Source organism: Ranitomeya variabilis, chromosome 8 (genome assembly GCF_051348905.1).
Source record: "Ranitomeya variabilis isolate aRanVar5 chromosome 8, aRanVar5.hap1, whole genome shotgun sequence".
Lineage (NCBI taxonomy): Eukaryota > Metazoa > Chordata > Amphibia > Anura > Dendrobatidae > Ranitomeya > Ranitomeya variabilis.
This window is the reverse complement of record NC_135239.1, coordinates 172019136-172307493: the sequence shown is the minus strand read 5'-3', so window position 1 is coordinate 172307493 and position 288358 is coordinate 172019136. Positions and strand designations below refer to the sequence as shown.

The window sequence follows — 288358 nt, the reverse complement described above, 5'->3', positions numbered from 1 at the left end:
AAGAAAGTGCTCCTCAACCCAGCAGGACCAGTGAATTGACACCAGGAACATTGGCCCACATGGCTGAGTATGCCTTGCGTATTTTAAAAAGGGACCCCCACATTGTCAAAATGATGACCGATGACGATTACTGGTTGGCCTGCCTCCTGGATCCATGCTATAAAGGGAAAATGCAAAACATCATGTCACATGAGAACCTTGAGCAAATAATGGCTACCAAACAAGCAACTCTTGTAGACCATTTGGTTCAGGCATTCCCAGCACACAGAGGCGGTGATGGTCCTCACACTTGCCGTAGGGGGCAACATGACAGGTGCTAGAGGTGCCGAAATCCGAAGTGGCGTTGGACAGAGGGGTTTTCTGACAAGGTTGTGGAGTGATTTTTCAATGACCGCTGACACAACAGGGACTGCTGCATCTATTCAAAGTGACAGGAGACAGCATTTGTCCAGTATGGTTACAAACTATTTTTCATCCCTTATCGATGTTCTCCCTCACAGGTCATTCCCCTTTGATTACTGGGCATCTAAACTAGACACCTGGCCCGAATTGGCAGAATATGCATTACAGGAGCTCGCTTGCCCTGCTGCCAGTGTGCTTTCAGAAAGAGTCTTCAGTAGTGTTGAGCGATACCGTCCGATACTTGAAAGTATCGGTATCGGAAAGTATCGGCCGATACCGGCAAAGTATCGGATCTAATCCGATACCGATACCCAATACCAATACAAGTCAATGGGACACCAAGTATCGGACGGTATCCTGTATGGTTCCCAGGGTCTGAAGGAGAGGAAACTCCAGGCTTTCGGCCTCTATCAACAATATGAAACTGCATTTGGCCTGGTTCTTGGTTTGGGCCTAGTGACGTCTGCTGCTGCCTCTTGGTTTCCTCAAAGAAACAAAGCTGAGTTTCAATCTACAGGCTTTCGGCCTCTATCAACAATATGAAACTGCATTTGGCCTGGTTCTTGGTTTGGGCCTAGTGACGTCTGCTGCTGCCTCTTGGTTTCCTCAAAGAAACAAAGCTGAGTTTCAATCTACAGGCTTTCGGCCTCTATCAACAATATGAAACTGCATTTGGCCTGGTTCTTGGTTTGGGCCTAGTGACGTCTGCTGCTGCCTCTTGGTTTCCTCAAAGAAACAAAGCTGAGTTTCAATCTACAGGCTTTCGGCCTCTATCAACAATATGAAACTGCATTTGGCCTGGTTCTTGGTTTGGGCCTAGTGACGTCTGCTGCTGCCTCTCGGTTTCCTCAAAGAAACAAAGCTGAGTTTCAATCTACAGGCTTTCGGCCTCTATCAACAATATGAAACTGCGTTTGGCCTGGTTCTTGGTTTGGGCCTAGTGACGTCTGCTGCTGCCTCTTGGTTTCCTCAAAGAAACAAAGCTGAGTTTCAATCTACAGGCTTTCGGCCTCTATCAACAATATGAAACTGCATTTTGCCTGGTTCTTGGTTTGGGCCTAGTGACGTCTGCTGCTGCCTCTTGGTTTCCTCAAAGAAACAAAGCTGAGTTTCAATCTACAGGCTTTCGGCCTCTATCAACAATATGAAACTGCATTTGGCCTGGTTCTTGGTTTGGGCCTAGTGACGTCTGCTGCTGCCTCTTGGTTTCCTCAAAGAAACAAAGCTGAGTTTCAATCTACAGGCTTTCGGCCTCTATCAACAATATGAAACTGCATTTGGCCTGGTTCTTGGTTTGGGCCTAGTGACGTCTGCTGCTGCCTCTTGGTTTCCTCAAAGAAACAAAGCTGAGTTTCAATCTACAGGCTCTCGGCCTGTATTTAGAATTTGAAACTGTATTTGGCCTACTAGTTTGGTTGGGCCCTACTAACGGTGTCTGCTGCTGCTTGTTGTTGTCCTCCACTGAACAAAGCAATTCTGCCTGTTTACTCCTGTTACCAATTTTTTTCTGCTTTTAGCCTCCTTTTTTATTTTGGGCCTATATCTGTGTTTCCTCCTCATCCTGCCTATTACCCAGCCACTGCTTGATGGGTCTGCTGGTACATTGACCCAGACCACTACATTCCCCTTGCACTCTACACAGCCAGAATCAGACCCTGCTGAAAGTCAGATCCCCCTTCCCGCATACTATACCACCTTACACGGGGACAAAGAGGAAGGTGCATATGAAAGTGCAGGTTCCTTCATCAGGTGGGGGGGCATACTCGTTGGCGACGTTACTGTCTCAGGGCCCGTCATAGTACGCAAAAGTGTCACTGCCGGTGGGAGGCGCCCCCGCCGTCAAACACAACGCCGTACTTTGAGGGGCCCTGTGCCAGTGCCAATGCGAACGAGTGGGCCCCCCTGCTTGCTCTGGATCACAGCACTTGCAAAGTTGAAATACTTACCTCTCCCTGCTCCACCGCCGTGACGTATTCCACATTTCCTGGGCCCAAGAAAAAATTGAGCCAGCCCTCCCCCCCCCTCAACTTTAACCAAATGACCCCCAATTTTCAATACCTAACTATTATTATAAGGTTAATTAAGATTGATAAGCTTAAGTAACAATAATTTATGTTTTTGACATTAAAATGGGCTCTGTAGGTGTTTTCCTGTCCTCCACTCACTGCCGACTTTTATTCCCCATTGACGTGCATTGGGTTTCGTGTTTCAGTCGGCCCCCGACTTTTCGCAATGATCGGCCGATTTCACCCGACCCGACTTTTGACAAAGTCGGGTTTCGCGAAACCCGACTCGATCCTGAAAAAGTAAAAGTCGCTCAACCCTACTAATTGTTACCCTTTGCTCTCAGTGTACATTTCGAATACCTGCAATGTCCTCCTATGAATGCGGCTTGTGGGGAAGAGGTTGATCTTATTGACAGATCTCCTTTAAGTAATTTATAGGGCTGTATGATTCTTGCATGTATATCAGTATAACATTCTTACGTGTACATTATCTATAATATGGCAAAGCAACATTTGAAATGGATTTCCCTTTTAGGTCGGACAAGAATCGGTTGATGAAATACTTTTTCAGTTATTGTGTATAGATGACTTTTGTTTAATTTTCTGCTTAATAAATCAATGATTGAGACAAAGAATGAAACGCAAGGTGGCACGATATGAAACATTGCTTGAGGCATATTGTTATAGCTCTTTACCACCTGTGATTAGGATCATTCCAAGAACTGTCGGCTGGAGGCCATTTCTCATGAAAGACTTGACCTCCAATGTATTTGTTACAGTTGATTGGCATTTATGGGGCAGTGAACACATTATAAATACAGTACATGAAGCTCAGGCTAATAACTTACATCCTGCCTGCAGAAATGCTTTTAGATGATAGGAATGAATATAACGCAATATAGTACCATCCACAACAAACTAGTGACTGACTACTATAGTGTCTTATAACCATGCATGCATCGTCAGTGGAATGAAAAGGTGTGCCCATGCCAGGAGGAAGACAAGCATTGTACCCCTTGAGGCTGGATTTATGGGTTTACACATCTGTGTGTCACTGTCTGAAAATGGACCGCGATGCTCTGACTGACCCTGGGTCTCCTGACCCTAACTTAACAGCTCAAAGACACTTATTAGGAGGTCAAGTTCGGGTTGAGACGAGGCATTTTGGTCCATACTTAGACTGCGATGAGTGCATGCATGACATCAGCTTAACCCAGTAACATACCTCCCAACCTTTGAAGATGGGAAAGAGGGACAAAGTTTGCGGCGCGCGAAGCGCGCCGCGGCAAATTTTAGGCCACGCCTCTGACCACACCCATTCATAATTAGTCACACCCATATCCACGTCCCAAGCACACCCATTTAGCACTGCTGATCACACTGTTTCATATACAATAGTTATAAACAAAAAAATATGGCCACACAGTGCTCCATACTGTATAATGACCACACATGATGCCCCATACTGTATAATGGCCACACATGACGCTCCATACTGTATAATGAACACACATGACGCTCCATACTGTATAATGACCGCATGCATACTGTATAATGGCCGCACATGATGCTCCATACTGTATAATGACCGCACATGATGCTCCATACTGTATAATGACCGCACATGATGCTCCATACTGTATAATGGCCGCACATGATGCTCCATACTGTATAATGACCGCATGCATACTGTATAATGGCCGCACATGATGCTCCATACTGTATAATGAACGCACATGATGCTCCATACTGTATAATGACCGCACATGATGCTCCATACTGTATAATGACCGCACATGATGCCCCATATTGTATAATGACCGCACATGATGCTCCATACTGTATACTGGCTGCACATGATGCTCCATATTGTATAATGACCGCACATGATGCTCCATACTGTATACTGGCTGCATATGATGCTCCATACTGTATAATGAACACACATGATGCTCCATACTGTATAATGGCCACACATGATGCTCCATATTGTATAATGACCGCACATGATGCTCCATACTGTATAATGACCGCACATGATGCTCCATACTGTATACTGGCCGCACATGATGCTCCATACTGTATAATGACCGCACATGATGCTCCATACTGTATAATGACCGCACATGATGCTCCATACTGTATACTGGCTGCACATGATGCTCCATACTGTATAATGACCACACATGATGCTCCATATTGTATAATGACCGCACATGATGCTCCATACTGTATACTGGCTGCACATGATGCTCCTTACTGTATAATGACTGCACATGATGCTCCATATTGTATAATGACCACACATGATGGTCCATACTGTATACTGGCTGCACATGATGCTCCATACTGTATAATGACCGCACATGATGCTCCATACTGTATAATGACTGCACATGATGCTCCATACTGTATAATGACCGCACATGATGCTCCATACTGTATAATGACCACACATGATGCTCCATATTGTATAATGACCGCACATGATGCTCCATACTGTATACTGGCTGCACATGATGCTCCTTACTGTATAATGACTGCACATGATGCTCCATATTGTATAATGACCACACATGATGGTCCATACTGTATACTGGCTGCACATGATGCTCCATATTGTATAATGACCGCACATGATGCTCCATACTGTATAATGACTGCACATGATGCTCCATACTGTATAATGACCCCACATGATGCTCCATACTGTATTATGGCCACAGTTCTCCATACTGTATAATGACATACAGGCACGCAGCTCACACACATGCAGCATCACACACACACAGTATCACACATACACACGCAGCATCACAAACGCAGCTCACAAACACATGCAGCTTTGACACAAATGCATCACACATGCAGCCATCACACACACACACAGCCATCACACACACACGCAGTCATCACACACACACGCAGCCATCACACACACACACGCAGCCATCACACAAACACGCAGTCATCACACACACACGCAGCCATCACACACACACACGCAGCCATCACACACACACACGCAGCCATCACACACGCAGCCATCACACACACACACACACACGCAGCCATCACACACACACACACGCAGCCATCACACACATGCAGCCATCACACACACCCAGCCATCACACACACACACACACACACCCAGCCATCACACACACACACCCAGCCATCACACACACCCAGCCATCACACACACACACACCCATCACACACACACACCCATCACACACACACACACCCAGCCATCACACACACACACCCAGCCATCACACACACCCAGCCATCACACACACCAGATACCTCATACACACATGACACACACACAAATGCAGCATCACACATCTCACACACACACACACATCACACACACACACAATCTCCTCTGTGGTGCAGGGGCGGCTGATCTGTCCATGTGCAGCTCTTCAGTTTCTCCGGCTGCTCACAGCTCTGCACTGTCCCGGCACCTCCCCCGTCTCTCCTTCTCTGCCGGGATAGCAGCTAAGAGCAGGAGACGCCGGAGCTCTGTGCACACACCTCAGGTAGTGAGTCGCTGACCTCTCATCTTGATCGCTGCTGGCTCTCTTCCTCAGCGTGGCACACACAGGGGGCGGGGGCGGGGGCGGGGGAGGGAATCGGTCGGGAGGAGACCCAGCATGTATAAGAAAAAAAAAACAGCCACAAACCTAATCGGGCTCTCTCTACGTCCCGGAAGTGGGCGGGGCTTCACCGGCGGCCGCAAATTCGGGATTTTAAATGCCCGAAGCGGGACAGCGGGACCCCGGTGCCAAAGCGGGACTGTCCCGCTGAAATCGGGACGGTTGGGAGGTATGCCAGTAATAATGTCATCTGAGAGCCACCTTTAACAAATACTACCTACTGAGTGCCCCATTTAATAAAGTATTACAGGGGTTGTCCATGTTTGAAAACAAAGTCTGCAGTTACTCTTTTTGAATTTTATCTCTATTCCTCAGTATTGCCAGTGCGAATATAAGGAGATCGACAATGACAAAACACACACAGTTAATGCCTAAAAGTGTCTGCAAACAAACACCCCCATCTACTAGTCAAAGATGATAAAGGAAAAGAAGAAAGAATTACATTGGCTGAAACTCAATAGTGAATTGAATGTTGTCTTGTGGAAGAGATTGGAGGAGATGCCAGGTCAGATGACAGCTGTGGTTCAGTTAATAAATATAAAAGGCCTGGGAGGGCTGAGCAGAGGAGGAGACGGCATATGGACCTGTATCATGACGGTAGTCTGAGCAGCAGAGTTGGCTTGTAGCCACAATTATGAGAGACCAGACCTGAGCAAAGGACTCAAGAGATCAGACCCCAGTGAAGACCCTAGAGGGACCAGACCAGAGTGAAGACCCGAGAGAGACTAGACCTGAGTAAAGACCAATAGAGAGACCAGACATGAGTGAAGACTCAGGAGAGACCAGACCCGGCTGAAGACCTGTGAGATACCAGAGCCGGTAGAGATGAGCTGAGTGAGCAGAGTCAGTGCCGAGAGAGAGACAACTAGGCCACAGTGAGGGACATTCGTGTGAACCGTCGTTTCCAGTGTAGATGAACAGTGCAATGTGAAGACTGGGGTCATGCTTCAGGGAACGGAGGCACCCAGCGTGTCGAGTGTGCAAAGTAACCCCTTAATCTGGAACTTGCAGCTTAGTGGGTAGTATCGCGCCTTTTGGCTAGGGTATTAGGGCTAAGAATAGATCTCAGAGACGATAACAGTTGTATAATAGTAATAGTAGAACGATCGTGTGTCAATAGCGTTGTGTCAATACCCTGTTCATCTGAATTACTGTATTCTCTTTGTAACTTAACTTGTTTCATTTTCTACTGTTTGTGTCATTTCCTGATATTGTGCTAAAAGCACCCCTTTAATTGTGTTAATGGAATAGTTGTTGGTTTAAGCACCACTGTCTCCTTACTGTCTGAGCTGTTAACAGCACCAGAGTACCTGTTAACACGAGCGAGCGGTCACATGACTGAATGTATGCAATTTCAATACATGCGGTCATATATTGACTGGTCTCATTTGGCTTCTCTCAACAGTAGTGAATTGAGAGTCAGCAAATCGCAAACATGCAGTCAATTGATCGTTCGCTTGCAGTGGTAATACCAGGAAATCAAGAAAGTGTGAGCACTGCATATTGTCGTAATTCAGCAGTCTGCAGTCACAGTGTAGATATTGCTCTCAGACATGGACAACCCCTTTAAAGCTCACATTATAAGAAATGATGACCCCCAACAAGAGAAAAACTGCTAGCTTAATGATGTAACTTGAATCTTGTGGGCCCCAATGTGAAAGCTCCAACAGCCCCCCCAATTGTTGCAAGTCATTAATAATAATTGTCTGTTCATATGGGCCAAAAGGGCTTTTGGGGCTCACTGGACTTCAGGGCCCAGGTAAGGTTTTAAACCCCTGCAGAAATTTTAGTTATGCCCTAAAGCTTAGTGCCAATTCCCACAAATAAATCCGGTAGGTTTTATGATCTTCTAATTTGAGCAACTGGGTCCTATTCTCCCCTGCACATAGAGCAGGCCGGCAGAGGTGGCAACACAGGGACGTGATGTCATTGTCTCGCCTGCTCCAGGACATTGAGGTTTTGTAGGTCGTAGACTTAGGCCACTTTCACACATCAGTCTTTTGCCATCAGTCGCAATCCATTGAATTTTGAAAGAAACGGATCCAGCGACTGATGCCGCCGGATCCGTTTTTTTCTCATAGACTTGTATTAGCGACGGATGTGCTCACATTTCATCCGTCGTTCGACCGGATCCGTCGAAAAATTTTTGTCCGGTGGCCAGAGACAACGGACATAGTAACGTTTTTTGTGTCCGTCGAAAAAACGGACAGCAACGGATCCAGCGCTATCCGTCTTTTGCTAGAATGGAAGCCTATGGCGCCGGATCCATCAAATGACGGAATCTGGTGACGGATTCCATTTGTTTTAACTGAGCATGCTCTGATTTTTTTAGGATCCAGCTAGTCGGATCTGGCAAAAAAAACAGATCAGTCACATCAGTTTTTCACAATCTGCGACGTATCCATTTTTTTTTTTCAAAATTAGATGGATTTTGACTGATGGCACAAAACTGATGTGTGAAAAGGGCCTTACAGCAGGATAGCATGGTGGGGCACAGAGTCTATTGCTCCCTCCTCTACCGCAAGAACCAAATGTATCAGCTTTATGTTGACACTAATGCATTTCAGAGTGGCACTGATCCGGGGCACCTGGCTAGCGACACCTGTCCACCGCTTCATTTATTCTCTATGAGGCTGCTGGAAAAAAAACAAGTGTAACGCTTGGCAGCTCCACAGGGAATAAATAGGCTGCACATGTGTATTCCCGCTCCATTCTAATGAGGATGGAAGTTCTGCTGATCAGTGCAGGTCTCCACCGATCAATAGATCATCACTTATCCAAAAAGCCATTACTACAACTTGTTTTAACCGAACAACCCATTTAATGACTGTAAACCTGCAGATGCGTCTTCCCTTACGTTTTCTCCCAGCTGAACATATTTGAACACGCACAGCTCCTCTCATATGCAGTATAAGTCCATACACTGCCCCATAAATGTAGTATGAGCCCACATACTGCTCCCATATACAGTATATGTATGCAGTATGAGCCATCCCTCCCTCCAGTGTCGGACTGGAGTGCCAAGGGCCCACCAGTAACATCTTTGGGGGGGCTCACTTTTCACCTCGTTCACAAATTTACCTATATCTCTATATAATAATAAACTGGGTAGTTTGGTTAATGAATCAGGAGATGCTGCTTTTTTTCTGTACAGAGTGAATCAAGTGAATTATGCCATGCACTGCCCATACAGTGGGGTTGGGGGCCCACCGGGGGATTGCCCTGTTACCCTACGCGCCAGTCCGAGCCTGCCACCCTCTATATGCCCCACACACATCCCTATATGCAGTATGAGGTCAAATAAATTAACACATTATATACCCACCACATATATATACTCCTACTCTCCCGGTGCTCTGCTCTGGTGTTTGCAGTGTAAATTGACTCTCCGCACAGTAGCTGCAATGTAGTGACATCATCGTGTCTGCTGTCTCCATTGCACAGGCTGATTGGTGGAAGAAGGAGCCAGCGACTCCATTCTCCACCAATATATTCACCACTACCTGCATCCTGAGGATGCAAATAACGGTGATATCGGTATGTCGGGCAGGGGAAGGCGGCCACATGCTGCGGCCCGTGGACCACTCTTTTCAGCCCTTTGGCTGTCTCGGGCTGCATTTGCCCAAGTCTGGTCTAGATGCAATGCTTTTCTACGTATATCATTGTTGCCTAATATTACACCAATTTATTTTTCCATTACCTTTGATACTTTCATTAATAACGCATATCAGTGAGTAGCACTGCACACCAGTGGAAATATCGTTCTTCACTGAAGTTATTTATGCTTTTAGCCACTAGATGGCACTGTATGAGATTGAGGATTTCTCCAAAAGATTTCTAGGGAGTGCCTGCTACTCAGTTTATGCATTGAGGACAGGGCCGGCTCCATGTTTTTGTGGGCTCCGGGGCGAAAGAGTCTCAGTGGGCCCCATTAACACATACCCTGATTAATGATGTACAGATATGGAGGAGAAATATAGGTATACAACACCAGGCCCCGTCTGTCCCCTCATCCTTCACATATTCAGACATGCACATACACACAATACACAAACTGCACACGCACACACAATACGTAGAGATGCACACATACATTACACAATCGTGCACACTGTACGCAAACATGCACACACAGTAAGCAGACACGCACAAACACAATACACAGACATGCACACACACAATACACAGACATGCACACACACAGTCAGTGACGGACTGGGGTGACAAGGGCCCACCAATAAAATTGACTTGGGGGGGTCCACTTTTCACCTGCATTCAAATATTATACTACCTTTGTTCACAAATGTACCTATATCTCTGTATAATAATAAACTGGGTAGTTTGGTTAATGAATGATGAGATGCTGCTTTTTTCTGTACAGAGTGAATCAAGTGAATTATGCCAAGTACTGCCCATACAGTGGGGTTGGGGGCCCAGATCTTCACAGGGGCCCACCGGGAGATTCCTCTGTTACCCTGTGGGCCAGTCTGAGCCTGCACACAGCATGAAAACATGCTCAGCGCACTACAAAAACATGTACACACGCATGAGTGCATGAGTATGCATACATGTAACACCTCAGGTTGTTACTGTGGCATTGCTTTTGAGTCGCCCGCCAGGGCCATGGGGTACTGGGTACCGGTCCGGTCGGCTTAAATGGGGATGTCACGGTGGTGGTGACCCGGTCCGTGGCCCTGGGCGCCCATGTTAAAGGGAATGTCTTTAAAGGGGTTTGAAATAAAGTTTGTGTTTGTGACGCCACCTGTGGTATTCGGAAGAAGTAAGGAGGCGCACACAGCTAATAGAAGATGAGGTGCGAGCTGAACCGGGATATCGTAAAAGGAAAATCAAACAGCTGCACTCTTGACTTGTATTGCTAGTGGATCATTTAATGCTCAGAATTTCTTTGACACCATATAGTTAGATAAGTGCAAGCGGTATAGAATCAAGTAGCGTGCATATGTTGTGACGTTTTGACCTTTTGAAAGGTCTTTTTCAAACGACGCTAACTGTAGATTCATTGGGGCTCATGCAATAGTTATATACAGGCTGGGTATGCAATAGGGTAGGAGCAGGTGTCCTGGAGCATGTATTACAGCGCTATAGTTGTGGTGTAGAGACTTTAATGTAAAGAGGACATGTCCGTCAGGAGGACGGATCCGCCCCCAGAGATGGCCAGTGGGAAAGTGGAGCAAGGACAGCCCATGAAAGAGAAGGAAGAAGGAGCAGGAAAGCGTGGCTAGAGTATGGTTGCAAACTACCCGGTTGATGCAATGGCGAGTGGCGGTGAGGAGCCGCAGAAGCAGATGGAAGGAGGAGTGGACGTCCCAGAAGAAACCTCGAAGCAGAAGACAGCACTGGATCCAGAGCTCCTCGGAGCAGAGATGGAGGAGTTGGCCCTACAACTCCTGCCGACCCAGCTGGCAGCGGTGACCTCATGGAAGGAGTCCCTGCTGAAAAGGATGATGACTGCACAGCACCAGACCTCACCACCAGCGCTCACAGCCCCAACAGAGCCGGAGAGGCACTGCTGAAGAGGATGGTAGCGCCTATAAAAGACCTGGAGTCTGCACCCTTGACCCCAGAGGAGGTGGAGGAGACCGGCAGGTATGGAAACTGCCTCGGTAGCTGAGGGGACCATGGTGGGACCCCTAGAACCCCCGCCAACTCTAACACCCGGCCAGGTAGTTACAGCATTAACCTGGGACCGCATGGCAGACCTGGGAGATGTACTGACAGACCCGCTGGTACCTGAACCCTTGTCCTTGGGGGCATGCAGAAAGGAGGACGCCATACACTGGAGGCACCCTAAGACAGACCTGATGGGGTTTCCAGAAGAGGCCCAAGCAGGGGCAAACCACATAGAGATAGTGGAGAAGGAGGAATACTGCCGGCAGCAGATCTTGAAACTGGCAGAAGAGAAGGAGCGCAGAGCCAAATGGGAGGCTATGGAGGAGCGCAACATGCTGGCGAAAGCCCGGATCCCCAAAACCAGACCTTGTGTGAGGCCTAAGGCAGCAAGGGACTACAACACAGCGCAAAAGGGAAGGATTCAAACACCACCTGGCTAGGGGGATTCCTGAGTCGCTTCCAAGCCGGCCGGACCATACCAGTACCTGTGATCTGGTGCCCTGGACTGTGGCTACAACACACCGGGAGCCCTGGGGACCCAGCTTCACTTGTGGGAAGCCCTACCATCCCAGCTGCCATAACATCACCCCAGTGGACCCCTTTAAGCAGCGTCAGTTATACCTGACCGAATACCACAGGTGGTGTCATGAACATTCTTATTTCTAACAACCCCTTTAAAGACCTTCCCTTTAATTTGGATCCCCAGGGCCACGGACCGGGTCGCTACTACAGTGACCACCCCTTTAATGACCACCGAACCTGGTACCAAGCACCCCTAGGCCCTGGCCGCCGCTCCATACATGCACACACACAGTACACAGACATGTATACATGGTAAGCAGACATGCACACGCACACAGACATGCACATACATACAGTAAGCAGACATATATATATATGGAGACAGAGGGTCCCTGTCAGGGGTGGGATCCAGACAGAGGCCAAGCACGAGATAGAGCATTACGGAGCTGCCCCTGCACCGATTGCGGCAGCATCCTAAGAAAGGACACGAAGCGAAGGGTATTATGGAGAGTGAGAAACGAAGTCACAGCACAAGGAGATAATACCGGGAGGAGACCTGCCCCAAGATCGGCAGCCTGCTTCTGAGGCGCGTAGCCGGTGGCTGGAACAACGAGGGAGTAATTGACTCTACGTATTACTTCAGAAATCGGCAGGACAGTCAATTCCAAGTTGGCTGCCCGACCTTAATACCTAAGAAGACAACGGAGGCAAATTGTGGGAGAGGGGTGACACTAGGGTCCCTATAAAAAAGCTCCAGGCCTACCCCGTCATACGGGTTGTCCTATCCATACCATCTGGGGGACAGAGAGAGAAGATCAGAAACATCCACGAAAGTTGTGGGGACTATCCCGTGGTGCTCAGCAGGGAGGTACTACAACACACAGGCGCTGATTTCCACCTGTGTAAGGGAACTCTGGATTTGCCTTCGGACCGGCCGGATTCTGCCTGCCTTGTGAACGGTACTCTGGACTGTGGACTCCGAAGTCTTCAGTAAAAGGTAAAGAGACTGCAACCTTTGTGTCCTCGTTATTCACTGTGCCTTACATCGTCCACCATCAACTCCTACACATCTGGGAAGCCCTGGGGACCTACTTCACCTGTGGGAAGGTATACCATCTAGCTGCCATTCCATCACCCCAGCGGACCCCTAAGCAGCGTTGGTCACTCTGACCGAGTACCACAGTTGGCGTCACGAACACCGTACAAACAACTACACCTTTAATTTGGGCGCCCCTCAAAGGGCCACGGACTGGGTCGGGCCACCGTGACATCCCCAGAATCGAGAGAGAGATTGACCCGCTACCGAGTACCCCATTGCCCTACTACGTGGGGGCGCTGCATATACATGGTATGCAGACATGCACACACATGTAGACATGCACATACATACAGTACGCAGACATGTACAAATGGTATGCACACATGCACACACACACAGACATGAACATATATACATGGGGCATAGATATGCACACATACAATACGCAAAATGCACATAAACAAACATACACAGATACAGGCATAGGTACATATACATATTTGAAGACAAAGTCACAAAAACATATAAAAATAAATAAATTTATACAATTATACACACTGAAATATATAGACATAAACGGCATAAAAAAGCTTTGCACTCAGATAGAACTGTTAGGTGAAATGAAGTTCCTTTTTATTTTGCATCCAATGTTGTTATATATATATGTATACAGTATATACACACACACACACACACACACACACACACACACACACACACACACACACACACACACACACACACACACATACATATACAGGTCCTTCTCAAAAAATTAGCATATAGTGTTAAATTTCATTATTTACCATAATGTAATGATTACAATTAAACTTTCATATATTATAGATTCATTATCCACCAACTGAAATTTGTCAGGTCTTTTATTGTTTTAATACTGATGATTTTGGCCTACAACTCCTGATAACCCAAAAAACCTGTCTAAATAAATTAGCATATTTCACCCGACCAATCAAATAAAAGTGTTTTTAATACCAAACAAAAAAACCATCAAATAATAATGTTCAGTTATGCACTCAATACTTGGTCGGGAATCCTTTGGCAGAAATGACTGCTTCAATGCGGCGTGGCATGGAGGCAATCAGCCTGTGACACTGCTGAGATGTTATGGAGGCCCAGGATGCTTCAATAGCGGCCTTAAGCTCATCCAGAGTGTTGGGTCTTGCGTCTCTCAACTTTCTCTTCACAATATCCCACAGATTCTCTATGGGGTTCAGGTCAGGAGAGTTGGCAGGCCAATTGAGCACAGTAATACCATGGTCAGTAAACCATTTACCAGTGGTTTTGGCACTGTGAGCAGCTGCCAGGTCGTGCTGAAAAATGAAATCTTCATCTCCATAAAGCATTTCAGCCGATGGAAGCATGAAGTGCTCCAAAATCTCCTGATAGCTAGCTGCATTGACCCTGCCCTTGATGAAACACAGTGGACCAACACCAGCAGCTGACATGGCACCCCACACCATCACTGACTGTGGGTACTTGACACTGGACTTCAGGCATTTTGGCATTTCCTTCTCCCCAGTCTTCCTCCAGACTCTGGCACCTTGATTTCCGAATGACATGCAAAATTTGCTTTCATCAGAAAAAAGTACTTGGGACCACTTAGCAACAGTCCAGTGCTGCTTCTCTGTAGCCCAGGTCAGGCGCTTCTGCTGCTGTTTATGGTTCAAAAGTGGCTTTACCTGGGGAATGCGGCACCTGTAGCCCATTTCCTGCACACGCCTGTGCACGGTGGCTCTGGATGTTTCCACACCAGACTCAGTCCACTGCTTCCTCAGGTTCCGGTCACCTCTTCTCGTTGTACAGCGTTTTCTGCCACATTGTTTCCTTCCAACAGACTTACCATTGAGGAGCCTTGATACAGCACTCTGGGAACAGCCTATTTGTTGAGAAATTTCTTTCTGGGTCTTACCCTCTTGCTTGAGGGTGTCAATGATGGCCTTCTTGACATCTGTCAGGTCGCTAGTCTTACCCATGATGGGGGTTTTGAGTAATGAACCAGGCAGGGAGTTTTTAAAAGCCTCAGGTATCTTTTGCATGTGTTTAGAGTTAATTAGTTGATTCAGAAGATTAGGGTAATAGGTCATTTAGAGAACCTTTTCTTGATATGCTAATTTATTGAGACAGGTTTTTTGGGTTTTCAGGAGTTGTATGCCAAAATCATCAGTATTAAAACAATAAAAGACCTGACAAATTTCAGTTGGTGGATAATGAATCTATAGTATATGAAAGTTTAATTGTAATCATTACATTATGGTAAATAATGAAATTTAACACTATATGCTAATTTTTTGAGAAGGACCTGTACATATATATACACACACACACACACACTCACACACACATATACACTGACTGGATACGAGAAAGTTGAGTGAGGGTGAGTCCAATTAATAGAGTATTACAATAGTCCAGGCGGGAGTGGAACCGGGCGACAGTGAGGGTTTTTGTTGTCTCCATGGTGAGAAAAGGGCGGATTCTAGAGATGTTCTTTAGGTGTAAGTGGTAGAAAAGTGTTTGCCGTAATACTAAACCCTTGTCCACTTTTTCTAACCAGGGCCTCATGTTTTGGCCCCAAACCAAATAAATGTATTTGGGGCACAAATTCTCCCTATATCCTAATTTAGTCCTCAGAAACCCATAAGTAGTTAAGATGGTTGAAGCAGAGAAAAATGTGAGCCAATCTGAATAATTTTCATTTCAACTGCATAATATCTACATCACAGAAATTGAAACTGATTTATTTTGCCCATTGTAGGAAATGCCAAGTTTAGTATGTATTTAATATATTTTAATAATCCATAGCAAATATTTTTGTGCTAATGTTTCCTTTTTATCAGAGCATACACATACATTCTGCAATATTAGACATTTGCTTTAGGGCAATGAAGCTCGGAAAGTTGATATCAATTCTCCCTCTAGTGGTTGAACACCTCTAAGACACCGGCAATTTCTTGATCAAGTCAACGAAAAAATCTCAAAACATCACAGGATAAATGTAGTAGAAATGAAACAGAAAGGTAATAGGCACTCAGTGAATGTTAATCGTCTAGGGGTTAGGCTAGGGGCACATGAACGTATAGTCTGTCATCTGAGATTATGCAAACCACACTCTGATTAGAGCGTGATCATAGTGTGCTCCGATTTTCTCGGATGAGGAGGAGATGGGAAAAAAATAATTTTTCCTCATTTTCTCCATTTTGTCAGTCTATGACAATTGGACTGCACTCGGATGGATGTCCGATGTTTGCCACAAGCTCATTGATTTGCCTGGCCAAGTGCAATCCAATAATCAGATCCAAATTAGGAAAGTGTTGTGAATTTGGTTTCTGGGCTCCCCCGGTGGTCACTGGTGGTACTGAACTTGTGTGCTTCATCTCCTCTGTTCACCTGTTTCCATCAGGATGTGGGAGTTTTCTATTTAACCTTGCTCCTCAGTCATTTCTATGCCGGCCAACAATGTTACCAGAAGCCTTTCTGTTGCATGTTCCTGCTCCTAGACTACTATCAGCTAAGTTGGACTTTTAGTCCTAAGTTTGTTTTGCATTTTTGTTCCAGTTCTCTGTGATTGAATATTTCTGAGGCTGGAAGCTCTTGTGATCTGAAATTGCCACTCTGGTGTCATGAGTTGATATTAGAGTCTTAAAGTAATTTCAGGATGGTGTTTTGAAAGGGTTTTTCAGCTGACTGTGTAGTTCCCTTTTCTGTCTTCCTACTATCTAGTAAGCGGACCTCAATTTGCTAAACCTATTTTCATACTTCGTATGTCAATTTCCTCTGAAATCACCGACAATATATGTGGGGGCTACTGTCTGCCTTTTGGGGAAAATATCTCTAGAGGTAAGTCAGGTCTGTATTTTCCTCTGCTAGGGTCAGTCAGTCCTCCGGCTGGCGCTGGGCGTCTAGGGATAAAACGTAGGCACGCTACCCGGCCACTGTTAGTTGTGCGGTAGGTTTAGCTCACAGTCAGCTCGAGTTCCCATCTTCCAAGAGCTAGTCCTTTTGTATGCTTTACTACGTTCTCTTGCCATTGAGAACCATGATAGTTTGGCCGGCCAAGGGTTAAAATAATTGGCAGAAGAAAGGAGAGAAAAGAAGTCTGCAGAGAATTTATTTTTTTTTTTTTCTGAATTAGTTGATTCACTTGCATCTCTGCTTACTGCAGCCTTCGTCTCTCTCTCCTTCTAATCCTTGAATGGTTCTGATTTCACCTGATAAAAATGGATCAGCAGAGTTTAGCTACAGGTTTGAATAATCTCGCTATGAAGGTTCAAAGTTTACAGGATTTTGTAATTCATGCTCCTATATCTGAACCTAGAATTCCTTTACCTGAATTTTTCTCCGGGGATAGATCTCGCTTCCAGAATTTCAAACATAATTGTAAATTATTTTTGTCTCTGAGATCTCGCTCCGCTGGAGATCCTGCACAGCAGGTCAGGATTGTAATTTCCTTGCTCCGGGGCGACCCTCAGGATTGGGCATTTGCTTTGGCACCAGGGGATCCTGCGTTGCTCAATGTGGATGCGTTTTTCCTGGCATTGGGGTTGCTTTATGAGGAACCTCATTTAGAGATTCAGGCTGAAAAAGCCTTGATGGCCCTGTCTCAGGGGCATGATGAGGCTGAAATATACTGCCAAAAATTTCGTAAGTGGTCTGTGCTTACTCAGTGGAATGAGTGCGCCCTGGCGGCGAATTTCAGAGAGGGTCTCTCTGATGCCATTAAAGATGTTATGGTGGGGTTCCCTGTGCCTACAGGTCTGAATGAGTCCATGACAATGGCCATTCAGATTGATCGGCGTTTGCGGGAGCGCAAACCTGTGCACCATTTGGCGGTGTCTACTTAGAAGGCGCCAGAGATTATGCAATGTGATAGAATTCTGTCCAGAAGCGAACGACAGAATTTTAGGCGAAAAAATGGGTTGTGCTTCTATTGTGGTGATTCAACTCATGTTATATCAGCATGCTCTAAACGTACTAAGAAGGTTGATAAGTCTGTTTCAATTGGCACTTTACAGTCTAAGTTTATTCTATCTGTGACCCTGATTTTCTCTTTATCGTCTATTACCGCGGACGCCTATGTCGACTCTGGCGCCGCTTTGAGTCTTATGGATTGGTCCTTTGCCAAACGCTGTTGGGTTTAGTTTAGAGCCTCTGGAAGTTCCTATACCTCTGAAGGGTATTGACTCCACGCTATTGGCTAGTAATAAACCACAATACTGGACACAAGTAACTATGCGTATTAATCCGGATCACCAGGAGATTATTCGCTTCCTTGTGTTGTATAATCTACATGATGTGTTGGTGCTTGGATTGCCATGGCTGCAATCTCATAACCCAGTCCTCGACTGGAAAGCAATGTCTGTGTTAAGCTGGGGATGTCAGGGGACTCATGGGGACGTACCTTTGGTTTCCATTTCGTCATCTATTCCCTCTGAGATTCCGGAATTTTTATCTGATTATCGTGACGTTTTTGAGGAGCCTAAACTTGGTTCACTACCTCCGCACAGAGATTGCGATTGTACTATAGATCTGATTCCGGGCAGTAAGTTTCCAAAGGGTCGTTTATTTAATCTATCTGTGCCTGAACATGCTGCTATGCGGGAATATATTAAGGAGTCCTTGGAAAAGGGACATATTCGTCCTTCGTCATCTCCCTTAGGAGCCGGTTTTTTCTTTGTATCTAAAAAAGATGGCTCTTTGAGGCCGTGTATTGATTATCGGCTTTTGAATAAAATCACGGTTAAATATCAGTATCCTTTGCCACTGCTTACTGATTTGTTTGCTCGAATAAAGGGGGCCAAGTGGTTCTCTTAGATTGATCTTCGTGGGGCGTATAATTTAGTGTGAATTAAGCAGGGGGATGAGTGGAAAACCGCATTTAATACGCCTGAGGGCCATTTTGAGTATTTAGTAATGCCTTTTGGTCTTTCAAATGCCCCTTCAGTCTTTCAGTCTTTTATGCATGACATTTTCCGTGAATATTTGGATAAATTTATGATTGTGTATCTGGATGATATTTTGATTTTTTCGGATGACTGGGACTCTCATGTACAACAGGTCAGGAGGGTTTTTCAGGTTTTGCGCTCTAATTCCTTGTGTGTAAAGGGTTCTAAGTGTGTTTTTGGGGTTCAAAAGATTTCGTTTTTGGGGTACATTTTTTCCCCCTCTTCCATTGAGATGGACCCTGTCAAGGTTCAGGCTATTTGTGATTGGACGCAACCCTCTTCTCTTAAGAGCCTTCAGAAGTTTTTGGGCTTTGCTAATTTTTATCGCCGATTTATAACTGGTTTTTCTGATGTTGCTAAGCCGTTGACTGATTTGACTAAGAAGGGTGCGGATGTTGCTGATTGGTCCCCTGCTGCTGTGGAGGCCTTTCGGGAGCTTAAGCGCCGCTTTTCTTCCGCCCCTGTATTGCGTCAGCCTGATGTTACTCTTCCTTTTCAGGTTGAGGTCGACGCTTCAGAAATCGGAGCTGGGGCGGTTTTGTCGCAGAAAAGTTCCGACTGCTCCGTGATGAGACCTTGCGCGTTCTTTTCTCGTAAGTTTTCGCCCGCTGAGCGAAATTATGATATTGGTAATCGGGAGCTCTTGGCTATGAAGTGGGCTTTTGAGGAGTGGCGTCATTGGCTTGAGGGGGCTAGACATCAGGTGGTGGTATTGACCGACCACAAGAATTTGATTTATCTTGAGTCTGCCAGGCGCCTGAATCCTAGACAGGCGCGCTGGTCGTTATTTTTCTCTCGGTTTAATTTTGTGGTTTCTTACCTACCGGGTTCTAAAAATGTGAAGGCGGATGCCCTTTCTAGGAGTTTTGAGCCTGATTCCCCTGGTAATTCTGAACCTACAGGTATCCTTAAGGATGGAGTGATATTATCCGCTGTTTCCCCAGACTTGCGACGGGTCTTGCAGGAGTTTCAGGCGGATAGACCTGATCGTTGCCCGCCTGGTAGACTGTCTGTTCCGGATGATTGGACCAGTAGAGTCATCTCGGAGGTCCATTCTTCTGCGTTGGCTGGTCATCCTGGAATCTTTGGTACCAGGGATTTGGTGGCTAGGTCCTTCTGGTGGCCTTCCCTGTCGCGAGATGTGCGAGGTTTTGTGCAGTCTTGTGATGTTTGTGCTCGGGCCAAGCCTTGTTGTTCTCGGGCTAGTGGATTGTTGTTATCTTTGCCTATTCCGAAGAGGCCTTGGACTCACATCTCCATGGATTTTATTTCTGATCTCCCTGTTTCTCAGAAGATGTCTGTCATCTGGGTGGTGTGTGACCGTTTCTCTAAGATGGTCCATTTGGTCCCCTTGCCTAAATTGCCTTCCTCATCCGAGCTGGTTCCTCTGTTTTTTCAAAATGTGGTTCGCTTGCATGGTATTCCGGAGAATATCGTTTCTGACAGGGGAACTCAATTCGTGTCTAGATTTTGGCGAGCATTCTGTGCTAGGATGGGCATTGATTTGTCTTTTTCGTCTGCTTTCCATCCTCAGACTAATGGCCAGACCGAGCGAACTAATCAGACCTTGGAGACTTATTTGAGGTGTTTTGTGTCTGCGGATCAGGATGATTGGGTTGCCTTTTTGCCCTTGGCGGAGTTTGCCCTCAATAATCGGGCTAGTTCTGCCACCTTGGTTTCTCCTTTCTTCTGTAATTCGGGGTTTCATCCTCGTTTCTCTTCCGGTCAGGTGGAGTCTTCGGATTGTCCTGGAGTGGATGCTGTGGTGGAGAGGTTGCATCAGATTTGGGGGCATGTGGTGGACAATTTGAAGTTGTCCCAGGAGAAGACTCAGCAGTTTGCCAACCGCCGTCGTCGTGTTGGTCCTCGTCTTTGTGTTGGGGACTTGGTGTGGTTGTCTTCTCGTTTTGTCCCTATGAAGGTTTCTTCTCCTAAGTTTAAGCCTCGGTTCATCGGCCCGTACAAGATATTGGAGATTCTTAACCCTGTGTCCTTTCGTTTGGACCTCCCTGCATCTTTTTCTATTCATAATGTCTTCCATCGGTCATTGTTGCGCAGGTATGAGGTACCGGTTGTGCCTTCCGTTGAGCCTCCTGCTCCGGTGTTGGTTGAGGGTGAGTTGGAGTACGTTGTCGAGAAGATCTTGGACTCCCGTGTTTCCAGACGGAGACTTCAGTATCTGGTCAAGTGGAAGGGCTACGGTCAGGAGGATAATTCTTGGGTGACAGCCTCTGATGTTCATGCCTCCGATTTGGTCCGTGCCTTTCATAGGGCTCATCCTGATCGCCCTGGTGGTTCTGGTGAGGGTTCGGTGCCCCCTCCTTGAGGGGGGGGTACTGTTGTGAATTTGGTTTCTGGGCTCCCCCGGTGGTCACTGGTGGTACTGAACTTGTGTGCTTCATCTCCTCTGTTCACCTGTTTCCATCAGGATGTGGGAGTTTTCTATTTAACCTTGCTCCTCAGTCATTTCTATGCCGGCCAACAATGTTACCAGAAGCCTTTCTGTTGCATGTTCCTGCTCCTAGACTACTATCAGCTAAGTTGGACTTTTAGTCCTAAGTTTGTTTTGCATTTTTGTTCCAGTTCTCTGTGATTGAATATTTCTGAGGCTGGAAGCTCTTGTGATCTGAAATTGCCACTCTGGTGTCATGAGTTGATATTAGAGTCTTAAAGTAATTTCAGGATGGTGTTTTGAAAGGGTTTTTCAGCTGACTGTGTAGTTCCCTTTTCTGTCTTCCTACTATCTAGTAAGCGGACCTCAATTTGCTAAACCTATTTTCATACTTCGTATGTCAATTTCCTCTGAAATCACCGACAATATATGTGGGGGCTACTGTCTGCCTTTTGGGGAAAATATCTCTAGAGGTAAGTCAGGTCTGTGTTTTCCTCTGCTAGGGTCAGTCAGTCCTCCGGCTGGCGCTGGGCGTCTAGGGATAAAACGTAGGCACGCTACCCGGCCACTGTTAGTTGTGCGGTAGGTTTAGCTCACAGCCAGCTCGAGTTCCCATCTTCCAAGAGCTAGTCCTTTTGTATGCTTTACTACGTTCTCTTGCCATTGAGAACCATGACAGGAAAGCTGCAATTTTTTCCTCAAACAGAGGAAAAAGTTGGATATAGAGTAACATCGGCCTCATAGAGTAACATTGGTCCCATGTTTTGTAAGATCTCACTTGGATCAAAAATATGGTCATGGGCACAAGCGCTTAGAAGGTAAAAAATACTTGCCTTGCCCTGGGTGTGAGAAAGACATGCTACGTCACTAGACGTCACCTGTGAATCGCTGGATGCAAATGTTTATTCCAAGTCTGATCAGTTCTGTAAATACTGTAAGGTCGGCAGTTAGTGGGTAGAAAACTCACATAAACTAAGCAATCTTTGGTTTAGGGTAGGGTCACATGACCATTTTCCATCCAAGAAAAATGGTCCCATTATTCTGATCCAGTGTTTGATCAGAGTGACTTCCGTTTTTATTGGAAGTAGAGAAAAAAAATCTCTATCCTCTCCATTTTGAAAATGCGGGAAAATCGGACCTCTCTTGGATGTCATGCAAGTGCGGTCCAATGTTTTTCTCCGACCCATAGACTTGCATTGCCAATTTTGATCTGGCATTCTGATAAAAATCGGACATGTGGCAGACATATGCACGGCCCCATAGATAGGTTCGAGTTCTCTCTGTAAAAACCATGGATAGCACCCTTCCGAGAGAATGAGTTGTGTGCATGAGCCCTAAAATATGAATCCTACTCCTGTACCAACACACACAAAATCAGTCGTATTTAAGTACTATCTCATTCTAATCTAAAGTGCACCTAATTTTTATTTTGCTTGTGAAAAAGCTACTGGTACCAGTTTGGTCTTTCCGGCACCACACAAAGTAAAAGTCAACAAACAGACAGCAAAATTGTGTCTAAAAGACTTGGACGTTCTGAGATTGTGTGATACATGGCACTATGACAGCTGCTGCACTACTGTGATAATGGCGCTCACAGGTGCCGGCAGCATCTTTTTCTTAGAGTTGTGCCAAGACGCTGAAAATATGTAGCTTTTGTGTTGGAGCTCAAAACACATCTCTATCCACTTTAGTAAATACCATCGTGTTTTTGCTTTATGTTTGTTTCTTATGTTATATTTCTCTTTTTAGTTCTTAAACCATCATAGTCATATTTATAGCAAGTATAGAAAAAGAAATTATTTTACTAGACATGAGATACATATGTAGCATTTATGTTGGAGCTCAAAACACATCTCTATCCACTGATGTGAATACAATCATGTTTTTGGTTTGTTTGTTTCTTTTGCTATATTTCTCTTTTTAGTTCATAAACCATCATAGTCATATTTATATCAAGTAGAGAAAAAAATCCTTTTACTAGACATAAGATACATATGTAGCGTTTATGTTGGAGCTCAAAACACATCTCTATCCATTGATGTGAATACAATCATGTTTTTGGTTTATTTTTGTTTCTTTTGTTAACCATCACAGTCATATTTATAGCAAGTAAAGAAAAAAAATCTATTTACTAGACATGAGAAACATGCCTCGGAGCTCCAGTAGGGAATGCCAATCATTAATACTCTTGGCTTTGGGTAGAATTGCCAAGTCAATCATTTAAAACTAAACACATGTGAATGACACAAATTTAAGTTGCTTTTCAGTGATTAAATCTAATTTCAGATTAGTTCCCGTGGGATACAGAATGGATTAGAGATCGGACATTTTCTTTTTAGAGAGAAGTAGCTCAAGTAACTCCAAGTCCAATACTGTCAATTCCGCTGGCTGGACGTAGTGCCTGAAGAAACATGAGTATATCAATAGTAAAAATCAGCATATTTAATACCTACGCACAGCAAGCAAGTACAAATTCAACTCGCAGATGCCAGGCTGCCATAGCAACAAAATACATGGGTACTCATGTCTTGAGAGCCCTACGGGAACTTTCTTGGACTTTGCAGACCCTGTCATTTTTTATAGAAGCTGTTGTTAGAAGTAAAAACTCTATTTCTCATCGTTGTTGCAAAGATCATACTAGTGCAATATATGGAGCTTTCTGCCTTTAAGGATCTGTGGCTAATCCTTGCCACAGAGCATAGCTAAGGATTTTTCGGGGTCACACGATAATAATTCACTTGTGCATGCTTCCGTACACCCTTTATTGCTATGAGGCATGTTGGCAGGTCATTATATGTTGCATTCTATGCAACGGATATTGGGCAACATCACCACTCCGTGCTCCTTGGTCATCTCCATCTCAAAGCCCAGTCATACATTTATCCCTTTCCCATAAAAATAAGTATGTAGTGTAATAACTATTGCCATAATGTCATAAGCACTGCCATAGCATAATAGTAATAATCAATGCCATAGTGAGAGTTTCCCAGTTATGAGTACCCTTTCAGGTGAAGTGTATTACTCCGTTAATGCTAACCTGCACCCCATTATCCTGCTTTCATAGTGTATAACAAAAATATTTTATGTTTTGTTATTAAAGGAGTGTTCTCAAGTTCTTTTCTTCAGAAGCATACTGCTCCCCTGCCTTCCGGCACTTTGGTTGCCTGACAGTTGAGGCTGAACCCCTGGCCAATACTGACTGCTCTTCAAGCAGAGCATTTCTCCAAAGTGTCCCAAGAGCCAATTTTCAACACTACAATGTCAAGCCACATGTTGAGCATACTACTGTGAGCAGCCTGTGTGTCCTGAACATACTACCATGGCCTCCAACATCTATGGACTTGTATCTAATCGAGCACATCTGTGTTTGGGCAATTGCAAAAGGAGCTGCCAGCAGCGGATTTTGATGATTTGCCCAAGTGCATTCTGAGTGGCAGAACACTTCTCAGACAACCATTAATAACCTCGCTGATAGCAGCCAATGCTGTAAGTTACATTCATACTCGATACTGAATAAATCAAGATGTTTTGAAAATGTTGTTTCCATTTCATTATCATTTGCAGATCATCAACATCTTCATCAATCATGTGATTTCCATAATTCCATGAATTTCTCTTTTTGGTGTTGCAATTTAAAAGTAGAGGATTGCATATTAGAGCTTCCCAGGCTATTAATATCAGCTCACAGCTGTATACTTAGCCTTTATTGGTACCTTAAATTGGGGACACCCCAAACAAAATGACATAGAGTCCCCTTATAATTAATAAAAAGCAAAGGCTAGGCAGACAGTTGTGTTTTCTGCATAGCCACATACAATTTATTATAGGTGAAATGCTCTTTCTGATCATACAGTATATGCCCTGTTTTTCTAATAATATTCTTACAGGTTCAGGCTGTCTTGTTTTTGCAAGTGTTTATATTACTGCTATTGTTGTTATCTTTTAGCAAATATCATGGTATACCTATATATTTAAGTACTGGGGAGACCTTATTATAAACATTTGGCATTTTCCCATATGGGATCTTAGGACCTACTGTATTTTTCGGACTACAGTGCCTTGCGAAAGTATTCGACCCCCTGGAACTTTTCAACCTGTTCCCACATATCATGCTTCAAACATAAAGATACCAAATGTAAATTTTGGTGAAGAATCAACATCAAGTGCAACACAATTGTGAAGTTGAACGAAATGTAATAGTTATTTTAAATTTTTTTGGAAATTCAAAAACTGAAAAGTTTTTGAATTTGTGTTCCAATTGTTGTTGATTCTTCACCAAAAATTTACATTTGGCATCTTTATGTTTGACGCATGATATGTGGGAAAAGGTTGAAAAGTTCCAGGGAGCCGAATACTTTTGCAAGGCACTGTATAAGATGCACCGGACCATAAGATGCAACTAGGTTTTAGAGGAGGAAATTAGGAAAAAAAAACTGAAGCAAAAAATGTGGTCAATGGTCCCCTCATCCCTATCCTGGTATACATGACCCTCATCCCCATCCTGGTAAGCATGGCCCCATCCTTATTCTGGTATGCATGGCTCCACTCCAGTCCTGGTATGCACGGTCCCATTCTTATTCTGATATAATTGATTGGCCCCATCCAGTTGCCGGTATGATTGATTGATTGGCCCCCATCCTGCTCCTGGTATGTTTGATTAATTGGTAGATTGATTGGACCCATCCAGTTACTGGTATGATTTATTGATTGGCCCCCATCCAGTTCCTGATATGATTGAATGGCCCCCATCCAGTTCCTGGTATGATTGATTGATTGGCCCCATCCAGTTCCTAGTATGATTGATTGATTGGCCCCATCCAGTTCCTGGTATGATTGATTGATTGGCCCCCATCCAGTTCGCAGTATGATTGATTGATTGGCCCCATCCAGTTCCCGGTATGATTGACTGATTGGCCCAATCCAGTTCCTGGTATGATTGATTGATTGGCCCCATCCAGTTCCTAGTATGATTGATTGATTGGCCCCCATCCAGTTCCCAGTATGATTGATTGTTTGGCCACATCCAGTTCCTGGTATGATTGATTGGCCCCCATCCAGTTCCTGGTATACATGGCCCCATCAGAAAAGATAAAAACAAAAAACATTACTCTTACCTTCCTCCGCTACCTCGCAGTTGCAGCGTCCTGCTCCGGTGCAGCAGCTGCTTAATGCTTGTAAGCAGAGCATGGCAGGGGCGTCATGTGCTAATCACAAGCAGAGCGAGCACAGCTGTTGGATGGATGGGGCCAATCATACCAGCAATTGGATGGGGCCAATCAATCATACCAGGATGTCAGGATGAAATTAATATTCATTGCCCTCCATGCCCATGGGCGTGGAATGCAGTGCATATTAATTTCTCTTTAGCAGAGGGCACAGGAGATAGCCAGAGCCGCTGGCTCCTGCTTCTGTGACCCACTGCTCCTCTGATACCACTCACCCACCTCCCCACCACAGCCAGAGCCAATACATCCGGACTATAAGACACCCCCCCCCCATTTTCCTCCACATTTTGGAAGGAAAAAAGTGCGTCTTATAGTCCAAAAAATACGGTATGTACTTTCATGGTCTACTTTTGATCTTTGCCTAGCAATTTATAGGGAAATGCCACCATTGTTGGCTCCAACTGTTATTATCTATTTATCTTTTTTACACTATACTTTGGATTCTGTACTCCAAGTCACTTATAGGAAACACACACAACAATGACTAGGGGGTATCTTATATGTCTAGCAAATCTTTATTGTACTAGCAGTGAAGCTATGAATGTCTCTGCTGCAAAATATTGTATAACAAGTTGAAGGAGGGCCTGGATGTCTTCCTTGAAAAATATAATATTACCCTGTATGGTTAGTAAATTCTGTGATAGGACATTGGTTCAAAGTACTAGTCTGATTTCCATATTTGAAATTGGGAAGTAATTTTTTCCTTCATCTGGATCAATATCTTAGGTTATAGCTTGAACTTGATGTCCTTGTGTCTTCTTTCAACCTTCAACCTATGAAAAAGAGCACAACTCATCTAAGGTGAAGAACAAATCTGCCAAAATTGAGTTTTGTCAGTTGCTCAAATTCGGCTTGGAAATTTGATTTACGGTACTTTGAATTTATTCAATGCGAATTGAATGTGTGCATGATCAAGCTGTAAGATCTATCCAGACCACCTCAGACCATTATAAATGTATGCAAAAAAGTATGCCCATTCAGTCCTGACCAGGCCATCCTCACAGCCACTCTTTGGACTGGTTGAGTCTTTGATTTGATGACTGGTGTGGTCTTTACTGGGTCATCTTCTGATGTTTAGCGTCTTTGGTGTCTCCTGCGCTCAGTCACTAGGCAAATAATCACTGGCTTCAGCAGTCACATTCCCTACATGCCATTAACACTGAGGCCAGTGATTATTTCCAGTGGTCATATGAATGCTGAAGAAGACATCATCACTGCAATACCAGTGGGTAATATTGGAATGGTGGGGTTGAATAATTCAGTTTTCATTTTTTGCAGACTATTTGCTACCTTCACCACAATTTTGCACAATCCCAGATAATTGTTTTAATGTTCACCCTATATTACATATTTTTATAAGTAAGGGTATACAGAAGATATGTAACATTTCAGTCACGCCGTTGTGTTATGTGTGCAGTTAATGGCTGTTTTTCCTCAAAATGATATCTTCTCGCTGCCCAATAACTCCTGTTTTCATACTTTAGAAGTATCCTTAAACCTCCAGAACAAAAGAAGATGCCTAATTTGTGCAGGTTAATAAAACTGCCTGCTAACAAGCCCTCACATATGACCTGTGAATGGTGGCGGACTCACTTTCCTAGGCCTAGTGTTACCATGGAAACTCCGCTCTTTTCTCCCTTGTGATTTCATGAGCGAGACTATTCTGTCTGCATCTGTCAACTTCTGTATTGCTCCTTCTTCCAATTACACCCTGCTCCTTCTCAGGACCAGGGATCACTGGTGTATCTGCTCGCTGCCAGGAGCACCAAGAATGGAGATCAGCGGATACGTAGAGCATGGAATGGGAAGCAGAGATGCTTGTGATGTAATGGTAGAGAATGGATGAGAGTTTTGTAACAGAAATTTGTGAACAATTGGTTCTTCGACTCTACTTGGCTGTCGCTCAAGGGTGAGGGAATCTGATTAAGCTATGTAGAAATCACAGCCTGCTCCGTGTCATGCTGTCATGTTGCCACAGTGTCACTTGTTCTCTCGCATATCGGAACATGCTGTAGAAGGCATCTGAGCGAAACAGTCGCCAGAAAGCAAATACGAATGGATTACAGAGTTCTGCCGCTCTCCGCGCCGTATCTCGCTCCTCTTCTCTTTGAGTCTCTTCTCACCGGTAGTCAAGTCTGATTATGCAGCTTTCTTCCGAGCCAGGTTCCATTCATGACTCCGCGCTACTGTTGGCGTACGGCTCCTCCCTGACAAATTGTCTGTCAATGCTCCGGTCTCTCTCTCGATAAAAGCAGCAGCTTGAAGTGTATTCTCTTTTTTAACGTAATGAAAAATTGGAAGGGAGCATAAAAAGAAGAGCCACCTTGACAGAATGCAGCCTTAGTGCTCCACAAGGTGGCTCTTTTAGTTAAAAACCCCAGACGGGATGACAGGTTCCCATTAAGTTCTGCTGGCCTATATGAGAAGTGAACTACTAGAGTTAGGGACAGACAGGTAGAAGGGAGTTTAGCACATCCATCCGATAGTAATGTTTAAAATATAATTATATTGGCATGTAAAAGTTTGGGCACCCTGGTCAAAATTACTGTTGTTAACAATTAAGCAAGTTGAAGATTAAATAATCTCCATAAGAGCTAAAGTTACAGATGACACATTTTCTTTGTATTTTAGGCAAACAATATACATATTTTCATCTTTTACATTTTAAAAATTACTAAAAGGAAAATTGGCCTATGCAAAACTTTGGGCACCCAACATGGTTAGTACCATGTAGCACCCCCTTTTGAATGTATCACAACTTGTAAATGCTTTTTGGAGCCAGACAATGGTCTCTCAATTCTTTTTTGAGGGATTTTCCTCCATTCTTCCTTGGATAATTCTTCCAGTTCTGTGAGATTCCTGGGTCTTCTTGCATGCACTGCTATTTTGAGGTCTAGCTACAAATTTTCAATCATGTTGAGATCAGGGGACTGTGAGGGCCATTGTAAAATCTTCAGCTTGCGCCTTTTGAGGTAATCTATTGTTGATTCTGATGTGTGCTTAGGATCATTATTCATTTGTAGAAGCCATCCTCTTTTCAACTTCAGCTTTTTTACAGATGGTGTGTTTGCTTCAAGAATTTGTTGAAATTCCATTGAAACCATTCTTCACTCTGTTCATGAAATCCTCCCCTGTGCCATTGACTGTAACAACAACCCAAAGCATGATTGATCCACCCCATGCTTAATGGTTGGCAAGATGTTCTTTTCCTAAAATTCTGTGTCCTTTTTGCTCCACGCATACCTTTGATCTTTGTGGCTAAAGAGTTCTATTTTTACCTCATTGGTCTACAGTACTAAAAAGGCATCAGGCTTCTTTAGATGTTCTTTTGTATACTTCTGACTCTGAATTTCATGGTGAGGATGCAGGAGAGGTTTTCTTCTGATGACTCTTCCATGAAGGCCATATTTGTGCAGGAGTCTCTGAACAGCAGAACAATGTACCACAACTCTAGAGTCTGCTTTCTGAAGGTCTTTTGCAGTCAATCAGGGGGTCTGATTTGCTTCTCTAGCAATCTACAAGCAGCTCTCACTGAAATTTTACTTTGTCTTCCAGACCTTATCTTGACCTCCACTGTTCCTGTTTACTGACATTTCTAAATTTAATTTTGCGAGGACAGAGAACAAAAAAACCGAACTAATGCCCAAATAATCAATTGAATAAATTTATTTTGAAAGGATAATAATACATAGATTGGTAGGAGGAAAAAGAAACCAAAAAAGGGGCACAAAAATGGTACCAAGGGGACACAGCAGTATTCTGAACACAGTCCCAGAATATTACAGTACTGACATAATATAAATAAATAAATAAATAAATAAATACATATATATCATTAAATATAGGACTGGTAGATATTAATGTTGCTTTATTTTTACCAGCATAGTGTGCATGGAAAAATTATAAATACGTTGCAAAAGTGCAGAAATAAGTGCAAATATAAAGTGCACAGGTGCAAACAATTAACTGCTGGAGCAACTAGAGCAACTGTTTGATACAGGTAACCGCTATCTGCTGCATTAGGCACTGAAGGAGGTATCATTCATAGTGCTTTCCATAAAACATGGAGTATAGTAAACATGTTCAAATTAAAGAAAAGTGCCTGGAGCCAAGTATACCTGAAGTGCTGCCGTCTCCTTGGATGTGCCAGTCCCCGACGCGCGTTTTGGCGTCTGCCTTCCTTTGGGGTACCTATGCTACGTATATATCTATTATTTGAGTACTTGTGTAGTATTTGTGTATCCTCTGCCTTGAGCTGTTTATTTAAATTTAATTTTGAACTGAGGAAAGGACAACTTGAAAACGCTTTGCTTTCTTCTTATAGCCTTCTCCTGCTTTGTGGGCTTCCACCTTTTTCATTATCAGAGTGCTAGGCAGCTGATTGGAAAAGCCCCTGACTGCTGTTTTTTGGCACAAGGTTAGAGAAGGCTGGGATTTTATAAAGCTGGGAAATTTGCATCACCTGGTCTTTGCTAGTGAGCAAGCCATAACCTTAACAGTCTAATTAAGGTCTGAAACCTTGGTCAAAGTTATCTGAGCACACAAATCTCCAAGGGTGCCCAAACTTATGCATCAGCCCATTTTCCTTCTTGTAATTTTTAAAATAAAAAAAAACACACCATTTTTTTTGCCTAGAATACAAAGGAAATGTGTCATCATTATTAACTTTAGGCCTTTTAGACATCATTTCATGTTCAACTTGCTTAACTGTTCACATTAACAGTAATTTTGACCAGGGGTGCCCAAACTTTTACATGCCACTGTATTTTATAGATTTTAAAATCCCTTGTACTTGAACTTTGTTTATGTTTTAATGAACCAAAAATACAATAATGACATTTTAAACATTACTATTGGTTGGATGTGCTGAACTCCCTTCTATCTGTCTGTTGTATGCTGCTGAGTCTGCCACCTGAATAGTGCACTCACCGATCAGGACTATAAGTAGCGGATCACACAATCGGCAACGTTGGAGAGCTTGTTTCCTTCTTTTCCAGAGTTAGGGACCATCACGATTGTCACGGTGGGATAGCTTTTACGCTTTCTTGATCAAAATAGTGTCAACTAAGTACCCTATATTATTTACATGCAATATTTGCTCATTGTTTTTATTCTAGGTCTAATCTGAGAGTAGCATAATATAGAGACAGAGACCCTGATTCCAGCGATGTTACACTTACTAGACTGTTTGCTGTAGTTTTTATAAATTCTCTGTTTTATCAGCAATAATCTCCGATTATTACTATTGGACTACTTGGCCTGTTGCCTGATAGTCCAATTCTGCCCCCCACCACTGGTTGGCAGCTTTCTGCCTATGCACAGTGTACACAAAAAGATGCCAATCAGTGATGGGGACAGGGTTATACAAAGCTCATCATTTAAAAACCTGCTAGATCTGCAGCAGATAAAACAGGGATTTTATCAAAAATGACAGCAAAACAGGCACGTAAGTGACACATTGCTGGAATCAGTGTCTCTGCCCCTACATCATGCTCCCTGATGGGGTAGCAAAAGCCTGGTGACAGATTCCCTTTAATTCCATTGCATCCACCCGTATGCTTTTTTTCTTCTCTGTACGTCTGAAGCGATACACATGACAGGCATGACGTCAGTAGGATTATTACTCTCCTTGGACCATGTCACCAACAGCTGGAAGCTAAGACAGATTATGGCATGACTTGGTGAATTTATATTCTAAATTTCCTTTAATTAATGAACCTCCCAGAGGTGATCGAGCTGCTCTTCTACTACAAAGGGATTTATAAAAAGCACATTAGAGTGAAAATTTGCTATTTTTTATAATTTCTTCATAGTAAAGAGGTTTTCTTTTTTCTATGACTGGAGAGATTTAAGATTCACGGTGTTGTACACATTATTAAAAAGTAGAAAAAAAATTAGAGTAGCTTTTGGGGATGTAGTGATTATAGTTTTGTATGTAATGCATAAAATCTAATGTTATGATAACAATAAAAAGTGTAACAGAAGAATGTCATCGCCCAGCAATCTCATAATGCAATATTGTCATAAGTACACCCAGGATTACAATTCTGTGAGCGCCAAAACCTCACATGATAAAAACTTCTCAACTGCAATTAAGAAAACAATTAACTGTAGCTACTTGTGCTTAGGAAAATACAACACCGTTCCACCAAAGAAAAGAGAGGAAAGTAAGAACTCACTTAAAACTGGGAAATCCGTTTTTGCAGAAAACAAAAAAGTCCAACATACCTCCATGTTTATTGAGGTTCCAACAGAATCTAGCTCCAAATGCTTTAAAGACGGCACCAGAAATCCACAATAATTTGGGTCAGTGTTTGTTGTGGCTTTCTTGTGGCAGAGAGTATTCAGCTGGATGCGCGAGATATTAACCAGATTCATGAACTTAAGATAAAATCAAAGTGAAAAAATACCCTATATTAAATAAATTAATAGTAATAGTACACATAAATAACATAGGGTACTTAGTTAACATTGTTTTTTATAAAAAAAAAAAAAAAAGGTAAAAGCCATCCAACCACGACAAGGTGACCCAATCGGGACAGTACCTACCTATTGTAGTTCATCTCACTATTTGTCAGCAGACTTAAAAATAGATAAAAGGGCAATTGGATCTGAGTCGTGACTGTTCAGATACCTACTTGTGAAAAGCCATACAAATAAATTGAACTGCTCCAAAAAAGGGGAGTCATAGCCCTGTTTGTACAAAGTACAAGAAAAAAAATTAAAAATTGAACCAGAGCACATATTGATATAATGCATACAATATAGATATATATAAACAAAATCTTTATTAATACAAATATTAAAGTTACTATCAGTAGTATGTCGTAATATCTCTATTCCAATACAAAACAGAAGGCAACCACCCTAATACACCCCAGCAGTACTGAATAATTGCCCCAAGGGGGAAAGAAGGCACAGTATAGTCCCCACATGCGGTATAAGAAAAGTAAGTCCATGTAACGGAAATATATCTAGTAATCAGATACACGTGTACCCGCATAAAGGGAAGTCCTTTAGCTGACTATGACATCCTAACAGTAAACAGAGGGGCTTACCAGAGAGAGGGGTGAAAAGGAGAGGTGCAGCCGGAGAAACGACCCCCGACGCGCGTTTCGCGGCACTACCATGCCGCTTTCTCAAGGGGATATGGAATACCTTCAACCAGGACCTTCTAATAACCCCCCGACCCCGATCACATGTCCGTAACCAGCCAGTCTGTTTTTAACTGTTTTTTCTTTTCATTATCAGTAAAATCTCCCATGGGCTCTGTTCTATCTCCCTCGGCTTCATATGGACCTTATTGATCAGCATCCTCGCCACCTGCTAATATGGACACTTATTTTGGACATGGAACTTGCTGCTTATTCTTCCTGTATTGGACTATGAGATTTCTATGTATTTATGCAGCCACCTATATACTACTCGCAAATGTATATTTTTTCTATGTATAGAATATTTTGGGATTGCAAGGTATGGCCCTTTTGTACCTATTACGGTTACCGTTCTTTTAGCAGCATGTCCTGCCTGGTGGCAGTGCGCATCGCACTGTGCACGGTCGGCTCTGGCGTGTGGGCGGGCGTCTATTCGCCTGGTGTGTTTGCTCCGGGATCATTTCCGGCGCGTGCGCACTAGGTCTGACGCCCTGCCTTCACTCTGAGACCCGGCCGACGCAGTGCGCATGCGCCGCTCGCACCACTGTTATTGGCTGGTTACGGACACGTGATCAGGGTTGGGGGGGTTATTAGAAGGTCCTGGTTGAAGGTATTCCATATCCCCTTGAGAAAGCGGCGTGGTAGTGCAGCAAATGATGCCTTATATTATTGGGAAGGATCTCGTGGCCGTCTATGGAATCTGTATCTGGCATCAATTTCTTTCCAACGTTTCTCAATGAAGGGAGAAAATGATAACCTGGTATTTAAAAAGAGCACTTAAATGTTGAGAACTCTACTCAATGCCAAAGTGACACTTGGAGGGCCACATGCCTAGGATGCCTGCTAGGCCTTGTTTAAGGTGTTAGTTACAGGGATAACATTATTGTAGGAAAATCTAAAAACGCGTTTTTGATGTTGAGGGGCAGGGTCTCAGAGAAAATTCGGGGTGGGGTCCATGGGGGGGGCCTCTCATTGGAACTTACCTGATTGGACATGGGCTCTGGGTATGTAAGGGAGCAGGATTGTTGCAAACCGTTGGTTAATCCAAGTCCCACGCACCTTCCCCTTGAAATGTTACAAGGAGGGTAAGAAGGTTTATGTGTATGTTTGGTTGGGTTGGCTGCTCGGTTTAACCCTAATGTCATGGCAGCTGGCAGGAATGGGTGTACGGGAAGCCAATTGGTGGTATGGGATTAGGTGAACCATTTTCATGGGGTCAATCTCATTCTCTCACCCTTTTATAAGTGGTGAGAAAATATTTGGGATCTCCACTGAGCCAAGGTCTCAAAGTGACAATCAGAGGAGCAGCTGATAGCTGATGGTTGGGCTTCCATGGACCCTTTTTCCTTATGTTTTACTTAATATTATTCAATACAGGCTTCTGTGGACAATTTCTGCAAACCCAGAAGTGTTTGTTTATGTTACATAGTAACATAGTTATTAAGGTTGAAGGAAGACTTTAAGTCCATCTAGTTCAACCCATAGCCTCACCTAACATGCCCTAACATGTTGATCCAGAGGAAGGCAAAAAAAACCCATGTGGAAAGAGTAAGCTCCACATTGGGGAAAAAAAATTCCTTATTGATGGGTTAGGCGAAGGTTAGAAGTTAACTGGGGGAGGGGGGATGGCAAAAAGGGGAAGGGGTTTTGGTTAGGTTCAGGCTGAAGTCAGCTATTCTTTAGTTATGTCTTTGTCCATCATAAAGATTTTTATAACCTTTAACCCCTTACCAACCTGTGACACCATGTAGGCGTCATGAAAGTCGGTGCCAATCCGACCTGTGACGCCTATGTGGCGTCATGGCAGGATCGCGTTCCTGCAGATCGGGTGAAAGGGTTAACTGAAATTTCACCTAACATGTAGGGACAGGGGGAGTGGTACTTTAGCCCAGGGGGGGGTGGCTTCACCCCCCGTGGCTACGATCGCTCTGATTGGCTGTTGAAAGTGAAAAAGTCAATCAGAGCAATCATAATATTTCACCAATAAAAATTGGTGAAATATTACAATCCAGCCATGGCCGATGCTGCAATATCATCGGACACGACTGGAGACCCCGATCTAAAGCCGCCACCGACTGACAGCAGCGATCTGCAGCCACCGCCAGTGTTTCCTACCCCTCTGTTATGTCCTCCGGCCCTCTTCTCCCCTCCATCCTGTCCGGTGCCCCCCCCCCACGCTGTTCAATCCCACCCCCCATCCCGGGGTCCCTCCCGGTGTCTGTCCGGGTTCTAGGATGGGAGCCGCCATCTTCCAAGATGGCAGGTGCATGCGCAGTGCGCCCGCCGAATCTGCCGGCTGGCACATTCATTCATTTATTTTGATCACTGTGATAGATCATATCACAGTGATCAAAATAAAAAATAGTAAATAACCCCCCTTTATCACCCCCATAGGGAGGTAGCATAATAAAATAAAGAAAATAGTTTTATTTTTATTTTTCCACTAGGGTTAGGGTTAGAACTAGGGTTAGGGTTGCAATTAGGGTTAGGGTAAGGGTTGCAATTAGGGTTAGGGTTGCAATTAGGGTAAGGGTTGCAATTAGGGTTAGGGTTACGGTTAGAATTAGGGTTAGGGTTAGAATTAGGCTATGTGCACATGGTGTGGATTTGGCTGCATATCTGCAGCGGATTGGCCGCTGCGGATTCATAGCAGTTTTCCATCACGTTTACAGTACCATGTAAATCTATGGAAAACCAAATCCACTGTGCCCATAGTGCGGAAAATACCGCATGGAAACTCTGCATTTTGTATTTTCCACAGCATGTCAATTCTTTGTGTGGATTCCGCAGAGTTTTACACCTGTTCCTCAATAGGAATCCACAGGTGAAATTTGCACAAAAAACACTGGAAATCCGCTGTAAATCCATAGGTAAAACGCAGTGTCTTTTACCTGCGGATTTAGCAAAAACGGTGCTGAAAAATCCGCATACAAATCCGCAACATGGGCACATAGCCTAAGGCCAAGTTCACACTGCGTTAACAGCAGCCCGTTCAACACATGCATTAATGGGCTGCTGGTAGCGTAAGCGCCGGTATGTCAGCGCGCTAGCGCAGATAGAGCTAGCGAATGCTCTATCTGCGCTAGCAGTGACGTACCCGGAAATGCTGCAGCCCGCGTCCCAGGGTCTGTCACTCAATGACGGCACATCGCTAGTGCACGCCCATTGCGGGCATGCGCTAGCGATGCGTCCGATATAGGAATTAATGGCGGCGTTAACGGACTGCGTTACACCACGTTATGCTGCGGTGTAACGTAGTCCGTCTAACTGACGCCAGCAACGCAGTGTGAACCCAGCCTTAGGGTTAGGGTTGGAATTAGAGTTAGGGTTGGAATTAGGGTTAGGGTTGGAATTAGGGTTAAGATTAGAGTTAGGGGTGTGTTGGGGTTAGGGTTAGGCTTGTGGTTAGGGTTATGGTTGGGATTAGGGTTAGGGGTGTGTTGGGGTTAGGGTTGTGGTTAGGGTTGGGATTATGGTTAGGGGTGTGTTGGGGTTAGGGTTGTGGTTAGGAGTGGGGATAGGGTTGTGATTAGGGTCATGGTTAGAGTTGGGATTAGGGTTAGGGATGTGTTGGGGTTAGTGTTGGAGTTAGAATTGAGGGGTTTCCACTGTTTAGGCACATCGGGGGTCTCCAAACACGACATGGCGCCACTATTGATTCCAGCCAATCTTGCGTTCAAAAAGTCAAATGGTGCTCCCTCCCTTCCGAACCCAGACGTGTGCCCAAACAGTGGTGTACCCCCACATATGGGGTACCAGCATACTCAGGACAAACTGGACAACAACTTTGGGGTCCAATTTCTCCTGTTACCCTTGTAAAAATAAAAAATTGCGGCTAAAAAATAATTTTTGAGGAAAGAAAAATGATTTTTTATTTTCACGGCTCTACGTTAGAAACTTCTGTGAAGCACTTGGGGGTTCAAAGTGCTCACCACACAACTAGATAAGTTCCTTGGGGGGTCTAGTTTCCAAAATGGGGTCACTTGTGAGGGAGCTCCAAAGTTTAGGCACACAGGGACTCTCCAAACGCGGTGTCCGCTAACGATTGGAGCTAATTTTCCATTCAAAAAGTCAAATGGCGCTCCTTCCCTTCCGAGCCCTGTCATGCGCCCAAACAGTGGTTTCCCCCCACATATGGGGTATCGGTGTACTCAAGACAAATTGGAAAACAACTTTCGGGGACCAATTTCTTCTTTTACCCTGGGTAAAATAAAAAAATTGTTGCTAAAATATCATTTGTGTGACTAAAAAGTTAAATGTTTATTTTTTCCTTACATGTTGCTTCTGCTGCTGTGAAACACCTGAAGGGTTAATAAACTTCTTGAATGTGGTTTTGGGCACCTTGATGAGTGCATTTTTTAGGATGGTGTCACTTTTGGGTATTTTCAGCCATATAGACCCCTCAAACTGACTTCAAATGTGAGGTGGTCCCTAAAAAAAATGGTTTTGCAAAATTTGCTGTAAAAATGAGAAACCGCTGGTCAAATTTTAACCCTTATAATTTCCTAGCAAAAAAAAATTTTGTTTCCAAAATTGTGCTGATGTAAAGTAGACATGTGGGAAATGTTATTTATTAACTATTTTGTGTCGCATAACTCTCTGGTTTAATAGGAGAAAAATTGAAAATTTGAAATTTGCGAAATTTTCAAAATTTTCGCCAAATTTCCATTTTTTTCACAATTAAACGCAAAAATTATCAACCTAAATGTACCACTAACATGAAGCCCAATGTGTCACGAAACAAAATCTAAGAATTGCTACAATCCGTTGAAGCATTCCTGAGTTATTACCTCATTAAGGGACACTGGTCAGAATTGCAAAAAATGGCCAGGTCATTAAGGTCAAAATAGGCTGGGTCATGAAGGGGTTAAGAGGATGCTGTCAACTGTGGTGTGGGGTGCTTAATCGAAATGTATTTTATAAAAACAAATTAATTCTGCTTCTGGACATTAATGCAAAATATGTAACATGGCCACATTGATAATAGGACTAGCCCTTTTATAGCTTTGCCCCTATTAGTCTGTGAGCCGTTGCATTTTGCCATGTTCTCTCAGGATCTGTTTAAAGCATAAACATAATAAGAATAGTCGTAGAGATAAAACAATGTCACCAAATTTATGGAGTGCAGGATTCTGCGGCTGAATGCAAAAGAAATGTTAGTGTTTTTGTCTGTTTCTTTTATCTCTCTAGAATATTTTAGGTCCACAAAAGAAGCATTTTACTTTGTAATATTTGTTTGTATTAAGGGATAACGGCGGCTTTTCCAGCATTCCTTCTTATTACAAATCTGAAGTTATAGCCTCACAACTACGTCTTCTAATAAATGTCATAAAAAAAACTAATCATGCCGAAAACTTTTAGATAAAAATAACAACCATCATCCCCCAGCTCCAATTAAGGCACTGTGGCTGACAATGTTTTAAGGGCACTGTGTGGCTGGAATTTTCCTGTAGGCATTGTGGCTATTCCGGTACATTGGTCTCAACTCAAGCTTGGAAATGCTGCTTGTTTCCATGTCTTTGATTGCCACTGTATACTGGATCTGTGGATAGTCCTGTTCTGCAGTCTCTGCCTGGCACTCTTTTGGAACAGGGTGGGATGAGAGGTAGGAGTAGTAGGGGTTGTATGGTTCTGCTGGCTTTGTACCTGTTGGTATTTTCGAATTTCAACAATTGATGATGCCATTAGACACTATGCCATGTGCTGTTTTAATGGCAGTGAAGCTGTTACATTTTTTGAGGCACTACGACTGGCATGGTTCTCAGGTCCCTATGACTGCCTGGAGGAGTTCTTAGTTATGAGACTAAATTTTGAGTGCATTGGAGGTCTCAACTTTCCTTGGAAGTGTGATTAACAGTATTGTACCCAGTCCCAACATTGACCATACTGGTGTAGATTAAACGTCATATAGACCTTCCAAGTAGATGGCATATTAGATGGCGAGGAAAGTTGAAGCGTAGGTACATGTGCAAAAAAAAAATATCAGTGACCAATATACAGTAGCCTCCCTTTTTCAATCACAGTCATAAACTCCATCCATGGAGTCTGTCAGCTTCTTAATCTGGTGACAATGAACTTTCTGGGTAGCACAAACCACAGTCTCCCAGAAACTGTTGACAGAGGTGACTGTTTTCCTTCATTATAAGTTTAAGAACGGCCCACAAGTTCTCAATCGGACTTAGGTCTTGTGAGGAAAGAGCCGTGTCATTATTGTTTCATCTTTAAGGCCTTTACTTAGACCTTTCAACTTGTATGTCTTGTCCAGTGGTGGTCAGTTTCAGCCTTCTTTACCTTAGCCATGACTCTGAGCACTGAATACCATTTCTTAAATTTTGCCTTTAAAAACCACAGGGTGTTAACCAATATCATAAAAGTCAAAACAACCAAAAAAGACACAGTTGTCCAAATCGGTCAAATTGGTACCTCACTCACAGTGTAATAAATACAGTAGAAAGTTGAATGTATAGTAGTAACAAATGGGACAACAATTGTAAACATCTCACCCAAGCCAAACTGAAGGATGTGGTGGTCCGTAGAGTTCCATGAGCATCAGATGAAGCATGGGACAAGAAAAAGACCCTACTAAGCCCTGTTGTTCCCCATGCTTGACTCCCACTCTGACATGGGCAGTAACCCAGGTGTGGTACCAATCTAGGTGACCCCAAAACCAACAAATCTCTCCCGACGAGTTTCTACCTTAATAATTCTGTAAGATTTCATCAGGGGAGTGTACTTCTGGGGGGAAAAAAATACGAATGCAAGTGCCAGGCAATACCAATTCTTTTTAGAGAATATTACAGTTCAGATGAATTCCTGTACTGACAAGAACATTCCCATGTGGTGTGCAGAGTGCTGCATCACTTGCAGAAAAAAGCTGGGGAGGAGATCTTTACAATCTACAATTTACAGTTGGCTTGGGTGAGATCTTTACAATTTTTGTCTCGTTGGTTACTACGATACACTCAACTATCTACTGTATTTATTACATGGTGAGTGAGGTACCCAACTGACTGCTTTGGGCAACTGCAACTGTGCCTTTTGGCTTTTGGTTGTTTTTACTTTATGATATTGGTTAACACCTTGTAGTTTTTAAAGGCAAAATTAAAATTTATGTTTTAAAAGTATCTCTCTATGCTAACTACTCTACAGCCATTACTTCAACTGGATGTGCGTCCATATACCAGGACGAGTGACATATACCAGGATGGGGCCATATACTAGGATGATGGACATTTACCAGGATAGGGCTACATATACCAGGATGGGGCGGCATATACCGAGATGGGGCCCATATACCAGGATGGGTTGTGCATTATACTACATGTAGGAGTATGGACTGTGCATTATGCTATATGGATCACTATGGACAGTGCAATATACTGTATGGAGGACTATGGGGTGCATTATACTGTACAGAAGATTATGGAGGATGCATTATATTATTTGGAGGAATATGTGGAGTGCATTATACTATGTATAGGACTATGAGTGGTGCATTATACTAAAGGGAGGACTATGGGGGTGCATTATACTTTATGGAGGACTATAAGGGGTGCATTATACAGTATGGAGGACAATAGGGGGTGCATTATACTATATGGTGACATATACCAGGATGGGGCCATATACTAGGATGATGGACATTTACCAGGATGGTGCTACATATACCAGGATGGGGTGGCATATACCGGGATGGGGCCCATATACCAGGATGGGTTGTGCATTATGCTACAGGTAGGAGTATGGACTGTGCATTGTACTACATGGATGACTATGGACTGTGAATTATACTGTATGGAGGACTATGGGGTGCATTATACTGTACGGAAGATTATGGAGGATGCATTATATTTGGAGGAATATGTGGAGTGCATTATACTATGTAGAGGACTATGAGGGGTGCATTATACTAAAGGGAGGACTATGAGGGGTGCATTATACTAAAGGGAGGACTATGAGGGGTGCATTATACTATACGGAAGACTATAAGGGGTGCATTATACAGTATGGAGGACAATGGGGGGTGCATTATACTATATGGCGGACCTCTTTGTTCACCTCTGGTGAGTAAAATGGCTTACTTTCTTTCTAGATATTAAAGAACGGCAGCAAAACAGGAGATATATACCAGGATGGGGGTTATATATACTAGGATGGGGCCCAAGATAAAGGACATACACCAGAATGGAGGGTATATATATATATATATATATATATATATATATATATATATATATATATATATATATACAGTTAGGTCCATATGTATTTGGACAGAGACAACATTTTTCTAATTTTGGTTACAGACATTACCACAATGAATTTTAAACAAAACAATTCAGATGCAGTTGAAGTTCAGACTTTCAGCTTTCATTTGAGGGTACTATCCACATTAAAATTGGATGAAGGGTTTAGGAGTTTCAGCTCCTTAACATGTGCCACCCTGTTTTTAAAGGGACCAAAAGTAATTGGACAGATTCAATAATTTTAAATAAAATGTTTATTTTTAGTACTTGGTTGAAAACCCTTTGTTGGCATTGACTTCCTGAAGTCTTGAACTCATGGACATCACCAGACGCTGTGCTTCATCCTTTTTGATGCTCTGCCAGGCCTTCACTGCGGTGGTTTTCAGTTGCTGTTTGTTTGTGGGCCTTTCTGTCTGAAGTTTAGTCTTTAACAAGTGAAATGCATGCTCAATTGGGCTGAGATCAGGTGACTGACTTGGCCATTCAAGAATATTCCACTTCTTTGCTTTAATAGACTCCTGGGTTGCTTTGGCTTCATGTTTTGGGTCATTGTCCATCTGTAGTATGAAACGACGACCAATCAGTTTGGCTGCATTTGGCTGGATCTGAGCACACAGTATGGCTCTGAATACCTCAGAATTAATTTGGCTGCTTCTGTCCTGTGTCACATCATCAATAAACACTAGTGACCCAGTGCCACTGGCAGCCATGCATGCCCAAGCCATCACACTGCCTCCGCCATGTTTTGCAGATGATGTGGTATGCTTTGGATCATGAGCTGTACCACGCCTTCGCCATACTTTTCTCTTTCCATCATTCTGGTAGAGGTTGATCTTGGTTTCATCTGTCCAAAGAATGTTCTTCCAGAACTGTGCTGGCTTTTTTAGATGTTTTTTAGCAAAGTCCAGTCTAGCCTTTTTATTCTTGATGCTTATGAGTGGCTTGCACCGTGCAGTGAACCCTCTGTATTTACTTTCATGCAATCTTCTCTTTATGGTAGATTTGGATATTGATGCGCCGACCTCCGGGAGAGTGTTGGTCACTTGGTTGGCTGTTGTGAAGGGGTTTCTCTTCACCATGGAGATTATTCTGCGATCATCCACCACTGTTGTCTTCCGTGGGCGCCCAGGTCTTTTTGCATTGATGAGTTCACCAGTGCTTTCTTTCTTTCTCAGGATTTACCAAACTGTAGATTTTGCCACTCCTAATATTGTAGCAATTTCTCGGATGGGTTTTTTCTGTTTTCGCAGCTTAAGGATGGCTTGTTTCACCTGCATGGAGAGCTCCTTTGACCTTTTTACTTCACAGCAAAACCTTCCAAATGCAAGTACCACACCTCAAATCAACTCCAGGCCTTTTATCTGCTTAATTGAGAATGACATAACGAAGGGATTGCCCACACCTATCCATGAAATAGCCTTGGAGTCAATTGTCCAATTACTTTTGGTCCCTTTAAAAACAGGGTGGCACATGTTAAGGAGCTGAAACTCCTAAACTCTTCATCCGATTTTAATGTGGATACCATCACATGAAAGCTGAAAGTCTGAACTTCAACTGCATCTGAATTGTTTTGTTTAAAATTCATTGTGGTAATGTCTATAACTAAAATTAGAAAAATGTTGTCTCTGTCCAAATATATATGGACCTAACTGTATATATATATTAGTAACAGACACAGTAATGACACCTAGATAAAAAAAATTATCCCAATTAAAATTAATATCCAGGATTTGTAATCAATGGGTCACCACATGTGCTGAGATTAAAGTGTAGAACCACTAAAAGAAAAGAAAAATGCTCCGAAACACAAAATTGGATCAATGAGAAAGTGACAGGGAATAATTATAACAAAATTGATTTTTATTTGGTGACAATAGTGACAAGCATAAAAATGTACATGTCTTTTTAAAAAAAAATATTATAAATAAAATACAATACAGAATGTGCACAAATTAAGCCGCATATAGTAAGGCAAGCCAATTTATATCTAGTTAAGGGGCAATCTATAGCATATATTATCCAGAGACAAAAAAGAAAATCTATATAAAAATATATAAATATAAATATTAATGAATAAAAATATATGTGTGTATAAAAATATGTGCATATAACCACTCAAATCAATATAAAAATATCTCAGGAAAAATGTGTGGGAAAAATTGAAAAAAGTGCTATAAGACAAATGTAGTGTAAAAAAGTGCTGTGGCAGATTACTACCACAAGGTGGTGCAATCGACCAACTCGGATGCAATAATGTCTCAGGAAGAATATGAAGAAGAATATACAAAGGTGCTATGTGCAGTGACTGATTACCACCACAAGGGGCATCTTAGTGCAAAAGCCTAGTAAAGTGTTCAGCGCAATAGCAATAGATATGCCAACTTACTTACAATTTATCAGGGGACTATTCCCAGGCTGCCAGCGGCTAAATTGTGTGCACCCCGACGCGCGTTTCGGACGCACTGTCCTTCCTCCCTGACGAAGGACAGTGTGTCCGAAACACGCGTCGGGGTGCACACAATTTAGCCGCTGGCAGCCTGGGAATAGTCCCCTGATAAATTGTAAGTTGGCATATCTATTGCTATTGCGCTGAGCACTTTACTAGGCTTTTGCACTAAGATGCCCCTTGTGGTGGTAATCAGTCACTGCACATAGCACCTTTGTATATTCTTCTTCATATTCTTCCTGAGACATTATTGCATCCGAGTTGGTCGATTGCACCACCTTGTGGTAGTAATCTGCCACAGCACTTTTTTACACTACATTTGTCTTATAGCACTTTTTTCAATTTTTCCCACACATTTTTCCTGAGATATTTTTATATTGATTTGAGTGGTTATATGCACATATTTTTATACACACATATATTTTTATTCATTAATATTTATATTTATATATTTTTATATAGATTTTTTTTTTTGTCTCTGGATAATATATGCTATAGATTGCCCCTTAACTAGACATAAATTGGCTTGCCTTACTATATGCGGCTTAATTTGTGCACATTCTGTATTTTATTTTATTTATAATATTTTTTAAAAAAAAGACATGTACATTTTTATGCTTGTCACTATTGTCACCAAATAAAAATCAATTTTGTTATAATTATTCCCTGTCACTTTCTCATTGATCCAATTTTGTGTTTCGGAGCATTTTTCATATATATATATATAGTATATATATACACCATAATGAAGGACATATATACCAGGATGGGAGACATATATACAGCATATCAGGGAGGGGCCCCAGTCCAAATCTTGCACTGGGGCCAATTAGACTCTAGTTGCACCACTGAGTACTGTTGTCATGTTCCATTTAAGAAGACAAGAGACTATCCCTTGTATTACAGATTTGGCTGTATATTGCAGATAACCATATGTGGGCACTAGTGATGAGCGAATATACTCATTACTTGAGATTTCCTGATCATGCTCGGGGGGGTCTCCGAGTATTTGTAAGTGCTCGGAGATTTAGTTTTCATCGCCTAAGTTGAATGATTTGCATCTGTTAGCCAGCATAAGTACATGTGGGGGTTGCCTGGTTGCTAGGGAATCCCCACATGTATTCAGGCTGGCTAACAGATGTAAGTCATTCAGCTGCGGTGATGAAAACTAAATCTCCAAGCACTAAAAAAATACTCGGAGGACACCTGAGCGTGCTTGGGAAATCTCTAGTAACGAGTATATTCGCTCATCACTAGTGGGCACCTTCCAAATGGAGTTATTGCCTATATGAAAAGAAATTGCTTGAGTAGCCTAGCCACATTTCAGAACCACAGCGCACTAATGATGATTTCATGTATGAGTCGGCTGATGAACTTTCACTGGCAACCGTAGAGTCAAAGCCCGCTTCCTTCAGCCTACACGTTCTTGCTTTTCTCTCCATGCTGATAAAGAAACATCTGCAATTCAAGCACTGATACGGTTAATGCAGCCGATGTCTATGCCTTTCATTTGCTTTTCAACGAAAAGGATTATTTCTGCCTAATTACTTTAATCGAGGTTCCCCCGGCCTCCTGCCGGGTGGAAATGACCGAGGGCTGGCCTACTGCTCACAAACACACCATTATCTAGATTTATATTTACATGAAGGAAGCAGACAAATTAGTGTTAGGTGCAAGGACCCAAGAGGAATATTTGCATTGCCCACAGAAGGCTCCTTACAGTTTATGTACTTAGGTTCCATATATGTTAGAATTGCTTATTTCACCTTAACTATATATTGATATTTTGAGATATTTAAAAATCTGTACTATTTTATACAGTAGGTCTTATAGCATTTTTTGCTTACAATAGGAAAAATATCTTATATTTTTTTCTATACAAGTTTCAAAAGGGACATGGCGCTTGCAGACAGATGAGCTGGTAAATTGACAGCCAGAGAAATAGAGATGTACAGAAGGTGGACATATAATGACAGTTTAAAACAATGAGAATGCAGACAGCTGGTAAATGTGACAGTGAAAAAAATAGGTCAAACTTTTTTTTTTTTGCGCAGTTGAAGCTGCTCTTTCCTTCTCTTTATCCACATCAGATCTTACTATTTATTCCTGACATATTTTACAGTCCCAACTTTTATGAAAGAAAATGTACACATTCGATACAATTGTTTATAGTTTGTTTGCTTCCTAAATGCCAAGTTAACCCCTTAGTGACAGCCGATTTGGTACTTAATGACCGAGACAATTTTTACAATTCTGACCACTGTCACTTTATGAGGTTATAACTCTGGAACGCTTTAACCGATCCTGCTGATTCTGAGATTGTTTTTTCGTGACATATTGTACTTCATGTTAGGCTGGAGTCACACTCAGCGTAAGACAATACGGTCCGTTTTTTACGGCCGTAATACGGAGAAATGTTCCCAAAATAGCGTTCCGTATGTCATCCGTAGGCAGGGTGTGTCAGCGTATTTTGCGCATGGCATCCTCCGTATGTAATCCGTATGGCATCCGTACTGCGATATTTTCTCGCAGGCTTGCAAAACCGACATCTAATGGATTTATGTGCTCAAATGTCCGTTAAAACATATTGTAGCATAGCGCCTACTACGTGTCTTGGGGAACACTCGCTTGGCAGCAGAATCAAAGCACTCGGGCACGGTTTTCTATCAAAAACAGTCTTTTCGGTTTATTTCACATAATGTAAACCACATCCACAGGAACTTGGTAACAGTTTGAACATAGTCTGTATATATTCATCTTTACCACAGTTCGTCTCTGACCCCGGTCAGCATTATACACGGTTTTCAGACCGTTACCCGTTGGCAACCTTTACGGGCTCCTGGACACCCCTTGGCCTCCGAGGTGCCCATACACAATGTCTCTCACTCTGACCCCGGTCAGTGTCACACGGTTCTTTCCCGTTACCTGTTGGTGCCGTACAGGTTTCCCGGATCCCTCTTCTCCACAGAAGTATCCATCAGACGTTTCTCACTCACACTGACTTCAGGTCAGTCCCAGGTCCTCAACACAGACCTCCCAGGTCTACGGTCTCCAGGTGCTTCCAGGACGACTCCACTCGCCGGAGCCTCCAACACCAACCGTCCGTGCTATGTCCAGCACGCAGGCTCTCCAGCCTGGAATGGTCACTGTGTGCTTCCAGGACGTCTGTCCCCACCTGGGACCGCCCAGCACTCAGGCCACTTTGCAGTGTCCTGCCAGGACACACGGAAGTGTGTCCACCCTGACGGACACTTACCCACTAACACTCACACTCCACCATGTGCTCCACACACCTCCTTTACATAGGTGTAACCACACCCAGGTACCTGTCACATGGCTAGTCAGGTGAGCGTGACATCACCACAGGTCCTTGCACACCATATACATGCCTCAATGCATATCTCAAGGAGCACACACAGCGCCCCCTATCTGCCACAGGGGTCGCTATACCACAATATATACAGTATATATATATATGTCATTGAGACACATATATATATATTCTGTATTTATATTTAATTCAGCGCGATATATGTGAAAAGCCGGTAATTCAATTGCCGGCTTTTCATTTCTCCTTCACATACCCGACATGATATGAGACATGGTTTACATACAGTAAACCATCTCATATCCCTTTTTTTTGGCATATTCCACACTACTAATGTTAGTAGTGTGTATGTGCAAAATTTGGTTGCTGTAGCTGCTAAAATAAAGGGTTAAATGGCGGAAAAAATTGGCGTGGGCTCCCACGCAATTTTCTCCGCCAGAATGGTAAAGCCAGTGACTGAGGGCAGATACCCCTTCCCGACCTGTTGTGAATTTGGATTTTGGGCTCCCCCGGTGGCCACTGGTGGAATTGAACTTGTGTCATCATCTTTCCTGTTCACCTGTTCTCATCAGATCTGGGTGTCGCTATATAACCTGGCTTCTCTGTTAGTTGCTTGCCGGTCATCAATGTTATCAGAAGCCTCTCTGTGCTTGTTCCTGCTCCCAGACATCTACTAGATAAGTTGGACTTTCGTCCATGTTTGTTTTTGCTTTTTGGTTCCAGTTCACAGCTGCAGTTTCGTTACTGTGTCTGGAAAGCTCTTGTTGATCAGGAATTGCCACTCTGGTATTATGAGTTAATGCCAGAGTCCTAAAGTAATTTCTGGATGGTGTTTTGTTAGGGTTTTCTGCTGACCATGAAAGTGTTCTTTCTGTCTTCTGCTATCTAGAAAGCGGACCTCAAATTTGCTAAAACTATTTTCCTGCTGTGTTTGTTATTTCATCTAAAATCACCGCCAATATATGTGGGGGGCCTCTGTCTCCTTTTTGGGCATTTCTCTAGAGGTGAGCCAGGTCTTATATTTCCCTCTGCTAGCATTATTTAGTTCTCCGGCCGGCGCTGGGCATATAGGGATAAAAAGTAGGACATGCTACCTGGCTACTTCTAGTTGTGCGGTAGGTTTAGTTCATGGTCAGTACAGTTCCCATCTTCCAAGAGCTTGTTCCTATATAGGCTTATGCTATGTTCTCTAGCCATGGAGATCATGACAGTAATAACAAACACAGCAGGAAAATAGTTTTAGCAAATTTGAGGTCCGCTTTCTAGATAGCAGAAGACAGAAAGAACACTTTCATGGTCAGCAGAAAACCCTAACAAAACACCATCCAGAAATTACTTTAGGACTCTGGCATTAACTCATAATACCAGAGTGGCAATTCCTGATCAACAAGAGCTTTCCAGACACAGTAACGAAACTGCAGCTGTGAACTGGAACCAAAAAGCAAAAACAAACATGGACGAAAGTCCAACTTATCTAGTAGATGTCTGGGAGCAGGAACAAGCACAGAGAGGCTTCTGATAACATTGATGACCGGCAAGCAACTAACAGAGAAGCCAGGTTATATAGCGACACCCAGATCTGATGAGAACAGGTGAACAGGAAAGATGATGACACAAGTTCAATTCCACCAGTGGCCACCGGGGGAGCCCAAAATCCAAATTCACAACACCGACCCATGACGCCTATGCGGCGTCATGGAATGATCGCATCCCTGCAGATCGGGTGAAAGGGTTAATTCCTATTTTACCCGATCTGCAGGGAGAGGGGGAGTTGTACTTCAGCCTAGGGGGGGGGGGGTGGCTTTGCTCCCACGTGGCTACGATCGCTCTGATTGGCTGTTGAAAGTGCAACAGCCAATCAGAGCAATTTGCAATATTTCACCTATGAAAATGGTGAAATATTGCAATCCAGCCATGGCCGATGCTGCAATAGCATCTGCCATGGCTGGAAATCATGTTCTGGCCCCCCCCACCGCCCCCGATCTCCTCCCCAGTCCTCCGTTCTGTCCGGTACCCCCCTCCGTCCCCCTGTTCGCTCCCCCGTGCTCCTGTCCGCTCCCCCGTGCTCCTGTCCGCTCCCCCCGTCCTCCGATCCCCCCCCTGTGCTCCGATCCACCCCCCCACCACCCCCTCATACTTACCGATCCTCCCGAAGTCGGTCCATCTTCTCCCTGGGCGCCGCCATCTTCCAAGATGGCGGGCGCATGCTCAGTGCGCCCGCCGAATCTGCAGGCTGGCAGATTCGTTACAAGTACATTTTGATCGCTGTGGTAGGTTCTACCACAGCGATCAAAAAAAAAAAATAAAAATAAACCCCCCCCCTTTATCACCCCCATAGGTAGGGACAATAATAAAATAAAGAAAATATATATTTTTTTTTTCCACTAGGGTTAGGGTTAGAACTAGGGTTAGAACTAGGGGTAGGGTTAGGGGTAGGGTTAGGGTTACGGGTAGGGTTAGGGTTAGGGGTAGGGTTATGGCATGTGCGCACAGAGCGGATCGGCCGCGGATCCGCAGCGGATCCGCAGCGGATCGGCCGCGGATCCGCAGCGGATCGGCCGCGGATCCGCAGCGGATCGGCAGCGGATCCGCAGCAGACCGGCAGCGGATCTGCAGCGGATCCGCAGCGGATCGGCAGCGGATCCGCAGCGGATCGGCCGCGGATCCGCAGCGGATCGGCCGCGGATCCGCAGCGGATCGGCCGCGGATTCGCAGCGGATCGGCCGCGGATCCGCAGCGGATCCGCAGCGGATTGGCCGCGGATCTGCAGCGGATTGTCAGCGGATTGGCCGCGGATCCGCAGCAGATTGGCAGCGGATTGGCCGCGGATCCGCAGCGGATTGGCCGCTGCGAATTCGAAGCAGTTTTCCATCAGGTTTACAGTACCATGTACACCTAAGGAAAACCAAATCCGCTGTGCCCATGGTGCGGAAAATTCCGTGCAGAAACGCTGCATTGTATTTTCCGCAGCATGTCAATTCTTTGTGCGGATTCCGCAGCGTTTTACACCTGTTCCTCAATAGGAATCCGCAGGTGAAATCCGCACAAAAAAACACTGGAAATCTGCTGTAAATCCGCAGGCAAAACGCAGTGCCTTTTACCTGCAGATTTTTCAAAAATCGTGCGGAAAAATCTAACACGAATCCGCAACGTGGGCACATAGCCTTAGGGTTAGGGTTGGAATTAGAGTTAGGGTTGGAATTAGGGCTAGGGTTTGAAATAGAGTTAAGATTAGGCTTGTGGTTAGGGTTACGGATAGGGTTAGGGGTGTGTTGGGGTTACAGTTGTGGTTAGGGTTGGGATTAGGGTTACGGTTGGGATTAGGGTTAGGATTAGGGTTGGAATTAGGGTTACGGTTGTGTTGCGGTTAGGGTTGTGGTTAGGGGTGTGTTGGGGTTAGGGTTGTGATTAGGGTTATGGCTACAGTTGGGATTAGGATTAGGGGTGTGTTGGGGTTAGTGTTGAAGTTAGAATTGAGGGGTTTCCACTGTTTAGGCACATCAGGGGTCTCCAAATGCAACATGGCGCCACCATTGATTCCAGCCAATCTTGCGTTCAAAAAGTCAAATGGTGCTCCCGCCCTTCCAAGCCCCGACGTGCGCCCAAACAGTGGTTTACCCCCACATTTGGGGTACCAGCGTACTCAGGACAAACTGGGCAACAACTGTTGGGGTCCAATTTCTCCTGTTACCCTTGCAAAAATAAAAAATTGCTTGCTAAAACATAATTTTTGAGGAAAGAACAATTATTTTTTATTTTCACGGTTCTGCGTTATAAACTTCTGTGAAGCACTTGGGGGTTGAAAGTGCTCACCACACATCTAGATAAGTTCCTTCGGGGGTCTAGTTTCCAAAATGGGGTCACTTGTGGGGTGTTTCTACTGTTTAGGCACATCAGGGGCTCTGCAAATGCAATGTGATGCCCGCAGACCATTCCATCAAAGTCTGCATTTCAAATGTCACTACTTCCCTTCCGAGCCCTGACGTGTGCCCAAACAGTGGTTTACCCCCACATATGGGGTATCAGCGTACTCACAACAAACTGGGCAACAAATATTGCGGTCCAAATTCTCCTGTTACCCTTGTGAAAATAAAAAATTGCTTGCTAAAACATCTTTTTTGAGGAAAGAAAAATGATTTTTTATTTTCACGGCTCTGCGTTGTAAACTTCTGTGAAGCACTTGGGGGTTGAACGTGCTCACCACACATCTAGATAAGTTCCTTGGGGGGTCTAGTTTCCAAAATGGGGTCACTTGTGGGGGGTTTCTAATGTTTAGGCATATCAGGGGCTCTGCAAACGTAACATGATGCCCGCAGACCATTCCATCAAAGTCTGCATTCCAAAACGTCACTACTTCCCTTCCGAGCCCCGGCATGTGCCCAAACAGTGGTTTACCCCCACATATGGGGTATCAGCGTACTCAGGAGAAACTGGACAACAACTTTTGGGGTCCAATTTCTCCTGTTACTCTTGCAAAAATAAAAAATTCTGGGCTAAAAAAATATTTTTGAGGAAAGGAAACACATTTATTATTTTCACGGCTCTGCGTTATAAACTTCTGTGAAGCACTTGGGGGTTCAAAGTGCTCACCACACATCTAGATAAGTTCCCTTGGGGGTCTAGTTTCCAAAATGGAGTCACTTGTGGGGAGTTCCTACTGTTTAGGCACATCAGGGACTCTGCAAACGCAACCTGATGCCCGCAGAGCATTCCATCAAAGTCTGCATTTCAAAACGTCACTACTTCCCTTCCGAACCCCGACGTGTGCCAAAACAGTGGTTTACCCCCACATATGGGGTATCAGCGTACTCAGGAGAAACTGGACAACAACTTTTGGGGTCCAATTTCTCCTGTTACTCTTGCAAAAATAAAAAAATTCTGGGCTAAAAAAATGTTTTTGAGGAAAGGAAACACATTTTTTATTTTCACGGCTCTGCGTTATAAACTTCTGTGAAGCACTTGGGGGTTCAAAGTGCTCACTACACATCTAGATAAGTTCCCTTGGGGGTCTAGTTTCCAAAATGGAGTCAATTGTGGGGAGTTCCTACTGTTTAGGCACATCAGGGGCTCTGCAAACGCAACCTGACGCCCGCAGAGCATTCCATCAAAGTCTGCATTTCAAAATGTCACTACTTCCCTTCCGAACCCCGACGTGTGCCAAAACAGTGGTTTACCCCCACATATGGGGTATCATCGTACTCAGGAGAAACTGGACAACAACTTTTGGGGTCCAATTTCTCCTATTACCCTTGGGAAAATAAAAAATTGTAGGCTAAAAAATCATTTTTGAGAAAAGAAAAATTATTTTTTATTTTCATGGCTCTGCGTTATAAACTTCTGTGAAGCACTTGGGGGTTCAAAGTGCTCACCACACATCTAGATTAGTTCCTTGGGAGGTCTAGTTTCCAAAATGGGGTCACTTGTGCGGGAGCTCCAATGTTTAGGCACACAGGGGCTCTCCAAACGCGACATGGTGTCCGCTAATGATTGGAGCTAATTTTCCATTCAAAAAGCCAAATGGCGTGCCTTCCCTTCCGAGCCCTGCCGTGCGCCCAAACAGTGGTTTACCCCCACATATGGGGTATCATCGTACTCAGGCCAAACTGGACAACAACATTTGGGGTCCAATTTCTCCTATTACCCTTGGGAAAATAAAAAATGCTGGGCTAAAAATCATTTTTGAGGAAAGAAAAATTATTTTTTTATTTTCACGGCTCTGCGTTATAAACTTCTGTGAAGCACCTGGGGGTTATAAGTGCCCACTATGCATCTAGATAAGTTCCTTGGGGGGTCTAGTTTCCAAAATGGGGTCACTTGTAGGGGAGCTCCAATGTTTAGGCACACAGGGGCTCTCCAAACGCGACATGGTGTCCGCTAACGATTGGAGCTAATTTTCCATTAAAAAAGTCAAATGGCACGCCTCCCCTTCCGAGCCTTGCCGTGCACCCAAACAGTGGTTTACCCCCACATATGCGGTATCGGCATACTCAGGAGAAATTGCCCAACAAATTTTATGATCCATTTTATCCTGTTGCCCATGTGAAAATGAAAGAATTGAGGCTAAAAGAAATTTTGTGTGAAAAAAAAGTACTTTTTCATTTTTGCGGATCAATTTGTGAAGCACCTGGGGGTTTAAAGTGCTCACTATGCCTCTAGATGAGTTCCTTGGGGGGTCTTGTTTCCAAAATGGGGTCACTTGTGGAGGAGCTCCAATGTTTAGGCACACAGGGGCTTTCCAAACGCGACATGGTGTCCGCTAACGATGGAGATAATTTTTCATTCAAAAAGTCAAATGGCGCTCCTTCCCTTCTGAGCCTTACCATGTGCCCAAACAGTGGTTTACCCCCACATGTGAGGTATTGGTGTACTCAGGAGAAATTGCCCAACAAAATTTAGGATCCATTTTATCCTGTTGCCCATGTGAAAATGAAAAAATTGAGGCTAAAATAATTTTTTTGTGAAAAAAAAGTACTTTTTCATTTTTACGGATCAATTTGTGAAGCACCTGGGGGTTTAAAGTGCTCACTATGCTTCTAGATAAGTTCCTTGGGGGGTCTAGTTTCCAAAATGTGGTCACTTGTGGGGGAGCTCCAATGTTTAGGCACACGGGGGTTCTCCAAACGCGACATGGTGTCCGCTAAAGATTGGAGCCAATTTTTCATTCAAAAAGTCAAATGGCACTCCTTCCCTTCCGAGCCCTGCCGTGCGCCCAAACAGTGGTTTACCCCCACATATGAGGTATCAGCGTACTCAGGACAAATTGGACAACAACGTTCATGGTCCAGTTTCTCCTTTTACCCTTGGGAAAATAAAAAATTGTTGCTAAAAGATCATTTTTGTGACTAAAAAGTTAAATGTTCATTTTTTACTTCCATGTTGCTTCTGCTGCTGTGAAACACCTGAAGGGTTAATAAACTTCTTGAATGTGGTTTTGAGCACCTTGAGGGGTGCAGTTTTTAGAATGGTGTCACTTTTGGGTATTTTCAGCCATATAGAACCCTCAAACTGACTTCAAATGTGAAGTGGTCCCTAAAAAAAATGGTTTTGTAAATTTTGTTGTAAAAATGAGAAATCACTGGTCAAATTTTAACCCTTATAACTTCCTAGCAAAAAAAAAATTTTGTTTCCAAAATTGTGCTGATGTAAAGTAGACATGTGGGAAATGTTATTTATTAACTATTTTGTGTCACATAACTCTCTGGTTTAACAGAATAAAAATTCAAAATGTAAAATTGCGAAATTTTCAAAATTTTTGCCAAATTTCCGTTTTTTTCACAAATAAACTCAGAAATTATCGACCTAAATTTACCACTAACATGAAGCCCAATATGTCACGAAAAAACAGTCTCAGAATCGCTAGGATCCGTTGAAGCGTTCCTGAGTTATTACCTCATAAAGGGACACTGGTCAGAATTGCAAAAAACGGCAAGGTCATGAAGGGGTTAATAGTCAGGAGAGGGTCCATGGTTATTGGCCCCCCCGTGGCTAAAAACATCTGCCCCCAGCCACCCCAGAAAAGGCACATCTGGAAGATGCGCCTATTCTGGCACTTGGCCACTCTCTTCCCACTCCCGTTTAGCGGTGGGATATGGGGTAATGAAGGGTTAATGCCACCTTGCTATTGTAAGGTGACATTAAGCCAGGTTAATAATGGAGAGGCGTCAATTATGACACCTATCCATTATTAATCCAATTGTATGAAAGGGTTAAAACACACACACACTCATTATTAAAAATTATTTTAATGAAGTAAACACACAGGTTGTTTTAGTATTTTATTGCTCTCTCAATCCATCCGGAAGACACTCGCTTGGCAAAATAATAAACCCACAATATACATACCATCCGAGGATCTGTCAGGTCCCACGATGTAAATCCTTCTGAAGGGGTTAAATCAATTTACAGGCAGGAGCTGCGCTAAAGCACTCGCTCGTGCCTGTAATCCCCGGGTGCTGAAAGGAAAGCTGGGTAATCTGTACTTACATTGAGTTGCGGTGAGGCGCCCTCTGGTGGATGTCCCACGCTCGAGTTCATATGAGTTCATCCAGCAGAGGGCGCCTCACCGCGACTCAAGGTAAGTACAGATCATCCTGCTTTCCTTCCAGCACCCGGGGATTACAGGCACGAGCAAGTGCTTTAGCGAACTTATCTAGGTGTGTGGTGAGAACTTTGAATGCCCAAGTGCTTCACAGAAGTTTCTAATGCAGAGTCGTGAAAATAATAAATATTTTTTTTTCCACAAAAAAGATTTTTTAGCCCCCACGTTTTTATTTTCACAAGGGTAACAGGAGAAATTGGACCCCAAAAGCTGTTGTCCAATTTATCCCGAGTACGCTGATGCCCCATATGTTGGGGTAAACCACTGTTTGGGCTCACGGCAGAGCTCAGAAGGGAGGGAGCACCATTTGACTTTTTGAGCTCAAAATTGGCTGTGGCGTTTAGAGACCCTCTGATGTACCTAAACAGTGGAATCCCCCCAATTCTAACTCCAACCCTAACCCCAACACACCACTAACCCTAATCCCAACCCGATCCATAATCCTAATCACAACCCTAATGATAATCACAACCCTAACCCCAAAACAACCATAACCCTAATCAGAACCCTAAATCCAACACACCCCTAATCCTAATCTCAACTCTAACCTCAAACCTAACCCTAATCCCAATACACCCCTAACCCTAATCCCTACCCTAACCTTAACCCTAATCCCAAACCTAACCCTAATCCCAAATGTAACCCTAATGCCAACCCTAATCCAAACCCTAACCCTAATCCCAACTCTAACCCTAACTTTAGCCGCAACCCTAGTCCTAACTTTAGCTCCAACCCTAGCCCTAACTTTAGCCCCAACCCTAACCCTAACTTTAGCCCCAACCCTAACCCTAAATTTAGCCCCAACCCTAACCTTAGCCCTAACTTTAGCCTCAACCCTAACCCTGGCAATAACTTTAGCCCTAACCCTAACCATAGCCCTAACCCTAAATTTAGCCCCAACCCTAACCCTAAATTTAGCCCCAACCCTAACCCTAACCCTAAATTTAGCCCCAACCCTAACCCTAAATTTAGCCCCAACGCTAACCCTAACCCTAAATTTAGCCCTAACTTTAGCCCCAACCCTAACCCTAATACTAACCTTAAATTTAGCCCCAACTCTAACCCTAACTTTAGCTCCAACCCTAACCCTAACCCTAAATTTTGCCCCAACTCCTCTAGCTGCCGGCCGGCAGATCATGGCGGGCGCACTGCGCATGCGCCCGCCATTTTCTTACCAGAGGAAGAAGCCGGCGGCCAGGAGGGGACACAGGAGGACCCAGGGACACCGGTAAGTATAACAGGGTCCCCAAATCCCCCTATTTCTCTGTCATCTGATGTGCGATCACATCAGAGGACAGAGAATTACACATCGCTTTTTTTTTGCGACCGCCGGTAAACGGTTAATTACCGGCGATCGCAACCTGTGGGTCAGTAAAAAAAACCAGCATCGAGTTCTCTGGGGTCTCGGTTCCCCCAGTAACTGAGACCCCAGAGAAAATCCGACTCTGGGGGGCGCTATTAACTTTTTGCACAGCGCCGTTTATTAACGGCACTGTGGTTTAAGTACCCTTAACTGCAGCCATTAAAAGGCGTATCGGCGGTCGTTAAGGGATTAAGCAACTTTCTAAATAGTTTTCAAAAACAGTCGACTATTTTGCTGTAGAGAAAAGTTGGTGAATTTGTACTGCTGAAATTGTTTCTACAATAAAGATCCAAAAGTGGTGTAAAAATGTCTATGCGGTTACATTCTAAATGCGTTTCAAAGTTAGCAAACTTCTTACTCAGGAGAACCACAACTCCATTTTACTGTTGCAGAGTGTCTGTAAGTCTTCATATAGCTGAGTGCTTGGCAAAAATGTTACAACTCTGATCCTGGTTCTGAAGGCTCTGTGCTCGCCCTATTCTTCTTTCTATTGGTGTTAGGCCAAATTCAGATGTCTGTAAAACACAGTCTCTATATGGACCACCGTGTATGGACGTGGATCTCCTGATCCAAATTAAACAGCTTCATATATACTTATGAGGATGTTGAGTTTGAGTCAGTTGCTAATCTGTACATCATGCTCTGTACATCGACCATGTTTGACCGAAGTCTAAATTTGTCTTTCAAGATAGTAACAGGAAGTTGTACAAAAATTTGCACAGCGTGGAATTAGGAGAATGTATCTGAGGCAGAGCAGAGTAGACAGGCTATATAAAAAGGAATAATTCCCATGTAAATGAAACACGTACAGGATAGAAGCTGTGCTAATATATGAGTCAATACAGAACTCACATCCAGCCTATACTACTGGGAGAGACACAAAAAGAAAAATCTGAAACTTGTATGAGGCTGCAAACTGCATTTCAGGAGGCTCTGAAAAGAAATGAAGGCATTAAGATTATAGACTGAAATTTAGTGCAATTGTATTAACTAAAGGTAACTGCTAACATATGTACTCATAATTTTTCCACATCAAAGGTTTCAAAAGCCTTTAATTATAATTTGTAAATTTGTCATTAGAATATGGCACTTGGAAGTCTCATTAATATCTTAAAGGAGTTGTCTGGTTGCAAGCCATTCTTCTCCAATGCTCAGTTACACCATGCTGTATTAATAAAAGGGGGCCTCCACTGGAAAAATGTGATCATACTTGTCAACGTCCTTGAATGCATGGAAAGTGCTAGAAAAAAAGTAGGACCTCCTGGACTCTAAGAAGGATTGCCAAATCTCCTTGACACTAATGAAGTTTTTTTTTTTGCTTTGGTGTACCACACGGCCAATCCCTGATTGAAGGCTGGCTGTTTTATTTGGTATTGCACCTGTGCAGTTGCCATTTTACTTGGGTCCGCTGCACCCTGTCAGTGCAATTGTATTGAGGCCCATTTAGACAGGTAAGCATCTCTGCCTGATTTTGTTTTTTTTTCTTGAATATTGGAGGATTTTTTCCTCTTTTTGAGGTTTTCATGTTAGAGTAGGACTGGCAAAAGTAAGGACCCTTGATGTGGGTTGCCAGCTTACATATTATGGCCAGAATATTAACCAATACCTTACATATATTGATGTTTTTTTACACGTTATTTTTTTTTCAGGGTGCAGTTGGGCCCAAATGGTTCTGTAAACTGTGGCCTCTGTTCACACAGGATGCATCATAGTTGGCACTGGGCAGCCCGTCATAGCGCGTCATTAGTAGGCTGAGAACCAGATGCTCTGCATTCCTTGTGTGAACATTGCCACATACAGAGTATATTTTTTTTGCATTGGTGTACCACGCGGCCAATCCCTGATTGAAGGCTGGCTGTTTTATTTGGTATTGCACCTGTGCAGTTGCCATTTTACTTGGGTCCGCTGCACCCTGATAGTGCAATTGTATTGAGGCCTTTTTAGACAGGTAAGCATCTCTGCCTGTTTTTGTTTTTTTTTCACTAATGAAGTCTACTAAAACCTACTAGAAAGCAGAACTTCTGAAGGTTTCTTCCATTTAATGGGCAGGAAAAACATTTCCAACCGGGACCGCTAGAATCAGCATAGACAGAGTTCTCTCAAAAAAGAATGCCCTAAAAATGACAAGTATCAGCAGAAGAAGGAGAAAAAGAGAACATGCTTTATAGAGCAACTGAGCCTAAAAAGTGAGTTTAAATGGTCAGAGTCGCTCACCTTTGAAACATTTTGCTGGGAGCAAAACAACCATAATCGTCTGTAGGTGAATGGCTAGCTGCCTGAACTACCCTTGCCGAAACTCCACCCGTGGGTTTGGTGAATTATAAAAGTATGATCAGCAACAAAATGGGAATTGTTGGTAAGCCCTGACTTAGAGTGTTTTCGGAAAAAAGCAGAATTTTAAAAGAAGAACTTTATTCTAAGTGTAGGACAACATCACGTTTTGAAAAATGTATGACTTTTTAGGGTTCGGATGTCATAAAATGGAGATTTTGTGATGACCAAACTATGTCCACGCTCACCTAAAAAGGCGGCAATTTTGAATTGTTATTTAAACCAGTTTTTACATATCTGCTGAAAAGGTGATACCTGATGAAAGAGACGCTTCATCTCTGAAACGCGTTGTTGTCGTGCACCAATAATAAACTTCTTTTCCCCGAAGACTCACCAATTGTGCATTGACAAACAATTTCCACTTTCTTGACGGCAATACTTTTAAAGATGGCAAGTATCAGATAAAGTCAAGAGCTATATCAAATTGAGCTCTGGGCCTGGGCAGTCAAAAGGTTCTTTTTAACGTAGATAATGAATATTCCTGTTCTTGTGCCATAAACAGTTTATAGACATGGGGGGACTCTGAGCTTTTGTTACTATCAGCCTCTGGCAAAATGCCTCTGAGAACATATGCATTGCAATGTAACTTACTACTGCTCTAGGCAATCTATGTGTTGTACATTGCCTGAATATGGCACCGTATGACTCTGAATTCATACAAAGATTTTACTTTTTATAAACTCAACAAATACTTCTCAGCACTAGAAGTATTGCTCTAGGAGAATATCTATGTAAAGGCCTTTATATATGGCGATAAATGGAGTGCCTCTTACTCAAAAGGAGCAAGGAACAGGGATTTTGTATGCCTCCATACACCCTATGTGCATATCGGTCTTCTAGGGTGCATGAGGGCTTGATCTGAAACATGATTGCCCAAATGAAGGACATTTCAACACTGCAGACCTAGGCTGAGCCGCTCTGACATTTTTACTAATCCATACCTGTATGCAGGGCCGTATTTATAGTTCATGGTGCCCTCGGCACTTTTAATTCTGTTTCCCCTGTTGGTGAGTATGGCTAATGCTGACCATACAGTTTACATTGCTGTTGACCAAAGTCTAGCTCACCCAATGGCTCTCTTCCGATGTTCTTCTACACATAGCTATTAACCTAGATAGCAAAGGTTTTCAATAGGGAAAAAGACATGAGCTGCTGCCAGACACTGTTGGCAGTGACTTATCAACCCTCTCCAATAGTTTAGATAATATACAGGTTGACCAACAGCACTCACTATTTGGTGGCGTTCGTTCCAGGTCCAGGGAACCCTCCTCGGAAAACATATATCAAAAAGTAGAAAGAACAGCGCTCCAACCGGGTGTTATTATCCAAAAAAGAGAGTCTTTATTCCAGCCATGATAAAATAGCAACGTTTCGGCCGAACATCTGGCCTTTTTCAACTCTCCAATAGTTGTCATGGGAGAATCTGGTGACTCTCATAGACAGTAGAAGGTCAGTTGATCCTGCCGTGAATGCAAGGTTTGACTGACAGATATTTAAAGGAAACCTGCAAAAAAAGAGAGCACAGCAGCGCTCTATAAGGGCCAAAGTATATGCCAACACTGAGTGCATGAGATCTGAAATGTATTACTGGTAGTGTTGAGCATTCCGATACCGCAAGTATCGGGTATCGGCCGATACTTGCGGGTATCGGAATTCCGATACCGAGATCCGATACTTTTGTGGTATCGGGCATCGGTATCGAAACAACATTAATGTGTAAAAGAAAGAATTAAAATAAAAAATATTGCTATACTCACCTCTCCGACGCAGCCTGGACCTCACCGAGGGAACCGGCAGCGTTCTTTGCTTAAAATGCGCGCGTTTACTTCCTTCCGTGACGTCACGGCTTGTGATTGGTCGCGTGCCGCCCATGTGGCCGCGACGCGACCAATCACAGCAAGCCGTGACGTAATTTTCAGGTCCTGAATGCCTGAATTTCAGGACCTGAAATTACGTCACGGCTTGCTGTGATTGGTCGCGTCGCGGTCACATGGGCGGCACGCAACCAATCACAAGCCGTGACGTAATTTTAAAATGCGCACGTTTCCTGCCTCCCGTGACGTCACGGCTTGTGATTGGTCGCGTCGCCCATGTGACCGCGACGCGACCAATCACAAGCCGGAACGTAATTTTAAAATATTGACTGCCTAGAATTAGACATTCAGGACCTGAAAATTACGTCACGGCTTGCTGTGATTGGTCGCGTCGCGGCCACATGGGCGGCACGCGACCAATCACAAGCCGTGACGTCACGGAAGGAAGTAAACGCGCGCATTTTAAGCAAAGAACGCTGCCGGTTCCCTCGGTGAGGTCCAGGCTGCATCGGAGAGGTGAGTATAGCAATATTTTTTATTTTAGTTCTTTCTTTTACACATTAATATGGATCCCAGGGCCTGAAGGAGAGTTTCCTCTCCTTCAGACCCTGGGAACCATCAGGGATATCGTCCGATACTTGAGTCCCATTGACTTGTATTGGTATCGGGTATCGGTATCAGATTAGATCCGATACTTTGCCGGTATCGGCCGATACTTTCCGATACCGATACTTTCAAGTATCGGACGGTATCGCTCAACACTAATTACTGGTAATAAAATGTACTTACAAAAATAAAGATACTTAGCGCATACATTTTCCAATTCATGTGTGCCCATCAGTAATGCTCCTGACAGATTCTCCCTCCTCACAGTGCAGGCTCCAGAATGTTCCCCCTCCAGACGCTTACATTACTGGCAGGCTCCTGAGTGTCCCCATCATACTCTTACTTTACTCACAGGGTCCCGAATGTGCCCCCCCAAACTGTTACATAGCTGGCAGACTTCTGAGTGTCCCCCTCAGACTCTTACATTGCTGGCTGGTTCTTGAGTGTCCCGTCCCCAGATTTTCATATTGCAGGAAGGTTCTCGAGTGTCGATCCAAACTCTTACATTGCTGGCAGGCTCCTGAGTGTCCCCCAAGACTCTTACATTGCTAGCAGACTCTCGAGTGTCCCCCCCGCAGACTTTTTTCACATTGCTGGCAGGCTACTGAGTGTCCTCCCAGACTCTTACTTTGCAGGCAGACTCCTGAGTGTCACCACCTTAGACTCTTACAATGCAGGCAGGCTCCTGAGTATCCCCCCAGACTCTTACTTTGTTGGCAGGCTCCTGAGTGTCCCCACCCGTGCTCATACATTGCAGCGGTGGATGGCGCTTCCATCTGGAGCACTGTGAGGAGAAACTAATTTGAGTAGCAGAACAAAGCTCTCTCTACACTGTACCTCAGGCTTGCAATGTAGTGCAGGATATTTCTCCTCATCTCCACAAATCAGATAGAACTGGGCCGTCTATTGTCGCCTGCCCACACCCTTCAGTCACCTCATTGTGCGGAGAATTCGCCAGTCATCACCTCCCTCCTCTCTCGGTAATAAAACATGAATGAATATGCAGAGTGAAGCACAAGTACCATGAAGATGGAGCACTGCAGGCTGCTGTATCTTCTCTCTCCTCAGCGGTCTTGGGTCAACATTCTTGACTCTGATTAGTGGGGCAGTAGCACACTGACTCTTCTGCTAATCAGAGCAAAGCTCCTCCCCTGCTTGTCTCATCTCTCAACAGCAGCCAATCTGTGAAGCATCCTCTGCCCTGTGATCCTCCCACCTCGCTCCCCGCAACTGCTTACAGAAGGATGGCAAGAAAGAGTTGAGTAAGAAAAAAATGTTTCCTTGCTCAGACACTGCCCCCCACAACTTGCTGCCCTAGGTACTGGTGCCTAATGACAAATGTGGGCCTGCCTCTATGAAGGCAATAATTAATGTGGACAATGTTCCCAGAATATTTCATAGGGTTACCTTCCACCTTAGTGTCTTCATAAGATGTTAAAAAGGCATCAGCCTATAGTTAAATCTTTAGAAGATGTAAGTTTTCATACGAAACACTGCTTTGTGAAGGACTCAATCCTCATGGGTAATGCAGATGTTAAGAGAATCGAAGGGTACCTCCAGGCACTATTATGGCTGCGTCGTCCACAATGTGTTTTAAACATTTGTCTGAAGTGGCCCTGATCATGGCTGGATATACCCTTTTAACAGAATGTAAGAGAATACAGTATTTTTGCACCAAAGATTCAAAAGTGATGACACCCAACTTAGTGAAGATCCTTGAAGAGCACTTAAGATCACAAACAAGAGGAATATCTTCCATACGTGCAACCATCTGGACCCAGCATATTAAATAAACATTCCCTCATGAACAATTTTACCTTTTAACAAACCCACAAGACCAGAAAATCGAGCGATACAGTAGAAAACTTGCATCAGAAAAATCAAAGTGCGACCACGCTCATTTTTCTCTCAGCAGTTAGCACAATTCAGTAGCTGTAGATGTAAAAGCCACACAAGTTTGCTAAATATTACCTGAAGACATTTTAGTGCTACCGGTAACCCGCCAACAAAGAAAAGACAAACGGCATGCCAACTGCTCCTTCTACTCATTACACAGCTTGATTGCTTTTCCCCACTGGTTTGTGACGTCATCTGATTGGAAGGAAAGACCTTAGCGCGGCAGACCTACATTTTTTTTCTTTTCCATGTTCATAAATTACTCATTGTATGTCCCTGTTTATTGCCGGATAATCCATTCCAGACTTTTCTTCTGTCACTGGCAGCATGATTAATTTATTTATTTTGTTTTATACACAATTCAGTAGCGAGCGATTAAAATAGAAAAGATTAAAAGATTAAAGAGAGCTGGAGAGAGTGGCCCTCTCTAATGTAGGAGCCGTCTGCTACCCTATCCCTCCCTGCACTTAGCATTTCCATTTCGGTTTTGTTCCTCCCACCTCATTTCATTGCATTTTAAACTTTCAAATAATTTGGAATTGCTTGTTTGTTTCTTTATTTATTTTATATAATTTTTATATGTATGTTTCTTTATATTCCCAAATTGTGAGTCATACAATTTATTTTTATACCCCATCTGATTTCTTCTAGGCTTCTTTTGTTCCTTCATGTCTCGTGCGCTCCCTCTCACCCTCCTCAACCACATCTGGTCTGCTCCACTCCAGATAACCTATTCTTATTTATGCAATTGGGTCACAGATCTGCCTGAACATTGCAGCTGTGCAAATCCTTTCAATGTCCAGCAATGAATGCTAACGCCAAGACAACACCTTGACTTTATTTATTTATTTTTTTTTGCTTAATAAAAAAAAATCATTGTCAAAATGCATCCATAGAAGTACAATGAGGAGTTTGAAAATGTCTTTAAAAATTCTGCAGTCAAGGGAGGTTGTGTGCTGGGATTTTGGATTTTAAAAAGCAGCAATTTTTTTTCTTCCATAGAGTAATACGCATCAGAAATCTCATGAATATTGCTTTTAAAGCTTTTGACTACTCTACAGAAAAAAAGTCTAGTTGTAGCACTAGCATTGAGGCTGTTTGGCAAGAAGGTGGAATTGTAGGAAATAATTTGTTGAACATTTATGACATGGGTCGATTTTGTAAAAACACCTTTCTCAAGGGAAGATACAAAACAAAGATACCGGTAAATAAAAGCTCCAGAGAAAATGATTGTGAGAGCCTGTAGAGTCTGGCTAGCAAATGACTAGGGCCCAGCAGATGAAACTTGGTGTGAATTAAAACACAGAGGCAGATAAACCACCAAACTTAGGCTTAAGGTGCAGTCAGACCGCAGTATAAATCGGACCAAGATCAGACCACAATGCTTGTCCTGGCCGTGGCTCTTCTGATCCCAATATAACAGCTTCATATATTTCTATGAGGAACGGGGATGATGGAACCACTGCCACAGTCCGAGGAGAGCCTGGAGGAGCGTGACTAGGTGAGCACCTGACTTTTCCCTAGAGCCTCTGATGGTGGGGTTAGGCTTGGCTCCCGATGATCACCAGGTGTTACACCAGGACAGACCTCAGATGCACAGCAGCTGACCCCCAGGGGACAGGAAGCTGGAGTGGCTCAGTAGGAGGGTACACCTGATACAGGCAGGTATGGCAGGAACACAGGGCCCACGGATGCTGACGGGTATGGCTGGTATACAGAAATGCACATACAAGTGTGAGATGGTGTGGCCGGTATACAGATGAACACTGGCAGGTGCAGGCTGGTCCAGCTGGTATACAGAAAAGCATCGGCAGGTGTGGGGTGAACCAGCTGATATACAGTTGAACACTGGCAGGTGCAGAGTGGATTTGTTGATATACAGATGAGCACTGACAGGTGCAGAGTGGACTGGCTGGTATACCGTTGAGCACTGACAGGTGCGGAGTAAACTGGCTGGAATACAGATTAGCACTGGCGGGTGCAGGGTGGACCAGTTGATATAGTGGTGAGCACTGGCAAGTGCAGAGTGGATCGGTTGGTATGCAGATGAGCACTGACAGGTGCAGGCTGGTCCGGTTGATGTACTTACAAGCACTGGCAGGTGCGGAGAGGACCGGCAGGTATACAGTTGAGCACTTGCAGGTGTCAAGTGGACAGGCTGGTATACAGATGAGAACTGGTAGGTGTGGAGTGGTTCGGATAACATTGTACTCAATTGTTAATAGCATCTCCCCAAATAGATGCATCTAACATTGCCTGCTAATTATTATGCAGGCAATGTTCTTGGCACAAATTGGCCCATGATTGATCAACATCACAAAGTGTATTGGCAGCTCATTATGTGTACCCTGTTCAATTGGTGACTGCAGAAATTTTGTAAAAACTTCCAAAAACATAAATTACCACAACAACCATGACCTTATCCATAACAGAGGTGATCTACCCCCAAACCAATTGCATCTTGAACTATGACACTGTTAAAGTGGAAGGGACAGCCTGGAAGCTCTTACTTCTGGTGGGATATCTATACCTGCCAAAGTCGTATTAACAGCAGTTTCACTACTAGCTCAGAGGCACCTGTTATCCAGCCTGCTGTTGTACTTTGAACAACACCTTGGGGGCCCTTAGCTCCATGTTTAGGAGTGTCTATACTGTCCACAAATGAACCGAGTAGGCTTTCCCTCAACAATCCACCATCAACCACAGGTGGATCGTTCTTCACCACCATCCGCTGCCTTAACGGAATTGTCTAACACCCATTGCTGGCCAAATTCATCGAATCTCAGTTATTGACTCACAGAATCCTCTTTTGTTATACAATAAACACCAATGTGACACTAAATCTCAAAAAGTAAGGGATGGTGGGTGGAAAATTTCTACACTAAGGCTTCACCTCAAAATGGCTGCCTAACATCATTTCATCTCCTTCTCTACTGCTAGTGCATAGCATTACACATTATTCCCATCCCCTTATCTATACAGTACAGAAACAATACCATTTCGCACATTGGCTTGGTGGATAGTAACCGTCCACGGCCTTAATTTGATTATTAAAACAGATAATAAATATAACTATAGTGGCAAATCAATTTATTAAAAGATCCAAACCATTTGCCAATCCCCACATCTTGACCACAAGGCTCAAGCCCTTTAACCAACTACCTGTCCATCCAGATACCTGGTCGACTAACCCAAAGTCTTGACAACAATTCAAGGAAGGAGGGCAAGGCAGCAACTCTGTTATGATAATGCCGGAGATCGGACAAGAACCTCTTGGCTTCACTGCTTATTACATAACATACAATATAACATCCACATATAGGGACTGATTAATCAAAATTGTGCAAAAGAAAAATTGTTTGTTGCCCATAGCATTCATTATTTAAACAGCTTTGATAAAATGAAAGCTGCACTGTGATTGGTTATTTTAGGCAAAGGGGGCGATTCATCAAGACCGGCAATTCTCTCGACGGTCTTGATGAGGGGATATTTTGGAGCAGACGCTCCTCATTCACACACCTCTTAATGAATCAGGCAAGGTGCGTGCTGGCATGTGCCATTATGTGCACCACGTCACCACGTCCAAGCTTTGTGGTGTAGCGAATGCCACAGCTTGTCATTAATTTGGCAAGCATGGATTGCCTCACCCCGTTACTCCCCAGTTCTGCCCACTTTGCCAGAACAGAGGCGAAAATTGTGTGGAAACAACAAAAGTCGCATTTTTTGCGGAACATGAGATTGCGCAAAAATTGGAATTTTTCAAAGCTTTTTTAACCAGAAATCTGTCGAAAAAGATTTAACGAATCGCCGCCATTGTTTTTTCCTTTTAGACAGTTTTGATAAATATGCCTACATGCTATATATTTTATTCATGTTCATATCTCATGGTGCCGTGGTGTTTCATATTAAAGTACTTATCTAATACCTAAAGCTATTGGGATTCCAACAGAAACCCAGACACAATGCACAGCGCTAAACACTGCAAAAGTGTGAACCTAGCCTAATACAAACCATGTAATGCTTCATTTCTCCAGTGACGTCCAGAAAAGTGGGAAGATCTTTTTATCACTGGTCATAACTATGCAATTTTTTTTTACAGCAGCATTTAATCATTTATAAGGCAATTTACAGTTTCCTATGTTACAGAACTGCAATGTGTCCATAAAAATCGGATGCATTACTGTGGCTCCCTATGGCATCCGATTCTTTTTTAACGTACCCATAGATTTGAACGGCCGAGTCTCATCCAATATACAGAAGAATCTAGTCCAGGCTCCCATCTGCATTGCCCCATTGAATAACACTGGTCCAAGCCTTGTGCATCTTTTCCATGCACGAACAGCATTCAGACTAAAAATACGGTTATGGGAACGAGCCATAACAATAAGTGTGTAAAAACCTATCAGTAAACATTCAGTACAGTGAAGTTGCACTCTTTTGTTTTACTACTGATTTAAGCTTATAATGATAATATAAAAATCCCAGAGATAAAAGAAGACTAACTGTATAATAGAAAACAAATCATAGTAGGCGAGCTTGTTTGTCCTTGTTGTACATTAGGCCCAGACACTGAAGGTTGTAGCTCCCTCTCTCTGTCATGGATGTCACGTCTTCTTACACACTGTTTACTGACGAATGACACCGGCAACTATGCAACGTTAGTAAAACTTTGCTGATACTAAGAAAAGGGCCTTTTGATGATTTTATTATTTCCAAGTTGCTATTATCTTTTCTGGTCTCATCAACATGATGTAGTGGTATACCTGTACTGACAGGGAGAGCCGCCGCTTGCTGCCACGAGCTTACGTGTGGCTGTTATTACGCTGGAGCTTAAGTGCATTAGGATTGTAGAGGATCCGGCTGCAGCAGTAGGGTCTGAGCAGAGAGTCGTAGGCTGGAAGTGCAGCATTACAGACAGCTCACACGTCTGACCTCATAGTAAAGTGCAGAATGTACATTTTTTCATTTTTGTTAAAAAATAATGGGTAGGCGCTTGCAAGGGAGTGAACTGCAAGTGCCCAGATTTGCCCCCTGTTATATTGTCCTTGTCAGGCATTGTTAAAAGGGTTGGCCACTACTTTACAAATCCCTTTCATGTGAACTATCTGCCATAGATAAGCTCTTTTGTAAATATCTTGCTTTCCCAAATCCTTCTGTAAACTGAGCTACTCTCCTGGTTACATGATCTCTGGCTGAGAATCCTCTGGCTTCCTGTTATGTCAGGTCTAATTCTGTCTGACTTCCTGCTTCTGGAAACTGATGGGTGGGCGGGGTTTGCTGTGTGGGTGGGCGGGGCTCCATTCAGCAGAGCTCACCCAGGTCCTGTGCATGCTGCTACAGAGACAGCTCTTACTGCAGACACAGCTTTCGCTTGTATCTGTCTGCATAAAGCAGGGTGTATATGAAGGAGGAAGGGGCACATGTGTCTGTGTTTGCTGTGGGCCACGACTGATTTCTGATTGCCCCACAACCCCTCTCCTAAACAGAGGTCTGGGTGGAGTGGGTGGTGTGGTGGAGTACGTTCCTTAGGCCGGGGTCACACTTATGTGTGCAAAGCAAGAAACTTGCATCAATACCCGACACTGCCGCCGTCACTCAGGACCGGAGCGTTCAGCTGCATGTATTTCTATGCAGCTGAACACTCCGGTCCCTAGTGGTAAAAGGAAACCATGCAGATCATCAAGTCCGATAAGGGAAATATCACCAATAATTAGTAGGAACACCCAGGTAATCAAATGTATACATATACCATAATGTTTACAAAAAAATAGCAGCAGCAACGATAGTATACAGACTTTAGTAAAAGTAATGAAGCCTGTGAAGGCATTATCTTCAGAAAACATGGCATGAATGTTCAAAGAGGAAATATCTCACCCATAGAAATCTGTGTGAATGCTCAGACAGCGGCAGCCCCAAAGCGCGTTTTGTGTGGGCTTCTTCGGGGGGGGGGGGGCTGTTTGACGTCTATGGTCTATGTGACGTTTCCCACGGCGCTCGCGCTGATGTCAGAAAGGTAAAGTGAGTTCATTGGCTGTGAACTCGCAGGACCTGTATGATGGCACCGCGAGCAGGAGAAATTTCTCACGGACGTGGTGCCCTCAGACAGGGAATAGTAGTTCACAGGGAGACACTGAGCACACGGTGCTCAGTGTCTGCTGGATGACAGGCTGTATGGTCACATCAAGCATCCATGCAGCCTGCCATCTAGATGTAGCAGAGCTAGACATGTCGTGGGACAAATGGATTACCAACATCGCTGCAGAAAGGCGAGGAATATTGTTGTTTTGTTTTTTTACCTATTTTGCAAATGACAAGGGCATCGGGGGAATAGGCAAGGTCGTACGCATAGTTTAATTAAGAATATTAAAGGAGTCTGTTTTTCTTTCAATTAAAGGTCTTTCATTATATATATGTTTATATATATATTGTGATGTACCAACTAGTGGCATCACGAGAGACAGGTATGTATCGCACAGACAGAGGTCTGCTTTAATCTAAATCCAGGACAGTTTGCTGGGTCTTGTTGTCCCACAAACCTATATCATTGATTAGGGCTAGATTTAAGGGTTAACCGGAAAGGGATGGGTGGGTCTGGTTAACCACATATCTCCCAGGGAGTGTGTTGCTGTGATGTCAGAAAGGTCCTATATGCTCCCTGGTTGCACCACATAAAGGAGGAAAAACTATGTGAGAGTCTGGAGCTGGCTGGAGCGCCTGAAATTCCAGGAAGCTACTGAGGGTCTGGACTAGGGACAGGACCAATATAAAGCCAGACTTTGAAGCCTGCAAAGCTGTTAAGAAGGTAACCCAGAGCATGGGGAATTGTGTACACTGATGGGTGTCAGTTATGGAACTGTGCAGACATAGCGGTTTATGATTTTGTAATAAACTAGAAATTGACTTCTTTAAGTGAAAAAAAGGGTTGCCGTATGTTCAAATATCGCTGCCAAGTGAGTGTACTCTAATACACTTAGTGATCGCTATGTCACAAAATATATACAGTATACATACATAGCAGGTGAAAAGGAAAAAGCAGAAGGTAAGGTTCTTGGAGGTAAATATGTGTTAGTAATGTAAGCTGCACCTGTGACACTAGGTTACTGAGAGGGTTTAAAATGTTTGAATTTTGGGTCTGAGTTTTTTGAGTAAACAAAAGAACCTGGCAGGGAAAATGATCCAGTCCAGGGTTTACATGCCTACTAGCAGCAGTTGGAGAGGTGTTCTGGAGCCAAACAGATAGGTGTTTGTTTGGTGAACACGTTTAATACAAGTGTGAGCTGCTGCTGGGAATACGAACGTTCATGAGGCTACTACATTTATATTGTTTAATTCTGCCTGAAGAAAAGGACTGTTTATGGTTTCCATTGATACTGTTGGAAAGCTGTTTTCATTTTGGGGCTGTAAAGTTTATGATGAATAATAAACTACATGCTTGTTTTGATATAAAACCCTGTTCCATGTGTATCCAAATGGCAACACACAATAAATATATACAGTATATTTATGTATATATATATATATATATATATATATATAGTTCAGTGTAGCCAATTTCTTATAATTGTTTTGTGTTTAATATACAGTATATCTAGATAATACACACAAAATAACCCATGCCATGACTCAATCATAAAAAAAAATCTTAAAATACCTTAGTCTGTGACTCTGGGTCACTGTAGCACCATGGTGACAACAATTATCACTAAACAGAGAATGGCACTGTAAATCTACCCAGGGATTACCAGGAAGAACATTTCAAGACCTCAGTAAAGAAGTCAGTGTTATTGACTTTTAAAGAGAATCAGGCTTCTCTTTCATTTGCAAGAAGAAGAAAAAAAATGCTCGGATGATTGAGGTCTAGAATTCTTCTGACAATCTCAGTTCCATTAATTCTGGAGAAATGGAAAAGCAGCATTCCAAAATAAGGACATCATACCAACCTTCAAACATGGAAATATTGTAATGATGTGTGGAGGCTTCGTCGCCTCAGGACCTGGACAGCTGGCCATTATTAAAGGAACCATGAATTCTGCACTGTACCAGAAAATTCTTAAGAAAGATATGAGACCATCTGTCCATACGGTGGAGATAGAGTGTAATTGTGTTACGCAGCTAGAGAGTGACTCAAAACACAAAAGAAATATATGTGTGACTATCCGAATGATTAGGGTATGAAAAAAAATGTTCAGATTTCCATCAATATGTGAATTCCAAGTTTGATCAGTGTTTGGTCAGGGTGTCCATCAGTGTTTCATGATTGATCTTCTTTTTATTAAAAAAAATTGCAAGAATTCTCCTACCCATTACAATGTGAGTCACAGACAGCGCATGTATCACACACGGATGGTAAAGTGTTGTCAGTCATCTTTACAGATCAGTAGCATAGCTACCGAGGGGGCAGAGGGGCGGTAGCCCTGGGCCCCGCGCTTTGAGGGGGCCCACCCGGAGCTATGCTATGTAACTGTATTGGCGTGCGCAGCGTGCTGATACAGTTACATTCTGCGTCAGGGCAGGGAGACACGATCTCCCTGCTCTGCCGCCCGGCCGCTATGGGGTCCCTGAGGAGGTGGTGGGGGGGCCCTGTACGAGCAGTGGGCCCCCCGCCTGTCATCGCAGGTTCAGCTGCATCAGCTGCATGCTGATACAGCTGACCGCAGTGATGAGAGAAGGAGCGGTATGCTTGCTCTCTCATTAACCCCCTTGTCAGAGTCTGACATCACCGATGTCGACACTGACAGGGGGTCATGATGACGTCGGTACTCAGTGCCCACTATCTGGAGATGAGCGGGTGCTCAGAGCACCGCGGGAACAAGGAGGAGAGGTGAGTATGGGATTTTTTTTTTATCGGGTGCATTACATGGGTGCATATACTGTACTGGTTGCCTAATCGGGATGCATTTTACTATACAGACTGCCTAATGGGGGTGAATTATACTGTACTGGCTGCCTAATGGGGGTGCATTATACTATACAGACTGCCTAATGGGGGTGCATTACACTGTACTGGCTGCCTAATGGGGGTGCTGTTGTGAAATTGGATTTTGGGCTCCCCCGGTGGCCACTGGTGGAATTGAACTGGTGTGCATCATCCTCTCTGTTCACCTGTTTCCATCAGGATGTGGGAGTCGCTATTTAGCCTTGCTCCTCTGTCACTTCCATGCCGGTCAACATTGTAATCAGAAGCCTTTCAGTGCATGTTCCTGCTGCTAGACAACTCCCAGCTAAGTTGGACTTAGTCCTTGTTTGTTTTTGCATTTTGTTCCAGTTCACAGCTGTAGTTTCGTTTCTGTGTCTGAAAAGCTCTTGTGATCTGAAATTGCCACTCTGATGTTATGAGTTAATACTAGAGTCTTAAAGTAATTTCAGGATGGTATTTTGATAGGGTTTTCAGCTGACCATGAAAGTGCCCTTTCTGTCTTCCTGCTATCTAGTAAGCGGACCTCAATTTTGCTAAACCTATTTTCATACTACGTTTGTCATTTCATCTAAAATCACCGCCAATATTTGTGGGGGCCTCTGTCTGCCTTTCGGGGAAATTTCTCTAGAGGTGAGCCAGGACTATATTTTCCTCTGCCAGGATTAGTTAGTCCTCCGGCCGGCGCTGGGCGTCTAGGGATAAAACGCAGGCTACGCTACCCGGCTACTGTTAGTTGTGCGGCAGGTTTAGTTCATGGTCAGTTTAGTTTCCATCCTTCCAAGAGCTAGTTCTTATGTTTGCTGGGCTATGTTCTCTTGCCATTGAGAACCATAACAGTTTGACCGGCCTAAAAGGGTTAAATTAATTGACAGAGAAAGGAGAGAAAAGAGAAGTCTGCTGAAGATTTTTTTTTTTTCTCAGTTCTGAGTGTGCTTGTAATTGAATCTCTTGCAAGTCTGCCTATATTGCAGCCTTTCTCTCTCTCTCCTTCTAATCCTGGAATGGCTCTGTGTTCACCTGTTTAAAATGGATATTCAGAGTTTAGCTGCAGGTTTGAATAATCTCACCACGAAAGTTCAAAACTTACAAGATTTTGTTGTTCATGTTCCTATATCTGAACCTAGAATTCCTTTGCCTGAATTTTTCTCGGGGAATAGATCTTGCTTTCAAAATTTCAAAAATAATTGCAAGTTGTTTTTGTCCCTGAAACCTCGCTCTGCTGGAGATCCTGCTCAGCAGGTCAGGATTGTGATTTCTTTGCTCCGGGGCGACCCTCAGGATTGGGCTTTTGCATTGGCTCCAGGGGATCCTGCGTTGCTCAATGTGGATGCGTTTTTTCTGGCCTTGGGGTTGCTTTATGAGGAACCTCAGCTAGAACTTCAGGCGGAAAAGGCCTTGATGTCCCTATCTCAGGGGCAAGACGAAGCTGAAATATACTGCCAGAAATTCCGTAAATGGGCTGTGCTTACTCAGTGGAATGAGTGCGCCCTGGCGGCGAATTTCAGAGAGGGTCTCTCTGATGCCATTAAGGATGTTATGGTGGGGTTCCCTGTGCCTGCGGGTCTGAATGAGTCCATGACAATGGCTATCCAGATCGATAGGCGTCTGCGGGAGCGCAAACCTGTGCACCATTTGGCGGTGTCTACTGAGAAGACGCCAGAGAATATGCAATGTGATAGAATTCTGTCCAGAAGTGAACGGCAGAATTTTAGACGAAAAAATGGGTTGTGCTTCTATTGCGGTGATTCAACTCATGTTATATCAGCATGCTCTAAGCGTACTAAGAAGCTTGATAAGTCTGTTTCAATTGGCACTTTACAGTCTAAGTTTATTCTATCTGTGACCCTGATTTGTTCTTTATCATCTATTACCGCGGATGCCTATGTCGACTCTGGCGCCGCTTTGAGTCTTATGGATTGGTCCTTGGCCAAACGCTGTGGGTATGATTTGGAGCCTCTTGAAACTCCTATACCCCTGAAGGGGATTGACTCCACCCCATTGGCTAGCAATAAACCACAATACTGGACACAAGTAACTATGCGGATTAATCCGGATCACCAGGAGATTATTCGCTTTCTTGTGCTGTATAACCTACATGATGTGTTGGTGCTTGGATTGCCATGGCTGCAATCTCATAACCCAGTCCTTGACTGGAAAGCTATGTCTGTGTTAAGCTGGGGATGTAAGGGGACGCATGGGGACGTACCTGTGGTTTCCATTTCATCATCTATTCCCTCTGAGATTCCTGAATTCTTGACTGAATATCGTGACGTTTTTGAAGAACCTAAGCTTGGTTCATTACCTCCGCACCGGGAGTGCGATTGTGCCATAGATTTGATTCCGGGTAGTAAATACCCTAAGGGTCGTTTATTTAATCTGTCTGTGCCTGAACATGCTGCTATGCGAGAATATATAAAGGAGTCCTTGGAAAAGGGACATATTCGTCCTTCGTCATCTCCCTTAGGAGCCGGTTTTTTCTTTGTGGCTAAGAAAGATGGCTCTTTGAGGCCGTGCATTGATTATCGGCTTTTGAATAAAATCACGGTTAAATATCAATATCCGTTGCCACTGCTGACTGATTTGTTTGCTCGCATAAAGGGGGCCAAGTGGTTCTCTAAGATAGATCTTCGTGGGGCGTATAATTTGGTGCGAATTAAGCAGGGGGATGAGTGGAAAACCGCATTTAATACGCCCGAGGGCCACTTTGAGTATTTGGTGATGCCTTTTGGTCTTTCAAATGCCTCTTCAGTCTTTCAGTCCTTTATGCATGACATTTTCCGTGATTATTTGGATAAATTTATGATTGTGTATCTGGATGATATTTTGATTTTTTCGGATGACTGGGACTCTCATGTCCAGCAGGTCAGGAGGGTTTTTCAGGTTTTGCGGTCTAATTCCTTGTGTGTGAAGGGTTCTAAGTGCGTTTTTGGGGTTCAAAAGATTTCCTTTTTGGGATATATTTTTTCCCCCTCTTCCATCGAGATGGATCCTGTCAAGGTTCAGGCTATTTGTGATTGGACGCAACCCTCTTCTCTTAAGAGTCTTCAGAAATTTTTGGGCTTTGCTAACTTTTATCGTCGATTTATTGCTGGTTTTTCTGATGTTGTTAAACCATTGACTGATTTGACTAAGAAGGGTGCTGATGTTGCTGATTGGTCCCCTGCTGCTGTGGAGGCCTTTCGGGAGCTTAAGCGCCGCTTTTCTTCCGCCCCTGTGTTGCGTCAGCCTGATGTTGCTCTTCCTTTTCAGGTTGAGGTCGACGCTTCTGAAATCGGAGCTGGGGCGGTTTTGTCGCAGAGAAGTTCCGATTGCTCCGTGATGAGACCTTGTGCTTTTTTCTCGCGTAAATTTTCGCCCGCCGAGCAGAATTATGATGTTGGGAATCGGGAGCTTTTGGCCATGAAGTGGGCTTTTGAGGAGTGGCGTCATTGGCTTGAGGGGGCTAGACATCAGGTGGTGGTATTGACTGACCACAAAAATCTAATTTATCTTGAGTCCGCCAGACGCCTGAATCCTAGACAGGCGCGCTGGTCGTTGTTTTTCTCTCGGTTTAATTTTGTGGTGTCCTACCTGCCGGGTTCTAAGAATGTTAAGGCGGATGCCCTTTCTAGGAGTTTTGAGCCTGACTCCCCTGGTAATTCTGAACCTACAGGTATCCTTAAGGATGGAGTGATATTGTCTGCCGTTTCTCCAGACCTGCGGCGGGCCTTGCAGGAGTTTCAGGCGGATAGACCTGATCGTTGCCCACCTGGTAGACTGTTTGTTCCTGATGATTGGACCAGTAAAGTCATTTCTGAGGTTCATTCTTCTGCGTTGGCAGGTCATCCTGGAATCTTTGGTACCAGGGATTTGGTGGCAAGGTCCTTCTGGTGGCCTTCCCTGTCTCGAGATGTGCGAGGCTTCGTGCAGTCTTGTGACGTTTGTGCTCGGGCCAAGCCTTGTTGTTCTCGGGCTAGTGGATTGTTGTTGCCCTTGCCTATCCCGAAGAGGCCCTGGACGCACATCTCGATGGATTTTATTTCGGATCTTCCTGTTTCTCAGAAGATGTCTGTCATCTGGGTGGTGTGTGATCGTTTCTCTAAGATGGTCCATTTGGTTCCCCTGCCTAAGTTGCCTTCTTCTTCCGAGTTGGTTCCTCTGTTTTTTCAAAATGTGGTCCGTTTGCATGGTATTCCGGAGAATATCGTTTCTGACAGAGGTACCCAATTCGTGTCTAGATTTTGGCGAGCATTCTGTGCTAGGATGGGCATAGATTTGTCTTTCTCGTCTGCTTTCCATCCTCAGACTAATGGCCAGACCGAGCGGACGAATCAGACCTTGGAGACATATTTGAGGTGTTTTGTGTCTGCAGATCAGGATGATTGGGTTGCTTTTTTGCCTTTAGCGGAGTTTGCCCTCAATAATCGGGACAGTTCTGCCACCTTGGTGTCTCCCTTTTTCTGTAATTCGGGGTTTCATCCTCGATTTTCTTCTGGTCAGGTGGAATCTTCGGATTGTCCTGGAGTGGATGCTGTGGTGGAGAGGTTGCATCAGATTTGGGGGCAGGTAGTGGACAATTTGAAGTTGTCCCAGGAGAAGACTCAGCTTTTTGCCAACCGCCGCCGTCGGGTTGGTCCTCGGCTTTGTGTTGGGGACTTGGTGTGGTTGTCTTCTCGTTTTGTCCCTATGAGGGTTTCTTCTCCCAAGTTTAAGCCTCGGTTCATCGGCCCGTACAAGATATTGGAGATTCTTAACCCTGTGTCCTTCCGTTTGGACCTCCCTGCATCTTTTTCTATTCATAATGTTTTTCATCGGTCATTATTGCGCAGGTATGAGGTACCGGTTGTGCCTTCCGTTGAGCCTCCTGCTCCGGTGTTGGTTGAGGGCGAGTTGGAGTACGTTGTGGAAAAAATCTTGGACTCCCGTGTTTCCAGACGGAAACTCCAGTATCTGGTCAAATGGAAGGGATACGGTCAGGAGGATAATTCTTCGGTGACTGCCTCTGATGTTCATGCCTCTGATTTGGTCCGTGCCTTTCATAGGGCTCATCCTGATCGCCCTGGTGGTTCTGGTGAGGGTTCGGTGCCCCCTCCTTGAGGGGGGGGTACTGTTGTGAAATTGGATTTTGGGCTCCCCCGGTGGCCACTGGTGGAATTGAACTGGTGTGCATCATCCTCTCTGTTCACCTGTTTCCATCAGGATGTGGGAGTCGCTATTTAGCCTTGCTCCTCTGTCACTTCCATGCCGGTCAACATTGTAATCAGAAGCCTTTCAGTGCATGTTCCTGCTGCTAGACAACTCCCAGCTAAGTTGGACTTAGTCCTTGTTTGTTTTTGCATTTTGTTCCAGTTCACAGCTGTAGTTTCGTTTCTGTGTCTGGAAAGCTCTTGTGATCTGAAATTGCCACTCTGATGTTATGAGTTAATACTAGAGTCTTAAAGTAATTTCAGGATGGTATTTTGATAGGGTTTTCAGCTGACCATGAAAGTGCCCTTTCTGTCTTCCTGCTATCTAGTAAGCGGACCTCAATTTTGCTAAACCTATTTTCATACTACGTTTGTCATTTCATCTAAAATCACCGCCAATATTTGTGGGGGCCTCTGTCTGCCTTTCGGGGAAATTTCTCTAGAGGTGAGCCAGGACTATATTTTCCTCTGCCAGGATTAGTTAGTCCTCCGGCCGGCGCTGGGCGTCTAGGGATAAAACGCAGGCTACGCTACCCGGCTACTGTTAGTTGTGCGGCAGGTTTAGTTCATGGTCAGTTTAGTTTCCATCCTTCCAAGAGCTAGTTCTTATGTTTGCTGGGCTATGTTCTCTTGCCATTGAGAACCATAACAGGGTGCATTATACTATACAGGCTGCCTAATTTGGGTGCATTATACTATACAGGCTGCCTAATGGGGGTGCATTATACTATACAGGCTGCCTAATGGGGGTGCATTATACTGTACTGGCTGCTTAATGGGGGTGCATTATACTGTACTTTTAGGCTGCCTAATGGAGGTGCATTATACTGTACTGGCTGCCTAATGGGGGTGTATTATACTATACTGGCTGCCTATGGGGATGCATTATACTGTACTGGTTGCCTACGGGGGTGCATTATACTGTAAAGACCTATAGGCAGTGCATTATACTATACAGGCCTATGGGGAGTGCATTATACTATACAGGCCTATGGGGAATGTATTATACTATATTGAGGACTATCTGGCACATTATACTATATGGAGGCTATTTAGGGGGTCATCATACAGTGTGGGGAATACAGTGAATGGGCCATCAAGCAGTTTGGGGGCTACTAAGGGGTCAGCATATTGTGTGGGGTACATTACAGTGAGGAGGCATCATGTTATGTATAAGAGAGCATCATGCTGTGTATAGGGGAGCTGTACAGGGGGGGAGACTCGGGACATTATTCAATGTGAAGTGGGCACTTATTGTTATAGGGGAACTCAGGTTACTGTGACTATCAAAGGGGCACATAGAGGGCAATATTGCTTTCTAGGGAGCAAAATGTGGGCACTGTTTTTTAGGGCACTTATAGAGGGGTGCTTTAGAATTTAGAGGGCACAGAGAACCGTACAGCAGGTGCAGTAATAGGGGCACATATGGCAGCAGCGGCTCAGTATTGGGGTATCCGCTACTGTTGGGAATAGATGGTGACGTGCTGAAAATATGAGACGTGAAATGTATCTTTGTTGTATTCTCTGTAGCCGAGTCCTGGATGGAAGAAGTTGTCATGTCGGTCTGGGCCAGATGGAAAAGACTGGAAATGTGAACGATTCCATCAGAAAGAACATCAGCAGTAAGACATTATCTGTAACTGTACTTTGATTTGTTATATGTTCTGTAGGGCTGGTATCTACCGCTGTCACCATATGGCGGTAATATCAATATTGGTCTTTATATAGAGATGATCTTCAGTAATAGCGTGGTCATCTGCTGAGGTTCTCCTCCACTATTAGGGTGCGTCACCCAGTTGTAATCAAGGTTGCCTGGTTACTGGCCCACTCAGAAGCTTTGCCCCCCCTGAACCAAAACTCTAGCTATGCCGATCTACAGATTTGTATAAGTAATTTTGATCCATGACTTGAATGAACAACGAATACATTTCAATGATATTTTTTGTGTACACACGGTCAACAAAGAACTTGGACATGTGAACAGCTCCATCGATTATAATGGATATGTGTTCAAGCCATGAAAACTGCAGATGGAACATGCATGTGACAAACAGGCCTAAAGGAGAGAAAGAATTAAGTCAAGGAAATCTCCTGGCTTGACCATCCTAGAGATGAAGGTAGATTTTTACAAAAGTAACCTGCCTTTTCATGGCTCCATTTCTGGCTTCTATCTGAATCTCTGAAAAACAGGAGTTTCAGATGTGCCCCAAATGGAGCCATTGACCTCAATTAAGTAAACAGAGCACAAGAAATGCAAATCTGGTAGGACTAAAAAGAAAGACACCTCTAGACAAAAACTCAATTAGAATCCAAAGTTTCATATTTTAAACTCTGCCTCATTGAATTTAATGGCTTTTGGGGGGCACATCTGAATCCCATTTTTCAGAGTTTCAGCAGCCACAGAGAAAGTAAGTTCTTCATCTTTATTGACGGGTATTGTTAGAAACTGCTTCTAAAAACAAGCACTTTTGTAATTTATTGAAATTCCCCTTTGCTTCCTTAGGAGAGTGACAACTGTTGTTGTCTAATAGTGATGAGCAAACGTGCTTGGATAACGTCTTATCCAAGCATGCTCGGGTGTTATCTGAGGATCTTCGGTGTGCTCGTATATTATGTTAGAGTCCCTGCGGCTGCATGATTAGCGGCTGTTAAGCAGCCTAAACACATGTGGGGATGGATTGCATAACAACCAGGCAATCCCCACATATGTTGAAGTTGTCTACCAGCCATAAATCATGCAGCCACAGGGTCTTTAACATAATATATGTTATCTGAGCATGTTCGCTCATTACTATTGTCTAACAGTGGTGATGAAACATGCTTTACTTACAAGTGCTTTTCAACAGAGCTTGTAAGTCTGCACTAAAGTTGGCTGGGATCTTCGGAGTGCACTGTTAGCTCCATATCCCAGCCAGCTTCAGAACAACTGTGCTTCACATGCTGCAGAGGTATAAGGATGGGGGACTGTGCTATTGTGTGCCTACCTCTGAAGACATCAATCGTGTTTGTTTAGTATTGCAATGTGGATTATATAATGTGTCTTTTGTAAAAATAGTATTGTACAGTATTAGGTTTGAAGAGTAAAGTGAGCAAAGCTGCATAGAAGGGTGACCCTACGTGAGAGGAGACTAAGGACGAGGGATAGTGTGGTCCTGAAGAAAAGTGATTGACAAGACCGAGTGGCCTAGCGTAAAGCTGTCTTTGGATAAGACGCCAAGTCATAAACAGTGATGAGCAAGCCCATGGATGGTTGTGTTCACTGGGTTTGTCTGGACTTTTTAAAAAGTCTTCAGTGCTGTAAAATGCATGTAAAATGGTAGGATTAAGGGCTAGAGGACTGCAAAGGAATAAAAATGGGGTAGGGGCAGGACAACTGTCCTGCAAACAAATGTGAATAGGGGAATGACTTACATGGGTCTGTCATCATAGCAATCATGGTAAAATAGGAAGTAAATGAATAACATAAAAATTTTAACAAGACTGAGGTTTGCTACCGCCAGTCCAGTTAAAAAATTCACCCACAGAGCATGGGGCACAGTACCACTACAGAAGTAGCTTACAAATTTCACACACAGAGCATGGGGAGCAGTACCCTACACAGAAGCTGATAATAAATTTCACCCACAGAGCACGGGGAACAGGACCCCCACAGATGCTGATAACAAGTTTCATCCACAGAGCCTGTTTTCACATTTCTTCAACAGAAGCTGATAACAAATTTCAATCACAAACAATGGGGAGCAATACCCCACAGAAGCTGATTAAAAATGTCACACCCACACAATGGGGCAGAGTACACACAGTGGCTGTTGCCACAGTACTCCCACAGGTGGGGTTGCAAAGAACATACAGGCAACAGAAATCAGGGCTCTATAGCGGAGGGGCAGCCTGTTATACATGTACCACATCCAAGGAAGGCAGCAGTCAAGCAAATTAACCACTTCTCAATTGAGTCAGGCATTGATGTAGCAAGACAGAATAGGCCATCCATGACAATTTAGAGGCTCTCTAATCGGAATGAGTAGTTCAATCCTTTAATGAGCATTGGGCCCAGCCACAAACGTACAGTAAAAATATTTTTTAGGAACACTACTCTTAAAGAAATGGCTACAGAGTACACAGAGGCTTTTGGGCAAAGTACATCCCACAGAACCTGATAACAAATTTCACACACAGAGCATGCTTCATTTCCTCCACAGAAGCTGATAGCAAATTTCACCTACAGAGCAGAGCACAGTACCCCCACAGAACCTGATAACAAATTTCACCCTCGGAGCATAGGGCATAATACCCCCACAGCTTCAAAATGTCAGCTGCAGTAGAGTATATTATAAATGCTGGCGATGAAAAGCTGTTAGTATGACCTTGGATCGAGCAGGTAGTCCACCGCGAGGCTTACTACCAGCAGTCCAGTTAAAAATTTCACCCACAGAGCATGTTTTCATGTTTCCCCCCCCACAGAAGCTGATAACAAATTTCTCTTATAGAAGCTGATTAATCATTTCACACCAAGACAATGAGGCACAGTACCCCCACAGGCAGGGTTGCAGCATACACATAACAGCTTAAAGGCACAGTGCTCCCACTGATATGGGTTAAAGCAGAGGTGTCTAACTGCATTCCTCGAGGGCAGCCAACAGGTCATGTTTTCAGGATTTCCTTAGCATTCCACAAGGTGCTGGAATCATTCTGTGCAGGTGATTAAATTATCACCTGTGCAATACAAGGAAATCCTGAAAACATGACCTGTTGGCGGCTCTCGAGGAATGCAGTTTGACACCTCTGGGTTAAAGAATACACACAGTGGCTTTTGGCACAATACTATTACAGACATGGTTGCATAAGAGTAGAAAAATATGTTTAGACACACATCACTCCCACTGACATTTGAAAATGCTAAAAAACATTTGGTTACGCATGGTACTATCACAGATATGGGTGCAGAGTACACATAGAGACTGTTTTTGGGAAATTCCGTCCCTCACTACAGCTGCATCCTGTCCCATGCTAAGCAGAACAGAAATGAAAAAAAAGAATCTTGAACAAGGAGGAACAAGTCCAAGTGGAGGAGGAGGTGGATGTGGCAGTATAGGTGGAGGAAGGGTGGCTCAGTGGTTAGCATTACAGCACTGAGATCCTGGGTTCAAATCCAACCAAGGACAACATCTGCAAGGTGTTTGTATGTTCGCACTATGTTTGCGTGGGGTTCCTCTCCTGGTTCTCCGGTTTCCTCCCACACACCAAAGACATACTGATAGGGAAGGTAGATTGGGAGCCCCAATGGGGACAGTGCCAATAATGTATGTAAAGCGCTGTGGAATTAATGGGACTATATAAGTGAGTAAAATAAATAAGTAAAATAAGTAAAGTGTCAAGGGAGGAGTAATCCAACACTGTTTTGGGGATTTTTTTTTTTCATAGTTTTTTTTTCTTTTTTCATGGCACTGACTTAAAACAACCTAGAAATTACAAAACTAAAACTAGCAATCTATAATCATGAGTCATAGGTCCAAATGGAGTAAGAGGCGCACGTGGCAGTATAGGTGAAAGGGGCAAGGGAGGGGTAATCTAACACTGTTTTTTTTTATTGTTTTCATTTTTATTTTTGTTATGCAGCTGATTCAAAAAAAACTTGGAGGAGGAACTGGATGTGGCAGTATTGGTGGAAGAGGCAAGGGAGAAGTAATCAAACATTTTGGGGGTTTTTTCAATTTTTTTGTGCATTTTTTTAAAATAGAACTGACTTAAAATAACCTAGATTTAACAAAATTAAAATTATCTATCTATAAAAATGAGGCATAGGTATGAGTGGAGGAAGATGTGAATGTTGCAGTATGGGTGGAAGAGGCAAGGGAGGAGTAATCCAACACTTTTATTAGTTTTATTATTTTTGTATCTTTTTCATTTCTTGTGTTTTTTAAAAATTTTTAATGGAGCTGACTTAAAAAAACCTAACCTAGATTTAACAAAACCTAGATTGTTATTTTCGTATCTTTTTAACCCCTTTCTAACATCGGACGTACTATCCCGTCGAGGTGGGGTGGGCCCGTATGACCACCGACGGGATAGTACGTCCAGAGCGATCGGCCGCGGTCACGGGGGGAGCGCGGCCAATCGCGGCCGGGTGTCAGCTGCCTATTGTAGCTGACATCCGGCACTATGTGCCAGGAGCGGTCACGGACCGCCCCCGGCACATTAACCCCCGGCACACCGCGATCAAACATGATCGCGGTGTGCCGGCGGTATAGGGAAGCATCGCGCAGGGAGGGGGCTCCCTGCGGGCTTCCCTGAGACCCCCGGAGCAACGCGATGTGATCGCGTTGCTGCGAGGGTCTCTTACCTCCTCCTCCTCCTTGCAGGCCTGGATCCAAGATGGCCGCGGCATCCGGGTCCTGCAGGGAGGTGGCTCCACTGCGCCTGCTCAGAGCAGGCGCCGGGAAGCATAGAAAAAGTGCACGTCAGATCGGTGATCTGACACCATGCACAGCAAAGTGTCAGATCACCGATCTTACACTATAACATGATGCCCCCCCGGGGCAATGTTATAGTGTAAAAAAATATATATTCCAATGTGTAAAAAAAATTTTAAAAAAAATTCCAAAAAAAAAAAATTATATATATATATATTGTTCTTATAAATACATTTCTTAATCTAAATAAAAAAACAAACAATAAAAGTACACATATTTAGTATCGCCACGTTCGTAACAACCCCACCTATAAAACTATATCACTAGTTAACTCCTTCAGTGAACACCGTAAAAAAAAAAAAAAAAAACGAGGCAAAAAACAACGCTTTATTCTCATACCGCCAAACAAAAAGTGGAATAACACGCGATCAAAAAGACGAATATAAATAATCATGGTACTGCTGAAAACATCATCTTGTGCCGCAAAAAACGAGCTGCCATACAGCATCATCAGCAAAAAAATAAAAAAGTTATAGTCCTCAGAATAAAGCGATGCAAAAATAATTATTTTTTCTATAAAATAGTTTTTATCGTATAAAAGCACCAAAACATAAAAAAAGATACAAATGAGGTATCGCTGTAATCATACTGACCCAAAGAATAAAACTGCTTTATCAATTTTACCAAACGCGGAACGGTATAAATGCCTCCCCCAAAAGAAATTCATGAATAGCTGGTTTTTGGTCATTCTGCCTCACAAAAATCGGAATAAAAAGCGATCAAAAAATGTCATGTGCCCGAAAATGTTACCAATAAAAACATCAACTCGTCCCGCAAAAAACAAGACCTCACATGACTCTGTGGACTCAAATATGGAAAAATGATGGCTCTCAAAATGTGGTAATGCAAAAAATATTTGTTTGCAATAAAAAGCGTCTTTCAGTGTGTGACGGCTGCCAATCATAAAAATCCGCTAAAAAAAAACCGCTATAAAAGTAAATCAAACCCCCTTCATCACCCCCTTAGTTAGGGAAAAATTAAAAAATTAAAAAAAATGTATTTCCATTTTCCAATTAGGGTTAGGGTTAGGGCTAGGGTTAGGGTTAGGGCTAGGGTTAGGGTTAGGGCTAGGGTTAGGGTTAGGGCTAGGGTTAGGGCTAGGGTTAGGGCTAGGGTTAGGGTTAGGGCTAGGGTTAGGGTTAGGGTTAGGGTTAGGGCTAGGGTTAGGGTTGGGGGCTAGGGTTAAGGCTACAGTTAGGGTTGGGGCTAAAGTTAGGGTTAGGGTTGGGGCTAAAGTTAGGGTTTGGATTACATTTACGGTTGGGAATAGGGTTGGGATTAGGGTTAGGGGTGTGTCTGGGATAGAGGTGTGGTTAGGGTTACCGTTGGGATTAGGGTTAGGGATGTGTTTGGATTAGGGTTTCAGTTATAATTGGGGGGTTTCCACTGTTTAGGCACATCAGGGGCTCTCCAAACGCGACATGGCGTCCAATCTCAATTCCAGCCAATTCTGCGTTGAAAAAGTAAAACAGTGCTCCCTCCTTTCTGAGCTCTCTTGTGTGCCCAAACAGGGGTTTTCCCCAACATATGGGGTATCAGCGTACTCAGGACAAATTGGACAACAACTTTTGGGGTCCAATTTCTCCTGTTACTAGTGTTGAGCATTCCGATACCGCAAGTATCGGGTATCGGCCGATACTAGCGGTATCGGAATTCCGATACCGGGATTCCGATACTTGGCGCGTATCGGATACCGGAATCGGAAGTTCAATGATTCAAAATTCAGAAATTCAGCCAATGAGAAAGATTCCAAGTGTGGGCACATCCTGTTTAGCATGGAGGGCATGAAACTACTGGCAAGGCTGTGATTGGCTGCTGAAATGATGTCATGATGCAGTTTAAAAGTCGCTGGCGCCATTTTCCGATCACTCTGCTGTGAATTCAGTTAGTGACAGGACGCTGTTTGCTGACTGAGGGACAGTTTAGAGATAGCGATTTGCTTCTTTGTGCTTTCCAAAGGCTAATTTAGCAACCGCTGTGTTCACCTACTATTCACCTTGCTTTTGCCTTGTAGCGCTGTTTTCACAGCGATCTGCAAGGTCTGTGTGTGTGTGTGTGTGTGAGTGCAGCCCACTCTCTAGTCTGAGTGCAGCCACATAGGCCATCCATAGCTGGTTGTATTCAGTTCAGGGAGGGTGGTTCATTGCCTCATACTGTCCTTTTTTTTTTTTTTTTTGAAGTAGTGCAGGCTGCTGCACATTTTTTCCAAAAATTCCTATTAGTGTCTTTCCACCCGTCTCCAGCTAATTTGTGGAAAAACACTACATAGGATAAAGTAGAGGAGGGTTTTTGGGCCTTGCAGCGCCGTTTACGGCTGTCTGCACGGTCTCCGTGTGACTGCAGCTCGCCCTGTAATCTGTGAGCAGCTATAGCCTGGTTGTCTCCAGCTCAGGGTTTTTCACTGCGTCATACCGCCAAATCAATTTTCTTTTTTTTCAAAGTAGTGTAGTCTGCTGCTAATTTATTTTAAAAAATCCTATTAGTGTCTTTCCACCCGTCTCCAGCTAATTTGTGGAAAAACACTACATAGGATAAAGTAGAGGAGGGTTTTTGGGCCTTGCAGCGCCGTTTACGGCTGTCTGCACGGTCTCCGTGTGACTGCAGCTCGCCCTGTAGTCTGTGAGCAGCCGTAGCCTGGTTGTCTGCAGCTCAGGGTTTTTCACTGCGTCATACCGCCAAATCAATTTTCTTTTTTTTCAAAGTAGTGTAGTCTGCTGCTAATTTATTTTAAAAAATCCTATTAGTGTCTTTCCACCCGTCTCCAGCTAATTTGTGGAAAAACACTACATAGGATAAAGTAGAGGAGGGTTTTTGGGCCTTGCAGCGCCGTTTACGGCTGTCTGCACGGTCTCCGTGTGATTGCAGCTCTATCCGTTGTCAGTTCAGCCCCCAAAAAATAAATAAATAATAAAGTTCACCAAACACACCAGTTACACACCACTTTACATTTGTGTAGGCCACATTAGCTCATATTCAAGTCTAGTCCACACTTTAGAAAATTAGTGTGTCTTATACCTGTTAGGAGGAGTTGCTCAGGAATAAGCACACAAAGCCGTTAGTACTTTTCTGCTTATCTTTATCAGTCAACCAAGATGAAGAAGGCAGTGAGTAAGGCACGTGGGCGTGGGCGTGGGCGCGGAGCAGGGAGGGGACGTGGGGATTCTGTGCCTGCTGCGGGCACCGGTGAGTCATCAGCACCCACTTTCACAAGGGAACAGTCGTTCATGCGCAGCTTTGTCGCCGAGCGCCGTACACCGCTGCTGCGTGAAGACCAAATTGAAGCCGTTGTGGGATGGATGGCAGCTAATGCATCAACTTCCATTAGTGCCACATCCTCTCAGACACAGAGCACTGGAGAGCAGCCATCTGTCTCTTCACCACCTGCAAAATTGCCCAGGCAGACAGAGATCCCAGGACAGGAGCAGTCTCTACTTCTGTTCTCTGAATCATCTCTTGGCTTGGAAACAGGGGGCCAGCCAAGCAGCATTGGAGAAATGGAAGAAGAGGCAGGGTGCAGTGATGCCCAACAGCTTTTTCTGTCTTCCTCTGAAGAGGCGGGTGGGCCAGTGGCTCCGGTCACCACCTCGCAGGCCGCATCAGCTGATGATGACACTCAGGTGCCACTTACTGGTGCGTGCTCTGCTGCTGAGACTACCCAGGAGGAGCAGTTGGGGGCAGAGGGTAGTGTAGATGATGAGGTCCTTGACCCATCTTGGCGTCAGGGACAGGAAGGTGGTGGGAGCAGCTCTGAGGAAGAGATTCCCCGTACGGCCCAAAGAGGGAGAGGGAGGGGGAAGACTGCGGATCCTGCAGCCTCCGCTTTGGCACCCGTAAGGAGCATGTCTCTTCCAAAAGTCAAAAGGGGGGCTCCCAAGACTTGCAGTGCCTGGTCCTTTTTTGACACAGTTGCAGATGACATTTGCTATGTCAGATGCAAGGTGTGTCATCAAAAAATCAAAAGAGGTCAAAAAGTCGCCAACCTCAATACCTCCAACATGTGGAAACATGTGCGCAACAGGCACCCGGCGGAGTTAGACAAACACACTGAAGAGCTAGGCCAACCAACAGCGGCAGCTACCACCTCTTCAGCTCGTGTTGCCTCTTCCTCTAGCTCACACGCAGCTGGTTCGGCTTCCTCCCAGGATCGCCGTGGAAGAACCTCTGGCCCTGTTGTCCAGAGACCCGCTGTCATTCCACCCGCAGCACCACTTTCCCAGTCAACCACACACTCCCAGCCCAGTCTACAGCCATCGGTAGTACAGGCATGGGAGAAAAGGCGGCCTTTCTCGTCAAACCGCCCACGAGCACAGGCTCTGACTGCAGGCATTGCCAAACTTCTGTCACTGGAAATGCTGTCATTCAGGCTGGTGGAGACTGACAGCTTCCGTGACTTGATGTCATTGGCAGTCCCACAGTACAGTGTGCCCAGCCGCTTTTACTTCAGCAGGCAAGCCGTCCCTGCCCTGCACAAGCATGTGGAGGGACACATAAAACACGCGCTACTGAACGCCGTCAGTAGCAAGGTCCACCTCACCACCGATGCGTGGACCAGTCAACATGGACAGGGGCGATACCTTTCCCTCACTGCCCATTGGGTTAATGTCGTTGAGCCGGGTACAGACCGTGCGAGTGGCGCAGGACGTGTCCTGCCCACTCCAAGGATTGCAGGAATCCATTCTGTACGCATTGACTCCTCCTCTTACACCAGTTCCTCAGAATCATCGCTGCAGGAGCCGTCACAGTCCACCTCCACATGGACCCGTGATGAACGTGTACCTGTTACGACTGACATGAGCACAGCCGTGGCCAAACGTCAACAGGCCGTCTTGAAATTAATTTTTTGGGGGAATCGTAGCCACACAGCGCAGGAGCTCTGGAATGCCATCAAGCAGGAGAGCGATGTGTGGTTTGAGCCAGCGAATCTCCAGCCAGGCATGGTAGTGTGTGATAATGGCCGAAATCTGGTGGCAGCCCTGGGCCTCGGCAACCTCACTCACATCCCATGTCTGGCACATGTGCTCAATTTGGTCGTGCAGAGTTTTTTGAGGGACTATCCGGATCTTGATGCACTGCTGCACAAGGTCCGCCTAGAGTGTGCTCACTTGCGGCGTTCCAGCACGGCAAAAGCGCGCATTGCGGCTCTGCAGCGCCGACACCGCCTGCCGGAACATCGCATCATATGTGACCTACCTACCAGGTGGAATTCCACGTTACATATGTTGGAGCGGTTGTGTGAGCAGCAGCAAGCTGTAATGGAGTACCAGCTGTATCAGGCGCAAAAAAGTCGCAGTCAGCGCCGTACAGACTTCACAACCACAGAGTGGGCCACTATGAAGGATGTCTGCCAGGTTTTGCGTCCCTTTGATTATTCCACGCGGATGGCGAGTGCAGATGATGCACTAGTCAGCATGACTGTCCCCCTTATCTGCCTGCTTGAAAAATCACTGCAAGCGCTAAGGGATGATGTTGTGGAAGAGGTGGAGGATGAGGATTCACCACTTCCATCATCTTCTGGACAGTCAGCGCCACGTGGTTCCTCACAAACGCGTAGGCAGGGGACAGTTTGTGAGGAGGATGAGGAGGAGTCAATGGAGGAGGAAGACATCCGTCCAGAGGAGGGAGTTCCCGAATTGTCCAGTACTCAGTGTGTACAGCGAGGGTGGGGTGATGACGAGCGGGCAGAGATCACGCCTCCAGCTGGGGACAGCGTTTCTTGGGCAGTTGGCAGTCTGCAGCACATGGTGGATTACATGCTGCAGTGCCTGAGAAACGACCGCCGCATCGACCACATTCTCAACATGTCTGATTATTGGGTGTTCACCCTCCTCGATCCTCGCTACCGGGACAACGTAGAAAGCCTCATCACACCGTTGAACCGGGAGCGAAAAATGCGGGAGTACCAAGACACACTGGTCAGTTCCATCATCTTCTCCATTCCAACTGAGAGAAGTGCTGCTAGTGCATTCCAAAGCAGCTCAGTGCGTCCAGGCAGTGGTGGAGGCTCTGCACAAAGAGGGAGCAGAAGCAGTGCCTCTGCCCAAGGCAAGACCAGTATGGCCGAACTGTGGCACAGTTTTCTGTGCCCGCCACAAAAGTCTACACCATCACAGACGGCTCCAGTCAGCAGGAGGCAACGGTTCCGTCAGATGGTGACAGACTACATGTCTTGCCCTCTTGCTGTACTCCCAGACGGCTCTTCCCCTTTCAAGTTTTGGGTCTCAAAGCTGAATACATGGCCAGAGCTAAGCCAGTATGCATTGGAGGTGCTGTCTTGCCCTGCGGCCAGTGTATTATCGGAACGTGTCTTTAGTGCTGCAGGTGGTGTACTAACTGACCGTCGCATGCGACTATCCTCCGATAACGTTGACCGGCTTACTTTCCTGAAAATGAACAAGGCCTGGATCTCGCAGGAATTTGCCACTCCTCCTCCTGATTAAATAATTAGGTCACTGTATACGTTATCCAGGTCTCCTGTTGTGTTCATCTTTCTACCACCTGAACTTAAATTCCTGGGCTCCAACACCGCCAGTTGAGGCTCAGATGTGCCGTCTGCACAGTCAAAACATACGACCCAGTGTTATTGGGTTTCAGTAACGTCAGCTGATCCCCAGCTGTGTAGCCGGCAATGTGTCATGCGACCGCCACGCTGACACAACAACTGAAATGTAAGGGAATCTGTCCCCCCCCCCCCAAGGCGTTTGTTACTGAAAGAGCCACCTTGTGCAGCAGTAATGCTGCACAAGGAAAAAGGTAGCTATTTTGGTTTTGCTCCTTGCACACGCAAAACTTAACACTTATAAAATGTGTCCACTGATACCGTAAAACCGTCCCGGAGGTGGGACTTTCCTTCGTAATATGACGCAGCACAGCCGTCATTCCTACCCCCCCGGCGCCGCGCCCCGGCTCCTCAGCGTTGTTTGATTCCGTCCCGGAGCCTGCGCTGTTATGTTATCCCGTGGCCAGGCACACTTAGCGCTGCCCGTCTTCTGGCATCATTTGGTGTCAGGCTGGCTGCGCCTGTGGGGCCACGCTGGCCGAGAGCCCGCCTCGCAGTGTCTTCTGATTTAATCCCACTGGGGGCCTGGGATCTATGGACATTCGCAGTGCATATCTGAACCTCCACCTCTCACTCATCTCCCTATGGCTTCTTCAGACTGTTCGGTGTCAGCTGGTCCCTAATAGCATGCCACGGCCGTGACACCGCACAGTCTGAAAAAGAAGCCGTAGGGAGGGGAGTGAGAGGCGAGGATATGCACTGCGCATGGCCATGGATCCCAGGCCCCCAGTGGGATTACATCAGAAGACACTGCGAGGCGGGCTCTCGGCCAGCGCGGCCGCACAGGCGCAGCCAGCCTGACACCAAATGATGTCAGAAGATGGGCAGCGCTAAGTGTGCCTGGCCACGGGATAACATAACAGCGCAGGCTCCGGGACGGAATCAAACAACGCTGAGGAGCCGGGGCACGGCGGCGGGGGGGTAGTAATGATGGCTGTGCTGCGTCATATTACGAAGGAAAGTCCCACCTCCGGGACGGTTTCACGGCTTCAGGGGACACATTTTAAAAGTGTTTAGTTCTGTGTTTGCAAGGAGCATGATGAAAAGAGCCACCTTTTCCTTTTGCATCTTTTGTGCTGCACAAGCTGGCTCTTTCAGCTACAAACGCCTTGGGGGGGGGGGTTAAAGGTTCCCTTTCGACTTTCTCAGGCTTCGGCCTACATTGTGTTCCTCTGCTTTTCCACCTGCCCCTGGGCTCCAACACCACCAGTTGCCGTCCAGAAGTGCTGTACGCACAGTCAACAGTCCCTCCTCTGTTATTGGGGTTCAGTAACGTCAGCTGTTCCCCTGCTGTGTGTGTGGCAATCCCTCCTACCTCCTCCTACCTCCTCCAACCTCCTCCTCCTCCACCTGTCCCTGGGCTCCAACACCGCCAGTTGCCGTCCAGAAGTGCTGTACGCACAGTCAACAGTCCCTCCTCTGTTATTGGGGTTCAGTAACGTCAGCTGTTCCCCTGCTGTGTGTGTGGCAATCCCTCCTACCTCCTCCTACCTCCTCCAACCTCCTCCTCCTCCACCTGTCCCTGGGCTCCAACACCGCCAGTTGCCGTCCAGAAGTGCTGTACGCACAGTCAACAGTCCCTCCTCTGTTATTGGGGTTCAGTAACGTCAGCTGTTCCCCTGCTGTGTGTGTGGCAATCCCTCCTACCTCCTCCAACCTCCTCCTCCTCCACCTGTCCCTGGGCTCCAACACCGCCAGTTGCCGTCCAGAAGTGCTGTACGCACAGTCAACAGTCCCTCCTCTGTTATTGGGGTTCAGTAACGTCAGCTGTTCCCCTGCTGTGTGTGTGGCAATCCCTCCTACCTCCTCCTACCTCCTCCAACCTCCTCCTCCTCCACCTGTCCCTGGGCTCCAACACCGCCAGTTGCCGTCCAGAAGTGCTGTACGCACAGTCAACAGTCCCTCCTCTGTTATTGGGGTTCAGTAACGTCAGCTGTTCCCCTGCTGTGTGTGTGGCAATCCCTCCTACCTCCTCCAACCTCCTCCTCCTCCACCTGTCCCTGGGCTCCAACACCGCCAGTTGCCGTCCAGAAGTGCTGTACGCACAGTCAACAGTCCCTCCTCTGTTATTGGGGTTCAGTAACGTCAGCTGTTCCCCTGCTGTGTGTGTGGCAATCCCTCCTACCTCCTCCTACCTCCTCCAACCTCCTCCTCCTCCACCTGTCCCTGGTCTCCAACACCGCTAGTTGCCGTCCAGAAGTGCTGTACGCACAGAGCCAAACACCTCGCCAATGTGTTAGTGGGGTTCAGCACCGCCAGCTGTTCCCCTGCTGTGTATACGGCAACGTGTACTGCGACCGCCACGCAGACACAACAAGTTAAATGTAAGGGAACCTGACCCCCCCCCCCCCCAGGCGTTTGTTACTGAAGGAGCCACCTTGTGCAGCAGTAATGATGCAAAGGGAAAAAGTGCCTCTTTTCGTGATGCTCCTTGCACATGCTGAACCAAACACTTATGAAATGTGTCCCCACACAGCGTTAAACCGTCCGGTAGGTGGAACTTTCCTTTGTCGTGTGACGCAGCACAGCCATCATTTTTACCCCCTTGGCGCCGTGCGCCCCCTCCTCAGCGTTGTTTGAATCTGTCCCGGAGCCTGCGCTGTTAGGTTAGCCCTTGGCCATGCACACATGTTGCGCTGCCCGTCTTCTGACCTCATTTGGTGTCAGGCTGGCTGCGCCTGTGCGGGTGCGCTGGCCGAGATCCCGCCTCGCAGTGTCGTCTAATGTAATCCCACCGCGGGCCTGTGATCCGTGCCCGTGCGCAGTGCATATCCTCTCCTCTCACTCCCCTCCCTACGGCTTCTTCAGACTGTGCGATGTCAGCTGGTCCCTAATAGCATGCCACGGCCGTGACACCGCACAGTCTGAAAAAGCCGTAGGGAGGGGAGTGAGAGGAGAGGATATGCACTGCGCACGGGCACGGATCACAGGCCCGCGGTGGGATTACATTAGACGACACTGCGAGGCGGGATCTCGGCCAGCGCACCCGCACAGGCGCAGCCAGCCTGACACCAAATGAGGTCAGAAGACGGGCAGCGCAACATGTGTGCATGGCCAAGGGCTAACCTAACAGCGCAGGCTCCGGGACAGATTTAAACAACGCTGAGGAGGCGGCGCACGGCGCCAAGGGGGTAAAAATGATGGCTGTGCTGCGTCACACGACAAAGGAAAGTTCCACCTACCGGACGGTTTAACGCTGTGAGGAGACACATTTCATAAATGTTAGGTTCCGCATGTACAAGGACCATAATTAAAAGAGCTAAGTTTACCTTTTCCAGCATTAGTGCTGTACACAATGGCTCTTTCAGCTACAAACGCCTGGGGGGGGGGGGGTTAAAGGTTTCCTTTCAACTTGCTCGAGTGCAGGCTTCGGCCTACACTCCGCTCCCCCTGCTCCTCCTGCTGACCCTGGGCTCTAACACCGCCAGTTTTTGCCCAGATGTGCTAGCTGCACAGAGAAAAACACCAGCCAATGTGTCAGTGGGGTTCAGCACCGCCAGCTGTTCCCCTGCTGTGTAGCCGGCAACGTGTCCTGCGACCGCCACGCAGACACAAGAACTGAAATTGAAGGGAACCTGTCCCCCCTCCCCCAGGCGTTTTTACGTTATCCAGCCACCTTGTACAGCGGTAATGCTGCATGTGTGCAAGGTGGCTCAGAAACGTATTCTCCTCGCACATGTGGAACTGAAAACACGTCTGAAATGTGTCCTCTGTGTGACCATTTAACCGTCCCGGTGGTGTGACTTTCCTTTGTAATGACACGCTGCAACCCCCTTGGTAGCGCTGCCCGTCTTCTGGCATCATTGTTTGGCTGGCTGCGCCTCTGCGGCCGCCCTGACCCACACAACGCCCCTCGGTGTCTTATTTATTGGGACTGCGAGGGTGTGATTGATGGGCAGGATCAGTGCATCAGTTCGCCTGTCCCTCCTCTCCTTCCGCCTTCTTCGGACTGTGCGGCTTCATGGCCGTGGCATGCGATAAGGGATCAGATGACGCCGCACAGTCTGAAGCGGGTGTAAGGACCCGAGTGTGAGAGGCGAACATATGTGCTGCGCCAGGCCCTGAATCCCAGCCCCGCAGTGTTTTAACAATGTTAAGACACTGCGGGGCTGGGATTCAGGGGCATCGCGAACCGCACCGGCCGACATTACATGATGCCAGAAGATGGGCAGCGCTAACGGCGCTAGGCCAGGGGATAACACGACAGCGCAGACTCCTATACAGCAAATAACAACGCTCGGGAGGCTGCATCCAGCACCAAGGTGGGATTCTTGACACCTGTGCTGCGTCTCATTACAAAGGGAACTCTCGCCTCCATTACACAGTTTGACTGTATAAAGGGCTAAATGTTATACGTGTTCCATTCAGCGTGTGCAAGGAGAAAAATTACAAGAGCAACCTTTGACTTGCGCAGCACTGCTGCTGCATAAGCTGTGGCTCTTCTACTTTGTAACCCCTGAGGGGGGGTTAAAGGTGACTTTTGAAATCGGTTCAATTAGGCTTCGGCCTACACTCTGCTCCACCTGCAGAGCCCGGGCTCCAACAACGCTAGTTGCTGTCCGGAAGTGCTGGCTGCACAGAGCCAAACACCTCGCCAATGTGTCAGTGGGGTCCAGCACCGCCAGCTGTTCCCCTGCTGTGTAGCCGGCAACGTGTCCTGCAAAAGCCACGCAGACACAACACACCCAAAGCTGCCGCCTGTGCAGGCTTCGGCCTACACTCCCCTCCCCCTGCTCCTCCTCCTCCTGCTCCTCCTCCTGCTGTCCCTGGGCTCTAACACACCGCCAGTTGGGGCCCAGATGTGCTAGCTGCACAGAGAAAAACACCAGCCAATGTGTCAGTGGGGTCCAGCACCGCCAGCTGTTCCCCTGCTGTGCAGCCGGCAACGTGTCCTGCAAAAGCCACGCAGACACAAGAACTGAAATTGAAGGGAACCTGTCCCCCCTCCCCCAGGCGTTTTTACGTTATCCAGCCACCTTGTACAGCGGTAATGCTGCATGTGTGCAAGGTGGCTCAGAAACGTATTCTCCTCGCACATGTGGAACTGAAAACACGTCTGAAATGTGTCCTCTGTGTGACCATTTAACCGTCCCGGTGGTGTGACTTTCCTTTGTAATGACACGCTGCAACCCCCTTGGTAGCGCTGCCCGTCTTCTGGCATCATTGTTTGGCTGGCTGCGCCTCTGCGGCCGCCCTGACCCACACAACGCCCCTCGGTGTCTTATTTATTGGGACTGCGAGGGTGTGATTGATGGGCAGGATCAGTGCATCAGTTCGCCTGTCCCTCCTCTCCTTCCGCCTTCTTCGGACTGTGCGGCTTCATGGCCGTGGCATGCGATAAGGGATCAGATGACGCCGCACAGTCTGAAGCGGGTGTAAGGACCCGAGTGTGAGAGGCGAACATATGTGCTGCGCCAGGCCCTGAATCCCAGCCCCGCAGTGTTTTAACAATGTTAAGACACTGCGGGGCTGGGATTCAGGGGCATCGCGAACCGCACCGGCCGACATTACATGATGCCAGAAGATGGGCAGCGCTAACGGCGCTAGGCCAGGGGATAACACGACAGCGCAGACTCCTGTACAGCAAATAACAACGCTCGGGAGGCTGCACCCAGCACCAAGGTGGGATTCTTGACACCTGTGCTGCGTCTCATTACAAAGGGAACTCTCGCCTCCATTACACAGTTTGACTGTATAAAGGGCTAAATGTTATACGTGTTCCATTCAGCGTGTGCAAGGAGAAAAATTACAAGAGCAACCTTTGACTTGCGCAGCACTGCTGCTGCATAAGCTGTGGCTCTTCTACTTTGTAACCCCTGAGGGGGGGTTAAAGGTGACTTTTGAAATCGGTTCAATTAGGCTTCGGCCTACACTCTGCTCCACCTGCAGAGCCCGGGCTACAACAACGCTAGTTGCTGTCCGGAAGTGCTGGCTGCACAGAGCCAAACACCTCGCCAATGTGTCAGTGGGGTCCAGCACCGCCAGCTGTTCCCCTGCTGTGTAGCCGGCAACGTGTCCTGCAAAAGCCACGCAGACACAACACACCCAAAGCTGCCGCCTGTGCAGGCTTCGGCCTACACTCCCCTCCCCCTGCTCCTCCTCCTCCTGCTCCTCCTCCTGCTGTCCCTGGGCTCTAACACACCGCCAGTTGGGGCCCAGATGTGCTAGCTGCACAGAGAAAAACACCAGCCAATGTGTCAGTGGGGTCCAGCACCGCCAGCTGTTCCCCTGCTGTGCAGCCGGCAACGTGTCCTGCAAAAGCCACGCAGACACAAGAACTGAAATTGAAGGGAACCTGTCCCCCCTCCCCCAGGCGTTTTTACGTTATCCAGCCACCTTGTACAGCGGTAATGCTGCATGTGTGCAAGGTGGCTCAGAAACGTATTCTCCTCGCACATGTGGAACTGAAAACACGTCTGAAATGTGTCCTCTGTGTGACCATTTAACCGTCCCGGTGGTGTGACTTTCCTTTGTAATGACACGCTGCAACCCCCTTGGTAGCGCTGCCCGTCTTCTGGCATCATTGTTTGGCTGGCTGCGCCTCTGCGGCCGCCCTGACCCACACAACGCCCCTCGGTGTCTTATTTATTGGGACTGCGAGGGTGTGATTGATGGGCAGGATCAGTGCATCAGTTCGCCTGTCCCTCCTCTCCTTCCGCCTTCTTCGGACTGTGCGGCTTCATGGCCGTGGCATGCGATAAGGGATCAGATGACGCCGCACAGTCTGAAGCGGGTGTAAGGACCCGAGTGTGAGAGGCGAACATATGTGCTGCGCCAGGCCCTGAATCCCAGCCCCGCAGTGTTTTAACAATGTTAAGACACTGCGGGGCTGGGATTCAGGGGCATCGCGAACCGCACCGGCCGACATTACATGATGCCAGAAGATGGGCAGCGCTAACGGCGCTAGGCCAGGGGATAACACGACAGCGCAGACTCCTGTACAGCAAATAACAACGCTCGGGAGGCTGCACCCAGCACCAAGGTGGGATTCTTGACACCTGTGCTGCGTCTCATTACAAAGGGAACTCTCGCCTCCATTACACAGTTTGACTGTATAAAGGGCTAAATGTTATACGTGTTCCATTCAGCGTGTGCAAGGAGAAAAATTACAAGAGCAACCTTTGACTTGCGCAGCACTGCTGCTGCATAAGCTGTGGCTCTTCTACTTTGTAACCCCTGAGGGGGGGTTAAAGGTGACTTTTGAAATCGGTTCAATTAGGCTTCGGCCTACACTCTGCTCCACCTGCAGAGCCCGGGCTCCAACAACGCTAGTTGCTGTCCGGAAGTGCTGGCTGCACAGAGCCAAACACCTCGCCAATGTGTCAGTGGGGTCCAGCACCGCCAGCTGTTCCCCTGCTGTGTAGCCGGCAACGTGTCCTGCAAAAGCCACGCAGACACAACACACCCAAAGCTGCCGCCTGTGCAGGCTTCGGCCTACACTCCCCTCCCCCTGCTCCTCCTCCTGCTGTCCCTGGGCTCTAACACACCGCCAGTTGGGGCCCTAGGAAGACAAGCTTGAATAGGTCCCCATCCGGGTTCCAGTACCGTCAGCTGGTTCTCGGCAGTGTCTTTTGCTCTTGTACCTTCTGCTCCCCATCCTGGTTCCAGTACCGTCAGCTGGTTCCGGGCAGAGCCTTTGGCTTAGGTGCCTCCCTCTGGGTATCCGAGTTCCACCAACGTCAGGTGGTCCTTGGTAGTGCTTTCAGGCACGGGTACCTCCTGCTTAGTAACCGGGTTCCAGTAACGTCAGCTGGTCCTTGGTAGTTCCATTGGCTCTTGGACCTTCGGCTACCCATCCGGGTTCCAGTACCGTCAGCTGGTTCTCGGCAGTGTCTTTTGCTCTTGTACCTTCTGCTCCCCATCCTGGTTCCAGTACCGTCAGCTGGTTCCGGGCAGAGCCTTTGGCTTAGGTGCCTCCCTCTGGGTATCCGAGTTCCACCAACGTCAGGTGGTCCTTGGTAGTGCTTTCAGGCACGGGTACCTCCTGCTTAGTAACCGGGTTCCAGTAACGTCAGCTGGTCCTCGGTAGTTCCATTGGCTCTTGGACCTTCGGGTAGCCATCCGAGTTCCAGTTCCATCAGCTGTTTCTCGGCATTTTCTCAGCCTTCTTGTACCTTCTGCTACATTTCCAAGTTCAAGACCCGAAAGACGATGACCCGGAAGACCACCCCTAAGATGATGACGACACCAGAGACGACAACCACCGAGATGACGACGACCCTGGAGACGATGACCCTGAAGACGACCCCGATGACGACGACCCCGATGACGACGACCCCGATGACGACGACCCTGGAGATGACGACCCTGGAGATGACGACGACAACCTGGAAGACCGAGAAGCAGAAGAACAAGAGGCTGCAGAACAAAGAGCAGAAGAACATTAAGCATAAGACTAAATATCAGAGCAAAAGATATTATCTAAATTATAAGCAGAAGAAGACTAAGCAGTGTATGGGGGTGAGTCCGTTCCTCCTCGTGGTGCCCCTGGATAAAGCCTGATGCTGCAGGCCAAACTGAACGCGGACAAATGTAACTGTTTTGTGACAGGCAGAACGGAAGGTGTAATCTTCAAACTTTTATAGATAACAACTACGGGAATGCCTGTCACAAATAAGAATATGATGAAGAAGTTGAATATAAAAAAGATAATAGTTAAATAAAAAGAATATGAACAATGTAAAAAAAAAAATATATATATACGTAGAAAAGAAGAAGATGAATAAGGTGAAGAAGTTGATGTCACAGAAGCTGATGATGAGGATAATGAAGAAGAAAGTGTGGGAGAAGTAAAAAATAGGGTGAAGGGCGTGGAAGTAGTGAAACATCAATATCTGACAAAATAAATAAAAAATTAACATAGTCAAATTCTTTCTAACGCCGAACGTCATAAAAAAATTAAAAATACTGCTATTCTATTTGATTGGGATAAACCCCTGTGCCTTTAATGTCTCCGCCACCTCCCCCAATACATCCTACATTATTCTTAGTTGTTTTCCTTCATGTAGAATTAACCTACAAGGAAAGAAAGGGTTTATTTTAATTCCGATATTTTCGTCCCATTGACTTGCATTGGGATCGGGTATCGGTATCGGATTGGATTCCGATACTGTGACGGTATCGGCCGATACTTTCCGATACCGATACTTTCCGATATCGGAAAGTATCGCTCAACACTACCTGTTACCCTTGGGAAAATACAAAACTGGGGGCTAAAAAATAATTTTTGTGGAAAAATTTTTTTTTTTTATTTGCATGGCTCTGCGTTATAAACTTCTGTGAAGCTCTTGGTGGGTCAAAGTGCTCACCACACATCTAGATAAGTTCCTTAGGGGGTCTACTTTCCAAAATGGTGTCACTTGTGGGGGGTTTCTACTGTTTAGGTACATTAGGGGCTCTGCAAACGCAATGTGACTCCTGCAGACCATTCCATCTAAGTCTGCATTCCAAATGGCCCTCCCATGCGCCCAAACGGTGGTTCCCCCCAACATATGGGGTATCAAAGTACTCAGGACAAATTGGACAACAACTTTTGGGGTCCAATTTCTCCTGTTACCCTCGGGAAAATACAAAACTGGGGGCTAAAAAATAATTTTTGTGGGAAAAAATTTGTGTTTTATTTTTACGGCTCTGCATTATAAACTTCTGTGAATCCCTTGGTGGGTCAAAGTGCTCACCACACCTCTAGATAAGTTCCTTAGGGGGTTTACTTTCCAAAACGGCGCTCCTTCCCTTCCGAGCTCTCCCATGCGCCCAAACAGTGGTTTACCCCCACATATGGGGTATCAGCGTACTCAGGACAAATTGTACAACAACCTTTGGGGTCCAATTTCTTTTCTTACCCTTGGGAAAATAAAAAATTGGGGGCGAAAAGATAATTTTTGTGAAAAAATATGATTTTTTATTTTTACGGTTCTGCATTATAAACTTCTGTGAAGCACTTGGTGGGTCAAAGTGCTCACCACACCTCTAGATAAGTTCCTTAGGGGGTCTACTTTCCAAAATGGTGTCACTTGTGGGGGGTTTCAATGTTTAGGCACATCAGTGGCTCTCCAAACGCAACATGGTGTCCCATCTGAATTCCAGTCAATTTTGCATTGAAAAGTCAAATGGCGCTCCTTCGCTTCCGAGCTCTGTCATGCGCCCAAACAGTGGTTTACCCCCACATATGGGGTATCAGCGTACTCAGAAGAAATTGGACCCCAAAAGATGTTGTACAATTTGTCCTCTTACCCTTGGGAAAATAAAAAATTGGGGGTGAAAAGATAATTTTTGTGAAAAAATATGATTTTTTATTTTTACGGTTCTGCATTATAAACTTCTGTGAAGCACTTGGTGGGTCAAAGTGCTCACCACACCTCTAGATAAGTTCCTTAGGGGGTCTACTTTCCAAAATGGTGTCACTTGTGGGGGGTTTCAATGTTTAGGCACATCAGTGGCTCTCCAAAAGCAACATGGCGTCCCATCTGAATTCCAGTCAATTTTGCATTGAAAAGTCAAATGGCGCTCCTTCATTTCTGAGCTCTGTCATGCGCCCAAACAGTGGTTTACCCCCACATATGGGGTATCGGCGTACTCAGGACAAATTGTACAACAACTTTTGAGGTCCATTTTCTCCTGTTACCCTTGGTAAAATAAAACAAATTGGAGCTGAAGTAAATTTTTTGTGGAAAAAAAGTTAAATGTTCATTTTTATTTAAACATTCCAAAAATTCCTGTGAAACACCTGAAGGGTTAATAAACTTCTTGAATGTGGTTTTGAGCACCTTGAAGGGTGCAGTTTTTAGAATGGTGTCACACTTGGGTATTTTCTATCATATAGACCCCTCAAAATGACTTCAAATGAGATGTGGTCCCTAAAAAAAAATGGTGTTGTAAAAATGAGAAATTGCTGGTCAATTTTTAACCCTTATAACTCAGTCCCTAACAAAAAAAAACGTTGGTTCCAAAATTGTGCTGATGTAAAGTAGACATGTGGGAAATGTTACTTATTAAGTATTTTGTGTGACATATCTCTGTGATTTAATTGCATAAAAATACAAAGTTGGAAAATTGCGAAATTTTCAAAATTTTCACCAAATTTCCATTTTTTCACAAATAAACGCAGGTAATATCAAAGAAATTTTACCACTATCATGAAGTACAATATGTCACGAGAAAACAATGTCAGAATCACTGGGATCCGTTGAAGCGTTCCAGAGTTATAACCTCATAAAGGGACAGTGGTCAGAATTGTAAAAATTGGCCCGGTCATTAACGTGCAAACCACCCTTGGGGGTGAAGGGGTTAATTTTTTTGTGTTTTTTTGTATTTTATAATGGATCTGACTTAAAAAATCTAACCTAGATTTAACAAAACTAAAACTATCTATCTAGAACCACAAGGCATAGATCCAAGTTGAGGAAGAGGTGGATGTGGCGGTATGAGTGGAAGAGGCAAAGGAGGAGTAATCCAACACTGTTTTTTATTTTAGGAAACTGACTTGAAAAAACATGGAATGAACACAAAATAAACTAACAAGCTATAACCAGGTGGCAAAGGTCCAACTGAAGGAGGAGATTGAGGAGGTGGACCTGGCGGTGTAGGTTGAAGAGGTGGAGGAGTACCCGACACAGTTTTTCGGGGCTTTTATTTGGGGACGAGACACCCAAATGAAACAAATGGCAAATAGAGTTTAAGACTGTCTGGGTGCAGCTGTTATAGTTGTCTAATCATCCAACGGCATGGACAAGTCCTGTGAGATCCACGCCTGGTTCATTTTAAGTAATGTTAGCTTCCCCATGTTGGATGTGGACAGGCGGATGCGCCTGTCTGTGATGACAGCCCTGCCTTGCTAAACACACGTTCTGATGGTACATTTGCTGCAGGGAAGGCCAGCACCTCCAAGGCATAAAGGGCAAGCTCAGGCCATGAGTCCAATTTGGAGACCCAGAAGTTAAAGGGAGCCTGTCATCAGGTTTGACCAATGTGAGATATGGCCACCACCTTTCAGGCCTGATATACAGCATTCTATAATGCTATATATCTGCCCCCAACCCAACCTGCAAGACAAGAAACATACCATTTATTATACTCACCTGCTGGGTGGTCCAGTTGGAGCTGTGTCACTGGTCTTGGTCTGGCGCATCCCTTCTTCTTGTGATGCCATTTTCTTTGCTTCTTGTGGATGTTGCATCCCTAACTCATCCACACAGTCTCCCCGGCATACTTCTCTGCCCTGATGAGGGCAGAGTAAAGTACTGCAGTGCGCATGCACCGGGGCTCTTTCACCTTTCCACGTAAGGATACTTACTTTACTCTACCACCATGTTGTGTTAATGCTGGCTCCTGCTAATCCGGACCCTGTTACATGGTGGTGCCGAATGCTGTGATGCGCTCATAAGGTTTTGCCACATTTCACCATGCTAACTTTCAGGATTTTTGAATCACACAAAATCACAATATCACAGACTGGGAAGTCCCCATGCTGTAATCTTTGGAGCAAACAGCTCTCTGCTGCTCCCTATCATGCGGACAATTACACGGTTGGCCCATGATCAACGGAGAAGGCCGCAGGCTGTTCGCACTACTAGGCCGCTTATCGAAAAACTAACAGTGAGCCTATGGTATATACGCCTCCGGATACCTACACATGGAATATGTGTATATACCTCTGTACAGTCAATTCTGGCTCCACGATAACCCCAGACTACTCGCTGCCACCACCCATCATGACGCTTCGACACCGTTTAAGGTATCGTATGGCTTTGAGGTTACAGAACAAAAGGAAAAGAACTATTAAATTCTGTATTTAATCCAAAGGGAGGCAGTGTTTATGAAAAATCTAAAAAAGATTTTACAAGGGAGACAAAACAATACAGCATCTACAGTTAGAGAAAATAAAGGGGATTAAGAAGAGAACTTACTACAAACGATTCAGGTTAGCTGAAGGAGAGTGCTTAGCTTAGGACCGTTAATAAACAGGATTCATGCACTATATGTATCTCTCTACACAAACACAGGTCATAAGTGAGCTTGATCTTTTATCAGACCCTGAGTGCCACCAACGCACCCTACCCGTGATGACCTCACATGGGCCAGATTGTGGGCTGGTCTCAGCCCTTCATGATTTTATGGCATCCCAACTTATGCAATAACTCCTCTCTGGATGACCACAGAAGGTTGAGGTTGATGCCATATTTTGCATTGGGATTTTATCTAACATGGCCTAGCTGTTGGTGGTTATATGGCCCCTATGGATTTGGGGTCTTATGGTGAGGGTTATAGTTATGAGAAAATATGTATCTTTTTCCTTGGTTAGCCCCAATGCTGAAACTGTCTCATTTATATCGGTTGTATAGAAATTCAGAAAACACTTCTCTTGCTGCGGCAAAGTTGTCTAGGGTACATGTAAAATATTTCCCTCCAGTGGATAATTTATTTCCTGTGGTCAAAAGATTTCCTCCACTTTGTTGTCCAACTCTCTGAAAAGGACTTAATCTGCCTCAATGACCTGTCTATTGTATAGCTCTTTGTCTATGCACAATATACATCCTCATGGCCTTTGCCCTACAAGAAGCTCTTGCATGTTAATTAAGCTGGCTCACTATTCAATTTCCTGAGTGTAGTAGTTTATTCCTAGTGTCAGCTAAATTGTCAGCTCTTGTTTCATTATGGCAAATGGGAGAGGGAAGAAAAAGGGATGGAGGGGGATGTGAGTGACTTCAAAGATTGTAATGTTTTCTTCCTCCTCTGCCTTGTTGGCTCAGCTAGTCCCCGCTGTCAGGTGGGAAAGCCATTAGTAGTTTCTCTACTAGCCTGTGCTTGTATTTATTCTTTTTGGGATCCCTCTCCAGTGATGGAAGCAATGATGATATGTTCTCCTTGTAGCAGGGATCCAGCAGGGTGGCCACCCAGTAATCTGCACTGGTAACAATATGGGCATCTCGGCGGTCATTGCACAGGCATTGTAACATGTATTGGATCAAGTTTGCCATGCTGCCCAGAGGCAACAATAAGCTGTCCTCGGTGGGAGGTGTATCGTCGGCAGGGCCGGCGTCAGCACCCGGCACACCCGGGCAAGTGCTGGGGCCCTAGCGAGACGGAGGGCCCATTTTGACAAGTGTGACCAACCTTTTACTATTGATGCTGCCTATGCAGCATCAATAGTAAAAAGATATAATGTTAAAAATAATAAAAAAATAAAAAATCTTGCTATTCTCTCCGTCTGGCGTCCCCCGCAGCCTTCCCGCTCCTCGCGATGCTCCCGGCAGCTCCCGTTCCCAGTAATGCCTTGTGAAATGACCCCAGATGACGTAGGATCATGCGAGATCACTACGTCATCACAGGTCATTGTCGCAAAGCATCACTGGGAATAGGAGCTGGCGGGAGCATCGCTAAGGCCTGGGCTGGGTCCGGGGGCCGCCAGAAGGTGAGTATATAACTATTTTTTATTTTAATTCTTTTTTTTAACAGGGATATGGTGCCCACACTGCTATATACTATGTGGCTGTGTTATATACTACGTGGCTGCTATATACTATGTGGCTGTGCTATCTACTGCATGGGCTGTGTTATATGCTACGTGGGCTGTTATGTGCTAAGTGGGCTGTTATATGCTACGTGGCTGTGTTGTATACTATGTGGCTGTGCTATATACTACGTGGCTGTGCTATATACTATGTGGGCTGTGTTATATGCTACATGGGCTGTTATATGCTACATGGCTGAGCTATATACTACGTGGCTGTGCTATATACTATGTGGGCTGTGTTATATGCTACGTGGCTGTGTTATATGCTACGTGGCTGTGCTATATGCTGCATGGGCTGTGTTATATACATTACGATGGCTGTGCTATATGCTACTTGGCTGTGCTATATGCTACATGGCTGTGCTATATACTACGCAGCTGTGCTATATGTTACGCAGCTGTGCTAATGCTACATGGCTGAGCTATATGCTACGTGGGCTGTTATATGCTACTTGGCTGTGCTATATGCTACGTGGGCTGTGTTATATACTATGTGGGCTGTGTTATATGCTATGTGGCTGTGCTATATGCTATGTGGCTGTGCTATATACTACGTGGGCTGTGTTATATGCTATGTGGCTGTGCTATATACTACGTGGGCTGTGTTATATACTATGTGGCTGTGCTATATACTACGTGGGCTGTGTTATATGCTATGTGGCTGTGCTATATACTACGTGGGCTGTGTTATATACTATGTGGCTGTGCTATATACTGCGTGGGCTGTGTTATATACTAAGTGGGCTGTGTTATATATGCTGCGCCCCAGAGTCCTGGTCGTTGCAGTACTGTGGCTCCGCCACTAAGGGGAGCTATGATACGTCTGATGGCACCGAAGGAGTTCATCTGATCAGGTATCACAGACACCAATACATTTCACCGCCGGGCCTCCAGGGGGAGCTAAGGGTTCTATTCATTAGGCCACTCTCCACATACTGGTAAAACTGGGGGTCAGGCAGGAAGTTAGACAGAAAGCTGACTGGGTTGGAACCAGGCAACACCTTGTGGCAGAAGGTGTTGTGGGAGAAGATTCGGTAGGGTCTCTGTCAGGAGTGGGATCCTGACAGAGACTTGGCAACTAGAGAGAAAGCAACGGGACCGTGCCTGCTCAGTATAGCGGCGGTGCCCAAGAAGGGATTGGAAGCGAGATAGATTGTGCTGAGTGAGAAACGAGATCAAAGCGACAAGGAGAATACCAGTAGGGGTCGTGCTGAAAGACCGAGGCAACATCCTACTGAGGCGCACAACCGGCGGCCGGAACGCCGAGGGAGTATTACAATATTCAGCTTCAAGCAATACTCTAAACAGCGGCAGGACAGTCAGTCTAAGGCGGGCTGTCTCACCTAAATCACCTATGCAGTCTTGGGGGGCAACTAGTGGAGAGGGGCGACTCTAGGGTCCCGGAAGAGCTCCGAGCCTACCCGTCAAACGGGTGCCGTCCCAACCAGAACATCAGGGAGGGACGGAGGATTAGCAGAACATCATCTAATCGAGTTGTGAGGGAACTAGTGTTGAGCGATACCGTCCGATACTTGAAAGTATCGGTATCGGAAAGTATCGGCCGATACCGGCAAAGTATCGGATCCAATCCGATACCGATACCCGATACCAATACAAGTCAATGGGACTCAAGTATCGGACGGTATCCCTGATGGTTCCCAGGGTCTGAAGGAGAGGAAACTCTCCTTCAGGCCCTGGGATCCATATTAATGTGTAAAAGAAAGAATTAAAATAAAAAATATTGCTATACTCACCTCTCCGACGCAGCCTGGACCTCAGCGAGGGAACCGGCAGCGTTGTTTGCTTAAAATTCGCGCGTTTACTTCCTTACTTGAAGTCCCGGCTTGTGATTGGTCGCGTGCCGCCCATGTGGCCGCGACGCGACCAATCACAGCAAGCCGTGACGTAATTTTAGGTCCTTCAGGATTTTAAAATTACGTTCTGGCTTGTGATTGGTCGCGTCGCGGTCACATGGGCGACGCGACCAATCACAAGCCGTGACGTCACGGGAGGCTGGACACGCGCGCATTTTAAAATGCGCGCTTGTCCTGCCTCCCGTGACGTCCCGGCTTGTGATTGGTCGCGTCGCCCATGTGACCGCGACGCGACCAATCACAAGCCAGAACGTAATTTTAAAATCCTGAAGGACCTAAAATTACGTCACGGCTTGCTGTGATTGGTCGCGTCGCGGCCACATGGGCGGCACGCGACCAATCACAAGCCGGGACTTCAAGTAAGGAAGTAAACGCGCAAATTTTAAGCAAACAACGCTGCCGGTTCCCTCGCTGAGGTCCAGGCTGCGTCGGAGAGGTGAGTATAGCAATATTTTTTATTTTAATTCTCTCTTTTACACATTATTACATTAAAGTTGTTTCGATACCGATACCCGATACCACAAAAGTATCGGATCTCGGTATCGGAATTCCGATACCCGCAAGTATCGGCCGATACCCGATACTTGCGGTATCGGAATGCTCAACACTAGAGGGAACTTAAGAAACGGACACAACAGTTGTGGGGACTTTCCGTAAGCACAGCAGGGAAGGACCGCAACACATAGCGCTAGAAAGAAGGCACAGATTTCCACCTGTTAAGAGAACTCTGAAGGTGCCATTGGACCGGCCGGACTTGCGCAGCCTGGTTATCCGGATTCCGGACTGAGGACCCAGAGATCTTCAGTAAAGAGGTAAAGAGACTGCAACTTGGTGTCCTCGTTATTTACTGCACCGCACCACTACAGCATCACCACCACCATCATCTACCCACATCTTTCACTGTACGCCCCTCAGCAGGGTCATGGACCGGGCCTAGCCACCGTGACAACCCCAGAGCAGAGACTCACAGGCCCGGTACCGGGTACTCCTTGGCCCTGCGGCAGTGGGGGCGCTACAACCTGGCGTCACGAACAGGATCTACTTAAGCCTGAAGAATCAGGTCATGTGTGCCTTGGAACTGTGATTTACTGTGTTTGGACTGTACTTTATTGCAAAGACTGTGGATTGTCACTTGCCGCCAAAAGTTTGCGCCAAAACCGCTGCCATTACGGCGCTAAGGAGAGCGCAGGAGAAGAAGAAGGGCGTGGAAGTGGGCGTGAACAAGCTGAAGAGCGCGAAAGACAATGGCCGCCCAGTCTAAATATCTCGGCCCCTTGAGGACGTGTCCGTCAGCAGCCGAGATCCGCCTCCTGATCCTCAATGGTGGGCAGAGACAGAGAAAACGAAACCGCCCACGAAGGAGAGAGCGGGAAAAGGACCAGGAAGAAGAAGTCAGAGACATGGAGGACGCCATGGCGAGCCGCCCGGAGCCGGAGCGTGGGGTCGGAGCAGAGGACTCCCCCAGCCACCCGGAGAGGCACCGCAACCAGGCCTCCACCGCTGATGCTGAATTCCTGCAGGCCGGAGTGGACGAGCTCAGCGACCGACCCCGGCGGACGCAGCTGAGCACTGAGGCTGGGTGGAAGAAGGCCATCATCAGGAGCCTCACCAGACATCTGTCGGCAGCCTTGTCTGGTCCGGAGCAAGAAGGAAGTCCCAGCGCTCCGAAGCTGGAAAGCAAGGCCCTGCCGGAAAGCGAGATGCTGCGAGCAGAGATGACAACGTCGCAGCACAAGGCCCCGCAACCAGCATTCCAGACCCCAGCGGAGGCAGAGCAGACCGGCACCGGAGGGACTGCATCTGAAGCAGGTATGAAGGACGACCCTGCCCTGACGACCGACACCACTCCAGTGACTGCTAGTGCCGCAACTGCTGACTCCATCCCAGTGACTGATCTTCCAGCAGCCGCTACCTCTGCTGCAGCAAATGCCCATACTCAAGCTGCGCGGACCTCCATCGCTGCGCCCGATTTAACAGTACATGAAAGACGGATTAACGGCGTTTGTCCAGCACTGGGTGTAACCCTGGACCTCACTCTTCCCAGGCCAAGAAGGGTTAAGTGCCAGGTGCAGCCCTGGAAGCCGTCCAACTAAACCTCGGAAACCTGAAACTGTACATAGTTAACTGTTTGTTTCCCTGCTTTTTGCTGCTTTAAACCCGACTAGGGTTAACTCTTAAAGGGATCCCTTTGTTTACCCGGGATCCCTTCCTCTGCTTTTGCTTTTGTTTCCTGTTTCCTCATTGATGAAAAGAACTGCTGAATCATGAACAGTGCATGATACAAACTGCTTGTAAATAGTTTGCACCTTCTTAAAGGGGCTTCTTAATGGTTTTACTTAACAAGAGACTCTTTGCGAAGATACCGCACCGGAGCCTTTGCTGAGTACGGACTGGTAGCTTGAGAAGATATGCTACCTCATAAAGGCTTGGTCCCCTCTTAAAGGGGATGTTCACTTGTTGCACTTAAAGAGTGGTATTGCTTTAAGATCGATAGATAGCAATAATGTCTTGACAAAAGAAAGTGATGATGATGCTTACATGTAAAAGTTATATGTATCCAACTAGTTGATTGTAAGAAATGTTTGATAATGTTGATAGAAAAGTGAGGACAGAAAGTGAACCCGTAAGGGGTTAGTTAGTGAGTCCTCTTAGGAGCCGTGAAGAAATGGCTCATTGATCCTAAACTGAAAGTAATGTTATGTCCTATACTGTGTATAGTAGTTGAAAAGACAGAAGGCTCGGGCTGAAAGGAGCGGTCCTGTAAGAAAGGAGAGGCAGTAGGTCTGGTGCCGTTAGGACAGGCGGTCCTGCAGATTTAAAGAAGGAGAATGTAAAAGTTAAATTGCCTTATAATGTGATTATAAGAAGGTCTTTAGCGGATTCAGAGTGTACGTCCTTAAAGGCAATGTTAAATTATTGTTCGAGAATTTGTACTAAGTAGAATACCCAGTTGGGTAAGAGAAGTTATTTATAGCATGTTGCTATGATATTTAACCATGTTTGTAACGTTCAAGTGTCCTCACCTCCCATAAAGGGAAGCTCTGTTCAAGTATACTTATTGTTATTGCACTCAACAAAATTGTATGTCTTTTTGCTAACCTGTATTGTTGTTTTCTTCCCAGTCTCGGAGTACTGGATTTAACCGGGGGGGAGTGCAGCGCCCCAGAGTCCTGGTCGTTGCAGTACTGTGGCTCCGCCACTAAGGGGAGCTATGATACGTCTGATGGCACCGAAGGAGTTCATCTGATCAGGTATCACAGACACCAATACATTTCACCGCCGGGCCTCCAGGGGGAGCTAAGGGTTCTATTCATTAGGCCACTCTCCACATACTGGTAAAACTGGGGGTCAGGCAGGAAGTTAGACAGAAAGCTGACTGGGTTGGAACCAGGCAACACCTTGTGGCAGAAGGTGTTGCGGGAGAAGATTCGGTAGGGTCTCTGTCAGGAGTGGGATCCTGACAGAGACTTGGCAACTAGAGAGAAAGCAACGGGACCGTGCCTGCTCAGTATAGCGGCGGTGCCCAAGAAGGGATTGGAAGCGAGATAGATTGTGCTGAGTGAGAAACGAGATCAAAGCGACAAGGAGAATACCAGTAGGGGTCGTGCTGAAAGACCGAGGCAACATCCTACTGAGGCGCACAACCGGCGGCCGGAACGCTGAGGGAGTATTACAATATTCAGCTTCAAGCAATACTCTAAACAGCGGCAGGACAGTCAGTCTAAGGCGGGCTGTCTCACCTAAATCACCTATGCAGTCTTGGGGGGCAACTAGTGGAGAGGGGCGACTCTAGGGTCCCGGAAGAGCTCCGAGCCTACCCGTCAAACGGGTGCCGTTCTAACCGTAACATCAGGGAGGGACGGAGAATTAGCAGAACATCATCTAATCGAGTTGTGAGGGAACTTAAGAAATGGACACAACAGTTGTGGGGACTTTCCGTAAGCACAGCAGGGAAGGACCGCAACACATAGCGCTAGAAGGAAGGCACAGATTTCCACCTGTTAAGAGAACTCTGAAGGTGCCATTGGACCGGCCGGACTTGCGCAGCCTGGTTATCCGGATTCCGGACTGAGGACCGAGAGATTTTCAGTAAAGAGGTAAAGAGACTGCAACTTGGTGTCCTCGTTATTTACTGCACCGCACCACTACAGCATCACCACCACCATCATCTACCCACATCTTTCACTGTACGCCCCTCAGCAGGGTCACGGACCGGGCCTAGCCACCGTGACAACCCCAGAGCAGAGACTCACAGGCCCGGTACCAGGTACTCCTCGTCCCTGCGGCAGTGGGGGCGCTACATATACTACATGGCTGTGTTATATACTACGTGGCTGTGCTATATACTACGTGGCTGTGCTATATACTACGTGGGCTGTGTTATATACTATGTGGCTGTGCTATATACTACGTGGGCTGTGTTATATACTAAGTGGGCTGTGTTATATACTACATGGCTGTGCTATATACTACGTGGACTGTGTTATATACTACGTGGGCTGTGTTATATACTACATGGCTGTGTTATATACTACGTGGCTGTGCTATATACTACGTGGCTGAGCTATATACTACGTGGCTGTGCTATATGCTATCCATTTTGCACTTTTACAAATGTTCTACGTTAATACTTTCTAATGTTTACTTTTAAAAGTTTTCCATTAAAAAATTGTCATATTCAATGTATGCAGTTTTTTCTTTGCAGCAAGTTTAGCTAACAATAAAATGCCTACTGGTAACTGAGGAAGAGGAAGTAGGTCACAAAAATTTGCATACAGGGGGTTGACTTATATAAAGCCCCTCTGCTGTATGGTATTGTAGAATTTGCAATAGCTGTCACTCATGTAAGAAGTGAAATCTGGCATGGTACTATACCTATATTTCTCTGCTGTATCTGTGCATCATGAATCGTGGTATGTGTGAAAGCGGGGCCCACTGAGACTCTTTTGCTCGGGGCCCTCAAAAACCTGGAGCCGGTCCTGATTGTCGGGATACTTCTTATCCCCCCAGCCATGCTCCAGTGATGCCTGTGAGCTGATTTAAGTATCACACTGCTCTGAACACAGTTGTATCTCCTCCTCTTCATCATCATCCTCCCAAACTGTCCCTTGGCTGCACAGTTGGGTACCTAGCTGCTGTTGGGAGAGTAAGGCTACTTTCACACTAGCATTTTTCGGCGGACGTCGCAATGCGTCGTTTAGGAGAAAAAACGCATCCTGCAAAGTTGTCTGCAGGATGCGTTTTTTCCCCATAGGCTTTTATTAGCGACGCATTGCGACGCAGTGCCACACGTCGCAACCGTCGTGCGACGGTTGCGTTGTGTTTTGGCGGACCGCCGCCACAAAAAAAGTTACATGTAACTTTTTTTGTGCGTCGAGACCGCCATTTTCGACGGCGGCCGAAACTCTGCCCTCTCCTCCCCGAATCTTGCAATGGGGCAGCGGAAGCGTCCTAAAACTGCTTCCGCTGCCCACGTCGGGAATTTTTTTCACAGTATGCGTCGGTACGTCGGGCCGACACAGCGCGACGGCCCCGCACCGACGCTAGTGTGAAAGCAGCCTAACCAACCCTCTGAACCATGTGTGGATGAAAGGCTTGATAATGGTGTGAATTGGCCCTGCTCCTCTTCCTCAGCTCACAGTCTCTCCAGCATATACAAGGTTGAGTTCTACCTTGTTGGTACATCACATATCAGCCGGCGAGCATGAAGGCAGACCTGACGCTGCAGCACAGACAGGCTAGCAGCACTAGAGTGAGAATTCTGAAAGTGTGCGCAGACTGCCCCCACTTTTAGCAGCAGCTCCAACATGTGTGGATAGTTTTTCAGGAAGCTCTGCACCACAAAGTTCAGCACAGGTGCCAGGCTCTATACATCTGATGAAGGCTCTTTGTGAGCAGAAACGCATTGTGTAATTTTTAGCAATCCTTTTTAATGGACATGTAATTTTTTTTTACTTGTAACCTGTGAGTAAACCAAACCCTTTGGTATAGCAAAGTGTTCCCACCCAGTGGCGTATACAGGGGGGCAGCCGGGGCATGTGCCCCGGGTGCAGCCGACAGGGGGGGCGCCAGCGGGCTGCTTGATGATGCGGCAGTCCAAGGAGGCTCCTCGTCCTGTACTGAGCGGTCACATGGTACAGCTTACTACAGTAATGAATATGCGGCTCCACCTCCCATAGGGGTGGAGCTGCATATTCATTACTGTAATGAGTGGTAATGGTGACCGCTCAGTACAGGAAGAAGCTGCCGGCACTGGGAAGAAGGGACTGCACAGCGCCAGGAGCAGGTGAGTATAATGGGGAGGGGAGCGCTGCGCTGTGCGATATTCACCTGCTCCACGTTCCGGCGCCGCTCCATCTTCAGCAGTGACGCTGAGGTCAGAGGGCGTGGTGACGTAGTTAGTGCGCGCCCGCTGCCTGAACATCAGTGCTGAAGATGGAGTGGTGGCTGGAACGGGGAGCAGGTGAATATTGAAAGTGCCGGGGGCCTGAGCGACGAAGAGGTGAGTATGTGATTTTTATTATCGCAGCAACAGCAAATGGGGCAAGTGTCCATATGGGGCATCTTATGGGGCCATAACGTTTGTGCAGCACTATAATGGGGCAAGTGTCTGTATGGCGCATCTTATGGGGCCATAACGTTTGTGCAGCACTACATAGGGAAAGTGTCTGTATAGAGCATCTTATGGGGCTATAACGTTTGTGCAGCACTATAATGGGGCAAGTGTCTGTATGGAGCATCTTATGGGGCCATAACATTTGTGCAGCACTATAATGGGGCAAATGTCTGTATAGAGCATCTTATGGGGCCATAACGTTTGTGCAGCACTATAATGGGGCAAGTGTCTGTATGGAGCATCTTATGGGGCCATGACATTTGTGCAGCACTATAATGGGGCAAGTGTCTGTATGGCGCATCTTATGGGGCCATTACGTTTGTGCAGCACTATATGGGGCAAGTGTCTATATGGAGCATCTTATGGGGCCATAATCAACGTTTCTGCAGCACTATATGGCGCAAATATCTTTATGGAGCATCTTATGGGGCCATTATCAACGTTTCTGCAGCACTATATTGGGCAAATGTGTCTATGGAGCATCTTATGGGGCCATTATTAACCTTTATGCAGGTTTATATGAGGCTTCTGATTCAATATGGATATTCAAAAACACTTAACCTACTGATGTCTCAATTAACTTTACTTTTATTGGTATCTATTTTAACATTATGGGGATTCAGGAATGTCCCTTGGCTTGGTCATACAGTTTCAATAGAGTTAAGGTTCAAATGGGGGAGGTTTGGGGGGGTGGGGTTGCCAAACTGATCCTTTGCCCCGGGTGCAGGAAAGGCTAGACACACCTCTGTTCCCACCAGTTTGGTTATTCATACGGAGATGAGATTGGACCACACACTAGGATTAAACCTTCAAACGGAAGCGCCTCAGGAATTTTTATCCATATAGTACATACACCAGGCAAGGGATGTGTGTCAAACTGGCTAGGCCCAGAGCTGCTATGAGATTTTGGCCATTCTCACACACCACCAGGTTGGGCTTGAGGTTCACTGGCACCAACAGCTCATGTCTGCTGTTTGAACCCAGTCCACAGCTCCTGCGCATTGTAGGATTTGTCCCCCAAACAGAGAAGTTCAAGAACAGCCTGCTTTTGTTTCCCATTAGCTGTGCTGAAGTGTGTGGTGCAGGTCTTCCTGTGACTGAATGAAGAGGCAGAGGAGGAAGCAGAGTAGGAAGAGGAGGCAAACTGGACAGATAAACGTCCAGCAATACTAGGTGGTGGTAGGACATGAGCTAGAACGCCTTCCGCCTCTGACTCAGCTGCCACTACATTTACACAGTAGGCAGTTAGGGAGATGTAATGGGAACAACATACTGTGGGAGAGCCACCACCATCAGTTTTTTTAAAACTGTCCGTCTCCCCCAGCCAGAAAGGCAGAATTTCCAAAGCCAGTAATTTGAAAATGCAGTCATTCAGGGCCATGGCTCGTGGGTGGCTAGAGGGTATCTCCTCTTGTCCTAAAAATGACACTGAGTTGGCTGATGCCGTAACTGTGCCGTTATCCAGGGCCGGACTGGGACTAAAATTCAGCCCTGGCATTTGAAGTTACACAGGCCCACTTGTCACATGGTGACTGTATAATATCTTTGTACACTTGTAGGCAGGGCCGGTTTTAGGCAAAGTGGGGCCCTAGGCAAAGTTTAAAATGGGTCCGCAAATGCTAACATATTGCACATCACACAGAAGCCTTTCTGTTGTATTTACGTGCGCTGAGTTCAGGCCGCTAAACGAGTTTGATCGACAATACTGAAGTTGTTCAACGCTTGTTTCCCGGCCTCTTTCCACCAGCTGAGGAATAATGATGAGACAGAACGATCACTAATAGATCACCATACAGTATCATGTTTTCAGCAGCACATCTACAGTTTACACTGGCAATGTGCTGCTGACAACAAGGCTTTTTGTTCCAGCAAAAACAATCCGAATATGCAGCATTTTACTTGTTTAGTAAAATACACCCCATAGTCCTCCATATATTATAATGTGCTCCATAGTCCTCCATATAGTATAATACACTCCCTATAGTCCTCCATATATTAAAATACACTGCTCAGTCCTCCACATAGTATAATACACTCCTCATAGTCCTCCATATAGCATAATACAATCCTCATAGTCCTCCATATAGCATAATACAATCCTCATAGTGCTCCATATAGTATAATGCACCGCCACAGTCATCCATGTAGTACAATTCACTTCCCATAGTATAATGCACCCCATAGTTCTTCATATAGTATAACGTATTCCCCATAGTCCTCGATACAGTATAATGCAGCCCACATATAGTATAATGCAGCCACCCCAGAGTATAATGCAGCCACCCCAGAGTATAATGCAGCCACCCCAGAGTATAATGCAGCCACCCCAGAGTATAATGCAGCCACCCCACAGAGTATAATGCAGCCACCCCAGAGTATGTAACCCCCATAGAATATAATACAGCCCACCTCCCCATAATATATAATGTAGCCCCCCATAGAATATAATGCAGCCCCCCATAGTATATAACGCAGCCTCCCCCATAGAATATAATATACCCCCACAATAGTATATAACACAGCCACATAGTACATAACATGGCCTCCCCCATAGAATATAATATACTCCCCATAGTATATAGCAAAGCCCGCATATTATATAGCACAAACCGCATAGTATACAGCACAGCCTGCATACTATAGCACAGCTCGCGTAGTAGATAACACAGCCCACACAGCAGTATTCAGCACAGACCACACAGTAGTATACAGCACAGACCACACAGTAGTATACAGCACAGCCCACGTAGAAGTATACAGCACAGTCCATACAGTAGTATACAGCACAGCCCACAGAGTAATATATACAGCACAGCCCACAAAGTAATATATACAGCACAGCCCACAAAGTAATATATACAGCACAGCCCACAGAGAACTATATACAGCACAGCCCACAGAGAACTATATACAGGACAGCCCACAGAGAACTATATACAGCACAGCCCACAGAGAACTATATAAAGCACAGCCCAGAGTACTATATACAGCACAGCCCAGAGTACTATATAAAGCACAGCCCAGAGAGTACTATATACAGCACAGCCCAGAGAGTACTATATACAGCACAGCCCAGAGAGTACTATATACAGCACAGCCCACAGAGTACTATATACAGCACAGCCCACAGAGTACTATACACAGCACAGCCCACAGAGTACTATATACAGCACAGCCCACAGAGTACTATATACAGCACAGCCCACAGAGTACTATATACAGCACAGCCCACAGAGAACTATATACAGCACACAGTATTATACAGCACAGAGCACAGCCCAGAGAACTATATACAGCCCACAGTAGTATACAGCACAGAGCACAGCCCACAGAGAACTATATACAGCACAGAGCACAGCCCACAGAGAACTATATACAGCCCACAGTAGCATACAGCACAGAGCACAGCCCACAGATAACTATATACAGCCCACAGTAGTATACAGCACAGAGCACAGCCCACAGAGAACTATATACAGCACAGCCCACAGAGAACTATATACAGCCCACAGTAGCATACAGCACAGAGCACAGCCCACAGATAACTATATACAGCCCACAGTAGTATACAGCACAGAGCACAGCCCACAGAGAACTATATACAGCACAGAGCACAGCCCACAGAGAACTATATACAGCCCACAGTAGCATACAGCACAGAGCACAGCCCACAGATAACTATATACAGCCCACAGTAGTATACAGCACAGAGCACAGCCCACAGAGAGCTATATACAGCCCACAGTAGTATACAGCACAGAGCACAGCCCACAGAGAACTATATACAGCCCACAGCAGTATACAGCACAGAGCACAGCCCACAGAGAACTATATACAGCCTACAGCAATATACAGCACAGAGCACAGCCCACAGAGAACTATATATAGCACAGAGCACACAGTAGTATACAGCACAGAGCACAGCCCACAGAGAGCTATATACAGCCCACAGCAGTATACAGCACAGAGCACAGCCCACAGAGAACTATATACAGCCCACAGCAGTATACAGCACAGAGCACAGCCCACAGAGAACTATATATAGCACAGAGCACACAGTAGTATACAGCACAGAGCACAGCCCACAGAGAGCTATATACAGCCCACAGCAGTATACAGCACAGAGCACAGCCCACAGAGAACTATATATAGCACAGAGCACACAGTAGTATACAGCACAGAGCACAGCCCACAGAGAGCTATATACAGCCCACAGCAGTATACAGCACAGAGCACAGCCCACAGAGAACTATATACAGCCCACAGTAGTATACAGCACAGAGCACAGCCCACAGAGAGCTATATACAGCCCACAGTAGTATACAGCACAGAGCACAGCCCACAGAGAACTATATACAGCCCACAGCAGTATACAGCACAGAGCACAGCCCACAGAGAACTATATACAGCCCACAGCAGTATACAGCACAGAGCACAGCCCACAGAGAACTATATATAGCACAGAGCACACAGTAGTATACAGCACAGAGCACAGCCCACAGAGAGCTATATACAGCCCACAGCAGTATACAGCACAGAGCACAGCCCACAGAGAACTATATACAGCCCACAGTAGTATACAGCACAGAGCACAGCCCACAGAGAGCTATATACAGCCCACAGTAGTATACAGCACAGAGCACAGCCCACAGAGAACTATATACAGCCCACAGCAGTATACAGCACAGAGCACAGCCCACAGAGAACTATATACAGCCCACAGCAGTATACAGCACAGAGCACAGCCCACAGAGAACTATATATAGCACAGAGCACACAGTAGTATACAGCACAGAGCACAGCCCACAGAGAGCTATATACAGCCCACAGCAGTATACAGCACAGAGCACAGCCCACAGAGAGCTATATACAGCCCACAGCAGTATAGAGCACAGCCCACAGAGAACTATATACAGCCCACAGCAGTATACAGCACAGAGCACAGCCCACAGAGAACTATATACAGCCCACATCTCTTCTCTTCCTCCCCTCACCTCCTCCGAGAATGGCCCCACAGTCCAGAAAAAAAAAAAACTCTCCTCACCTCTCCTCGTGCCCCGCGTTGCTTCCTGGTTCCTGCTCCTGTCTCAGCAGCTGCAGTCTGCCCGGGACACAGCAGGTGCGCGATGATATGACATCATCGCGCACCCGCAGTGTCAGAGGCAGAGCGGGGAATGATGGGAGAGGAGCGTCTGTAGACGCTCTCCTCCATCATTGCATTCAACTGTACCGGCGTCTATACGCCGGTATAGTTGAATGCGACGGCGGGGGCGGCGGATTGAGCGGCCCACCACTGGCACCGGCCCTTCTGGCATTTGCCAGAAGTGCCCTATGGCCAGTCCGGCCCTGCCGTTATCCTAGGAGAGCCTGAAAGAGGCGTCTAGTCGAGCACCTGACTTTTTGCTAGAGCCCCTGATGGTGGGGTTAAACTTGGCTCGAGATGGATGCCGGGTGCTACTCCAGGAAGGACCTTGGACGTACAGCTGATCCCAAAGGGGCAGGTTGATGGATCTTCGAAGACTAGATGGACTTAAGAATACTGGGAGAAATGGCAGGTGTAGACAGGTACAACTGGTATACAGACTCGCACAACAGAAGCAGATATGAACGGCTGGTATACAGACTGGTACGGCAGGTGGAGGCAGGTACAGCTGGTGTATAGACTGGCATGGCACGGATTAAAGGCACAGTACTCCCACAGGCAGGGAGGTGCAGAGTATATGCAGAGGCCTAAAGGCACAGTACTCCCACAGGCAGGGGGACAAAGTACACACAACAGCTTCAAATCACATTACTCCCACATGTGGATGGTGCAGAGTACACACAGTGGCTTTAAGGCACAGCACTCCCACTTTTATGGGCTGCCGAACACAAACAGCAATTTAAAGGCACAGTACTCTCACAGGCAGGGGGCAAAGTACACACAGCGCCTTTTCGTCACAGTACTCCCACAGGCAGAGAGTGCAGAGTACACACAGTGGCTTTTAGGCACAGTACACCCAAATATAAGTGTTGCAGAGTACACACAGCAGCTTTTTGGCACAGTACTCCCACAGGTATGGGTTGCAGAGTACACACAGGAGCTTTTGGCACAGTAGTCCCAGAGATATGGGTTGTAGAATACACACAGCAGCTTTTTTGCAGAGTGCGCAAGCAATATCTGTCCCTCGCTTTAGCTGCATCCTATTCCTACATTTGAAAGAGCAGAATGGCGGCAGCACTCATGTTCCGGCCTTTATACAGGTCATGTCGTGCACCGGCAAATCACAGCCATGGCATCTGGCATGGCTGTGGTGCCTCTGGAAGTGCCCACAGCCTAAAAGCTTGTTGATTGGCTGCACTCTATCCTTTCAACAAGCTTTATTAGACTGGTGAACCAGAACAGGAAAACTGAACGTACAGTAAAAAGTCAGTGTTCACGGTTTATTACCAGACACTAGGTGTCCGTTATGGACCCCGAACTTTACTGTTCGGATTCGCTCATTCCTATTCACAAACCCCGAAGCTTGTAGCAGAGAAGGTAAGGGACCTAGGCAGGACTGAGTAAAAAGAACTAATGGAAGTCCCGAGTGCGAGGGCTCCAGGGTGCCAGTTGTGGAAGAAATAGGACACGGAACCGAATCACAAGTACTGAGACTTGCTGATCAGGACTGCAGCATTAAAGTTAGGTTGTGGCAGAGTAGGACAAAACAGTGTGCCTCACTAGCCCTGGAGTAAACTATGGAAGATATTGAAAAAGAAAGATGCTTTATACTGTAAAGAAAACGTCCTTAAGTTTTTTCCCGCTATCCCTTGTATATACTGTAAACTTTACCAAGTTAACATCCATTAAAGAGTTTGTGTTGGAACAGAATTCACCCTCATTGAAATTGTAACACACACGGTCCTGACCACCGGCTACATGCACAGGTGTGATACTTTCACAGTGCAAGTCTACACACCCAGCCAGGAAACACACTTTCATGTAGCCCTTCGGGCATAAAAAGATATGAGTGCCTCACCTGCAGCTACTACCGTGGCCACGCTACGGAGGCAACGATTCCCCAGAATGAAAAATGCATATAATTTCGCTACTGGCCCTAAGTTTTCACTATGGAGTACTGCCCATCTAGCAAACAGGAAGTTGACCAGCTTGACCGCTAAACACTGCCACAGCCTCTGCCCCCAGCATCATTAGTGACATCCTCTTCAGGGGTTGGGCTAGTTCAACTAAACATGGATCACTTGTCAATTCCAATGTATGCTCAGTAGGATCTTGTGCAAAATTCTTTTTAATACACAGTGACAGTGTGCTACTTCGCCAGCAAGAGAGCGCACTGTATGTGCACACTGTAAGGAGGAAACTTATTTCAGTTTTTCAATACAAAAAGTGAAACTCATGTATTATCTAGAGTCATTACAGAGTGATCTATTTCAAGTGTTTATTTATTTCTGCTAATGTTGATGATTATGGTTTACAGCCAATGAAAACCCAAAAGTCATTATCTCAGTAAATTAGAATACTTTATAACACCAGCTTAAAAATATTTTTTAAATCTGAAATGTTGGCCTACTGAAATGTGTGTTCAGTAAATGCACTCAATACCTGGTCGGGGCTCCTTTTCCATCAATTACTGGATCAATGCGGCGTAGCATGGAGGAGATCAGCCTGTGGCACTGCTGAAGTGTTATGGAAGCCCAGGTTGCTTTGATAGCAGCCTGTTGGGTCAGGTGTCTCTCATCGTCCTCTTGACAATACCCGATAGATTCTCTATGGGGTTAAGGTCAGGCGAGTTTGCTGGCCAGTCAAGCACAGTGATATTATTTTTTTTTAAACCAGGCATTGGTGCTTTTGGCAGTGTGGACAGGTGCCAAGTCCTGCTGGAGGATGAAATAACCATCTTCAAAAAGCTTGTCTGCAGAGGGAAGCATGAAGTGCTCTAAAATTTCCTGGTAGACTGCTGCGCTGACTTTGATGTTGATAAAACATAGTGGACCTCCACCAGCAGATGACATGGCTCCCCAAACCATCACTGATTGTGGAAACTTCACACTACACCTCAAGCAGCTTGGATTGTGGCCTCTCCACTCTTCCTCCAGACTCTGGGACCGTGATTTCTAAATGAAATGCAAAATTTACTTTCATATGAAAACAACACCTTGGACCTCTGTGCAACAGTCCAGCTCTTTTTCTCCTTGGCACAAGTAAGACGCTTCTGGCGTTGTCTATTGGTCATGAGTGGGTTGACACAAGGAATGTGACACTTGTAGCCCATGTCATGGATACATCTATGTGTGGTGGCTCTTGAAGCAATGACTCCAGCAGCAGTCAACTCCTTGTGAATCTCCCCCAAATTATTAAATGACCTTTTCTTAACAATCCTTTCAATGCTGTGGTTATCCCGGTTGCTTGTGCACCTTTTTCTACCACACTTTTTCCTTCCAATCAACTTTCCATTAATATGCTTGGGTGCAGAACTCTGTGAACAGCCAGCTTCTTTAGCAATTACCTTTTGTGACTTACTCTTCTTGTAGAGTGTCAATGACTGCCTTCTGGACATCTGTCAAGTTAGCAGTCTTCCCCATGATTGTGGAACCTAATGAAACAGACCGAGGGACCTTTTTAAATGCTTAAGAAGACTTTGCAGGTGTTTTTTGTTAATTTACTGAGATAATGACTTTTGGGTTTTCATTGGCTGTAAGCCATAATCATCAACATTAACAGAAATAAACACTTGAAATAGATCACTCTGTTTTTAATGACTCTATATAATATATGAGTTTCACTTTTTGCATTGAAGAACTGAAATGAAAACTTTTTGATGACATTCTAATTTAGTGAGAAGCATTTGTAAGTAAGAAAAAGAAAATAAAGGAGTTAGTGTAGTGAGGGAACTATAGGGAATATTTTATTAAAGTGTATTAGAAAAGAGATTAGATCATTACAATAGACAGATAAAAATGTAGGATTAATATAAATGTTAGGGTTGGACCAACCATTTAAGTCAGTCATTAGTGCTTCTAAAATTTGGGGTGCTGAGGAATATATAGGTTTAAAAGCATTGTAAATATTGAATCAATGGTACTTTGTTGTTATATTTCCTATTGGTTTCAAGATGAAATGAAGTGCCACTGTCCTAAATCAAAGAATTTAGCTGTGTCATATTTTCAGTAGCCTACAACAGCTTGTTTGAATATTCATTAAAGTGGTAAAGGATCGTATTTAATTTTTCAAAACATATGGTTGGGATTAATGAGTATTTAGGAAAGTTAGTTTAGCAAAAACATTTCATATTACTCAGCTTCCAGTTCAAATGAAAAGTATATATTTCATCGGCTTACATTCAATATTTCAGCTCTTAACTTAAAGGGAATCTGTCACCAGGCTTTTGCAGCCCTATTTTCTAGGGAACTGCAAGAAGATGAAATGGAAAAACTCGAGTTGGGCCATCTGTGCACATATTGTGAAGAACGCTGTTTTTAATATAATGTGTTCTAATCAATAGGTGTGTAGAGAGGTACTAAAGTGCTATACAGTGATACTTAACCAACACTATTTAACTAACACAAAAGGAAAATCTATTTATAAGTATATATTTATTAAGCATATATATTGGGGATTCAAAGGTCTTTATTCTGGCTGCGTGTTTATTTGCAATTTAACTATAGGATTAGTAATGGAGAGGCTTCTTATAGATGCCTCTCCATTGCCAAGCCATGAGCTTGATGTCACTGGACAATACAAAGGTGACAACAACCCCCAAATATGAACCCCACTTGTCACAGCTACAGGGCAAGTGGGAAGAGCCTGGCAAAGCGCCACAATTGGTGCATCTAATAGATGCACCTTTTCTGGGTGTGTATGGGCTGCTATTTTTAGGCTGGTGGGTCTAATATCCATGGCCTCTTGCCAGCCTGAGGATGCCAGCCCACAATTGTCTACTTTAGCTTGGCTGGTTGTCAAAACTAAGGGGGACCTCATGCTGTTTTTTAAAATTATTTATTTAAATAACTTAAAAAATGGCGTGGGCACCCTTTGTTCTTAATAACCAGCCTTGCTAACGCTGACACCTGAGGATTGCCTGGCTGGATATAAAAAAAATACTCCCACCAGCTGCCGCCTGCTCTAACAGTTATTAGAGGCAGCAGGCATAGGCTGATAGGAATAGTAGTCCCATCATCTGCCTTAAGAGTAGGTGTTCAATATGGACCCTGAACTTTATTGTTCGAGTTCGCCCATCGCTATTTATGATGCTTTGCTTTCATCAGGTCCTCAAATAGTCCATGAGAACGTCAATAGCTGATCTGAGTTGTTATTATCCTGTGGCTGTGTGTTTAACATTTGAGAAATTACCATATTTAGATATTTAAATTCCAAGAGGAGTATTGCGTGACCTATAAGTCTCCTTATTACTTAGGAGAAACATTCTCCCTTCGACCATCAGTCAGAGGCCTCTCACCTAGTTAAATCAGATCTCCTACTTTGCACTGAGGAGGAGCAACACCCCGAAACAAGTCTGCAAATGGAGTGTCTGGTTTGGCTTATTACCCTAATTCATGTGACAAGACTCATTAAAGAGTCTATATTGACTGTCTGCCCTAGTACCCAGGAGACACAGAGACACATAGAGCCTGGGTCGTGATAGAGACCCTATAAAAAGGCTCGAGCCACCTGTCGGGTTTGTGTTCTACCTTTATGGAGGACAGAGAGAAATGTGAGAACCTTGCCAGAAGCCATACGCAGTAAGGGACTACAATACCACCACTCTATGAGGAAGGCCTTTAACTCCACCTGGTAAGGGAGACTCTGAATTCGCTTCCAAGCTGGCCGGACCCTGCCTGTACCTGTGATCTGGTGCCCTGGACTGTGGCTGCCTTAAGTCTTCAGTAAGCCAGGTAAAGAGACTGCAAACCTGTGTCCTCCGTTCTTTACTGCACCACTCACCATCCTCATCCATACACCGGGAGCCCTGGGGACATACTACACCTGTTGGAAGTTATACCATCTCAGATGCCATAACATCACCCCAGTGGACCCCTTTAAGCAGCGTCGGTCCCCACTGACCGAAAACCACAGGTGGCATCACGAGCACAAACTTTATTCACAAATCCCCTTTAAAAGACCTTTCCCCTTTATTTGGGTGCCCAGGGCCACGGACCGAGTCGCAGCCACCGTGACCTCCCCTTTAAGAGCAACCGGACCCAGTAACGAGTACCTCACAGCCCTGGCGGGTGTTCCAAAACCATGGTTAGTTTCAGCACAGGAATGGCTTGAAGGCTTAGGTTAAACTCACCACTGCACTTACCATGCCACTGAGGTGGACACCTTGTAAGCAGGAGGAATCAAACAGTAATCTGAACAGATGAGGTGGCAGGAGGCATAAGGTGGGCACCAGGTATGGTGACTATACATGAGATGTCTACAGTCATTTTTCAGTCCCAGAGTGGAGAGTTGCTGTAAACATAAAATGGAGCAATCTGTAAAGAGATAATGCTGTTTTTAAACAGACTTAGACTTGAACTGTATTGATCACATGTTGGTTGACTATTATGAGCAGATTGTTGGGCTATATACCAATGCTATGGTCCCAACTGTGAGTAGTCATTAAAGGGAATCTGTCACCCCAAAATTCGCCTATAAGCTAAGGCCACCGGCATCAGGGGCTTATCTACAGAATTCTGTAATGCTGTAGATAAGCCCCTGATGTAACCTGAAAGGTAATAAAAACAGGTTATATTATACTCACCCAGGGGCGGTCCCAGTTCCGTCCAGTCCGATGGGTGTCGCAGTCCGGGTCTGGCACCTCCCATCTTCATACGATGACTTCCTCTTCTTTTCTTCCTGCTGTAGTTCCTGCGCAGGCGTACTTTGTCTGCCGTATTGAGGGCAGAGCAGAGTATTGCAGTGTGCAGGCGCCGGGAAAGGTCAGAGAGGCCCAGCGCCTGCGCACTGCAGTACTTTGCTCTGCCCTCAACAGGGCAGACAAAGTATGCCTGCGCCGGAGCCGTGGCAAGAAGACAAGAAAAGGATGTCATCGTATAAAGATGGAAGACGCCGGACCTGGACCGCGACGCCCATCGGACCCAAACAGAAGCGGGACCGCCCCTGGGTGAGTATAATATAACCTGTTTTTCTTATCTTGCAGGTTACATCGGGGGCTTATCTGCAGCATTACAGAATGCTGTAGATAAGCCCCTGATGCCGGTGGCCACAGTTTATAGGCGAATTTTGGGTTGACAGATTCCCTTTAATACATTCCATAAAAGTAGTGGTCTAGTGGCAACAGAGCTCCAAAGAGGAGCTGGACAGACACTAAACAAAGTGCCTACTGCCACCCTGTTAGAAACCCCTAGGGTGTTGTGAATTTGGATTCTGGGCTCCCCCGGTGGCCGCTTGTGGAATTGGACTTGTCATCCTCTTTCCTGTTTCACCTGGTTCCATCAGTAGTGGGTGTCGCTATTTAAGCTCATTTCTCTGGTGGTTTCTTGCCGGTCAACAATGTTATCTGATGCCTCTCAGTGCTTGTTCCTGCTTCTAGACTACTACTAGATAAGTTGGACTTTTGTCCATGTTTTGTTTTGCCTATTTGTTCCAGTTCACAGCTGAAGTTTTGTTACTGTGTCTGGAAAGCTCTCGTTGATCAGGGATTGCTACTCTGGCATTATGAGTTAATGCCAGAGTTTAAGGTAATCTCTGGATGGTGTTTTGTTAGTGTTTTTCTGCTGACCATGAAAGTATACTATCTGTCTTCTGCTATCTAGTAAGCGGACCTCAAATTTGCTAAGACTATTTTCCTGCTGCGTTTGTTGTTTCATCTGAACTCACCGTCATTATATGTGGGGGGCTACTGTCTTCTTTGGAATATTTCTCTAGAGGTGAGCCAGGTCTTATATTTCCCTCTGCTAGCTATTTAGGTCTTAGGCCAGAGCTGGGCATCTAGCGATAAATAGGAAATGCTACCTGGCTATTTCTAGTTGCGCGGCAGGCTTAGTTCATGGTCAGTATAGTTCCATCTTCCGAGAGCTTGTCCCTCTATAGGCTTGCTATGATCTCTGCCTGCAGAGATCATGACAGTTTGACCGGCCAATAAAGTGTTAAAGACCCAGGTTGAGAAAGGAGAGTTATAAGAAGTCTGCTGGAATTTTTTTTTTTTTTTTTTCCTCCAGTCTGCCTTGCTGCAGTCTTTTTTCTCTCTCTCCTCCTAATCTCTGTATGGCTCTGTGTGCACCTGACAATAATGGATCTCCAGAGTGTAACTGCGGGTTTGAATAATCTCATCACGAAAGTACAAAATTTACAAGATTTTGTGGTACATGCTCCGGTATCTGAGCCGAGAATTCCTTTGCCGGAGTTCTTCACAGGGAATAGAGCTAGCTTCCAGAATTTCCGAAATAATTGTAAGCTTTATTTGTCCCTGAAGTCTCGTTCAGCTGGAGACCCTGCTCAGCAGGTTAGGATTGTGATTTCCTTGCTCAGGGGTGACCCTCAAGATTGGGCCTTCTCATTGCCAGCAGGGGATCCTGCGTTACGCGATGTGGATGCGTTTTTTCTGGCCTTGGGCTTGCTTTATGAGGAACCTCATTTGGAACTTCAGGCAGAAAAAACTTTGATGGCACTATCTCAGGGGCAAGACGAAGCTGAAGTTTTCTGCCAAAAATTCCGTAAATGGTCTGTGCTTACTCAGTGGAATGAGTGCGCCTTGGCGGCAACTTTCAGAGAAGGTCTCTCTGATGCCGTTAAGGATGTTATGGTGGGGTTCCCTGTGCCTGCAGGTCTGAATGAGTCCATGACAATGGCTATTCAGATTGATAGGCGTCTGCGGGAGCGCAAACCGGTGCACCATCTGGCGGTGTCTATGGAAAAGACGCCAGAAAGTATGCAGTGTGATAGAATTCTGTCCAGGAGCGAGCGACAGAATTTTAGACGGAAGAATGGATTGTGTTTCTATTGTGGGGATTCTACTCATGTTATATCAGCATGCTCTAGGCGTACAAAGAAGCTTGATAAGTCTGTTTCCATTGGCACCATTCAGTCTAAGTTTATTTTGTCTGTAACCCTGATTTGCTCTTTGTCATCCATTGCCACGGACGCCTATGTTGACTCTGGCGCCGCTCTGAGTCTTATGGATTGGTCCTTTGCCAATCGTTGTGGTTTTGATTTAGAGCCTTTGGAGACTCTTATTCCTCTGAAGGGGATTGACTCCACCCCATTGGCTAATAATAAACCACAATACTGGACACAAGTAACCATGCGTATCAATCCGGATCACCAGGAGATTATTCGTTTCCTGGTGCTGTATAATTTACATGACGATTTGGTACTGGGATTGCCATGGTTGCAGTCTCACAACCCAGTCTTGGACTGGAGAGCAATGTCTGTGTTGAGCTGGGGATGTAAGGGTATTCATGGGGACTTACCTTTGGTTTCTATTTCGTCGTCCATTCCCTCTGAAGTCCCTGAGTTCCTCTCTGATTATCAAGACGTCTTTGACGAACCCAAGCTTGGGTCGTTACCTCCGCACCGTGAGTGCGATTGTGCCATAGATTTGATACCGGGTTGTAAATATCCAAAGGGTCGTTTGTTTAATCTGTCTGTGCCGGAACATGCTGCTATGCGGGAATATATAAAGGAGTCTTTGGAAAAGGGACATATTCGTCCATCTTCTTCTCCCTTGGGAGCTGGGTTTTTCTTTGTCTCAAAAAAAGACGGCTCTTTGAGACCATGTATTGATTATCGGCTTCTGAATAAGATCACTGTTAAGTATCAATACCCATTGCCATTGCTTACTGATTTGTTTGCTCGTATAGAGGGTGCTAAGTGGTTCTCTAAAATTGATCTTCGTGGGGCGTATAATTTGGTGCGGATCAGGCAGGGGGATGAGTGGAAGACCGCATTTAATACGCCCGAGGGCCACTTTGAGTATTTGGTCATGCCTTTTGGTCTTTCTAATGCCCCTTCAGTTTTCCAGTCTTTTATGCATGATATTTTCCGCGATTTTCTGGATAAATTTATGATAATATATCTGGATGATATTCTGATTTTTTCTGATGACTGGGACTCTCATGTCCAGCAGGTCAGGAGAGTTTTTCAGGTTTTGCGGTCTAATTCTTTATGTGTGAAGGGGTCTAAGTGCGTTTTTGGGGTCCAGAAGATTTCCTTTTTGGGGTATATTTTTTCTCCCTCTTCCATTGAGATGGATCCCGTCAAGGTGCAAGCTATTTGTGACTGGACTCAGCCCTCCTCTCTTAAGGGTCTTCAGAGATTTTTGGGCTTTGCCAACTTTTACCGCCGATTTATTGCTGGTTTTTCGGATGTCGTTAAACCACTGACTGATTTGACCAGACAAGGCGCTGATGTTGCTAATTGGTCCCCTCATGCTGTAGAGGCCTTTCAGGAGCTTAAGCGCCGTTTTGCCTCTGCCCCTGTGTTGCGTCAGCCTGATGTGAATCTGCCTTTTCAGGTTGAGGTTGACGCTTCGGAGATCGGAGCTGGGGCAGTGTTGTCGCAGAAAGGTTCCGACTGCTCCGTCATTAGGCCTTGTGCCTTCTTTTCTCGCAAATTTTCGCCCGCAGAGCGGAATTATGATGTTGGGAATCGGGAGCTTTTGGCCATGAAGTGGGCGTTTGAGGAGTGGCGCCATTGGCTCGAGGGGGCTAGGCATCAGGTGGTGGTATTGACTGACCACAAAAATTTGATTTATCTTGAGACTGCCAGACGCCTGAATCCTAGACAGGCGCGCTGGTCTTTATTTTTTTCTCGCTTTAATTTTGTGGTGTCATACCTACCGGGTTCTAAGAATGTTAAGGCAGATGCCCTTTCTAGGAGTTTTGACCCGGACTCTCCTGGTAATTCTGAACCCACAGGTATCCTTAGGGAGGGAGTAATTTTGTCGGCCGTTTCTCCAGATCTGCGGCGGTCCTTGCAAGAGTTTCAGGCGGATAGACCGGATCGTTGTCCGCCTGATAGACTGTTTGTTCCGGATGATTGGACCAGCAGAGTCATCTCTGAGGTACATTCTTCTGCATTGGCAGGTCATCCCGGAATTTTTGGTACCAGGGATTTGGTGGCAAGATCCTTCTGGTGGCCTTCCCTGTCACGAGATGTGCGAGTCTTTGTGCAGTCATGTGACGTTTGTGCTCGGGCCAAGTCTTGTAGTTCTCGGGCTAGCGGACTGCTGTTGCCCTTGCCTATTCCTAAGAGGCCTTGGACACACATCTCGATGGATTTTATTTCAGATCTGCCTGTTTCCCAGAAGATGTCTGTCATCTGGGTGGTCTGTGACCGTTTCTCTAAAATGGTCCATTTGGTTCCTCTGCCCAAGTTGCCTTCTTCTTCTGAGTTGGTTCCTCTGTTTTTTCAGAATGTTGTCCGATTGCACGGTATTCCTGAGAATATTGTTTCTGACAGAGGTACCCAATTTGTGTCTAGATTTTGGCGGGCATTCTGTGCTAGGATGGGCATAGATTTGTCTTTTTCGTCTGCTTTTCACCCTCAGACTAATGGCCAGACCGAGCGGACTAATCAGACCCTGGAGACATATCTGAGGTGTTTTGTCTCTGCTGACCAGGATGATTGGGTTGCTTTTTTGCCATTGGCAGAGTTCGCCCTCAATAATCGGGCCAGCTCTTCCACCTTGGTGTCCCCGTTTTTCTGTAATTCGGGGTTTCACCCTCGATTTTCCTCCGGTCAGGTGGAATCCTCGGATTGTCCTGGAGTGGATGCGGTGGTGGAGAGATTGCATCACATCTGGGGGCAGGTTATGGACAATTTGAAGTTGTCCCAGGAGAAGACTCAGCGTTTTGCCAACCGTCATCGTCGTGTTGGTTCTCGGCTTTGTGTTGGAGATTTGGTGTGGTTGTCTTCTCGTTTTGTCCCTATGAGGGTCTCTTCTCCTAAGTTTAAGCCTCGGTTCATCGGCCCTTATAGAATATTGGAGATTCTTAATCCTGTTTCTTTCCGTTTGGACCTCCCTGCGTCCTTTTCCATTCATAACGTTTTTCATCGGTCGTTATTGCGCAGGTATGAGGTACCTGTGGTACCTTCAGTTGAGCCTCCTGCTCCGGTGTTGGTTGAGGGTGAGTTGGAGTACGTTGTGGAGAAAATTTTGGACTCTCGTGTTTCCAGACGGAGACTCCAGTATCTGGTCAACTGGAAGGGTTACGGCCAGGAGGATAATTCTTGGGTCAATGCATCTGATGTTCATGCTTCTGATCTTGTTCGTGCCTTCCATAGGGCTCATCCTGGTCGCCCTGGTGGATCTGGTGAGGGTTCGGTGCCCCCTCCTTGAGGGGGGGGTACTGTTGTGAATTTGGATTCTGGGCTCCCCCGGTGGCCGCTTGTGGAATTGGACTTGTCATCCTCTTTCCTGTTTCACCTGGTTCCATCAGTAGTGGGTGTCGCTATTTAAGCTCATTTCTCTGGTGGTTTCTTGCCGGTCAACAATGTTATCTGATGCCTCTCAGTGCTTGTTCCTGCTTCTAGACTACTACTAGATAAGTTGGACTTTTGTCCATGTTTTGTTTTGCCTATTTGTTCCAGTTCACAGCTGAAGTTTTGTTACTGTGTCTGGAAAGCTCTCGTTGATCAGGGATTGCTACTCTGGCATTATGAGTTAATGCCAGAGTTTAAGGTAATCTCTGGATGGTGTTTTGTTAGTGTTTTTCTGCTGACCATGAAAGTATACTATCTGTCTTCTGCTATCTAGTAAGCGGACCTCAAATTTGCTAAGACTATTTTCCTGCTGCGTTTGTTGTTTCATCTGAACTCACCGTCATTATATGTGGGGGGCTACTGTCTTCTTTGGAATATTTCTCTAGAGGTGAGCCAGGTCTTATATTTCCCTCTGCTAGCTATTTAGGTCTTAGGCCAGAGCTGGGCATCTAGCGATAAATAGGAAATGCTACCTGGCTATTTCTAGTTGCGCGGCAGGCTTAGTTCATGGTCAGTATAGTTCCATCTTCCGAGAGCTTGTCCCTCTATAGGCTTGCTATGATCTCTGCCTGCAGAGATCATGACACTAGGGGTAACCCCTCAAAGACCCCTAACAGCACAGGTGGAAGCAACAGTCAATCCTGCCCAGTGGGAAATATGTGGCACCTTTCACAGTTCTTCTGGTCCAAGTAAGATGCTGACTCACAGCTCTCCAACATTTAATATGACATAATAAAATGTGTGCGCTGTAACCAAAAAGAATATTGTGCCGCTTTTTGTTAAGTCTAACCATGAACCGTGCTGTGCATTACTCACAGTAATCCAGTGTGGTGTCAGTTCCTTTGAAAATAACACTGTGCTCACTGAATGGATGTGTTTTCTCCCAATGTGATACATTTATTGGAATTTTATCTGAGAAATACATATATTTAGATATATTGGCAGCATTTTCTTAGTAGAGTGCAATACATTGTAGGCGCTCAGAAAATATTTGTATAGTTATACCTAAGCACCTATCTAACAACAAACTGGAATTAAGCAACTGACAGAATCCAAGGACAAGAATGTGTGAATGTATAGTAAAACTGTAAAAAAAATATTAATCAGATTTTAATGACGCTTTAATGATAAAAAGAACACTTAGCCTTTCAGGAAACAAATAAATGTTTTGCCTATTTAACGTCTATTTTGTTGTGGCTTCTTTGAGGGTTTTTTTTTAACTTTTCCTCTCTTTTGATGAAATTCTAGAATTTAATTAGATATCTTAAGGAAACTTCTCGTTTTTAATATCTCATTACCGTCCATTAGAGAACTGCAGATTGCTTTAAGAATACGGTATATTGTATTAGTGTTTTTCATGTGATAGTTTGCTAATAGATATTTTTATGAGAATGCAAATTAACAAGGTCACAGTTGCGTATTATGTAAGCAGAGCGATGTCAGGACTTTGGGTTTTACTATAGTGTGTTTCTCTCTTTTATAATGGATTACATGACAATGGATTACAATTATAAATCTTTCCTAACATCTGAAAAGCGAATGGTTATAATTCTTTTTAATGATTTCATTTTGACAATTCTATTATCTGATGTTCTTCAGGGGCTCACAGAACACCAGAGATAAAAGTTGTATACCACCCCTTGTAGCCTTGTAACAAGTATAATATGTGCAAGTTTCATTACCCTCCATTCATGCCATCTATATATAAGAGGCATCGTGATTACTCGCTAATCCCGCCCCCTGCACAGTTGCTCTGCCCCCCACCACATTACCACACATAATCCCGCCCCCCACCTCATCACCACACATAATCCCGCCCCCACCACATCACCACACATAATCCCGCCCCCTACCACATTACCACACACAATCACGCCCCCAACCACATTACCACACATAATCCCGCCCCCCACCACATTAACACACACAATCCCGCCCCCCACCACATTACCACACATAATCCCGCCCCCATCACAATACCACACATAATCCCGCCCCCCCACCACATCACCACACATAATCCCGCCCCCCACCACATTACCACAGATAATCCCACCTGTTATGATCTGGTGGCCTAAGAGCAGCATGAGGCATACTCTGGAGTAGGTGGTACCTGTACTGACCGCAGACCCTGAACTTAACACCGCAACTAGAAGTAGCCGTGGAATGTACCTATCACTCGCTAGACATCTCGACACAGCCGGAGGACTAATTACCCCTAGAGATAGAAAAGGGAAAACTATATTGCCTCAGAGAAAATTCCCAAAGGATAGCCAGCCCCCCACAAATATTGACTGTGAGAGGAGAGGGAAAAAACATACACAGACTGAAATCAGAATTTAGCAAAGGAGGCCACTTCTAGCTAAATAGAAAGGATAGGACAGAGTACTATGCGGTCAGTATTAAAACACTACAAAATATCCACCACAGAAAATACAAAAATCTCCACAGCTAACTAAAGATATGGAGGGTATATCTGCATCTCCAGAGATACCAGCTTGGCTAAACAAATCCTTATTCAGACCAAGCTGGACAAGACAAAAACATGGAAAAGAACTGAACAATAAGGCCACAGCATGTGGACAGCAAAAATCAAGGCCAGAACTTATCTTTGTTGAAAGGAACAGCAAAGCAGGAGAGAGCAGGCAAGGATGTGAATCCTCCAGGAACAATGGACAACTGGCACTGACTAAAGGGTCAAGCAAGGCTAAATAGCCCAGTCAGGATTGCAAAAACTTGACACACCTGATGAATGCTGTGATCCAGAGACAGCAGCACTACCACTTATAACCACCGGAGGGAGCCCAAGAGCAGAATTCACAACACCCACCCCCACCACATTACCACACATAATCCCACCCCCTCAACATATAACCTCGCCCCCCCACCACATCATCACACATAATCCCTCCCCCGCCACATTACCACACATAATCCTGCCCCCCACCACATCACCACACATAATCCCGTCCCCCCACCACATTACCACAGATAATCCCACCACCACCACATTATCACACATAATCCCGGCCCCACCACATTATCACACATAATCCCGCCCCCCACCACATCACCACATATAATCCCACCCCCCACCACATTACCACAGATAATCCCACCCCCCACCACATTACCACACATAATCCCGCCCCCACCACATTACCACACATAATCTGGCCCCCCACCACATTATCACACATAATCCTGCCCCCACCACATTACCACACATAATCCTGCAGCGCCCCAGAGTCCTGGTCATTGCAGTACTGTTGCTCCGCCACTAAGGGGAGTGATGGTACATCTGATGGCACTTAAGGAGTTCACCTGACCAGGTATCACAGTCACACATTACACTTCACACTCTGGCCATCAGGGGGAGCAAAGGGTCCTATGTTTTAGGCCACTCCTCACACTCTGGTAAAACTGGGGGTTGGATAGGAAGTTAGGGAGAAGCTGACTGGGTTTTGCCCAGGTAACATCTAGTGAGAGATGTTCAAATCAATGGCAGGGCAGTTAACTTTAGGTTGGCTGCCTCACCTTAATCACCTAATGAAGACAACGGAGGCAATTGTGGGAGAGGGGCGTCTCTAGGGTCCCTATAAAATAACTCCAGACCTACCCCGTCATACGGGTGCATCCTATCCATATCATCTGGGGGACGGAGAGAAAGAACAGAAACATACACGACAGTTGTGAGGACTATCCCGTGGTGCTCAGCAGGGAAGTAGTACAACACCCAGGCGCTAGTGGGTAGGCACTGATTTCCACCTGCAAAGGGAACTCTGGATGTGCCTTCGGACCGGCCGGTCTCAGCCAGCCCTGTTAGCAGTGCTCTGGATTGCGGATGCTGAAGCCTTCGGTAAAGAGACTGCAACCCTGTGTCCTCGTCATTTACTGCGATCTACACCACCACCTACACCTTTTATTGGGCGCCCCTTAGCATGACCACGGACCGGGTCGGGCCACCGTGACATCCCTAGAACCGAGAGACCCGGTACCGAGTACCCCGCTGTCCTGCGTCTGGGGGCCGCTCCAACTCCGCCCCCCCACCACATTATCACACATAATCCCACCTTCCACCACATTATCACACATAATCCCACCCCCCACCACATCACCACACATAATCCCGCCCCCCACCACATCACCACACATAATCCCACCCCCCACCACATTATCACACATAATCCCACCCCCACCACATTACCACACATAATCCTGCCCCCCACCACATTATCACACACAATCCCGCCCTCCACCACATTATCACACATAATCTCACCCACCACATCACCACACATAATCCCGCCCCCAACCACATTACCACAGATAATCCCGCCCCCCACCACATTACCACAGATAATCCCACCCCCCACCACATTACCACACATGATCCCACCCCCTCACCACATAACCACACATAATCCCGCCCCACCACATTATCAAACATAATCCCGCCCCCCACCACATTACCACATAATCCTACCCCCCACCACATCACCACACATAATCCTGCCCCCCACCACATCACCACAGATAATCCCGCCCCCACCACATTACCACACATAATCCTGCCCCCCCACATTACCACACGAGGCTCCGTCCCCACACATTACCACATGAGGCTCCATCCCAACACATTACCACACGAGGCTCCGTCCCCCCACATTGCCACATGAGGCTCTGTTCCCCCATATTACCACACAAGGCTCTGTCCTCACACAATACCACACTAGGCTGCGTCCCCATACATTACCACATGAGGCTCTGTCCCCACACATTACACACGAGGCTCCGTTCCCCCACATTACCACACGAGGCTCCATCCCCACACATTACCACACTAGGCTGTGTCCCCACACATTACCCCACTAGGCTGTGTCCCCACACATTACCACACCAGGCTCTGTCCCCACACATTACCACATGAAGCTCAGTTCCCCCACATTACCACACGAGGCTCCGTCCCCACTCATTACCACAAGAGGCTCTGTCCCCACACATTACCACACGAGGCTCTGTCCTCACCATTACCACACCAGGCTCTCTAACCACACATTACCACACCAGGCTCTCTCCCCACACATTAGCACACGAGGCTCTGTCCCCACACATTACCACACGAGGCTCTGTCCCCACACATTACCACACGAGGCTCTGTCCCCACACATTACCACACGAGGCTCTGTCCCCACACATTACCACACGAGGCTCTGTCCCCACTCATTACCACACGAGGCTCTGTCCCCACACATTACCACACAAGGCTCTGTCCCCACACATTACCACACGAGGCTCCGCCCCCCCCACATTACCACACGAGGCTCCGTCCCCCACATTACCACATGAGGCTCCGCCCCCCCCCACATTACCACGCGCAGCACTTCCTTTCTATGTAATTCAACCACTTCAGCCAAGGTAAACGTACATTTAATTGCATCCGCATTCTCCCAAACAAAATGAACATTCGCCAGGTCCATCTCACAGGCCGCAGGAAAATCCGGACAACGATTATTATTGTTATTAACTTCAATTTAAGTTAATTTACCACCTGCATAAGTGCTATTGAATGTTGTCATTATTTACTTTAGTTTAATCACCAGCAGCGTTAATTAGATAGCAATGAGCGTGCCGAGCGTTAGCTGGCTGGAAAAAGCTAGTAATGTTTTATAGGAAACAAACGCTATAAAGAACATTTAGGTTGGAAATGGATGGATATTAAAATTATACAAAAAATCATTGAAAAGGATTGACCCAATTTGGAGACTCCTTGTCTCTTTATACAGTAGGTCATCAAAGGCAGCCTGGTGGCTCAGTGGTTAGCACTGCAGCGCTGAAGTCCTGGATTCAGATCCCACCAAGGACAACATCTGCAAGGAGTTTGTATGTTCTCCCCATGTTTGTGTAAGGGTGTGACAAGGGTTGTCATATACCTTCCCTCCTTGAGATGGTGTTTGTTTAAAGTATGTGATTTTGTTGCATTTTTGTGATTTCTATGATATGTGAACCTCCATAGAGTCTTATAAGTACTAAGTGATGGGGTTCTCCTAATGTGCTGTGATAAATGTACAGTGTATTGATGCATTAGGTATAGGGAAAGTATAGGGTTAAGATTTTGGACATACTGTAAGGTATAGTGCAAGATATAGTATAGGACTCATAGTTTAGATATAGGTAGTTCAGTGAATACTGTTAGAAGATGGTGACTGAAGTTAAGTTGGTGAAAGATGACGTTTTACCAGCAACAGACTGCTGGAGCAAGACAGGTTAGCATACAGTTAATATGGTTGGGACCAGCCAACCAGAGGAGGGGAAAGGTCAGACAAGAAGGAGAAACACTTCCTGATTAAGCTAGATAGTGTGAGAGTTCAGTGTTAGTAAGAAAAAAAGCGATGTTCAGGATCAGTGGGCTGGAGGCACGAGAAGTACCTATTGTTCAGGCAGTATGGGATCCTGTGGAACTCCCTTCGGACATTCCTGGAACATCCAGAGCCTCAAGCTCGAGTCAGTGGGTATGGAGAGTGCTGACATTACTTCCATAATGTGGAAGATGGACAGGAAATTGCATGTAAAAGACATGACAGGTCCTGTGAGGACTGTGGAGCCTATCAGAAAATCTCGGGGGCTGAAGAGTTCACTAAGCGGAGGGATAAAACAGCCTGAAAATATGTAAAATGTGAATGTGTACTGTGCCAGGAACCATTGTAATGAAAATGAAGGTTGTGGTCAATACTGCATGATGCCATCTACTGAACTGAAACTGTTAAAGGGAACCTGTCAGCGGGATTGTGCACAGCAATCTACACACAGTGTCAGGTCGGCGCCGTAATACTGATTAAAGTGATACTTTGGTTGATGAAATCCGTCTTGTGGTTGTGGTTCCCCCTTACTTCATCAATTGCAGTTCCCCACCCCCACTTCATCATTTGCAGTCCCCCACCCCCCCACTTCATCATATAGAATCCACCTCCCCACTTCATCATTTGCAGTCCCCCTCCCACTCCTCACACATTTAATTCATTTTATAAAGAAAATATAAAGTTTTTCATACTTACCTCACTGGCGATCTCTTGCACGCTCAGCCCCGCTTCTGGTGTCCTGGAAACAGCCAGTGGCGCGTGTACATGTCACCAGACGTCCAGAAGAGACATAGAGAACTTGAGCTGCACAGTCTTTCAGGATCCCAGAGCCAAGTTATGCGTCGCGGCGCGCAGAACTTTATTACACCTTGGGGCCAAAATGAGCTGAAGCACAAGAGGGGGGGGCCCGGACTGGTCCATGCCCCCTCTGTACTTCTGCTCGCTGGGCCCCATACATCAGTAAGGACAATAATGCCCTGATGGTGGCACTGCTAGTGTACTACACCCTCTGCACAGTACTTTAACAAGCTTCCATTCTGGCTGGGTTGAACAACTGCATTCATCCTGACGCTCCCATGATTCTTGAGTGTGCCGTAGAATCATAGAATCATAGAATGGTAGTGTGGCACCCCAGGAGTCTGTTTGCCACATTGGCATCGCCTTCCTCACGGGGGGGTGATATCATGCCTGCAAGTAAGGAGGGATCCCCTTGGCAGGTAACACAAACATACAACCCCTTCCTTACTCCGGACCAGAAAGGGGAGCTCTAAACCCGGTTTCAGGGTAGCTTACCTATAAGTTCTGGTCTGGAGGCGGGGTTAGAGAGTTCAGTGTGAGACAGTGAAGGGATAGAAAGCAGGTGAGGAGAGAGACTGGGAATGGAGCTGTGACTGAGTTCTTCCCAGGATTAAGCGCAAAAGGAACCGAACACCGGAGTCCGTGGTTGAACGGGTACTAAAGGCCCAGCAACTAGAACCAGAGGGCAGGAGATTGCAGGTCTCCGGGCCCATCTAACACCTGGAGGCACTACAGCAGGTCAGGAGCCTGGGGCTGTCAGTGAGAAGACAGTGCCCATGAAAGGCTCATGCTGTTAACCATACGGGTTAGGAGTAACAGACACCAAGAGAGACTTGTGTAAAGCTTCAGGCAGCAAGGGACAAAGAATTCAGTGCAGAAGGAAGGCCTTCGAACCCATCTGGCCACGTGGATCCCAAGTTACTTCCAGGCCATCCGGACCCCATCTACACCTGTAACCTGTGCCCCGGACTGCACCTGAAGTACATCAGTAAAAGGTAAAGGAAACTGCAATACCTGTGTTCTTCAATTATTTCCTGCACCCTCAGTCCTGCACCCCACCATCTATCATCCCTTACCAACTTCACCGGTAGCCCTGGGGACTAAGCTCCATCTGTGGGGAGCTATACCAACACGGCTGCAACACGATCAGTCCCAGTGGTCCCCTTTAAGCAGCGTTGGCTTTCTCTGGCTGAATACCAAAGGTGGAGTCACGAACATTTCTCCATAGACTTTATTTTCCACTACACTTCATCCCCTTTAATTGGACACCCAGGGCCACGGACCGGGTCACCGGTGTCGTGACCTTCCCCTTTAAGAACTGTGTCTGGCCCGGTACCGAGTATCCCACTGCCCCATGGGGCGCTCCAAAACTTGGCGGAAGGGACCTCCTGGGTTATCTGGTCCAACCCCCTGCTCAAAGCAGGATTCACTAAATAATCCCAGACAGATGTCTGTCCAGCCTCTGTTTGAAGACTTCCATTGAAGGAGAACTCACCACCTCTCGTGGCAGCCTGTTCCACTCTTGATCACCCTAACTGTCAAAAAGTTTTTTCTAATATCTAATCTTTGATTCCTCCCATTCAGTTTCATCCCATTGCTTCTAGTCTTTCCTTGTGCAAATGAGAATAAAGATGATCCTTCTACAATGTGACAGCCCGTGAGATATTTGTAGACAGCTATTAAGTCTCTCAGTCTTCTTTTTTGCAAGCTAAACATTCCCAAATCCTGTAAACGTTCCTCACAGGACATGGTTTGCAGACCGGTCACCATTCTGGTCGCTCTTCTCTGAACTTTCACGAGTTTGTTGATGGTTTTTTTTAAAGTGTGGTGCCCATAACTGGACACAGTATTTCAGATGAGGTCTGACCAAAGAGGAGTAGAGGGCAATAATGACTTCACGTGATCTAGACGGTATGCTTCTGTTAATACATGCAATGTCCTTGCTTCTCTTGTGCCTTCCTACTTACCACACCAATGCCTGGGGTCCTTGCGCCCACCTGTACCTGACACTATATTTTCAACATACTTCATCATGTGCAGTGAATCCTTTCTGTCTTCTCAAGATTTCTATATTTCAGCAGGTGAATCTCTCAACAATGACAATACAAGACATTTTGAAAGACAAGCTGAAAAGTAACACCACGTTTAGCAATGATAATTAGAAATTCATGGCTTTAATGATTTTTCACAGAGCATACATTATACTGTGGAAACAGTGATAAGTGACGCCTTCGATAACACACTCGGGTTTAAGATTTCGGTCCTACAGGCTGATATCTGCACTGTTAGTGGGAATGTTTACGTGCAGCGCCCCAGAGTCCTGGTCGTTGCAGTAATGTTGCTCTGCCACTAAGGGGGGCGATGTTACGTCTGATGGCACTTAAGGAGTTCACCTGACCAGGTATCACAGTCACACATTACACTTCACACTCCGGCCACCAGGGGGAGCAAAGGGTTCTATGTATTAGGCCACTCCTCACACTTGGGTAAAACTGGGGGTTGGATAGGAAGTTAGGGAGAAGCTGACTGGGTTTTGCCCAGGTAACATCTACTGAGAGAAGAGGGTTGCTTGGGAAGATCCAGGAGGGTCCCTGTCAGGGGTGGGATCCTGACAGAGGCCTAGCGAAAGGACAGATCGTTACGGAGACGCGCCTGCACTTCATTGCGGCGGCATCTTAAGAAAGGACACGAAGCGAAGTATATTGTGGAGAAGTGAGAAACGAGATCACAGCACAAAGGCGATAGAACCAGTAGGAGTCGTGCCCCGAGATCGGCAACATCCTACTGAGGCGCGTAGCCGGTGGCCGGAACGCCGGAACGCCGAGGAAGTATTGGGCTCCAAGCATTACTTCAAACCAACGGCAGGACAGTTAATTTTAGGTTGGCTGTCTCACCTTAATCACCTAATGAAGACAACGGAGGCAATTGTGGGAGAGGGGCGTTTCTAGGGTCCCTATAAAATAACTCCAGGCCTACCCCGTCATATGGGTGCGTCCTATCTATATCATCTGGGGGACGGAGAGAGAAAGAACAGAAACATACACGACAGTTGTGAGGACTATCCCGTGGTGCTCAGCAGGGAAGTACTACAACACCCAGGCGCTAGTAGGTAGGCTACTGATTTCCACCTGCAAAGGGAACTCTGGAGGTGCCTTCGGACCGGCCGGTCTCAGCCAGCCCTGTTAGCAGTGCTCTGGATTGCGGATGCCGAAGCCTTCAGTGAAGAGACTGCAACCCTGTGTCCTCGTTATTTACTGCCACCTACACCATCACCTACACCTTTTTATTGGGCGCCCCTTAGCAGGACCACGGACCGGGTCGGGCCACCGTGACATACTCAGAACCGAGAGACCTGGATCCGAGTACCCCGCTGTCCTGCGTCTGGGGGCCGCTCCATAAGCATACCAGAGGTATGGTGGATGGGTGCTCAATTGATAAAGGATACTTTCAATGTTTCATCCTCGTTGACACCAGACATGCCTTTGTTTAATATTCTAGATGAACAATTTAGCTCACTAGTTTATCTGCATGATAGACAAAGTTTATATTTGTAGGTGGCAGCTACATTTTACTTTGATTTATAAAAAATACAGCTTTTTTTCAGGATGGACTATTTAAAAACCTTACTAGAAAAGAAAATATAGTTAAACACTTTTCAACTATCTTGGCAAAGTTCATTGCTATACAACCGTTGACCATGAGACTAGTGCAGCACCCCAGGTGACCGGTTGCTGCAGTGATGTTGCTTTCCTTTCGGGGAGGGTAATATCATGCTCAGAGGCAATGGAGTTCTCTTCACCAGGTAAAGCACCCACACACAACATATTCCAAATCCAGGCCAGGAAGTGGGAGCTCAGGACCTGGATTCAGGGAGCTTCCCTAACCCTAAGCTATATGTATCCTGACCCGGAGGAGGAGTTAGCCAGTCTGGGAGAGACAGTGGACAGAGACAGTTGGTCCAGGGAGCCCGAAGTAGAAGGAAGTCTGAGAGAGCAGACAGAGAGGCCTGGGATAAAAAAAAGTCAACCAACAGCACACAGATGAAAGTTGCACGCTCCAAAGTCCAAGGATCCAACAGGACCAATACTCACAAAAGAAAAAGAATGACCAGCATCCATTCCAGGTGAAAAATATTCACAAAGATCTTTATTATGCCATCACATGCCTGTGATGGCATAATAAAGATCTTTGTGAATATTTTTCACCTGGAAGAGAGGCCTGGGAGTCACGAGGGAGCTGCAGCCTCTGAAAAGGACAGATAACCCGAGGGGTTGTATGTGGAGGAGCTGGAGAGGAAAGGAGCAAAGGAGAGGAACAGGGCTCAGAGGGGAACAGCGGAAGGACACCCTCCGAGCCAGAGCGCAGTAGCCGGGTACTGGGATCCGAGGCTTTTGCAGGACTCTAAGACACAGAGCAGAACCGGAGGGCCGAGAACTGTATGTAATTGGCCCACACCACACCTGAGATGCAGCAGCACCTGAAGAGCCTGGGGCATGATAGAATCCCTGTAAAAGGCTCAAGCTGTCCATCATGCAGGTACCTGTCTCAGGACGGGGGGGAATAGAGGACTCTGCAGAAAGCTCTAGGCAGCAGGGACTTTATATACAGCCAGTGCTAGTTGGAAAGGCTCACGGACCTCAAGTGGGAAGGAGATTCTCCCATTGCTTCTGAGCCGGCCAGACCACCACCACCCGTGCCTGGTACCCTGGACTGTGGCCTGCTAACTACAGTAAACCAGGTAAAGACTTACAATTTGTGTCCTTTACTCATTTTACCGGCCTACACCATCATCACCATACACTTCAGGACCTCTGGGGACCCCGCTTCACCTGTGGGAAGCGTTACCATCATTGCTGCGACAACATCCTCCAGAGGACCCCTTTAATGCAGCATCGGTCCCACAATTGACCGAACTCCACAGGCGGCGTCACGACAGACTTATTTCCAATTTCCCCTTTAAAGACCTTTCCCCTTTTATTGGCCGCCCAGGGCCACGGACCGGGTCGTAGCCACCGTGACATCCCCTTTAAGACCGGTATCGAGTACCCCACTGCCCAGGCGGGGTGCTCCACTAGCGTTAAATTCTTGCTTTCAATGTACGCATAGATATGTGAGGGAATAACAGGCTGGAGATATTCCTCTGCTACTGAATTGACTTTCTATGATACTGTATGCTCCTGGTTTTTGCACATTTAGGGATTCCTTTTAACCCAATGTCCTATAGAGATCATATCTCTCTTATTTTGGAATTTGAGGGTGATAGGTTGTTTGTCAAATCTGAGTTGTAAAAATCGGTGTAATGATAATTGCACCAATTTGTGCCTACGCTGTTTCTGATTTATTGCTTGTGACGCCTCACAATGACAGCCCTGTTTTTGTTTGGGACTTTTCATGCTGCTAAATCAGGGAACTATGGGGATAATTTTGGTCTGGTTTTCCACTGCCAGTCAATAGTCCTGCCTACCTGGTCTTTAGGTCTGTTCTGTACTCTTGTTGTGTCATCCTGATTTATCCCTTTCTTTGACTTGTATTTTGACCACCCTTTGCTTTCTGATTTTGCTTCTGATGTGACCTGTTAGTATCAGTCCTGCATGACAAATCTTTTCCTGCCAGCTGACTCTGTGGCCCCTACCCAGAGGTCCTTCTGCCAGTTCACATCCCTGTACAGGGGTTAAAGGGTGAAAGCTAGGGCAAAATCTGGCATCTGGTAAACAGAGTGGATTGCACTAAGCCTGAACATGGAAGCTCTATTAGCAGCTGCCAGGCTTCCACGAACCTGATCATCTGGTTTAGTAAATCCTTGTATTTCTCATAAAATAAAGTCTGAGAAATTAAAATTATTCTGGTGCATCTTTTTTTAGAACTTGCCTTGCATCGCTTTCTGTTATTCCTCCTGGTCATGTATAAATAAATTAATAGCGAGGTGTTACAACCATCCCTTTGGTTATTATGGTGTGTTTCTACATAGTCTGACAGTGTCAAAATGTATAGTAAAAGTCTTTTTACTAGGTAAATGGAGCAGGCTGTGGTTAATTTATAAAGGCAAGGAGGCACCATGCCACCGGAACTATGCCTCTTTCTCTCTTGTTCTTCAAGTTTAGTAAAAAATGTTCCATTTTGTTGGAGAACTTTCTTATAGCTTCTGAGCTTCATTGACGTTGTTCTTGGCATCATTGGGGGTCACAGTGGCCGAATCCCTACCAATCAAAAATTTCTCACCTAATTTTTAGGGCAATTAGGCATTCATACACATTAGAATAATTTAGGCTGAGCTCACTGATATTGAAATGTTTAGACAACATTTTAATGTTTATGGCATCTGTGGACAATTCATTGTTAGGGTAGATATAGATCAGGCATGTCTGCTTTCAGACTGTAGCTTGCATTATCTCCCAGAGATATACTGTTTGCACCTGGTTTTGGGAAAGCTGGCTGAGATGGCTGCAGGATGAACGATCAACTGGACCATCGTTTGGTTGACACTGCAGCCATCTTATGTATATGGCGGCCTTAACTCTTTAACTGTAATAAAAAGTGCAATATGTTCTTTTTTCGCATCTACATGGAACAAAAAGTATGTTAGACAACATATATATATATATATATATATATATATATATATTTATTTAATGGGAGCATATGTTGTTCAAACCATTTCAAATGTGGTAGGAGCAGGGGCGGACACAGACAGCTTGGGGCCCCTGCGCAGGAAATGTGTCTGGGCCCCCCTCCTTTTAACGCGACAAAGATATATATATATATATATATATATATATATATATATATATGGGACTGTGCTATACATAAGTGAGTACACTGTATACTAAGGGACTGTGTTAAACATATTAATCGATAACGTCTTCCTCCACCTCCCCGTTCCTAAATCCATTAAAAATCCCCTTTCCTCCCATTCCAATCCCCCACATCTCTCATTGTCCTCCTCCCTCCACATCCCATTATTGCCCTCTCCCCCACCCCCATAATTGCCCTCTTCACCACCCCCATTATTGCTTTCTCCCCACCACCCCATTATTGCCCATTCACCACCTCCATCATTTCCTCCTCCCCCACCACCCCTATCATTGCCCTCTCGGTCAACCCAATCATTGCCTTCTGCCCCAGCACCCCCATCATTGCCCTCTCCTCCACCTACACACACACAGACACACACAGCACTATTCACCTCTCTGCATACACACACACACTCACCTCTGCGCATGGTATCCTGAAGCCCCACCATCGCCGGCAGCTTCCTGTCTCGCACAGCCACGGCGCTGAATGATGATGTCATTCAGCCACTGCTGTGTGAGACATGAAGCAGGATGGATCCATTCCCTGCAGCTCTGCTCACATTTTCTCCTGCAGGCAGCGGAGCTGCAGGGATTGCTCCCTGCCCGCCGCACATGAGGGCAATCTGGCCAGGGGCCCCACGGAGCCGGATAAACTAGCCAGATTGCCTTCAATATTAGCCACCCTGCAGACAGGGCCGATTTTAGGCAAAGTGGGGCCCTAGGCAAAGTTTAAAATGGGGCCCCAAATGCTAACATATTGCACATCACACAGAAGCATTTCGGTTGTACACTGAGTTCCAAATTATTATGCAAATTGGATTTAAGTGTCATAAAGATTTAATTGTTTTGTTTTTCAAAAAAAATGATGGATGGTATTGTGTGTCTCAGGGCTCAACGGGTCACTGAAATCAATCTTAAACATATGTGATAATTAGTTTTCCAGGTTATTCTAATTAAAGGAAAACTACTTAAAAATGATGTTCCACATTATTAAGCAGGGTGTTGTGAATTAGACTTTTTTGGCTCCCTCTAGTGGTTACTAGTGATATGACTCTGGGATTTCCTTCCCTCTGTCTGCACCCAGCTGGGTCGTTACTTCAGGGGTGTTGCTATATAAACCTCCTGGAACCTTAGTCTAGTGCCTGGCATCGGTGTTATCAGACACATTCTGTTTGCTCCTGTTTGCTGGTCCTGGTTCGTGTTAAATTAAGCTAAGTCTTGCTTCTTTGTTTTTTGGGTTATTTGTTTGCTATCATTTTTGTCCAGCTTGTACTAAATGTGATTCCTGACCTTGCTGGAAGCTCTAGGGGGCTGGTGTTCTCCCCCCGGGCCGTTAGACGGTTCGGGGGTTCTTGAATTTCCAGTGTGGATATTTTTGATAGGATTTTTTGCTGACCATATAAGTTATGTTTCTATATTCTGCTATTAGCTAGTGGGCCTCTCTTTGCTAAATTCCTAGCTCATTCTTATGTTTGTCTTTTCCTCTTACCTCACCGTTATTATTTGTGGGGGGCTTCTATCCAACTTTTTGGGGTGTTTCCTCTGGAGGCAAGAAAGGTCTTTCTTTTCCCTTCTAGGGGTAGTTAGCTCTCCGGCTGGCGCGAGACGTCTAGGATCAACGTAGGAACGTTCCCCGGCTGCTGGTATTTGTGGTGCTAGGATTAGTTATATGGTCAGCCCAGTTACCACTGCCCTATGAGCTGGTTTTCTGTATTTACTGACTTAGCATTATTCCTGAGACCCTCTGCCATTGGGGTCATAACAGCAGGGCACAGGTTTCAAGCAATATGGGAAATAAGAAGTATCTCTCTGCTGCTGCTGAAAAGCGTTAAATAGTGCAATGCCTTAGAAACATTAGATATTTCACTAAAACTTAAGGGTGATGATGATACTGTGAAGAGATTTGTGACAAAAAGAGCACAGACAGAGTTCATGCAGATAAAGGCATAATGAGGAAGGTTTCTGCCAGACAAATTCATTGGATTAAGAGAGCAGCTGCCAAAATACCATTACAAAGCAGCAAACAGATATTTGAAGCTGCTGGTGCCTCTGGAGTCCCTCGAACCTCAAGGTGTAGGATTCTTCAAAGGATTGCTGTGGTGCATAAGCCTACTATTTCGGCCACCCCTAAACAGTGTTCACAAGCAGAAACGGTTGCAGTGGACCCAGACATACATGAAGACTAATTTTCAAACTTTTTTGTTTACTGATGATTGTCAAGCAACCCTGGATGATACAGATGGAGTAGTGGATGGTTGGTGGATGGCCACCATATCCCAACAAGGCTGCGACGTCAGCAAGGAGGTGGAGTCATGTATTGGGCCGGAATCATGGGGAAACAGCTGGTAGGGCCCTTTAAGGTTCCTGAAGTTGTGAAAAAGACCTCTGCAAAGTATATAGAGTTTCTGATTGACAACTTTCTTCCATGGTATAAAAAGCAAAAACATGCCATCAGGAGCAAAATCATCTTCATGCATGACAATGCACCATCTCATACTGCAAAGAATCCCTCTGAGTCATTGGCTGCTCTGGGCATAAAAGGAGATAAACTCATGGTGTGGCCACCATCTTCCCCTGACCTCAACCCTATAGAGAACCTTTGGAGTATCATCAAGCAAAAGATCTATGAGGGTGGGAGGCAGTTCACATAAAAACAGCAGCTCTGGGAGGCTATTCTGACTTCATGCAAAGAAATACAAGCAGAAACTCTCCAAATACTCACAAGTTCAATGGATGCAAGAATTATGAAGGTGATATCAAAGAAGGGTCCTATGTTAACACGTAACTTGGCCTGTTAGGATGTTTTGGAGTTAAATAGCTTTTTGGTTAAGTGAATGTGACCTCCTAATGCTGCAAATTCCACAAATGAGCATTTTCAGTTCTTTAAAACATATCAAATGTTTAGAAATTCTACTGTGCCTAATAACTTGGAACAGTGCATTTTAAGTTTTTATTCATTTTGGAGATTATACTGTTATCATTGGGAGGTTTCTTCAATAAAATTCGATGTATACTCTAACGGGTGATGACTAGTGTTGAGCGATACCGTCCGATACTTGAAAGTATCGGTATCGGAAAGTATCGGCCGATACCGGCAAAGTATCGGATCCAATCCGATACCGATACCCGATACCAATACAAGTCAATGGGACTCAAGTATCGGACGGTATCCCTGATGGTTCCCAGGGTCTGAAGGAGAGGAAACTCTCCTTCAGGCCCTGGGATCCATATTAATGTGTAAAAGAAAGAATTAAAATAAAAAATATTGCTATACTCACCTCTCCGACGCAGCCTGGACCTCACGGAGGGAACCGGCAGCGTTCTTTGCTTAAAATTTGCGTGTTTACTTCCTTCCGTGAAGTCCCGGCTTGTGATTGGTCGCGTGCCGCCCATGTGGCCGCGACGCGACCAATCACAGCAAGCCGTGACGTAATTTCAGGTCCTTCAGGATTTTAAAATTACGTTCTGGCTTGTGATTGGTCGCGTCGCGGTCACATGGGCGACGCGACCAATCACAAGCCGTGACGTCATGGGAGGCAGGACACGCGCTCATTTTAAAATGCGCGTGTGTCCTGCCTCCCGTGACGTCACGGCTTGTGATTGGTCGCGTCGCCCATGTGGCCGCGACGCGACCAATCACAGCAAGCCGTGACGTAATTTCAGGTCCTTCAGGATTTTAAAATTACGTTCTGGCTTGTGATTGGTCGCGTCGCGGTCACATGGGCGATGCGACCAATCACAAGCCGTGACGTCATGGGAGGCAGGACACGCGCGCATTTTAAAATGCGCGCGTGTCCTGCCTCCCATGACGTCACGGCTTGTGATTGGTCGCGTCGCCCATGTGACCGCGACGCGACCAATCACAAGCCAGAACGTAATTTTAAAATCCTGAAGGACCTGAAATTACGTCACGGCTTGCTGTGATTGGTCGCGTCGCGGCCACATGGGCGGCACGCGACCAATCACAAGCTGGGACTTCACGGAAGGAAGTAAACGCGCGAATTTTAAGCAAAGAACGCTGCCGGTTCCCTCCGTGAGGTCCAGGCTGCGTCGGAGAGGTGAGTATAGCAATATTTTTTATTTTAATTCTTTCTTTTACACATTATTACATTAATGTTGTTTCGATACCGATACCCAATACCACAAAAGTATCGGATCTCGGTATCGGAATTCCGATACCCGCAAGTATCGGCCGATACCCGATACTTGCGGTATCGGAATGCTCAACACTAGTGATGACTTTTGTTAGACTGACTGTCATTTGCACCGACCATTTAGGAAAATCTGAGAAAAATATCATTTGCATAATAATTTGGAACATGGTGTATTTACATGCGCTGAGTTCAGGCCGCTAAATGAGTGTGACCGACAATACTGAAATCGTTCAATGCTTGTTTCCCAGCCTCTTTACACCAACTGAGAAAGAATGATGGGGACAGAATGATCACTAACAGATCACAATACAGTATCAGGTTATCAGCAGCACACCTACAGTTTACGCCGGCAATGTGCTGCTGAGAACAATGATTTCTGTTTCGGCATAAACAATCCAATCACTCGATGAATATGCAGCATTTTGCTTGTTTAGCGTAATATACACCATAGTCCTCCATGTGTTATAATGTGCACTACAGTCCTCCATATTGTAAAATGCACACCCCATAGTCCTCCATATAATATAATGTGCCCCATAGTCCTCCATATAGTATAATACACTCCCCATAGTCCTCCATATAGTATTATACACTTCCCATAGTCCCCCACATAGTATAATACACTCCTCATAGTGCTCCATATAGTATAATGCACCGCCAAAGTCATCCATGTAGTACAATTCACTTCCCATAGTATAATGCACCCCATAGTTCTCCATATAGTATAATGTATTCCCCATAGTCCTCGATACAGTATAATGCAGCCACCCCATAGAGCATAATGCAACCACCCCACAGAGTATAATGTAACCCCCCATAGAATATAATGAAGCCCCACTCATATAGTATAATGTAGCCCCCTCGTAGAGTATGATGCAATCACCCCTCATAGAATATAAATATAATGCAGCCCCCATAGAATATAATGTAGCCCCAAATAGAATAGAATACAGCCCACCTCCATGTAGAATATAATGTAGCCCCAAAGAGTGTGATGAAATCCTTCCTCATAAAATCTAATACAGCCCTCCATAGAATATAATGTAGCCCCCATAGAATATAATACAGTCCACCTCCCCATAGTATATAATGCAGCCCCCATAGTATATACCACAGCCTCCCCATAAACTATAATGCATAATGTACCACCCATAGTATATAACACAGCCACATAGTATATAACACAGCCTCCCCCATAGAATAGAATATACCCCCATAATATATAACACAGCCTCCCCCATAGAATATAATATACCCCCATAATATATAAAACAGCCTCCCCCATAGAATATAATATACCACCCATAGTATATAGCACAGCCCACGAAGTATATAGCACAGCCCATGTAGCATATAGTATGGTCCATGTAGCATTTAACATAGCCCACATAGTATTTAACACAGCTCACATAGTATTAAACACAGCCCACGTAGTATATAACACAGCCTCCCAAATAGAATATAATATACAACCCATAGTATATAGCACAGCCCGCATAGTATATAGCACAGCCCACATAGTATATAGCACAGCCCACATAGCATATAGCACAGCCCGCATAGTATATAGCACAGCCTATATAACATGGCCCACGTAGCATATAGCACAGCCCACGCAGCATTTAACACAGCCCATGTAGTATAGCACAGCCCACCTACTATATAGCACAGCCCACCTAGTATATAGCACAGCCCACATAGTATATAACACAGCCCACATAGTATATAACACAGCCCAACTAGTATACAGCACAGCCACGTAGTATATAGCAAAGCCCATGTAGTGTATAACACAGCCCACGTAGCATATAGCATGGCCCAAGTAGCATTTAACACAGCCCACATAGTATATAGCACAGCCACGTAGTATATAGCACAGCCACGTAGTATATAGCACAACCACATAGTATATAACACAGCCCACATAGTATGTAAAACAGCCCAAGTAGTTTATAGCACAGCCATGTAGTATATAGCACAGCCCATGTAGTATATAACACAGCCCACGTAGCATATAGCATGGCCCACGTAGCATTTAATACAGCCCACATAGTATATAACACAGCCCACGTAGTATATAGCACAGCCCACATAGTATATAGCACAGTCACGTAGTATATAGCACAGCCACGTAGTATATAACACAGCCCACGCACTAGTATATAGCACAGCTACGTAGTATATAACAAAGCCACTTAGTATATAACACAGCCCACATAGTATATAGCACAGCCACTTAGTATATAACACAGCCCACGTACTAGTATATAGCACAGCCCACGTAGTATATAACACAGCCCACGTAGCATAACACAGCTACGTAGTATAATACAGCCATGTAGTATAACACAGCCCACATAGTATATAGCACAGCCACGTAGTATTTTGCACAGCCCACATAGTATATAGCACAGCCATGTAGTATATAGCACAGCCAAGTAGTATAACACAGCCCACCTGGTATATAGCACAGCCACTTAGTATAAAACACAGCCATGTAGTATAACACAACCTATGTAGTATAACACAGCCCACGTAGTATATAGCACTGCCACTTAGTAAATAGCAAAGCCACTTAGTATATAGCACAGCCATCATGTAGTATATAACACAGCCCACGTACTAGTATATAGCACAGCCCACGTAGTATATAACACAGCCCACGTAGCATAACACAGCTACGTAGTATAACACAGCCATGTAGTATAACACAGCCCACATAGTATATAGCACAGCCACGTAGTATTTTGCACAGCCCACATAGTTTATAGCACAGCCATGTAGTATATAGCACAGCCAAGTAGCATAACACAGCCCACGTAGTATATAGCACAGCCACTTAGTATAAAACACAGCCACGTAGTATAACACAACCTATGTAGTATAACACAGCCCACATAGTATATAGCACTGCCACTTAGTAAATAGCACAGCCACTTAGTATATAGCACAGCCATCATGTAGTATATAACACAGCCCACGTACCAGTATATAGCACAGCCACTTAGTAGATAACAGCCCACATAGTATATAGCACAGTCAAGTACCATATAGCACAGCCACGTAGTATAACACAGCCCATAGTATAACACAGCCCATGTAGCATATAGCACAGCCCACGTAGTATAATACAGCCCACGTAGTATATAGCACAGCCACTTAGTATATAGCATTGACACTTAGTATATAGGACAGCCACTTAGTATATATCACAGCCACTTAGTATAACACAGCCCACAAACTAGTATATAGCACAGCCCGCATCTTCCTGTTATAGTAAAAAAAAACACTCCTCACCTCTCCTCATGCCCACGCTGCTCCCTGCTCCTGTCTCAGCGGCTGCACTGCTCATCGCACAGTGAGTGCGCGATGATGTCATTGCGCATCCGCAGTGTCAGAGGCAGAGCAGGGACTGATGGGAGAAGGAGCATCATCTGACGCTCTCTCCTCCATCATTGCTTTGAACTGTACCGGCAGACGCCGGTATAGTTCAATGTGGCTGGGCAGCCGGCGCTGGCGGCAGGTGGGCCCCTCTGCCTCACACGGGCCCCATAGCGGCTGTGTGATGTCCCGCTAGCTGGGTGCCACTGGGGGAGCAGGGCCCTAGGCAGCTGCCTGCCCCTAATGCCGGCCCTGCCTGAAGGGGCCCCCCGGAGCCTCCGGGCCCCGGTGCAGCTGCATCGGTTGAACCAGCGGTATGTCCGTCCATGAGTAGGAACTTGGCCGAACCAGTAATAAGTACTGTAAATTTCCTCATCAGTAATGGTTATACAGCTATGATCAGTGGCAGTCCCTAGAAGTTTGTGCTTTAAATTCTTTTATATTTTTAATATAGTTATAGGTTACATTAAATGCAAGACTGTAATGCTCTGTGCTGCCCACATCACTGAATGTGAGCATACTGTATAGTACAGGAGGTCATTTCATCCATCTGCTTTATCTCGTACCAAGGTCATATCTGTACCATTGAGATTAGATTTGGTGGCTTGGAAGCAGCCTTCCATATTACTTGCCACAGTTAATATATACCGTAGGTCAAAGCTTACAGTATATACGCACACACTGAAATACTCGTCTCCAGTTGCTGTTCTTGGGTACCAGGTTGGTAGAACATCCATGATGGAACTCCTATGTCTGGAGTACATTTTTTAGTTATAGAACTTCCAGCCCTCATTTATCTTATCCCGTGTCTTTCATTGCTACTTTGGACGACTGATTTAATGATAAAAAGATGTGTAAAACCTATTTGTATTGAGAAAAAACCCTCCCTTGCTAGGTAGTGCCATGGCATGCTTGCCAACTTTTATAGAGGGCTTTCCAAATGGCCACACCAGATTAGTGAGCGAAGCACATTGTCAAAATTTTTCACCCAAAAGGACATCTACATTGCAGCCTACAGCTTTCTACGATCCGTTGTGCTCCATAAATGGTTGATTGGATGCCAGGTCTTTTTCTGATGAAAATATATACTGACATCATGTATGAGGAACCTTTTGGATCAATTGCTTTTGGATGATTTTGGAAGTGCCTAGAAGATTTTCCATGAATTCTGGGAATATTTCATGTCACCTCTTTATGCAGATGCAGTGCAAAATGCGTGAAGCTACAACCACATACAGATCCACAGGAAGTAAGAATGCAACTCCACAGGAGATACCTGAGAGGCTGAGTAAGGGCTCGCTTACACCACCGTATCCATTGGATGAGTGCTATCCAACGCTTTATCGGATAACAAGCGGACTAGTGTTATACTATGAGACAGTGTTTTTGTTTTCTCATACCGATTTGGCATAAGGAAAAAATCACAGCACACTGCAATTAGCAGTTCAACTCGAATGCCACTCACCCATTGAAGTTTATGGGTGCATGGATAACATCGGATGGCACTAGGATGACATCTGAGTCCAGTCACAGAATAGAGAAGATGGAGAAATTTTGGTCTCCACCTTCTCCTCCTCACAGTGTGCTACAATTCTCTCATCCAAGAAAATCGGATCACACTAAACTGACATCCTGATCAAACTCGAATCAGAATTTGATCGGAGTGTCATTAGCATAATCGATCCGATTCTCTCGCATGGGAAAATTTAAGGTCATGTGAGCTAGCCCTAAGGTGTCTGCTGCAAATTTCAAGGGGTATTGCTTTAATGGAAAAATCCTCATTTCGAACATACACTTACCAAGCAACAACACATTATTCCCAATAAGGCCCCATAAATGTGGCAGACATATGGTGCTTGAATCTAGGTTGTAAAATAGTATGGAGGCATCATGCAAAATCATACCAATTTCATAGGCAACATAATACAGTCTTATGGGAATTTGCAAGGTAAGATGTTGAATCCTTCACCATCACCATATTTTTTTTCCAAATGGTCCATGTAAGGATTTCTCTATACAAAAAGATGTTTTTCCATCCATCATAAGTCACATAGAAGTTTCCTAGTAAGGGATTTCAATGAATTTCCATATAAATTACATAAAAATGTAATCTTGGCCACCATGGTGGCTCCGTGGTTGCTTTACAGCACTGGGGTCCTGGGTTCAAATCCCACCAAGGTCAACATCTGCAAAGAGTTTGTATGTTCTCCCGTGTTTGCTTGGGTTTCCTCCGGGTTCTCTGGTTTCCTCCCACACTCCAAAGACATACTGATAGGGAATCTAGATTGTGAGCCCCAACGGGGACAGTGGCAATAAATAATGTTTGTAAAGCGCTGCGGAATTAATGGCGCTATATAAGTAAGTATTATAAATAAAATAAGCTTAAACATTTTTGAAAGTTGACATTTCAGACAATTTAGGCACACCACAGGGGGTCAAAGCTTGGAATTTTAATTCAATTTTTGTCTGATTTTCCTTTTCTTAACCCTCCAGACTAGGATAACAGGGTATTCTTCTTTTACTGGAGCTGGCTCGGGGTAACACGACACAGTGGGTTCTGGACCTAGGTCAGTGTTTCATGGTATACTCCCGTGGACCTGGCGTACCATTGCAGGCTAATTCCTGAATTACACTTTTCTTCCTCTCTCTTATTCGTCTCTCATTTAATTTTGATTGATTGATCTGCGGGTCATACAGACATGTTGAGGCGGCCATAATCTCCCTGACACTTCTCATTACGTAGAAGGTGATTCAGACTATTGGAACGAGGTTCCACCACATACTGTGGGACGGAGAGGCTCATCGGTCACTTAAGTGACTATCCAGGAAAACAAAATACACATTTACTTAGGAGGACAGGGTTCCTCGACTGTACTCCAGACTAGATTCGACGGGACCTTCTCCTGGGATAGAGGGCAGCTTATTATTCCTGGAGATGTTCTAGGACAAGAATGATGTCCAGGACCGCCACTAGAGATCCTACTGTATAGACTGGAAGGTCATTTGAGATAATATTGCCTAAGTTTAGAGACCCTCATTATCGGTCACTGTGCTCTGGGCCGCTTGTCCCATTTATTGGGTCCTCATCCTATCATGGTGTGTATATTTGATCTCCATCATCTCCTCACCCTCCCGTAATGCTGCGAGCCCCCTCCTCTCCTAACACATACTGTACACACGGTCTGAGCTTCTTCCTATTCCTCCTGTTTTTTCTTCCTCCTTTTCTCTCTTTTTCATCTTTTATTATTTCTGTGTCATGTCTCTCTTGCCTCTCGCCTCTTTCTTCGCACTCGCTCGTTCACACAATCTCTCCCTTCATCCTGATTTCTTTCTCGCTGGCTTTTCAATCAGGTTTGACCCACAATAATCTCCTCTGTGGCTCAGTCTGCTGCTGCACTGGCTGTGGCTGCTCATGATTTGCAAGGCTTCAGTCCCCACCGCTTTGATTTTCTGCTCTCTCTTCCTTTCTCTCGCTCAATGTGCGCCTATCATCCATCATGCTACTGCCTTTTATTTGCTAGATGTCTCTCATCTCTTATGCGGAGTCTCATGCCTCATTCATGCAGCTCTTTGATTTTTTTCACCCTGGTCCTTATAGATTTTTGCAATTCTGAATTGTTATAATTCACTATTTTGCATTTCAGATTTTTTTTCCCCATCCATCCATCCATCCCCTTTGCTCCATCGCTGTATTCTGTATTCTTTTCCTCTTTCTATCCTCCTCCTTTATTTTCGCTCCCCTCCCTTCTTCGCTCCCTCTCGCCTTGCTGTGTGGGTGCCTATCTGTTGGAGTAAGACAGCTGGGGAGATCTGGAAAGATTTCTGTCTGGGTGCCTGTCTCTGGCGCCGCAAGGGACACAGCTCTGCTGGTGACACCGTATAGGGGGAAGCGTCAGTGACAGGAAGAGCAAGAAAAGTGACAGGGACACCGGTTGCTAAGCGGATGAGCAGATCCCTAATGCCATAGAGATGAGGAGGACCAGGGACCGATAATACCAAGACACTGGTAAACTGCTTGAGTGGTATATATGCATGCGTGCGTATGTGTAGGATACATGCATGCCTTCCGTCCACTGCCAATCTGCTGCATTTTACATATATGCATTTCTTCTATTAGGTCTGAGCATCTTGCAATGTCTTACACAGCAATGGTGCCTGCATTATTTTTTTACAAAAATCAGTATAAAAACCATAATCCTAATATGTGAAACACTAGAATGTGTTGGGTTTATGTGATCACATTGGGTGTGTTCCGATTGAAAATGGGATCATGTCTCTGGTGGAACTCATTAAATGTGTCTGGTTGGGGTTAATCAGTTGCATCTGACGAGATCTGCAGATATACTGTATCGCCGCCAGTTTTGTGCCAGTGTGTGCAGATCTGCGTCTATGTAGGCATGTGTGCAGCAGTAGTATCCATTCTGTCACACTCTCATCCATGCTGCTTTGGTTTTTTTTTTCTTATGATATTTGCATACGATCATTATGTTTCCAGGCATCTGCTACCTTGTGTCTTAGGTCCTGATACTGGAGTTCATGATGTGTTTAGCTGATTATTTATTATTTATGGGCATTCATGTGTCTGATCTGCAATCCTTGAAGCCTACGTCTTGTGCCTTACTACGTCTAGTACATGCTCTTCATTAACATATGATTGTGGGACAGATGTAGCTCCCATTCTGCTCTATGATGACCCAGCTAGGATTTCTTTTCCACGTTCATTGGAGACTGAGGGTTGCCACCTTCTTTACGACTTGGATGAAGACCAAGATACTGTGCATTCCTTTAGTCATTGTTTTTATCCGGAGAGAAGCATCATTTCCAGAGAGTGAGAATAATAATTAGTAATTTTCCACCTCCCATGCATGTCCAGTCATGATTATTTTATGGGCAGCTCCAGCGGATTTTTTTTTTCTCCAAAGGGTTTTCCTATAATACGTTGAGTTTTAATCTCTTTCTACCACTAAATGTTTTTTTTTTTTTGTTTTTTTTTTAAATCTCCCGTATTACAGCCTTGGGTGCATATATATATACTGGAAAACACATGGAGCCAATTGAAATATGTCTGTTTCCCTTTACAATAGTAGAATGAATGTCTGGAAGAAGGATTTCAAGTTTCAATATATGAAATTGGATTATTTGCACTTGTTACTCCCATTGACGATTCCGGTCTTACGTTTGGTTTTCTCACGAACGAAGTACATGTTAATCGACAGATCTTGGAATAATAATAATTTTCACAATTGGATGTGTTTAAATAAAATGTTCCTGTGCTGAGATAATCTTATAAAGGTGCCCCTGCTGTGTACTGTGTAATGCCTGTGTCTGACCGTACAGGGACATGGTCTGATCATACCACAGCTCCTGGGTAGGGTGGAGAGAAAAAGAGAGGATACAGACAGGACAGCACAGGCTGCTTTAAACATGTCCCTGCCTGTTTACAAACTTGTTTTACCTCACAAAAAAAAATAATTTGTCCTGTCTGTATCCTCTCCTTTGCTTGGCCCCTGCCCAGGAGCTGTGGTGTGATCAGACCATGTCCCTGTACGGTCAGACACAGCCATTACACAGTACACAGCAGGGGCACATTTATAAGATTATCTCAGCACAGGAACTTTTTATTTAAACACATCCAATTGTGGAAATTATTATTATTCCAAGATCTATTGATTAAATTCTACTGTGCTCATGGGAAAACCTTTTTAAGGACAACATGTATGGACATATGTTGTTTCTTTATATTTACACAACCATAGAATAGCCCATAAGGAAACACTGTATAGATACAGATCAATATAGACAGTCTGCACTTGATAAAGCGCTATGGACGTGCAACGCTGGACTGAAAAGTCAGCAAACTTTCTCTAGATTGGAAGCATCTAGTGAAAAAAAGATTGTATTTCATTATAATCCCTGGTCTTTCTGGGAGTCCAGTGGGCGGACCTATGTAACGAGTGACCGCCTTTTCTCTATAACTGTGCATCAATAACTGCCAATCACTGAACAGGACCGCCTACTGGACCTCCAGTCATAAAAAGTGCAGGGATATTAATAAGTGATGGCAAATCTTTTCTAAAAAATCCTAGCAAGCTCCTCTAGCTTTATACTGTAGGACTCCATGAACAATGTGACTGGATCCCTTTAAATAAGTAAGAAGTTGCATGAATACATCCTCCACTGTACAAATAGCTGGGAAGTTAATAATGACCCTCCTAATTTCTATTTTGTTCCTAAAGGTAGGGCCAAACATTGAATCTGTGCTGTATCTGTAGCCATACTTCTTGCAGCTGATATGGGACCCATTATAAAGTAGGATGTAATTTACACTGTGCCAGAAATTCTAATATGGCGACATACTGGCAGGTCTATCACTTGGCAAACAATGAGGAAAAAAATAATATTTCTGCAATACACTGTGATGTGCCAGGTTGATATTAATTTAATCACTGCTTTCCACTTTTGGGGGATGTTTGGCTATGGAGGAAATCTCATATTGGAGATGATTCGATGATGTTGAATGGGATCCAGATGATCCGTTCACAGATTTAATTCTGAATCAGTCTTTTTAACTCCTAAACAACCAGGGAATTTTAGTTTTTGCCTTTTTTGAATTTTTTTTTTTTAATTTCCTCCCCTTGTTCAAAGAGCCATACGTTTTTATTTTCCTGTCAACATAGCCATGAGAAGGCTTGTGTTTTGCATTTTTTTTCAGATTTGAATGCCACTGTTCATTTTATCACATACTGTAAAGAAAAACAAGAAGCATATTACAAGTGCGGCGAAATTGGGAAAAGAAGCATAATTCCACCATTGTTTTATGGGTTCTGATTTTATTGGATACATTGGCAGTAAAAATTGATTGTGGATGTCAGTAACATTATGGCAATACTAAACAGGTTCTGTTTTTTTTATATTTTAATGTTCATTTTTTTTTAAATTTGCATGTAAGAAAAGAACTATTTTATTTGTGATGCCATTTTCTGAGCCTCATAACTTTATTTCGTTTTCTGACTAGTCCTAGAGCTGGGTGAGGGATTTTTTTTTTGTGGGCTGAGATGATGTTTTTATTACATATGTATTTTATTTGTAATATATCATTTTAGGGTTCGTAGGACATTTTGATTGCTTTTAATTGTATTTTGTGGGTATGTTCAGCGACTCGCTCAGTTTTATATATTGATAGATTGTGCTATTTTGACATGGTAATATCAAATATGTTTGTGTGGGTTGATATGAATTTTTACATTTTTTATTTGTTTTATTTTAGAGCTTTTTAAAGCATTTTTTGCTTGTTTTTAGACCCCTTGGAGGATTTGACCCTGCAATCATTTGATCACTTATGTTATATACTGCAATATAATGGTATTGCAATATACAGAGAAATTGTGATTCTCCAATCTCCTATGAAGCTCAGCCTTTGACTGAGCTTCATAGGAGGACCAAGATGACAATTATTGGGGCCTTCAGTTGGCCCCCGGCTGCCTTGGTAATCCAGTGGTTCACCGTCGATTGCGTCGTTGGATGGCAGATGGGAAGCTGGAACATTTGGGCACTGGCAATGATATTCTTTAAGTTTCATTATTAGCGATTGATAGCGCCATTTAAATGGTTAAACTTAGCCGGTTGGAGCAAGCTAGGCTTGTTTTGGATTGCAAGGAAAATAAAGCATTACAAGTTGCTCATAATTTCTCAGAGGAGGAAAGGAAAAATGTTAGTGGCACTTATTGGAGGTACCCTGTAACTCAATTTATAAGGTACCTGCCCCCATCAGGGTAGAACACAATTTTGGCACTTAGAATACAAAAGCAGCATGAAGGGCATCTTATTCATTCAACCAAAAACCCTTCTCTAAACTGATGAGAAGCAAGTACCCCAAAACAGCTGTCTGGCTTAGCTAACATCCCTATCATGTTTCGAGGCTTGATAAAGTGTCAGATATTCACTTGTAGGGTACCTTCCATCTGCAAGTTAATTTTCTTTCCTCACAGGAAATTACAGTAATTATCATGAATTAATTGCCTATTTTTCTTCAGGCGAGCTTTTCTTTGTTCATTAAGGGGTGCAAAATTTTTGGGCACCCATGAAATAATTTTTGGGCAGCCAAAATATCCATTTTTCAATGAGAAATTAAGATCTTCCAAAGTCAAGAGCCACAAAATATCTTGGCTAAACTCATGAATCCACACAGGGGGAATATCCTCAGTTGGATCAATAGTCCCAATGGGAAAGAGGGCTAGATGGTGGTCTTTGAAGGAAAGAGGACTAGGTGGTGGTCTGTGAAGGAAAGAGGGCTAGATGGAGATCTTTGAAGGAAAGAGGGCTAGATGGTGGTCTTTGAAGGAAAGATGGCTAGGTGGTGGTCTTTGAAGAAAATAGGGCTAGATGGTGGTCTTCGAAGGAAAGAAGACTAGGTGGTGGTCTGTGAAGGAAAGAGGGCTAGATGACGGTCTTTGAAGGAAAGAGGGCTAGATGGTGGTCTTTGAAGGAAAGAAGACTAGGTGGTGGTCTGTGAAGGAAAGAGGGCTAGATGACGGTCTTTGAAGGAAAGATGGCTAGGTGGTGGTCTGTGAATGAAAGAGGGCTAGATACTGTAGTGGTCTTTGAAGGAAAGATGGCTAGGTGGTGGTCTTTGAAGAAAAGAGGGCTAGATGGTGGTCTTTGAAGGAAAGAAGACTAGGTGGTGGTCTGTGAAGGAAAGAGGGCTAGATGGCGGTCTTTGAAGGAAAGAGGGCTAGATAGTGATCTTTGAAGGAAAGATGGCTAGGTGGTGGTCTTTGAAGGAAAGAGGACTAGGTGGTGGTCTGTGAAGGAAAGAGGGCTAGATGGTGGTCTTTGAAGGAAAGAGGACTAGGTGGTGGTCTGTGAAGGAAAGAGGGCTAGATGGCGATCTTTGAAGGAAAGAGGGCTAGATGGTGGTCTTTGAAGGAAAGATGGCTAGGTGGTGGTCTGTGAATGAAAGAGGGCTAGATAGTGGTCTTTGAAGGAAAGATGGCTAGGTGGTGGTCTTTGAAGAAAAGAGGGCTAGATGGTGGTCTTTGAAGGAAAGAAGACTAGGTGGTGGTCTGTGAAGGAAAGAGGGCTAGATGGCAGTCTTTGAAGGAAAGAGGGCTAGATAGTGATCTTTGAAGGAAAGATGGCTAGGTGGTGGTCTTTGAAGGAAAGAGGACTAGGTGGTGGTCTGTGAAGGAAAGAGGGCTAGATGGTGGTCTTTGAAGGAAAGAGGACTATGTGGTGGTCTGTGAAGGAAAGAGGGCTAGATGGTGGTCTTTGAAGGAAAGATGGCTAGGTGGTGGTCTTTGAAGGAAAGAGGACTAGGTGGTGGTCTTTAAAGGGTTTAAATCTACATGGAGTATGGAACCCAACTTGTGATTTTGGATATTGCCATTGTATTGAATTGTCTTGATCTTGACTGTTGGGTAGAAACAGAACACACACATTTGTGAGGTTCTATAGTGTTATGTGTCCGATGTTGCAGACCTTAAACTTTAAGTTTACGACACAGACTCAGATACATAATAATGGCAGGGCAAGGATGACGAATTCAAGGGTCAAACCGTTCTTCTTTAGATGGCACATTATCTCATTTCACCAGGTGCTATTACTAATTCGGTAGCAGCTACTTTTACGACCTGAAATGTAGGATACAATATGAGAAAAACAATGCAGTCTGTAGCTTCATTATGTATCATAGTTGGCCAATCAATATCCATGTATACATTAATTAGATGAGATGGTTCAGAACAGCCTTAATAAATCAGTGTGTTGTGCCAGTAAAACAGTGTAACATGGACACGCATGAAGGCTTCTAATGGGCGATCTGTCATGTAAATCCTGCAAACACAACATAAAGCAGAAAAAGTAAATAATGCCGTAAAAAATGTAAAAGACAACCCAATATTCACAGTGCACACTTACTGTCAGTTATAGGAATTTCCATTAAAGAGAATATGTCATAAGGAAATTACTTATTATTTCAATCAAGTTTTGAATATTTTTGCAAATTGTTTGTTACTTTTTTTGAACTTTTGATTTTTTTTTACTTACAGTTTATACTATGGTCATTTAGCCTAAAGGGGTTGTTTCCTTTCAGAAAATCTTAGTCCCCAACCACAGTTCATAACAAAAAAACAAGCCATGCTTTACTCACTGACCCCAGGTCCAGTGCTGCATTTCACTGTTACTGGTGTCCAGTATTGGCTTCAGTGCCGAGATAGCATTGAACCAATCAGTGAGCTCAGCAGCTCTACGTGTCCGGATAGAATGCCCTCCGCTCAGAGCTGCTGAGCTCACTGATTGGCTGCCATGCTGACTTCGGCGGCACAACCAATATTGGAAACTGGAACCAGCACAAGAAACTCAACGTTCAGCCTGAGAATAGTGGGCGATAGGTGATTTTGGTTTTTTTTATAAAAAATTGCAGCCGGCGACCAAGATTTTCCGAAAAGGGACAACCCCTTTAATAACAGGCTGACATTTTCTGTTCTATTCTGGGCCTTTAAGAAGTTGTTTCATTCTCATCACAGGCATTATAACAATGAAGGTTATCACTTATCTACAGATGACAAAGGATCCATCATTCACACGAGGTTATGATCAAAGCTCAACTCTTCCACCCTCCCTGCGCAATGACCTCTGCGCACATCACGAAATATGCCCGCATCTTTTTCCCATAGAAATCAATGAAAGTAATCTACAGACTATTGTTTTTGATGGTCCATATGGAGGCTGTAAGGGTTTAGTTTCTAAATGTTGCTAACAGCAAATCGGGCCACCCCCATAATCATGTACAGAAAACAATAAATCGTCTATCAACATAAAACGAAAACTAACAAAAGAATATTTATCAGTATTTGATTTAAAATTAGTAAAAAAAAATCTCGGTGACACATTTCTTTTTAGTGTAGGTTTATGTTTCACATATTATTGCCTATGAAAATCTCCAAATGACATGGACTTTCTAATCAATCATCACTAGTGATGAGCGATCGTGCTCGGATAAGGTGTTATCTTAGGATGCTCGGGTGCTAACCGACTGTCTTCGGCGTGCTCGAAAAGTATGTTCTAGTCTCCATGGCTGCATGTCTCGTGGATGTTCAAAACCCTTAACACATGAAGAAATTTCCAGTGTGTTAGACAATCCCTGCATGTGCTTCGTCTGTCGAACAGCCGTGACGAGACATGCAACCGCTGGGACCCGAACATATTTTTCGAGCACGCCGATGACACTCTGTTAGCACCCGAGCATGCTCAGATAACACCTTATCCGAGTATGTTCACTTATCACTAGTCATCACCTGAAAAATGTTTTCAACCTTGGATTGACATTGGCTTTATTGCCTATTTTGCCGTTTTAGTTATTTTCTTGTAGTTTTTCTTGTGTTTTGTTATAGAACAAAATTCTCTAGGAACCTGTATACTTACCCCTATCAAAAAGGTGTGCAATAAATGTGCCATAAATACTAGTATATTTTCTACTACTTTGAATCAGCTGTTAATATCCCCTGCAGATATAATCATACCCAATGCCTGAATTAGGTATTTATGTTATTACACTATATAGCTATTTTTTTTTTTAATCTACATATCAAAGTTACAATATAAAACATTAGACATAGAAACGTATTATTATTTATTTTTTAACGCCTTTTTGCTTCTAACCCTTATTACTTCCACAACCTTCTACCCAGGCCCGCGAAACTAAAAAAACAACAAAAAATGAAAAGGGATTTTATAACATTCTCATTCCTTAGTTGAAATATTAATTAATGTTTGTTTTTTTTCTAATCCTTTAAAGTTATTCAACCACAGATTACAACTTGTACCAGGGTGGGATTTTTTTGGACTGCAACCTAGATCTTTCATATAAAATCGAATGATTAATGCGCCTCGATCCAGAAAGAGAGGAGAGACGATTTATGGGACATTCTAACCTCAGAAATGTTTTTTTAAGTCACCAGCAGTAGTTTTATTATACCTTTCTTTTGTTCTAAAGTAAATTGTAAATGATAAAAATGTCCAAAAAAAATGCACAAAGCGGAGTCCAAAATAAGCTGCACCTGAAATGGACTCTCCATACATTGTAAGATATTCTGACAATATAATTTAAAGGGAACCTGTCCCCGGGATTTCCCCATATAAAGTAACGTCACCACCATTAAGGCCTCTTTTACCGCATTCTGGAATTCTGTAAAAAAATCCCTGAACCTCTCTGCGGTCCAGTCAGATCAGATGGCTGTCGCTGTCTTGGTCCTGTGCCTCCTTTCTTCTTGTGATCGATGTCCTCCTTCCATGCTTTGGGTGGATGATGCATCCTACATCATCCACACAGTGTCCCCCAATCATCATGATGATGATGTAGGATCAGGTACGGACTGGGGCTGAAATTCAGTCCTGGCATCTTGAGAACACCAATTATGTTAACAATGTGGCAGGCAAGGCGGTCCATGACCAGACAGGCCCTTCCGGCAATTGCCAGAATTGCCAGATGGCCAGTCCAGCCCTGTGTAGGACGCATCATCCACACCAAGTAGGGAAAGAGGACTGTGTCTGATGGAAGAGAGGAGGCACTGGGTTAAGGTCAGAGACAACTATCGGACCGGTCTGTGCTATCTGTGGGTATAATAAAGATCTTTTTTTAAGATCTGCAAATAGGACCGGGGACTTTTTCTTTTTTACAGTATTCTAGCATGCTGTATAAAAGGCCTTAATGGTGGCGACCATACTTTATATGGGGGGAACCTGGTGTCACCAAAGATGGGCTATTAAATTTGACCCTACCGCATTCAGTTCGGACATAGAGACAAATCTCTGAAAGCTTTTGCATTTTAGCTTTTGCATTTTAGCTTGCGGATTTTGCAGTGGATCCACAGCAGTTTTGACGCTGGGGATTTGCAGCTGTTTCCCTGAGTTTACAGTACCATGTAACTCTATGGAAAACAAAATCCGCAGTGCACATGCTGTGGAAAAAAACACGCGGAAACGTAGCGTTGTTTATTCCGCAGCATGTCAATTCTTTGTGCAGATTCCGCAGCAGGTTACACCTGCTCCATAATAGAAGTCCGCAGGTGTAAAACCGCAGGTGAAATCCGCACAAAATCTACAAAAAAAAAAACCAAGGGAAATCCTCAGTAATTCCGCAGGTAATCTACAGTGCAGTTTACCTGCAGATTTACCAAAATCAATCCGGAAAAATCCGCAGGACTTTCCGCAACGTGTGCACGTAGCCTAAGCAACAGAGTTTTTTTGTATGGCTTACAAGAAAAAAAAGTGAAAGACTTTATACATAAATATTACGTGCTCAGTTTTCTATTTTTCTACTTTTAATATTCGACCAGCAAAGTAACCACCGGATGTTTTTTATTTCGGGTGCAATGGCCGCGTCCATGTACTTACAGAAAAGAGTAAGTGGAAACATACAAGTAATAGAAACTACTCTGTAACACAGACATTATATACAGTGTAAGTGAAGTTTAGGAAACCTAAAAAAAAAAACACAATAAACCTTCATGTTTAGGAATTATGTTACAAAACGACTTTTTTTTTACTACTAACAGTTTTATCTAGAAAAAGTTTAGTTCCTCTTGAATTCAGAATTCTGATCGGATTGTAAAGTATTATGGTGACTACAGCTATGTTTATTATTTAATGTTTTCGTGAATATTCACATTTCAGTGATGTGTTGAATTTATTTTTCCAAAAGGCATTCTCTCAGATGAGAAGATGGAAAAAAATTCTCAATTTTCAACATTCTATCAGTCCGTGTCATCCAAGTGTAATCCGATGGTTTTCACTCGCTCATTGACTTGCAGGGCCAAGTGTCATCCAAACATCAGATCAAACTTGGGCATGCAGGAAAAAAAAATATGATGTCATAGAATAACATTGCAGCCATGTGCAAAAGCCCTAAGGGACGGTACATTACTTCACTTTTCTTTAACATAGATTTGAATTCCCTGCCTAATCATAAAGCTCAAAAAAAGTTCCCTCTACCTGCAGTGACCTCTAGAGGGTGCTAACGAGATATAAAATTATGGAACTTTTCTTTAACTTAGGGCTCATACTCGTTTGTGAGAAAAATGGATGAGTGCGATCCCATAAAAAATCGGATTGCTCTCGGACCAATGTTATTCAATGGGTGACATCTCATCTGCGATTTTTTTTCTCAGCTGAAATCGTACTGAGAGAAAAAAAATCACATCATGCTGCGATTTGCCGCAATTCTCGGACAAGACTCGCCAATGCAAGTCAATGGGTGCGAGAAAAAAAATTGCATGGTAGTCGGGCCATGCGAGTTCTGTCCGATTTTTACACACCAGTATCCTTTGAAAAGCCGGCAACTCATCTGCGGCATACAGTGAAATCACAGAATGACAGGTTAGAATAGAATAGATAAATATATACACATAGAATAGATAGATATATACAGTAGATGTCAGTGAAACACATATATGTATTTATATGAGATAGATAGATAGATAGATAGATAGATAGATAGATAGATAGATAGATAGATAGATAGATAGATAGATCGAAGAAAAGCCGGCAATTCATATGCCGCATACAGTAAAATCACAGAATGGCAGGTTAGAATAGAATAGAAAGAATAGATATATACACATAGAATAGATAGATATTAAGATGTCAGTGACAGAAAAAGAGTGGGTACATCCAGATAATGTATACAAAAGTTATGTACTTCAAATATCTTGCTATCACATGCTGGTACAATCACTATTGAGGCAGAATAAATAAATAATCCCAGAAATAAATGGGGTAGCCAGTAATGGATAGGGAGAGGTAGGTAACTACAGTCTTTATAAACAATCAATGACAATAAAGGAAACACAAGATGTAATTTGTGCTAGATAATGAATCTAGGTATGCCTGTGAAAAACTGGCATCATAGCAAGAAAGATTTGGAAAAGTGTAGTTGCCACATTAATAATAAGTTGTTCAGAAGTAAAATGCTACCAGTTTCAAACATGAAAACAACCAAACATATAGTGATGAAACAGTAGAGGAGTACATGATCATAGGTATTTTACCTCAGAGATAGTCACTGGGGACCCACCACACCCGACGCGCGTTTCGCACTGAAATGCTTCTTCCAGGTGTTAGGTCTTAGCCGCCCCAGAAAAGGCACATCTATAATTTCTGGTTGCAAGCAATTACTTTCATAAGTCACATACTTAGTGACAGGAAGTTTACCTGTGTGCAATCTAAGTGTCACATGTCAGTCAGTATATACACTTTAGCTATTCTGAGAGACCACAGAGGCTGCAACACCATTAAGCAAGAAGTGCCACTAACCAGACACCATGAAGACCAAGGAGATCTCCAAACAAGTCAGATAGAAAGTTGTTGAGAAGGACAAGTCAGGGTTGGGTTACAAAATACATCCCAATCTCTGATGATCCCCCAAAGCTCCATCAAATCCATTATCATCAAATGGAAAGAACATGGTACCACAACAATCCTGCCAAGAGAGGGCCGTCTGCCAAAACTCTCTGCCTGGAAAAAGAGGGTATTGATCAGAGAGGCAGCATAGCGACCAAAGGTAGCCCTGAAGGAGCTCTGTGTACATTGTCTATAGACAGTGAGCTGCTTATCACAGGAGGGGGCAGACTCAGACAAGTGCCAGCATTAGCTAGTCACAGCAATGATAATGTCCTAGTGACGAAACTTTCAATGTAAGTAAACAACAGCACACAGAGTGATGTGTGACACATCGTTGAATTCTGCGTTTTAACCCCTAGTTCATGCTGTCCTCAGGTGATATAACCCGTTGACAGATTGCCTTTAATGTGTGCACATACCCTAATGTAGAATTTTGTGCAAAGTGCAACATTTTATGTATAGCCAAAACAGCTGTGACACAAATGTATGTGCTGCATATCTTTTTTTAAAGGGAATCTGTCACCCCCAAAATCGAGGGTGAGGTAAGCCCCCGATGTATCCTAAATGATGAGAAAAAGAGGTTAGATTATACTCACCCAGGGGCGGTCCCGCTGTGGTCTGGCGCCTCCTGTCTTCATCAGATGACGTCCTCTTCTTGTCTTCCTGCCGCGGCTCCGGCGCAGGCGTACTTTGTCTGCCCTGTTGAGGACAGAGCAAAGTACTGCAGTGCGCAGGCGCTGGGCCTCTCTGACCTTTCCCGGCACCTGCGCACTGCAGTACTTTGCTCTGCTCTCAACAGGGCAGACAAAGAACTGCTGCGCTAGAGCCGCAGCGTGAAGACCAGAAGAGGATGTCATCGTAAAAAGATGGGAGGCCCCAGACCGCGACGCCCATCGGATCGGACCGCCCGCCCAGGTGAGCATAATCTAACCTCTTTTTCTCATCCTTTAGGACACATCGGCGGCTTATCTGCAGCATTACAGAATGCTGTAGATAAGCCCCTGATGCCGGTGGGCTTAGCTCACTGTTGATTTTGGGGGTGACAGATTCCCTTTAAGACTAATTGTCTAGAATATGCAAATTTTATGTTGAAATGCAATTATAAATATGTCATCCGCCATGCCAATTAATGAAGCATGCCCCATTTTCTTCTCATTTTTAAGTTTTGGCTCAGGTACTAAAAACTGGTGCAATAAATGGTGAAAACATGAATATATTTGACTTAAGCATTGATGACAATGAAATCTTGCAGTTTGTTCTAAACTGTTGGCGCAAACACCATGACAAATCTCCCCCACTCTGTTTTTCTGTCCAACAGGAGTAATTTTCAAATGGGTGGTCATCTCGTTAAAATAGTACTATTTTTTATAATAATCTTAAAGCACCACTCCAGTGTTTTCTTTTATTTCAGCGCTGGAATGGCGCTATCAATCTAAATTCCCTGACTCTAGTCTTATTCTTACCAACTGCCGTCTTCAGCTCTTTCCGACACCATTCCAGTCCTGCACCTCCATATTGTGACTGCAACTTCTGACTGACCGGAAGTGAGAGGTAACGGTCACAAGCTTTCAATGCTAGCCTATGAGAGCCTTCTCCTGGCCTTGTTTTGACGCTCATAGATTTACATAGCATTGTGACCTTCGGATCGCCTGGCAAACACTGGAGCAATCCGGCAGGTCACAACCTGCAGAAGAAGACCGGACTGGCGCAATAAAAGTTGAAGATGGCGGATGGTAAGTATAAGACTAAGGGCAGGGAACAATACAGTAATTAGTAGCGCCACTCCAGCTCTACAATAAAAAAAATGGTGTTTTAAAAGAAAAAGTAAGGGATGTAAAAATGGGTTGTGACCAGGGGCATAACTACAACATGTGCAGGGGTTGCAATCGCACCCGGGCCCTGGAGCCTAGGGGCCCTAAAAGTCCCTTTAGCTGATAGAAAAAGACTATTGCTATTAAAGATTTAAAATATTTGGTGGCCCCGTTGGAGCTTTCGCATCGGGGCCCATGAGTTTCAAGTTGCGCTACTGGTTTTGACCATACCTTTACTCCTGGTCTTCGCACAGTTCTACTGAAGTCGTCTACTTATGGTCTATGGTAGTCTCATTTTGGTTAATTAGGGCTATGGGGGGAGGATCCTGGTGTAATATCTCCCATATGGGAAGTAACATAGGGATGTAATCTGTACATCTGAGCACGGCTACATTTCCATTACATTACATTAATGTCTTGTCTGAAACTGGAAAATCCTGATACTGATAAGGCAAACCTAGAGGCTGGAGTGGCTTTTAGTTGTGACCTTTCCCAAGATTAAGTAACTGATATATTAGTTATTGACAATAATGAAGGGTGTCTGGAACATATCAGAGCAGGGTGGGGGATATATAATATGCCGAACATCAATCCAGCAAATCCCCCCATTCATGAAATTGCAGATTGCCACCTCTTAGAGCACATCACTATACTTATCCTTCTAGAGCATGACCTCATGAGACATCGAGTTGCAGCGAGCGGGAGGCTGTGATCCTGCAGATCAGTTGAGCATTCTCCTCTCATTTACATGATAGATATTGATATGGAAATCTGCGCTCCCAGCAAGAAAAAAATCTAGTCTTCACAGGTGATTTGAATAAAAAGAATATTTATTTTGCATAGTAAAAAAAAAATAGGTGTAAAGAAATACGTTCAGGGGGAGGCCAAGGTGATAGAGGTCTGGCTTGCCACACAAAGGGTGCACAATTTGACTCAAAATTCTTACTCACAGCCTCGAGGCTTTTGCGCATGTCCAAACTCAACTGTTATTGTATATTAAGATGAGTCAGTTTTGTAGAAACAATTTCAAGGATAATTTTTTGCACAAAAGGCAACTACTTGGGCAACCCCTTTTCATTCCTCCTGTAAAAAAACGTATACTCACCTTCAGTGCCCGCGCCATTCCAGCGATGACGGCACTCCCATTCCCAAGGCTCATGTGCTGGCGTCACTGTCCCCGCCTTCAGACAAATCCATCATCAAGAGGAAGTCAGAGCGCAGCCTTGGCTTCCTTTTGATGTTCAAAATGTCCGAAGGCGGGGATAGTGAAGATGGCGCTGATTGGGTGCAGGGTTCGTGTGATGTCACAACCTCATGTAAATCTCAGAAACGCGAGTGCCGACATCGCTGGAATGGCGCCGGCACCAGAGGTGAGTATAGGTGTTTCTATTTTAACGGGGCCAAATATGAGGAATGAAAAGAGTTGTCCAAGTAGTGGACAACCCCTACAAACTGTTCTTATGAAAGGCATTTGTCTTTCAGTTACAGATAGTGATGAGCGAGTATACTCGTTGCTCGGGTTTCCACGAGCACGCTCGGGTGATCTCCGAGTATTTGTTAGTGTTCGGAGATTTAGTTTTCCTCGCCTCAGCTGAATGATTTACAGCTACTAGCCAGCCTGAATACATGTGGGGGTTGCCTGGTTGCTAGGGAATCCATACATGTACTCAGCCTGGCCAGTAGCTGTAAATCATTCAGCTGAGGCGAGGAAAACTAAATCTCCGAGCAGTTACAAATGTTACAGCGTGCTCTGGAAAACCTGAGCAACGAGTATACTCGCTCATCACTAGTTACAGATTAGAAGTCTCGGCGCTAAATTTCTAATTTTTGAAACATTCAGCACAATTAATAGAGAAATGTACAATACAGCATAATTCACACTGGGGTCACAAAACTGTATTTTCCCTCATCTGCAAAAACCGGTCCAGTTATGCTAATTACACTCTGATTAGACTCTGATAAGAGTGTGATTGGAGTTTGATCACAGTGTGATCTGAATAAAATATATATATACAGATAAGAAATAAACACAGATAATTCTCTAATAATTTCTATTATCATCCGTAGGGTGATGATCCCTATGTACGCTGTTTAGCAGAGATCCAGTATCTTCTCTCACATAGTAATTCAATCGTGTTTGTTGTGGCCTATTTTCTGCCTTTTTATAGCCAGACATGCAGTGGACAGATGTTTCTTGTAAGTTTCTTGTAAGTAGACAATCTTTATTTTGGTAGAATGGTCCCTCGACGATAAACTGATTACAAGTTATCTTGCTATTAGGACACGTAGCAATCAGCCGTAATCCGTGGGGTATCCCAGCCTTAAGTGTTTCATGCAGCGCCACCACAGGAGACATGAAGTACTACACTGTGTTCTTGGAAATCAGTAGGCTTTCTGTATGAAGCCGGTCCTCCGGAACAAGAGAACCTTTTTATAGAAACTCTCTGAATTGGGTAACAGTGTTCTGGATAGAGGCTCTCTTCAATTTCATTAAAGGTATTTTTGCAATGGATTTGCAATCCCTTTTAATTCCCATTTAAAAAATGGCCGGCTGTACAATTAAAACACTGAAATACTCTGGAATTTAAAAAAAAAAATTACTTTAAAGATCTGGTTGGTGGGCCATAGCCAGAGAAGGTGTCTCCCATAAGGAGAGATCTGTCAATCAGGTACAGCGGCACTGGGAGGAGCTGGCCAGGGGAGGTGCCGGACTAGTCTCATTTCTGGCTATGGTCCCCAGATCTTTAAAGTATATTTTTGCTGAGGATTTTATACAAAAATATACCCAACTACAATTGTGCTACCAGGCTCTGATTCATGCTGCCTGTAGTTTAGGCAGGAGCAATCAAGTGATAGATTCTCTTTAATGTCTGGTAGTAGAACTCCAAGGACAATCAAGTTTTGAACACAGGTTTCAGCATAAAAATGAGGAGCTGTGAATGACAATCAATAGAATGAACCTAGGGTACAATGTGGCTAAAACACCCGACGGCTTATAATATGACCATTGGTTGATGGCGAAGCTGTTTAACTGCCAAAATCGCCTTTCCTCGACACGTAATGAATGCCCTTGGTCCTGCTGGAGGACAGGAGTTGAGGAGTTAGATGTGAACAGTAGACAACCCAAGCATGAGAACATTAACAACACAACAGATACATCTGATGGCAACTATTCAAGAAATTAGGCAAATTTAGAAATCACCTAGATTTTTTTTTAAGGGGCACGTCATGAAACGTCCTGCTGATCATTGGGAGGACTCTTAAATAACTGCTTCTACAGTACCTTAGTAAAAAGTAGCCAGCGCTCCTTTAAAAAGTCTACAAAAAGTGCGAGTGTATTATTGACCCACCTCAATGCCACATTTCGGCTCCAGAAAAAAAAAGTGCTGGGCCACTGCAGTACTAGCTACATATTGAATACACATCGTTCATGTTCTTACATCTGGATGCCGCTAGAGTTTATTACAGCGGATTGGTCGGGATTCTGAGGGTCTGAAACTGATGACCTAGTGATTTACTGATGAGCTACTGACTTATTGGGTAGCTTCCTCCAGTTGGTGATATTAGCAAGGTACAATATTTGACTTTCCTTCTGAAAGAAAATCAATTTTTATACCTTCTTTCACAATGAGCATGGGAAAAACAAGTATATAAATTCTCTTTCAGAAGGAAAGAAAACTACTGTTTCTTGCTAATGTCACCAACTAAAAGAAGCTTCCAAGTAAGTCGATGTCTGACCTACTAACAAGCCTCGTAACATAACTGGGAATATTAGGAAGGTCAGAAACACGCCTATAGACAGCTGTTTCAGGAACCCCGGAACAGCTGTCTGTAGATGGCTCATTAAAAGGTTGTATATTAACTTAAAGGGGTTGTCTGGTCTCAAAGTACAAGTTTGGAGTCACTCTATGTGAATACTAATGGACACATTCCGACTAGACTATATCCGGCCTCGCTCAACTCACTTGCATTGAGGGAGGCCAGATACAGTCTAGTCGGCATGTGACTGCATGTATGCAAATCATATACTTGCAGTCAAGCCTGCTGCTCTCCCGAGAATCCTTCCAGCGCTATGTGAGGGTTCACAAGTCTGCAGTCACTTAGAGTGACAGCAGACGTGTAGTTTAAGGCTGGTTTCACATTTGCATCTATGCGCGCAGTGTTTGATCCACATAGATCCGCATGCTTCATGCGTGCATATATTTAACATGCGTTTGTATGCGTTCGCATGCTTTTGCGTACGCATGCGTTGTTTCGCGGTGTGTGTCTGGGAGTGGCAAACACACCATGTTGCATTTTTGGAAGCGTCAAAAATCCGTGAAATATGCGCAGGCATGCACACTTGGATGAGTGCATTAAAAAACGCATTACTGTCTATAGGAACGCATGCGTACTCATATCCTTGCGGACGCATGCGTTTGATGCCCTTGCGTACTTCGGACTGCACATGTCCAGGAACTGATTGGAAATATCGAACACATGCGCATAAAAAGATGCAAACGCAGGCAAAAAACGCCTACAAACGCATGCACACGCAGTCAATATATATGGATCCAGCTATCATTAATCTAATGGGGCCTTTACAATGTAGCTACCTCCAATATATGACCCTATCAAGATGCAAAAGTTTTGTTGTTTTTCCATCTGAAAGAGCAAATTTGCATTCTCATTACTCAAGTTTGCCCCGGGTGCTCAGGTATGACATGTTCGAGTCCCCATAGCCGCAAGTTTAGAAAGCCACAAAAAATGCAGGGACTGCCCATTTTTGTCAGTCAATCCCCGCATGTTTTGTGACAGTCTAACAGCGCGAAACATGTGGTTGCAGGGACTCGAACCTGTCACCCGAGCACCCGCGATACTTGGTGCATACCCGAGCACCCTGGGCAAACTCGAGTAACGAGGACTTGCGCTCATCACTAGTCCTTAACTTTAAATCCCCAAATGGAGTTTATAAAAATAAGTTTTATGAAGCAGCCTCTTTTTATATTACATGTAGACCTGTGCGCATATTAAAAAAAGCCTTAAAAAGCTTTCGAGACAAAGTGTGGCGTGCAAATATTAATAACCATAATAGAAGAGCTATAAAAGCTTAGGGTCAAAAATCTAAAAATCTAAACATAAAAGCTTTAATGAAGATATACAGCATGCTTCAGAAAGGCACGCTTACTAAGTGATGCCATGCACGTTACTTGCTAACGAGGCGCATCTCCTTTAATGCATATCCCCAAGCGGGTGAAATATTCAAATCGGTTATTAAGTAATTCCGGCACTGCTCTCACTTAGTACATTGCCCCTCCAGTAAGGACAGGGAAGCCAGATAGCAAGAATGAGCACAGACACAAGAAAAGATATAGACATAGCTATCTGGCACCGAGAGAGCCATGCCCTAATGCTACTAGTATTGCGCTAACTGGCTCCAGGTTCCATTTAATTATACACAGAGCATGAACATGAGTCCCATAGCACATCATCCTTCTGGAAATGCATTAAGGGCTTATCCAATCAATTTTCTCCTACTGCATCTTAAAATAAGATCGTTGCTTTTCTTAACCTACTGCTACTGCATTAAGGTCACTGCACATTAACAAAGTGACACTGCTTTGAATTAACTGGTTTATATATATATATATATATATATATATATATATATATATATATATATATATATAAACCAGTTAATTATATATTTTTTTATTTTTTTTATTTTATAAAATAAAAACATATATATATATACACACATATATATATATATATATACATATATATATATATATATATATATATATATATATCATAATTAACTGGTTTATATGTTATACATATATAGATATACACTCACCGGCCACTTTATTAGGTACACCATGCTAGTAACGGGTTGGACCCCTTTTGCCTTCAGAACTGCCTCAATTCTTCGTGGCATAGATTCAACAAGGTGCTGGAAGCATTCCTCAGAGATTTTGGTCCATATTGACATGATGGCATCACACAGTTGCCGCAGATTTGTCGGCTGCACATCCCAAAGATGCTCCATACAAGGCAGGATGGATCCATGCTTTCATGTTGTTTACGCCAAATTCTGACCCTACCATCCGAATGTCGCAGCAGAAATCGAGACTCATCAGACCAAGCAACGTTTTTCCAATCTTCTACTGTCCAATTTCGATGAGCTTGTACAAATTGTAGCCTCAGTTTCCTGTTCTTAGCTGAAAGGAGTGGTACCCGGTGTGGTCTTCTGCTGCTGTAGCCCATCTGCCTCAAAGTTCGACGCACTGTGCATTCAGAGATGCTCTTAGGCCTACCTTGGTTGTAACGGGTGGCGATTTGAGTCACTGTTGCCTTTCTATCAGCTCGAACCAGTCTGCCCATTCTCCTCTGACCTCTGGCATCAACAAGGCATTTCCGCCCACAGAACTGCCGCTCACTGGATTTTTTTTCTTTTTCGGACCATTCTCTGTAAACCCTAGAGATGGTTGTGCGTGAAAATCCCAGTAAATCAGCAGTTTCTGAAATACTCAGACCAGCCCTTCTGGCACCAACAACCATGCCACGTTCAAAGGCACTCAAATCACCTTTCTTCCCCATACTGATGCTCGGTTTGAACTGCAGGAGATTGTCTTGACCATGTCTACATGCCTAAATGCACTGAGTTGCCGCCATGTGATTGGCTGATTAGAAATTAAGTGTTAACAAGAAGTTGGACAGGTGTACCTAATAAAGTGGCCAGTGAGTGTATATATATATGTTTTTTTTTAATTTATTTTTTTATCAATGTCATTTAACCACGAAGGTTGCTTATGTAGCACATTAACGGAAAGCTCCGCAATGGTTGTGATATCGCAGTTATATTTTCATTTACATGGGCAGATTTACTCCACTGGATTTGCAGATTGATTGCACTTAGGCCCCGGTCTTTTCGCCAGCTCGGTCTCTCTCTTTGCATCATTTTGCACGGTCACACATGGATTTACTCTGAACATTGCTTCGGCGGTGCTGTTTTTAAGAGACTGCACATTAACACAATGGCATTACAAGTCACTTCCAGTATATTTAATGGCTTTGATCCTGGTCTATAGCGCAGGATTCAATTTGCCCGCTTGTACTTACACCGTAGGTGCTGCACTCCAGGTCTTACAATTGCATTAAGGTCCCCCAGCGCTGCATTATGAAGACTGCATAAAGTCTTCATCACTGCTCACATTTACAATATGGAAGGTCAGTTGAATTGGTTTCTATGCAACAAAAGTAACGCTGCTCATGGATGGGTGATTTGGGGGTGATGTTTGCAGGGGTGGTGGATTTTCCTTGTTGCTATGGAAACATGGTTATATGTGATTGTGTATGTATTCTTCAGGGGCCTTTCGGTGTTTATCATTTTTCCACTGCTAATGTTTAATGTATTCGGCCATTAATGTATTAGATTTCAGAGCTCTAACAGAAGCAGTTGTAGCACGTACTGGACAACTTTTTGAAATAGACTTGGAGATTTTAGAGTGTTTTTTTCCACCCCGTGAGTGTGTGGGTAAAGTGACCGATTGTAGTAGCTGTGGACCAGCTGGTACTCCCCTTTACAAAGTGTTGTCAGGTGTGGGGTGCTTCACACCCACTTGTAGACCGCAGGCCTCCACTTTCTTAAGGCCTTCATCTTCTGGAGCCTCCACACATAACTTAGGGGACACCCAGTTCGGTAAAACGCACAGAAGTTTACTGGACAGTTGTTACATGTGGTATCGGGCACAAAACGTCTCAATTATTGTTTCCTTAATACAACACATTTTCATCATTACTATCCGTTCCTCCTGGACTATCCCTACCTTTACTGGCTCTGTCAGCCTCAGGGATATCCCGTCCAGTTCCCCAGTACTCCCGGGATCTGTTATCTTCCCTTCACGCTGTTCTACATCCATCTTCTCCTGTACGCCAGAGGATAAGACACTCTTTGTAGTACTTGTATCAAGCCTTAAGCTTCGGACGTTGCAGGAATGTCCACAACGGATCCCAGTAAGGCCTCCCACAGCCCTGAACGATAGATCCATACTTCCACTATCACTATTCCACTTGAACTTGACCTTGGTTAATGAACATCCCTATATGACTGCTTATCAGGAAGTAGTTCCTTTTTATTGTGGCTTGCCCCTCTCACCATGGGTTAGTCTCTAACTTTAAATATGTCTGTCCCTACATCTGTTACCTGACAGATATACTTTTACAATCATTATGCATTGCATTTGCATACATCAAACATATTACCCTTATAATGCTTACCAAAGTCTATCTTATCCTATAGTCACTACCTTATGTTCTAAAAGCTAACCTATGTCTTACTCTATATTTTATACAGCATCATATTACAGTCTATATTATAATACACATTAAAAACTTCAGGTCATAGTTCACACTTCACATGACACGATATATGAATATAAACGCTTGACACTATTCACATGACGCGATTGGTGTCTGTAGGGGTAGGAATGCGACAGCGTAGTCCATCACTCTTACATGTGTCTAGATGCTGAAGCCAAGGGCTCATTTACACTGGTTGGCCCTCTAAATGACCGCCAGTGAGCTATATAGAAATCTATGGTTGGTCGTTTAATAGCCCGTTTAGAAAGGTTGACCAAGATTCTGATGCTTACATAAGGATCGCAAGTAGACTGTCATTTCTCTCGGCAGCACATAGGGATTACTTCCAAACAAGCTTAAAAATCATTTCACCCAATGAACAAGCATTTTGCTCACTCATCGGGTGATTGGCAGCCTGTTTCCACTGCCAATTACAGTGCTCGATTATCGGGAACGAGTAGTTCATGCTGCAGTTTTTTCCACGCAGACCTTTAATCAGTGTGGAAAACCGATCGTGTGCACTGGCACATTGGCTGTAATGGATGCGTGTGTTCTCCACGTGCGATATGTGGTGCACACATCCGTTTAATGCACGATTCTGAATGAGCCCTAAAAGCAAGAAATAAAAAATTATGGAGTAGAAGGTATAGAATTGCATCAAAATTTGCTAATTCTAGCATTAATACACATGACCACTCTCCATGCCCATCTTTCTCATACTTTTTAAATTTGGTGTGTGCAGCAAATAGTTGCTATTTTTGCACAATTTGTGACTTTTAAACCTCAGTTTGCAATGAAAATTGGTGGAAAAGCAATTTAGTAAATAAGGGCTTTTTGTTAAAGACGTCCAAAAAGATTTGTATTTCTCTGGATTGGTATCCGCCATGATTCTCCTTTGCAGATGGATCAGGGGAGTACAAACTTCCACTGTCAGCACTCAGATGCCATCACGATATCATGAAATTCCCAGTTACCTGGTCCCGTGGCAGTGAAGTACTGAAGTGGCTGCTGGACAAGGGTAGGGCAAATCTTTTTGCTCATCTCTAGTTTTATATCTCAGGTAAAAGAGGAAAAAGTTGTTCCAGATGGATTACTCCTTTTGGAAAACTTGCTGCTCAAGGAGTCAGATCTAACTGGTTAAACATCCAATTATAAATTCTGTGTGGCTACCCATTTTTCTGGAATAGGACACTGCAAATGAAACTTTGGATTACTTGGTGACCATTCAGATACATGGTGGACCATCTAATACACGGTTGAACTGAGTTCTCCAGAGCATTTGCTCCTTTTTACAGTAGTTCTCTGCTATCTATATATCTATATATATAAAGCTGAGTGTATGTGTGTGTATGTATCAAGCCACACCCACTCCACATAGCCACACCCACTCCACATAGCCACACCCACTCCACATGGCCACACTCACTCCACACGCAAAGCCCCGTCCACACGGCCCACGTTGTTAGCGCACACAGGTGGAGACACATTCACGTCGAAGGCCACCCTGCAAAACTCACTGGCTGTGACATCCCAGCCGCTGCAAGCTACAATCAGGGCCGCCGCCTTCAGAGTATCAGTGTGTGGCAGGCACAGGCCACATCTAGCTCCGTCATGTCTAGAATGGAGTTGTTCCTGTGAGGCATGACGTCAAGGGAAAGGGAGGAGCCTCATGGATTACACCGCTGTGCTCATAACAGGAAGTTGCTGTGCACGTCTGAGGGGAAGAGAGGAGTGAGGTGAAAATGAGAGGAGTGAGGGGAAAATGAGAGGAGTGAGGGGAAAATGAGAGGAGTGAGGGGGAAAATAATGGAGTGAGGAGAAAATAGTGGAGAGAGGGGGAAAATAGTGGAGTGAGGGGAACATGAGAAATGTGAGGTGAAAATGAGAAGTGTGAGGTGAAAATGAGAGGCGTGAGGTGAAAATAGTGGAGTAATTGGTGAATCAGACCTCAAACCAGTCATTTTCCGAAGACTTCCTTTTTCTTCTACATACCCTAATGTTCCCAAAGGTCCATATAATCCAAGCTGAACACTGCATTCCCAGGGAGTCTGCCAGGGGCCGGAGAAAAGGTCATCGAGGTATGGCCCTGGGATTTTAAGTTTCCCCACATTGTTTTAAGGGAACATGTTATCGGAAAATGACCTGGTGTTTAAATCAGGCTTTTACAATGTCGTAAATGTCTTTTTTTTTCTTATAAAATTTTTCGTTCACTTTTCCATATTTCTATCTATATAAAAAACACTGATCTCTAAGTCTGATGCTTGTCTGTAAGTTGTATTGAAGTATTTAGTAAGCATGCTCTCATTGTGGTGAAGGGAGGTGAGGTGTGCTTCGATCATCATCGACCGAGAATGGCGGATCCTGTGTAATCTACTGTGTGGAAGTGTTACCTGTAATTGTAATCCTGTCTGTGATGATAATTAGACTAATAAAAATCCCTCTGTACAGAACAGGAAGCGTGAGTCTAGCATTAGGCTTAGTAGCCAGTGGGAAAACTGAAAGGTTGCAAAACTTGTGAATTTCATCATGTAAGTCATGATGTGGAAGATTGAAAAGTTAAATATTCCTTTAGTGTGCTATTCCCATCTCCAAGATCCTATATGTAGTAAGGGTAGTAATAATAATAATAATAATAATAATAATAATAGCAAATAACTCCAAATAGAAATGTAGGAAAGTTCTTCTGATAAGCTACATCGCTTAACCTATGTGCTCGGCATTGTAGTAGCTTAGAAATCTATGCTTAAGACCACTAACAATTAAATGTCACTATATGAGTGGTCATAACCATGGATACTTAAGCTACTGCAATGCCCTGCACATGGGGTAAGCGATATAGCTAATCAGAAGAACTATACTACATTCCCAATTGGAGGTAATTGCTATTATTATCACACCTGCTACATATTGGGATAAGATCATGGAGATGGGAATACCCATTTAACGCAAAAACCTGTTTTAAGCAATAGGTCATTTTCTGAGGATAACATTTCTTTTAAGGAGGGAAACGTGCTGGGAGACAGATAAATATCCGGATTATGCATTTTTCACCTTAAGTGCAGTTATTTTGCTACTGTGAAAGGTGTCAACGCACATGAAATAGAAAAGACACATTTTATTATTTTTCTGAAAATGAAAGCTTCAAGAACTGGAGCCAGTACTAAGAAAAGATGGAATCTATAAAGTTAATATAAATTAGGAGTCTAATGCTGAGAATGCACCGATGTCACAGATGGAGATGAGAGAATCAATAAGAAAAAAATGAATTCTAGTTCCCCATGCTTGAACAGTTTGTCCAATTTAATACCATGAATTCCCAAATGAAAAGCCATTGATATAAAGCAATACAGGTAATTTCATTCACCTGTTTCATAACCTCTTGGCTCTTACACAACATAGAAAAGAACGGGCAACAATTCCAAATTGTAACAGTTGCATCCTAAAACCAAAGAAGATTGTGGTATGAGAAATGTTTGCTCATTCCTCCAATTTCCAGTAGACTGAACGTTTGGATCCATAATGTCACCCAGTAGTAGGAGTTAAAAGTAATTTGTCAGCAGGTTTTGGCTGTGTAATCTGACATCAGCATGAAATAGGGACAGAGACACTGATTCCATCGCTACACACGTGGTCAAAATTGTTGGTACCCCTTGTTTAATGACAGAAAAACCCACAATGGTCACAGAAATAACTTGAATCTGACAAAAGTAATAAAAAATAAAAATTCTATGAAAATGAACAAATGAAAGTCAGACATTGTTTTTCAGCCATGCTTCCACAGAATTTTATTTTATAATAGAAAGGTCATGTCCCTGACTTTCAGTGTGCTAGCCCACATCTTTCCTGGCAGATGATGGCTGATTTAATCAGCCATCATGTGCCATTAATAGACTTGCAGTTCCGCCGAAGGCTATTAACCTCTTATAAGCTGCTGTCAATCTCTAGCGGCAGTCAACACGCAATGGCAGGAGGAGGGCGCCTCATTCTACCTACCCAACAGCATACCCGTGACATGATCGCAGGGCGCCGATGGGTTGCCATAAAAGTCCATGGTCTACTGAGGACCCTTATATTTGTCAACCCAGTTCTTTAATCGCCCCTATTAGCCTAACAGCACAATATTTTTGTGGGTTCAGCTGTAGAAGACTACATGGGTTATCACTCTCCAAAATATCTAGTTTTGAAATTCAGAGGTAAGAGACTATATATGTGTCAGTACTGGACCTCACTTGTTCTAATCATGATGTTTTTTACGTTTCTTATTGACTCTATACAACTGAACCGTGGCAGTGATGGCCGGCACAGTCATAGGATATGCCATTCATTACTTATCCAACAGCTCTGACTCCCTTTATTTCTCATAATGAAGAAGCTGGCTTAGTGGTTACGTGCTTTTTCCTGCACATTCCTGCATCCTTTGAATGAAGCTGTATGGCAATTTCTCTACGTACCAGTTGAATTGGAGCAATGTTATGCAGGAAAATAAAGGGATTTATTTATTTTAAGTGCTTATATAATACACCATTAATTTCCACAGCACTTTATAGACATCATCATCACTGTGCCCATTGGGGCTCACAATCTTAATTCCACATCAGTATGTCTTTCGAGTGGAAACTCATGCAAATATACAAACTCCTTGCAGATGTTATCCTGGGTGGGATTTAAACTCAGGACAACAGTACTGCAGTGCTAACCACTGAGCCAACATGCTGCCCAGATTATAGGTGGGGATCACAAAGGGTGTGACACCCATCATAAGTTCACTCAGGATTGCTACACCCGTATTCTACAAATATCAGTCACATTCATCTGATTCTTTTATTCTTTTATAATAACTTGATACAAGGGTTGCGTCCCCCGGAAAACTTATAATAAAATGAGATAGTCACCCCAAGCACAACTGTCTGTACACCCCTATAGGTTTATTTTAAGGAGTAACATGTAGTGAGACCTTTTTCTCAGTGCTCTTTTTTGTGGTCCCCTGGCCAGTTTTTGCCATTATTTGCTCCCCTACGTATTCATTTTCTTTTTTTTTAAATAGACCATATGGATCCAGAGCTATGGAGCCTAAGGATACTCCCACAGGGAATCCTGTTAGCCATGCCCACTTGTACAGATTATAAAAAAATTGCACTGAATAAAAAGGACCATATATAGAGAAAAAATAAAGCAAAAACTAGAATAATTAGGAGGGTAGGGAATAAAATAAGAGAAAACACTGGACACTTCTGGCATGGTGACAGAATTGAATTCCCTTTTTTTTCACAGAGGTACAGGGGGCACTAATGTGGTAACAATATTGATGGGACTAACAAAAAAATATAATAAGAAGTAATCTATGAACTTAAAGATTGAAGAGGTTGTCCACTATGGGGACAACCCTTCTCAATCCCTGTTTCCCCCCTTGTAAACACATTTACTCACCTCTGGTGCCGATGCTGTTCCAGCGGTTTCGGTAATGGCTCTCCCGGGGATTGTGTGATGTTATTATGTCATGCAATTCTTGTGGCCAATCAGGTGACACTTCACTTTCCCCACCTTAGGACAAATCACATACATCCGGAGGAAATAAGTTCTCGGGAGAGACAGTGCTGTCACCGCTGGAACAGCACCAGCATCGAAGGTGAGTATAAGTGTTATTATTTTACTGGGGAAGGGGAACTGAAGTGAATTGTTCCAGTAGTGGACAATCCATTTAATTGACACAACTTCAGGCTTCTAAAAGCAGAAGGGAATCCGTCATATTGTGGCATTAGGAAGCAGCAACTTCCATTCTAATGCCACTAGGTAGTAACAAGGTTATGATGGTGAGAAGAATTACTTTACACCCAAGGTTGGGCGGTTTACATGTGTTTGCGGAACTGACATACTAATATTGATTTTCACATATATAATTCAGTCTGATATTATTCTAGTGTTTATTGGGTGTTGAAGCAATAATAGCCTTCCATATGATAGGTACTAAGCTACATCTCACTTGTCTGATTGTAGAAAGGAGAACAAGCCGTCAGCAACAACCAGCAATGGAGAACACGTAAAGATGACCTGTCACTTGCTATTAATATGTCTTTTTTTAGCTGGTGTAAAAGCCGCTGTTCTCCTGAGTCCTGATATGTGGCAATTTCGTCCCAGTATATAACGCTAGTTTTTTAGCCAACTGGGTGTGGTCCCAATGAAAATGCGCACAGACAGTAGTTGAAGATCACGCCGACATGTAACAAGACTAAATTTATATGCAAGGGAGAAGAAAATGGAGAGGTACAGCAACGAAAGAGATGCAATTCTGGATTGAGAACTACGCATCTACGCAATGAAAAAAATATGTATCTCTGGTAAGTGACAGGTTGTCTTTAATTAACTTAATGTCTACGCAAAAGCAAAAAACGTAATTGTAAAGTGTCTTGTTATTTGGAGACATTTGGCAAACATAATGCAGCTTTTAAAGGGAATCTGTCAGCAGGTTTTGCTATATAATCTGAGAGAAGCATAATGTAGGGGCAGAGACCCTGATTCCAGCTATGTGTCACTTGCTTAGCAGCTTGCTGTGGTTTTAATACAATCAGTGTTTTATCAGAAGGAGATTATCAATGCAGGACTAGGTGTCTTGTGTGGGCCAGTCCGGCTAATCTGTGTAACCCGCCCCCACCACTGATTGGCAGCTTATTGACAATGCACAGTGTATGCATAAATCTGCCAATCAGTGGTGTGGGCGGGGTTATACACAGCTCAGCATTGTGTAACACCAATGGCTGTGTAACACCATGTCGCAGACGGTGGTCATTTAGTAACCCTTCGTTGACAGGTCCACCGTGCTTCCATGCACACAGGACAATCATTAATACATCGTTTTCTGCAGCACATGTTCTGTTCACACAGGATGACGTGCTGCCAAGAATGATGACTTGTAAGCAAGCGTAAAAATCAAGTGTTTTTCTCATTTGTTGGATGATTGGTGACATATACAGGCAGACTAATAATTGGGAAACGTTTGTTCCTAGGATGGTCGTTCCCGGCTATTGGCCATTGTTAATACACCCTATTACTGTAGTTCATCGATTTTAGATTTTTTACCTTTATATGTTTCTCTATGGTAAGCATTCTTCTGTTAACTTGATAATTATGGATTTTGCGCATTGATTTAGCACTTTTTTTTTCTCCCTTGTCAAGTATTCTTCTGCTTGTCTAATATGGCAGCGTTTTCAGCACTCGATATAAGTAGTACTTTCATATTCCATTTCGACACTCTTGCAATTGTTTATTTTTTTGTGCTAGAAAACTCTCCTAGTACCAAGGAGTGGAGCAATATTAGTTTTTCTGTATAGTAATGGATGACATAGTAAACGTGCGGTTTCTTCTATCTTCTGGACTGGTCCAGAATATTCACTATCCCTGCACTTGAGATCCAAGTATAGACGTGCCAGTAATCAGGACTATGTGGATATAATCTTCATAAGGCAATGCGCTGCATTTTGTATCCATCTGTCTAAAACACCGACCTAACTATAAAAAGCTCAAAAATCCTATGTAATAATTTAGGATGGTCTGTAGTGTCTCCAGACTATGAATGCTGTATATCATCTGTAGACAGGTCTGCAGAATTTGGCAGAACGGACCGACTGGACGAACTGACTTATTATTTTCTGCCGTTGACTTTTATGATATTAGATATTATCATAAAATAACCATGTAATCATAAACTTCACCTCTGAGGTTTCATCAACGGCTATGTTATAAAAAAATATATATTAAATTGTCTAAAATAATAGTTTTATTAACAATTATTCATATTTTTTAAACAGTTAAATTGTGCGTCTATAAACTTCTAAACTCCTATGAAAACCGGAAAAGGTCCCCGTAGTAAGTAGCCGAAGGTTCAGTACCTTGAATGAGGCCCTACATACCATTGAAGTTTAAGTCTACGTGAAGTTGAGGACCACCTCAGGTCAACCCAATCTCCTTTCTTGCCTTTCTTGTAGGCTTTGTAGATCTACAGATAATTTCCTCTCTTAACAATCATAGTTAAGTAGAGATGAGTGGAAAATTTTCCATTCAAATTCGTTGGGTTCTCCAAATTTTTTTCCAAAATTCGATTGGCGGGAAATAATTTGTTTTGATCGCAACCCTGAAAAGCATGAGGAGGAGAGAGAAAGAGGGAGAAAGAGAAAGAACAAGAGAGAGCTGTCTGTTCTGCTTACCCAGTGAATCTGGAGATGGAATCCAACTCTGTCGTAGTCAACACCAGTTCTGGGCCCACCAGGAAGCGCCTGATGTCCAATGACCCAAATGGTGTACTAACCATTAATGTAAAAGCTATGACAATCCACTTGATAAATAGAGATGTGATGTCATAGCTTATGGGCATTATGGGGAAGCCCACTCAGCCATACAAAGAGACAATAGTCCGGTATCTCATACTTCACTAGTGTAGGGAATGGTGCTAGTTAAACTTATTTTTGCAATTCTTAAATCTAATCTCAAAGTGTTCAAATTCGAGTAGAACCACGAATTTCAGTAAATTCAACTGGAACTTGATTTTTCTCTAATCTCTAGTAATAAGATAACCACCACATATTGATAGGCATAGCTGGCAAACATCTGATTTTCCTAGTGAAGCTGTGGCCAAACAGATATTTCCTTGCAGACACTTTCGCCTATATAAAGTTGAATCTATACAATAGGGCTTGTAGACAGGGGTTGTCTTCATAAGAAAACACTATTAAGCACGTTACAGCATAGGAAGGGGAAGTTATTAAGAGGGGACCATATTTATGTATTTTATTTTATTTTACTCATTATCCCCATTGGCTCTCACAATCTAAATATATAGTTTCTTTTCCTTGTGGCTGCTTTGCCATTAATTGCTCAAAACTTGTTAAAATTTTTCCCGATGTTTTCCAAATTTGAGGTATCTTCTAATATCACACTTCTTTCTGGAAATGTAACGACGTCCCCCCTATATAAGGGATTTTGTGATTTATTTACGACTTTTTTTTTAAGAAACTCCCAATACAGAAATCTGGCTACAATATCATTTGCATAGTTAACGGTGTCCCCATCTGCTTTATTAAGTACTTGCATTACCCATGAAATAACAATTCTGGAGCATCTTTTCTTAGAACTGCACCTTGTGTCGTTTCTCTGTTATTCCTCCAGAGACTGTAAATAATTTGACACTTGGGTGTTAACATTACCCTTGTCATAGAGGCCGGTCCCTACACAATTTGTCATTGTCACTATTAATTGGACAGTAACACCCAATTGTCAATTTATTCATTAGTTTGTGGGAGGAATAACAAAAGAATGGCAAAACACACGGGAGGAGATTTATTAAAAATGAGGTCTTAAAATTAAACTTTGTCAGAATGCACCAAATTTTTTCAGCTTATTAAATTTGGTAACTTCTTGGACGATTGCAAAACTTTTTTGGGAATTTATAATTCTCTGTTATGGCAGATTTTTAGGCTTCAAAAAGCTGTAAATGTGGTACCAGAGGGATTTGTACAAGGAAAAGTATAATGGGGGCATTATACAAAGTATGGGCCCTGGATGGGGGGCATTATACCAGGATGGGGTTATTACACCAGGAAGGGGCCCAGATGTTAATGATAATGCTGTTATCAACTTGCTATCCTCACCCCCACTTGTTTCACCCAGCCGAGAGAAAAGTCACAAAATTCTAAGAAAAGCTTCAGAATGTTAGAATTGATATTTCTTTTAAGAATACTAAATTGCATAAAAAAATAAAATAAAAAGAGGCGACAGTTGTATTTTAAACATAGATAGTCAAAAGTGCATATTGATTGCCATGGGGAAAGGAGATAAGAAGATGGTGCATGTCAAAATCCAAGATATTCAACCCTTGTTTGCCCCAAAGCAGACAATGAGGTACCAGTTATCAGATAGCTGGCTGTAAGCAGTTACATAATGTGTATGGATAGTTTGCTAAAGGTACCTTCACACGAAGCGACGCTGCAGCGATAGCGACAACGATGCCGATCGCTGCAGCGTCGCTGTTTGATCGCTGGGGAGCTGTCACACAGACCGCTCTCCAGCGACCAACGATGCCGAGGTCCCCGGGTAACCAGGGTAAACATCGGGTTGCTAAGCGCAGGGCCGCGCTTAGTAACCCGATGTTTACCCTGGTTACCAGCGTAAAAGTAAAAAAAACAAACAGTACATACTCACCTGCGCGTCCCCCAGCGTCTGCTTCCTGCACTGACTGAGCTCCGGCCCTAACAGCAGAGCGGTGACGTCACCGCTGTGCTTTCACTTTCACTTTAGGGCCGGCGCTCAGTAAGTGTCAGGAAGCAGACGCTGGGGGACGCGCAGGTGAGTATGTACTGTTTGTTTTTTTTACTTTTACGCTGGTAACCAGGGTAAACATCGGGTTACTAAGCGCGGCCCTGCGCTTGGTAACCCGATGTTTACCCTGGTTACCAGTGTAAAACATCGCTGGTATCGTTGCTTTTGCTTTCAAACACAACGATACACGGCGATCGGACGACCAAATAAAGTTCTGGACTTTATTCAGCGACCAGCGACATCACAGCAGGATCCTGATCGCTGCTGCGTGTCAAACTAAACGATATCGCTAGCGAGGACGCTGCAACGTCACGGATCGCTAGCGATATCGTTACAAAGTCGTTTCGTGTGAAGGTACCTTAAAAGGGTTATCTCACAAATAACACTTATCAGCTATCCACAGCAAAGGTGATAAATGTATGATCTCTGGGGGTCTCTTCAATGGGCCCTTCACTGATCAGGAGAACCAGGTTACATTGACATCAAAATGAATGAAGCTGTAGTGTACATCAGGGGCAGACATATCATTGGTGCAACAGGGGCCCATGAGGTAAGGGGGTCCATTTGGAGCGCCCCCACACCGCCGCAGGGCCGAGGGGTACCCGGAGCCGGGCCTCTAGTTCTCAGTCTCGGGGTTGTCACGGTGGCTAGACCCGGTCCGTGGCCCTGTCCGTCAGTGGGGGACGTCCGGTGAAATAGGTGGTAGTAATGGTAGCGATGTAGCGGTGCGGTTGTGGGGTGTAAGTCACGGTAAATAACGAGGACACCAGGTTGCAGTCTCTTTACCTCTTTACTGGAGATCTCTGAGTCCTCAGTCCAGAACACGGTTCACCAGGCTACGCAAGTCCGGCCGGTCCAATGGCACCTCCAGAGTTCTCCTCTCAGGTGGAAATCTGTGCCTTCCTTCTAGCGCTATGTGTTGTAGTCCTTCCCTGCTGTGCTTACGGAAAGTAACCCCACAACGGTTGTGTCTGTTTCTTAAGTTCCCTCACAACTCGATTTGATGTTCCTCTGTAATCCACCCCTTCCCTGTATTCAGGTTGGAATGGCACCCGTTTGTCAGGTAGGCCTGGAGTTCTTCCGGGACCCTAGAGTCGCCCCTCTCCCGCAATTGCCCCCCAAGACTTCATAGGTGATATGTGGTAGACAGCCCGCCTGAGACCGACTGTCCTGCCGCTGTTTGGAGTATGGCTTGAAGCTGTATTCTAATCCACTCCCTCGGCGTTCCGGCCACCGGTATTGCGCCTCAGCAGGGTGCTGCCTCTTTCAACAAAACCCCTGCTGGTATTCTCCTTCTGCTTGATCTCGTTTCTCACTCAGCACAATCTATCTCGCTTCTAGTCCTTTCTTGAGTCCCGCCGCTTCCAGGAGCTTGCGCGGACCCGTTACGTTCTTTCAATGCCAAGCCTCTGCCAGGATCCCACCCCTGGCAGAGACCCTACAGTCTCTCCCTTCACAACACCCCCTGCCACAGGGTGTTGCTCCGTTCAATCCCGTCAGCGTTCTCTCTAACTTCCTGCCTGACCCCCAGTTTACCCACTATGGTGGGGAGTGGCCTAATGAATAGCACCCTTAGCTCCCCCCGGAGGCCCAGCTGTGAAACATATTGGTGTCTGTGATACCTGATTGGAGGAACTCCTTCGGTGCCATCGAACGTACCATGGCTCCCCTTAGTGGCGGAGCCACAGTACTGCAACGACCAGGACTCTGGGGCGCTGCACTCCCCCCTGGTTAAACACAGTACTCCGGGACTGGGAAGAAAAACAACAATACAGATTAGCAAAAAGACATACAATTTTGTTGAGTGCAAAACAATAAGTATACTTGAACAGGCTTCCCTTTATGGGAGGTGAGGACACTTTTAACGTTACAAACATAGTCAACATTATAAATTACAGGCTATGCATAACTCCTGTTACCCAACCGGGTATTCTACTTAGTGCAAATTCTGGAACAATAAATTAACATTGCCTTTAAGAAACATACACTCTTAGTTTACCAAAGGCCTTCCTATAATCACATTACAGGGTAAGGTAACTTCACATTCTCCTACTTTGAACCTGCAGGACCGCCTGTCCCTATGGCACCAGACCTACTGCCTCTCCTTTCTTTTACAGGACCGCCCCGTTCAGCCAGGGCCTACTGCCTTTCGCTACTATACATAGTATAGACATAACATTCCTTTCGTTTAAAGAACTCTGAGCCCGCTCTACTCGGCTCCTTTAAGGACTCACTCTCTAACCCCTACGGGTTCGCTTTCTGTCCTTAGTAACAAAGTAACTTTCTATGGGGACGCAGGGTTGACCTTCTATCCTCACCTTCATCATTACTTCCTTACTTTCAGCTATGCAGATCTCTATCTCTACCCCTGCGGGCTCTCTGCATCTTTTCCTTTCACAAAACATTATTTTCAGATTTCACAATTCAAACAATTTAAACACATATAACTTTTCATGTAAAACAGTTACATTTCTTTTCAAAGCATCATCATGGCATTACTGTTCTGCAACAGTATCTTTCTCAAGTTCAATTCTTCACATCCCCTTTAAGAGGGGACCAAGTCTTTCTGAGGTAGCTCGTCTTCTCAGCCTACCAGTCCATGCAAAGGTTCCAGCATTGATATCTTCGCAAAGTGTCTTTTAGCTAAAACCAGTAGGAAAGGTATCTTCGCAAAGTGTCTTTTAACTAAAACCAGTAGGAGGCACCCTTAAGAAGGTGCAACTATTTACAAGGAAGTTCGAATCATGCACAGTCCATGATTTCTGCAGTTCTTTAAACTTGTGCAAAACTTCAAGAAAACAACAATAGTGACCCCGGGTCAACAAAGGGGTCACCTTTTAAAGTTTACCCTGGACGGGTTGTAGCAGCAACTTAAAAGAACAAACAGTAACTATTTACATTTCCACAAAGCGAAATCTTACTCTTCTTTCAGAAGTTTCCATGAGGCGCCACCTGGCGGGCGGACCCCTGCAATTCAGGTTTCAGGTCCACTCCCGCTGCCAGATACACCCCATGGGTTCGGGTCTGTTGCACGACCAGGTCGTGCGCGGCGATCAAGGTCTGTGTCCCCACTTCTCTCTGTGCTGGTACATCCAGAACATCGGTCACTTGAAGGGGCACCTCCTTAGGCACGACGGTGGTGGCGGCGATCGGGTGGCAGATCGCAAGTTCTGTGGTCAGGCAGGTGGGGCCGACCAGGGTGGTTACAGATCGGTCACACGGCGGCACTTTGGCCACAGGGGCTGGTTTCTCTTTCTTGTAGACGTTCAGAGCGAACCACCCCTTTTCCCCAAGATGCCGGGTGTAGGTAACACTGTCTCCCGGATAGAGGTCTCGATCGGGGTGACCCTCTCTAAGGTGTGACTCGACATCCCGTCGGTTAACAAAGACCTCCGCGTATAGCCCCGGTTCTTTAATGAAGCCCCAGCCTCCTTGGAGTTTAAAGACGGTGATGATGCCCTGCCTGCGCGGGGCCTGGTGAGTGGTGGGGTCCTTACGGGCCCGGTCCTTGACCGCCAAATCTTTTTGATGGTAGGCCTCCCGTTTAGCCTGATGTGTTTCCTCTTCCTCTCGCCACCGCTGTTCTAGCTGGATCTGGCATTCTTCCCAGCTTAGGGCCTGTACCATTTCTCCCTTCTGGGTCCCCACCCCGGGGAACCCCATGAGATTGGATCCAGGGTTCACCCAGCGGCACACCGTGCGTTCCGCGCTGACCTCACACGGCAAGGGAGTGGGGGTGATAGGGGCTCGCATACGGTGTTCCATGCCCGTGGCTTCTTCCCATGGTAACAGGCGCTGAAGTCTATGGGTCCCCGGGAGAGGTGGTGCTGCTACGGGACCCACTAACACACCCTCTGCTGGTGGGGCAGGATCGGCGGACTCACCCACGGGTACGATTCCACTTTCCGCAACAGGTCCCGCTGGTTCTTCCGATGTCCGGGAATCCACTGCCGGTCCCACCTGATGCGGGGCCTGGACTCTTACATGCAGTTGGAGGAGCTGGTTATATAAATCCTCCATCTCGGCTCTCAGGAATTTGGTGTTATCCACGGAGGACAGGCTGCTGGGCTCACCCGGGTAGTCAGGGGAGACTTCCACTTCAACCCCGCTGTCGGGTTCGGAGCTGCTGGCCATAGCGTCCTCCACGTGGGTCGCTTCCTGGTCTTTTTCCCGCTCTCTCCTGCGTGAGCAGTTTCGTTTTCTCTGCCTCCGCCCCCCATTAAGGATTAGGAGGCGGATCTCTGCTGCTGACGGACACGTCCTCACTGCACAGAAATATTTAGACTGGGCGGCCATTATTCTTCGCGCTCTCCAGCTCGTCTACGCCCACTCCACGCCCCTCTTCTCTTCCTGCGCTCTCCTCAGCGCTGCAATGGCGGCGGATTTTGGCGGCAACTGGCGCAGCACAGTCTTTGTAATAAAGTACAGTCCAAGCACAACAAATCACAGTCTCTAGGCACACATGACCTGATTCTTCAGGCTTAAGTAGATCCTGTTCGTGACGCCAAGTTTGGAGCGCCCCCACACCGCCGCAGGGCCGAGGGGTACCCGGAGCCGGGCCTCTAGTTCTCAGTCTCGGGGTTGTCACGGTGGCTAGACCCGGTCCGTGGCCCTGTCCGTCAGTGGGGGACGTCCGGTGAAATAGGTGGTAGTAATGGTAGCGATGTAGCGGTGCGGTTGTGGGGTGTAAGTCACGGTAAATAACGAGGACACCAGGTTGCAGTCTCTTTACCTCTTTACTGGAGATCTCTGAGTCCTCAGTCCAGAACACGGTTCACCAGGCTACGCAAGTCCGGCCGGTCCAATGGCACCTCCAGAGTTCTCCTCTCAGGTGGAAATCTGTGCCTTCCTTCTAGCGCTATGTGTTGTAGTCCTTCCCTGCTGTGCTTACGGAAAGTAACCCCACAACGGTTGTGTCTGTTTCTTAAGTTCCCTCACAACTCGATTTGATGTTCCTCTGTAATCCACCCCTTCCCTGTATTCAGGTTGGAATGGCACCCGTTTGTCAGGTAGGCCTGGAGTTCTTCCGGGACCCTAGAGTCGCCCCTCTCCCGCAATTGCCCCCCAAGACTTCATAGGTGATATGTGGTAGACAGCCCGCCTGAGACCGACTGTCCTGCCGCTGTTTGGAGTATGGCTTGAAGCTGTATTCTAATCCACTCCCTCGGCGTTCCGGCCACCGGTATTGCGCCTCAGCAGGGTGCTGCCTCTTTCAACAAAACCCCTGCTGGTATTCTCCTTCTGCTTGATCTCGTTTCTCACTCAGCACAATCTATCTCGCTTCTAGTCCTTTCTTGAGTCCCGCCGCTTCCAGGAGCTTGCGCGGACCCGTTACGTTCTTTCAATGCCAAGCCTCTGCCAGGATCCCACCCCTGGCAGAGACCCTACAGTCTCTCCCTTCACAACACCCCCTGCCACAGGGTGTTGCTCCGTTCAATCCCGTCAGCGTTCTCTCTAACTTCCTGCCTGACCCCCAGTTTACCCACTATGGTGGGGAGTGGCCTAATGAATAGCACCCTTAGCTCCCCCCGGAGGCCCAGCTGTGAAACATATTGGTGTCTGTGATACCTGATTGGAGGAACTCCTTCGGTGCCATCGAACGTACCATGGCTCCCCTTAGTGGCGGAGCCACAGTACTGCAACGACCAGGACTCTGGGGCGCTGCACATTTCTACCTCCAAAGCAGATGTAATATTCAGGGCCGGTGTTAGGGCAATAATAATAATAATATTCTTTATTTATATAGCGCCAACATATTCCGCAGCGCTTTACAGTTTAACAGCTTCAAACACAACAGTCATAAGTAACAATGTTAACAATGCAATAATTAAAGCAACACAAGACGACGCTGCTCGTGAGAGCTTACAATCTACAGTGAGGTGGGGAACTACAAAGTACAGGTGTGTATTTACAATGATGTATTTACAATGATGGTCCAGCCATCTTCAGGGATTGAGGGATAGATGGAAGTAGTGACTGAGCTACACACAAACAAAGTAACTGATTCGTGAACATGGTAGGCCGCTCTGAACAAATGTGTTTTGAGCGAGCGCCTAAAACTATGCAAGTTGTGGATGGTCCTAATATCTTGGGGTAGAGCATTCCAGAGGATTGGCGCAGCACGGGAGAAGTCTTGGAGTCGGGAGTGGGAGGTACGGATTAGTGCAGAGGTTAGTCGAAAGTCATTTGCAGAGTGCAGAGGTCGGCTAGGCCGATAGACAGAAATGAGGGAGGAGATGTAAGGGGGTGCCGCACTGTGGAGAGCTTTGTGGGTGAGAACAAGTACTTTGAATTGTATCCTGTAATGAATGGGCAGCCAGTGTAATGACTGGCGAAGAGCGGACGCGTTTGAGTAACGATTAGCCAGATGGACAACCCTTGCTGCTGCATTAAGGATAGACTGGAGAGGGGAAAGTCGAGTGAGGGGGAGGCCAATTAATAGAGCATTGCAGTAGTCCAGGCGGGAGTGGATCGGGGGGACAGTGGGGTTTTTGTTGTTTCTATAGTGAGAAAAGGGCGGATTCTAGAGATGTTCTTTAGGTGTAAGTGGCATGAGCGGGCAAGAGATTAGCGGGCAAGGCAGACTAGGCAGCTGCCTGGGGCCCCCACTCCCTTGGGGGCCCCCAGCATCTACAGCAGAAGCTTCACTGATAATAGAATTATGTAGAGACTGGTTAAGGACCTGTAGTGACATCACAATCAGGTGACCTGCCATGTGACTGTGATGTCACCACAGGCCATGTACTATGGGAATGTTTGTAGCAGTAAAATAGAAGCGTGCAGTGAACCTCCCCCATCAGCGTGATAGAAGTGCTCATTGGCCAGTGCCCCTGTCCTCCTGCAGGGAGCCAATGAGGGGAAGGGAGAGAGAGACCCAGCACCTACCAACCTGAGCTGGCGGATAAGTAGAAGAGCACCGTCTCACTGTGTGTGCTGCTGCTGCTGGTGATGGTGGCTCCTGTCCTGCTGTCAGCTCCTCCTGCTCTTGTCGGCAGCCCCAGCAGAGCAGAGGGCAGGAAGGTGTCTGCTGTGACAGCGCTGCTGGGAGCAGAAGGAGCTGCACCTGATAGTGTGGAACATCTCATTCCCTCCAGCATAAAGCATGTATCTGAGGTGTGTGCAGTGTATGTATGTGTGGTGTGTATAGTGTGTGGCATGTGTAGTGTGTGCTGTCTATGAGCTATGTGTATGTGTTTATGTGAATCACATGTATCAAATGAGCATTTGTTGTGCAGCATGTGTGTGTACAAGTGCGTGCCATGTGTGTGTGTATAAGTGCGTGCCATGTATATGTGTGTATATAAGTGCGTGCCATGTATGTGTGTATATAAGTGTGTGACGTATGTTTGTGTACAAGCAGCGTCGGACTGGAGCACCTTGGGCCCACCAGAGAAAATCATTCTTGGGGCCCACTATGTAGCTACATAGATATAGATACTGCACCAATTGTGCAGTAAAAAGCGCTAATATCAGGGTATAATATAAGGTAGTTCACGTCTTAATTATGTAGCAAGGGTTGGGGTAGCCCCCTCACAGAATATAATTTAGCCCCCTCATAAAATATAACGCAGTCCCCACCATAGAATATAATGTAGCACCCTCATAGGGTATAATGCAGCCCCCCTCATATAGTATAATGCAGCCCCACCACAGAATATAATGCAGCCCCCCCATAGAGTATACTGTAGCCCCCTCACATAGTATGATGTAGCCCCATAATATAATGCAGTCCCCCCACAGAATATAATGTAGCCCCCTCATAAAGTATAATGCAGCCCTTCTCCACCCCCATCATTGTCTTCATCACCACCTCTATCATTGCCTTCTCCCCCACCACCCCTATCATTCTCCCCCACCACCTCCATCACTGCCCATTCCACCACCTGCATCATTGCCTTCTCCCCCACCATCATTGTCCAATTCATCACCTCCATCATCACCTCCATCATTGCCTCCCCCCACCACCATCATTGCCTATCACCTCCATCATTGCCTCCCCCACCACCATCATTGCCCATCACCTCCATCATTGCCTCCCCCACCACCATTGCCCATTTCATCACCTCCATCACTGCCTCCCACCACCACCATTGCCCATCACCTCCATCATTGCCTCTCCCCCACCACCATCATAGCCTCCCCCCACCACCATTGCCCATTTCATCACCTCTATCATTGCCTCCCACCACCACCATAGCCCATCAACTCCATTATTGCTTCCCCCACCACCATCATTGTCCATCACCTCCAGCAATTGCCTATCACCTCCATCATTGCCACCCATACCATCATTACCTATCACCTCCATCATTGCCTCCCCCACCATCATTGCCTCCCCTCACCCTCATTGCCCATCACCTCCATCATTCCCTCCCTCATCATGATTGCCCATCGCCTCCATCATTGTCTCCCCCACCATCATTGCCCATCACTTCCATCATCGCCTCCCCTCACCTCCATCATTGTCTTCCCTCCCACCATCATTGCCCATCACCTCCATCATTGTCACCCCCCACCATCATTGCCCATCACCTCCATCATTGTCTCCCCCCACCAATATCATTGTCCTTCACCACACACACAGCTCACCGCAGCAGCAGCAGCTCATCACACACACACTCTCACACACACACACACACACACTCTCACACACACACACACACACTCTCACACACACACACTCACACACACACACACATACACTCACACACACACACACACACACTCATACACACACACTCTCACACACACACTCACACACACACTCTCACACACACACTCTCTCACACACACTCACACACACACTCACACACACACTCACACACACACTCACACACACAGACACTCTCACACACACACTCTCTCATACACACACACATGCAGGCACACAGCACAGCTCACCTCCCCGCAGCAGCAGCTCATTCCAGCAGCCTCTTCCTCGCTGGATTCCTGGAAGCTTTCTGACTGAGACAGCAGCACGCTGGATGATGACGTCATCCAGCTGGGCTGTCTCAGACAGGAAGCAGGACGCTGGGAGGTGAGCTGCTCTGTGAGTCTGTGTGCCTGCGTGTGTATGTGTGCGGTGCTGTGTGTGTGGGTGTGCGGTACTTTGTGAGTGTGTGTGGTGGTGGGGCTTTACATGCGGGCAGTGTTAGCTGTAGTGATGTGTCATTTGCGAACGAGCCGACACAAAGAGCCGGCTCCCTGCTGTGAACGATGGGAGCCGGCACGCCAGTGAGAGCCACTAAAATTCCTGAATGGCTCTCACTGGGCGTAAAATCCCGGACTTCGGCATGTGTAACTCCGCCCACCTCAGCAAAACCCCGCCCACTCTTCAATTTAATTGGCTCTAAGAAGTGGGCGGAGTTTCTGCGGTAGATGGGCGGAGTTTCGGACGCCTGAACAGATAGTCAATAGGGATCCATTTAGGATCCAAAAAGAGCCGTTTTGTGAGCCGAAAGAGCCGGCTCTTTTTGGTGAGCGGAGCCATGAGAGCCAGATCACCAAAAAGAGCCGGACTGCCCATCACTAGTTAGCTGCAGCCTGCGGCTAACGCTGCCCGCTATTAAAGAGAAATGGTATTCACGCCTTTCCACGCCCATAGGGGCGTGGGGAAGCGTGAATATTTATTTGGCTTTAGCAGCGGGGACAGGATCCTGTCTCCAGCTGCTGCTACTGGCACAGGGCGGGCCCCCTTGACTCAGGGGCCCTCTAGCCACTGGCAAGGGGCCCCTGGAGCAGTGGGGGCCCTAGGCAGCTGCTGGCCAGTATGCCAGCAGGTGTCAGTGCCTGGGCCCACCGGAGAATCCTCCTGTTCTCCGGTGGGCCAGTCTGAGCCTGTGTATAAGTGCGTGCCATGTATGTGTGTGTATATAAGTGTGTGACATATATGTGTGTGTATAAGTGTGTGCCATGTACATGTATGTGTGTGCCATGTATGTATGTGTATGTAGAAGTGCGTGCCATGTATGTATGTGTGTGTGTATAAGTGCGTGACATATAAGTGTGTGTATAAGTGCGTGCCATGTACAAGTATGTATGTGTGTGCCATGTACATGTATGTATGTGTGTGCCATGTACATGTATGTATATGTACAGTGCCTACAAGTAGTATTCAACCCCCTGCAGATTTAGCAGGTTTACACATTTGGAATTAACTTGGCATTGTGACATTTGGACTGTAGATCAGCCTGGAAGTGTGAAATGCACTGCAGCAAAAAAGAATGTTATTTCTTTGTTTATTTTTTTTTTAAATTGGGAAAAGTTTTTTCAGAGGGTCATTTATTATTCAACCCCTCAACCCACCAGAATTCTGTTTGGTTCCCCTAAAGTATTAAGAAGTAGTTCAGGCACAAAGAACAATGAGCTTCACATGTTTGGATTAATTATCTCTTTTTCCAGCCTTTTCTGACTATTTAAGACCCTCCCTGTTGTGAATTTGGTTTTTGGGCTCCCCCGGTGGTCACTGGTGGTACTGGACTTGTGTGCTTCACTTTCTCTGTTCACCTGTTTCCATCAGGATATGGGTGTATCCTATTTAGCCTTGCTGCTCAGTTATTCTAGTGCCGGCCATCAATGTAACCAGAGCCTTTCTGTTGCATGTTCCTGCTTCTAGACTACTATCAGCTAAGTTGGACTCTTAGTCCTAAGTTTGTTTTGCATTTTTGTTCCAGTTCACAGTTATGTTATTTTTCTGTCGCTGGAAGCTCTTGTGGGCCGAAATTGCCACTCCGGTGTCATGAGTTGACACATGAGTCTTAAAGTAATTTCGGGATGGTATTTTCATAGGGTTTTCAGCTGACCGTGAAGTTCCCTATTGTATCTTCTTGCTATCTAGTAAGCGGACCTCGCTTTGCTGAACCTACCTTCATACTACGTATGTCTTTTCCTCTGAACTCACCGTCAATATATGTGGGGGGCTTCTGTCTCCTTTTTGGGGGAGTTTCCCTAGAGGTAAGCCAGGTCTGTCTTTTCCTCTATTAGGGTTAGTTAGTCCTCCGGCTGGCGCTGGGCGTCTAGGGATAAAACGTAGGTACGCCACCCGGCCATTGTTAGTTGTGTGGTAGGTTTAGCTCACGGTCAGCTCGAGATTCCATCACCCAGGAGCTAGTCTGTAGTTTAAGTTCTCTGACGTTTCCTTGCCATTGGGAACCATGACAGTATGGCCGGCCAAGGGTTAAAACCGTTGGCAGAAGAAAGGAGAGAAAAAGAAGTCTGCAGATTTTTTTTTTTTCTGAGCTTGCTTTTTAGTTGACTCAGTTGCATTTCTGCTCTAATTGCAGCCTTTGTCTCTCTCTCTCCTTCTAATCCTTGAATGGCTCTGATCTCACCTGATTAAAATGGATCCTCAGAGTTTGGATACAGGTTTGAATAATCTTGCTATGAAGGTTCAAAATTTACAGGATTTTGTTATTCATGCTCCTATATCTGAACCTAGAATTCCTATACCAGAATTTTTCTCCGGGGATAGATCTTGTTTCCTGAATTTCAAAAATAATTGTAAATTATTTCTTTCCCTGAGATCTCGCTCCGCTGGAGATCCCGCACAGCAGGTTAAGATAATAATTTCCTTGCTGCGGGGTGACCCTCAAAACTGGGCATTTGCATTGGCACCCGGGGATCCTGCGTTGCTCAATGTGGATGCGTTTTTTCTGGCTTTGGGGTTGCTTTATGAGGAACCTAACTTAGAGATTCAGGCTGAAAAAGCCTTGATGGCCCTATCTCAAGGGCAAGATGAAGCTGAAATATACTGCCAAAAATTTCGTAAATGGTCTGTGCTTACTCAGTGGAATGAGTGCGCCCTGGCGGCGAATTTCAGAGAGGGTCTCTCTGATGCCATTAAAGATGTTATGGTGGGGTTCCCTGCACCTACAGGTCTGAATGAGTCCATGACAATGGCTATTCGGATTGATCGGTGTTTACGGGAGCGCAAACCTGTGCACCATTTGGCGGTGTCTTCTGAGAAGGCTCCAGAAAATATGCAATGTGATAGAATTCTGTCCAGAAGCGAACGGCAGAATTTTAGGCGAAAGAATGGGTTGTGCTTCTATTGTGGTGATTCAACTCATGTTATATCAGCATGCTCTAAACGTACAAAAAAGGTTGATAAGTCTATTTCAATTTGCACTTTACAGTCTAAGTTTATTCTGTCTGTGACCTTGATTTGTTCATTATCGTCAATTACCGCGGATGCCTATGTCGACTCTGGCGCCGCTTTGAGTCTAATGGATTGGTCCTTTGCCAGGCGCTGTGGGTTTGATCTAGAGTCTCTAGAAGTTCCTATACCTCTGAAGGGTATTGACTCTACACCATTGGCTAGTAATAAACCACAATACCGGACACAAGTGACTATGCGTATGAATCCAGACCATCAGGAGATGATTCGCTTCCTTGTGTTGTACAATCTACATGACGTTTTGGTGCTCGGATTACCATGGTTACAATCTCATAACCCAGTCCTTGACTGGAAAGCTATGTCTGTGTTAAGCTGGGGATGTCAGGGGGCTCATGGGGACGTACCTTTGGTTTCCATTTCGTCATCTATTCCCTCTGAGATTCCGGAATTTTTGTCTGATTATCGTGATGTTTTTGAGGAGCCTAAGCTTGGTTCACTACCTCCTCACAGAGATTGCGATTGTACCATAGATCTGATTCCGGGCAGTAAATTTCCAAAGGGTCGTTTATTTAATCTATCTGTACCTGAACATGCTGCTATGCGAGAATATATTAAGGAGTCCCTGGAAAAGAGACATATTCGTCCTTCTTCATCTCCCTTAGGAGCCGGTTTTTTCTTTGTATCTAAAAAAGATGGCTCTTTGAGGCCGTGTATTGATTATCGACTCTTGAATAAAATTACAGTCAAATATCAGTATCCTCTGCCACTGCTGACTGATTTGTTTGCTCGAATAAAGGGGGCTAAGTGGTTCTCTAAGATTGATCTCCGTGGGGCGTATAATTTGGTGCGAATTAAGCAGGGGGATGAGTGGAAAACCGCATTTAATATGCCCGAGGGCCATTTTGAGTATTTAGTAATGCCTTTTGGTCTTTCAAATGCCCCTTCAGTCTTTCAGTCCTTTATGCATGACATTTTCCGTGAATATTTGGATAAATTTATGATCGTGTATCTGGATGATATTTTGATTTTTTCGGATGACTGGGATTCTCATGTCCAACAGGTCAGGAGGGTTTTTCAGGTTTTGCGGGCTAATTCCTTGTGTGTGAAGGGTTCTAAGTGTATTTTTGGGGTTCAAAAGATTTCTTTTTTGGGGTACATTTTTTCCCCGTCTTCCATTGAGATGGATCCTGTCAAGGTTCGGGCTATTTGTGATTGGACGCAACCTTCTTCTCTTAAGAGCCTTCAGAAATTTTTGGGCTTTGCTAATTTTTATCGTCGATTTATAACTGGTTTTTCTGATGTTGCTAAACCTTTGACTGATTTGACCAAAAAGGGTGCTGATGTTGCTGATTGGTCCCCTGCTGCTGTGGAGGCCTTTCGGGAGCTTAAGCGCCGCTTTTCTTCCGCCCCTGTGTTGCGTCAGCCTGATGTTACTCTTCCTTTTCAGGTTGAGGTCGATGCTTCCGAGATCGGAGCTGGGGCGGTCTTGTCGCAGAAAAGTTCCGACTGCTCCGTGATGAGACCTTGTGCGTTCTTTTCTCGAAAATTTTCGCCCGCCGAGCGGAATTATGATATTGGTAATCGGGAGCTTTTGGCTATGAAGTGGGCTTTTGAGGGGTGGCGTCATTGGCTTGAGGGGGCTAGACATCAAGTGGTGGTATTGACCGATCACAAGAATTTGATTTATCTTGAGTCTGCCAGGCGCCTGAATCCTAGACAGGCGCGCTGGTCGTTGTTTTTCTCTTGATTTAATTTTGTGGTCTCATACTTACCGGGTTCTAAAAATGTGAAGGCGGATGCCCTTTCTAGGAGTTTTGAGCCTGATTCCCCTGGTGATTCTGAACCTACAGGTATCCTTGAGGATGGGGTGATGTTGTCTGCTGTTTCCCCAGACCTGCGACGGGCTTTGCAGGAGTTTCAGGCGGATAGACCTGATCGTTGCCCGCCTGGTAGACTGTTTGTTCCTGATGATTGGACCAGTAGAGTCATCTCGGAGGTTCATTCTTCTGTGTTGGCAGGTCATCCCGGGATCTTTGGTACCAGGGATTTGGTGGCTAGGTCCTTCTGGTGGCCTTCCCTGTCTCGAGATGTACGAGTTTTTGTGCAGTCTTGTGATGTTTGTGCTCGGGCCAAACCTTGTTGTTCTCGGGCCAGCGGATTGTTGTTATCTTTGCCTATTCCGAAGAGGCCTTGGACTCACATCTCTATGGATTTTATTTCTGATCTCCCTGTTTCTCAGAAAATGTCTGTCATCTGGGTGGTGTGTGACCGTTTCTCAAAGATGGTCCATTTGGTGCCCTTGCCTAAGTTACCTTCCTCATCCGAGTTGGTTCCTCTGTTTTTTCAAAATGTGGTTCGCTTGCATGGTATTCCGGAGAATATCGTTTCTGACAGGGGGACCCAGTTCGTGTCTAGATTTTGGCGGGCGTTCTGTGCTAGGATGGGCATTGATTTGTCTTTTTCGTCTGCGTTCCATCCTCAGACTAATGGCCAGACTGAGCGAACTAATCAGACCTTGGAGACTTATTTGAGGTGTTTTGTGTCTGCGGATCAGGATGACTGGGTTGCCTTTTTGCTGTTGGCGGAGTTTGCCCTCAATAATCGGGCTAGTTCTGCCACTCTGGTTTCTCCTTTCTTTTGCAATGCGGGGTTTCATCCTCGTTTTTCTTCCGGTCAGGTGGAGTCTTCGGATTGTCCTGGAGTGGATACTGTGGTGGATAGGTTGCATCGGATTTGGGGACAGGTGGTGGACAATTTGGAGTTGTCCCAGGAGAAGACTCGGCATTTTGCTAACCGCCGTCGTCGTGTTGGTCCTCGTCTTCGTGTTGGGGACTTGGTGTGGTTGTCTTCTCGTTTTGTCCCTATGAGGGTTTCTTCTCCTAAGTTTAAGCCTCGGTTCATCGGCCCGTATAAGATTTTGGAGATTCTTAACCCCGTGTCCTTTCGATTGGACCTCCCAGCATCTTTTTCTATCCATAATGTCTTCCATCGGTCATTATTGCGCAGGTATGAGGTACCGGTTGTGCCTTCCGTTGAGCCTCCCGCTCCGGTGTTGGTTGAGGGTGAATTGGAGTACGTTGTGGAGAAGATCTTGGACTCCCGTGTTTCCAGATGGAAACTTCAGTATCTGGTCAAGTGGAAGGGCTACGGTCAAGAGGATAATTCTTGGGTGATAGCCTCTGATGTTCATGCCTCTGATTTGGTCCGTGCCTTTCATAGGGCTCATCCTGATCGCCCTGGTGGTTCTTGTGAGGGTTCGGTGCCCCCTCCTTGAGGGGGGGGGTACTGTTGTGAATTTGGTTTTTGGGCTCCCCCGGTGGTCACTGGTGGTACTGGACTTGTGTGCTTCACTTTCTCTGTTCACCTGTTTCCATCAGGATATGGGTGTATCCTATTTAGCCTTGCTGCTCAGTTATTCTAGTGCCGGCCATCAATGTAACCAGAGCCTTTCTGTTGCATGTTCCTGCTTCTAGACTACTATCAGCTAAGTTGGACTCTTAGTCCTAAGTTTGTTTAGCATTTTTGTTCCAGTTCACAGTTATGTTATTTTTCTGTCGCTGGAAGCTCTTGTGGGCCGAAATTGCCACTCCGGTGTCATGAGTTGACACATGAGTCTTAAAGTAATTTCGGGATGGTATTTTCATAGGGTTTTCAGCTGACCGTGAAGTTCCCTATTGTATCTTCTTGCTATCTAGTAAGCGGACCTCGCTTTGCTGAACCTACCTTCATACTACGTATGTCTTTTCCTCTGAACTCACCGTCAATATATGTGGGGGGCTTCTGTCTCCTTTTTGGGGGAGTTTCCCTAGAGGTAAGCCAGGTCTGTCTTTTCCTCTATTAGGGTTAGTTAGTCCTCCGGCTGGCGCTGGGCGTCTAGGGATAAAACGTAGGTACGCCACCCGGCCATTGTTAGTTGTGTGGTAGGTTTAGCTCACGGTCAGCTCGAGATTCCATCACCCAGGAGCTAGTCTGTAGTTTAAGTTCTCTGACGTTTCCTTGCCATTGGGAACCATGACACCTCCCCAAACTTGTGAACAGCACTCAAACATGGTCAACATGGGAAAGACAAAGGAGCATTCCAAGGCCATCAGAGACAAGATCGTGGAGGGTCACAAGGCTGGCAAGGGTTACAAAACCCTTTCCAAGGAGTTGGGCCTACCTGTCTCCACTGTTGGGAGCATCATCCGGAAGTGGAAGGCTTATGGAACTACTGTTAGCCTTCCACGGCCTGGACAGCCTTTGAAAGTTTCCTCCCGTGCCGAGGCCAGGCTTGTCCGAAGAGTCAAGGCTAACCCAAGGACAACAAGGAAGGAGCTCCGGGAAGATTTCATGGCAGTGGGGACATTGGTTTCAGTCAATACCATAAGTAACGTACTCCACCGCAATGGTCTCCGTTCCAGACGAGCCCGTAAGGTACCTTTACTTTCAAAGCGTCATGTCAAGACTCGTCTACAGTTTGCTCATAATCACTTGGAGGACTCTGAGACTGACTGGTTCAAGGTTCTCTGGTCTGATGAGACCAAGATCAAGATCTTTGGTGCCAACCACACACGTGACGTTTGGAGACTGGATGGCACTGCATACGACCCCAAGAATACCATCCCTACAGTCAAGCATGGTGGTGGCAGCATCATGCTGTGGGGCTGTTTCTCAGCCAAGGGGCCTGGCCATCTGGTCCGCATCCATGGGAAGATGGATAGCACGGCCTACCTGGAGATTTTGGCCAAGAACCTCCGCTCCTCCATCAAGGATCTTAAGATGGGTCGTCATTTAATCTTCCAACAAGACAACGACCCAAAGCACACAGCCAAGAAAACCAAGGCCTGGTTCAAGAGGCAAAAAATCAAGGTGTTGCAGTGGCCTAGTCAGTCTCCTGACCTTAACCCAATTGAAAACTTGTGGAAGGAGCTCAAGATTAAAGACCACATGAGACACCCAAAGAACCTAGATAACTTGGAGAAGATCTGCATGGAGGAGTGGGCCAAGATAACTCCAGAGACCTGTGCCGGCCTGATCAGGTCTTATAAAAGACGATTATTAGCTGTAATTGCAAACAAAGGTTATTCCACAAAATATTAAACCTAGGGGTTGAATAATAATTGACCCACACTTTTATGTTTAAAATTTATAAAAATTTAACTGAGCAACAAAACTTTTTGGTTTGTAAGATTTATGCATCTGTTAATAAATCCTGCTCTTGTTTGAAGTTTGAAGGCTCTAACTTATTTGCATCTTATTAAACCTGCTAAATCTGCAGGGGGTTGAATACTACTTTTAGGCACTGTATGTGTGTATAAGTGTGTGTGAATAAGCATGTGCCATGTATGTGTGTGTTTAAGTGTGTGCATGTTTATATACAATTTTATTGCATTCTTCTAACTTGAATATATGTTATTAGTATATGTAGATGCCTGGGTATAAACACACAGTGAAAGTGTGTGTGCGCCATGCACATTTTTAAACACTGGCTGAACAGACGAGAGTGTATATATATATATATATATATATATATATATATATATATATATATATATATATATATATATATATACAGCCCTGCTGCTTATAACATGATACTATATGGGGCAGATTGATCTACTAGTGTTCTGCCCCCATCATTCCTCAGACGGTGTAAAGAGGCCGAGAAACAAGAGCCAAACGACTTCAATATTGTCGATCACACGCATTGAACGGTCTGAACTCAACGCATGTAAATGCAACCAAAATGTTTGAGCGTCATGGTGCAATATGTGAGCATTGGGGGGCCTCATTTTAAACTTTTGCCTAAGGCCCCACTTTGCTAAAACCGGCCCTGGTAATATTGCATTTTTAGGAGCTCTTGGCTTACAAAGGGCCCATATATTGTTCTTGTACAGGATGCCTTTTCTGTCCACCAGTGGTGTGCATGGATGACCAACGTTCTACTCATCATCTTTGGTGGTCACACTATCGATCCCTTAAACCCATAGAATTGAATAGACGATGGTCATACATGCCCACTACTATTCCATTCACATGAGGGACATGGACTTCATCTCAGGGGTTTGATCCGCACTGCTTAGAATGGTGACAAACTGTGGGCTCTCCTGTCCGAGGAGTGGGATGTGGTGGCATGAAGCATCATCGCAAGAGTGTCCAATTTTAGGTACTCTCCCACAATTTAACACTCATGTATCTCACAATAGTGTATTATAAATTTGAATAATACTTTTAGTCTTGTAATTGTACAGAATTTTGGCACATGTATTTTGGCATTGTGGCGTTTTCGGTATATTTGTTGATCTGTTCTTCTAATTCAATGTTCTTGTATCAGGGACACAACGAGTCATCTAATACCTTTTTTTTCTGGACCTCATATTCAGATGTTTATAATATTGACCTCGGGCTGCCGTTGTATGTCTGGATTTGCTTTTCTATTTCGCCTTTGCGCTTGTAATCCCTACATTTGTGGATTTCGTCCATCACACTGGTTGCATGAATTCCCTCGTACAGCTCGTAATCAGAGATTATAAGAAAATAATCTATCGTTTCCATTCTGTAAAATTCCAATAAATGCTACCACATTTACATTCTAGGGCTTCTCATTTATCGCCACGCTTTGTGAATCTGTCACGTTCTGTCTCGTATCCGGCCTCTATTGTTTAATTGACGTTTTCCTTCTCCTTGGCCTTTCGCTTTCCCAGCCGTATTCCTATCGCTCTCTCTTTCTTTTCCTCATTAGACACCCCCTTTCTGCTCTTTTTCCCCACTGGTACGAGGCAGTAGAATAGCGGGAAGCTGTCTTTCAGCATCATGTATAAAAATGACACATCTTTTCCCACTCCCTCCTTCGCATTCCTACACAAGGACCCCCCACCTTCGTTTCTACCGGTATAATCCACATTTTAGTATGGCACAATGTTCTGCAGGTCCCTCAGCATTGGAATTAACCCACAGCAACACGTTATAATCACAGCCCCGCAACCCCTCCTCCTGCCGCGCTGCACCCAGCTCTAATTAACAGCCTCGTTAGGAGATGGAGGAGCATTACCATATGAAAACACGATGCACTGTTTGTTTTAGTCTGTGTGGGTGCGAGGGAGGGAGTGTGCTTGTCTGAGGAGGGGGCGGCCATGTGTTTCGGGGAGACTCTTAACTTTTTCAATGCCATATTGACCTTTTTTTCATTTCTTTGGCAGTATGTTATGCATTTTAAGAAACATTTTTTTTTAAAAAAAAAAGGACATCATGATGCGATGTCTTTGAATTTCTTCAGCTTGTCCATTATGATAGTCTACTAAATCCGCTTTTAATGATTCCATACAGTAGAGAATTTTCTCTCTTCCACGCGCCGTGCACATGTCTCCCTCCAGGTTTTGTCCCCATCGCTCTCATTCTTCCTCTATTTATATCAGCATACTGCTGATTCCCTGCTTCTGCCATTCTTCACACCTTCTCCTTCTCGCCACCACACACCTCAGCTGCTGTCGTCGTTCCCTTCAATTCTCTGGCACATTCATTCTTTTGCCTAAATTCCTTTCTATGTTCCCTTCACGTTTGATCATTTTGTATGCCCATCGCAGAATACCACTCCCTCTACACCTTCTCCCCATATCTCTGAGCGTTGCCCCCCACACACACAAAAAAATCACAGAGATGATTACCTGCTGAAGCCTCCAAACAAATGCACCAGCAGGGCGCATCGGATCCGATTAATGATGGCAAAAACACAGGTGCAAAAAATCACTTTCTCTGCATTGCCTGTGTGAATAATGCCACATACAGAATATTATCTCTTATCTTTTTGTGCACTAATGCCAAACAGCCAACACTGGATTGAAAGTGGTTGTTTCATCGGTATTTTTTGCACCTGTGTTTTTGCCATCATTAATCGAGTCCGATGCGCCCTGCTGGTGCATTTGTTTGGAGGCTTCAGCAGGTAATCATCTCTGCTTTTTTCTCTGTGATTTTTTTCCAATTTTCTGGAGGATTTTTAAGTCCTCTTTTTGTGTCTGTGAGCTTTTCCCCCACACACACATCTGCTTCTTTTTTGTTCTGCTCACACTCTCCTCCTCCTCCACCCTCTGCTCTCTCATTCCTTTATTCTCTCCTCCATCAAGTGTGCCACACTCTGTGGTTTATTCGCTCAAAGCATGGAAGCTTTTTCTTCTCTTTAGGAGGAAGGGAAAGTATACCTGCAAACAGAAAAATGCACATATGTTTTTATACAAAATATAGGAATTACCAGCTGTCGCACATTTTCCTTTTGCCCCTTCACTAGATTTTCCTCTAGTCACCATACAGTATTGAATTTAGAGTTAAGCTTTTAGGCACAGAATGGTCCCCCCTTAAGAGTTGTCCAGTTCTTTATATTGATTGCCTATCCTCAGGATAGGTCATCTATATCAGATCGGTGAGGGTACGACACCTTGGACCTCCACCAGTCCTGGTTCCTGGTGCTGACATGAATCTGCAGTACCCTGCTGTGACAACTATACAGTTGACAGAGAGGTGTAGTTCTGCTACGCAACTGGGCTCATAGGCTGGCACCAGGAACCGTTGATCGGCGAGCATGAAGAATGTCACACCCCTAAAGATGTGATATAGATTACTAGGGCTGACTGGTATAAAAAAGCATCCCTGGCACACAAACCTCACCAGATAACATACGATAACAACCTTCCTCCCATCAAGGCGCAATGCAAGGTTCATCAAATCTTGCTTTACAGTAAGTAAGGGTTTTTTGAGGATCAGCATGTGAATGGAGCTGCAGTGCACTTGATTGACCATTGCTTCATTCACATGGGGCACTTTAGAGCCCCAATTCTCTGGATCATAGGGATCCCAGCTGTCAGAGCCCCAACGATCAGAACGTTATCCCCTATCCCAAAGATAGGGGATAACTTCCAAACTTGGGATAAGCCCTTTAAACAGGTTGCTTAGGATTTTTATTTGCCCACAGGCTTGCGCACATAGAAAATAATACACACCAATACTGACCCTCCCCAAGTCAAATTCTGCCTGTCAAGAGGGTACACAAAAGTAAGTACACCCCTCACAAATTTGTAAATATTTTGTTACATCTTTTCATGGGACAACTCTGATCATATGACACTTTGATACAATGTAAAGTAATCAGTGTACAGCTTGGATAACAGTGTAAATTTGGTGGCTCAACACACAGCCATTAATGTCTAAACTGCTGGAAACAAAAGTGATTACACCCCTAAGTGAAAATGACCAAAGCGTCAATATTTTGTGTGGCCACCATTATTTTCAAGCACTCCCTTAACTTTCTTGGGGATGGAGTTCACTAGAGCTTCACAGTTTGCGAATGGAAACCTCTTCCACTCCTCCATGACATCACGGAGATGGTGGATGTTAGAGACCTTGTGCTCCTCCACCTTCCATATGAGGATGCCCCACAGATGCTCAATAGGGTTTATATCTGGAGACATGCTTGTCCAGTCCAGCACCTTTACCCTCAGTTTCTTTAGCAAGGCAGTGGTTATCTTGGAAGTGTGTTTGGGGTCGTTATCATGTTGGAATATTGCTCTGAAGCCGAGTTTTGGAAGGAAGAGGATCATGCTCTGCTTAGGTAGATCAAAATACATGTTGGCATTCATGGTTCCCTCAATGAACTGTAGCTCCCCACTGCTGGCAGCACTCATGCAGCCCCAAACCATGTCACTCCCACCACCATGCTTGACTGTAGGCAAGACACTCTTGTCTTTGTACTTCTCACTTGATTTCCGCCACCTACACTTAACACCATCTGAACCAGATAAGATTATCTTGGTCTCATCAGTCCACAGGACATGGTTCCAGTAATTCATGTCCGTAGTCTGATTGTCTTCAGCAAAGTGTTTTTGGGCTTTCTTGGGCAGCATCTTTAAAAGAGGCATCCTTCTGAGAAGCCAGCCATGCAGACCAACTTGATGCAGTGTGTGGCGTATGTTCTGAGCACTGACCGGCTGACCCTCACCCCTGTAACCTCTGCCGCAATGTTGGCAGCACTCATACATCTATTTTGAAAAGACAACCTCTAAATATGACGCTGAGCATGTGCACTCAACTTTTTTGGTCGACCATGCTGAGGCCAGTTCTGAGTGCAACTTGACTTGCTAAAGTGCTGAATCGTCTTGACCACCGTGCTACAGATCAGTTTCAGGTTGTTGGCAATCTTCTTATAGCCTAGGCCATCTTTATGTAGAGCAATAATTCTTTTTTTTCAGATCCTCACAGAGTTCTTTGCCATGAGATGCCATGTTGATCTTCCAGTGACCAGTAGGAATGAGTGTGATAGCGATAGCACCAAATGTAATACACCTGCTGCCAGGTTGGAGCAAGAGAGTAGAGGGCATTAAAGAATGTCCTGCTAATGCTGGCACTTACTCAAGTGGTGTATATGCCACTGCAGCGTACTGAACATTGCATGCGTGTGTTTGCACAGGTGAATTCATGCATGTACACTTTGATTAGGAAGAAAAATTAAAGGGCAGGCAACCAACTATGTAGCTGAGTGCTACAGTCCACCAGGAATTTATCCAGCTATGCAGATGGCCAATCCTGGCCTGTTGATGACCTATCCTAAGGATAGGCCATCAATATATAGTAGTGCACAACCACTTTAAAGTGAATGTTCGCACTTCATTTTTTTTTCTTTTAATTTTAAACCAGACCTGTCGTTTCAAGTAACTTTTTAAAATAAGTTGTCCTGTGTGTTCATAAAGATAAACCCAATTTCTGGCCATTAGGTGACTTGTAGCCTGCATTTTTCACCAGTTTTCTCCTTTGTAGACATCATCTCTAATCATTGGTTTTCTCTGACCTAATCAGTGTAGATATCTGCTGTGATGCCCTTTATACACAGGCATGAGTGATTCCTTCTGTTCTTTCTCTGCAGCACACATTCACTGGCAGAAACATGAAAGATTGTTACACACTAGTACTGAGCTGTGTGGCTGAGCATCCAGCACTAAAGTGAAATACAATTGCTGAAAGCTGCAGCAAGATCTGTCTGTGTCTGCCTGGTCTCGCTTTGTGCTGAGATCTCTTCACTCCTTCTCCACACTCCCCTCTCCACAGAGCCTTATACAAGGTATAAACTGATACTTCAATAAGATGGCAATGTGTCTTGGTTTGACCAATGATTTTTCAAAGTAAATGATGAGTTCAGGTGTTATGGTGAGGTGGAAAAGTGTTATTAAGTGTTTTAGATACTTTTTGAGCTGTACTCAAAATGGGGCAAGTACTAACAAAAAAGTGTGCAACTTAGGATATAGGAAAAATATAAATCTTTGTACCGTGATAGCCAGTAGGTAGAAAAATATAAAAGTTTGAGAGTCCTCAGTGGTTGACACCTTTTAATGGCTAACTGAAAAGATGGTAACAATGTGCAAGCATTCGAGACTACTTAGGTCTCTTCATTAGGCATAGGTTAACACAAAATCTGAAGAATCACATATTTATACACAACAGAACACAGAAATAATGCAATAGATAAGATAAGTGACATGAAGCAGAACTATCAATATGGGAGAGGGAAAATCTGTTGTGGCCATAAATATTAGAACAGTTCATAGATAAGGAGTCTGATTGAGGTCTGGTCCAAGAATGTGATGCCCCCATATAGTCTGAAGAGCACATTCCTTAGTTGATGTAGAAAGAAATAAATCCTTGTGACACATTCATTCCTGCACTGAATGTGTCTAAGGTTGTCATAAGATTGCACTCCCAAATGTTTCTGTTTCTTGTATTAAAAGGTAACTTCAAATCTCAGAGAGTTCAAATAATTTGGGAATACAAACTCATGAGAACCTTTGACACACTCAGAGCAGGAATAAATGTGTCTTATGGATTTATGTCTTTCTACATCAACTAAGGAATATGCTTTTCAGACCTTTTCAGACCTTTTGGGGCATCATAACCATGGACCAGACCTCAATTACAGGACAATAAAACTTTCAGACTCCTTATCTATGAACTGTTCTAATATTTATGGCCACAATTGCTTCTCCCTCTCCTATATTGATAGTTCTGCTTCACATCACTTATCGTTTTTCCTGTATAAATATGTGATTCTTCAGGTTGTGTGTTATTTTATGCCTGATGAAGAGACCTGAGTAGTCTTGAAAGCTTGAAATGTGTTATCATCTTTTCAGTTAGCCATTAAAAGGTATCAACCACTGAGGATTCTCAAATTTTAATATTTTTCTAGCTTAGGATATTCATTCTCTATAGGACTGTCGAACATAGGCACATGTGCGCTTTTCAAATAGGAATCCATGTTCACCTCCCGGACCAATGCCACTCTTCAGCACTTGGTACAATGTCCACTGCAGGTCTTCTGCCAGCAACATCACATGACCTCTGCAACCAATCCACGTCCTATTCAGATGAAATGTGAAAGCTGCAGCCAATCAGATACTTTTAATTGGTTGCAGCAGCCATGTGACAGCTATTTTCCTTGGATGTTGGTACCAGGATTCCAATGGGAGGCACAGGACAGTGGGCACATGAATGGCACTGATCCAGCAGGTGAGCATAGGTTACTTTTACTTCTTACATCTCTCTGGATCCACTAAAGCAAGGAATTTCCCCTCTCACCTTCTCATTAAAAATATCCTTGGTGTTTAAATGTCATCATAAAAATGATGTAATATTGTAAGATTTATTATCCCATATTTGATTATATGTATATTTATATATATATATATATATATATATATATATATATTTTTTTTTTTTTTTGCAAGTTCCATGGCATACTTTCTCCTGTCATGCAGCAATAAAAGATCAATATTCTTTTGTTTTTAATTTTATTTTATGTAGAGAGAAAGAAAAAATAGTATAGGATAAAAATCTCCAGTTCAGTAGAATCGGACTGGCAATGTGCCATTCAATCTCTTTAATGCAAAGCGACATTTACCACTGAAGCGATATTGGAGCTCTGAAAGAGAACAACTACCAATGTAAAAATATATTAAAATCAGTGCAGAAATTTTAACCTGAAAATGATAAGGTGTCAAAAGATCATCTCTCTTAAACTCATGTGTTGCATTCCGGCAGGAAAACTTTTCAAAGGCAGTTCCCTTATTTCTGTCCCCAATTGCGGTCCTGTTCTTACTTTTAATATTTCTTATCCATTGCAGAACCTCATATAAAGTCTATGTAGAATTGACGCCATTGTGCCCCTCTCTTGGCATGATAAGAGCAGTATCATCCAGTAACCTCTGAAGCCTTTCTTATGTCCTACTAATTCCTGCCTTCTGTCCTTCTAATTCTTTCCTTCTGGTTTTTCCTCATTCCCACGTTAGTGCAAATTATGTATGAATACAGAATTCCTAGATAAGTTTTCATTATTTTCACTCTCGCAGGTTCCCTTTTTTATCCAGGTTGTATTCTTTCTAGAGGTAATTCTAACCTTGGTGCTGCAGAAAGTTACAGATCACATATTGTATTACAATATTACAATGAATCTGAACCTTGCGGGACTGCGATATATATACATAGGGGGTGAGGTGAGGAGGTGGTGTGTAAGTGGGAGTCGCTGAATGTCTGCTCTGTTAGGTATGACGAGATCCAAGATAGGGCCAAGTCAGTGATGCCAAGAGATGAAAGGGTCTGTGGTAATAGGGAATGGTCCACTGTGTCAAAGGCAGAGGACAGGTCCAGGAGGAGGAGGAGGACAGAGTAGTGTTACTTGACTTTCCCTTTCAGTAGGACATTGGTGACTTTTGTTAGGGCAGTTTCAAAGGAGTGACGCGGTCGGAAACCAGATTATAAGCGGTTGAAGAGGGAGCAGGAAGAGAGGTGAGAGGACTGATTGACATGGACATGTTGTTCCAGTAGTTTTCAGGCATAGGAGAGAAGTGATATGCGGCGATAGCTAGATACAGAGGATGGGTCAAGAGAGGGATTTTTAAGGATGGGTGTTATTGAGGCATGTTTGAAGTATGAGGAGAAAACACCAGTTGTTAGTGATAGGTTGAAGAGATGGGTTAGGGTTGGGATAAAGACTGTGGTGAGGTTTGGGATGAAGTGGGATGGGATCGGGTCAAGTACACAGGTGGTGAGATGTGATCTTGAGAGTAGGGAAGAAAGTTGGTCTTCTGTAATGGTGGAGAAGCTGGTTTTGGAGCAGGAGGGTCTCTGGGGATTGTAGGCCAAAGCTTTCTCTGATGTTATCAATCTTCTGTTTGAAGAATGAGGCAAAGTCTTCAGCTGTGATAAGTGGAGAGGGATGAGGTGCTGGGGGACAGAGGAGAGAGTTGAAGGTGTTGAATAGCTGTTTAGGATTGTGGGACAGGGAGGATATGAGAGATGATAATTAGTTTGGCTTTGCTGCAGCGAGTGTGGCCTTGAAAGTAGTGAGGGATTGTTTGAATGCGATGAACTCTTCTTTAGAGTATGATCTTTTCCATCTCCCATCAGCAACACTGGAAGCCCACCTCAGTACTTTGGTCAGGCTGGTGTGCCAGGGTTTTCTGTTGATTTTGCGAGCTTTGGTATGTGTGAAAGGAGCTACCGATTCAAGAGCTGCAGCTATTGTGGTGTTATATATATTGGCAGCGGCATCCTTTCATTCTCATGAGAGATGAGTCACCTCTAGATGCTATAATGTCTCAGTTGAGAAAGCATGCACACTCGGACGCTCTGAGCATGAATGTGTTTAGGGGAGATGGGAGAAAGAACTTTTGACTAAGGGCTCATACCCATCACCGCTCAAAACAACAGTCTGATTTCAGTCCAGAAAAGCGGGATGAGCGTCATGCAAGTGTCATGAGATTTTCATGTGGGTACAATCTTATTTTTAACAGTTAGCATCCGATTTTCATCCGATTTAAATGCGAACCGATTGCAATGAAATTTTAACATGAGCTTTTTACATAGAGCAATTCTCTGTGTAATCTATATAATTGTCTAAGGTCTACTTCCGTCTTTCTGTCCTTCTGTCTGTCTGTCACGGAAATCCAAGTCGCTGATTGGTCGTGGCAAAACGCCCACGACCATTGCCATGACCAATCAGCGATGGCCATAGTCTGGCAGCGAAATGACCGCTGCTTTACTGCCCTGCAGTCAGCGCTGAGCGCTCACACAGGGTTAATGCCAGCGTTAACAGACTGCGGTGTAACGCACTCCGTTAACGCAGCTATTAATCCTGTGTGACCAACATCTTACTATTGATGCTGCGTATGCAGCATCAATAGTAAAAAGATCTAATGTTACAAATAATAATATTTAAAAAAAAGGTTATTCTCACCTTCCGACATCGCCCGCTGTCCTCGGCAGTGCAAGCGGCAGATTCCGGTGCCAAGGATGCTATGCGAGAAGGACCTGCCATGACTAGTGTTGAGCGATACCGTCCGATACTTGAAAGTATCGGCCGATACCGGCAAAGTATCGGATCTGATCCGATACCGATACCCGATACCAATACAAGTCAATGGGACTCAAGTATTGGAAGGTATCCCTGATGGTTCCCAGGGTCTGAAGGAGAGGAAACTCTCCTTCAGGCCCTGGGATCCATATTAATGTGTAAAATAAAGAATTAAAATAAAAAATATTGATATACTCACCTCTCCGACGCAGCCTGGACCTTACCGCTGTGAACCGGCAGCCTTCTTTGCTTAAAATGAGCGCGTTTATGGCCTTCCATGACGTCACGGCTTCTGATTGGTTGCGTGCCGCTCATGTGACCGCCACGCGACCAATCACAAGCCGTGACGTAATTCTCAGGTCCTAAATTCCACCATCTAGTTTACATATATTTTTCCAAGTTAATATTCTTCAAGATATAAACTCTGACAGTGGCATTTAACATGCACGTGCAGGAAGCACGTCATTACCTCCTCCCATCGGCGCCCGTGTCACATGACTGTGGGTTGCCGATGGGTTGGCATGACATCCTGCGGTCAGCAGGAGACCCCTTTGGTTGTCATAGCCAGATAGCTTGTGAGGTGAGGTATTCTGCTACATGCAGGCGATCTGATCATCGCCTGCATGTAGCAGGGCTGATCGGGTTATGGCAGCTTTTAGTCTCCCATGGAGACTATTCAAGCATGCCAAAAGTAAAAGAAAAATGTTTTGAAAAATATATATATATATAAAAATATACATAAGTTCAAATCACCTCCCTTTTGCCCCATTCAAAATAAAACAATAAAAAAATCAAATATACACATATTTGGTATTATCGCATTCAGAATCTCCCGACCTATCAATATATAAAAAGAATTAATCCAATTGGTAAACGGGGTAGCGAGAAAAAAATCGAAATGCCAGTATTATGGTTTTTTGGTCACTGCTACATTGCAATAAAATGCAATAACAGGCGATCAAAAGATCGTATCTAGACCAAAATGGTATCAATAAAAACATCAGATCGGCTTGTCAAAAATAAGCCCTCACCCGGTCCCAGACCCCCAATAATGGAAACGCTATGGGTTTCGTAAAATGACAACATTTTTTTTCTTACAACATTTGGATTTTTTTTCACCATTTAAATAAAAAAGAACCTAGACATGTTTGGTGTCTATGAACTCGTAATGACCTGGAGAATCATAATGTCAGATCAGTTTTAGCATTTATTTAACACTGTAAAATAAAATCCAAAAGACAATTGTGGAATTGCACTTTTTTTTGCAATTTTTGCACTTTCACAGCATTTGGAATTTTTTTTTTCCTGTTTTAAAGTAAATAATATGGTAAAATCAATGGTGCCATTCAAAGGTACAACTCATCCCGCAAAAATCAAGCCCTCACATGGCCATATTGATGAAAAATATAAAAGGTAGGGCCGTGGGAAGAAGGGGAGCAAAAAAAATGGAAACACAAAAACGGAAATTCCCCTGGTCCTTAAGGGGTTAAATACATATACAGTTAGCTGCACACATACTTTAATAATTATATATCTCACTGATATCTTTATATCTACCTATTCTATGTCTATATATTTACTCTATCTATTCTATTCTAACCTATCACGCTGTGATTTTGCTGTACGCGTCAGATGAATTGCCGGGTTTTCAAGGACATGGGTTTGTAAAAATCAGACAGCACTCTGATTGGTCCGAGTGCCTTGCGATTTTTTTTCTTGCGCCCATTGACTTGCATTGGCGAGTCTCGTCCGAGATACGAGGACAATGCAGCGATTTTTTTCTCAGCCCGATTTCAGCTGAGAAAAAAATCGCACATGAGCACTGACTCATAGATTAACATTGCTCAGAGTGCAATATGATTTTTTTTATAGTATCGCACTCGCCAATTAGTATTAGTATTGCACTCACCAAGCGGTTTTTCACTGCGGATTTTGCAAATCCGCTGCGGAAAATTCCGCATTGGAATCCGCAACGTGTGCACTTAGCCTTAGAGTCCGAGCATTCTATACCCTCTTTGTTTTACTGTCTATTGCTGGCTGCAGAATGAGTAAACTGAGCATCCGATAGTGAGCTCGTTCTGACAGTTTGACAATAGTTTGTAACTCTCATCTGTCTATTTCTGAGCTGCTTTTAGCTGATTTATGACCGCAGACTGCATGAAAGTTGAACGTGCAATGGAAACAAAAAGCCTCTAAAAGTCAAACACTGCAACATTTTTAATTTAATTCTTTAAGGCAATGTTCACGACTAGTTTTTTCAGGCGGACAGATATGAAGAGTTTATGAAGCAGAAACTGCTACAGGAAATTAACCTTTTTTTAAGGAGTTTTTTTTTATTCCTGAATCATTTTCCACAGATGGTTTTTGTCATGAGTTGGTTTTCAAAAAATTTTCTCCAAATAACTTCTGAGTAGCAAAGTGGATTGTCATAGAAATAAATGCCTATGCACATGGAGTCTTTTTGCTGAGTTTTTGGAGCAGAAGATGAGCAGACGTTTTGCGATTTGGAGCAGGATTTCTAGATTTTCCGCTCCAAAAACTCCTTAAAAATCTGTGTGCACATAGCCAACAAGAAGGGGTTACCAACCACATTTGAAGCATATTTGAAGGATTTATCATGCATGCGAGTAAGAGCATTTCTTTTTGCTGAACTTTTGGAGCTGAACTGAGTGGAAACTCCAATTTTTTGATGAGTTTTGATTTTTGAGGAGGATTCGGAGTGTTTGCGTTCAATTTCTGCTCCAGAAAGTCCCCCCCAAAACTCAAGCCTCTGCTGAAGTAAGATTTGACGGTGTCGGGGTTCCCACGCCCGGTCCGGCCCCGTCCCGCCCCAGCTCTGACAAAGTGGTCGTGAATGGCGTGAATGGCAGAAGTTGCATTTTTTGGGTAATATCTTATTGTTCATCAGTTGGGTTCAACTTTCACAGCAAATCCGTGATTTGCATTTTGCTGAAAAGGTTTTGTTTATTTTTAAGGATGAGTTCATCTTATATTTTTAGACATGAAGCTGTTTAGTCATAAAATAAAGAAGAAGTTACTGGATGTAAAGTTCCTTTCTTCTGTGCCTGACTTCATTCTGGTTGTCCTGGCTACAGTCAGGATCATATATTTGCATATATTTTTATTTATTATGCTTATTTATATAGGGCCACCTTTCAGACATCATTATCACTGTCCCCATCGGGGCTCATAATCTAATTTCCCTATCAATATGTCTCCGGAGTGTGGGAAGAATCCGGAGAACCCAGAGGAAACGCACGCAAGCACGGGAAGATGTTGACATGTCGGTGAATCTCCCCTATATTCTGTTGTGAATGTAGCAATATGCACATAAAATCATGACATTTTATAAAGTTATTAACCATAAAGATTTTTTTTTATTACAAAAGATAATTAAAAAGAACACAATTACAGTAGTTGGAAAGTTTCCTCCATTTTTTATTTTGCCTGCTACGCGGGTGATGCAGATGTTCGAAATTGCTGTAGGCACTTAGAGACCTGGAAAAGATTGTGCAACAGAAATTAGGTTTATATCTAATGTCTGACATATGATACTACCAAGTGATATTGGAGCTGGAGTCACCATGTGCACGCTGTGGGTGCAGTAAAGGTACCGTCACACTAAGCGACTTTGCAGCGAGAACGACAACGATCCGTGACGTTGCAGCATCCTGGATAGCGATATCGTTGTGTTTGACATGCAGCAGCGATCTGGATCCCGCTGTGATATCGCTGGTCGTTGCTGAAAGTTCAGAACTTGATTTGGTCGTCAGATCGGCGTGTATCGTCGTGTTTGACAGCAAAAGCAACGATGCCAGCAATGTTAAACATGGAGCTAACGACCTGTAAGAACGATAAGTGCGTCACCGTTACGTCACAGGATCGCTCCTGCGTCGTTGTGGAGCTGCTGTGTTTGACATCTCTACAGCGATCTAAACAGCGACGCTGCAGCGATCGGATCGTTGTCGTTCTCGCTGCAAAGTCGCTTAGTGTGACGGTACCTTAAGACAGCCGGATAAATCAGACTGAGATCGGAACTCAGTGTACTGGCCGTCAGGTCTCCTGACTGAGACGTACTGGCCAGCGGGTCTCCTGACTGAGACGGACTGGCCAGCGGGTCTCCTGACTGAGACTGACTGGCCGGCGGGTCTCCTGACTGAGACGGACTGGCCGGCAGGTCTCCTGACTGAGACGGACTGGCCGGCGGTTCTCCTGACCCAAGTGTGTATAGGAAAACACAAAGCTGTCACCTTGGGTCACGAGACCCACGGTCAGTCAATGCTTTGGGATACAATTACTATCCCATTTATAGGGCTATCTGACTGTGCCTTGTATGTGAGCATCCCAGGTTTTTTAAGGGCCAATAAAATCCAAGGGAGCATCAACTTGAGCAATACTTCCTTTATTTTGGAGGAAAAACAGAAATTTGTCTGCATGAAGATGCTTCTAAAATTATTTTTGCTTCTCAATAAGTCATTAATTGATCCTATTGATTTGGCCTTGGACTCTTTTGCACTTTTAAATCCTTAGCAGTAGATCCCATCCTGCTCAACCCCCATGCAATCAGGGTTTTAGCTATCTTTAGCAACAACCACAACCACCAACAGTCCAAAGAGCATAACGTGATCGATGCAAATGCAGAAGAACAATGTACCTGAGCAAGGAATTACATCTACAGTATTCCAAAAAGTATGTATTGTAATAAACTGTTTTAGCATTCATTGTCCTCCCACTATCAGTCTCAGTATTGCTTCCTCTATTTGGATTGTTGGTAGATGACGATGAGATTGCTCAAGTAGTCCTTGGATTAGAGATGCTAATTACAGGCAAGGAATAATGCCTTTTTAAAGGGTTTTGGTGATACTTTTATTATTATTAAATCCGGCAATGTTTTTTTATATACTTATCACAATCTAAATCACAAATAAAAAATAGAAATCGTGCTATTTTCACACAGACCTCTGGGGCTTCTTTACACTATAACATACTAATGATTCAGGAAACAACACATGTACAAAGACAAAAACACCCGACCCTATCTTTTGTATTGAAGTACCTAATGAAGGGAGGAGGAGCAGGGTAAGTTGTGACATTGTGATATTTAATATTAGTAAAATTAGTACATTTTATCATTATTGTGTTGCTCCTTCTATATCGCTATGGGTATATGATATGTACAGTATGTCTGAAGGGATCATATATATTTTACATGAGGATTACTGTTGGTTATAAGTTGTGACATCATCTGTTGTGATTGTCAGATCCTGTGTTATCATCTGTGTATAGAGATTTTACCTGTCTGTGTAATCCTGGCTCTGATGATAAGGATCCTGCTGAAAACACTTCCTGAAAGCAAAGGAAGTATAAGTCAAAAATGCCGCAGTGGGCGCCGTGAAAATTTCAAGATTACTCTTTTTTTAAATAACAATATTAATATGAAAAAAAAGAACTATTGCCAACATTTCTAAAAAAAATTACACGTAACACAAAAAGACTATGTATAGATAATATACGGATATTTTACGCTGCTAGAAAATCCATAGAAGTTCTCATCACATTTTTTTGCTCACATCCCTTTGCTAGCTTTGGTCTAGGGTTCAACCGATCATTTACTTGCTGAGTCCCTCACTATGGGGCAACGCTCTGTAGATCATCCTTAAAAAATTCAGACCAGGTTGTAAATGTGAAAGTCTGGGATCAAACTTGTGATCAGTTTAACCCACCTTTGATTTAGCTAGCAGGATGAAAGTATACCATGGCATCCAAACATTTTTAATGGTCTAGATCTTCCATTTATAATATATACGCAGACCCTTAGACATACCGTATATGACAATTCCACTTCTGACAAAATGGATAAGACAGATTTCTGTGGGGGTTTTCTTCGTATGTTTTTGCTGTGAAGAATATTATGGTAATATATTCCATTCTCGTTATTACAATGATTTGGGGTACACTATTTTTTAGAAAACCATGACAACGAGGTATTCGAGATTCCTCAGAGCTTCTACCTCTCCTCCCTATTTAAGCAATAAATCCTTCTTTTCTTGATCCCCCAATCCTTTTTCCATACTGTAACCCAAATAAAGACATATAACACGTGCTTGTATAAATTGGCCACAGCAGTCGTTGATTTAACACATAACAAACATTTTATGTAATAACAACCCAGGAGGGGCGGTCCTCGAAGCCCCAAACCAGAACCCATTATTATAAGTAGAAAAACACAGCTTGGTCCCGGGCCGAGTCTTGCCTCCAGCCGCTAAGCACCAGCTTGGAGACACCAAAAACAACCCGCCTGGCCGGGATAATTAAATACCAGTCCACATGAATCCACCCGGGGGGAGTCCAGGACCTCTTGCGATACCCCCCCCCCTCAATGCCCTTAGCACAAATAATACAAAACCTATGGAACATTGTCAAGCCTGACCCCAAATAGAAAAGGGAGGGTGGGTGGGAGATTCTTGCTGTTGTGAAGGGGAACCTAAAATGGTTGCCCCACTAAGATGGCTCCCCTTATTTATACAATTAGCCCATAACCCCACCTCTGGCCCCCCCTGGTATCAATCCAAACCTAGCCCCATTCACTACAGTAAATTAACCCTTACAGTGTTTCCTGCTAATTGAACCACAGCTCCTTCAATCACTCTCAACCTTGTCATGTCGTCCTTCCTTCTATGGCCTGCGGCCCAGTACGGCCTCACTTTGCTGTTTTTGATGCAGTTTTTGGGACAAAGTCAAAAGTTTATCCAGCTGAATACCTTTCTTCCTTTGGTTAAAAAAAATGCCGCAGAAATCTGTAGAGTCATGTAAAAAAAATAAAAATAAAATAAAATAATACTAAGTGTGGAATCAAAATGAGCAATGTGAATTTGTTGGAAAATAACTAATGCTAGTAAGGGCAGAACCTTAGGCTCTCATCTATGTAAATGTATTGGGTCTTCTATGTAATACCTTATAAAAACAATCGACAAGTGCTTTATGTTGATCTTGCACATACAAACAAATCTAATTTCCAGTGTAGGAGGCCTCATACACTTTGGATTTCTGTAGGCCAAACCATGATTTGGCCTGCAGATATCTCTCCCAACTCCTCCATACACCGGCACACTCCCTCTGCCGAACATTCCTCTATCCTCCAGTATAAGTAAAAGTGGACAAAATGGAGAGACAAGAAGCGCAAGATATGGTCTTATCTGATCGTAAAAAGGTGTCGGAAGTTAAGAAATGTGCTCACCTGATGGAGATGTGAAAGTTATGACTCCTGTAAAAAGCATGAGAAGGCTGCTCAGGAACCTATTGGTATAGGGTTTGATGCAATAGAATGTGGAATCTGATAAAGTGTCCAAAGAGGTGTGGTATGATTGAGGTTTATTGCGTCAACGCTGTTCAAGGTTTGCAAACCTCTTCATCAGGGCAAAACCACAGTGAGACTGTAAAGTAACAGTAGTGGACAATCTCTTTGAGACCTATTTGTATATATATTTATTTTCAATGTAAAATCATTCCCCATTTCTTTGATGGAAATCGGTGACGATTCATTAAGATTGCCGTTGTGGACACCAGTCTTAATAAAGGGGATTGCAGGCATACGATGCACCTCATCAAGAGTCGTACGCTGCTTAGTGAATTAGGTGTATCTCTTAGCTGGTGTGTGCCATCACCAGAAATGTACTCCAGTCAAGTTACGCCAACAAAGTGGCATCATTTTTCATGAATTTGATAGCCCGGCATAGACACAACCCCTCCCAACCATGTCACAACAATGGAATTCCCGTATTGGCATAGCTATCCACGACTTCCGAGTCGCACAAAAATATTGCGACTTTTGAAGGTGTTTATGCCAGAATTGGTGCCATAGTGTTCAGCTTTATTTATGATGTCATTGTGAAACATGCACTGCCCCCTGACAGAAGATTAAATGTTACTTGTCAACCGGAGAAACATAGCAAGTCATGGCTATTCTAACAGGACTAGACAGGGGCTATCATGTAGTTCTGATGACCAAAGTGCAGTGGTCCTGCGGCGCCCCCGCACCGCCGCAGGGCCGAGGGGTACCCGGAGCCGGGCCTCTAGTTCTCAGTCTCGGGGTTGTCACGGTGGCTAGACCCGGTCCGTGGCCCTGTCCGTCAGTGGGGGACGTCCGGTGTAATAGGTGGTAGTAGCGATACGGTTGTGGGGTGTAAGTCGCGGTAAATAACGAGGACACCAGGTTGCAGTCTCTTTACCTCTTTACTGGAGATCTCTGAGTCCTCAGTCCAGAACATGGTTCACCAGGCTACGCAAGTCCGGCCGGTCCAATGGCACCTCCAGAGTTCTCCTCTCAGGTGGAAATCTGTGCCTTCCTTCTAGCGCTATGTGTTGTAGTCCTTCCCTGCTGTGCTCACGGAAAGTAACCCCACAACGGTTGTGTCTGTTTCTTAAGTTCCCTCACAACTCGATTTGATGTTCCTCTGTAATCCACCCCTTCCCTGTATTCAGGTTGGAATGGCACCCGTTTGTCAGGTAGGCCTGGAGTTCTTCCGGGACCCTAGAGTCGCCCCTCTCCCGCAATTGCCCCCCAAGACTTCATAGGTGATATGTGGTAGACAGCCCGCCTGAGACCGACTGTCCTGCCGCTGTTTGGAGTATGGCTTGAAGCTGTATTCTAATCCACTCCCTCGGCGTTCCGGCCACCGGTATTGCGCCTCAGCAGGGTGCTGCCTCTTTCAACAAAACCCCTGCTGGTATTCTCCTTCTGCTTGATCTCGTTTCTCACTCAGCACAATCTATCTCGCTTCTAGTCCTTTCTGGAGTCCCGCCGCTTCCAGGAGCCTGCGCGGACCCGTTACGTTCTTTCAATGCCAAGCCTCTGCCAGGATCCCACCCCTGGCAGAGACCCTACAGTCTCTCCCTTCACAACACCCCCTGCCACAGGGTGTTGCTCTGTTCAATCCCGTCAGCGTTCTCTCCTAACTTCCTGCCTGACCCCCAGTTTACCCACTATGGTGGGGAGTGGCCTAATGAATAGCACCCTTAGCTCCCCCCGGAGGCCCAGCTGTGAAACATATTGGTGTCTGTGATACCTGATTGGAGGAACTCCTTCAGTGCCATTGAACGTACCATGGCTCCCCTTAGCGGCGAAGCCACAGTACTGCAACGACCAGAACTCTGGGGCGCTGCACTCCCCCCTGGTTAAACACAGTACTCCGGGACTGGGAAGAAAAACAACAATACAGATTAGTAAACAGACATACAATTTTGTTGAGTGCAAAACAATAAGTATACTTGAACAGGCTTCCCTTTATGGGAGGTGAGGACACTTTTAACGTTACAAACATGGTCAACATTATAAATTACAGGCTATACATAACTCCTGTTACCCAACCGGGTATTCTACTTAGTGCAAATTCTGGAACAATAAATTAACATTGCCTTTAAGAAACATACACTCTTAGTTTACCAAAGGCCTTCCTATAATCACATTACAGGGTAAGGTAACTTCACATTCTCCTACTTTGAACCTGCAGGACCGCCTGTCCCTATGGCACCAGACCTACTGCCTCTCCTTTCTTTTACAGGACCGCCCCGTTCAGCCAGGGCCTACTGCCTTTCGCTACTATACATAGTATAGACATAACATTCCTTTCGTTTAAAGAACTCTGAGCCCGCTCTACTCGGCTCCTTTAAGGACTCACTCTCTAACCCCTACGGGTTCGCCTTCTGTCCTTAGTAACAAAGTAACTTTCTATGGGGACGCAGGGTTGACCTTCTATCCTCACCTTCATCATTACTTCCTTACTTTCAGCTATGCAGATCTCTATCTCTACCCCTACGGGCTCTCTGCATCTTTTCTTTCTGCAAAACATTATTTAGATTTCACATTTCAACAAATTCAACACATATAACTTAGCATGTAAAACAGTTACATTTCTTTTTCAAGCTTCATTATCACATTACTGTTCTGCAACAGTATCTTTCTCAAGTTCAATTTCACACATCCCCTTTAAGAGGGGACCAAGTCTTTCTGAGGTAGCTCGTCTTCTCAGCCTACCAGCCCACACAAAGGTTCCGGTATGGTATCTTCGCAAAGTGTCTTTAACTAGAACCGGTAGGAAAGGTATCTTCACAAAGTGTCTTTGGCTCAAACCAATAGGGCAAATATCTTCGCAAAGTGTCTTTGGCTAAAACCAGTAGGGAGCACCTTTAAGAAGGTGCAAACTATTTACAAAAGAAAGTTCGAATCATGCACAGTCCATGATTTCTGCAGTTTGTGTAACTTGGTGCAAAAACTTCAAGAAAAAGAAAAACAAACAAAGGGGATCCCGGGTCAACAAAGGGATCCATTAACCCTGGACAGGTTTAGCAGCAATTCAAAAGAACAAACAGTAACTATTTACATTTTCATGGTATCGAGGTTTATTCTTCTTCTGGTGGCTTGGGTTCTTGAACCCCGGTCACTGCAGTGCCAGCATCCGTGGTTTGAACATGCAGATGAACCCGACTGGCCAATTCCGGGGCTGCGACTAGGCGTACCGTTGCGATGGTGACAAGTTCGGGTGCCCCCGGGACCAGGTCTGGGGCTGCAGGTGCCGCAGGTCCAGACATACACCGCCGAACATTCCGTGCATACCACCCAAGTGGGTTCAAGTGGCGGCTGTAGGTCACAGGATCCCCCTTCTGTAACGGTTCTCCGCTTCGGCCACAACAGGGAGCCCTTACGTTACAATGCGCAACGAAAACATCAGTATCCAGTCCCGGCTCGTGTATGAGGCCCCACCCCCTTTTTACATGGTAGGCCAACACAGTGCCCCGCCTTACCGCGTCTCTGTCATCCCATGCCGGGGGGGGTTGTTGTACTTTCGATGGGCCCATCGACTCAGCTCCTTTCCGTCCTTTCCACTGCAGAATCAAGCACTGTCTATATTGCTCCCATGTAAGCACCGCAAGGGTGGACCCGTTCTCCCGGGATCCATCTGCTCTAAACCAGGGGGTGTCCCACCGAAGAACTACTCCATCTAAGCTCACATCCACGGGCTTCCCCACTCCGGTCGACAGCGGTGGCACCATCCTCCCCAGATCATCAGGGGATAGCACCATTAGCCCTGCCGAGATAAGTCGCTCCCTACTGAGATGGAGGTGGGTCATAGAAGCGGGCTCGTGAAGGGGAGCAGGGACGTCGGCCATACCTGCGCCTGATGTGGTTCCATCGGTGTCGCTCTGGTCCGTTAACGAGGACGCTGGAGTCGGCTGCAGCCCGGACCGGGGCTCCTCCAATGGGATACTCGGACTTCGCTCCGCTTGCTGTGGTTCCTCCTCCTCTAACTCCGAGGTCGGGATTGGTGGACGTAGCTTCGCTGTCGGATCCGCAGGCTTCCGGTCCATCTCCGGTGAAGAAAGGCAGGCCTGAACCGCTTCTTCCTCGCCCAGGCACTCGCCGTTCATCATCACCACCTGATAGTCGCTGGCAGTGCATGCACCTAACTCCGCCATTTCTCTGAGGTCGGGCTTCTTCGTCACCAGCCTCTCGCCGTTGCATATCAAGGGGTGTTTCTCTTCTGCTTTGGGGCAGGTCATTCCTCTGCAGCCAGAAGTGCAGGGGGCGGTAGCCATTTCTCGCGCCACACTGGGAGTCTCCGCCCATAACACGCCCTCCTTCCCCTTGGGTGTAGCAATGGCGGCGCCTTTTGGCGGGAACTTTTGGCGGCTAATGGCGCAGCACAGTCTTACAATAAAGTACAGTCCAAGCACAACAAATCACAGTCTCTAGGCACACATGACCTGATTCTTCAGGCTTAAGTAGATCCTGTTCGTGACGCCAAGTCCTGCGGCGCCCCCGCACCGCCGCAGGGCCGAGGGGTACCCGGAGCCGGGCCTCTAGTTCTCAGTCTCGGGGTTGTCACGGTGGCTAGACCCGGTCCGTGGCCCTGTCCGTCAGTGGGGGACGTCCGGTGTAATAGGTGGTAGTAGCGATACGGTTGTGGGGTGTAAGTCGCGGTAAATAACGAGGACACCAGGTTGCAGTCTCTTTACCTCTTTACTGGAGATCTCTGAGTCCTCAGTCCAGAACACGGTTCACCAGGCTACGCAAGTCCGGCCGGTCCAATGGCACCTCCAGAGTTCTCCTCTCAGGTGGAAATCTGTGCCTTCCTTCTAGCGCTATGTGTTGTAGTCCTTCCCTGCTGTGCTCACGGAAAGTAACCCCACAACGGTTGTGTCTGTTTCTTAAGTTCCCTCACAACTCGATTTGATGTTCCTCTGTAATCCACCCCTTCCCTGTATTCAGGTTGGAATGGCACCCGTTTGTCAGGTAGGCCTGGAGTTCTTCCGGGACCCTAGAGTCGCCCCTCTCCCGCAATTGCCCCCCAAGACTTCATAGGTGATATGTGGTAGACAGCCCGCCTGAGACCGACTGTCCTGCCGCTGTTTGGAGTATGGCTTGAAGCTGTATTCTAATCCACTCCCTCGGCGTTCCGGCCACCGGTATTGCGCCTCAGCAGGGTGCTGCCTCTTTCAACAAAACCCCTGCTGGTATTCTCCTTCTGCTTGATCTCGTTTCTCACTCAGCACAATCTATCTCGCTTCTAGTCCTTTCTGGAGTCCCGCCGCTTCCAGGAGCCTGCGCGGACCCGTTACGTTCTTTCAATGCCAAGCCTCTGCCAGGATCCCACCCCTGGCAGAGACCCTACAGTCTCTCCCTTCACAACACCCCCTGCCACAGGGTGTTGCTCCGTTCAATCCCGTCAGCGTTCTCTCCTAACTTCCTGCCTGACCCCCAGTTTACCCACTATGGTGGGGAGTGGCCTAATGAATAGCACCCTTAGCTCCCCCCGGAGGCCCAGCTGTGAAACATATTGGTGTCTGTGATACCTGATTGGAGGAACTCCTTCAGTGCCATCGAACGTACCATGGCTCCCCTTAGCGGCGAAGCCACAGTACTGCAACGACCAGAACTCTGGGGCGCTGCAGTATCAGAAGGGACATCTCACAGAACATCTGCTTATAGCACCTGTAAGGATAAACTCATACAAGCAGAAATTCTGCCACCATTATATACTTCTGAATTCAGATCGTTTCTGGATTTTTTCAAGCCTAAGGGTAAGTGTACACGACACCAATTTACCTTTGGCGCAGCCGGAGAGTTTCTCTCGGTGAAGCTCCTTCAGGAAACTTACAGTTTGTCTTTTTCCCGAAGCAGCTTAGCTGGTGGCTTTGCCAATTTTTTTTGCAACGCCAATGCCTTTACGCTTCATGAGCGAAGCCAAACAAAGCCGTCTGAAGAATGAACTGGTCACTTCTTTTAACCACCTCAAGATTTCTGAACCTTGAATCGGTTAAAAGAAGTGCACGGCAGTGTCGTTTTGATATCACTGTGCCTTATCTTGTCACCACTTCTGTATTTATCACCCACTCCTGGTTTTGGATGACAAATACTGATGTAAAATACTGACCAAATAATGAACGCGTCTACGTGGCCGTAGGCATATCTTACAACTGCCATTCTTGTGCTGTCCGTAATTAACGGTGCGAAGGATTTCAAAACCTTTAACAGACACATGGACAAACACCAATGGCACACTGATGGTAAAATCGGACACATAAATCAAACACTGATGATACACTGATCCAAAATACTGGTGGTAATAACGGACACACACACTAAACACTGATCCAAATAGTCTATTGGATGTCAATGCATATTTCCTTGAATTTTGCCATCTGGGCATTACATTTATACGTATAGGATGCTATGTACACTACCAGTTCCATATAGACATGCCTAAAATTATATGTACAGAAATAATCAGAGCACATAGATGTCATACTATATTTATTAAATGGTCACTCTTGTTTCACACAACTTATTGTTAAATGAAAAATATAAAAATTATTACCCAAAAATTGCATTTTTCCTCCAAAAATGTGCTATAGCATCTGAATTTTGGAAAAAACTGGGACCATTGCCTGCCTGAGCATGCATGCTCCCGATGTCGACAGGTATAATAGTGAAGCAGGCTCTACATCTGGGTGAAGCATCCAGTTGGTGACGGTCAATAGTGATGAGCGAATATACTCGTTACTCGATATTTCTCGAGCATGCTCGGGGGGTCCTCTGAGTATTTTTTAGTGCTCGGAGATTTAGTTTTTCTTGCCACAGCTGAATGATTTACATCTGTTAGCCAGCGTAAGTACATGTGGGGGTTGCCTGGTTGCTAGGGAATCCCCACATGTACTTATGTTGGCTAACAGATGTAAATCATTCAGCTGCGGCGATAAAAACTAAAACTCCGAGCATTAAAAAATACTCGGAGGACCCCCGAGCATGCTCGGGAAATCTCAAGTAACGAGTATATTCGCTCATCACTAACGGTCAATGCATGAGCGTGCTCCAGCTGGAGGTGCAATGCATAACGTTTAGTAAAGGAAAGGAAGCGAATGGTAGATGATAAATGCCCTACGGCAGAATGGAAATGCCGTACAAAGATTCAATGGCCTACAAAATACATGTACGTAACAGGTATGATTTCAAGGGTGGTCTGTCAGCAAATTTCACAATACGAGCTGCACACATTATTAACCACTAATGGAAGCAGACAATTTTCATTTTCCATTTTTGTTTTTTCCTCCTACTTCTTCTAAAGGCTGAGTCACACATAACGATCTCGTTAACGATATAGTTGCAACGTCACGCTTTTGGTGACGTAAGCATCGATCCCGCTAACGATCTCGTTATGTGTGACAGCGACCAACGATCAGGCCCCTGCTGGGAGATCGTTGGTCGATGGGAATGATCAGGACCATTTTTTGGTCGCTGATCACCCGCTGTCATCGCTGGATCGGCGTGTGTGACGCCGATCCAGCGATGTGTTCACTTGTAACCAGGGTAAATATCGGGTTACTAAGTGCAGGGCAGCGCTTAGTAACCCGATATTTACCCTGGTTACCATTGTAAAGCGCTGCGGAATATGTTGGCGCTATATAAAGATTATTATTATTGTAAAAGTTAGAAAAAAACAGTACATACTCACATTCTGATGTCTGTCACGTCCCCCGGCGTCCACAGGGTTGACTGTGTCAGCGCCGGCCGTAAAGCAGAGCACAGCGGTGACGTCACCGCTGTTACTGCCGGCGCTGACACATTCAGTGCAGGGAAGTAGGGTTGAGCGACCTTTAGTTTTTTAGGGTCGAGTCGGGTTTTGTGAAACCCGACTGTCTTAAAAGTCGAGTCGAGTGAAATCGGCCGACCACCGTGAAAAGTCGGGTTTCGGGCGAAACATGAAACCCAATGAAGGAATTTAATTTTTTTTTTTTCTCTCTCTCTCTCTCTCTCTCTCTCTCTCTTTCTCTCTCTCTCTCTCTCTCTCTCTCTCTCTCTCTCCCCTCCGTCCCAGCACAGCAAATTTCGTATTGCACATTCCAAATCCCTACTGCGCACAAGCGATAACATGACGATAGGCGTTCACTCCCCTAATCCCTATGTCATCACTCTGCCCACGCTCATTCATTGGCTGAAAAATTGGCGCTAAACGTGTCATACGAAACGCGACTTTGGCGCCAAGATCGCGTACCGCATGGCCGACTCCGCACAGGGATCGGGTCGGGTTTCATGAGACGCCGACTTTGCCAAAGGTCGGTGACTTATGAAAATGCACGACCCGTTTCGCTCAACCCTACAGGGAAGCTCTCGGCAGCAGCGCGTGCATTACCAGCGCTCCTGCCGAAAGCAGTTTTAACCCTGTGGACGCCGGAGGATGTGACAGACATCAGAATGTGAGTATGTACTGTTTTTTTTTTTTACTTTTACAATGGTAACCAGGGTAAATATCGGGTTACTAAGCGCGGCCCTGCACTTAGTAACCCGATGTTTACCCTGGTTACCCGGGTGCTGCAGGGGGACTTCGGCATCGTTGAAGACAGTTTCAACGTTGCCGAAGTCGTTCCCCTGATCGTTGGTCACTGGAGAGAGCTGTCTGTGTGACAGCTCCCCAGCGACCACACAACGACTTACCAACGATCACGGCCAGGTCGTATCGCTGGTCGTGATCGTTGGTAAGTCGTTTAGTGTAACGGTACCTTTAGAGCCATAACATTTTTTTTTCTGTCAACAGCTGTATCGGGGATGGTAATAACGGACACACAAACCAAACACTAATCCAAAACAATGAGGACGATATCAGTACCGTTTTTTCACGGACACGTGAATGAGGCCTTAGATAGATTGTAGACGTACTTTCATTGAATTTGTATCGAAGTCCTAAATGCCCGTTTCTTTTCTATGGGCATCTTAAATATTTTAATGTCTGAGAGGTAAATTAACCAGATCATTGTGAGGTTACATAAAAAGGAGGTTGAGGATGATGGAAATGATACTAAAGTACATATAGAAAATGCTTGGTTGGAAAAGAAAATGAAATGGGTAAAGAATTGGAACAAATAGGAATTCCTTACTGTGAATAAAATGTATTCTGAACCTTTTTCTCTTCTGCAAAGCAGTTTTTTTTTACAGTTTTGCTATGGAGATTTATTACAGTTGCAGGTGTAGACTTGCAGCAGTCTCAGAGCCTCCAGGAATATGAGTCATAACACCAAACGTTATTTCCAAAAGATGTTTTCTCCTATAAGCTAATGTGCTATAGACAGGGGAATGGACATTGGATTATTAAGGTCTCATATTTGACACATGCAGACAGATTTTGACTTTTTTTCTATTCCTATTCCATAGAAATAAATGGCTTTATGATTGTATCCATAGAACATTCCTTAGAATCAACATAGACAATATGGAGATGTCACTCTTCCGTGTCCTCTTTTACTTATAGCTCTGACCCTCTTTCATCTGCTATTTGTCTCTCCCTCCCGCCTTTCTTCTCCATCATTTCCCTTATGTTTTCCATACTCGATCTCTATTTGTGTGCCTTGTTCTCACTGTTGGGTACCTCGCGCCTTCTCTCTTGTGGATGCACAATGTTAGAGGTAGCAGCTGGCACCGTGAGATAAGGGCCTAATTAAATCGGCATTGTGTTAGCAAACTTGGGGTGGGGGGAAGAAGCGTAAAGAAATGGCACTCAGTGCCACGCAGTGCCAGAGCAACTGTTTAGCCACACTTGTACCAACTGCTCATTCCTGCTCCCCCTTAAAACATCCATATATCTAAATGTCTAAGCACTTGTCTGACGGCCAGTGAAAAGGCAAATAGCTATGTATTTGTAAAGTGGCACGGGTTGGAAGCCATGGGTGAGGGACTCATCTATTGGGCCCCGGGACTTTACATGAAGATAGGGGTCCAGGCTGGGTGTGTGGACTTGTTCTGTGAGGGTGCTATGTCTGTGCAGGCCGCATATGACCGGTGTCACTGACAGGACCAGATGCTTCACAGTTCAATGAGGAAGACTACTTGTCACAAACTCTTAACTAAATGGTAACTTAGTAGGAAATACATAAAAAAGAGATAGCTGCTACACAGCCTTGTGGACATTTCCTTTACAACTCAATGCATTTTCCACACAGTTTCCTTCTGTCTTTTCTCTGTTGTTCTCTATGTCCACCTTTCTTCTTTGCTCTCTCTCCTTGTCCTGTTTTCACCGTTTCTCACTACTTCACCACAAACCAGCTTGACACTACAACCCTGTTTAGAAAGAGCCTTGTACTCATCCTGCAGTTCCATGTCTTCTCTCCCCTTAGGTCTCTTTCACACTTCCATTTTTTACAATCAGTCACAATCTGTCAAAATGTTCAAAAGACGGATCCTGTGCAGATTGTAAAAAATGGGTGCACAGGGTCCATTTTTTTTGACGGACTCGTCGAAGCAGTTGTTGCCAGAATTAGCTATGTGCACATGTTGTGTATGCGTCTTCGCCACGTTTTTTCGCTGCGAAAACGCATACACAACACAACCCATGTTAAAATAATTTAAAAAATAAGAAATCGTGATATTCTTACCTTCCGGCATCCCCCGCAGCCTTCCCGATGCTCAGGATGCTCCCGGCAGCTCCTGTTCCCAGTGATGCCTTGCGAGACAATGACCTGTGATGACGTAGAGGTCTTGCGAGATTGCTACGTCATCGGGTCATTTCGCAAGGCATCACTGGGAATGGGAGCTGCCGGGAGCATCGCGAGCATCGGGAAGGCTGCGGGGGATGCCGGAAGGTAAGAATATCATGATTTCTTATTTTTTATTATTTTTAACATTATATCTTTTTACCATTGATGCTGCATAGGCAGCATCAATAGTAAAAAGAGAGAGGGAGAGAGCCAGAGAGAATTTCCTGACTGGAAATTCTTCTGCGCATGCTCAGTTTCAAAAGACGACATCCGTCGCTGGATTCCTGCTTCTGACAGTCAGCAACGGTCGCTGGGCGATTTTCCGCCGTACACAAAAACGTTTCTATGTGCGTTGTCTCCGCCAGACGGACAGCGATTGTATGATGGATCCAGTGCACGACGGATGAAATGGAAGGCCATCCATCACAATCCGTTGCTAATACAAGTCTATGAGAAAAAAACGGATCCAGCAGAAACATTTGCTGGATCCGTTTTTTTTTCACAAAATGAAGCATTGTGACGGAAACAGAAAGACGGAAGTGTGAAAGACTCCATAGGCTACTTTCACACTTGCGTCGGTACGGGTCCGTCGCTAAGCGTCGGCGCGACATACCGACGCACATTGAGAAATTTGTGCATGATGTGGGCAGCGGATGCAGTTTTTCAATGCATCCGCTGCCCATTCTGAAGTCCGGGGAGGAGGGGGCGGAGTTTCGGCCACGCATGCGCGGTAGAAAATGGCTGAAGCGACGGACAAAAAAACATTCACTTGAACGTTTTTTCGTGCCGACGGTCCACCGAAACACGACGGATCCGTTGCACGACGGATGCGACGTGTGGCCTTCTGTCGCAATCCGTCGCTAATACAAGTCTATGGGCAAAAAATGCATCCTGCGGGCACATTTGAAGGATCCGTTTTTTGCCCAAAACGACGGATTGCGACGGATTAAAAAAAACGCTAGTGTGAAAGTAGCCTTAGGGAGCCAGTATGGCTGATAATTATCTCACCTGATGCAGACACTCTGGAAATCCCGCCCGGAACATTTTACTTGTCCCACATACTCAGTCCAGTCTAGATCTATAACCTTCAAGAGTTATAAACTCTGGACCTTTCTGCTAGGCACCCTTTCCCAGGACCCGTCTACTGTAGATCACTCTGTCTCTTAGTCACTCTGCTCCAGATCTTGCTGTCTCTTCCTTTCAGTCTCCTCTCTCCTCAGGGACACTCCAGAATGTGCCACTGCACACATTGGACTTTAAAACCTCTTTCTATGGACTCCAGGCCCTATCTGCCTTCCTGACAGAAAAACTGTCGCTTTCCCTTCAACTTAGGTCCTCCTACTCTGGGCTAGTCCCAAACCTTAACTCTCACTATCCCTAATGTCAAACTAAACACATTATCAATATTACTAACACTTTTCACGCATATCACAATTCACATTAAACATCACAGTTTATATTGCCCCACATAATGTTTCACTAGTTTATTTAAGCGGGGACATGGGCAGTATGTCCATCTCCTTACATATTTTCTTTTGGGGGAGAGGCAGTTTAATATTCAGAGTATGGACAAAATAGTCTATTGGGTGTCAATGTATATGGTATTTCCCTGAATTTTGCCATCTATGCATTACATTTATATATATTAGATGTTATGTATGTTACAAGTTCCATAAAGGCATGCCTAAAATTATATATATAGAAATAATCAGAGCACATACTGTAGATGTCATATTATATTTATTAAATGGTCACTCTTGTTTCACACTAAGTTTTGTTATTTTTCGCTTAACAATAATATTAGCATTATTAACCAAAAATGCAATTTTTCATCCAAAAAAGTGCTATAGCAACTGAAACGTCGTAGAAACTGGGACCATTGCCTGCCTGAGCATGCATGCTCCCGATGTGAGATGAAATTTTGTAAAAAAAAAACAAAAAAACACAATTCTGTAATTTCTTTTTAGGCTTCATTTTGTTATGGCTTTATTTGTGTGTAAATCTCCAGGTGAGAACAGCCATACATACTTTTTTACTGTTAAAAGCGGCTTAAAGTTTTTTTCCTGAACTCTGTAAATAAAATCAATTTGATTACTGTTGCAATGTTTCAAGGCTTATAACTTTTTTTTACTTTTCTGTTGATGAAGCTGTATGATGCCTTGTTTTTTCTGTGCTGAGTAGTAGATTTCATTGAGACCATATTGGGTCTTTTCATCCATTTTTATTGCATTTTTATTTGTATGGTGCCGTGACCGAAAATCAGTAATTTTGATATTTGAATTTTTTTTTTCCTTTTCAAATTTCTTGTACATGTTAAATTATTCTATATTTTGATGCTTTGGACTTTTATGGATACCGAACATGCAGTGGTACGATATATATATATATATATATATATATATATATATATATATATATATACACATATATATATACAACATTACTTCAACATTCAGTAAATAGTCCTAATCATAGTTTCCTACGAAGGTCAGACACAGGCTTCATAGGGGTACCAACATGGCAATGACGGGGACCTTTAGTAGGCACATGCTGCCCTCGTAGCCTAACGGCATCCGACGATCAAGTTGCGGGGAGTGATGGCCACCTGAAATGGAAACCCAAGCAGGATTTCAAAAATGCCGCTGTCAGTGATCAACAGTGGCATCTAACAGGTTAACAGCTGCTATCAGAGCTTGTTCCAGTTGCTGCTTTTAAATGCAGATGCCGGCTATAAAGCACAGCCGGTATCTGCATTGTGTTGAGTGGGATCAGCTCCAGAATCCTCCCTGTACACTTACACTCACTTTTTAATGCAATGGTTCATCATGGGTTGGGAAAGGGTGAAATTGGACTCTTAGACCTGATGAGACTGGTTCGCTTACTTAGAAAATATATGTGTGAATAACTATACAATTGTGTTTAAAAGTTTTCCTGTCTAAAATCCAAGTATATTTATTGATAAGTAGTTGGATATGGCTGTCAAATAAATTTTAGTATTTAGCCATCGTCATTTGAGCTACAAGAAATGGGATAGACACCAAGGTGTGCGAAAATTCTTATTTTGTGAGGTTTTTATGTGGGTTTGGGAAGGGAATTAAATTAACATATGGGACTTAATCAATTTATTTTCCTTACTTCCGGATACGGACACATTTGGATATCAGCACCCCACATTGGATCGAGCCGTAAGCATCAGGGCAAAAGGAATGCTCTCAAGAATAGTGTTGCAGATTATGAATTCCTTGTTGAGAAATAGTTAAAAAAAATCGAAAACAATAGACGTTGGGTCTGAACACTATAGGAAAGGCTAACATTGTTTTCTTACTATACTCTGCATCTGCCGTATAGTGTATAGGGGAAAGCACTCATGTAGATCTGCTCTTTAAATATAGGTTAAGTTAATAGACTAGTAAAGGTTATAGTGGCCAATGAATCCATAAATTAGCGGAGGTAAAGTGTATTGTAAGAAGGCACTTACTATACAATAAATGGAAGTATAGAACATTTAGAGGAAAATACACTTAAGGATCCAAGTTGTAATAAAAATTATGTTTATTAGCTAAAATATTAAAACATTAATATAGCTCAAGTAGTCAATGAAGAGAAAAACAAGGGTAAAGAAACAATGAGAACAATGAGCCCAAGGTAATCACTCTTCGCCCATGCTCCTTGCCCTTTAATCCTTTTACTATTCACGCTTTGCCTCATTTTGGTACTACGTCACACATTTGTGGATCCTTTTTTTACTTGTTATCATAGGCATAACATGTGAATCTTTATTTATTATTATGGGCAATTTGGGGCTCTACTTTTTATGAGTTCCACATATTTGGTGATTCTTTTTGTTTGTTTACCCTTGTTTTGCTCTTCATTGACTACTTGAGCTATATTAATGTTTGAATATTTTGGCTAATAAACATAATTTTTAGTACAACTTGGTTCTTTAAGTGTATTTTCCTCTATATGTTCTAGCTGTTCTATTGTACTGAAGCTATTTCACAAATAAATCCCCTCTTATGGGCACGTGAGTCTTCACCACCTGACATTGTACATTGTGTGTTGTTACTCATATATATCTATGAAATAAACGGAAGTATGTGAGTGGAGAATGAGTCCAGGGTACAATGTGCAAAGTCAATGGTATTGACCGTTGACCTCTCTTGTATTTCATTTCCATTATGTATTATAGATACTAAGAAAGTACATTTATAACCAAGCGCCCTAGCAGCACATTGGAACACAAGTCAGTGAGGCTTTTAGTCCAAACATTTTTCATTGGAATATCAAAAAAGCCAATCTGTATGACTTTTATAAGATTTGTACCACCAAATGTATTCTATTATCGCTTAGGTATTCAACATCTGTCAATGATAAAGACCTCCATCTGATATGTTCGGAGAGATTGGCACTAGTGAGGAGCGAATGTGCTGGGATAAGGTGCTATCTGAGCATGCTCGGGTGCTAACCGAGTGTCTTTGGCGTGCGCGAATAAAATGTTGGAGTCCCCGTGGCTGCAGGTCTCACAGCTGGTCGACAGCCGCAACGTATGTCGGGATTGCCTGTTTGTTATCAATAAACAAACAGCTGCAAGACGTGCAGCCCTAACTCCCCAGAAAGTAGTCACTTGCCCTAACACTAAACCCCTCCCATTATGGGCTAGTCTCGAACATTATCACTTTCTTACCCTATGCTATCGCACGCTGTACACTACACATGTTACACTTATGCATTTTCATACCACAACACACAATACATACAAAAGATGCAGAACACTATTACTATTAAAATATGCATCATGCGATTGATGTCTTCAGGGGTAGGAATGCGGCAGTCCAATCCACACCTCTTATACCAGCATGAGTCATTCCTGCAAAAGTCTCTGGTACGGGGAGGAGTGAAGCAGCTCGGTCAGGAGTCAAAGAGGATGACTCATGAAGGGAAAAGAGACTTCCTGTTTCTACAAAGAGCAGAGAAAAGAGAAGAATTAACTGGGTAGAAAATGAGCAATTGTAAGTACATAGCGCTATATAGTATGATGATTGCAATATATAAACAGGATAAAAAGTTTGATGTGAGGAGTTCTTCTTTAATACCCATTTTTAAATAACTTGGCATTAATTATAATACTGACAACTCTTTTTTTTTCCATCATTGGTGTAGCAAAGGAATTCTTAGTGATAATTTCTTCCGCAGACAATAGTGTCTCACCGAGGTTCCGGCCGAGCCATAACTTGTAATAGGTTTAACAGTAACATTATAAAGACAATCGGTTGGAGCGACCAACTCAATAAAAAATGATATTAGTATGATGTATGATGCCTTAGGTTACATTAGAGGGTACATTAACACCCACTAACCACAAATAAGACAAGAGGGATTGAAAAGTGTCATTGAGAGATCGTTAATCGTTATCTTTCTTTGACAGATTCTCTTTATAACAAGACAATCTAATTGCAAACAATTAATTTAAGATGAAGTGTCTCCCCCAATTCTGTGGGTAATTTACACCCATTTTCTTACAGGGAGGCATGGTGGCTCCGATGTCAGTGCTGTTTACATTTCCTCATATGTCTAAGATAGGTGTTGACTGAACACTCATTTGACCAACAAGCTACTTCTGTTTACTCTCCCATATACTGTATATGAATGATTGAGACCACAATGTTGTCAGTGTGATATGGTAGTAAGCAGGTTTGCAAAATTTCCAACAAGGCCCCCAACTATCATGAGTCTTGGTGTTAACATATGGGCCAAAGGGACCTTTTGGCCTCACCTAGGAAACCCTTATGCCCAACTATCAACACAGACACAAGACGGACCCAGTATATGGGCCCATACCATCATAATGCTCAATTCCACTGGAGGTTGAAATAAGTCCTCTTATATCTTGGGCTCCTGGTTGCATAAATCATATGCCCAGCCCAACTATAGTCATAACCCTACTGGCGTGGGTTTTCTTCCGTGAGAACACAAATGGAACTGCTGTGGCATAATCTGTCAGAGATAGCTGAGACCACCATACATATTAGGTGACTGAAAGTTGGGTTTGGAAGATTTTTATATAATATTTATGGGTCCTTTTGCCACCAACAAAGTTAGCCTAGAGTGAATGTTCTAGGTTTTTTCCAAGCAAGAAGAAAAAGTAGAAAATCGAAAGAGTTTGGCATTGAATCATCAGCGCCACTCAGGGCATATGCCGGTGTGAGGCATGCCACTATGATAGGTATGCCACTGGGACTTGGTGTGTGATACTGCCTGAAAGATGGGAAGGAGAAACCATTTCTCGTGTGATAATCGGAGTCAAGTGTTGTGTACTGATCTGTTGGATAAAAAAACTTGAAAACCATAGCAACTAGTCAGCCGTCACATGTAAATTTTTCTACTGTGAGTTGAAAACAATGAATCCAATACTTACTCTGAATAGTGTTTGTAATTAACCCTCATTGCATCCAAAATCGCTGGAGTGGAGGAGGGGGAATCATGCTGCAATTAACAAACCAACAATACAGTTTTAATGACTTGCGAGATATTAATGAACGCTAGAGTAACTGCCCAGTTTTTGACATTTTAAACATTTTTGGCCAGCTCTTCTTGTCGTAATAATGTTGGCCTTTTTTTCCGATGTCATTTATACGTCCTCTGTAGACTAGAAGCTAAACATAGCTAGTCAAATTTTGACTTTCTCATTATCTTTTACATAATAGCGTTTGATAATATGATCCTGACTTGCTTATTCATGCTTATAATTAGTGATATGTATAATTGAGGTAAACAGACAAATAGGAGATAAGTGTCCAAGTGGGAAGAAAAATGAGGGTTCTAATCTCAGTAATTGCACGCCTTGGGTTTTATCACTTGTCTAACACGCTTGTACAAAAAAAAAATCCAAATACTAAGATGTTAAAGTCTTTGCTTTATTAGTGATCAATTTTTAATCTTCATACATGGAAGTTAAGGATAGGGGAAGTCAAGACACCGCAGCTGGAGACAATTTTGCAATTAATTGCAATAATGTGATAAGTTGAGAAACCGTATAAAATAAAGAAAAAAGTTATATTATGCAGCATTTTATAGTCATCATCATCATCATCACTGTCCCCATTGGGGCTCACAATCTGATTTGCCTATCAGCATGTCTATGGAGTGTGGAAGGAAACCGGAGTACCCAGAGGAAACCCATGCAAACACAGAGAGAACATACAAACTCCTTGCAGATGTTGTTGGTGGGATTGGAACCCAGGACTCCAGCGAGACAAAGCAATCACTTTCATATGCTGGGGGTCAGCCAAGTCTGAGTGTGTTCCATCATTCTCGCACCCTCAGGGGAGCAGATTAGGATTTTAGAGAAAGTGGGTCACAGGGAAAATTATGCATTTCACTATTTTACATAAATGCTTCTTCATATCGGTTGTATTTTCAAAAGAACAAATATTTGAGATATATACAGTACACAGACAGCCACCTCATGCCCTCTCCTGCTCCCACCTGCTAACACTTTCTCTGCTCCTTCTCACTGCTGGTGATATCTCTCCAAATCCTGGTCCTCCTCACCACATCCCCACAGTCATTTCTACCTCCCATCCACACTCTATCACAAATTTCCGTAACCTCTCTAACCTTATACCCATTTGCCCAGCCCCTGCTTCCCCAGTCCCACTAAAATGAGCTCTATGGAACGCTCACTCTGTCTGCAGTGTTGAGCGATACCTTCCGATACTTGAAAGTATCGGTATCGGATTGTATCGGCCGATATCCGAAAAATATCGGATATCGCCGATACCGATACCCGATACCAATACAAGTCAATGGGACACAAGTATCGGAAGGTATCCTGGATGGTTCCCAGGGTCTGAAGGAGAGGAAACTCTCCTTCAGGCCCTGGGATCCATACTCATGTGTAAAATAAAGAATAAAAATAAAAAATATTGATATACTCACTCCTCCGGCGGCCCCGGCTCTCACCGGTCCAAGCGTCTGCCTCCGTTCATAAGAATGCAGGGAGTGAAAGACCTGCGATGACGTCGCGGCTTGTGATTGGTCGCGTGAGCGGTCACGTGACCACTCCCGCGACCAATCACAAGCCGCGACGTCATCGAAGGTCCTTCACTCGCTCATTCTTAGGAACGGAGGCAGCCGGTTGCAGCGTTTACAACCAGGGCGCGTCAGAGGGTGAGTATATCCCTATTTTTTATTTTTATTCTTTATTTTACACATGATTATGGATCCCAGGGCCTGAAGGAGAGTTTCCTCTCCTCCAGACCCTGGTAACCATACACTGGGAACTTCCGATTCCGATATTACAAAAATATCGGATCTCGGTATCGGAATTCCGATACCGCAAGTATCGGCCGATACCCGATACTTGCGGTATCGGAATGCTCAACACTATCTGTCTGCAACAAGCTTTCCTACACCCATGATCTTTTTGTTACTACCAAACTTTCCTTCCATGCCATCACCGAAACCTGGCTCACCCCTTCTGACACAGCCTCTCCTGCTGCACTTTAGTATGGTGGATTCCACCTTTCTCACAAACCCCGTCACAGCAGCAAGCATTGTGGAGTTGTTTTTCTCTTGCCAGATAACTGCTCCTTCACCCCAATCCAATAACCACCCTCTATCACCCTCCCTTCCTTTGAGGTGCACTCTTTGCACATCTACTCCTCTCCAACCTTCAACTGGCTGTCATTTACCGCCCCACAGGGCCAGCTACGACCTTCTTTAACCACATTACCACCTGTCTACTTAATTTCCTTTCTGCGGACATCCCCACTATCATCATGGGCGACTTCAACATTCCCATTGACACTTCCCTCTCAGCTGCCACTAAGTTCCTATCTCTCACTTCCTCCTTCGGCCTCACTCAATGGTCTTCTGCAGCCACCCACAAAGATGGTCACACACTGGACCTAATCTTCACCTGCCTCTACTCCCTATCTAACTCACCTCTCCCTCTTTCTGACCACAACCTACTCACATTCTCTTCCCTCTCCACTCCTTGTCTACAATCCCCAACCCACAAACTTGCACACCCTAGCAGAAATCTTAAACACCTTGATCTACACTCACTCTCTGAATCCCTCCTCCCTCTCACAGACATAGGTTCCCTACAAAATGCTGATGACGTTACTGCTCTATATAACATCACAATAGCTGTAGCTTTGGAATCTGTTGCCCCTCTCACACAAACCAAAGCTCGCAAAATCAACAGACATCCCTGGCACACCAACCTGACCAAAGAACTGAGGCGAGCTTCCAGGGCTGCTAAGCGGAGATGGAAAAGATCCCACTCCAACGAGCGCTTCATCACATTCAAACAGTCCCTCACTACTTTCAAGGCCACACTTGCCACAGCTAAACAAACCTACTTCTCCTCTCTCATATCCTCCCTGTCTCACAACTCTAAACAGTTATTCAACATCTTCAATTCTCTACTCCGTCCCCCAAAACCTCCTCCCTCCCCACTCATCTCAGCTGAAGACTTTGCCTCATTTTTCAAGCAGAAGATTGATAACATCAGAGACAGTTTTGGTTGACAACCCTCAGAGCCCTTCCTCCCAACTGCCCAGCCCTCCACCTCCAAAACCAACTTCTCCACCATTACAGAAGATCGACTCTTCACTCTACTCTCAAGATCACATCTCACCACCTGTGCACTTGACTCGATCCCATCCCACTTCATCCCAATCCTCGCCACAGTCTTCATCCCAACCCTAACCCATCTCTTCAACCTATCACTAACGTCTGGTGTTTTCCCCTCAAGCTTTAAACATGCCTCAATCACACCTATCCTCAAAAAGCCCTCTCTTGACCCATCATCTGTTTCTAGCTATCGCCCTATATCACTTCTCCCCTATGCCTCAAAACTACTGGAACAACACGTCCATCTTGAACTGTCTTCCCATCTCTCTTCCTGCTCCCCCTTCGACCGCTTACAATCTGGCTTCTGGTCACACCACTTTACAATCTGGCTTCTGGTCACACCACTCCACTGAAACTGCCCTCACTAAGGTCACCAATGACCTATTAACAGCCAAGAGCAAGTGACACTACTCTGTCCTCCTCCTCCTGGACCTGTCCTCTGCCTTTGACATAGTGGACCATTCCCTATTACTACAGACCCTCTCATCCCTTGGCATCACTTAGCCCTATCCTTGATCTCGTCATACCTAACAGACCGGACATTCAGCATCTCCCACTCACACAGCACCTCCTCACCTCGCCCCCTATCTGTCTGAGTCCCGCAAGGTTCAATTCTAGGGCCCCTGCTCTTCTCCATTTACACCTTTGGCCTGGGACAGCTCATAGAATCTCACGGCTTTCAGTATCACCTCTATGCTGATGACACACAGATCTACATCTCTGGACTAGATATCACCACCCTACTAACCAGAATGCCTCAATATATGTTGGCTATTTCATCCTTCTTCGCCGCTAGATTTCTAAAACTTAACATGGACAAAACAGAATTCATCATCTTTGACCCCATCTCACGCGACCCCCCCAACGAACCTATCCATTACAGTAAACGGCTGCCCACTCTCCCCAGTCAAACAAGCTCGCTGCCTCGGAGTAATCCTTGACACTGATCTCTCCTTCAAACCACATATCCAAGCCCTTTACACTTCCTGCCGCCTTCAACTCAAAAATATTTCACGGATCCGTACATTCCTAAACAAAGAATCTGCAAAAACCCTAGTCCTCATCATCTCCCACCTTGACTACTGTAACCTCTTGCTCTGTGGCCTCCCCTCGAACACTCTCACACCCCTCCAATCTATTCTAAACTCTGCTGCCTAACTTATCCCCCTGTCCCCCCGCTATTCCCCGGCCTCTCCCCTCTGTCAATCCCTTCACTTGCTCCCCATTGCTCAGAGACTCCAGACAAAACCCTAACCATGACATACAAAGCCATCCACAACCTGTCTCCTCCATACATCTGTGACCTCATCTCCCGGTATCTTCCTGCACGCAACCTCCGATCCTCACAAGATCTCCTTCTCTACTTCCCTCTTATCTCCTCTTCCCACAATCGCATACAAGATTTCTCTCGCGCATTACCCCTACTCTGGAACTCTCTACCACAACATATCAGACTCTAGCCTACCATCGAAACCTTCAAAAAGAACCTGAAGATCCACCTCTTCCGACAAGCCTACAACCTGCAGTAACCACCAATCGACCAAACCGCTGCACGACCAGCTCTACCTGCGCCTACTGTATTCTCACCCATCCCTTGTAGATTGTGAGTCCTCGCAGGCAGGGTCCTCTCTCCTACAGTACGAGTCGTAACTTGTATTTATTGTTTAAGATTATTGTACTTGTTTTTATTATGTATACCCCTTCTCACATGTAAAGCGCCATGGAATAAATGGCGCTATAATAATAATAATACCTACATACACGGTGCTGCCCAGGGGCGGACATATAGTTGGTGTAGCCTGTGCAGCTGCTACCTAAACGGGTCCACTATCACCTTCAAATCAGAAAACAGCTTCACTCATAGTCAGGACTATTGAACTGCCATGGGCCCATATACTGTTCTTGCACGGGGCAATTTTCTGTGTCCACTACTGGTACTGCAATAAGGGACCGAAATAATACAACTACTGTAAATAGTTCACCAAGAGAATACAACGCGCATAAAATGTCTTTGTGCTTTTGTCCAAATAATACTGCCATATAGTGTCTCATTAAAACTACTGTATCACTTATATATAAGTATATGGTGCTCACATCAGAGGGTGGTAGCGCACTCTTCCGCAGAGGCCCACCGGAGGGTTTTCCTGTTCTCCAGTGGGCCAGTCCAAGCCTGTATTTACCCCATAATGACCCTGGAATCTTAGAGAATGTACTAGTAACAACTAGTACCACCAAAGTCGTGTACCCTATACACTCCTTTACTGCCCTAAAGCAAAATTGATGTAACCATCAACCTTACCTGATTCTAAAGGGGTTTCCAATTTTATAAAATGAGATCATATTACCGGTGTAACAGGCCAGATTAACCCCCCCGCCCAGAATATACCCGGGGTTAAAGTGGCCTAGGCCAGATTATACCCCGGGTATATTCTGGCTTAGCCCAAACTATACCCCGGGGTATAAATTGGACTAGTGCAGTTTATACCCCTCTGGGCCAGATTATACCCCTGGTATATTCTGGCCTAGCCCAAACTATACCCCGGGGTACAAATTGGACTAGTCCAGATTATACCCCTCCTGGTGCTGTAGATCAGATTTTTCAGCCTTTTGAGAACCATTGAGTGACATTCTTAATAACGGGGCCCCAGGCAGCAAACGGTGCCGCAGGCAGCACACAGGGGCCCCAGGCAGCCCACAGGGGCCCAAGGCAGCACACAGGGCCCCAGGCAGCACAGAGGGGCCCCAGGAAGTGCACATGGGCCTCAGGCAGCGCACAGGGCAACAGGCAGCACAGAGGGGCCCCAGGCAGCACAGAGGGGCCACAGGCAGCAAAGAGGGGCCCCAGGAAGAGCACAGGGGCCACAGGAAGTGCACGGGGCCCCAGTCAGCGCACAGGGCAACAGGCAACACAGAGGGGCCCCAGGCAGCACAGAGGAGCCCCAGGCAGCACAGAGGGGCATCAGGAAGTGCACGGGGCCCCAGGCAGCACACAGGGGCCCAAGGCAACACACAGGACCCCAGGCAGCACAGAGGGGCCCCAGGAAGAGCACAGGGGCCCCAGGCAGCACACAGGGCAACAGGCAGCACAGAGGGTCCCCAAGCAGCACAGAGGGGCCCCAGGCAGCGCACAGGGCCCCAGGCAGCACACAGGGGCTCCAGGCAGCTCACAGAGCCCCAAACAGCGCATGGTGCCCCAGGCAGCCCACAGGGGCCCCAGGCAGTGCACAGGGGCCTCAGGCAGCGCACAGGGGCCCAAGGCAGAACACAGGGCCCCAGGCAGCACAGAGGGGCGCCAGGAAGAGCACAGGGCCCCAGGCAGCGCCCAGGGCAACAGGCAGCACAGAGGGGCCCCAGGCAGCACAGAGGGGCCCCAGGAAGAGTACAGGGGCTACAGCATGTTCAATGGGCCCCAGGCAGCGTACAGGGTCCCAGGCAGCATAGAGGGGCCCCAGGAAGAGCACAGGGGCCACAGGAAGAGCACGGGGCCCTAGGCAGCACACAGAGCCCCAGGCAGCGCAGAGGGGCCCCAGGAAAAGCACAGGGGCCCCAGGCAGCACAGAGGGGTCCCAGGCAGCCCACAGGGCCCCAGGCAGCCCACAGGGCTCCAGGCAGTGCACAGGGGCCTCAGGCTGCGCACAGGGGCCTCAGGCAGCACACGGGGCCCCTAGCAGAACACAGGGCCCCAGGCAGCGCACAGGGCCCAAGGCAGCACACAGGGGCCTAGGCAGCACAGATTGGCCCCAGGAAAAGCACAGGGGCCACAGGAAGAGCACAGGGCCCCAGGCAGCACACAGGGGCCCAAGGCAGCCCACAGGGCCCCAGGCAGCACAGATTGGCCCCAGGAAAAGCACAGGGGCCCCAGGCAGCGCACAGGGAAATAGGCAGCACAGAGGGGCCCCAGGCAGCACAGAGGGGCCCCAGGAAGAGCACAGGGGCCACAGGCAGCACACAGGGCCCCAGGCAGCGCACAGGGGCCCAAGGCAGCCCACAGGGCCCAAGGCAGCACAGAGGCGCCCCAGGAAGAGCACAGGGGCCCCAGGCAGCGCACAGGGCCTTAGGCAGCACAGAGGGGCCCTAGGCAGCACAGAGGGGCCCCAGGCAGCACAGAGGGACCCCTGGAAGAGCACAGGGGCCAGAGGAAGTGCACGGGGCCCCAGGCAGCGCACAGGGCAACAGGCAGCACAGAGGGGCCCCAGGCAGCACAGAGGGGTCCCAGGCAGCCCACAGGGCCCCAGGCAGCCCACAGAGCTCCAGGCAGTGCACAGGGGCCTCAGGCTGCGCACAGGGGCCTCAGGCAGCACACGGGGCCCCTGGCAGAACACAGGGCCCCAGGCAGCGCACAGGGCCCAAGGCAGCACACAGGGGCCCAAGGCAGCACACAGGGCCCCAGGCAGCACAGAAGGGCCTTAGGAATAGCACAGGGGCCCCAGAAAGAGCACAGGGCAACAGGCAGCACAGAGGGGCCCCAGGCAGCACAGAGGGGCCCAGGAAGTGCACGGGGCCCCAAACAGTGTACGGTGCCCCAGGCAGCACACAGGACCCCAGGCAGTCCACAGGGACCCCAGGCAGCCCATGGGGCCCAGGCAGCCCACAGGACCCCAGGCAGCCCACAGGGGGTCCCAGATAGCGCACAGGGGGCAGAAACTGAGCAAGGGGGTAAGAGCGCGCACGGGGGGAAATAGACAGAGCGCATGTCCCCTGTGCGCTATCTGGGACCCACTGTACGCTGTCTGGGACCCCCTTTGCGATGTCTGGGGCCCTGCTCTTGAGTATATCACTCAATCCTGTAAGGCTAGTTTCACATTTGCGTACAGCCGTGTGCATGCGTACGCCGTCAGTGAAGCCTTGACCACTGCTGCGCCCCGCCGGTTAAGCTCTGCCCACGTTCTTTTGACGGTGCTGCAACCCGCGGCGAAGGCAACAAGTTGGATTTTCTTGCGCTCAACGAATCGTCAAAACACATGCGGACGCAAACGCAAACATCCGCAGGGCCTGCGTACCCAATGATAAAGATAGGGTACGCAGGCCGCTTGCGTACCTGGGTGGAGCTTAACTGGCGGGCGTGGCAGTGGGCGGGGCTTCACTAAGAACGTACACAGCCGTGCGCAAACTAGCCTAAGATGTCTAGGGCCCCTGTGCAATGTGTGATGTCTGGGGCCCCTGTGCGATGTCTGGGGCCCCGTTCTTGAGTACATCACTCAATGGTTCTCATAAGCGTGAAAAATCTGATCTTTAATATGCTTTAATCTTTAATATACTCAAGAACGGGGCCACAGACATCACACAGGGGGTCCCAAACAGCGCACATGGGATCCCAGACAGCGCGCTGGGCCCCTGTGCGCTGTCTCTGCCCCCAGTGCGCTATCTGAGATCCCATGTGCGCTGTCTCTTCCCCCCCTTGCACACTGTCACTTCCTCCTCCCTTGTGCACTATCTCTGCCCCCTTGTGCGCTGCTTGGGTTCCCGTTCACTGTCTCTTCCCCCTTGCATGCTGTCTCTTCCACTCCCTTGTGCACTGTCTCTGCCACTCCGTGTGCTGCCTGGGGCCCCGTGTGCTGCCTGGGGCCCCTGTGTGCTGCTTGGGACCTCGTGTGTTCCCTGGGGCCCCGTGTGCTGCCTGGGGCCCCTGTGCGCTGCCTGGGGCCCCTGTGCGCTGTCTGGGGCCCCTGTGCGCTGTCTGGGGCCCCGTGCTCTGCCTGGGGCCCCGTGTGCTGCCTGGGGCCCCTGTGTGTTGCCTGGGACCTCGTGTGCTGCCTGGGGCCCCATGTGCTGCCTGGGGCCCCATGTGCTGCCTGGGGCCCCTGTGTGCTGCCTGGGGCACTGGGTGCTGCCTGGGGCCCCGTTATTAAGAATGTCACTCAATAGTTCTCAAAGCCTGAAAAATCTGATCTACAGTAGCTGGGGTATATTCTGACCTGGAGGGGTAGGCCAGAATATACCCGGGGTATAATCTGGCCCAGAGGGTTATAAACTGGACTAGTCCAATTTATACCCCGGGTATAGTTTGGGCTAGGCCAGAATATACCCGGGGTATAATCTGGCCTAGGCCACTTTAACCCCGGGTATATTCTGGGCAGGGGGTTAATCTGGCCTGTTACACCGGGTATTCTATTAATTTATGATCAGTGGGGTCTTATCTCTGATCCCACAATCTTGTTTTTCCTTGGAGAGTGGAACTCTGGCCACCAGGCTGTGCAAGGGAAATGCATGTGATCTTAATGACTGCCCAATGCTGTGATACCTTTAATCTAATAGGTGGGGGTCCAATTCGTCTTCGCTTTTTTGTTTGCGCCTTTTTAAAGTTAATTTTTTCATGCTTTTGTCTCTTTGGGTTTTTTAGTTTGCCATTATGGGTGGTGTTTAGGTTTTAGACTAATTCTTCTTTTGCGTGTTTTCAAAAAAAGACAAGATATATGTGTAAATACACATCCGTGTCCTGTGGAGGAATGTTTTTGTGCAAATTTTTTTTGTACCAAAAAGTCACTAAAAAGGTTGAAGACAAAGATAACAACATGTTTTTTTGACAAATTACACATGAAGAAGATAAGCCATTTTGAAAAAATTGGCACAAAAAAACTGCCACAATTACTACAAGACAAAAATGAAAAGTGACTTAGAAAATGTAAACGATGAATTTGGACTGTTATGTTTTTTGGGATCTATAGCTAAGTCCTTACTAGTGATGAGCGAGGGTGCTTGTTACTTGGGCTTTCCGAGCATGCTCGGGTGTTCTCCGAGTATCTTGGGTGTGCTCAAGATTATGTTGAGTCCCTGCAGCTGCACGATTTGCGGCCGATAGACAACCTGAACACATGCAGGGATTGCCTGTTTATTAGGGAATCTGCACATGTATTCAGGTTGTCTAGCAGCCACAAATCATGCAGCTGCAGAGACAAAATCATAAGCTCGAGCACACCCAAGATACTCGGAGAACACCCGAGCATGCTCGGAAAGTCCGAGTAATGAGCACACTCGCTCATCACTAATCCTTACTTATCTTTTCTCTTGGCAGAATATATCCTGAGATCTGCGGTCCGGGAACACCAGTTTTGAATTAACATAAAAAAACATGATTTTGAGATACTCATTGGAGATATATTTATGCTATATGTGTCTGTGTCTATATTTTGGCACTCTCTGCTTGAGAAGTAAATTTCAGCCTCTCTAATGTTTTGCTCATATGTCGCAGTTATGTACCGAATTTATATTGTAAGAAATTGGAATCTCTAACATTCACGGAATGGTAAAAGTAGATACATTTGTGCATGGTGGTATTTGGTGGACAAAGAATAATAATATAGTAAAATTGGGGATCTGACACCAGATTTTGCTACCCCATCTGAGAGCAGCATGATTTAGGGTCAGAGACCCTGATTCCCTGAATACTGGGCTACTTGCTGCAGTTTTTATATTGTTTTATATGCTGTAGACCTACCAGTTGTCTAAATGCTCATCTCTGTATAACCCCACCCACACTACTGATAGGCAGAAACCTACCAATCAGTGGGTGGTGTGGGCGGGGTTATACAGGGCTCATGAATATGGAGGACTACATGGCAGGAGGTTTACTAGTCATATAGTGAAATTCTCAGTGATCTTACCAAAACTTCAGCAAGCAGCCCAGTAAGTGACACATCGCTGTAATCAGGATCTCTGCCTCTGCATCTTGTAGCACTCACATCAGGTGCAAAAATCTGGTGACAGATTCCCTTTTAGTGAGGAATATTCAGGCATTGTGTTATGCTAATATTTAGATAAAGAATGGGACTAATATTCTGGCACTGAGGACTATATGACTATTGTATGGTTATATTATTTCCCAATATTTCAGGCAAGTTGTTAGATATGATGTGCAACGAAGTTCAAATATGCAGAACATATGGTTGCTGAAATGCACAGTGCAGTGTGGGTGACGTGGAGCCTAATGGCTACATATAATATGACATATAGCTGTATGGACGTCTAATTGCGCTGACCCGCTGGACCCTAGTCTGACACTGCTTGCTGTTGCATCCTTCTATGAGGCCAATGCTGAACTACACTGCACTCTTCTATGTCAATGTGTACTTTCAACGCTTACATCTCATAGATAGTGTCAAGCATAACCCCATCTCATGACAGCGACATAGTGACAGCTACCATATTCAGCCATATAAAATGACAGCTGCTGTCACTTGTAGGGAAGCTGTGAAGATAGCTGTCGCCTGGTTGTACTATTAATAATTTTCTCAGATCGGAGATATGTAGCTGATATTGACTTCAGCAGGATCTGAGTCCTGCTAGATTTATTGGGATCATTTAAGAATGTGCAGGACATTTCTGAGGATACTCAGGACTTAAGCTGGAAACCAAGACTAGCGGTGAATCTTAACTCTATAAAACCTATCTCACCATATACAGGAAGCAGTTGGTTGCCAACACTAAGCACTTCCTACTATGGGCTATTCCCAAACATTAACACTATCTTACACTAACGTCACTTATCTAACTACAGTCACTATCTTCTACTATCTTCTTGTGATGAGCGAGTATGCTCGTTACTCGGGTTTCTCCGCGCATGCTCAGGTGAGCTCCGAGTATTTCCGGGTGCTCCGAGATTTCGTTTATGTCGACGTAGCTGCATGATTTGCGGCTGCTAGACAGTTTGAATACATGTGGGAGTTGCCTGTTTGTTAAACAACCACCACATGTATCCAAACTGTCTAGCAGCCGCAAATCATGCAGCTGCGTCAACATAAATCTCCAAGCACGCTGAAATATTCAGAGACCTCCCGAGCATGCTCGGAGAAACCCAAGTAATAAGCATACTCGCTCATCACTACTATCTACCTAATGTCCTAAGCCCTAGACTATGTCTTACACTGTACATTACCAACATTACTTAGGCATACATATCACATGACACAATATATAGAAAAGACACGTGACACACACATGACACTATTCACATGATGTGATTGATATCTTCAGGGGTTGGAACAAGACAGTCCAGTCCACCTCTTACAATAACACCATTGGTATAGTGCCCCCTAACCCAATAACAATGCACCCACTGAGTGTCCCCGTAAAACAAATAATACCTCTTAAGTGTCCCATTTAGACAGTATTAATGCTCCATCTAAAAGTAATGACCCTCAATTGCTGCATCCCTGAAAAAATACCTTAGTGCCAACCCCCCCTGTTGTGAATTCTGTTGTGGGTTCTGCTCTTGGGCTCCCTCCGGTGGTTATAAGTGGTAGTGCTGCTGTTTGTCCTTCACAGCAGTCATCAGGTGCTTCCACTTTGGACGGGGCTATTTAGTCTGGCTTCACCCTTTAGTGAGTGCCAGTTGCCCATTGTTTTTCTGGAGGATTCACATCTCTGCTTGGTTTCTCCTGCTGGATTGTCCAAATCATCAAAGATAAGTCCTGGCTTTGTTTTTGCAGTCCACATGCGGTGGACTTTATAGTTCAGTGAATTGCTATGTTTTTTCTTGTCCAGCTTTGTCTGTGTAAGGATTTATTCAGCCAAATTGGAAGCTCTGGAGTCGCAGAGTTACCCTCCATGCCTTTAGTTAGGTGTGGAGATTTTTGTATTCTCTGTGGTGGATTTTTGTAGTAATTTAATACTGACTGCACAGTACTCTGTCCTGTCTTTTCTTTCTAGGTAGCGTGGCCTCCTTTGCTAAATTCTGTTTTCAGTCTGTGTTTGTAATTTCCCTCTCCTCTCACAGTCAATATTTGTGGGGGGCTGTCTTTCCTTTGGGGATTTTCTCTGAGGCAAGATAGTTTTCCTGTTTCTTTCTTTAGGGGTAATTAGTCCTCCGGCTGTGACGAGGTGTCGAGGGAGTGACAGGAACATCCCACGGCTACTTATAGTTGCGGTGTTAAGTTCAGGGTCTGCGGTCAGTATAGAGGCCACCTACTCCAGAACTCGTCCATGCTGCTCCTAGGCCACCAGATCATAACACCCCCCACAACAAAATAATAATAATTATAGACCAATAATGCTAAAATCAACTGTAGAAAAAATGTTAAAAGGGCTTGTAAGTGATTATACACAAGAATATGTGGTAGAAAGTAACATTATAAGTGATAGCTAGCTTGGTTTTACTAAGGACAGAAGTTGCAAAACTAACCTCAACTTTCATGAAGAGTGGGAGAAATGGGTAGCTGTGGATATTGTGGTTTTGGATTTTGTAAAGGCATTTGACACTGTTCCACAAAGATGCCTAATGTATCACAGTGCAGTCTATGGAAGATGGTCATAAGTCTCAGGCTGAGTTGAACAAAATGACTGCTTGGGGCATCCACATGGCAGATGAGGTTCAATTTGGAGAAATGTAAAGTCATGCACCTGGGCTCTAATAGTATGCGGGTACTATATGGTTTGGGTGAAGAAAACTAGGAAAGTCACTTGTAGAGAAGGATTTGAGTGTACTTATAGATCATAGACATGATGATATCTATACAGCTGACTCACTCAGACATCTGTTGCACCCAGCTGGGATATATGCACTCACCTGGACCTTTGGCTCTATCAATTCCACTTCTACTTTAATCCTTTATTTTAAGAATTTTGCGCCTAGGCCCACCACCCATGTGCCTTCTCCTCCATGCTATGCCAATGTATAATACATATATTATTAGATTCGAAAGTGAAATGCGCTCGCCATACAACCGCTTTAAAACACGGATCTGCCAGGTCAGACAATTACAATACAAACATAGTCATAGACAATCTGCTCTTTGATCTGTATAGAAGAAGGGGGCATACTCTCTTAATCTTAATTCCCTAAAGTAGCATTGGAAAATGGGTTTTCTAAAGCAGAAAATCCATTTACTATTTCTATTAATCTGCTTTAAATATTTAGTAATAATAAACAACTTACTGAAGCTTTCTATGTGTTAATTCATTTCCTCCTTTAGTAAAAATATGTTGATTTATAAGCCACAGGCTATATTAATCCATAAGATTGCAGCAAATAAACAGGAAGACATATGCATAATGATAAACATTTTTGATCAATAAGGCTGACCTCATGATACATATACATTTAAAAAAAGTTTGTAATACTTTTACAGAACAGCATGCTGTAACATACGATGTATGAAATTATTGCAAAGAAATTAAATACTTAGACTGTTGTGGGGTCTACCTGTAAGAGATGGAATGAGAAAATGACCTTTAGAAGGGGTTTCACATCCTTGGTTGCTGAAATAACCAACCAGGTCTCCCTTGGACCTTGGATACATTTTCTTTTTAGTGTATTTTTCAATATTTTATTTGGAAAAGAAACATTCCGAAAGTAGTAAATTTAAGAATTACCAATTATGTCTCAGGACAGACATTAAAGCATATCACTAGGATTTGCTATCAATTTGCAACCATTGAGAAACCGATCAATATGATCCCAGCTGATCACTTTAATGTAGGCCTTGGTGCTCTGAAAGTGCCACGCTTCTTCATCTCACCGACTTGACCTGGAGGTTGCTTGGTTGTTCGTTGACTGTAATGGGTTGACATCATAGTGGTTGGAGCGCCAGTGATGAGACTATGTTGGCAAAACGTAGTAATAAGCCATCAATGTCTTTCCTGAGAAGACTGTAGTTATCGATAACTCTAGGATAGATAGATAATAGATATTATTATTATTATTCATTTATATAGCACCATTAATTCCATGGTACTGTACATGAGACGGGATTACATCAAAATACAAATATCAGTTACAGTAAACAAACTAATAATGACAGACTGATACAAAGGGGAGAGGACCCTGCCCTTGCGGGCTTACATTCTACAGGATTATGGGGAAGGAGACAGTAGGTCGGGAGGTTGCAGTAGCTCCGATGGTGTTGAGGTGGCCGTGTGATCATTACAAGTTGCAAGCTTCTTTGAAGAGATGGGTTTTCAGGTTCCGCTTGAAGGATCCAAATGTGGTGGATAACCGGACGTTCTGGGGCACAGAATTCCAGAGGATGGGGAATATTCTGGAGAAGTCTTGGAGGCGATTGGGTGAGATAGATAGATAGAAATAGCTGAGATTCCCAATTTGATCTTTGCCGTCTTGGCGTGCGGCATCTAGTCCAGACTTCTGTTTCAGCAGATCTTCTCTTTAGATCCTTGGTCCTATATCTTGGGCACTTCTGTTGCGTACTTAGCACTGTAATGTCATGGTTTCATTTGAGACCTAGTCACAAGGCCTCGCCCAACATCATGACATGTATTGTGTCACGATGTCCTGACTTTGCAGGGCTTAGTAAGCGCCAGAGGCACCGAGGATGTTGGGTTGAGGATGCAGGGAGCAAAGGCGAGGACCAGCTGTCACAGAAGACCAAACCGGACGCTGAACCAGGGCATCACAAATCCTTTTCTCTAATAGATAGAGAAAATAACTCGGCAACCCCAATTTATGTTGTATTTTTATGTATAATCTACAACTAATGGGAACGGGAATTATCAAGAGATCGGATCCAGCAAATAGCCGTTTTCTTGACGTTCTGGGAATGACAGGACAAATTAGTGGAAACATTTAATAGGGAATATTATAGGAGCACGCCTTTATTGTGACATCAAAGAAAAGAAAATAATGGTTTGTATTAAAAAGATTTATTAAAGTGGAAATGAAAAGCTATAGTGAAAAATTATGGTCATAGTTCTAGAATGAGGCACTGTGGTGCATGAAGGACAGGGTAATTGAAAAGTTATCATGACCACTTAAGGAAGATTTGATAGTGGCTGTTTATGGGGAAAGATATAGGAAGATTTATTAGGATCCATTATTTTAGTATCAGATAAGGTGTTTCTTCCTTTCAGTAAATTGAGCAGATGGTATGAGAATGATTGTTAGACCAGCACAGGGAATTTGTATGTGATACTCTATTTTTTGGAGGTGATAGGTGCTTTGATGGACTAGTGGTAGAAGGTATAGTCACAATAATATTCCAAATCTGGCTATTATAAAACATAACATATATTTTACAGGTCCCTAAAACTGTGAACTTTCGGAAAACAGCCTTCCCTTAACTTAAGTTGTCCCCATAAATTTGATAGTATGGCTGATTATACTTTTTGTAGTATTTCATACTGTTCTATTTGCGTTCAAAGATAACCGATGGCAGAGGTGTCAACATTTCTGCCAACCAAACAAGATGGAAGATTTTAGGCATTTTAGATATATGCAATTGAAGCATTAACCAACATATATAAAGAACGTGGTGCCGAACCATGATATGAACAGACTAGACTAGTGCATTCCATAGCGTATCCATACCGGTCAGTGAGTCAGATCTTCAGCCCACAGCGGGACTGGCACCACGCTGACAACTGAAAAGGTAAAGTGCAGGTCATGCCATTCCCTTTGTAAGCTTAGATTAATTATTTTAAAAGATTTTTCTAAAAATACATAGAGTGGAGAACCACTTTAATTAGGAGAAGATGATAAATAATGAATTTTACTTCACTTACAATTTTACACAGTCTTGAGAGATTATTTCATTATTATTTCAAAAGTCTGTAGAATTTTTTTTCCGGTACTGAAGCCTGCACGGAGCCGGAGCTCCTGAGTCACCGAAAAACTCCAACTTGAAGTCAGGTTGTTTAACCGTGACAGATCCTTAAAATGCAACTGTGAATCGGACCGTCAAGACACCTAGCAGGTGCCAATTAGGGAACTAAATCTATTGTGTGCTATATGTATTTAGTTAGAACTTCCTCTTACCACTTTCTTCGCTAATCACAAATGCCAATAATCTCCCATAAGTAGACACTTTCAGGTTATTACCTAAATCCTTATTCAGACGCTTGTGGTGCCTATACATGTTCTTTCTGTGCTTTTTACGGATACAACAGATGCTCATTAAAGTCTATGGTGCAACTTATATGTATGAGTTTTTTGTGGGATGTATTTCGGCAAAAAAATCTTGGAGAAATTTATTTTTTTGATCTGAGTCTTGGATCAAAGTTACCCGTAAAATTCTATGGGTCTGTGAAAAATCGCTGAAGCAAACATTGTCATCAGTGTGCAATCGGTCTTCTGTCTGAAATCTGAACCTTTTCTTTGCACTGATGAGGGGCAACAGCCCGAAACACTTGTCTGCAAATTGAGACACTGGTTTGGCTTTTATTCTCAGTTATGTGGCAATGTTTGTTAAAGGCTCAATATTGACCTTTAGGATACTTCCAATACATGGCAGTAGAGATCAAGTCCTCTTCCTCTCTGAAGAGACAATTTACATATTTAATATTGTAATGGATAGGAGCAATTTTATAATTTTTTTTTTCATATAAGAAAATCTCTTATGAAGCGCTAATGGTAAAAACTAACACACTGATCAAACACTGATCACTATTGGTTCCAAATCACTGATGAAAATCAATCCTCATTTCTATGCACAGGAAAAATTAATGATGGCTGAAGTCTATGTCTCCTACATGTAGGTTCTCTTAGTACTTCTGATAACCCAAGAATTCAGCTTTGGGATAGTAAACTCTACTGCCATATTAAGTTTAGTTTTACATTTAGGGCTCATACTCAGCTGCATTTAGAAAATCGGTCCGAAGTTGGTCCCGAAAAGTCAGACAAGTGTCATGCGAGTACAATGCCATTTTTCTTGCCTAGCATCTGTATAACATGCCTATGAAATCAGTTTAGCAACTAATTAAAGAATCTTAGATATACATAGGTATAGATGATAGATAGATAGATAGATAGATAGATAGATAGATAGAAAAATGGATAGATAGAAAGCTAGATAGATATATAGATGCAATTGAGACATATAATCAGTACAGTGCAGTTTACTGTACATGTATTTGCTCATAATTAAATACATTAAAAAATGGTGTGTGCTCACCAGAATTTTTAATAACCAGCTGAGGGAAAGCCGATAGCTGGGGACTGATGTTTATAGCATGGAAAGGGGGTAATGAATATGGTGGTTTTATTTTTTTTATTTTGCAGTAATAAATGTGAAAAAGAAGGACAGGGAGTTTTTATTTAAAATAAAGCAGTCTGTGTCTTTCAATTAAAGGACTTTATTCTGGCTGTGAATTTTTTACAATATGACAATAGGGTTAGTAATACGGGGTCTTATAGACATTAGACACCTCTCCATTATTAACCTCTGGGCTTTATGTCAGCAGCCATAAAACTGCTGATCTCAACCCCAATACTATTTCCCCACTTGCCACCACACCAGGGCAAGTGGGCAGAGTGAGGCTAAGTGCCCGATATGATGCATCTTGTGGATGCACTATTTCTGAGGCGGCTGAGGGCTGATATTCTTAGTCTGAGAGGTGGCCAATATCCATGGCTTCTTCCAGCCTATTAATATCATCCCACAGCTGTCTGCCTAGCCTTTGCTGGTTATTAATTATAGGTGGACCCCACGTCATTTTATTTTAGTAACTAGCAAAGGCTATGTAGACAGCTGTGAGCTCAAATTAATAGCCTGGGAAGCTCCATGTTTATTACCCCCTTCCCAGGCTATAAACATCAGCCCCCAGCTGTCAGCTTTTTCTCAGCTGGTTATTAAAGATTTGGGGCACAACAAGCCATTTTTTTTCATTCTACAGTATATATATATCTTTTATTGTATTCTGAGAGTTCCAGTTGTCAATTTTTTTTCTGTGCTCAGATGATGACATGTCAGGTTTCCTTTGAGATGGGTGCATAAAAATCGCACAGCACGCACATGGTCTGTGTGCCGTGTGATTTTTTTCTCATAGCCATTGACTTGCATTGATGAGTCTCGTCCGATATACATGGTTGCTCGCAGCATGCTGCTATTTTTTTCTCAGTCCAATCTGAGCTGAGACAAAAAATTGCAGATGAGCAATGAATCATTAAATAACATTAGTCAGAGTGCAATCCAATTTTTTCTGGGATTACACTAGTCCGTTTTAACGCAGATGAGTATGAGCCCTTAGAGTAGCAGTTGAACAAGCTTCTTTAGTGGCCAAGGTCCACTTTTCATGATGCAACCTGTTAAACGTGACTGCCACTGCCGACAAGAAAGTTTGAACGTTTCTGTGATTATTATGTACAGTAGCATGCAAAAAGTTTTAGGCAGATGTGGGAGAAAAAAGCTGCAAAGTATGAATGCTTTCAGAAATAGAAGTGTTTATTTTCATCAAGCAACAAAATGCAAAGTAAATGAACAAAATAGAAATGTAAATCAAATCAATATTTATAATTCTTCTATGTACACTTGGACTTGAGAACAGTTTTTGAAGGAACTCGGCAGGGAGGTTGTTCCAAACATCTTGGAAAACTAACCACAGATCTTCTGTGGATGTCGCTTGCGCGAATCCTTCTCTATCTTCATGCATTCCCACACAGAATGGATGACATTGAGATCAGTGCTCAGTTGGAACCTTATCATCACTTCTAAGGTTCCTTGTTCTGTTTTCCACAGAAGATGGTCTTAGATGACATTATCTCTATGTTTGAGGTTATAGGCATCCCCACCAATCAGCTGTTATTAGCGCCGTCCATAACCTGATATAAGTGTAAATTCTCTTAAATTCTCTTAATTAGGAACCAATCTGCATTACCCAGCAATAGTCAAAACACATTAAATGTTGCTGTACAGATCAGGTTTGTTCAGTGCTCACTTCCAGGATTCAGACCAATTTGATATTGCCTAGACAACCATTTCAGATGCTTGGATGGATCTTGCTTCCATTGTTTAACTGGTGGAAATCAGTAGATCTATTATAGGAAATTTGCCTGTTTTTAAGACATGTCCCCATATCTATTGGCAATAATCACAGGACAATGGCTGGGATATCATGTTTATGAGAATTGATTAGAGAAGCCACAGGTTAATACAATTGAAAGAAATAAAAAGAAGTCTGATAATAGATAGTGTATGTTATGGAATCAGTATAAATGGAATTCTAATATAATTGCATAGCGCTACCAAATGTTAGTCTACACTTTTCACCAATAAATGCTAAATACTCACTTTGTATCCTTTACTAAAGATGTTGTCCACTACTTTAGAATTGATGACAGGATAGGTCATCAATGTCTGATCGGCCGGGGTCTGACACCAGGCAGGCACTCCCAAGATCAGCTGTTATCGGTGTTGGTGGCCACCGTAAGTGCTCACTTGCGGAGCTGGACGTCTGCTGATAGTGGCCACCACAGAATACTACATATTCACCTCCTATTGATTTGAATAGGCGGCGGATATGTAGTACCCTGTAGCGGCCACTGCAAGAAGACAGCCATCTCCGCGAGTACTTCTGGCAGGTGGCCGCCGACACCAATAGCAGCTGATCAGCAGGTTGCCGGGTGTCGGAATGGAGCGCCCCCACTTCCGCAGGGCCGAGGGGTACCCGGTACCGGGCCTCTCTGTCTCAGTTCCGGGGTTGTCACGGTGGCTAGGCCCGGTCCGTGACCCTGCTGAGGGGCGTCCAGTGAAAGCTGCCAATGTGTAGGTGTTGTGGTGTGGTGTCGGTCGCAGTGAATAACAAGGACACCAGGTTGCAGTCTCTTTACCTCTTTACTGAAGGCTTCCGGATCCTCAGTCCGAAATACGGTTAACTGGGCTGCGTGAGTCCAGCCGGTCCGATGGCACCTCCAGAGTTCCCTTTGCAGCTGTGCTTACGGGATAGTCCTCACAACTGTTGTGTCTGTTTCTGAAGTTCCCTCACAACTCGATTATGATGTTCTTCTTCATCCCCCAGATGATATGGCTAGGACGCACCCGTATGACGGGTAGGCTCGGAGGTCTTCCGGGACCCTAGAGTCGCCCCTCTCCAAATGTTGCCCCCTGTGTCTGCTTAGGTGATGTTGGGTGAGACAGCCCGCCTATAACTGACTGTCCTGCCGTAGGTTTGAAGTAAGGCCTGGAGCTCAATACTTCCTCGGCGTTTCCGGCCACCGGCTGCGCGCCTCAGTAGGATGTTGCCTCGTCTTACAGCATGACTCCTACTGGTGTTTCTCCTTGTTGCGTTGATCTCGTTTCTCACTCAGCACAATAAACCTCGCTTCTTGTCCTTTCTTGGGGTACCGCCGCGATGAAGTGCAGGCGCGGTCCCGTAACGTTCTTTCTGTTCGCTAGGCCTCTGTCAGGATCCCACCCCTGACAGGGACCCCCCTGAATCTTCCCCTGCAACACCCTCTGCCACAGGATGTTGCCTGGTTCCAACCCAGTCAGCTTCTCTCTAACTTCCTATCTAACCCCCAGTTTTACCAGACTGTGAGGAGTGGCCTAATACATAGCACCCTTAGCTCCCCCTGGAGGCCAGACTGTGAAGTGTATTGGTGTCTGTGATACCTGGTCAGGTGAACTCCTTCAGTGCCATCAGACGTACCATAGCCCCCCTTAGCGGCGGAGCTCCAGTACTGCAACGACCAGGACTCTGGGGCGCTGCAGGAACACAGCTGACCAGACATTGATGACTTATCCTAAGGGTTGGTCATCAATGAAAAAGTAGTGGAAAACATATTTAATTGTGAGTTGAAAGTTTATCATTATGATTTGTGCTCACATCACTGGACTTTCAGGCTTCCAGTAGTAGTTAAAATGTCAAAAGCAGAACCAATGTATTCTTGAATCTCAGCAATTCTTTGGCTTATTACATGTAATCATGGATCAATTCTCTTTTACTACAGTAAAAATAATACATGACAAAAGCTTTTAATATGTAACTGGAGCGCCCCCAAACGCAGGGCCGCGGGATACTCGGTACCGGGCCTCTCAGTCTCGGTCCTGGGGTTGTCACGGCGGCTAGACCCGGTCCGTGACCCTGCTAAGGGGCGTCCAATGAAAGGTGTGATGAGGGTGCGTGGTGCAGGTCGCGCTGAATAAGGAGGACAACAGGGTTGCAGTCTCTTTACCTCTTTACTGAAGGCTTCAGGGTCCGCAATCCAGAATACTGCTAACAGGGCTGGCTGAGACCGGCCGGTCCGAAGGCACATCCAGAGTTCCCTTTGCAGGTGGAAATCAGTGCCTACCTTCTAGCGCCTGTGTGTTGTAGTACCTCCCTGCTGAGCACCATGGGATAGTCCTCACAACAGTTGTTTCTGTTTCTGATGTTCTTTCTCACAACTCGTATCTGTTCTGATGTTCTTTCTCCGTCCCCCAGATGATATGGCTAGGACGCACCCGTATGACGGGTAGGCATGGAGTTCTTCCGGGACCCTAGCGTCGCCCCTCTCCCACAATTGCCCCCTATGTCTGCTTAGGTGATTTAGGTGAGGCAGCCAACCTATAATTAACTGTCCTGCCGCTGTTTGAAGTATTGCTTGGAGCCTAATACTTCCTCAGCGTTCTGGCCACCGGCTACGCGCCTCAGTAGGATGTTGCCACGATCTTAAGGCACGACTCCTACTGGCTTTATCTTCTTTTTGCTGCGATCTCGTTTCTCACTTCTCCACAATAAACCTCGCTTCGTTTCCTTTCTTTAGATGCCACCACAACGGGTGCAGGCACGGCTCCGCAACGTTCTGTTCTTTTCGCTAGGCCACAGTCAGGATCCCACCCCTGACAGAGACCCCCCTGAATCTTCCCCTGCAACACCCTCTGCCACAGGATGTTGCCTGGATCCAACCCAGTCAGCTTCTCTCTAACTTCCTATCCAGCCCCCAGTTTTACCAGGGTGTGAGGAGTGGCCTAATACATAGAACGCTTTGCTCCCCCTGGTGGCCAGAGTGTGAAGTGTAATGTGTGACTGTGATACCTGGTCAGGTGAACTCCTTAAGTGCCATCAGACGTACCATCACTCCCCTTAGTGGCGGAGCGTCAGTACTGCAACGACCAGGACTCTGGGGCGCTGCATAACACCTACACAATATTCTAGTTTTAACTGAGACCAAGTGGAGTAGCGAAAGGAGATAATAGTCATACATAGGCCCCTAATGTTGGCATCATCTTAGAACCCATATCCTGAGGTCCTGACTACTTTTAGGACCTAGGGGGCCTCCATTACCTACCATAGACTCTATATCCTATATATGAAACCAGCAGCATTATATTGAAAGCCAGAATTTAGTGAAGAAACATAGTGCAGGTGTCCTGGGGTCTTGTCTATCTTGGGGACCTATGGGGCCTCCATTACCTACTCTAAGTTTTTTGTAACTCAACTCAGCTGAGAAGAGGTGGAGAAGAATTGTGATAATGCATTACAGCATCTCTCTCTTGAAGTCTAAGAGAGTTAATTGTCATGATAGCATCAGTGGCGGCCTCAGACAGAAGAGGGCCACTGAGCAAAAACAGTATATGAACGGGTAATCACAGACAGGAAGGAGAAGACCCAGTGCATAGTCTGGCCCTTTTACACCAAAATTTACCATCAAAATCATGCTGACAGGTTCTCTTTGAGTATAGAGGAACCAAACCAAAAATCAAATCGAGCACTCTCCTATTGCCAGCTTATAATTTTGCACCTACTGTGGGACAGAAGAGCATTGAGTGCATGACACTTGTTTGCGCCACTTATAATCTCATGTAGTGGAAAGTTTTCACCCAAGATATTCCGTTTCTTTACTGTTAGCAAATATTGTACTTTACTAACCAAGGAACCTTGTGCAGATGAATAGTGCTAATTTGAGCTAGGACTTCCTCGCAGCTGTGGGGGTACTCATATGAGACTGTTTTTGAGGCATAGAAGCAGAGCATACACCTGCTATGGGTCCATGTAGATAGTGGGGCTTGACATTGTAGGTTTCATCTCATTCGCTATGCAGTGTTAACAAACAAGTAGATGGGAAAAGGCCAAGGGTCATGCATTGATTGAAGTTGGAAAAACAACTTTTCTTGGTAGGAAAACCTGACACTATCGTTGACTGACCAGTTTGATCTTTGACACGGAACTCAATTTCTTCGATTTACATCGAAGACCTTTCAGCAATATTTTGAGAAAGAAAGATATAATATTTTGGCATAGCAAAACTATTAGCTTCTGAAAAAAACCTTAGGTGCCAAACAGTTTAGAGATATCATACAATAACGAAAAAATATTTTTTAGCCCATTAGCTATTAGAAATTACATGGGTAGACTGGTTTCTAGAGCAGCACAAAGTCAATGATCTTAAGATACACTTACAAAATCTGCGCCACTGTACTGATCCTGCCTTTTGTAGGTATTTGGGTTTAGAGAAAGCTCTCACCTGTCTGTACAAATCTCAAACCCATTAGTCTCAGGACATCTCTCCAAGGATAGTGGGGGTTAAAACATAAATTTCTAACCGAGCCCACTTAGCACAGTAATATCATGCTCTGCTGCTTCTCAACTGGGACTTATTCACAGCCGCTTCTCGCTTTCTATCTCATGTCAGATGTGATCTGTAAGAGAAAGGGTGGTGTGATACTCTGCCGTCCTGTAATGGTGCAGGACTGAGAAGATCGCTGTATTGGATATTAGTGGCGTAAAGCTCTGCAGCTCCAACAAATACCATAATATTATTAGGCTGATGCTCTACAGGCTCTTTTTTTTCGCAAGTGGGCTGCCAGTGGCGTCATGATATGCAGTCTACAGGTTCTAGCCGTTCATTATCGGCAGCTTGGAAACCTCTGTAAATCATGTTGCAGAATTCCAGGAACACTGTCCAATAGCCCGAGGCTCAAACAATTAACTGGAAATAATAAAATAGTGTGTACCGGGTAAGACCGGCAACAAATATACTCTGACATTCACGCACAGATTCACAATAAATGTTTCTTAAATTATGACAAAACGGGACAGGCTTGTAAAATTGGTAAAATTCTGCAAGTCGTATTTCTGTAAATCAGTATAATGAATATCGTGTGGTCTGAGCACTTGCTATTTCTTCATTTCTTCCCTTTAAAGGAGACCGAAGACTCCGATGTTGCTCAGTAGAAAGTTTGCGATTAGTGACGTCTCGTCAACTTGTCAATTATGGTCAAAACACTGATTAATCATGGGAAATATTAGAATTTGGAGCAACTAATTTCCGTCTAAAAAAAAGGGTGTGTGACATTTTTAAAAACATCTTGTAGTTTTGCAATTTTCTTCTTAGATGAGAACACTAACCAATCATTTACCATAGTTGCTAACAGTCCCAATTTTGCTAGGTCAATCCCATTAACTGGACCGCAAATGTGATAGGATTTAATAAGAACTAGAGTTGACAGTTGAGCAAAAACATTTGTAGCACCTTTGTTCGACATCCATGTCAGTTGGGATTTTGCACAACCATATGGAGTGATCATATAAATAATGCAGGGCTAGCAGCAACACAACAAAAAGCATTATATATGTGTATATATACTGTATATGTGCAGTGTGTATATATATATATATACAGTATATATGAACTTCATCGTCAGGCACTTGTATGAGGGTTTTCAGGGCACCTCTTTGATTACGAGGCCCCTGCGACGTCGTTACATCACAATAAGATGCATATCATGATGTGGCATTAGACTTGGCAACTAGGCCTCACACAATGTCATAAACTTCGTAATTAGAAGAGGCTCCCAGGATTCAAGCATTGCAGTGCTAGCCAAGGAAGTTTTCAGGACCTTGTCATGTCTGCCACTAATGCCTGACGAGGGTGTTGCAAATCTTTTTCCTCAACTGTAATATTTCCACATCCAAAATAGGGTTTTAGAGCTGTTATTGGGCATTCCTGAAGTCAGGGCTGATGGATGGGGGAGCCAGGTGTCAAATTTCCACCGATCAGACGTTGATGACCTATCCAAAGGATAGGTCAATGTTAAAGTCCTGGACAACCTCTTTAAATGTTGATGATTTAGGCATTCTAAATGTTGAAAAGTATGTTTTTGCTTTGGCATATGTCTAGTACCTAATTTCTGTGAGTCTAGTCGGAATATAGTAGAAAGATTGGACAAGCAGAAACACGAGTCTCCACACCCACAAGATGACCCGGCCGGCACCCCAAACACCAAGGAACCCACTTGGAAAAATGCACAATAAAAAAGCAATAGACAGTGTCCAGTCTTGGATGATGCAAAAAAAATATTTTATTCTGTCATTCAAGATGCAATGTTTCGACCAAATAGAGATCTTGACGAAGACCTGTATTTGGTCGAAATGTAGCATCTTGTATGGCAGAATAAACGAAGATTTTTTTTGCATCATCCAAGACTGGACGCCGTCTATTATTTTTTTATTCTAATCAGAATATAGTGAGTATATTATGAGTACTCACCAATTGTGCCCTGCAGAGTCATAACGTTTAGTCATAATCTGCAGGCAGAAATCTATGGTACATCAAATCCAGTACCATCTGATCCTAAACAATCTGCTGAAGGGAGGCTATGAGAAGAGATATGCCTGGGATTTTCCTTATAATATGCACTACAGTAATTAAGTCCACTGACAGATGCTTGTCTTTTTAAATGAGGCCAGAACCACGGACTAAACCAGGCCTCCGATAAGCCTCTACCGTGTACAGCCGAAACATGAATTCTGTCCTCGGCAATTATTACATTCTAAAATCAATAACTTTCAGCTTAATGAATGTGTGCGAATCACAAAGGATATAATTTACTGGACACAGATGGACTGATACAATGAAAGAGTAATTGTTTATTTTACCATTTTTTTCTACTTTTTATATTGTGATAATAACACACAGTAGGTTGAAGGGAATTGAAATTTATAGAGATGTAGGGAGGGTGGGATTTCAATTTTTAGTAACCGGTTCCTTAGCCTTCCAGCAAAGTTATACGTTTTGGCAAATTACCCTCAACTCACCCAGTTATCACTGGCAGAAGCCTTGCCAGTACTGCGGAACATTCTCTTATAGCTGCCAGTGGAGGAAATGAGAGAAGACCGAGTCACATTCTGTAAGCAGAAGAACGAAAGTCAACGGTTCGGAGAACACTAACGCTAAAGAGTTATTGTGGCTTATGTGGAAATGCTGTGGCTTATACTATGAGAGAAAGGCACACAATTTATTGCAGAACCTCGTATTATTCCATTGGGTGTCGAGTGCCAGATTGCTATTTGAAATGAGGTTCTGCAGCAGCTGGAGTAAGTGTGAAAAATAGTGTACCTTGCACATAAAATATTAAAAGTAATCTGTCAATATGTTTTTAGTATGTAATCTGACAGCACCATGATGTAGGACCAGAGACCCTGATTCCAGCAGTGTGTCACTTAGTTTACTGGCTGCAGCAGTTATTTAATAATCACCATTTTATCTGTTGTAGATTTAGCAGAGCTCAGAATGTTGTCTGTATAACCACGCCCACACCACACTGATTGGCCGCTTTTTATATACTTACAGAAAACTTCTAATCAGTGGTGGGGGCGGGGCTGGACTAGGAGGCACAAGGTAGCTTGTCCTGTAATGATAATCTCCTGATGATGAAACACTGATTGTATAGCAACAGCAAAACACAGCCTAGTAAGTGACACATCACTTGAATCAGGATCCCTGCTCCTATATTGTGTTCTCAGATTACATAGCAAAAGCCTGGTGACAGTTTTCCTTTAAGTGACCAGGTATGATCTGTAGAAAAAAAATAGAGGTGATCGAAGTCCTCTGCTAATATTCATATGAATGAAATTTGCATACTTAATTAACTTTATAAAATTAGTAATCTTTTAGAATAGTCAATTCCGTGTCTCCTTCTAAAGCCCTAGCACATAATGTGTATCACAATCATGACTACCACAATATTAAGATCAAGCAGTGCTGTTTGGTCGATATATGCTTTTTATTGAATCCCTTTGCCAGTCTCTATGCTGAGCTGTGTATACTTATGGGGGGGTCTATAGTGCGATCACTTGGGTTTTCAGGACCCTTAATAAACTTCAGGCGATTTAAGTGCCTGTTAAATATAATTTGTGGACTTTTTAAACATTATTTAATTTAAAAGAAAAAAAAAATCAATGATAAAATCAGAGTCAAAAGGGGTATTTTGCAGACCACGTCCTTTTTATGGCTATGGATGACATGGAGCCATGATTTGACCTTGTCCATGAGCCATGATTGTGAATCCTTCTCCACTTTGTATATCATCTTTGTGGATTGGTTTTTAATATTTGTATATATTAACTAAATATTTTTTGTTTTTTACTATTTTGATATTTCTATGATTTTTGTATTTTTGTTTAAAACCTTCCCTCTTCTAGAAGTCCCAATCGTCCGTAAATTACAACATTACTCCATTTTACTCTAAATATTGCCTAACATCATCTTTAATCTTTGGCCAATGTTTAATTGCTATTTGGTCCCCTTTATTCTGTAGCCATATAGGCATTCTCCTTTGTATAGAACTTTTTCCAGCTGTCACTCTGCCCTGAAACCTGCTGCCATTAGGTCATAAAATTATATATAAAGATCTTGTCATCTCCGAGTCTGTACCGAAAACATACAATTACTAGGTCACACCTCATGGCATTAAATCGGAGCTGCGCTAACACCGACATAGACATAATCTTCTTGTATCAATATATTCCAAAACATGAGAACAAGTTGTCCCTGGATCTCAGTATGATTGTACTCATGTCAGATGAGTTGCTGTAAAGTGCTTTGTATCATGTGAAGAGGATGGAAAGCTTTCTACCAAGCTTGCCTTGCCCCCACCACTCTTTGCCTCCAAACCACTTTTTTCGTATTGATACTGCTGCACAAGGGAACATCTGTGAAGGCTTTCTCTTCGTATTTAAGATCCAAGCCGTGCCTAACCAAACAGCCATCTTTGCATCTTTGCAGCCACTAAATTGCTGTTGTTTCTTTTAAGTATATGGCAATTAGGGAATGATCGTTTCTCCTACCTAGCAAATAATAGCCTCATAGATCTACACGAAAGGCAAGGTAGTTTTTTGTGGGTAGCAATGACCTATATTTTTCTTCCATATGACTATGTCAGATGTAGAAACAATATGTCTTAAATTCAGTTGGGTATACTTTCCACTATAATCACACTGAGAAAAAGAGAATATCTGACAAACACCATCTTTTCTGCAATGTTCATTAATGCCCAGAAAGTGCCCCTCGATGGTGGGAGTTAAGTTGATTTTGCACTGGTTCTTGTCTACTTGAATTTACATCAACCTCTTCAATTCTCATTCTTTCACTCTTCTTCTCTTTATCTTTCAACCCACTGGCTTTGATTGCCGCTCTATCTCCTTCTTATCTCCCTCCAACTCCCCCTTATATGTAGCGTGAGGATCATTTACATATTTATCACCTACTTCCACTTGCCAAGTCTCTCATTTTTCTCTCTCTCTTGCATGGTATCTTTCTTCTATTCATTATCTTGAATCTCTTCTGTCACTTTTAGTCCCATCCATGACACCATGCCTTTCCTCCTTTTCTATATCCATCTCCACTTTGCCTACAAGCATCTGCCTTTCTTTTCCACTCTCCCTCCCGTTTAATTCTTTGCTGACGTAGTCTTGTCTCTCATTTTTTTTTTCAGAGTCTGGTGGCAGCTGGATGCGGACGGACACAGAGACGGATTCATCTCTAAAAATCTACAATCCTGGGTCAAAGAGGCGGCTGGCACACAAATACACATTCTCTGTCTTCTGACTCCAATCATTCTTTCTGTTCATTCTCCGTTACCAAGGCTCGATAAAAGATGTGAAGACACAAATGAGTAACTGTTGCTAACTAGAAGCAACCTAGTTGATAAGATTGTTTTATGTAAAAGAGACTTGCTCTCATATCCTGTCCTGTAGAACACGATGCACAGAATTTTAGGAAGAACTGTGGAACACAGACTTCTCTAATTCAGGCACAAATTTCCAGAGTGGGACATCATCTCTCGCCTTGACCCTTCATTCTTGATATGGCCATCATGTCATACTGGGTCTTTGTAACAATAACTTTTTGTTTCTCGTACTTGCCACCAGGAACAAATAGTGATTGCTGGTTGATTGAGGGAGACAAGGGTTATGTTTGGTTGGCTATATGTAGTCAAAATCAACCACCTTATGAGACCATTCCTCAGCATATCAACAGTACAGTTCATGATCTCAGACTTAATGAAAATAAATTAAAGATAATAGGTTATGCTTCCCTATCCCGTTTTGGAAACCTGACAGATTTGAACCTAACCAAGAATGAGATCTCCTACATTGAAGATGGAGCCTTCCTTGGACAGTCCAATTTACTTATTCTTCAGCTTGGTTATAACAAGCTAACTAATTTGTCTGAGGGAATGCTTAGAGGTATGCCAAGGTTACAATTCCTCTTTGTTCAGCATAACCTGATAGAGGTGGTGACCCCAGGAGCGTTTTCTGAATGTTTGAGCCTTATAAGCATTGACTTATCCTCTAACCGACTCCAAAAATTGGATAGTTCTACTTTTATTGGTCTTCAAGCACTGATGGCATGTGAACTGGCTGGCAATCCTTTTCATTGTGGTTGTGAGCTCTATGGCTTTCTCGATTGGCTTGTCATGTTTAACAATTTCACTCGCAATTATGATCGCTTGCAGTGTGAAAGTCCTCGGGAATTTGCTGGTTACCCACTCCTAAGTCCCAGACCTCACCACAGTCGAAATGCCATTACTGTTCTTCAAGCTCGATGCAAAAATGGAGGCATATTTTCTATTCCACGTGACAGGCCAACACCATTCATACCAGATTCTTTACATGATCCAGATGAAAATTCTGGCTATAGTCCTGGGGATGTTCTTTATCCTGAACCAACCCCTCCCTCCACTACTGACTCTTCTGTTATGCCTACCATTGATATTCATCATGTGACTGGTAGCTCTGCTACTTTGATTGTCACTATTCCATATCCATATAAAAAGATGTATATTTTGGTGCAGTATAATAATAGTGCTGTATATGATATAACAACCTTGAAGCACAAGAAGGAATATATAACATTAGACAAGTTGAAGGCTCACGTGAATTATACTTTCTGTGTGGCTTCCATTCGCAACTCAAAACGCTACAACCATACCTGCCTCTTTGTATTTACTCGCTCCAAGGATAAAGAAGAATTTTCCCCAAATACTTCCACCACTACACACTATATCATGACCATATTGGGCTGCCTCTTTGGTATGGTTATCATACTGGGAGTTGTCTATTACTGCTTAAGAAAAAAAAGGATGCAAGAAGAAAAGAAAAAATCACTCAACGTTAAAAAGACTATTCTTGAAATGCGGTATGGTTCAGATGTTGACCCATGTCTGGGAGCCCATTCATCACAAAAAATGTCAGAGCATCCCATTCCTATATCTCGCATTTCTTCACTGCCTACTTCAGTTTCTGGGCTTGGGAGTGGAGATAAAGGTATTTCCAAACCTATGAATTCTCAAATGGGAACACCTAAAGGTCCAAAGGGAACAAACTACATGGAAGTCCGAAGTGGAGAAGGACTAGAAAGAGGTCAAAGAGGGATTTCAGGAGGGGATGAAGATGAAGAAGACTTTCGAGAACTAGACAACGGTGAAGGTTCAGCATCTGAGATATCAACAATTGCCAAGGAGGTAGATAAAGTGAACCAAATCATCAATAATTGCATTGATGCCCTAAAACTTGACACGGCTTCTTTTTTAGGCGGGGGGGACCCGGAGCTGGGCTACGATTGCCAGTCAATCCCTGCCAGTTCTTCGGGTCACCTGGAACGATTGAGCTTCCTCTCTCCTCCATACAAAGAGGGTGTTCATCCTCTTCAGCGTCAGCTGAGTGCAGACGCTGCCACAGTTGCGAAGAAACGTTGCAGCATTTCGTCTAGTGGCTCCATTAAAAGTGCCAGAGTCTTCAGCTTGGATGTACCTGATCAGCCTCTAAAGTGTGACTCTAAGTATATTGAGAAAAGCAGCCCTTTGAATAGCCCATTGGATCGACTTCCACTGGTATCTTCTTCCGGAGTCCACCATTTAGATGTCAAGCCTTCCTATCACTGTAGTGAACACCGTCACTCCTTTCCTGCTCTGTATTATGAGGAAAGCGCCGATACATTAAGCCAGAGAGTCAGCTTTCTGAAGCCACTTTCCCGCTCTAAGAGAGACTCTAGCTACTCTCAATTGTCACCGAGACACCATTTTTCTGGATACTCCTCCAGTCCAGAGTACTCTACTGAAAATACTCACAAGATTTGGGAGCGCTTCCGTCCTTATAAAAAGCACACCCGGGAAGAGGTGTACATAGCAGCTGGACATGCCTTGCGCAAAAAGGTCCAGTTTGCCAAAGGGGAGGACTTGCACGATATCTTGGATTACTGGAAAGGAGTGTCTGCTCAACAGAAACTGTAAATGACACCTACTAGGGTGCTTAGAGCCGGCTAGGGCTGTGGACATGTCTCTGCTGAGAATTGTGGTGCTGAAGCGCTACAGTTTGCTATTAAAGTTTACATTGGAGGTGGGGATGTACCCTCACAGAGGGGAGACAATTAGATTTGTGAGTTCTGCACAGGGAATGTTCTGGCACAGACCTCCTCCCCTTTTTAACACTTCTCCCTACATCTCCACACTATGTATTGGTGACTTTTTTTCCATTTACATAATTTTGTTGCTAAATATTTTTTTTTTTCATTTTTTTGCATTTGATTTTGTTAAAACAACAAAATGTATTGCTCTAAATGTTGCAAGCTGATGTCATGCACTATCCCAATACCAATCCTCTAATTCTTTTAAATAATAATCTTCTTCCACGGTTTCTTTAGTACTTGTATAAATTGACAGCAATGAGTTATGACACAAAGCTGGCATTAAAGCAACAATCTAACGTTATGGTGAATATCTTGCTAGACCTCCGGAGAATAGTCTGTCCTGCTTACACTGATGAAATAGTAACCTTAAATAGAATTTGTCATCGCAAGCTTAAAATAACTTCTCCGTAGTATCTTTAAATGCTCTGTAATGTACAGGTATGTTGACCATGATTACTGGAGAAGTTTGAGTCAGCATAATATGTCCCATTATATATTTTACATAGACTGCAAAGCTTCCCTTTTATTCTACACTACATATCAAACATGAATTATTTGGTTCATTTTTCTATAAATAGTTGTATTTGGTATTCAGAATTTCATAGTGATACTGTTTCATTATTTCTTTCTACTTCTAATATACCATATTTTTCAATGCACTTAGCTGGCTGAAAGGAAAGTCCTAACTGACCTTAAGTGATCTGAAACTTGTACATACAGTTTGTAATAGTATCATATGTGTGAAAGTAAATTGAAATAATTTTCAACCTGTGGTTGAAAAATAACATAAAATTAGAATCTGAAAATGCAAAGCATTGCCAGTAGGCTGTAAAGCATAATTAGCCTTAAAATTTATGTACGCCTCCTTGCAGTTTTGCTAATACATGCATATGCTCCTGGTTACATAGGGTATTCTAAATTTGAGATTAGAAGTAGAGATCTAATGTTTTAAATGAGCACTAAATAAAATATCAGTAATTAATTCCTTAAAATCCCATAATGTATCTCATATCAGCTAATTTTGGCCTCCTGCTTCTTGTATTTCTTTGCCTGGATGATGCAAGGCAACTGCCTGCAGAAGGAGCCTCCCCCATAGCTATGTCCCACCTGACTTCCTTAGCTAAACTCCACCTGACTTCCTTAGCTAAGTCCCACCTGACTTTCTTAGCTAAGCCCCACCTGACTTCCGCAGCTAAGTCCGACCTGACTTCCTTAGCTAAGTCCCACCTGACTTCCTTAGCTAAGTCCCACCTGACTTCCTTAGTTAAGTCCCACCTGACTTCCTTAGCTAAGTCCCATCTGCCTTCCTTAGCTAAGTCCCCTGACTTCCCTAGCTAAGTCCCACCTGACTTCCTTAGCTAAGTCCCACCTGACTTCCTTAGCTAAGTCTCACCTGACTTCCTTAGCTAAGTCCCACCTGACTTTCTTAGCTAAGTCTCACCTGACTTCCTTAGCTAAGTCCCACCTGACCTCCTTAGCTAAGTCCCAACTGACTTCCGCAGCTAAGTAACACATGACTTCCTTAGCTGAGTCCCATCTGACTTTCTTAGCTAAGTCTCACCTGACTTCCTTAGCTAAGGAAGTCAGGTGGGATTTAGCTAAGTTTAACCTGACTTCCTTAGCTAAGCCCCACCTGTCTTCCTTAGCTAAGCCCCACCTGACTTCCTAAGCTAAGTTCCACCTAACTTCCTTAGCTAAGCTCCAGCTGACTTCCTTAGCTAAGCCCCAGCTGACTTCCTTAGCTAAGCCCCACCTGACTTCCTTAGCTAAGCCCCTCCTGACTTCCTTAGCTAAGCCCCAGCTGACTTCCTTAGCTAAGCCCCACCTGACTTCCTTAGCTAAGCCCCTCCTGACTTCCTTAGCTAAGTCCCAACTGTCTTCCGCACCTAAGTCTCACTTGACTTCCTTAGCTAAGTCCCACCTGACTTCCTTAGCTAAGGAAGTCAGGTGGGATTTAGCTAAGTTTCACCTGACTTCCTTAGCTAAGCCCCACCTGACTTCCTTAGCTAAGTCCCACATGACTTCCTTAGCTAAGGCTCTCCTGACTTCCTTAGCTAAGCCCCACCTGACTTCCTTAGCTAAGCCCCTCCTGACTTCCTTAGCTAAGTCCCACCTGACTTCCTTAGCTAAGCCCCTCCTGACTTCCTAAGCTAAGTTCCACCTAACTTCCTTAGCTAAGCCCCAGCTGACTTCCTTAGCTAAGCCCCACGTGACTTCCTTAGCTAAGCCCCTCCTAACTTCCTTAGCTAAGCTCCACCTGACTTCCTTAGCTAAGCCCCAGCTGACTTCTTTAGCTAAGCCCCACCTGACTTCCTTAGCTAAGCCCCTCCTGACTTCCTTAGCTAAGCCCCAGCTGACTTCCTTAGCTAAGCCCCACCTGACTTCCTTAGCTAAGCCCCTCCTGACTTCCTTAGCTAAGCTCCACCTGACTTCTTTAGCTAAGCCCCTCCTGACTTCCTTAGCTAAGCCCCACCTGACTTCCTTAGCTAAGTCCCACCTGACTTCCTTAGCTAAGCCCCTCCTGACTTCCTTAGCTAAGCCCCACCTGGCTTCCTTAGCTAAGCCCACCTGTCTTCCTTATCTAAGCACAACCTAGATCATCTTTTAGGCCTCATTCAGATGTCTGCTATACATGAACATGTTTTCTGTGTTTTTCACAAGTAGAACACGTACCCATTACAGTCCATAGTTGTTCACATGTTCATGTTTTTGCAGTCCATGCATCGCCAAAAAAATTTACTATGAGATCTTAAACAGATGAATCAAAAGGATATTAACAACCATGTTTAAGGTTTTCTGCATTTTTTTTTACAGGATTGTATGATTGAGGGGCTCACTAAAAACACAATACAATGACAAAGTGGACACCTTTTTCTTCTGCATATTTCTATATTTTGTTTCTTGACTTAGTGTTCCTTTAAATCAAATTTAGATAACTTTTATGAGTTTCCAATATTGTCTTTGATTAAATTGATAATTAGAATCATTTATATTAAAGTGATAGTCATACAAAGAATGGATTATAAAACAATAGCCTATCTATGGATATTTCTTACTTAGCTCATGGGCCAAATAAGTTACAGAGAAAAAGGAACACAATCTTAAACAAAATCTTTATATTCTGAGACTCACCTAGTCTTCAAGGGTCTGTCTTCAATTGCATCTTTAGAATCAAAGACAATACAAAGTTAAATATGAGCTATAACACGTTTCATGATTTCAGCTTGCAACATCTTTTTTTTTGTAGTTAATCAGTGCATGGTTTGAACTTTTGTCATTTCTACGTTGCCCTGTATTTCTTGACTTTTTTAGAAGTTAATTGACAAAATGGCATTTTTAGGTTCATATTTTATGTTAAAGAATACAAAATGCTGACATACATTGGAAGCAGTCAATTTTGTGGCTAATTACTAATCCACATAGATCAAACCTTATGAGGTATCTCAATGGTAGCACTCATTTTTGTCAACTGATATTTTCATGACTATTTTTCAGACTTCAAAATGGGTGCCTGTATTGTGAGTATGCTGCAGGTATATTTTAAAGGTTTACTGCTATGGTTTGAGAGATATCTTTTTAGCTTTTTGTTCCAATTTCTTTTTTTGTGGAATTGAGGGTATGGGAGGGCTTGGGAAAAAGGGATGGAGGGGAATGTAAACAGGACAATTGGCCAATGATTTTAAAGAGAGGAGATGCGAATTGTATTTTGTGCATGCATTAGTGTAAAAAAAACCTAAAAAAAAATACGCAAGATGATGAAGTAAAGAGATATAAAAGCACTCAGCACATTTCACTTTTACAAGAAATCCAGCAGTGACACGTGGAGATATCCTGCCTGCTGAGGATTCACTGGTATCTGATGGGACCTAGAAGAGAGAAATAATTTGCAATCCGTCTCACTGTGTTTCTAAATATAATGCATTATCCAAACCTAGCTTTATGTAATAAAAAAAATAGAATATGGACTGAAAAACTTGCAAATGCCCGCTAACAAGCCTACCCAAAAGTATTGAGCCACACGCTCAACCTGGGTGCTCTAGTTTATCAACTCTGGGAAGAACCATCAGTTTCTTGAGATTCAGGACAATGGTTTTTAATAGTACAATACATGGCAAAATAAGTTACCTGGGTACCACTACATTTGGTACACATCATGGAGAAGTCAGTAGTAAATTTCATCAATCCCTTATGGTAAGTTTGATGTGAACAAAAATTGGAATTTACCATAGAAAATTAAGCGCAAGTGTCAAATGAGATGGATAATAAAATGAACGTGAACATTGTTGTCCGTTTTCAACAAACTTTTGTCCGCCGACTCACTTATGTGTTGGAAAATGAACAAACTGACCTTTATTTACCTTGGGTCTCTGTTGTTTGGCTGCAGCAATCAGCATCGCTGCAGCCAATCATTGAGCTCCTCTGTTTACATTGGCAGAGCTGCTGAGCTCAGTGATTGACTGCAGTGCTTTCGATATGATATAATTTATCATTTTATCTATTATGCTTTGCTTATATAGCACTATCTTATTCCGCAGCGCTTTACATACATTATCATCATGTCCCCATTGGGGCTCACAATTTAGATCCCCTATCAGTATGTCTTTGGAATGTGGGAGGAAACCGGAGAACCCGGAGGAAACCCACGCAAACATACAAACTCCTTGCAGATGTTGTCCTTGGTGGGATTTGAACCCAGGACCCCAGCACTGCAGTGCTAACCACTGAGCCACCGTGTCACTGCATCCACACAACAGAGAACGGGGAAGTAAAGGAGACTCAGTGTCATACCCAAAGAGGAGAAAACAAGCTCAGTTTGTTTGTTTTTTACACATCGCTGAGCGTGAAGGTAAAAGTTGGGTGAAAGGGCAAATTTGCCACAAAAAATTACTATTCTCTACCACACCATGATCTGATAAATCCATCAATGTCATTAACAAAATGATGTGGATGAAGTTACCAGTGTACTGGGCACCCAGAAAGCACTGTTGACAAAAGTGACCAGGAAGAATATGGCCGAGTCTTTTATCGTGGACACTAGGTAACCATTTTTCAGATCTCTAGCTTGAAAAGCTTGGCTCAAATTTTTCTTTTCAGATTGCTGCCTATAAACATCAACATATAGTAAGTAAACTGTAACTAAATTTCCTATGGCATCACAGGATGGCTCCAATACATTGACAAAGGTCTTAATTATCCTATATCCTCTGAGGTGGCTGAGATAACTCCTGATCTACTACTTATGAAGAGGGATCATTTTTCATTTCGGCTACACTTTCTGGCCATTTCAAGTCCAATGCACAACGATATTTTGACAATTTTTTTTGCGAACAGATCAATGGATAATAACCCAAAATATATTGGTGTTTAAATGATTGAAGGCTTTAAAGGGAACCTGTCACATAGTGCAGTCCTATCTGTGGACAGCACGGTATAGAGAAGTGGGAGATGAACACATTGTTATATAGGTCGGTTAGAAAAGATTCAGTATAACTAATATATTATTAATTGAAATCTCATGGTGTTTGTATGTATATGAGTCCAGTGGGTGGTACTATTAGTGACTGATAGCTATGTCTGCATGCACAGTACAGGGAAGACCGTCACTCACTGAATAGGACCGCCCACTGGACTCAAATACGTTACAAAAAACAGGGATTTCAAAGAATAAAATGCAAGTTTTACTAATATTTTTCCCTCAAAAAATCTGATAAGTCCTTCCTGCTCTATAACACCCTTCCCATAGATTAGATACTATTTTCAATATGACGGGTTCCCTTTAAAGAGCCGGTTTCTTAGATGTAGGTTCTTGGATGTAGGATCCTAATTATCGGAAGCATTGACAGGATTCAAACTCCTTTTCCAAAGTTTTATATGGAAAATGCTTTCCTCTTCCCAAAAAACTGTATCCAGCCAAAATGTCGTCCATTTCAAACCATGTAGAGTAAACATGAACAATGATGTGTGCTTAATTTAATAAATATTTTCTTCATTTTTTTAGCATTGATTTACCAACCCAAGTCACGTGATCTTTTCACCACTACGACATTATTCTTTCAAGCCAACATTTAATAACTTCTCATTTTAATCCAGTTAGTAATACTAGTTTACTAGTCTATAATCAATGATTATAAGGCTGCTTTCACACTTTGTGGCCAAGATGAATTTTTTTTTGTCTCAGTGGTGGCATCATTTTCTAATATTGCAGAAGATAAAAAAAACACACTATGGACGCAAAGTCTGAACGCCACCTAAGAACATATACAGTCCATAAAGGAACCACAATGCCCATACTGATCGCAGGTCTCCTGAATGAATTTACAGCCTCGTTTATGACTATGAGGCTGTAATTTTGGGTCAGTTCACTGGAGGAGTGAAGATATATACGGTACATTTTCACTGGCATTCTATAGACAAATAAAGCAACCATTACAGAAAAGGGTCAAACTTATTGTTAACTATAAGACCCTCAACCGAAGAATTGCCTGTTATAAGTAAGCAACATTTCTACTAATTGGACAACCTTAGGCAAAGCCTTAAGGTTACATCTGTCCAGCAAGCAGGGCAGCAATATCATAGCTGACACTGACCTTTTCCTCTATAAAATTGCTATAAGAGGGAACTCGAGGCAAATGAGTAATGAATGGATATCCTGGCTCTAATTGGATGCCCGTTAGCCCCATCCGTTCTTATGACATCCATTCATTACTCACTTAGGCAGAAAAACCGGTAGAATTAAGAATTAATAATAAAACATTGGTGTTGTGTGATTATTATAATGCTGCTGTTCATCTCAATAGCTGGAAATGTCAGGACTTAATAGGTCATGTTCTTAAACTCTCCTTTTTTAAATGAGTGTGTAAATCAATTATTAAAATTACAGTAGGATCAACACAAATAAATCTGGCCAGGTAAAATGTAGAATTGTGTCTTTTTATATGGGTATTCCCATATTGTACATTAGATAGGACACAAACGTGTAGCAGATGCGAGTCCCACTGATATGACCGGCATTGATCGGAAGAAGCGGGCCCCGTTGTGCATTGATGTGAATGGAGAGGTTATAGGAATTACTGTACAAATAAATGTGAATTACGACCATCTCTCCAGTGACGGAAACGCATGGCAGGGTCCATGTCTCAAGATACACGCGGGTCCCGTTATTGAGACTCGTGTCTACTGTGCATTATGGCATATTCTATGGATATAGGATATATTGTTACAGGATTTTATCCTCCAAGCATTTGCTAATTATTTTATTGGTGTCTTCCTAAGTGGCAGAGGGGTCCATTATTCTACAAAGGCACATAAAACAAATTCCCTCAAAATCATGCGGATTTTGTTACGCCGATGCTGGGGGTTTAGAGCAGATTACACTGCTTTCTAGTGAAAGATGGCAAGCAGAAATCTTAAAGGGGTTGTATGGCCTTGGTACAAGTCTGCAGACTCTATGTGACTGCAGACTTGTGTATCGGCACAGCGCACTGTGAGGATTGTCCACTAGGGTGCGTGACCTTAAGTATGCCATTTGTCATCATACAGGGATGTGCTGACTACAGTGTATTGAGAGAGGCCGGACACGTCTAGTCTGAATGTGGCAGGGATAGGCAGACCACATATTTCTGGTCACATGACCACCCGCTTCCGGGGCCAGATAATCCTCACAGTGAGCAGTGTCGGACCGGGATGCCAAGGGCCCACCAGTAACCAATTCCAGGGCCCCACTTTTGAACTACATGCAAATGTACATTATCCTCTATCACAAATTTATATAACAATGAACTGAGTCGATTGTGAAATGAATAAGATGCCGCCTTTGTACATAGTGACTCAAGTATATAGTGCCAAGTAGGGTTGAGCGAAACGGATCGGACATTTTCAAAAATCGCCGACTTTCAGCAAAGTCGGGTTTCATGAAACCCGACCCGATCCCACTGTGGGATCGGCCATGCGGTCGTCGATCTTCGCGCCAAAGTTGCGTTTCAGGAGGAGGAGGAGGAGGATTCCCCATTGACTTGCATTGGGTTTCGTGTTTCGGTCGATCCCCGACTTTGCGCGATAATCGGCCGATTTCACTCGACTCGACTTTTGACAAAGTCGGGTTTCGCAAAACCCGACTCGATCCTAAAAAAGTAAAAGTCGCTCAACCCTAGTGCCAAGTACTGCTCATATAAGAGGGTGGTGGCCCACTACTGCACAGGGGCCCACCGGAGGATTCTCCTGTTCTCCTGTGGGCCAGTCCAAGCCTCAAAACAACCCCTTTATAGGTTAGGCAAAAAAAAAATGGAAAAAAAAACACAGTACATCTCACCAGGTATTACACACATCTTAAAGGGAACCTACCACCCCGTTTTTTAAAAATGAGATAAAAATAGTGTGAAATAGGGGCAGAGCTGGGCTTTACATTAGGGCCTTTTCGGTGCCTTTACACCCCCGTTAGGCTGCCCAAATACCTTTGTGAAGTGGCCGTTTTCTGCTGTCACTCAAGTGGGTCAGGTCGGATGGGCGTGGTCACAGCGCTGTTTGTCCCCCAGGATCCTGCTCATCATTACGTTGGTGGCGTAGTGGTGTGCGCATGTCCAAAGAAGATCCACTGCCCAGGAGATGAATAACGGCGCGGTCTTCGCTATTCAGCCGTTTACCGGTGGGCGCGGCCATCTTTCCTGTGGCCGCGCCTGCGCAGATGGAGCGCTCTGCTGCCCGGGACTTCAGGAAAATGGCCGCGGGATTCCGCGCGTGCGCAGATGGAGATCGCGGCGGCCATTTTCCTGAAGTCCCGGGCAGCAGAGCGCTCCATCTGCGCAGGCGCGGCCACAGGAAAGATGGCCGCGCCCACCGGTAAACGGCTGAATAGCGAAGACCGCGCCGTTATTCATCTCCTGGGCAGTGGATCTTCTTTGGACATGCGCACACCACTACGCCACCAACGTAATGATGAGCAGGATTCTGGGGGAGAAACAGCGCTGTGACCACGCCCATCCGACCTGACCCACTTGAGTGACAGCAGAAAACGGACACTTCACTAAGGTATTTGGGCAGCCTAACGGGGGTGTAAAGGCACCAAAAAGGCCCTAATGTAAAGCCCAGCTCTGCCCCTATTTCACACTATTTTTATCTCATTTTTAAAAAACGGGGTGGTAGGTTCCCTTTAAAGTTAATGTGAGCTGCAATATAAGATGATAATGTCAGACAAGAGTCATATTTTTTCTGGGGGAAACCAGGAAACGTCATTAAGAAAGTTCTAACTGAAAGTGTAGTATGATACAAATGAAATATAATTTGCTAAAAAGATTTGAATTAGGCCTCATTTATTAAAACAGTCTCAAAGAAAAGCTGCCTGTGTTGCCCCTAGCAACCAATCAGAGCCCAACATTCATTTTGTAAACAGGCTTGGTAAAATGAAAGCTGCGCCGTGATTGGTTGCTATGGGCAACAAGGTTTTCTCTTAGTTCTTTGCGTGCATTGGTCTGAATTAAGATAGATGGAAAGATAGATAATAGATAGATGGATAATATATAATAGATGGATAGATATCAGACTGTATACATCACTGCTAATTGCCTTCCAAAACCCATTTAGTTGAACATTTCATCTTCTCCTGTGACTCAGCAGATACCAGCGATCATGTCCCCTATATTTTGAGGACAGTGAGAAACATGATAGTCCTCTAGTTTGTTATCTTTCCAAATTTTGTTTTAAAGAGACACAATTGTTCCTAAAACGGACAAGAAAAAAAAAAGGATTAATGGATGGAAAAAAAAATTCTATTTCTATATTTGCAATAAATTTCGTATAAAAATCAGGAACATCAGTGTGATTTTTTTTTTAAATGCTGGTATTCAAATGGTGTGTTGAGTGTTTTTTTTTATGGTCCATTGTCGAATATTAAAATATTATGGTGGAAAATCAGCCAAAAATATTATATTCTGTAAAATCTGTAGCAGACATCTAAAGAGGACTTGTCACGTACAATAAATACGCATTTTGTTTTCACTTGGCGTAAATGCCACTGTTCTTCAAAATTTGGCATTATGTATTTTTTAACGCTGCGTCTTTCTGTTACTTTGTTCCTAACATATGGCACCTTCTTCACTGAAGATAAATCTAGTTTTTTAGCCAACTAGATATAATCCTTAAGAAGATTTTGAGAAATAAAAGTTGACACCCATTCCCCCTCAGCTAAAAAGACTGAATTTAATGTATTTTTTTGGACCATAAGATGCACCTTACACCTTAGGTTTAGACAGAAGAACACGTGTATTATACACGTATAGCTTTACAGCATGCACATTATGTATACTCCGCAGTCACACATGTACATAACACTCAGCTCTGCTGCATACACACACATCTGCTACATTTACATGCACAGCTTTGCTTGATACACACAAACACAGCTCTGCCACATGCAAACGCACAGCTCTGCTAACACACACTCAGCTCTACATACATACACACTCACATCTTTAAAAAATACACAAGCAGCTTTGTTATATACACACACAGCTCTGCTACAACACATAGAGCTCCGCTACAAGACCACACACATACCTCTGCAAAACACTTTATATACACATTCCAATTTTGAAGTTCTGAACGATCAAATGACCTGAAAAGCCCTTCAGAAAGTAGGTGGAAAGTACTTTACCTAGTCAGGACCTGAAGCATCTATGCAAGTTTAGTGATCTACTGGTCTTGGTAGCTTTCTCTCCCACCCTGCACCGTTCGGATAGAGAAATGTCGGGTTGGAAAAGAGAGAGCTGTGTCACTGTGTAATTCTCTCAGTGATCAGGAACAATGCTGTTTCAGCATCTTATAGTCCAAAAAAGTATATTAAAAAGTGCAGCAGCATACTGTGTGCAAACATTGCATATATGAAATGTAAACTGCATTTCTTCTATATATCTACTTATACAATTAAGATATTAAGTGCACAAATTGGCCAATTTGTGTGTGCCCATCAGCCACAACAAGGAAACCTTTTTCTGATGGAACCATAACACTCCTTTCCTAATGGGGCCATATATCAGATATGGAGAGGTGCAGGAACAAGAGAAAAACAATGCCAGATTCAGAACAGCAGCATTTACAACTGTTAAACAAAAATTCCATGTTAATGGCAAGTGACAGATGCTCTGTATGGCCATGGAAACATCTGAATAGGTTTAAGTACACGGACTACATAGCCTTTTCTTGTGCAACACAACACCCTGATGACAAAATCATCCATCCATTTGGCGGCATTCAGCACCTTTGAGGACCATCATAGGAAGATACCTACATACTCTCAGAAGATCCATCATGCTTCAGGAACAGCATATGATCAATGGTTTTATATATGTGGCTCTATACCCTGTAGTGTATATCAGAGGTTCACATTGAGGGCAATTGTCTTGTAATGGCTCCCATACATTATACAATCTTTTTTTTCTTTTTCACTGGATAGCTCTGTATAGAACAGTGATGGGCAACCTTTTGAGCTCGGTGTGTCAAAATTCGCCAAAAAACCGAGCATAACTTGGGTGGTGTGTCACCTTGATAAAAAAACTATTTTGCGACATGTATAGTTTAAATAACAAATATGTATAATTAGAATTAACTTACCTGCTTAGTGACTTCTTTGTTCATCTGTCAGTTGGTTTCTTTTGTTGGTCTTGCTATTATTTAACTTGTGTGGGGTGCCGTGAACTAAGATAAGTGAGGGGGAGGGGGAATTCTTCCAGTGATGGCGAACCTGTGGCACTCCAGCTGTTGCAAAACTACAATTCCCATCATGTCTTTACAGCCAAAGCCTTTGCTTTGAATGGCCAGCCATGATGGGAATTGTAGTTTTGCAACAGCTGGACTGCCACAGGTTCGCCATCACTGATGCCTCCCTCTCACTTATCTCAGTAATGGCCAATGACACCCCACAGTTCACTGGATGATGGTTGCTGTAGTAGTCACAGGGCCTGAGTCCAGACAGCTATCACAGGGCCTGAGTCCAGACAGCTATCACAGGGCCTGAGTCCAGACAGCAATCACAGGGCCTGAGTCCAGACAGCTATCACAGGGCCTGAGTCCAGACAGCAATCACAGGGCCTGAGTCCAGACAGCTATCACAGGGCCTGAGTCCAGACAGCTATCACAGGGCCTGAGTCCAGACAGCAATCACAGGGCCTGAGTCCAGACAGCAATCACAGGGCCTGAGTCCAGACAGCAATCACAGGGCCTGAGTCCAGACAGCAATCACAGGGCCTGAGTCCAGACAGCTATCACAGGGCCTGAGTCCAGACAGCAATCACAGGGCCTGAGTCCAGACAGCAATCACAGGGCCTGAGTCCAGACAGCAATCACAGGGCCTGAGTCCAGACAGCTATCACAGGGCCTGAGTCCAGACAGCTATCACAGGGCCTGAGTCCAGACAGCTATCACAGGGCCTGAGTCCAGACAGCAATCACAGGGCCTGAGTCCAGACAGCAATCACAGGGCCTGAGTCCAGACAGCAATCACAGGGCCTGAGTCCAGACAGCAATCACAGGGCCTGAGTCCAGACAGCTATCTCCTCAGGCCTCAGAAGTGCAGCCTGGGACTTCTGGTCGGCGCAGCAGGGAGCAGCGCAATGTCGCCCAAACAACACAGATCCGACGCAGAGGCCTGGGACTTCCGGGAGCTGCGCCTAGCCTACCGGAAGTCCCAGGCCTAGACGCTCTGCACCGGAGCTCTGTTGTTTGGACCCACAGACCTCCTGCATGGCATCCGATCCGATAAAAAATCGGATCGGATGCCATTGTTTAGTATTCCGATACCGCAAGTATCGGGTATCGGCCGATATTTGCTGTATCGGAATTCCGATACCGAGATCCGATACTTTTGTGGTATCGGGTATCGGTATCGAAACATTAATGTGTGTAAAATAAAGAATTAAAATAAAAAATATTGCTATACTCACCTGTCCGACGCAGCCTGGACGTCCGCGAGGGAACCGGCAGCGTTGTTTGCTTAAAAATCGCGGTTTTCCTTCCTTACTTGAAGTCCCGGCTTGTGATTGGTTGCGTGCCGCCCATGTGACCGAGACGCGACCAATCACAGCAAGCCGTGACGTAATTTTAGGTCCTTCAGGATTTTAAAATTACGTTCCGGCGTTGTGATTGGTTGCCTGCGGTCACATGGGCGACGCAACCAATCACAACGCCGGAACGTAATTTTAAAATCCTGAAGGACCTAAAATTACGTCACGGCTTGCTGTGATTGGTCGCGTCTCGGTCACATGGGCGGCACGCAACCAATCACAAGCCGGGACTTCAAGTAAGGAAGGAAAACCGCGATTTTTAAGCAAACAACGCTGCCGGTTCCCTCGCGGACGTCCAGGCTGCGTCGGACAGGTGAGTATAGCAATATTTTTTATTTTAATTCTTTATTTTACATATTAATATGGTTCCCAGGGCCTGAAGGAGAGTTTCCTCTCCTTTAGACCCTGGGAAAGAAGCAATTTCTATGGGGCCGCGGCCGGCGGCCGGCGTGTCACTGAAAATGACTACGCGTGTCAGCACTGACACGCGTGTCATAGGTTCGCCATCACTGGTATAGAATATTGTAGTCGGCTATGTCATTCTATATAGAACACAAAAGACATGAAAACATATGCACAGACATTTCAACCCAAGGGAGGTAAAAAAGACACTTTTTTAACTGCATTGGTAAAATAGGGACTTATCCATGCATTTCCTGGTGCATGTATCAAATGTGAACTGCAAAGGATGCAGAGTGAAGCCACCTCTAGGCCGGGTTGACAATGCGTCAATGGCAATGCGCTGACGGCTTCCGTTACACAGCAGCACTAACGCTATGCAACGGATGCGTGCGTGCCCATTGACTGCCACTATGTAGCGCATCGCTAACGCATGTCATAATCAGCATGCGTTAGCGATGGGCCGTCATTCTGTGACGGACCCTCGGACGCGGGCTGCAGCGTTTCTAGGTCCATCACCAATAGCGTAGGTGGATCATCTGCGCTATCGCGATCGCATAACACGATCTTTAAAAGGCACTAATGTTGGTGCAGTCCGTTTAACGCATGCGTTGAATTGACTGCACCAACTCAATGTGAACCCTGCCTTAGAAATAACCAAGGTATTTGAACCAACACCTAGGAGCCATTAATAAACAGTTCAAGAATGATTCTTAAATACAGTGCCTTGCGAAAGTATTCGGCCCCCTGGAACTTTTCAACCTTTTTCCACATATCATGCTACAAACATAAAGATACCAAATGTAAATTTTTGGTGCAGAATGTTGTGTTCCTTGGTCTTCATGATGCTCTCCGTGCTTCAAACAGAACTCTGAGACTATCGCAGAGCAGGTGCATTTATACGGAGACTTGATTACACACAGGTGGATTATATTTATCATCATTAGGCATTTAGGACAACATTGGATCATTCAGAGATCCACAATGAACTTCTGGAGTGAGTTTGCTGCACTGACAGTAAAGGGGACGAATAATATTGCACGCCCCACTTTTCAGTTTTTGAATTTCCACAAAAAAAAAAATTAAAATAACCAATAAATTTCGTTCAGCTTCACAATTGTGTTCCACTTGTTGTTGATTCTTCAACAAAAATTTACATTTGGTATCTATTTACCTGTCACATTGGAAAACATTATTTACTTTCAGATATAAGGCTAATCTGCAGGTAAATAGCTTTACAAAGACTGTCTTACTGAAAGTCCGGCTACTGGGACAATATGGACTTCTCTCCTCCAGGAACCTCCAGCTTTTCAGTCATGGGGGCAGCTACAGTCATGGCTTACAGCAGTGTTCCCCAACTCCGGTCCTCAAGAGCCACCAACAGGTCATGTTTTCAGGATTTCCTTAGTATTGCCAGGTGATAATTGCATTACCTGGAAAGGCAAGAATTCC

The 288358-nt window shown here is 44.7% G+C and overlaps 1 protein-coding gene across 2 annotated transcripts; it reads left to right on the top strand.

Moving 5' to 3' along the window:
- Nucleotides 1–66094: 66094 nt before the first annotated feature.
- On the top strand, nt 66095–280173 carry ELFN2 (extracellular leucine rich repeat and fibronectin type III domain containing 2). Of its 2 annotated transcripts, none has more exons than XM_077277893.1 (2): nt 66095–66309; nt 270485–280173. In XM_077277893.1, exon 2 carries the CDS (start codon nt 270857–270859, stop codon nt 273281–273283), a length of 2427 nt encoding a protein of 808 aa, XP_077134008.1. In that variant the 5' UTR covers nt 66095–66309; nt 270485–270856; the 3' UTR covers nt 273284–280173. The 2 variants fall into 2 exon arrangements, with proteins under 2 accessions (XP_077134008.1, XP_077134007.1); XM_077277892.1 differs by lacking the exon at nt 66095–66309 and adding an exon at nt 156074–157139.
- The last annotated feature ends 8185 nt before the right edge of the window (nt 280174–288358 follow it).

Coding starts and splice junctions, on each gene's coding strand:
- ELFN2 (XM_077277893.1), top strand. CDS start 270,857: ATGGCCATCATGTCATACTGGGTCTTTGTAACAATAACTTTTTGTTTC.